The following is a 243793-nucleotide window of genomic DNA, read 5'->3' as shown; positions in this document are numbered from 1 at the left end:
TTTAACTTGACTGTCTTGTCTACCCCTTGCTACGAATTCCCTTGTGGGACAGATATTGGCTCTCATTTATAATGCTGTGATGCGCTTTCTGTGGGGAATGCCTCTGTAAAATTCTATCCAGTTGTTGCTGGTCTTATCCCTCTCAAAGTTGGAAATACCATGGCCCTGGGCCAGTTTTCAAATTCCCGTTTTCTTCAGTTACAGGGCCCAAGAAAGACAACCTTCAGAGCAGATACTTTCTGTTCCAAGACCACTTCCTCACCACCTGGCACATCACAAACCATCATGGCTGATCCGGGATCACAAATAGATGGAATTTTTCCTTTATCTCCTCCTGCTGCCATCCATAACTTCTCAAAGTCATTCTCAAGACCCTCCTCGTGAGCTACCTGTCGTACTATCTCATCCAAAGTCTGTACAATTCTGTGCAGTCTTCAGACCTGCACACTGGAAATCAAATCTGACAGCCTGGTGATACTGAGGCCACCATCCCAGGTGCTGGAATAGAGAATGGCATCGCATGTACTGGCTGGAAGATGTAACCATTCCTTGACGGCCATTCGAATTGCCAGGTCAAGGGTCTCTAGGTACATAGCTTTCACATCAGCCTGGTCTACTAAGTAAATTAATCTAGAGATAGCAAACCCCTTCAGGATGTTCACCTTCTGAAATTGTTTTAAAACAGTCTTACCAATCTGTTGTAACCAATTTTCCACTTTCTCTAGGAGTTCTGGTCATGGTATTCCTCTCCATGGGTCTACTCTCAGATCCAGGTATTTCTCAGAACTTCCTGGTTCAGTCATATTGAGGGGAAGGCCATTAATCATCCAAGCTGGACAATCATTGATAGTATACTAGAGTCTTTCGTCAGCAAGATGTAAAAGCTCTGGCACTTTTCCCCCTGGGTTTTAAGACCAGTGAGGTCACAAAATATCTCTAATATTTCAATATTTTTCCACATGCCTTCCCACAAACCACTTAACAAGACCAGGTCATCTGCAAAAGCCGTAGCTGTTATACTCTTCAAGCATTGTTGCCACCCACTTCCTCCCTCTTCTAACTTACAACGGTAGAGGGTCCACAGATAACTTAAAGAGTATCAGGGACATTGGATCACCTTGCTTTACACCAGCCTTTACCCAATGGGATCCAGCTGGTCATCCTTTGAGCCAAGAATTCTAAAGAGCACAGCTCCCCATCCACCTTCCCCGACCCCTCGCAGACCCACCACATGAGGAAAGGCTGACAGCCCCAAGCACCACATGAGGGAAGGGGCCACCTCATCTGCTCAGGACCAACTCCCTGCCCAGGGGGCTACACAACAGGCATATACGTTGCCTACAGTTACCCAGCGGGGCACTAGATATCAACACCGTCTGGCTTGACAACGCCAAAAATAACGCGCCCTCGCCTCCGGGCCCTTTTATAGCGTAAGAGGCACGACAGGGCGGGATCTAGGCTCCATCTCTGTGATTGTATTGGACAGGTGTATTGTCAATCAGAGGAAACGGGCGAGCCGCCAGCGTGCCTGGCGCCTTGCGCGGGTGAGGCGGGCGCCCCCTGGGGGCAGCGGGTCGGTGGCCGTGTCCCGGCGCGACGGGAGGGGCGGGAGGCAGCGGGAGGGGCGGCTGGCAGCGGCGGGTGACGCCGGCCGGAGGGGCGGCACTGCCCTGCCCTGCCCTACGAGCGCGGCGGGCAGCGGTGGCAGCGCCGACCGGTCCCTGTCCCCGCGGGTTGCGGCGGCCGGCGGATGGGGTGAGGCGCGGCGGCCGCGCGGAGGGCAACGGGTCGGCCATGGCCAGCGCCGGCCCGGAGGAGGGGGAGGCGGCGGTGCAGGAAGAACAAGCTCTGAGGAAGCTGGTCGTCCGGCTCCAGAACGTCCAGGAGAGGAAGCGCCTGGAGACGCTGGTGCAGACCCTGAGCGACCTGCTGGAGCTGGCGGCCCGGCAGAGCGGTAAGGCGCGGGCGGCCCCGGCCCTGCCCAGCCCTGCCCGGCCCGCCGGTAACGCGGCCTCTCTGTCCCCCGCAGCTCCCCGGCTCTTCAGCGGCAAGAACGTCCATGTGCCCCTGCTGCTGGTGGTGGACCTGTACCCGGCGGCGGCGGGCGTGCAGCAGGTAAGGGCGGCGCGGCCGAGCCGGGGGAGGGCGGGGGGCCGGGGCCGCCTTCCCGCCGCCCGCCTTCGCCCCGGGGCTGAGCCGAGCACCGCGGTCCTTCCCCGGAATAGAAGCTCGGCTGGCTCGTTGCTTCTTGACTTGGCTCCTCTGGGCCGCTCGGTGAAGTCCTGCTGGTCTGTGAAAGAGCGCTGTCTGCGCTGGCGCTTAAAGGGACAAGCGCTCCAGCCTTTGGCAGATGCCACTCGCTGCGTTTAGAGATGCAACGGCAGGAGGCGGCCCTGTAGAAAACACAAATTAAGCAACGTCAACACCGCATGGTATAGGCTTCTGAAGGGCAAATAATGTTATATAATATATTTGTGACGCATCGATATTAAATTTTGCCACGACAAACGAACTTTAGACAACTTTAGACAAACTTCTGAAAAGCAGAATTCTATAATAGGGCTACGTAAGTAGCACTATCCCAGAAGGAGAGTTGTACTAGCTCTTTTTTTTAAGTGGGGCAGGAAATCTTATATCTAAGAGGAGGTTCTGCAATTTAGGGTTCTGCTTGGCTACTCCTGTGACTAAGCAGTGGCCCATTTAGATCAGGTGTGGCACTTGCACAATTTGATGGTACAGCTGCTAGACTTGTCATATGAAACAGCTCCTTCCTGGCAGGCATATATTAAATTTCTGACAATATTACGCTTACTTAAAGGATGTTTATAAGCTCCAGATTTCTGTGCAACTCACTTGGTTTATTTTTTTTTAAAGCCCATTTTTATGGTTACAATATTTTTGGCACCTTTTACTTTTTCCAATTCAACTAGAAGGCAAAACGTACATTATATTGCAAATGCCTCTTAAATAACAGTATGCTTTAAGGAGTTTTTTTTTGTTGTTTAGTAGACCTTAGCTAGAGGCCAAAAGCATAAAATTTAAAATAAAATATGGAATGTACTTGTGCAGTGATTAATTTGGCGTGACAGTGATCTCAGGTTTCATTTGAAGACTAAATACTTGTGCATAGTCTGAAGGTTTAACTTATTTTACTATTTGATTTTAAGGCCATTAAGAAATTCAGCAGGATGAGTCAGCAGTTATTTTCAGGATAAAGCTCATTGTGTTTATAACAATTTACGAAACCACTGCCCAGAAATTTAGGCTGAGAAGTAAAAAATATGATATCCAACCACAACCAGAAATAGGTATGAAGTGACAGCACAAGACTCTCAGAAGTGCATAAGGAAGACAGTGATTGTTTAATTTTCATTTTAACTATGTTAAAATACCTCATTCTGATTAATACAGAATTCTAAAATCAGTTTTAATCTTCTCTCTGCCAACATTTGCGGTCATACAGTGTTTCAGTTTAGAAGTTTCGGAGCTCCTTTGCATTATACATTGCATTAAAGTGTGAAATTCATAGCCAGTGCAAAGCTCAAATCCGGTTCCTCATAAAATGTTATGGGCATCTCTTCCTTCCCATTCAGTTATGATATTTGCAAACATCCGTATGTATTAGCAGAGCTCTATCTTCTTGCTTCATTCACTGTGATTCGTTTGCAGCCTGAATACGTAATACTTTATGGCAGTGGTGAAGTAATGTAGTCTTGATTTCAGTGAAGTCTCTTTACGCTACTAATGAATTTTTGTTGAATAAATGGATTAATCAACCTCTTTTGCTTTTGGCATTGTAATAAAATTCACTCACATAAGACAATGAACACAGTAAGAGACATACCTGAAGTGAGAATTTTCTTTCCCTCCCCTCCTTAACTGGCTACAAAGCACCACGTTGTGCTGCTGGCTGGTCAATGTGTTTAACAGATCAATATTGCAAAAAGCAGTGCAAGTCGGACTACAGGCATAAACCTTGCAAGCTTCTTTAGAAGTAGGAAGGTACTGGGCTGGAAAGTCAATAGTGGCTTAAAGTAAATAGACATCTTTAAGTAAATGTCATAGTTTCTTTCTGCAGTTGCCGGCTGGCAATGATTGGAGCAGCTTAGAAACTCTAGAGCAAAGTATGTTACACTTGACTAAAGAGCAGTCAGCAGAGCTTTATTGTCTCATGTAGAAGGTGTGACCTAATGTAATATAAATTCATTGCATGCTAGAAATGAGAAGGGCCTGATTTAAAAATAACAGTTTCGGTGCTGCCACCAACTTTTTCTATGTACAGGGACCAGTTGAAGTGTTTGTAAGAACGTCTTTATTTACTGGGGTTGGTTTTCTTTCCCTGTAACCTTTAGGATTTCTGTTGTTTAAAAGATCCTTGCTTCCTTGTGTAATTATTAAGTGGATAATAAGCTCTCTGTTATCTCAGGTTATGATTTTAATATTGTAAAGTAGACCACAGGTCAGATGTTTCCTTTGATCTTCTCTGGATGCACTGTTCTTGTAAAAGATTGTCAATACTTGGTCACAGCAATCCAAATAAAAATGTTTATTGGAACTATAAATTTCATCAGAAACAGTTTTAATACAAAAAGGAATTTTTGAAAATCATTAAGCTAATTTTCACCAGGTTCTAAATTTTACAAGTTAGGTTGTCATGAAGTGGGACTTTTAAAATGAAATCTTTTCTAAGCAATACACAGTATATGAATGTCTGCCGTAGAATGTCTGCCATGCAGGTTTGAAATTTGTACCTGATTGACTGTCACTGATAGCCTGTTTTGCTTGGAATATGGAAAATTAGGTAACTACATGTGCTCATCTTGGGGAGAACTGATGATTGCTGAGACTATTCTGTGCACTTATGTTAGTGAGGACCCAGTTACAGAGACCAGCCTAATCTTCCTGAATATCCATAGTAATTGGTTTGCAGTCTCATGTAGAGCAAGCCAGCTTGCTATCCAAGCAAGAAAAGAGCATGGAAATTGGCTCATGGTCAAGCTTGATGTTCAGACTCTAAGGATGTAATTGGCTTAGAACATTTAGGTCTGCAAATCTAAACTAAAACAGAAACAAACTACTGCAGATAGTGTGAACATAGCCCATGTAACCAAGTATGTGAAAGGTAAAAGCAGAATTGCAGTTTCCAGAGAGCTACATCACCTTTTTCACGCTCACCAAAGCTGTCATGAAAGCTGTCTAGATTCAAGCCCGTGCTGTTCCTATGGGTGTCTCTACACTACCAGGCTTGCAATTTCATGTCCCTAGTCTTGCAGACTGCAGGGTTAGAGATCATGCACTTCCCATGAACTTTGCAGTTCAACTCTTTGAAGGTAGCCATTTATATTCCTATTGCTGGCTGTCCTGTCTTGACCTCTTTGCTTTACATACTCTTCTGCCAAAACCTGATCCAGTTATTAACGTAGTTGTTGAGCCATATTTAGATTATCTTCTGTCTTCACTGTTCTTAAAGCATACAGGCCTACTTCCACATTTTTTTTCATTTTATTTATATGGCCAAGGAAACTTTATGCCTTGTTTTAATTCCTTTATGTAAAATCTGCTTCATCTTGATGTTTCTTAGTTCACTTCCTCTCTTTCAACACAGCAGGGTTTTCTTGCTCATCAGTTAATTTTTTGTACAGATTTTGCTTACTGCATCCCCACTAAAGCCCATTTATCATATCAGCCTGCAGGCATTCGTAAGAGAGAGGATTTCTCCAATAATGAAGATCAGAGGAACATTTTTCAGTTTTGCATAGGATAGAGCAAGTAGTTATTAATAACAAATATATTGGGTTTAGTTAATCTTTCATTCCTTATGATTTCAAAACTTTCACTGCCTTGAGTTTTGAAAGCACACAGTACTGAGGATTGATGGTGAGAATATGAAATATATAGTATTGTTTAGGTACCTCATCCCCATTTAAAACATTGGACACCCTTAAAAACCTGTCCTTTCTCCTTATAATTTGCAAATTATAAATGGCAAAATCTTACAGAAACAGCTGTTCTTCAATAAAGCTGGAATCCATGTAATAGTGCAGTGGTCTTCCCTGGCTCATGATGACATACTATAGATCACATCATATTTTTCTGTCTGTCAGCATCTCTTAACTGTGTGTCCTTTATCCTCAAGCAGTGCTGAAGCACATTGTGAGGGATGTGTTCCTACAAGCAATGCATTCAGAATCATTAGCATAGCTGCTTTACCTCCATCTTTTAACTTTTTCTGTTGTTTAGCCTGTGTTAGTTAATTTTCCCTTATTGATTTAGCTAGCTAACTTTTCAGAACATCCATTTTCCAAAAGCCAAGAATATTAGCAGACAACATTGAAGTTCCAAACACAATATGTGTTCTAAAATAGCTGTGTTTTTGTTTTACAGATGGGCTGGTCACTTCTTTGTAAGTTAATAGAAATTTGTCCAAGTACTCTACAGAACATAGCTCCTAAGGATGTTGGGAAGGACTGGGAAGTACTGGGTGTTCATCAGTAAGTATTTTGTATGCAAAGAGTCTTCCGGAATGCTTGGTTATCATGGCAGCATATATATGCAATAAAATATATAAAGTTATTACATCAGCTTCTAAATAATTGAATATTTTTGCGGGTTTCATCAGCCTTTTGGAATGGGGGACTCACACAAACAGGGGTCTTATCTGTGTGTATAAATACCTGTTGGAGAAAGTAAAGGAGGCTGAGCAAGGCTCTTCTCAGTCGCACCCAGTGACGGGATGAGGAGCAATGGGCACAAATTAAAATGTAGGAAATTCCACTTAAACATTTAAAAAAAAAAAACAAGCAAACTTTTTTTTTTTTAATTTTTGTTGTGAGGTTGATCAAACACTGGCACAAGTTGTCCAGAGAAGTTGTGAAGTCTCAAGCCTTAGAGGTATTCAGAACCTGACTGGACATGGCCCTGAGCAATCAGCTGTAGCTGACCCTGCTTCGAGCTGGGAAGTTGAAATAGGAGATGTCTAGAGGTCCCTGCCAGTCTCAGCAATGCTGGGATTCTGTGGTTATCAAGGTCTTCCATTTTAATAGGCAGATGTAGTATTACCTGGGGGGTGGGTGGGTGTTCTTTCCAAATGTGAGGAATTATATCCACAGGCCTAAAGCAGTGTAAATTGAGAAGAGGGTTTTTTTCCCACCTAATCTTGTTGTCTAAAAATTAAGTATTTAAACTGGTCATCTACCTTAACTACCAGTGAAGACAGTGGACACAATTACTTTCAGAGAGGATGGTCCATTCCATCTTTTTAGAAAGTTATCTTGGAGCAAATTGTGGTTTGCATTTGCTCATCTCTGTCCATTAACCGTCAAGGGAGCCTAAGCAACTGGTTTCTGGATGGCTATGCTTAGATGGGATGAAAACCCACATAGGTTAGCTCCATAGTTGTTCCATAGCACAAATGCGAGTTGTAGGTATAATACAGATAGGGGAGGAGGGCTTGGTTTGGTATTCTTTCACTTGGACAGATTGCCTCATTCAGGGCTGATAATGACAGCAAGAAGCTACAGCCTTGCAACTCCCCTAGTGAATCTGCTCTGCCTTTATGGTCTTCACCATACCCTTCCTTAAAAAAGTTGCTATACTAAGATTGTTTGCATGAAGATGCAGTTTGGTTTGGGGGCTAGGGATTGCTTGTTTTACAGTGGCTAGAGTATATGGTCAGTAGGGGAATAAACTCCCTTGAAAGAAGCGTTAGCAATTTTTGTTAGAATGCAAAAGTGATTTTAGTTGCTTTTCATGAGCCAGGAATACCTGAGCTGAAGCTGTACAAGCTAGTTACGATTTCTTCAGCGGTTTAAAGGCTTGTTAACTGACGAGAGCTGGAGATACTGCTCTTCATTCTTGGGTCCCAGAAAAATTACTCTTTTGGGTCTGATCTCTCCCATAGCCGCCTCAGAGCTCACACAGTGTGTGCAGTTGAACAAAGCATCCTTTTCAAACTCAAACTTCACTAAAGATCTGATAATAACATTACCATACATGATTCCTTCCCACTACTAATATTTTAGCCAGCTGTGTACCCCTGTCTGACACGTTGACGGTTTTCCTTGCTGTGGAGAAATATATTCTTAGTGGGGAGTGGGCCCAGACATTTCTGTCAGTGCCAAAGGTGGAGCAAGGCAGCTAAATTATATCTCAGGTTCCTTGTAGGTGGATTGGACTAGTACTGCAGTGCATCAGCACCATAATGAATACATGCTGTTTGCAGCAAGGCATGAAACAGTTATGGTAGAGAAGAAAAAGGGTCATTCTTTCTGCAAGAGATTTTCACTTTTGTGTGTGTAACTGTTTTAGGAGAACAGAAATCTTAAGCTAGGAAAAGCGTTTGTCTCTTGTCTCTCAACCATAAGCCAACCTGACCACATTACAATTGTGTTTACAGACGGTAGTTTGGTATTGATTTAGGTGTTCTTGACAGACAGAGTGATAAATAGTTGCTGTCACTGTGAAAAAGGAAGGAAATTCCTTCAATGTATTTGCATCCTTTCTACACAACTAAAGAGACCATGAGATGTTTTGTAATCTCTTACGTTAAACTCACATACGGTAGACAAGGCTTACAAAATTTACATCCTCACTTTTGATTATACTTGAAATGGAGGGTATACGGAGGGAATTATCTCCTCGTCTTAGACATGCTTTAGTGTGTGATTATTTTACCCTGCAGTATGCTGAGACAGCTCATGTCTTTGTATATCAGCACTTGCCTGAAACAGATCGCCCTCTATAAAATGCACTCTTCCCAAAGCAGAGTTCCTTCCCCACAGCAGAAATCATGAGTCATTGCTAGACAGGAAGAGATGTTTAATGGCTTCAGAGCATTCGATAACCCTGAGGTTTTCCATTCATGCAGGGTATAAGGAATACAGATATCTAAGCCACAGCTACCTATGGAGTAAAGAGGTGAAGGAATCTTCACCCCATTTACAGTTTCTACACATGTCTACATGCTCACACACAGCTGTAACCACATAATAAAATCCTTTAGGAATGCTTAAGAGTAGAACACTTCAGTCAGGAGGTTAAAGCAGATTTAAGGGTGGCTGTTTAGCTACTCTACCAGATTGGTTAGGGTGGCTCTTTGTTTTCCTTGATTCATCACCCTACTACGTAGTCCATGCATGTGGGCTGTATGCTGGGACAAGAATTTGCCTCAGGACTGAAAACCCAAATGCCACCATCTAGCCTTGTCTGTAGACTTACAAGTCCAAAATGTGCATACAGAAGTTTCAGTGAGGTATCTATTCTCAGTTTAAGAAAAAAAAAACCCCTTCATTTAATTGGATTTTATTTCCCATTATTAAGATCATTCCACACAGTATTCTGACTAACCTTAGATTTCAGTAATGGTTTTGTGTTCATGAGAGTGTAAGTATGTAAGCAAGGCATGGCTTATTATGAACAGACAATGTATTTTTTATTGGTCTGACACTGTTATGATTTTCTATCTTGCAAAAGATAAAGGATATTATATCTCCCATCAGAATTTGTCTCTTATATGTGTTTTGATCATCATAGCTACAGCGTTAGTGCTACAACAGAGGAGAGAGAAACTAGCAACATCATAGTATGAAGGGAAAAGAAATAAAACAATGATACATTCAGTCTAGCTTATAAAGTTAGACTTTAGCAAGGCAAAACATCATTGCTAGAGCTGGGGAATGAAATTTGGATGAAACTTAAAGAGCTTCTTTTTGTTTCTCAAGGCAGGTCAAGAGTATATAGTAAAGTATTGCAAACTACTGCACAATCCATCTTCATTAGATATTACATATACAAAGACTTATATTCGAAGATTATTAAGATTGCAGAGTAAAACTCTCCAAAATCATGGAAATAAAAAATGAAGGTTTCCTTAGGGTTTGTTGTGTGAGCCTATCCATTTTTATTTAGTTTTTAATTACACAGTCGGGGTTTTCCCCCTTTTGAGATATGCTTCATTCAGTGCAAAATCAACGCTTATTTATTTCTGTCATCAGGATCATTCAGTGTTCAGCACACTGCCTTATTTGCTGTATGTTTAGTGATAACTTCATGTGAAAACTGGCCTATTATTTTTCTTCTCAGCTTTTTTAGTGTTCATCAGTATTGTCTGCTTTACAAATTTTTTTTATCGAGAAGGTGTTACAGATTTGTGGTCACTGATTTACAGGTGGTAGTTTGAGAAAAATATGTTAAAAGAATCAACTGATTTTTGGGTGCCCAGTTAGATACATGCACTGGATTTTCCAGAGTACTTAGTGTTGTTTGGCACTCTCTGTTTAAAAAGACAACTTTGGTTGACTCTGATGCAGCATTTCAGAGGTTAATATCCATGGGTCTCAAGTTGGGTCATCCAGAAAGTAAGGAGTATATAATTGGCAGTCTATGAAATGCTTCTTTTTAGTGGTTTGTCCAGCATCACGTAAGTGCTGAATGGTGGAGACTTAGATAGGGGAGAGTTCTTCAAGATGTTGTTCAAGTTCTTTAGCTGGCAAACTGTTGCCTCTCTTCCAGGAAACCCTTGATTGTGCGCTGTAACTTAACTATTGCAACAAACAGAACAGTGCCGTACTGTCAACAGTCTGCTGCGCTCCGCAACCCTGCTTTCTGTAGAGTAACCCCATCCTGAATGAGACTTATCCTCTGTAGAATTAATAAATATATAACTAATTAAAAATTAAAGTAAAATTGGTAAATTATACATCATTATTGTAATGAAGTATGATAGTAGTTAAAATACCAACATTATTTCGTTGCTAACTTGGAAAAAAACAAACTGAAATAAAAGGTTTTTAAAAAAAATTCATCAGGAGGTTTTTAAGCTCTTGCTAATTTCTGTAACTATTTTTGTTTTTAAAGGAAACTTTTGATAAAATTTTGTGTAATATTTCTTTAATATTCTTTAATATTTATTTAGGCGTAACTTTTTTTTTTTAATTTTTAGGCAGATTCTTAAAATGCTTACAGTCCACAAAGGAAATATAAACCTCTCAGTAATAGGACTGAAAGCATTAAATCTACTCCTCATGTCAGGTATTGTGTGTTTTACTTTCCTACTTTGTCTAAGCCTTTAAAACACAGAACTGTGGTATAAAGTGTGTGAATGTACATGCCAGATCTGATTTTTCCTCTGTTTTACTCTGTAAAGTCACTTTTCATTTGTACTTGTATACAAAATAATAAGAGTACTGTTTCGCACCTTTTTGCCCAGGTAGAAATGATTCTCCAAATCACAAGGCTATGAAGAACGTGACCGATTAGTTTTGCCAAGTTGTTATTAACATAGACGCAAATATTGCTGTTAAGTAAAATAAGTAAAAGCTTCTTACCAAAGTATAAAATTGCTGACATTCTGACTTGCTTCCTTTAGTACTGGTTAATACTTTTTAAAACAGTAAATCATCTCTGGCGCTTCTGTTATTCTGTGCTGCAGGCTGCTAATCTTACCAGGTACTGAACTTTTCTCATAGTGCTGAGATTCTTGATCTTCTGTTGAAATTAAAGAGAGACCCTAAGGGAGAGGTTCTGCTAGGTTTATTCAAGCTAGCATATAGTATTAGCACAAATTGTTAGAACAGGAATGCTTCCATTGACTTTAACAGGCTTTGCAATTAGCCTTATTTACAAAGATTAGACTTGACTTTTGTTAGTTAAAGCTAATCCAGCTGTCCAGGCTTCTGCTGTAGGCAGTGGAGTGAGACAGGCACTTTCAGAGGATGGTTCATGCTATTCATTTGTTTTATAAGATCGGTTACCTCTTGAAGCTGTTTTCCCCTCCCTTTTGATAATAGAGAGAGGTCTGGAGGGCTAGTTTAGACCGGATATCTAACTTCTTATCTGCTGAAGTTGGGTAATACAGGTCTTGTTATAAGGCATTACACTGTGTGATTAATAATAATAATAATAGCAAAATCTGGCTGTTGGTGAGTAACTGTAACCAGCAGCTTCTTTTAATGATAAGGTGTCATAAAGGATCTCAAACTGTTGACTGCATATTCCTTAACAGTTTATTCCTGACTGCTACTCTTCTTCTCAGCAGTTGATTAACCAAACTTAAACTCTCATTTCAACTACCTTACTTCAGAAAAATATTTCAAATTGTACCTTGTCAGAAAAATCTCTTAGTATTCATTATTTCTATAAGTATGTAAACTTGAATTGCATTGTAACTGGAGCTGTTAGGCCAGTGTGAATGCCATATAAAAAGATCTTAAAAAAAAACCACAACAAAACACAAAAACAGGCATTATGAATTCTATTGTTATTGCTGTAAGCTTGAAAAATTGCCATGAATCTTTTTGCCTGCACATTCTATAGAGAGAGTAGGGTTTATTTCAGGTTTTTTTAAATGTTGAAAGAGCAACAGAGAGGTTGGCTTTTCAGTTCAGTTTCAGGCTGATCAGATGGCTGAGAGAGTGAGAATAGGGTTTCATGACAGAGATGAACTGATTTCATGGATCACTGTAGCTGACGGGTACATTTCAAATCCTTTCTTGCTTTCATCAGGCAATGTAGTCCTGCCCTCTGTTTTCTACCAACCTTACTTCTTAGTGAAACTTTTCAGCTTGCTATGACTGCAAAAAGGGTTTTTTTGATGGGTTAATTTTCTACCAGTTTAGTGAGGTGAACTGGCTCATTGAAGGATCAGACAAGTACCAAAGCAGTGCAAGGTGGGAGCAAGAGCGGAGAAGGGAAACTGTCTTTTTGGCAGTAATGTTTCAGAAGATCTCAGCTGTATTGTAAAATGTAGTGTAAAATACCGGTGAACTTTAAGGACAGTGTTAAAGAATTTTGGATTTTAACGCTTAAGTACAGTGCTTCAATAAAAACACTGAGAACTAATCAGTGCAACATGTAATCTGTTCTGCCATTCAGATGTAATTGCTTTCCTGCTCTTGGAGGAAGAGGTGGATGTATTTTCATTGGTATTTAATGCCATGCACACCTTCCCTAAAAATGAAGAGATTCAGCAACATGGATGTAAAGCATTACACAAACTTTTTGAGAAAGGTATTTATATCTTGTAGTTTATTAAGTTAGAAAAACATATAGGTTGGGAGGGGACTGCAGATGTTTATTTAATTGCGATAAATGAATTCTTGCATTCCAAATTCTGTTTTGTGTATTATATCTGTCCTTCGAATGAGTTAGCATGTAACAGGTTTTCCAAGCAATATCACAAATTTGCTTAATCAGTGCAATGAATATGAAATTTTTAAAAAATTTAAATGTCCTTGATTTCTGACCCTAGAGTTAACTGAAAAGATGGAATTCGACATTAGTCAGTAACACTGGAACGAGTAGTGACGTTTGATTTTAATTTTCAAAAAACAGGATTGTTTATTTAAAGACTGGCAAATTTTAATAATGTATATATAATTCTAAAATCAAGGAAAATGTTTGCACTTCAGAAAAGTATGTGATTCTGCTTTTGATCCTGACAATGCTAAAAGATAAGTATGTATCTGTACGACATTCCTGTGTTTCTTCTGCGAAAAGAAGTTACCATGTATTGAATTTCTGCAAAATTTTCAGGAACTGTGTGTGTAATAACCAAAGTCCCATTGTTATAGCAGCCTGGCTTTGCATGGAGTTTCTTGCCTCAAAATAAATATTGTGAAATACTAGCACTCCTACCAAGTCTGCTATACTCCTTTGCTTCAAAGATAGTCTCTAATTCTTCAGATTTATTCTTACTGGCACCATTTTATATTGCCTTTTCTAAGTCTTCCTCCCATACATGTGTGCTGGAAATTATCTTCTGTGTTCCTTCCCCTCTTTCACTCTCCCTAAATACTTCTGTCCTGCTGTATTTTCGCTTCAGTTTTCACAAAGGTCTGAGCAGATGCTCATGCTCTGTGCATGTCTTTTGTAAGGGCCTGATTTTCACAGATCTACAGACTGCTGTAAGTACAGACGTGCATACCACCTTCTTCATGGTAGTGCTAATGTAACAAGTTCTTAGGCTGCCCCTGTCTATTTTTTTCCTGTCTCTGAGCCACGTTGTCAGTTACTATAATGTGAGTGTTTGCCTAGCTTTAGCTTGAACCAGATTCAGAAAATTATTCTGCTTACGAAATTTAAAATGTGTCATTCTTTCTCAACCTGGATCAGTTCCCTTATCTGGTTCATTGCATGGCCACGCAGCTCTGTCAGTACAAATGACAGGGGGCAGGGATGGAAAAACCTTAAGCCATTATTACAATGAAGGTGAGATACTATTAAAGCATGGCTGTCATCTTTATGGGAAGAACTCCATTATCAAAAGAAGTTGAGAAGTGAAATAAAGTAATGGATTATGCAAAATGGCATTCCATCAAACTGTTTTCACTGTATTGCCTAGCCTTTTGCACAGACGATCTTCAGATATTCCCCAGCAAGACAGTACATAACTGAAGGAAAGGCTCAGTTTTTAGTAAAAGGAGTCATAACTGTGGAAGATGCTGTGTATGGAGAGTATGTTTCACCTTCTGTGAAACACAGAAAGTAAATATAAGGAAACTTGGTAACATGAGAACAGACAAATGTTTTTGTACCAGGATACGAATTATTTCCTCAAAACATACTGTATCTCTCTTCCTTTTCAATTTAGTCCCAGAAGAGCAGCTGACTGAATTTGTTGAAAGCAAAGATCATATGGTCATACTGAAAGTATTTAAAGAGTTTCCAGAGAAAGAAGATGTGATTCTTCCTGCACTTTATTCATTACATTCCTTAGCTGGTCCATGTAAGTGCATTACTGGAAGTTATTTTCAATTCCTTACATCCCATAGCATGCATCAGCTCACCTCAGTTTGCAATAATCTTTCAGTGATTGTAAAAAATCAGTGAGAACTGAGTGGGAGTTGCCAGACAAATAGCTTTTCTGTTTTCTTCAGGAAATATTGATTTGTAATTTTTTGTGGGAAGTTTTCATATTCAGCCATTCTGATAAAGCTGAAATCTTTCATAAAGAACAGAAAAACACTTCCTTCTGCTTGGAGTAAGTGATAATGAAGATGCTCATCATGGCTGTAGAGGTCAAAGCTCAAGACACTGCCCTGTCTTTTTTTAATGCTTGAAAAATAAGATATATTTATTGGCTAGATAAATCTTCATTGAGTTTGGGTGGCAGCTAAAGAACACTGTTGGCAGAGGCTGTTCCACAAGGGGAAAATCGCCCACACAAATCCAGTGGCCAGGGCTGAGAAGAGGTATCTGGGCTCAGATACCCTGCTCTGATCATTCAGTGGTGGCTGCAATCAGGAGCACTGGTAGCACTGCACATATTATAGAGTCTTATTGTGTCCTCAGGTGTTGTGCAATAAGACCAGAAGAAAATGTCTTCATTATGTCTTGTCACATGATAACAGCAGTCCCTGTTGTGGGCAAAATTAGATCCTGAGAAATATGCTTCATGATTTGTGTCAGTTTGTTGACAGCAACTTGATCTGTTGACACAGAGGCAGCTCTTGTCAACTTCCTGCTGGTAGTCACAATTTTGGCAAGCATGGAGCAGGGTCCTGCTCTCCATGTTTTCCATGAAGTACATAATGTTGTACTCTTGCAGATATGAATCCTTATAAAGCCTTGCTCATACATCCTGTCTGGCTTTATACCAACCATGCTGGCCCCATGTATGCCACAGAACAAGAACTAGACTGGAGTGTTCCACATTTCATCAGACTCCAAGCTATTCAGTTTCTGTTTATCAAACTTCTTGCTGTTCCAGTTTGTGTTTAAACAGTTAAGTAGTCCTTGAGGCAGAAAGAGTTTTACCCTAGCCCAGAAGTTATTGCCATTTTCTAAGGAAGAGGATGCCAGATTTTAAGTGCTTTTAAAGATAGTAAATACTTCCACAAATTATAACAGGAGAAGGGCATGACAAAGACCTGCTTTAAAGTAGGTATTTATTTTGGGGTTAGCACTCTCATTTCTGATAACAAAGATTGAAAATAGTCAAAGATAGTTTGTACATGAATGTGCAAAGCTAGGCTACTTTTGCCAGCGTTAATACTCTTGGTCTGTGACAACCCACAATACCTGCAAGAAAATGTTTTCCTTTAAGGGTACCATGGACAAAATCATTCACTGTAAGTACATGCTCTGTCTTTTCCAGTAGTAAAATGTTTGTCTTCCCATACCCTGAAGTTCAAGTCTCTATTCCAAATGAGTTATGTCAAGAATTGTACCTCACTATGCCTTCTTTCACTAATACATATGTAGACTTTGTTCCAGCTCATATGTCATGATAAATTGAAGGGTAAGAGTTTATTCCAGGTGGTACAAGAAGTCTTTTAAATCTCGGTAGTTTCAATGGAATGAGAAGATGGTTTGCTGCCCACAGAATCACAGAATGGTAGGGGTTGGAAGGGACCTCTGGAGATCATCTTGTCCAACCCCCTTGCATGGGCAGGCACACCCAGAGCAGGGGGCACAGGAATGCATCCAGGCGGGGTTTGAATGTCTCCAGGGAAGGGACTCCACAGCCTCCCTGGGCAGCCTGTGCCACTGCTCTGCCACCCTCACAGGAAAGAAGCTTTTTCTCATGCTGAGCTGGAACTTCCTGTGTTCCAACCTGTGCCCATTGCCCCTTGTCCTGTCATTGGGCACTATTGAAAAGAGCCTAGTCCCATTGTCCTGACACCCACCCTTTAGATATTTGTAAGCATTGATGAAATCCCCCCCTCAGTCTTCTCTTCTCCAGGCTGAGCAAGCCCAGGTCTCTCAGCCTTTCCTCATAAGGGAGATGCTCCAGTCCCCTGATCATCTTGGTAGCTCTCTGCTGGACTTGCTCAAGCAGTTCCCTGTCCTTCTTGAGCTGGGGGCCCCAAAACCAGACACAGTATTCCAAATGTGGTCTCACTAGGGCAGAGTAGAGGGGGAGGATAACCTCCCTCGACCTGCTGGCCACACTAATGCATCCCAGGATACCATTGGCCTTCTTGGTTCATGGTCAGCTTGTTGTCCACCAGCACTCCCAGGTCCTTCTCAACAGAGAAAGTCCTCCAAAGTCCATGGAGGTGGATGGGTCACAGAATGTTAGCCATCTAAATGGTAATCATAGGCAGCCATCCAGGCTTCTCCTCTGGTTTATGGGGAGGAACAGACACTTCAAGAGGAAATTTACCTAACTCTAAGAGAGGTATCTGTTACAGGTGGGATGAATCACCATACAGAGTGCTCAGATCTCTTCATCAATTCTTGTGAGAAGTTTTGGTGGTTAAGATGAAATTAGATCGATTCTACCTCCTTTTCTCCTGCTTGTTCTGGGAAATGGAGGCTCCCTGCAAATGTACCATTGCTTCGTCCTTACAGGACTTAAACGTGGTTTCTCTAGTAAAATATTTTAGATTCTTTTGAATATTTTAATATGTTTATAATTGTCACCTGTGAAATGATAACTTACTGTGAAGTGATGCAATACTATTTTGTGGAACATACCTTTAAAAAGGTGTTTTTAGTTGAGAATGACGTGAATAAATAGCTGTCACCTTAAAGCATTGTGCAAGGTACCTTCCTTCACTATCAAACAGAATGCTTCAGAAATGCTTCCCACTCAGAGCTTGCTTTTCCAACTTACAGAGTATCGTTATTTAGTATTCAGAGAGGTATTATTTTGAAGATCTCCTGATGCTTTAAAAAGACTAATTATCTTTAATAATACAGTTGTGCATATTCCTTTTACATTGTATACAGGAAAGCCAAGCTGTTGAAAGAACAATTAAGGAAGTTTATAGACCTCAGCAGAGTAATGCTACCTCCCTTGGAGTCAGTGACAGGACTCCCTTTCTTTCACTGGGGCCAGGATTTTGTCCAAGACTTTTTGCATCCATATTCTGTCTCATACACTGGATAGACATATTGAAAGGATCCTTTCATACATTGTGTTTTAACTATGATGATGCTGTTTTGCCTTAAATTATTTTATGTGGGATGGCTCTGCCCTCAGTAGGAAAGGATGCATTGTGTCTTTTTACTGGCTCATGTGAATATCCTGTTGGTTTCTGTGTCTGGCTTGCGTAATAAGCAGTAATTAGAATCATTAGAATGCCCTGAGTTGAAAGAAACCTACAAGGATCATCGAGTCCAGCTCCTGGTGCTGCATAGGGTGAGGGTGACCAAGCACTGGCACAGAGTGCCCAGAGGGGCTGTGGAATCTCCGTCCTTGGAGATACTCAGAAGCCATCTCGCCATGGTCCTGGGCAACCTGCTCTAGATGGCCCTACTTGAGCAGAGGGGTTGGAGAAGATGGCCTCCAGAGGTCCCTTCCAACCTCAGCCCTTCTGTGATTCTGTGAAATACAGAATTTGCAATTAATTTCAAAATATTGCAGGAGCATTAGATGAATATTTCTGTACCCTCAGTACACAATATGCCTGTGGTAGAATCAATTTAAATGGGAAGAATGACCTGCTAACTTGCCCCCCAAAAAAGAAGTAAAACTTAGAAAAATGTTATTAAATCAAGTAAATTACATTTATTAGGAAAAAAACATTTCTGAATTGCTTCTTAATTGTATATTCCTGAGAATATTACTGAAGTACTGTAAAATGTTTACCTGATCACAATCATGTTATAAACACTATCTGTAAGATTGAATTAATATTTATAAAACAACTTGTTCAGCTTTAATAAAAATGTTACATAATAATAGTTTGTGAGGAGGTTTCTGTAACAAAGCCTGATACAGAATGGAACAAATCCATAAATATTAATATGGACTCCAAACTCAATGATTTATTTCCAAGTGTTGGTAGTCATTAATGTCATTAATGTTTCAATACCAAGGAAGAAAATTACAACTTTCTCTCAAGTCGCAAGGGAAAAACTGAAATACAGGCCCAGTTTTCTACATAAATATATTTAAATAAAGTCTGAATTAGAATCTAATGAGGAAAAGGCCTCAGGTTTCACCAGGGGAGGTTTAGACTGGATATTAGGAAAAATTTCTTCACTGCAAAGATTGTCAAGCAGTGGAACAGGCTGCCCAGGGAAGTGGTTGTGTCACCATCCCTGGGGGTATTTAAAAGACATGTAGACGTGGTGCCTAGGGACGTGGTTTAGTGGTGGACTTGGCAGTGTTGGGTTGACAATTGGACTTAAAGGCCTTTTCCAATCTAAACAATTCTATGATTCTATTCTGTAATATGGGGTTTGGTTTTGTTTTTTTTTCTTCAGAAGCAATTTTTGTTTCTGTTTCTTTTTTAGCCAGCAATGTTGAAGTGCTCATGTCTGGAAATGTTCGCTGCTACAATGTTATAGTGGAAATGATGAAAAGTTTCCCCAACAGTGAAACAGTTCAGGAAGTGAGTTGCTGTTTGTTGCATAAGCTTACATTGGGTAAGTTCACTAAGTTGTTTACAGTCATCTTACTCTGGCTGTGTAAGAGTTGGTGTTAACTGACAGCAAGTGTTACAGGCAACAAGAGAGCTACTCTTCCAGTTAATTGTCAGAGTGGTGTATAGCTCCATGTCTCTAATGATGTAAACATAGTGAGGTAACACTGGCCACGGTCAATATGGTATCCTTTTATGTTAAACATTAGAAACAATGACAGAAGCTGCCATTGAACACTAGAGTGAGGAAAAAAATGAGACAATAGAGCAGGAGAAGCACGAGATGAGAATGGGAGATCAGTAGATCCCATTCTGTATAAAGTTACTATAGAAAGGAATAAAATTCCTTCTAGATTTCAGTTTTGAAGTGGCAATGCTGAATGTGTGAGAAAAACTGGTGCCACTGAATTACCTGGGAGGTGTTCTCCAAGACTATGTTTTTCCTTTTTGCAGTGCATTTATCTTCAGAGACCTATGCTTCATTCCTGCCCAGCTGTGGTGCCTGTCTTGGGGCCCCCTATGCTGCAGCAGTGAAAAAACACTGGTTCCTGGAATTCCCTTGACTTGGGCAAAAGTACTTTGTTGTCTGGGCTTACACAGGCTAGTGTCACATCAAGAAATGATGGCAAAGTCAAAAAGAGATTTGTTGCACCTCTTAGCAGCTCTGTACTCTCTCTTGCCGCTATAATAAGCTGATCTGAGCAGTTGCCGAGGACCACATAATAGGAAGTTCAAATGAAAATTAGTATGTTTTCCCCTGCTGCATACAGAAACACTGTGAGTAGCTGCCCGAGCAGCCCCCACTCCATGGCAGGTTCTTCTTCATCAAGGACTCAACCAAGGTCTTTTTCATGAGTTAGACTTCCTGATTCTTGCAGGTGGTGGCCTGAAGCTACTGCAGACGCTGGTACCAGTGCACAACTCCCCTTAATAAAGTCAGTCCAATCCTTTCACCATCTGTTTCTGCTTTTCATGCAGATATTGTAGAAAATACAGATCAAACTTGAGTGCAACCCAGAGAAACTTCCAGTTCCTCTTCAAAAAGGCGAATAAAGATTTCAGGAAAATGTGGTGGCCGCTGAGGTGGTATTTGCAGGTTTTGGCAAGAGGTGGTGTTACCCTTGAATGGTTTTCTCTGCAAGGCTAACTGAAGATGGGCACACAGCAACAGGTTGTGGGGACACAGCAACTCTGTTGACGTGCCTTGATCTTACCCTAAGCGCAACCAGCGTGGTTTCAGTCACACATTTGTCATGTGTGTATGCTGACCAACAAGGAATGGTGGCAGTAAAGCAGCCACAAGATCACTCAGCATAATAGATGTCCTTCATCTTAATAAGGAGCCAATTCAGGAGAGTTATGGGAAGAGGCATTCACAGCACCACACAGTTGGGGAAACAGATGTGAAACTGATAGGTGCTCCTGGAAACAGTCTGGAAGATTTCCATATAGCCAGTGTGGCTTCCCAAATTATTCTGATGGACACTGTCTTCCTAAACACATGTTAGCTGGCAGTGAAACGGTAAAGTCAGCGTCAACTAGCTTCCAAAACCACAGTCATGTATTCTTGCTCACCTGGTAATGACTGTCCTAGATTTGACTGTCATCAGAATTTTAGCTGACTGATACCTGTTTGGCCAGCCACAAGTCACACATAATTTTTCATCACATAGCCTAAGATTATTACTTTCATGAGGTAAGGAATGTATTTACATAAACATACCATTTCCATCAAAATACAGCAAGAACCAGTAATGCTGATATAACATGACCATGCTACTACAGGATGAGAAGAAAAATACTGTTTCCAGTTGCACTTGTAATAGGTGTTAAGTCCAAGGTTTTAAAATGATGTATGTGGAAAGGACTTGCCTTAAAGTCTGTTCTTTCTGCTACTCCAGAATGTACATATTCGGTATTTATAATGCTGATCTTGATATTTAATGAGGAGGGCAAAAACAAAGGGCAAAACAGGGTTAAGCCGCTTGCTTCATAGGATAAATCAAATCATTGCAGGAATTCAAACTAGGACTGGATTTGCTTCCTGGCAGAAAGTCTGCAAGCGATACACTCACTGTATTTTTATTATTTTGGTGACAACGTGCACTTCATTTTGCATTAAACGTCAGTCTTTTGTAAAAAAACCACAAAGAATCTATATCACAATTTTTTTTTATCCTTGACCTCTTCTTTCCACAAATAGAACATTGTTGTGACAAGCTCTGTACTCAGAAATCCAGTGTTTGCTACAGATGAAGTTTGTGCATTGTGTGCTGAGAAATTTATGTTAAATGCATGTAAAGTTCCAGGTATGTGTTTATATTCATTTAATATCTTGTGTATTTTCAGGAAATTTTTTCAATATCCTTGTATTACATAAGGTTCCAGAAGTCATTGTGAAGGCTGTTAAAACGTACCCTGAAAATGCAAAGTTACAAGCAGCAGCTCTCAGTTGTTTAGCTCTTCTAAGTGAGTAAATCTCTTCCTAAATACATAAATAAATTACTTTATTTATCTGCCCACTTGTTAATTTTTTTATACTGGTAATTTCCTGTAATCATTTCAAACTCTATTTTTTAGCATGAAAGCCTCAGGCAGGATAGCTTTGACAGAGCTAGATTTCCTATGTGCTTACAGTTTGTTGTATTACTGTGACATGGCTGTGTTCAGAGACGGTAAGTTATGTTGACAGATCTTCACAAAGCAACTTCTTTGTTAATAGGCAAATATTGGATAATCCCTACTTAACATAAAATCTCTAGCGATAACACCACTAATTTGATGCTGTGTTTGCCCTTTATGATAGTACTCATGTTCTGGTAGTTGATAGCAACACCAAGTCAGTCCTTGTGCTTGAGTTCTGAAATCAATTAAAAGATTTAAACTTTTCCTTGAGTACACTCCGGGTATTTTTTTGAAACAAAGTTATTTATCTAGAGGCAAAAAGCTATGGATCATTTCTTAGTCTTTGAGTAATCGTTCCATACAAAAGTCAGTAGAAATGCTATTTAAGAGTCCCCAAAACAGCAAAGAATAGAAATCAGTATACACTCCAGTAAGACTCAGATATTATGGTCAGTGTTGATACTTCTTTTTTTTTCCTTAAATGCTGAAAAATCACAGGTATAAATTTATTTCTTTTATATTCTGTTGCACTTTCTGGGACCAGATATTTCTTTTTTAGTAACTGAAATTTGCATTTCATTTTTAATGACACTGCTTCAGAGCGTAGATGGCTCTGTGGTAAGTGGTTACATGCAAATAAATCACAGTTATATTTTATGTCCGTGGTATTCTGTATGTAAATATACAACAAAAAACTATGTGCAGGTCTTTTCAGAACCTGAGCATTGACTGATCTGTAACTATGTAATTTTTAAGTACTAAGTTAATAAGTTTAAATCATTTACTACACTGTAATGAAGTTTTTTAATCCCTTTATAACCTTAAAGACATTTTCCAAATCTGACATAGAGTTTATGTCAAAAGACTTCTCCCTTCCAAGAACAGGCTAATCCTTCCACTGGTTTTCACACACAAGCAATGTGAGCACCTCCATGAGTACAGGAAGGTTAAGACTTAAGTGTTATGTTTTCATGATAAGAATTTAATGTAAATATTTTATATTTCAAGCTGAAACAATATTCTTAAACCGAGACTTAGAGGAAAGAAAAGAAGAGGAAGAGGAAGAGAAATTATGCTGGTTGGAAGCATGTTACAGAGCATTAGAACGTCACCAGAAAAACACAGATGTACTGGTGAGAATTTCTGGATGATGGGTGTATGGAAAGGCTGCATTATGTATTAAAACGTTTAGCAGCATCATTTTCTCCAGCATATCTTTTGGCAAACAAGGCCTTAAGCACTGGATTAGATGTAGAATCAATCTTACCTTTCTTGCCTTTCTTATCTTTGTTCACCTCAGCTGGTTTCAGTTGCACCTTTGTATCAAATATAGGTAGTTGAGACTTGTTACCTGAAACTTTGGCCATCCAAAGATTGTTGTTTATGTAGCTCTTCTGTCTACGGCAGCAAGACACAGGCCCATCAACAGAAAAATTTATCTTGACCTAACATAGGTATCAAAATGCAAAACCAATAATGAGAATGTTTGTAACTCAGGCCTATCCCAACTATAAAGAATGTGACAGTTCACACCTTGTATTTCTACGTAAAGCACCATGTACCTTTGTCAAGGGGTTAAAAACAGTCAAACTATTGAATTTTTTTCTTATATTTTTGATATCCTAAAGGCACATTTTCTTTATATTTTTGTCCTCTCTTGGTTTATAGGAGGCTGCATGTTGGGCTCTGAAAAATCTGTTTATGTATCAACGCAACCTGCATGAGAAGATTGGAGATGGAGATAATCAGTCAGTGTTAATATCTTGAACTGGAACTGTTGTTTTTGGAAATGAAAAAAAATGAAAGCCTATTACTAGGCCACCTGGGGTCTCATGTTTCAATTATTTTTATTTTTATTTTTAGTTCTTGATTTCTAATATATGATGAAATGCATGGTGATCAACAACACTTGGGAAGGTTTCTTTCTTGAAAAGTGTGCTAACCTTGACTCAGGCAAAATTGCTAGTGTTTTATTAAAGGGTTGGAACACAGTCTAATAGAGCTAATTTTTACAGGTCACAAGGAATTTCTTCTTCAGTTGCAACAAGGATAGGGAGGATTAAAGGATGTAAGAGTAGGGAAAATAGAGAAGATTAAGATATCTGGTACATGAGGAATATGGAAAAGCAGTGCTCATTTTCCCACAAATCAAATTAAAGGGCGTACGTAGTAGAGCAGGTGCTGCCTCATCAAGGAGAATCTAGGCATGGATAAGACACAGACTTACATTTACTTAAACTGTTTCTCAGAGTTGCATAAAATTTTAATTGTTCAAATTCTAGTAAACCTGCTTTGCACCCCTTTTCTGGACCCCTTTCTGGACCGCAGGTTACATGAAAATCATGGTTCCAAGTGAATTCAGTGAGATTCAGGGTAGGCTAATATGCATAGTTTGCAAAGGACTTTCTATCAGCCGTTGCTCTGGAAAAATATTAGAAGCCAAGTAGAATCATCTGAAAATTTAATTATGTCGCTTAATACCTTTTTAGGAAACTGAACTACAGTTATGAAGTAACTGCTTATTATGGTCAATGTGCAGTGATTTGTTTCTCTCTGTGAAAGGTTCCCAATAGACAGAGCAGTGATGCTCTCCATGCTGATGCACTCCTCATCAAAAGAAGTGTTTGAGGCAGCTGCTAGTACCTTGGCAATATTGTCACAACAAAACAGTAAGAGAACTTAATTGTCTTTAACTTCTAATTCAGCAGAAAGTGATTGCTGTAATATCACAGAATATTTAGTGTCCTGTCTTATGAATACAATATTCCCTCTGATTAGAATATTATGCTGTTGTGTTTAGTAAGTTTATTCCTTTCTTTGAAAAAGCTGTTGTTGGCTAGTATCAAAGAGAGTATGTGGAAGTAAAGAGCTCTTTGCCAGTTTATGTGTTGGAATTGCTATTTTTTGGAGCAGGAGACATGGAGAGAATGTGTTCTCTTTGTACACTTGTTTAAATATTTATCACATGTTTGAATTTTGTCAAGAACAGCATTTGTTGAAACTCACATGAGTAAGGATTACAGCCTGACAAATACCATTTTCTTGCTTAACACAGGGGACTTGAGCGGTCCTGTTGACTTCAGTAAATCAAATCATGTGCAGAAAGTTAGGCATGTGCATTACAGTTTTCAAGATTGCTTTAGTCCTGATTGTGTCCCTAACATGGTTTCCTAATTTTTTTCAATTTGCACACCCCCTCAAAATTTTTCAGTGGAGATGTGGACCCCTGGGTGGAGTATTTAAGCCTACTGATGGTTGGCCTGCTTTTATTAGATACGCTTCCCAGAACCCTTTGAAATGGTTGTGGACCTCAAGTGGTTTGTCGACTGCACATTGAAAACCACTGGCTAGATGGAAAGATAAAGACTAGCAGTTAATTACCTTTCTCTAGGTGAGAAAGCATTTTCACTAGGTTATGAGCATATCACTAGGTGACTGAGCCGTCCACGTACATAAAACTTAACAATGAAAAGGTTTTATAGTTATTTTTGAGATAGATATGTATCTATATCAATAAATAGATCTCATAAATGTATGCATACTGTTATCATATATTACACCAGGTACTCTCATAACATGTTACTGACAAGTGGTCCTCTGATTCCCATTGGAAATCTAAAGCAAAATTTTTTTTTCTTTTTTCCCCCTAAACAAATGTGCCTACACCAGAAATGATAGACATAAAGAACCTTGTAAAACCCTCTGGCACAATGCAATATTGCTTGGATTAGCCATTTGAAATAGATGTACTGACATGGGAATGACAAGAATTGGTGGTAGTCACCATGATAATGTAGAATTTTTATTTTTAGATTTTTAAATATTTAAAATCTTTAAATAATAAAATATTTTAAATATTTAAATATTTTTTAATATTTTAAAGTGTTCAGAGCTGTATTGGTTAAAGTTATAGCTACAACATGTGCTTGGCTATTTGAATTTTTTAAAAAATGAATTAACAAAGTGAATAGAGTGAAGAAATAGAATTTCATTTTTGAAGCCTCATTTTGGAAGTTAGAAGGTTATTTGGAAGTTTTAAATTCTGGCTTTCCTACATGATCACAGAGTGAAATTAGGAGGCAAAATTGTTTAAGAATAAACATTTTTGAAAATAAAAGTACAGCTGTACAATATCCTTCCTTTAAGTTAACTTTCTGTAAGTAAAAATAGTAGATGTATTTAAATGTATTAGGCATTCAGGTATTATAATGCATCTGATTCAGCTATGCAAACAGAAGTCAGCTTCAGCTCAAATTGTATCCTATTCTACTTTATACTTATATAACGTGTATTTGGTGAGGGAAAAAATCAAAAGAAGGGGGAAAAAGTTAGCAGTTCTGTTGTTTTTGAGAACTATACATAAAGAGAAAGATTTACTTACAAGATGCTTGCTATTTTGTGTTGTAGTAGGTATTAGGAAGACACTTTTGGCTAAAGGAATACACATGAATGTTTTGGATATAATGAGGAAACATCCACATTCTCCTGAAGTGGCTGAAAGTGCCTGCAGAATTCTGAATCATGTTTTCGAAGGAAGGTAATATACTTAGAAATACGTGGCAACTTCCAAAGTGAAGGTTTGCGAGATTCAGTGCTGTAATTGATTACATTTAAGTTATTGACTCTTTGACTGATATTAAAATTGACCACAGGCTAATAGTCTTGTTCAAGGCATTGGATTTGTAAGCCAAATGCCCAGGTAGGCAGGTGCATGTTCTTCCCTTCGTGGTTCTTGAGCAGTGAGGTTTGAATTGTCTGTCCATAGGTGGTCTCCCATCCTGTTAGCCACACTGAATTTCATTGAGAGCTAAGAAATTGCCCACAGTATTAACTCTGATTATTAAAATAACATTGTGTTGATATTACCTTTGTGTTGGCTTTTGCAAATGCTCTAGAACATGACTGGAAAACAAACTTGTGACTCATAAATACTGATACACAGGGTGGGAACATGATTCCAAGTGTCTTGCCAAGTTTTTCCAGCGTTCCCTGAAACCTTTATATGTGCAAAGCTGTCTGTGAAAAAATGACAGACTCAAGATATAGTCACAGAATTTCTGATGTATAATTTCATTTTATGAAGAAAAACTCAAAACTTCCGTAAATATGTTCACAGGAATAAAAAGTATTAGAAAATGAAAGAAGAAAATAACCTTAAAACTGAATTAGTGGCCTTTGACTACTGCCATTTCTAGGAATGCTAATGACATGGAGATTATTCTTTCTTCAAGCTTAAAACCTAACATGATAGATATTTTTCTGTTTATTCTACAAGTGTCTGACAATTCATCAGTACTTTATGACAGGTGCAGAGCACTGGATTAAGGAAGATGTATCTTTTCACACATCTGGACTGGAATCAAAGTGCAATATATTAATCCACCGTTCACTCTGAATTAAACACTATAATTTCTGTGTATCACTGTTACAAACTGGATTGAAAATTACCTCTCAGTAGTCTGGAGTGGCATTAATTACACCTACTGAATTCATGGAATGGCATGAAAATAAAATATTAGCTATGATGAAGAAAAGCACCATAGTTTAATTTATATTTTATAGCTCAAACCAGATTTATAGTGTTCTAAAGGGATATCACACAGTGTTAATTAAAGAAGCAAATACATGTAAAATTTAGAAATGCATCCTTTTTATTTATTTTATAAACAATATTTTCAGTTTCCTTCATCTGGATGTAATGACAGTAGCTGCATCAGAAGTTGTAAAAGCCATGAGGAAACATGAAAAATCACTCACTCTACAACTGGAAGCACTTCGAGTCTTTTTACACTTTACGATGCCTGGTAAGTCATCCAAAAATATAATCGATGTGGCATCATACACCACATCAGAGAATAGAATTAGATAGCTGGGTTTTAGTCTGTCTTATCTAATGAGACAGCCTTTAATGGGACTTCAAAAAATTTACTGGAGTTCTATACATAGCTGAGAGTAGCTCTAACTCTTTAAGAACATACAAGGTGGAGGAAAACTTTTGAGGTATCAAAGGTAACAGAACAAAATAATCTCTGCTGATTTCCCCTTGATTTCATCAGTGAAATGTTAGCTCCATTAATTCAGGAATGAGTGTGGAGCTATCGCTGTGATTGTGTATTTTCATTATAGATACCCTTTAAGTGAGAGCAAACAGATCAACATCAACATTGTTGTACCACAAAAATTGTTTTAATAGTATCTCTTGGAAGTAACATAAAAATTGGACCTCTGACACCAAAAAATAAAGACAATGATTTAAAGATATGAAATATACTATTGTATACTGTAGGGGAATAGACAGGGATCGGCGACCGGAAGATCACTGCTGTGACGGAAAGATAGACTCCTCCCATAGGAGTGGCAGGAACAGGAAGCGCAAGAGCTATATAAGCGTGTGATGCAGTTAAATAAACCGACATTCTGTATCCATCATATTGATGTCTGTGCATCACTGTCCCCAGGGTGGGTAGAGCCCTGTGTCCCGGAGATATGTGGCCCAAAATAAGTTCTCCCATAGAAGCGTACAGCAACAGTATACTATTTTCTACAGAAAAGGAGAAGCTAAACTGACTAGCTTGGAAATTCCTTTCTAAAAAGAAACCTCTTTAAAGGCAATCTACAGTGGGAGAAATATGGTTTTTTAGTTCTATACCTTTAATAGAATTTTGGGAAAGTTTTAACTCTTCTTATCAGTTTACTGTTGTATATCCTGTTTTTTCCTCTGATATTAAGTGTGAGAGTACAGATATGTGGTACTGATTCTTTTTCAGAACAACTTTTTGCAAGTATTCCTCAACAATTTAATTGAACATTTACAAAGCCAATAACTCTGAAACTAGTAACTTGGCTAATATGCAGACTGATTTCAGGTTTTCAGGTTTTTTGGTGAAATTGTCATTTCAAACACTGTGTACTCACATGACAGTGTAAATCTGGAGGGACCCCAGTCTCTGTAACTACAGCTTTCTGAAAATGTCATAAGATCTGAAATGTGCCCTCTGAGTCAGTTGTTAAAGCCTGTGTGTTCAATTGGTTTTGTAGTATTGGGTTAATAATATTGGGTTGACACTGGGGAGAATATTAAATCTGTTCTTCTGAGGAAGGCTGTTTCCGTTGTTGCAGATACAAAGAATGAACACCAGAATGGTTCTTCCAGAGATGTGGGAGATGCTGCTTTTGCACTTACAGTAAAAGTCATTAAAAGCCAGTGTCTGTTGGAGGGAACTCATTCGTTGGTGCTTAATGCTTTGAACAGGGTAAAGTTAAAGATTTATTTGAATGAATTTTGTCACTATTTTACACTTGCAATGGTGAGTCATTTGTAAATTTTAGTTCCACGTTGATGTTTGTATTGATTTGATAGAATTAATCTTAACTCCTGAGTTTCATTTATCATTTGGGGTTTCTTCTTACTTTCTGTTCTGGAGTGTATCAGATGATCCTTTATACAGTAACTTTAAAGGATATTTATAAAAACAAGGGTAATTTTTTTCAAGCATACAGTTTATTTGTGAGTTTTTAATGGGCTAGTTTATACATTTAAGGTGTCCTCATACCGTGTGGTTCTTTAATATGGCTTACACGGATACATACTCCTTTGCTTTCGGCAGAACAGTGTTTCTCAGTTGTCTCCATTCTTTTCCTGTTCTATCATATAACTTTTTCCAGCCACTGGAAAACAAAATGATCACAGTGCCTTGAAGGGGAAGCTGAAAAGTGAAAGGCTGAAGCAGACCAAACTGGGCACTTTGCACAGCAAAATAACCTTAAATCCTAGTGATAAGAAAGGTTTAACTCCATGGCCTTCAGAAGAATCCCACCTCCACAAGGTTTACAAGGTTCACATAACCACAATCAGAATGGATGTAGCAATTAGGCTTGCCAAGCACCTTCAGTCAAGGAAATTTGCGTCTCTCACGTTTATTGTAAAAGTCAGAGCAAATAATGTGTCAGCAAAAGAGTGCTAGAGTGTATAAAGGATGTTTATTGGCCTGAATATATAGGATATAGGAGTTAACAAGGGAGGCAAAATAATTTTTGCTTCAGTATGTATTACAGTCTCCAGTGCTTTGTGACCATCCTGACTGCTTTTTCTGACCCAGCTGGTTTGTGTTTTAAGGTGCTACAATATCAGCCAGAAGGGCTAGAAATTAACATACTTTAATGAAAAACTAGAGAAGGAATAAGGAGGAAGATGGGCATGGCCCCACAGAAATTTGACAGGACTTGAAGATTTGCAAGTCACTGTAACAGCCATGCACATTTTCAGATCTAGGCCTCACCTAGGTTTCCTCCATCTAGAAATGGGGGGGAACTGGGAAAAATAATCACAAATAACCTATTGAATTGCTGTATAACTAAACCCAAAGCTTTTAAAACCTTGATGGAGTGTAGTAATAGGTATGTTGCTTCATATCTTTTTCTTTTCATATTTTTTTCAGTTGCCGCCATGTCTGTCACTTGTGCTGGTTCTCAAAGAAACCCCATTTTTGTTCCTTTTTAACCACAAAGGAAATATAATTTCTCACTGTCCTTGTCCAAAAGTGGTGTGAACTTGTGAATGGTTGTACTGAAACTTTGAAGAAAAAGAATCCCACTCTCCATTAGAAAACTAGCTAGGGAATATTTTCAGAATCAAAGGTGAAAATCTGGGGAGGTTATGAGCGGTTGAAACTGATGTTTGAAAAGGAAACCTTTTTGAAATTGTGATTGTAGTTATTTATTGTCACATAAACTGTAATTTCACATACTTTAAGAACAACAATCACTGTTCTTAAAGAACGACTTCAAGAACAAGCAACTCTTCTGTTGCCATTTTAAGCAGAACAATCTTGATCTGATTTTATATTCATTTCTCCATTAGTTTATTGGAAATCCTAACATTCAGAAGTGTGGATTAAAACTACTTGCTTCTGTAGCTGAGTGCACTGGTGCACTAGAAATTTTAACCCAGCAAGGAGCTACTGACACTGTGCTTCACACCCTACAGATGTATCCAGATGAACAAGGTAGGGAAGGTATTTTGTTAGTTGAATGTTAATGATGTAGTAGGAGGGGCTGATAACCATAGAAGCTATGTTATCTACTACACTTTTTAGTACTGGATGTGCTGTAAGTTACATGGCAAGAAAAGTCTGCAGTACTGCATAGTCTTCACGTCTATCCACTTTGTAGTTATGCCTGGCCCTGAAATAGCTTATGCAAATAACTTTCAGGAATATTAGTAATATAACACTACTTAGGTCATGGGTTTATTCCACTCGGAATATCTGAATAATCAACATTATTAATCTTTCTTTTTTTCTTCTAGACATACAGTGTTTGGGTTTGAGTCTTCTACGTTCTTTGATTACAAGAAAGAGTTTGTGTATTGCAACTATGCATGTCCTATCAACAGTTTTGGTTTCCACTCTGCGGCGATTTAAAGAGGTCACTGAAATCCAGATGCATGTATGTGTTATTTCTACATACAAAGATGAAAGTGAAAGGCAAAACCTTAGAAAATTATTTTAATGTAGTTATATTTGAAGTATAATTCCTTATTTTAATTACTTCATTTTGATTTTATTACAATTACTAGATTAGTATAAGCCTTTATAATTAAACCCATATGTTTGCCATAGGGATGGTTTTCTTGGGGGCATACATTCAACCCAGAATGTGTAAGCGTAGGTTTAGGTGTTTATCTAAGACTTCTGATATCTGCAGACTAGAACAAATTTCTCAGTCATGGTCCATCATTCAGGCAACCATTTAATAATATTACCATTTAATCAAGTAACCATTGTTATAGTATTGATTGCCCTTCTTTGAAAATTAATAGAAAGTAACTTACCTCCCAGCCCTGCCACCAGCAATAAGCTCAGTGTAGGAATGCTGCATTTAAGGAAGGTATTACTGGAATACTGTGTCGGACTTTGGATCTACTTCTCAGTATGGACAGAGAGTTCTTATTCTGTCTGCAAACACATGTTCAGTCTTCCCTGTGTGAAAGTTCTGTTTCCTCTGCTTCAGAAGCTTTCCCTGGTTTTTGCCAGTTTCATTTTTGTAGTGGAATGGAGCTTCCCTGTGAGATCAGCTTCCTCAGAGTTTCTGTAGTTCTGTTTCAGATCAGTTTCAGTATGAAAATATCACAAGTACAGCCTCCCTTCTTTACTGCTTTTTTTTCCCCGAACCCTTCCAAGTTTAGCTGAGCAACCAGTGTGGAGAGAAATCAAAATAATGTGGTGGAATAAGGAAGTTACTTAAGTGATTTAGTCTCAATTAGGTTTGGACAAAGAGTCTGTAATTTACCCAGTTCACCCTTCTAGGTGAACTTACTTGTAGAATCGTGAGATAATTTTGTACTTCTTTTTAGTTTTTAGAAATACCTGTTAAGTTTTTCATTTAGCCTATGTATTTTTTTCAAATCCAAAGATTACAGAGCTTCTTCATCCCATATCCTTAGAAGGAGATTGTTTCCTCTGTTCATTTTCAGGAAATCACAAGTACATTTTTCACTGGCAGGCAGGATGTTGTCAGATATTATGGTGCATAATTTGGCTTTTCAAAGTGTCAGCTTATATCTGTTTAAGTGGGTGTCATGGTTTAGCCCCAGTCAGCAACTAAACACCACGCAGCTGGTCGCTCACTCGCCCTGTGGGATGGGGAAGAGAATCAGAAAGGCCAAAGTAAGAAAACTCGTGGGTTGAGATAAGAAAAGTTTAATAATTAAATTAAAATAAAATATTATAATAATAATGATATAATGAAAAGGAAAATAACGAGAGAGAAAGAGAGAGGTTAAACCTCGGGAGGAGGGAAAAAAAACCAAACAAGTGATGCAACTGCTCACCACCGACAACTGACGCTGCCACCCCTGAGCCGCGATTGCTGCTTCCCCCAGCCAACTGCCCCCAGTTAATATACTGGGCATGATGTCTTATGATACGGAATATCCCTTTGGCCAGTTTGGATCAGCTGTCTTGACTGTGCCCCCTCCCCTCCCGGCTTCTTGTGCACCTGGCAGAGCATGAAAGGCTGGAAAAGTCCTTGACTAGTACAAGCATTACCTAGCAACAACTAAAACATCTGTGTGTTATCAATATTATTCTTATACTAAGTCCAAAGCACAGCACTCTGCCAGCTGCAGTGAAGAAAATTAACTCTATCCCAGCTAAAACCATGACAGTGGGTCAGCTAAATAAGCGTGAAACTACAGCTATATAAACACAGAGACACCAGGTATTCTGCCTACTCCCCTGATCTTCTCCAATTTGTGAATTATTGCATGTTTAAAAGCAAGACAAAAAAAAATTAAAGTACATATCTTTTGGTTGAAATTTTATTTTGTTGCACGACCTGTTTTAAAATTATACTTTTTAACACCGCACTTATTTCAATCTTCTCATTGTGTTCATAGGGATTTCATGCAATCTTGTCAATTCTTGGTTTGTCACCTTGTTTTGCAAAGTTGCTGGTACATGAATCATTTGACACAGTCATTTTCTACCAGATGTCTATGTGTTTCACTGACCAGCGAGATCGACAGGTACCTTCTCTGTTTTGACAGCTCCACAGCTGAAAAATTTCCATGCTTTTCTTGTCCTAACTTTGACTGTTTGTCTTCCCATTCAGTTTCAAAGCCTGTGTTGTAAATGTTTTGCTAAAATAGCTGAAAATGATGATTTAAAAAATACAATGCTGGAAAAAGCATGTATTGAGTGCAATAGTATAATGGCTGAATGTTTACTTCTATTGGGAGCTGATATTAATAAGAAGACAAAGACAAACTCTTTGATCTATCAGGTAATATATGGAATTATATATAGTTTTATTGCTTTAAAATTTGTGCTTTTGGGTTCCTCTCTCTTTTCATGTAAATATATATTTGGCAGAACACAGCAGCAATACCCAGTGCAATCTAACTGTGACCTGAGCGGTGTTAACCATTGCTACTTACAGTGACTTCAGGTTCAGTCTGACATTCATTGAAAACACCCTTCACTTTACTGAAGCTCAAAGGGTCACTGTCATCTAGAATGTTCCCACACAAGTTCACTTTAAAGTCCATGCTTTCTGATTGTTTACCCTGTTCACATGCAGACCTGGGTTCAGTCAAGTACTGACTTAGCCTTAGTTGGAGTATTGGAGTATTTTTGAGGAAGAGGACTTAAGCTCAAGATTTGCAGACTCCCAGTCTTTTTTTCTGAACTAATCAGGCACAGATGGCATCAAGCCCATTACAGCCCAGTCCATGAGCTGATATTCCATATTCAGCTCTTTCCAAGCTCTGTGAGGCCAAAGTACAGATGGACCAGAAAGCATGACTGTGCATAGATAGGTTTCAGTGTGCTTAGTCCCACTCTGTTCTAGACCTGCAAAGAAGACTTTGCCCAAAATGTCTGCCCTGGCATGGTGGACTTTTTTTACTTTGTGTTGTACTTAAAGATTAGTATAGTCATCAGGTTTTGTGATGATTTATCTGTTCTGGTTAGAATTCTGACTTTTTATCAACACAGCTAAAGTAATGTAACATCTTGGAATGCCTGCAGTCACACTAGCTGCAAAGAGCTTTATCCAGGCAGTGGTCACATCCAAAGCATCAACTATTTGAAATATGTGGTGTCTTAAATAAGGCTATAGGCAAATATCTCATCTGGATTCAGCCTTTCCAACACAGAGGCCATTCCTACCTGCTTATAAGCGCTCCTTGCTAAATGTGACTGCCTTTAAAAACTTTTTTGAGAAATGATGTGTATGAGAACTTCTTAATTTTGCTTCAGTGTCAAAGTTTTAAATGGTCTGAGATAAGCCCATCAGTACTGCCTGAAATGAATTTCCTAGTGTTCACTTCTGCTGGCAGAGCTGGCTGGGCGATAAAGCACAGCTGAGCTGGAGCAGACCATCCATCCATGGAGTCTGAGGTAGGCAAATCTGTGTTAGCGAACCACAGTGGAAATATTTAAGTAACTGGAAATATTTCTAAATTTGTAGTAATTTGTAATATTCACAGCCAACACTGCTCTGTGTAGCGATGCAAGCTGAGAGATTGGAAAGAGTAAAGCTGACTGAAGCCAGTGGACTTGAGCTCCCTAGTACTAGGCAAGATTTGATGAGTCTCACTATTGTTGCCTGTTCATCTGATATCCAGATGACATGGCAAAATAACCCCTAAGTGTCTTTTTCCACTGAACAGATAAAGAAATGGAGTTGCCATAGACCACATAATGAAGCTCCATAAATTACCATTCATTCTCGCCTGGAGATTATGTGCACTCATGGCAGAAATTACAGTTACAGAACTCAGGCATTTGTTACATTTTGGGCAAAGACTTCAGGAAAATGGGAGTTAGTGCTTAGATGCCTTAGGCAGGCATATGCTTTGAGGGGTAGGGAATTGTGTAATTGAAAAAGATACATGATCCTAAAAAATACATTTAAACTGAATTTGAGACAAGTCTCTTAATGCAGTCTGTGCTCTTGTCTGAGTGCCTTCTGTAAATTTTTTTAATTGCTTTTCCCTGTTAGGTTTGTGAGAAAGGAAATAATCCTAAATTGGTGGAATTGCTATTAGCCAATGGTGCTCGAGAGCAGGATGTTCGGAGCGCTTTAACCATTAGCATAAAGAGAGGAGATAGCCAAATCATCAGCTTGCTCTTAAAGAAGCTTAGCCTTGATGTTGCCAACAGCAGTATATGTCTTGGAGGATTTGGTATTGGGAGACTGGAGCCTTCCTGGCTTATTCCTTTGTTCCCAGATAAACTTACTCCAATAAGAAAACAAAGTGAGTATGTATACAATTTGCTATATGAAATGTGTTAATATCTCTTGATGGTACTATATAAGTGTTTTAAATCAAGACCTTCGGTTGAGGATCTTTTCATAGCATTCAGCTGGTTATAGAAAGACCACCAAACCTTGAAAATAAATCAAGTTATTTCCATTATTTCTTTGCAGCTATTTGGATATTTTGGAGAATATGCTATCTTTTCGGTTTCTCATACATACAGATGCAGGTTCTGCACTGGCAAGAATGGTGCTTAAATTCCAGATGAAGAATATTTCAGAAAATAGATCAAGAGCCACCTCTGATCTAAACTTATCTGAAGATGGAGTGGATAAAAACTATGATTGGAATTTCATTTCTGACCCATTAGTGGACAGTGTTTTTCCTTTGAGTGATGATATTGATAGTGAAGGTAATTGTTTTCTTTTTTTTTTTTTTTTTAATCCCAACCTAGTTTACCAGGGCTACACCATAGCTGTAAATCAGTAGTTTATTTGTATTTGAGATAAAACACTTGCCATGAAAAAAATACTTCTATGTAAAATTTTGTTTGTGGTAACGTTGGAAAATAGTTTATGATGAGTAAGTATGTGATTTATCTACAAAATTAGGACCTTGAAGCATTTTATTCAGTTATCCATTTAAAATTAGTTCTTCATGCATTCAGTTTCTTGTAGAGAGAGACTAAGATTCATCCAGCCAAATTTAGATATTGACTATTTTGATGTCTGTTTCTGAGCTATTCTTGTATGCTGCCTTTATAGTCAATAGCAAAAATCAAGTGCTTCAGGAGTATAATTTGTCTCATCATGAAGTCAGGTATATTGTGATCTAGAGATCCCTGTTCCCTGGGTTGTCTGTAAATGAAGTGTGCACAACTAAGTCTGGTATAGAGGACTATGTTGTTAACAAGTCTATGTTCAGCCCAACATCATTCTTGGTAACGGTGTCAGGAAATCTGAATGCCTTTAATTTACAAAAGGCATTTATAAAAAATGGCATTTCTGTCTATAATATTGGTAACTTAATAATAAGTGGCCTTAATTTACAACATGCCTTTTGTTTGTTCAGATGTTACTGTTGTTTTAGAACCATTGGATACTTAAAATCATCACAGATGAATAATTTGAATTTTGGAATCAGAGAATCCTAAGGCATTTTTGGGTTGTTTTGTTCTTTTCCTTTACATCATTCACCACCATTTTTCATTTCTGTAGGACTGAAGCAGAGATATATAATACCAATAGGTACTATTTGTTGTCCCACATGGAAAAGTTGTTAAGTCATATGTAAATTATTGTGAAAAAATACAGGCTTTGCTAACAGGAGTGATATTAGGAGTTTTAAAAGCAGCTTTGAGAAGAGAACCACTAAATGAGTCCAGATAATGATAAATCACCAAAGCCAGAGTGGCATTTGGTATTCTCAATAAACGTGGGAGTGCAAATTTAACTACTAAAATACAAACTTTTTCTATTTTAAAGTTATTTACACTGCAGTAGCACAAAAATGTGTTACAAAACATGTATAATAATCCCAACCTGCTGGAAATTTTAAATGATGAAGCATCAATGTAACAAGCTGCAGGTCATATTTGGAACATGTCAGGTTAGTATTGCCCATGTACTCTAAAACATGTTGACAACATTCTTGGCCTGTTGCACACAAAATTAACCAGTGAGATCCTGCCAATATTGATGCTTTTGAAAAGCATCTCTCTGTTGTATATCAGAGTCTCTATTACAGATGAATTCTGAGCCTCATCTTTAAATACATTTTCTTACTTCTTTGTCCTCCTGTGTTATCGTATTGTACTAGGAAGTGAAGGCTCACTTTATACAAAAAAGAAGTCCAATTCCATTGCAGCTGCTGACTTATATTGTAGGGAAATGGCATTTCAGAGAGGTTCTCCTACTTTGCCACGACATTCATACTCTGTGGTAAGTCAGATCCTTATCCATTCCAGGCTTTTTATAAATCCATCTGTGTTGCCCCTGCAAAATTGTTAATAATCAAGTGTTAGGAAGGGTCATGTAACCGTATGGGCTCTTGTCTCACTGTTGCCATTTAATATTTCCTTCTATTTCTGTGCAATTACTGTGCTCCAGATCACTGTAAACTGCAAAAGTTTATCATCAAAAAAAAGTACACATTCTTGTGAATTGCTTGGATTTCCGGTCTGATGTTCTTTGTGAATAGGTCCACAGTTTCTGTGGAAATGGACCAGTAAGCTTTATAAAGATGTAACCCATTGTTATTTTTAGTTGAAATGTAGAGTTTCTTTGTGTTCCCCCTGGAAGTTCTGATAAAAAAGAAACCACAATAAAAAGAAATCTTCTGAATTCAGATCACTTCAGATATCTGCCTATGTGCATAACTGGTTTTTGCTCTCTTCTGGGATTTTCCAGGGACCTGGCTCAGATTATGAGCCATTAGTGAAACAAAGAAGAACATTCTTGCCTTCAGATGAGTCCCTCAGTAAGTAAATTATACAGTTTAACATATATAACAGATTTGTCATCCTTAATGCTTTCACAAGCATAGCATGCAAGGATTTCAGTCAGATTATCTATTTGCTTACAAAGTGGAGGATACATTTTGGAAATACTACATTAGAGTACAAATAATGCATATCTAGGGAATTTTTTTTCTGGGCTTCACAAATAATTTTTGTCAAATTAAACAGGCAATGAAATTTCATGAGTGCCCTTATTAGCTTTCAAAAGATAATTCTGTTGTACAGTGCATAAACATCCATCTTTTCCCTACTGTCTTCTAGATTTCTGTCCCTTAATAGAATTCTTCCTGGATTTGGATCTTAATCAATATCCAAACATTCACTGTCTTCTGCATCTCTAGATCCCAAGTTCATTGATCTTAATTTTAATGACATGGTAAATGAAATCATGCTATTTTTCCCATGTTTTTGTTTTAATAGAAAGCATCTCAAAATTTTCACCACATATAAGACCATCAGACAGTCTTTCTTCATTGATCTCAGAGAAAGAATATATTAAATCACTAGATCTTTCATCAAATGAGCTGGAGAACATTGATGCCATCAGCCAGAATAGCTGCTTAACTAGTCATCTGGAACATCTTGAGAAACTGGAGCTGCACCAAAATGCTCTTACAAACATTCCAGAACAACTGTGTGAAGTAATTCTGCATAATTCTATGTGATAAAAGTTGAGATTAGTTACAATAAATTGTTTGTCCTAATAATGTACCCATAACAATACTGCTCATGAATGTGGGTGTTCACTCAATTTTGATTCAGTGGATTTATGTTCAGCTAGAAATAAAAGTATTTTTGTGGAACTGTGCTAAGTCATTTACTGCAGAGAACTGCTTTAGGATGTGTTATATTGAGTAACATAATAACAGAAATGGAACTGAGAACTGCAGGTAATTCATATCTGTTAAATTCTATGAAACTGAGATAATTAATTTTTAACAATGCTTTATGTGTTATTCTGTAGTATAAATATTATGAGTTATATTGCTATGATGTCTATTTTCTACTGGTTTTGCTTGTGAGAGAAATAGAAGTAAATTAATAAATTGTATAAAATGTAGCTCAATTTAAAACCTATAAATCCATATTTTCTTTTAACTTTTTAAAAACAAATTGTCTGTTTCTTTCAGAACTTGAAATGCTTGACTTTCTTGGATTTGCACAGTAACCGATTTACTTCGTTTCCAACATATTTACTGAAAATGAATTGTATTGCAAATCTTGATATCTCTCGAAATGACATTGGACCTTCCTTTGCTCTGGATCCACACCTCAGATGTCCAACTCTAAAGCAACTTAATCTTTCATACAATCAGCTGGTGTGCACTCCTGAATTTCTTACAAGTGTTGCTGAAAATCTGGAACAGCTATTGCTGGAAGGGTGAGTAGCATTGGTAAATGGGCTGTAGCATAAGAAACACACATAACAGAAAGTAATATATTTGTCACCCAGAATGATGACTGTTATAGCATGGAAGGGATTGTTTAGTCAGCAGTGAAACACTGACATTATCTTCCAGATGTGTAAATTGCTGCAGTTTTCAGTGTTGTATTACTAAGTACACAAGAATATCTGTGGGCCTTGATAGAATCTAATAGTATTGCAGTTTTAGTAACATACTAAAAATGTTGTAGTTCAGCGTTTTTCTACTGCCATACTATTCATCCATAGGGCTGTCTTTGTTGACTAACATGTTCAACAGGTTTTATGTATACAAAGTACAGTTTCCACTGTACTTCATATTCACCAAAGGTTTTTTTGGAAGTATGATTTGTGGAACTGCATTTATTGGTATTGATATGTTTTAAATGACAGATGCAGAGAATATATTTAATTTTTTGTTTACCAGCACTTTTGATCATCTTTCTTAGTGAGTGAGATTAAGAATTCCATACAGGAATTAATTAGAATGTTATTATTGATAGCTCTGTAAACTGCAGATAATGTCTCATTCATATCCCATAACTAATTTTAAATAAGGTGGTGATATTTTTATACTGAAATTCACACAGAATAAAGATAGCAACATGTGTAACTAAAGCAAGCAGTAGTAAATATGTGAATCAAATTTACAAAAGCAATATTTTAAAATCAAAATCCTGTTGCATATCTTAATTAGCTTTATTTTGAACTTTATTAGCAATGTTACCCTTGCAAAATAGTGCTGCATGGTTCTTTTCTCTCTGTCTTCAGGATCTTTGTCTCTTTCTGGTGTTGTTCTTCCCAGAATGCATTGTTTGTAAGATTATATACTCATCCTGAACTGTATCCCCTATATGGAATTCCTTTTTTTTTTTCTTTTTGATAGTCATTCTGTGATTATAATCCTGCAAACACATATCTTTAGTAAACAGAACTACTCACAAATGCAACAGTCCTCTCTGTGTGGAATTGAGCTGCAGTATGTAATCAGGAAATGGCACCTTGTAATACATTCTGACATTTGCTCTCCAAATTAATTAGAACAATCTTAATACCAGTCATGTTATTCCATGTTGCCACATCTACCAGTATTTTTGCTGACTGGTCAGTCTTTATACAGATACAAGTCTTTTTTTTCTTTTTTACCAGTGTAAGGATAGCATTTTCAGGTCAATAGTCTTTACTTTCACTTTTTAGCTAATAGTTTCTGAATTAAACATGGATTTTTTTTCTTATTGTCAATGTAGAAACAAAATTTTATCCTTATGTTCACCCATATGCTTGAAAGAACTGAAAATTTTAAACATTAGTAAGAACAATATTTCATCCCTTGCTGAGAATGTCTTCATGGGCTGTACAAAACTGGAGCAGTTCAACGCCAGGATGAATGCTCTTGGTAAGTATCTGTGAAAATAGGATCCACCTTCTAGAAACCATTGCAAGTCACAAAATTCCTCAGCCACCAGCATTTGGAGTCTTGGGAGAACAGAAAAGGAGAATACCACATAGGCTTGTCTTTGTTTATACAGTTCCCTAAGCATCAGCTTTTGATTGCTGTTGGAAGCAGTGTACTTCTAGTGGGACTTGATGGCATTTGATCTGACTCAGTGTATCTCATCTTGTTTTTATATTTGTAGAGGATTGTAGATACTGTTGGGGAAGGTTCGAGGCAGAGGACATCGTTCAAAGTTAGCTTGCAAGTCTAGTACTAATACAGGTTTAATAGTATGCTGAAATACATATCATACATGCATCCTAGCTTGTATCAGAGATAATGTGGCCAGCAAGACTAGGGACATGATGGTCCCCCTGTACTCAGCACTGGTGAGGCCACACCTCAAATACTGTGTTTAGTTTTGGGCCCCTCCTGACAAGAAAGACATTTTGGTGCTGGAGTGTGTCCAGAGAAGGGTAATGAAACTGGTGAAGGGTCTGGAGAACAAGTCTTATGAGGAGCTGCTGAGGGAAGTGGGTTTGTTTAGCCTGGAGAAGAGGAGGCTGAGGGGAGACCTTATCGCTCTCTACAGCTACCTGAAAGGACGTTGTAGCGAGGTGGCGGGCAGTCTCTTTTCCCAAGAAATGAGTGAGAGGATGAGAGGAAATGGCCTCAGATAGCACCAGGGGGTGTTTATATTGGATATTATGAAAAACTTCTTCACCAAAAGCATTGTCAAGCATTGGAACAGGCTGCCCAGGGAATTGGTTGTATCCCTATTTCTGGAGGTATTTAGAAGACCTGTAGGTGGGCATTTAGCAACACGGTCTAGTGGTGGACTTGGTAGTGTTAGTTTTATGGTATGGTTGGACTCAATGATCCTAAAGGTCTTTTCCAACCTAAACAGTTCTATAATTCTGTAATTCTAAGTATTACCACACTATATCGAGCATTATCTTCTGAATAAGATAGAATGTTTGATTCACTTGCCTGAATGCAAGTGTCATCTGAGATGCCCTGAAGTATCCCACTTGGCTTACAGCTTCTGGTCCAGAAAAAGCAGGTCTTCCATAGCTCCTATGTTGTATCTCCAAGTCATGTGCAGATAGCTCAGGTACTGCAGGGTAGCCTGCACTAGAACCTGCACCTGCGCTAGAACCCAGTGTTTAAGCAATTGAATTGAGGCCAGAGTGTGTTTCAGTAGCTTAGCATATTTTATGCAAAGGTGTTAAAATTAAGTTACCTGTGAAAAATACAAATTTCATAAATGAGATTTTAATGATACCACAGGAGTTCATAAGTTACTGTCAGAATTTATTTCTGTCTTCAAGACATAAAATCTTCCATTTTGAAATTGTCACAGTATTTCAGAAGGTAGCTCTTATACCTGCATTAAACACAGCTGAACCATTAGAGTCATTTTTGTATGCATAAGGCCCACCACTCACTGGGTGAATTACGTGAATGTCATGTATACTAGCAATACAGTGAAGTGTAAGTAAGATTATGTCAGTGTTTAATGACAGTATGTGATGAAGTATAATACTATGTAATGTGATAAAAGCCAACACATTAACTCTGTTCTAAACTTCTTTCATTTTGGGAATTTAGTTTTAAATAAGCTTTAGAAAAAAGTTCCAGATTCTGCCTTTGGTAACTTGTACAAAGACCTGCATATAGAAGATGATAGACTGACTTTTTCGTTTGTCTTTGATTTCAGAAAATTCCAGTTAAACAGTTCTGAAAAGTAATAGGATTAATTTCTTTTTCTGCTTTAGAAATAATACCTGACTTGTCATCCAGCATAACAAGCTTAAAATTATCCCAAAATTGTTTTATTAATGTTCCAGAAGCGATTCTTCTTCTACCACAGTAAGTTATTATTTTATTTACTGAAGTTACTGTCAAGTTCTTGGTGAAGAAAATCTGATGGCAAAGACCTTTGTTAAGCAGAAAATTCTGCGTGTTTTACTGATTTTCAGGAAGTCCCTTCTAACAGGTTAAATCCAAGACTTAGTAGCTTTGAACTGAAGACAAATCAGTCATGTTTTTTTCATTATTTTGAGAAATTCTGCTCCTCAGATTCGGATCATTGTTATTGAAAATATATTGCTTGACTGCTGAAGCTGACAATTCTTGCTGAGAAGACCTGGATGAATTTATTGTTTTCCTGAAACCAGCAGTAAAAAGATACTGGCAATTTTTACTTCTCAAGAAGTTCTGCAGACTTTTGCAGAAGGCTACTGAAATAAGTTTTTCACTTCCCAAATATCACAAGATATTTATTCTCAAAGAATGATGCTTCCTGTAGATGTAATTGTGATAAAGATGCATGTGACATTTATTTTGGTATACCTTCGAAGCATTACTCATGTGAAAATCAGACTTCTGCTTTTTTTTATAGAAGTTACCGACCTTAACACGTCACTAGAATCAGATTCTGGAAGGAGTGCCTGGAAGGGAAGATCAGATCAGTTATCTGATAGATGTGGTTAGCTGTGAGTGCTGATGGCACCATGGGGAAGGCAGATCCACACAGATTTGTGAACTTATGTTAATGAAATTTGCATAGATTATGTCATTATTAACATGATATTACACTGTTTCAGCATGCTAACGTTTTTATCCGCAGCAGCAAATAATGGATGTGTTGAAAAAGGTGCAGCTTTCAGGTTATACATCTCCCAGCCCAGACAAATCAATAAGGAGTTGCATGGATTTTTTGCATGCTTAATTTTCCACTGTAACATAAATAGCGTATTTGTCCAACAGATGACTTAGAGAAATAAAATGTTCTTTTTTTATGTGGTTCTTAAATACATGTGCAGTTGAACTATATAATTTATGCATATACATGTATCTACAAACATATATTCATAGAAACGTTCTGATAAAAGCATGAGGTATCCATACCATCTGATGTTAGTCTCCTTAGTTAGAAGCAAGAAAAAGAGCAGTTCATATCACCTCATGAGGTTCCATAGTTTATGAGTGGAATCTTGAGTTCTAGAAAGTTGCTAATTCCAGGAAGTTCCCCATTGCTTTTTTTTTAAAATTTGAAGTTTTTTAAAAAAGGACACGAAAATACATATTATATTAGATTGCGATTAACTTTTTAAATACATTTATTCTAGTATGTTAGGCATTGCACATAACAATGAACTCCATGGTCCTGGAATCCTGAGCTAAACTCTGTTACCTGTCTATAAATATATATTTACTATACTGTTTACAATTGAATTACTGAATATTTGCACTACAGAAGTGTGAACCATATTTATCTGTGTCTTCTGCTGATCTGAAGAGAGCCATGCGTGTCTGCAAATTGTAGAAAAAAGAAGTGGACAGAGAATTATCACAATACGTACACTTATTTAAAGTGACTCTTCAATTTACTCTCTGAAACATATGCACACAGTACAGTATGGATGTTCATTTTCATGACCAGGCAATTTCATTCACAGACAAATACATCAAAAGAACATTATACTGAATCAATCATATGTATTAATAATTTTTTCCGAGGTAATAAACACCTACTTATAATATCATCTTAATTACTTTTGCTCGTAGTAGTAATTCTCTATCTTCTACTGTCTACATTCCTGTTAGAAAACTGTTCTGATATCTAATCCATTTGTTTATTTATTAAAAATTAATACAGTTCCAGTTAATTTCAGTTTTATTTTTTCTCATTTCCTAGCTTTTCTGTTTTTTTATTTTCATGTTTTTAGTTTGCGATCAGTAGATTTAAGCCAAAACAAGATCATAAGCCTGCCTGGACCAATGCACTGGAAATCATTAAACTTAAGGGAGCTGTTATTTAATCATAATCAAATAGACGTCTTGGACTTGAGTGAAAAGGCATGTTCGTGGTCTAGGCTAGAAAAGCTACACCTGTCCCACAACAAGCTAAAGAAGGTAAAGTGTAAGATTCTACCTAAAGAAAATGAGATCACTTTTCAATTGAATGCAGTTTTTTCAATGTTCATTTGATTTTCATGTCACCTCTCTTATCGTTGTAAATTCCCTTGGTAAAATAGTATGTAAGTGCAAATAGTACTTCCTGTGAATGAAAATCACCACATTCTAAGAAGCTTTTCTGCCTGGAATGTGTCATATAATCAGTTTGTATAATGAATTGATTATGAGGTCATTTGTCTATTAGTGTGGTATATTAGGCCTGTTTATTAAAAAAATCTTAAACTACAGTGGTAAAAATAATACCTAGTTTTGTTAAATATGTAATGTATTCATGCTCATACATTTTTTTAAAATGTTTAATTGTCCTTTACGTGTCTTTTTTATTTAGATTCCTCCTCAGATTGGCTTCCTAGAGAACTTGACTTCTCTGGATGTAAGTCATAATCCTGATTTGAGATTCTTTCCAGATGAAATGGGAAGACTGTCCAAAATTTGGGATCTTCCTTTGGAAGGACTCCATCTTAATTTAGACTTCAAACATGTGGGATGCAAAGCCAGAGACATTATCAGGTTTGTTGCCTTAGTGTTCTTTAATATTCTAGTTTTGCTTTCTTGGGATATGCAGTAAGCATTAAGAAAATAACATACCCTTTTGAAGAGAAGTGCTCGTTTGTCATGAAATCCAGAATGCTACTCTATGGAAGGTATCATATCATATCATAACAACACACACACATAAAATAGATTATAGTCATTTGGAATATTATAGTATTACTTCTTCAGTTTGGTGCTTTTATAAACCATGCAGTAAATGGTGCTTACCAATTATTTCTAATATGTTTCCTGCATTCCCAAGTGCATTGCACAGAGCACATCTTTGGGTGATTACAAAACAAAAAAAGACACATTCTGAATTAAACTTTAACTTTCAAATCAGAAATCAGAATAGACTGTTAAAATACCAGTAATATCAAACAGATATTGCAAATTTGAAGAAAATTATATGGTTTTAGATTTTTCCTTGGTCTTGAGTTCTGTTGGGATTTTTCTGTATTACACACTTCTGTGAGTCTGCAAACTTTCTTACGCTAGATTTCTTCAACAACGACTGAAGAAGGCCGTACCTTATAACAGAATGAAGCTCATGATTGTTGGGAACACTGGCAGTGGGAAAACTACTCTGTTGCAACAACTAATGAAATACAGACGAACAGATTTGGGCTTTCCAAAAGCTACAGTAGGCATTGATGTAAAAGACTGGATCATTCAAGGGAAAGGCAAAATGAAGAAAGAGCTTATATTAAATGTGTGGGATTTTGGAGGTATTTCAAGAGCTTATTGTCCTTTACTGTCGTCTTTTCTAACACATTATTGCATTACTTATTCTTAGAGTCAGCCTGTGGAATTTCAAGTTGTGGACAGTAGAATGATGCAAACTTAAACCAAAAGTCAAGTGACCACTTATAAATTAGTGAATTCTGTAAATTGGCAGCTAATCCCTCAAATTTAACATAAAGCCTCAGGAATGCGTCAGATGTGGTCTGATGACTCGTTTCAACTATAGCATTGTAGAACTGTCATTTCAGAATAGTAAGAAACTGCTTGTAGTCACCAGAATAATCATCTTCCACTCAACTCTGTTTCTCCCTTTTATAGTCTGAGTCTCTCTAGGCTCTACAGTATCACTGTTCCATAAGGTCATAGAAAACAAAGTCCTTGGGGAGAGTCTGAACTTCGCACTTTTGGAAAACTTCCTAAGTTTTCGGGACTCCAGAAGCATTTCTAAAATTCAGGGGTGTTCTATGCTATAGAAAATTTATTTTTAAACATTGGTCCATGATCATTTAAATCAGTCTATATCACAATGGATAAGCACAGAGAGCAACATTCAAGCTGAATGTCCAACTTCAGTTGTGATTTTAAGTACTTAATCATGTGAACTTAGGAGTCTTGTTTTGAGGTTGCTGAAAGGATAGGAGAAAGGGAGGGAAGAAGGAAGGAAGGGAAGGAAGCAGTGAGGGAAAAATTCAATATTGGAGTTTTAAAAAAATCATGACCTTCCAAGTTGTCTTTGCAGTAACCATGTTTATCCAATTGTTAAATCTTGTACTTCTTCATTTAAAACTAGCTTACGTATTTTAACTCTACACTTCAGTAAATGAGCTACCGCAGAGCACCTATCTAAAATTCATACTTATTACAGGTTTCTTGTCAATTTAGATTCTTTTCTGTAAGCATTAATTTCATTTGTGGATTAGTGGTCTGAGAATAAGTGTTGTGCTGCCTTTTTGTGATCTGAAGATGTTCATTGAAGGAAGTACTAAACAGGGGAAATTTTTTATCATTAGGACAAGAAGAGTTCTACAGTACCCATCCTCATTTTATGACCCAAAGAGCTTTATATCTTGCTGTTTATGATCTCAGCAAAGGACAGGCGGAGGTGGATGCTATGAAGCCATGGCTTTTTAACATCAAGGTAAGCCATAGATATGCACAGAATTGAGTTCCACTTTCCAGGGAGCTGTTGGTAAACAGCAAATTAACCACAAATATTTTTAGAGAAGGAAAGAGGAAAGAAGCTCTTCAGCAAATAAACCTAGTAAGATGAAACAAGAGCTGAAATACATCATATATTGGATATGAAAATATTTGTAGACATACAAAGACATGATCAGCATCATTTTGTGCTTAAAATGGTACAGAGCAATGTGCAGAAGAATAGTTTGTGTGTTCTGGCAATTTTTTGAATTGACTGATAAAAACAGGAAAGGGGTAATATTAAAGGGATGAAGAGTTAAACCTGCTTTTTCTTTTACGCCATTGTAAGTTCTGGGGAAATCAGAATTTGACTAATTTAAAACTGACTAGATGCAGGTTTGAAATTATGCTCTTAAGTGTATGCCTAGCATCCTGTTGTTAATAGGAATGATTCCAGGACTATGGTAGGGAACTTGGTCTGAGAATCTGCCTATGTATTTTTCTTTTGCTCTTAAGTGTTTTATTTTCATCTGATGGAATCACCCCATGGTGAGTATTACTTGTCTTTTCCTTTTGTATGATGGTTAGCCATGGCTGGGCAATGCAATTACAAAAAGATGTTGTATACTGATCCTGTTTGCTAAACTTGTCTTTTTCACTCTTTCACCTTAAGCAAGTGATACAGGACAGAGGGTTACAGTCAGTTAAGTGTTGACGAAGACCATTTCTGATGTGTTCTCCTTTGCTATGCAGTACTTACTGGTGTTTCATTGCTTCACTGTTCCAATGATGACTAGCAGAGAACCCTTTGCTTTTCCATTTTGTTGGGCACTTTGAAAGAAAAATACAGTTGTCCCTCTTTTACTGGCAATGTTACTAATCTGCAAAGTATGAAATCCAGATCTACGCTGCTTCCTTTGAGAAAAAGCTCATTTTTTTAGTATTTCTATTTTGAAATAGACTGCTCTCTGTATGTTCAAATTATGTTTCATATTTATAGGCTGATGCATTTTTACTGCTTTATACAGTCAAGGCTATTATATGGGATTGCAGTTTAAACTTACTCTGAATAAAGACATGAAGTAGTATTTCAGATTTCAAACGTATTTAAAGAGGGAGAAACAGTTCCTTTTTATTGTATTGCTTGTTTTGACTAAATTGCTCACATTTTATGTGGCTATAAAACCATAACATCAATGTTCACTATAGAGTTAATCGACTTTATGGATCTTACTAACAGGCTCGAGCTTCAACATCCCCCGTCATTCTTGTTGGCACTCATTTAGACATTTCTGATGAAATGCAACGTAAGGCCTGCATGAGTAAAATTACTAGAGAGCTGTTGAATAAGCGAGGCTTCCCAGCAATCCAAGATTATCACTTTGTGAATGCCACAGAAGAATCTGATTCCATTATCAGGCTTCGGAAAATCATAATAAAGGAGAGTCTTAATTTCAAGGTAAGCTACATACTGTTCGTAATGTTGAAAACATCCTAGTTTTAGTTAAGTAAATACATTTTTAAACATTAATTAAACACATAATTAAAGACATTTTTAGTGTAATAGCAAAGTCATCTTGCCTTCTATAAGATGTTACACGCAGCAAAATAATGAAGGAAAATCACCAGTTTTGTTTTCATTTCATTTTCTACCAAAAAATCACCGTGGTAAAAATCTCAGCTAAGTTTTGTTTTCAAACGCTAGGACCATAAATAGAATATTTAATTAAAAATAGGCCATCTTCTTCTTACAAAGAAATCTGATCAAAAACTCTTTTTTGTTGGATGTAATTGCGATAGTAAGTATTGCAAGATTTCAGGGGACCAGGAAATAAGATTTTGTGATTTCTGAAAGCCAACTAATTCTCCATTTAATGATTTCATTTTATGTAGTGTGAAACTGTTCCTAGAATGAGGAAGGTGAATTAAAGCAGGGAAAGACGACCCCTTGGACTGAATGATCCTCCTAAATTGGAGAATCTGCACTCGTTCTGTTGTCTCCAAAGTCACCCCTACCACTCATTCCCTGCTGTTTCCTTACCCACAGTACGAAGCTCTAAGTGAGAATGACAAGTATGAAGAATGTAGCCCAAGCATAGAGCTTATGGAAAGACAGGATCCAATCTGTAGCAAAAATAAGATACACATTTTTATTTCCTTATTTGTACAATATCAATCACATATAGTGTCATTGCATGTTAAAGAGAATAGGTGATGTCCTGTGCTGCTGAAGTCAGTGGCAGTACTTCATAAATCACAGCAGAGCCCAAATTTCTTCTGAATTACTGCTTGAAATATTTTATAGAGCAAATGCTGTATTTATGACCAGGCTCACACTGATGTTGTTACAAGGGGGAGAAGGAGTGCTCACACCTCTTGTTTCTCTCTCAGAAACTACCAGCTTAGCCAGGTCTATAATCTGCCCTAACTACATTCCACAGTTCAAGGAATAGCTAACACATGCTAAGTGGCAATGAGGTGGCCTATTCAGGTAAAATGGATTAATTCCACTTCTCTACATGCAGTAGCTATGAATAGAGCTGGTGTTTGTAAAGGTGTATGTAGCCCTATATCTCACCATATTTCTTCAACACTCTGGAGATGTTCTGCTTTTTGACATTTCATTCTTGTGTACCTAAAAATTGTTCCTGTAACATCCATGTCTCTTGCAACTATGACTTAAACTCATGTTTAAACTTCTACAAAGATGTAAGATAGCCTGAAGGGAAGGAGATAGTTTCCATAAATGATGTGAGACACTTTGTGAAAGGAGTGTTACAAGGTACCTGCTCAGAACTTAGACAAAGTGAGTTAAGTATTCAACATTGGTGTCAAGTGCTCTGAGTCTTTGAAATTACACGAGGTACTATTTACATTTTCACAAGGTACTAATTACATTTTTGACACATAAAAATGCTATGGTGTGTTGGTGTCAAACTTCTTTGAGAGGAAGATTACAAACTAAGAAGCCAACTTGGAAATGTTGGGAAAATTGTTTCCCATTTCCTCAAAAAAACCCATACATTGCTACCAAAGTCCAAAGGATGCCTCCAGGAAGGAACTCAGGCTCAGGAAACAGTGGCAAAGCACACAATTGTTTCCCTTATGTGTCACTAACCTGGGCAAATTTATTTCTTCCTCTCCTCTTGTTCACTGGCTATCAGCAGTGGAGACTTTTAGTTGAGCTACTGTCCCTTTACCCCCAGTTTATCTAAAGACATATCTAGAGATATTACAGATTACAAGAGTTATCTTTTTGTATTCACTTGCCTATTCTCTTGTGTTAACCTGAGATGTATGACGTCATCTGTTCATACAGTGAATATTTTGCTTTTACTTCAAATCAAAACTGCTCTTTGAACTTCTCAGAAAACATAATTTTTTTTATTTTTTATGTGCATGTAATATGGAAATATTTTCTTCTTTGAGTATTCATTTCTAGAAAGACATTCATAATTCTGAAAGAAGAATTAGTTACATCTACCTTTCAGAAGCCATGTTAGTCAATAACTGAGTTCACATGTTCCTTCTTGCTGCATCTGTTGAGTGGACATATCCACCTTACATCTTAGTTTTATTGTCTGCATTTCACATGAATAAATTAATACATTTAAGATTATTATTCCTAATTATACAGATCAGAGATCAACCAGTCGTTGGTCAGCTAATTCCTGACAGCTACCTGGAGCTGGAGAAGAGAATTTTGCTGGAACGTAAAAATGTCCCAATTGAATTTCCTGTGATTGATCAGAAACGCTTACTGGAACTGGTACAAGAAAGCCAGTTACAATTGGATGAAAATGAACTCCCTCACGCAATTCACTTTCTGAATGAATCAGGTGAAATGCTATCTTCAATGTATGTTTGTAAGCACTTTGTTGCAAATCTGCAGCCAGCAGACCTGTACGCATTTTTAAATCTCGCACAAGGTTGCCACAAAGTGTTACCCAAAGCTTGGGTAATATTAGTTTGATAACCCAGATTGTTATGTCATAAAAGAATTCCATGACTTAAATTTATATAATTTATATACAATTTATATACTTTACACCTCCTTGAAAACATCATACGTGCTGGTTAGCACAGTTTCTGAAGAAAGATGCAATTGCAATAATAGCTTGAATAGAAGAGTGGTTGGGTGAATATATGTAACAGCTTATCTCAGTGCCATACAGACTTTGTAAGATTAAATAATAAACCACCCAGAGCATAGCTGCTTGGCAAAAAAAACCCAGATAGATTACATATCTAACAAAACATCTGCAAATAGAAGTAAAGCTGAACAAACCATGATTGCATTCTACTCTCCTGAGCTGTTGACATAAATTCAGTAGCTGTATTTATAATTCAAATTTTTTATATCAAGTCACATAAGAAAAACAACCCAGAGTGGGATGTGTATTTTGCTTAATATGGAGCTTGAGAAATGCATTGCTAATTACAACATTCTTTGTGCAGGTGTACTCCTTCACTTTCAAGACCCAGCCCTACAGCTAAGAGATCTGTACTTTGTAGATCCTAAGTGGCTATGTAAAATCATGGCACAGGTTAGACTCTGATTACTTTTTGTATCGCCATTCATGGAAATTTTTCCCCTGTCTCAAACCACTGTTACGTATCAGGGATTCTTCTTCAACGTTCCTTTACTGTTTCATGGTCTAGAGTTTCCTCAGGGCCCAGATTGGTTTACCTGGCTCTTTCTGTTTCCTTTGGTTTCTAGACAACTGTCTGTCTCAGTGGTTCTATGTTCTTACACTATAATGTCCAATATCATTTAAACTACACTGGACACCAAAATACATGTAGAACAGAAAAACCCCAGAGGTGCAAAGTAATACTGCAATGTGTTGTGATAGGTTGAGGTGAAAGCTGGAACTTTGAATAAAAGTAGTAAGAATGGGGGAAGAAGGGTCATTGTATGCTTGGTACTGATGGCAGAGGAAAGTGAGTGATGTGGATTCACATGTTGGCATGGGAGATTAGCAGCCTGACTGCTTTAGTGAAACCATCATTGATATGTTGATCTAGAAACACTCTCAAATATTTTTGTATATATTCAGATTTCCTAACCTCTGAAACTTTACCTTTCATTCAGTGCAGGAAATAGAATGGCAAAAATATAAGTTTGAGCCTTTAAAGCTGGTGGGGTTAGAAGTGAGAAAAGACCTAGATAATGTTGTCAGTACCAGTATGCTTGTGTGAAGTACTGATATGAAAAATCACTGTACATAGGCTCCTTTCAGAGAATAATTTCACAAATTAACTTGTAGACTAAATTTCCATATAATATAGAACAGTGAAAGCTACTGAAGAAAGGTAGCACGCTAATGGCTTGGACAGGTTAAATTTTTTCACTGCTGTCTTCTTCCTGGCTAGCATTATGGAAATGTTTGGTTTCACTGTGAAATGGAGTCTGTTTTTTCCCCCTACATAATAGGCTACCAAATATTTTAGGGAACAAAGTCAGAAAAATGCAGTCTAATGATGACTGGACACCTGAAATTGTTTTACTTTTTTTTAAAGATTCTGACAGTGAAAGTGGAAGGCTTTTGTAAATATCCGAAGGGAATTGTAAAGCGTTCAGATGTGGAAAAATTCCTTTTAAAGAAGAGCAAGTTTCCTAAGATCTACATGTCACAATACTTTAAGCTTCTAGAAAAATTTCAGATTGCTTTGCCATTAGGAGAGGACCAACTACTAATCCCAAGCAGGTAAGCAAAGTGCTAAACCCACAAATGAGAGCCACAGACATCAATCAAAACAAAAACCTCCCATCGGGCTAACTAGTTTAACTGATCATCAAAGCAATTTGGTACATGAAAGCATGATATATCCTTAGTATACTACATTTTAGTAAAAGCTCTCACAGATATGTTAAGCTGATCTTTTAGCAGATGAAGCTCACATCATATTAATGTGGCAGTGAAGTGAAATCTATAAATGATAAAATGCTTTATGAAGATATTTCTTTTACAGTTACCATGCTTTGAGACTACAGCAGGAAGATTATAGTTTAGTTTAGCCTTACGTTACAGTGTGCCACCATTACAGATATTTATTGCAATATAGAAGAACCATGAATTTCTATAGCCTATTTGCTTGGAGTGAAAACCACAGTCAAGATACTCAAAGGCAGTATCTCTTCCAAACAGTCTAGTTCTTACATGTGGTGACAAAAAGTGTGAAGAATTTGAATGCAGTCTTTTTGCTTTATCTGAATCAAGTAACACAGTTTCTCTGCTTCAGTTACAGATTTCCCTAATGTGTTTAATAATGCTTATTTTGCTTAATGGAGAGTGTGTTGTGTGGATGCATTGATTAGAGTTTCTACGTTCTTCAAAGTCCTGGGATAGGAAGATTTTATCTGCATGTCTTACCTGCCTTATATGTGTCTCAGGTTTTTTTCACATTTACATTTAATAACTAGTGATTGTTAGTGGGGTTCTGTTGGGTTTAAATTACAGCAGACCTTCACTTTAGCATAAGCAAACAGAGTAAGCAAATACACTATCTGTCTGCTCCCTGATCAATTGAATCATTCATTCATTAGTTAATAATACATTTTACATAATAAATAATGTGTGTCAGCAGTCGGTTTGGCTGAAGTGCATTATTAAATACTAATATTTTTGTTCTTTCAGTTTGTGTGATCACAGACCTGTTATAGAGCTTCCCCACTGTGAAAATTCAGAAATTATTGTCAGGCTTTATGAGATGCCATACTTTCCTATGGGATTTTGGTCCAGGCTGATCAACAGGTTGCTTGAAGTATCACCTTACATGCTGTCAGGAAGAGGTACAGATCTTTATCTTCAAAAGCAATAGTGAACATGTTTGCCAACACTTGCATGTTAAAGCTCTGATCCCCAAAATTGTTTTGCTTTAGCTAATTTCTGGCCACTTCACAGATGTAAGAAAAAGAACAGTGGTCATTTTTGTAACTTAGAAGTATCAAAATAAAGATAATGCCTGGTCTTTACAGTGGCGTGCAAAAGAAAGTGAAGGTTGTAAGCAGCCTATTTTTCTCCTTCACATGCTAGAGATGGAGGAAATCCTTAAGTTTATGCAATATTGCCATTTGCTTCTACGAAGAATACAGGAAAGTATGAGTCTTCCACACAGAAAAGCAAACTGATTCCTCTCAGGTTCATTGATTCTCCGTGTATGAAAGTCTGAGAACTTTGCTTATATCAGAAGGGCAGGGGGGTCTTTAATTTTTTTTCCAATAACTCCATGCTTTGACATGAGATCTATGTGCTGAACTTTGCAATTTCATTCATCTTTGTTTTTTTAGTATGTGATTTATGAATACCAGTGACAAGTAAAGTATGAAATATATGCATTGCTAATGCTTTACAAATATGATTTATAAATGCCTACTCTCCTGGCATTCGATTTCCTCCTTAGCATAGAACACCAGTCACATCCAGCTATTTCATGTGTGTGACAGAGGGAAAATGCAGATCACTGACTTTTTTTCATATGTTGCCTAAGATATTCTGTGTTTGAACCTGAATATACCTAAGCATTTCTGTAATCCCTATATGCATCACCTGCTACATGACTTACCATCTGATTAAATTGTTTGTGGATATACCTTGCAGAACTGAACAAGAGTTGACATATATTCAGCTTTTGTGGGTCTTATTCTGTCTGCAAAGTTGAAGCCTTTTTTTTGTTGTTGTTATTTAGGTAGGCATAAACCTACAATCATAATTAAATATTTAAAGTACCATGAATTATTCTGAGTATTTAAAAATACTTCATTGATATTGGAGATCATATTTTTAATCTAATTTTGTATTTTCTAGAGCGAGCTCTTCGTCCTAATAGAATGTATTGGAGACAAGGCATCTACTTGAACTGGTCTCCTGAAGCTTATTGTCTAGTGGAATCAGCACTATTTGACAACAACCCAGACAGTTTTTTGAAAATTACGGCACCTTCTTGCAGAAAAGGTTAATTATTCCTGAGCCTGATATTTGCTCCAGTTTGATGGGAGCTTGGTATTTTGGTTTGTTGTGCTTTTGCCTTTGGAATGTAGAGTTTAGCTTTGTAATTACAAGTATGGCAGAATGAGGCTGTAATTTCCCTCTTTTGGTTTCTTAAAGGGTGCATCCTTTTGGGGCAAGTTGTGGATCACATAGATTCTCTTATGGAAGAATGGTTTCCAGGTTTGCTGGATATAGATGTATGTGGTGAAGGGGAAACACTGTTGAAAAAATGGGCTCTGTACAGCTTTCAGGATGGTGAAGAACACCAAAAAATACTGCTTGATGACTTACTTAAAAAGGCTGAAGAAGGTATATATTTATGCCATTTGAGGTATATAGAGTTATACCTGTATGTAGATAAATATTATACATCACCTCCTTTATAACATTTCGGTACTTCATGTTATTTATAAACCTTTCATTTCTGTAAGAAATAGTTACGGTGTAAGTCAAAAGCAACTTGTTCTTTTTTTGATGTAAATGCTGTCTGTATAAGCATAGAATATGTGACAGATTGCAGCTACTCTGTATATTCATGTATAAATGGCAATAATGAAGAGAATAATTTTGTCATGATACCAAAAATGCAACTTCATTCATGGAATTAGTTTTCTCTTCCATCTCATCCATCTCTATATGTATGTTTATGCATGTGTGCGCATATATATACACGCACACATATGAATTTTAACTTAGGTACGTTGAACATATGCCCTCACAGAGATCCACGTACCTTTCAGTGCCTTTTGAATGATGACTACCTTTTTTTTTTTTTTTTAAATTGCCTCATTTATTTTTCTTAGGTGACCTTTTGGTAAATCCAGATCAACCAAGACATACCATTCCAATAGCTCAGATTGCTCCCGACCTGATATTGGCTGATTTGCCTAGAAATATTATGTTGAACAACGATGACCTGGAATTTGATGAAGCTCCTGAATTTCTCTTGGGTAAGCATTATTTTGTAGGGTTTTTTTACAGAGTTTACATAAACTAATGTACTAATCTGAAATCAATTCTGCAACATACGGAAAACATTTTAGAGATTCTTTTCTGTGGAAAGGTATTTTTTAAGGTATTCTGAATTTCAGGTTATTGAGTTTTCAATTTTCCATTAACTTGTATGCTAGGACACTGTTTTTTATGTGTTTATACTACTGACCATTAAGCTTAACACAGTAGATGATCCACATGTTTTAAAATTCATCCCTTTCAGGTTTGTTTTTTTTTTGAGAAATTGTTGATATTCCTTTGTTTTTAAGATTCTTCTCTATTTTGTCTTTGAAAAGGTGATGGTGGGTTTGGATCTGTGTACCGTGCATCCTATGGTGGAGAAGAAGTTGCTGTAAAGATTTTCAATAAACATACCTCCCTCAGGCTCCTAAGACAAGTAAGAAATATTGCCTTTTTTTCTGTAGTGCTGCTCTTGGAATACCAACCCAAGTGAAAAGCGGAAAAAGCTTAAGCAAAGTGCAGACTTCACTCCCAAACTTTTCTGAGTTTACTTCAGAGCTACAGAGGTTATGCTATTTGCAGTATTTCAGCTGATTTTACAATTTACAGGAGCTTGCAGTGCTTTGTCACCTCCACCATCCCAGTTTAGTGTCTCTGCTGGCTGCTGCAATCCGCCCCCGGATGCTGGTGATGGAATTAGCCCTTAAAGGATCTCTCGATCGTTTGCTTCAACAAGACAATGCAAGTTTAACTAGAACACTTCAGCACAGGATAGCTCTACATGTAGCTGATGGCTTAAGGTAAATGTGACTTCTACATTGCTGTAAAAACAGGATACAGCTGCAAGTAGGATATACTGAAAACGAAAAGCTTATATTTTCTTATATCTCAGGCAGAATATTCCCTGGGTCAGACAGACGCTTGTATTTTTATAATTGATTAGCTGATGTATAACACAAACTTTCATTACCTGTTTTTTTCTGCTAACAAGTGGCGCTCATTATAAGTAGAGAAATAGCGAGAGCACTGGGTGGAATTTCCATATGGCTGTTGGTTTCTTAATAAAATTTTGAAGAAATTAATTCAGTGCATTTTTTAAGTTCTGAAAGTCCATTAATGTCCTCAGGAGCTATTGAAGAGTGACTGTAAAATGACAAAACATGCAAAGGAGCTCAGGGACCAATGGAGCTTAAACTTCTAAGATTCAGTTTTCAAACTGCCAGTAAAGCTTCAGATCAGACTTGGTACTAAAATACTGCAAAATTTATGTGCCAGTAAGTAGTATTTCAGGACAATTCTAAAGTCAATATCCAGTAAAGCGGTGTCATGTTGGAGACGTTTTACATTCTTTAACACAATATTTAACATTTGAAAGCATGATATACTGTTGTGGGAATAATGCATTCAGTGTGTGTGTGTAGATGCATCCCTGAATTGGGAGTGTTTTCAATAAATACTTTTTTAATTAACAGGTACCTGCATTCAGCAATGATTATCTACCGTGATTTGAAGCCTCACAATGTGTTGCTTTTTACCCTATATCCCAATTCAGCTGTTATTGCAAAAATAGCTGACTATGGCATTGCCCAGTATTGTTGCCGAATGGGAATAAAAACCTCTGAAGGCACACCAGGTAAGGAAAAATGCACTGTAAAACAGAGCATTATGTTAAAAAAAAAGCTAATAAGTTTTTTATTTAGTCTGTAAGAAGAAACTCAAACCTATACTCTAGTCAAAATCACAAAATGTAGTCCTAATCATATTGCAAATTGTGATGCCAGATTTATAGCTCTTGGCCTTTCTTCCTATACATGTTTTAACTCCCTTTAGAAGAATCAAGGAGTATACTAAAGCTTTAAAAAGAGAAGAATTCAATTACGTGCATTTGTTATGACTTTTTTTCTAACTTGTTTTAGTATGATTATAGGGATATTGAAGTTATACTGCTAAAATTATTTGTTGTTTTAATTTTCAGTAATGCATAGGCAGATCTTAATTTTTTTTAAAGGCAATAAATACCTGTCCTGTCCCCTGACTTTAGAGAGAACATATTAGCATCCATTTTAAAGCACTGAACAATTTGACAACTTTGAAAAGTGCCTTTAGGTCTTGGAAATTGTACTTGAAGGTGTGGCTTCAAGTGTTAAATGTCAGGCCTTCAGTAAAGACTGCAGACTTGCCCTTCATTTTCAGTAGTCATTGCTAAATGAATTATTTTATGTGTAATGGTGCAGGAGCTCTGTAACTGATGTACTGTCCCCTTCCTTTATACTGATTGCTGATATTTTTGGAGGTCTGCCACTTGCAGACTATTGCCAGCCCAGAAATAGTGTGCCGTTTTTGGTTTACTTCCTGTGACATTTTCATGAGTAAGTGTTTGCTCTTTAAAGGATAAAGATGGCTTCAGCTTGCTTTGAATCATAACTATTAATGAATGATTTATTTGCAGGATTTCGAGCACCGGAGGTTGCCAGAGGAAATGTTATTTACAATCAGCAAGCTGATGTTTATTCATTTGGCTTGCTGCTTTATGACATTTTAACAGGAGGAGGTAGAATAATGGAAGGCTTGAAGTTTCCCAATGAATTTGATGAATTAGCAATACAAGGAAAGTTACCAGGTATGCCTTGTTAAAGTTTTAAAATGAAAGCAGACCATTTGTCCTGCCTTCTCCAAAAATAACACCTCTCATATTTGATGTTGTATCTGACAGTGATCAGAGGAAGAGACTAAATAACAGCAATTTTTAGAAGCTTCTCCTAATTTCACATGGTCTTGAAATAGTGAGAAGTAGGCGTCTATTCAAGATCACGTTGGTTATAATTTCATTGCAATTTCAAGGGATCTAGCTGGTTCACTTTTTAAAGAAATAGACGTTTTGTATACTTGGGACTTGATCCAGACCTAGCTAAAATGGATGTTGCTGAAGGTACTTTCTAGTAGCATGACTGAACTTGACCCTTACATATTACTGTGATAACACATATCATGCACTATGATAAACACAATTCTACTTATACATAATGTTTAAAAAAAACCCATTGAGAACCTGCCTATCTTAAAAGCTTTAAAAAAATCCCTTGAAATCTTAAGTTTAAAAAAGTGCCACTATCTTATAAAAGCAGTCACCTCTAATGGTTTTTAAATAGGAATTCCCTTGTAACTTGTCAAGAGTGTGAAGTCCCTGCCCAGCTATGTAACGGTCTTCATATTCCATCTGTGTTCTAATATGTAGTTCCTGGCTCCTGGAAGGGAGGTTAATCAGGCTATCAGGCTGAACGTGATGTACTCAGCTGGACAGTGAAACTCAGTATTTGGCAACTTCAGCGTAAGGAGTTGTTGAAGTTTACAGTGCTACAAGCTTAATGCAGGGCATTCTTGGTTTTTGCCCTGCAATAGCGGATATACTCATGAAACGTTCTTTAAGACTTAAAAGTCTCTCCATCTAGGAAAGGGCAGCAGCTGTACCAGTTAATCTGGCATGGCTTCTCCATTAGGAGAGACAGAGAGGTCATACATTTTCCACTCCTTAAGGAGAATAGTCCAATTCATAGCTCAGGCAGTTTAAACCCCCTCCCTAAAGAGGCCATCCCAAGAATTGATGACTAAGTATCTCTTGAGTGCAGCTGTCCATTTGGCCATTTTCTGTATTATGAGCCTGATGAAATAATCAGAAGTATTTAGTTTCTGGAGATAGCACAGTTCCATCTGTGCACATGCTCATCATTTATATGTTTCCACCAAAAAAGGGGGCTGGCTGAGCTCTCAAGTAAACAATGCCTATCATTTGCTGAACAGAATATGTTAATTTGCAGGTATTTATAATTAATATTACCTCTGTCTAATGCAGGACTGGAATATCTGCGGTGGATTATGATGAACTAAAAGGAAAAGCAATACAGGCACCATTATTCACGAGTGATTTGTTCTTAGAGCTAATAGGTCAGCACCTATAGTCATAAGATACATATTCAAAGCACTGAGTGGGAATTTAAACTTCCATGTCTCATAAATACTATATGGAGTTGTTTATTTAAATTGCTATATTTATTGGAAGTTCATCTGTATTCCATATACTCTGCCCAAACACAGAAGAATAAATGTGGAGGAAAATGTTCACAGGAATTGAAAAGATTACAGACTGAAATGACATTCCCTTGGACGGCCAGCATTCATCAGAACACAGCTCACACACATCTGTGATTCAGTCCCAGGTATAGGGACATTAAGAAAAGGTTAAAGCAAACACCATTTGCTTTAACTGCTTTTAATGAAAAGGACTCTTTCTCTAGCATTTCATGCTCTGGCATTTAATGGCAGATGAGCAATTCCAAGCTGTTCACGCTGACATTTTACCGAAAAGTATGATATTTCTTAGAGCAGCTCTGTAAGAAGTTAGATGAATTCTTAAAATAAGAAAGTTATTCAGAACTCTCATTTCTGGACGATGATAAAGGCTTGTTAAGAAGTTATCTAATTTTACATTTTAGATCCTGTTAAAGAATATGGATGTGCCCCCTGGCCTAAAGTTGAAAATTTAATTAAAAAGTGTTTGAAGGAAAACCCTCAGGAACGACCGACATCTTCCCAGGTATTACTTAGTGTATTTATTTGTATTTTTGTGATAGATGATATGGTGAAGTTGTTGTGCTTTCTAAAATGGAATGGGACATTTAAGTTAGTAAAAGGCACGGGGTTTTTTTTCCATTCTTCTTTTCTGGAACTGAAACAGCCATGGACTATTGCCTGCTCTTGCCATCCAGGATAAACTGTTCCATTGAAATCTACTAACCATTTATTGTAGCCTGCTGTTTCTCCCTGTGTTGCGGTATAGTGATCGTAGCAAAACAGGATTCCGGGACTAGAGCTATGCAAAAAGGGCTTTGTTATACAGTATCAGTGCAGTTAGCCTACACTGCTCCATGCATGGGAGAGGAGGAACAGCAGCGTGGTTCTGAAACCTACTGTCTGTTATCACACAGTGCATTGCTCTTTGAAATGGGTGAAATTTTCAAAGATGCCTTAACCCCATTGACTTCCTGAAATTTTAAGAGAAAAATAAGAGTCGTCGTGAGGGTGTTCAGTGTACAAAGACTGCTCATTAATAGTGGTAGTACAAATGAGCAAACCTGCTGAGATACTATGTCCATATTCCATAAAATATTGTTATCCATTGCTTGTTATTTATTTATCACTGTACCAGCCATTGTTATTACCATGTGCATGCTGTGGCTTTCTTTGTAGGTTTATGAGATCCTGAATTCTGCAGAGCTTATCTGTTTGATGAGGTATGTTTCAATACCCAGCACGTCCACAGCAGAGTGCATGGTAGCTGCCAATCAAAGCTGCAAGAAGGCAGGAGTCTGGATAGGCAATGGGAACACAGAAAAAGCACAACTTTCCTTTGTTAACCTAAATACAGATGGACATACTTGTGAGGTATGTGGGAAGTTGCCATTTATTCTAATTTTTGGCACACAGATGTATTTCAGAAGAATTAATTGCATTTTAGCAGTAGAATATTACTTCTGGAAAGGTAAACTTTGAGAGAACAAAGATTGCTCGTAAGTGAGTCATCACTCTATCCATGAAATGAAGCAGATATGCAGTCGAGGTTTTTCCTCTCTTCCTGCCATCCAGCCTGAACTTTCTCATAATAATGTCTTTCCACTGCTGGATTCCTTTGTTCCCTTCATATGGAAGCTATTTTTAGCATGGAGGCTAGAACAAGGAGAACTAGTTATACAACCCTTTGTATCTCTACCTTCCTTAACAATCCAGCTAGTCTCTTAACAGTTCCTCTCTTCCCATGGATGCCACCTCCTTGTGCCACTTTGGGTGATACCCTCCAGCTCTTTTAATTTGCTTCTTGTACATCTCAGTCCTACGCCATCAGAAAAGGGAAAAGGTTTTACCCAGGCTTGATGTGCTGTGATGAGCATGTGTGCCAGAACTAAATGTGACTCATCATCGAAGTTGTTTAAGTTATATTTCCATCTGCTATCTGTTGACCATGATACATTTAAATTGGTAGCTTTGGTATAAATTATATGCTTATTTTTCTAAAACTGAAATGAGAAAAGGAAGTATTAGACCAGTACTTTTATTGTTAGCAATTAAACTGACCATACATTGCAGTGTAGTTCCATTTGCTTAATTCTCTGATGGCTTTCATTAGAACAGATAGAGAATATTTTTTTCAGCATTCAGCTTAGAGATTTTCCTGTGTACTGTTTGAGGGGCCCTTCCCAGCACTTTGAAGATAGATGGTACAGTTGAAGATGTATTCTGCTAATAGAGAATTAGATTTCTTAATGGGGAGATTAGGCCTTGGGTCTGTCCAGGGTCTGACAGGATTGTACTTTATTTTTATTACCAGCAATTTACTAGCATTTACTGTTACTGAAATCGTAACCAGGTTGTTTTTCTTTTTTTTTTTTTTTTTTCCTGACTCAGGATATCACAGATAGTAAAATCTTAAGTTTGGCCTTAGTGACCCTTCCTACTGAGAAAGAAAACTGGATTGTAGCAGGAACCCAGTCTGGTTCTCTGTGGGCACTTAACACAGAAGATGAAACAAGAAGGCATCGTCTGCAGAAAATGTCAGATTCCATCACTTGTTTGTACTGTAATTCTCTTTCAAAGCAAAGGTATAAATGAATTTTAAATATTTTGGGTTACATTTTGAAAATATGACTAAACAGAAAATGACATCTGTACACTCGTGCAGTTTTGTTCAGGTAACTGCTTATTTCACCTGTACTTTCACTTAATTTTGCACCCAGTGAAGCTGGAGACTACATTCCTGACCACAGGTGGTTGTATTTGCTTTTAGTGTTCAAGGAAAGTCTTGAAATAGCAGAGCTACTCATTTAGATTTTTCATACCTGATGAAGGCATTTCTAGAATTCATTATTTTATTTTATTTCAGCAAACAGAAGAATTTCTTCTTGGTAGGCACAGCTGATGGCAAACTGGCAGTTTTTGAAGACAGAGCAGTAAAGGTAGACTTGTTCTTTGCTGTCTGTTCTGCAAAATACTATCAGTACTACATAAAGCAACTACCAATAGTAGCTTTATTTCATGCAGCTTATTTTTTAATTGCTTCTCTAAAACTAAAAGTAGTTTTCTAGTGCAGTCTTAGAGGAACTGCACCTGTTTTGCCATATCTGTTCTAACCAATAGAGTTAAGAGGGGGAAATTATTTCTCATTACAGGACTTTGAAAGGCCTGGCAAACTGGCTAAAGAGTGACATTAATGGTTGTTATTAAGAATATTCTAACAGTTTTAATCTCCTTTATTTATTTCTGTTATAGGCCCTTTTTCTTTTCATTCACACTAACTTACACAATATACAATTTAAACAATATTGTTTAAATTTTCTGTAGGTTAGAGTTCTGCTCACAGAACAGATAAATGCTGGGAGCTGTTTATATCAGCTTGTTTCTGAGGGTTAGCTCCTACCTTATGCAATTTAGAGCAGTTATGGAATTGCAGTGCATTGCAGAACTAGCATATGGTCCAGTGTGGGATGTCTCCAAGATACGGATATGACTTTCCATCCAGTTCTTGAACTGTGCCAGGGGTTGCAGAATGTGTCAGTCAGAGCTCTGTCCCATTTCCGCTCACACAGGCTGTTCTCTCATGAGACCAAAGCGCTTTTCAGTCTCTAGCATTCTGCTAAGGTACCATAATGGTTCAGAAAATCTGACTGTGTAAATTTAATTCAGCAGGCTATATGGCTTTGTTTTAACAGTTTCTGAGCGTCTGTATGCTCTTTTCTAACGGAGAGCATCTTTTTTCTTGCAGTGTAAGGGTGCTACACCTTTGAAGATACTAACTATCGGAAATGTTAGCACACCACTGATGTGCTTAAACGAATCCTCATACTTCTCTGAAAAAAATATAGTCTGGGGAGGCTGTGGAACAAAGATCATTGCCCTAACTAGTGATTTCTCTGTTCAAAAGCTCATTGAAACAAAGACAAGTCAACTGTAAGGTTTTTTTATTAATTATGTTACTTGGCACTTTTATTGTTTCATTGAAGATTTCTGGCAGTACTTTGATGTAACGTCTTGTTCTAGAGCTCATTCTTTGAGTTCTCTTGTTTCCGTTCTTTTCCTTCCATAACGTAGATGGAATACAATGTGCATTGTATTAGTAAGTACTATGTAAGCGAACAATAAGATCAGTGAGTAGTGTTTGAGGTATTCATTGCTGCTTTTAAACAAGGGACATGCATTTTTACTATATAAAGGGTTTATGAAGTCAGTATCTATTCAGAAAATGTATAAATGCAACTGGTCAGTTTTTCTCCCCCTGTTGCATTTGTCCAGGCTCTGTTTGTTTAGCATCATACACATACTTAGTATAGTATTTGTCCTTACATGTTTGTCAGTATGATATGTGTGCATATCTTTGCCCTATATAGTTAAATCATGTACGATTGCTGACTTCTCATTATTTAGAAATCAGAAACTGAAATTTTTGGAGCGTTTGATAGAATTCTTACATGGGAAAATCCTGCTCTGAAGTTAAGGGGAATTTTTCCTGAGCAGGAAAAACAGTGTTCGATTTTATGCTAGTAGAGATCTTTATTCTGGGAAATTAATTTGCTTTGGAAAATAATGTGTTAATATAAAGCAAGAAACTAAAACTTCAGTAAAATGCATTTCAGTGGCGAGATGCAAAATATGTCACAGGAATAATTTGAGTTTCGTGGAGCCAAAACTGTATATGGTTTTGAAAATAAAGTTGTCAAAAACAAAACATTAGGGAAAGTAGCAGTGTTACTTAGCGTCTGCTGTCAGGGACCTGTGATTTTGAGCTGTTCTTCAAGATTAATTGAACGGTCAGTGAAATAAGCTAATGCTGTTAAATTGCAGGGCCAGTACTATTTTGATACATGCAAGCATGAGAGATCTGGCATGAGAGACAAATTCATATGTGGAGGAAAATAGTGAAAAAAGGCTGTCAGTTGAAGTGAAACGAGCAGAGCAAGGGTGAACTAAATCTCACTGATGCATTTTAGGCTCAGTCATCTTTGTGTTGAGTGACCCTTTATGGTCTTGTGGGCCCTGTGAGAACTATCGAGTGTCTCCAAACTTTGAAAGACTGGCAGGAGAAAGGTGGAGTTTGCCCTGCCATGATGTGAGCATATGTGATTTGAGCAGATAGATGGGAAAAGTTTATTAATACATTTTGGGCATTAATGTGCCTCCAGGGATATCATCAGCATAGCTCTATTACTGTGAGAATTTATGTCAAACTGTAGGAAGACTATAGCAAACCCTTCCAGCTGTAGCCTAGCTCGGTTCGGTTTCAAGGCTGAATGATTCTGTAAGAGTTAGAGGGAAGTTAACCCCACTCATAATAGTCAAGTTTTCCTACTAGATATTTTCTGTGTATCTAACTGGAGTTCTCTCTTCTAGGTTCTGTCATAATGCTTACAGTGATGCAAACATTATTTCAATAGCAATAGACAAATCCATCTATTTGGCAAAGAAAAACAGTCATTTTGTGGAAATCTGGGACAAGAAGACAGAAAAACTTTCTGAACTAATTGACTGTGCACATTTTCTTAAGTAAGTGTTTTATTTCAGATTGATGGCCCCATGCATAGAAAGCTGAGTATCAGATTGCCTTCTCTAGCATAGTACCTTAACCTGCTGGAGGTAAGGGATTTGCCCAGTTCTTTGGGCAAACGTGGAATTCCTTTCCACTCTTTTGACCTGGAACTTCCCATACAGAATCTCAATTTTTAAGACCCTTATTATATTTCATGATTTGTCTATGATTTCACAAAAATTCCATTAACTCTGCTCAAGAAAGAAGAAAGTCTTTTGCTGTCCTTCAGGAACTAATGCTTTTACATCCAGTTACTTCCTGCATCCCTTGAATAAGAATGTCTTCTTTCTCCATTGCACAGATTCAGTAGGAGATCAGAGTTTTATTAACAGTGACAGTGATTTTCATTTGCATTTAAGTTGTTCCTCTTCCCTAATGTGCCACGTCCATTTCATTTTCATGGTGAGGTTAGGAGCAGCTCTAGGTTTGCTCCTCCCACTTGACAGTGACATTATTCTCCTGCATTGGGAAGGAACAGAGAAGTATACCTGCCTCCTTTTTAAGGGTCTTTTGAAGCAGACCAGCTGGGTCTCAAAAGTCCAGTAGTTTTCATCCCAGTTTGTTTCAAGGCAATCGGCTGATCAGCATAAGATTTTTGCAGCTTGTCTTGATGAATGGTTCTTTAAAAGGCTGGTATTGAGAGAGCTGGTTTGGAAGTTGTGGAATAGTGTGCCACAAGATTTTAATACAGATTCTCTCCATACTCATAGGGACAAAGTGGAAAAACTAAATAAGGAATCAAAACATAAACTGGCTTATTCTGGAAGAGTGAAGACAATTTGCCTGCAGAAAAATACTGCACTATGGATAGGGACAGGAGGAGGACATATCTTCCTGCTTGATTTATCGACACGTCGTCCTGTACGAGTTATAGACAACTTTTGTGATTCTGTTAGAGTCATGATAACAGCTCAGTTAGGTAAGTAAAACCACCAGGTGAGGAGTACTTTGAAATTAGTGCCAAGTTTAGGATTGCTGTCTCCTGTTTGGCATGGTGTTCTAGAAACAGATTAGCATTTTCCGTGTTTTGTTCATTCATTCTATTCCACTGCTGTCATCTTCAGTCAATGTCAGACACTCTGGTGTCATAGTTGTGCCCACATAAAACAACACCTCTTCCCTGGCTTGTCACTGATCTGCACATGGAGACACCCCACCTTCACTGTGTCCTTGTGCCGTGCTTTAGCACAGCTCTCACTTGTCTTCTCTCCCTAGTCTTCATCTTGATCTGTGTCTGCTTGTGTTCTTTCTCCATCTTAAGTTTTATGCTTCTGACTTCTCTCTCGATGGAGCTTGTTAGGTTTTAATAATTTTTCTTTAGTTGCTTGTTGCCTGGTTTTGTTCTCCCATCCTTATTCAGGAATGGTTCTTTTAGGTTTGGGTCACAGGCAGATCACAGCAAAGCTGGGAAAGCGCTACACACTTGGACTCAGGGTGCAGACTTGTACCTATGTGCTGTTCCTGTCACCAGGGCTGTAGGCAGACACTAGTTGTGGGTTTTCAGTCATAATTACAAACAGCCAGAGGAGAGTAGTTGAATATATGGGCCACTTCTTGGCTGTTGTAATTTCCTTCACGTGTATACTTTCCTGCATCTCTCCCAAAAGTAATAAAGGCCGTACAAACTCAAGAATTCATTGTACTGCAGTGATGGGAATGCTTAAAATACACATTACTTCAAAAAGTACTCTGTGGCATAACGTGTGGATTCCCATCGCCTTCCACTGTGTTTTGAAAAAAACTCTGGAGTTGCCTTGTCAGTGTGATTTAAAGTGTGTTTGCTCTCAAAAAAGGACTCTGAAGCTGCTGTTGTGGACCGAGAAACCCACTGTACTCCTGCTAGCAAAATTCATAGTTGCAGGCTGTGGATATTTTCTCATTACTGTCACAAACTTAATTTGGGGGCTCTTTTTTCCTTCCTGGCACCAGAAGTATCTACAGACTACAGTTAGCTCAGAGTGCTGACAGTGTTGTATGAGTCAAAAAAACTCCATCTTCCTCTGACTTGCCTTTGCCTGAAACAGCAAGTTTGTAGAGTCTGTTCAGTCTCAGCTAAGAGTGCCAGCTATAGAGTCCAGTTTCACTAGCACAGCATTTTCAGTCCTAGTCCTGATAGCTACAATATTAGTACTATAAAGGCATGTTTTATTTTTAGCATTTTGTAAAGAATACTTACTATGAAAACAAAATTTTTGCCTCACTTATTACTGTCATTGATAGGGAAAGTATATTATATAGAATAACACAGTGTGACTTAAAAAGGCTTGGGCCTCATCTTTTTTTGTTTCTGGTCACCTCAACATTTTAAATCAAAATTTTCTGTATAGAAAAACTAATACCTCAAGTGAAAGAGTTGAGCTGCATTTGCACAAATCTCAAGAATGGCAGGTAGGATTGATACATGCAGTTTGATGTGTACTTTTTTCTTTTGATCATTTTTCCCAGCAATTATTTATAAGGGTTGGGTTTTTCCTAAATTCAAAGACTTTGTTTTCACTGGGATTTTCACAGAATCAGTGAAAATAGTACTGAGGCTGCTGAGCAATTCTTCAATAGTAACACATTGCTTGTGTGAAATGAGAGAAGATAAAGGGAAATATTTTTGTATTAAATAGTTTCATTTAAGATTGAAATATATATTATCAATCAGATGCCAATATTTCAGGAAAAAGAGATTGCCAGACTTTGAGACATCAATTTTCATCTGTAGTTCATCTATGCATATGGAAATAATGTCTTTTTCTAATTCTCTAACCTAACACATTGACATATAGTAGACGTGAAACTTACCAAAGAGAATGATTTAGATGTAAATCTGTAGTTTATTTTGCAAGTGAAAATTTAGACTTCTGTATAGTAAGGAAGGACCCTAGTCTGAATAAGAGACATACTTAAGTCCCAGTCACTTATTTTATGGAGAATGGATAGGACTGGTTGCAGAAAAAATGGAAGTGATGAAAAATCTGAGCACGGAAGATGGGTATGACCAATTAGAAAGGTTTGATGATTCAGAAGGAACATATCATGGGAGGACACCACAGCGTGGTCACACAAAACTTTCAGGACTGTAGCTTTCACAGTAAGCCATATTCCAGTCTATTTATACCCAGAAACTGACCCCTTCCTCATCTTTACTCTGGGGGAGTGTGTAAGACTTTGTGTACAAAGAGGTGTGGGGAGGTGTGGGGTGCAGTGCTGCAGATGGGGTGACTGCGCATGGAGGACAGTTCCTTCCCTGGCCTGATCCGTGACCCAGGTACGTAGGCTGGGTCCTGTGTTCCTCCACTAGCGTACAGCCAAGGGCTCACTGCCCTTGTTGTGCTGCCAATGGGACAGGGAGCTGCTGTGGCAGAACACCTAGCAGCATCCGTCTTGCAAGACATTTATAAACATGTCTTGTTGGGAATAATTGGGAAGCTGGTACTGAAACACTGGCACATTCAATTTACCCCTCTGTGATCCAACCACTCCTGTCTTCCTAGTCTTTTTTTGCATTATTCAGTAGGCACCTTCCTATGACCCAATCCTAGTTCTGCTTCCCTGCCAACTCTCCTTTCCTACCTACGTGCCATCGTTAGTTCAGAACACTTTCAATTGTTTGTATCATATTTGGTTGTTTCATTTCTTTCACAAGCAAACTGATTACTGGCACTTTCTGTTCCTGCTGTGCACTGGGACTTCATTTGCAGCCTATCCCTTCGCTGTGACATCTGTGTCCTGTGACTCTACTACCTCTGCTTGTGGCATATAATATAATAGGGTGCTTTGTTCCTGGGCTTGTTCAACAGGCTGGCCAGCTGATCCAGTGCTTACGCCTGTGAACCTTCTTAAACCCCTACATTAAAGGGAGACATGAACCATATTGTTTTCATGTCTGGATTTTTCATGGTTAATGATTTTGAATAAAGGGTCCAGTTGGCTGAACTCTGCTTTCTGTCCTCTTAGTGGCATGATGTCATCTACTCTTTCTGTCCTTAAATTACAAAGTTCCCATTAAAATTAACATTTGACAATGTATTTCTTTGGAAAAGGGAGTCTCAAGAATGCGGTCCTGGTTTTGGGATATTCCTACAAAAGTGACACCGAAGACAACAAATACCACAAAGGTACCTGAACTGTGTTATATTAATTTGTATTATTAGTGGAGTAGACACTATTACACTTGCCTACCCACTGAGAGTGGAGAGTCGATGATTATCATCTGATATAATTTTGTTGAAACATCATTACTAGTTTTTGTTATCTTTTGCATTTCTGGGCTCCATACAAACCAACAGTAACTTCCAAGAACAGATCAGAGGAGGCCACTATTTGAAGTATATAATATAATTTGCTCAAAAACTGTATTTGGAGAGTAAATGTCATTGTTTAATTGGAGAATGTATCAAATGGATTTCCAGAGGGGTCTATGCTAAGCCAGGAATCCTCGGTGTTTTCATGAATGATGTGGATGAAGGAGTAGTGAGTGTGCTTTTCAGATTTGCAGACAATTTTCAGCTAAGACAAAGCCATAAGCACAGTGGAGGGCAGGATTAGAATTCAAAGTGACCTTGACAAATAGAACAAATGGTCTGAAAGGAAATAGGATGCAATTCAGTAAGGGCAAATGGAAGACCTTTTACTTAATTAGGAATGATCTGTTGTACCAACACAAGGAAATGATCAGCTGAAGCAGCAGTGCTGCACAAAAAAGGGTTATAATTGATTGCAGGCTGAACACGAGTCAACTGTGTCACGTTGCTGCAGAAGAGGCAAACGCCATTCTCACACCAATTGAAAAGTGGTGTCTGTAAGACATGAGCTAATTCTTGCACTCTGCTGAGTGCTGATATGGCCTCTGCTGGAGGAGCATATCCAGTTGGGACATTCTGAATTATTTGCGCTATTAGGAATAGTCCAGAGGAGAGAAATGCAACCTGTGAGGAAATACTGCAGGAAGTTAAGCTGGTTAATATAAACAAAGCTGAGAGAGGACATGCTAACAGGCTTCAAATATGTAAATAAAGAGGAAGGGAATAAAGACTACTACATACTCCCTGTGGGTAGGATAAGGACTAACCAGTTTCTGTTACAGCAAGGGAGATTTAGGTCAGACATGAGGAAAAGCTTCCTGACAATTAGGATAGCGAAGTGCTGGAATGCAAAGATGGAAAATCTCCATTTTGGGGGTTTTCTAAGAACAGTTACAGTTGATGCTCTGATCGATGCCCCCTTTACCTTAATCTCATCCCAGTTTCAGTGACTCCTAAAAATGCGGCAGTGACAGTATAAAGTTAAGGGTGGCACGTGTAGATGAGCTGACTGCTTGGAGTAAAACAAGAATCAAACTTACAGCTGTAGTTTTTATATTCTGATATTCCCTGATTATTACCATAAGAACACCTACTGCCTTTTTAGCCTTTTTATTTTATTTAAGAGTGCCCTTAATTATACAGAGAGGAATCAGAGACTCCCAGAAACCTTGGGGCCTTAGTTCATGAGCCCCTACTCATGCAAGTGTTCTGAATTATTGCTTATTCCACTAAAAGCAATGTGAAATTTTTCATTAATAAAGAGTTGTTTGCATGAAGGGTGATTGAAGAGGTAACCTTTTCCAGTATGCTGACTACCTTACGAAATCAGTTTTCAGGTTTAGTTTACAGTGAATGGGTTTTGAGTCCTGTGAGCATTTAGGGTGTATCTGCTCAGGAAAAGAGAGATGAAATTCTGTGCAGGCGCCTCAGTACTAGTGTTAGCTGTAGCTTATGGCCCACAGGCACCAGAAATAATGCGTTTTTCAAGTGCTTTTAAATGGTACACTCTATAAGTTTAGGAACTGGAATCCAAATCATTGTGCAAGTACAAACAGCTTGTAACCCATAACTGCATTACCTCACACATAAAGTGTCATATAACTTGTTTTCTAGGTCCTAAGCGTTACTTCATTCAGGCAATTTACGAGTAATTAAAAAATAAGCAGATGAGCAAAACTGCTTCTAATTATGCAATAATTCTTCGCTGATGCAGTTGTGTGGGGTTTTTTAAATTTTTTTTTTCCAGAATTACAATCCTGTGTGTCAGTGTGGGACATTAACCTGCCCCATGAAGTGCAAAACCTGAAGAAACATATAGAAATGAGACAGGAATTAGCAGAAAAAATGAAGAGCTTTTCTCTGGACTGAGAAGTCACCCTGCAAGTGCCATTCTCTCTTCTAGTCTTCCATCCTAACTTACTGTACAGTATTTACAACTTCTTGTTGCTGGGGTTTTTAACTGAAAACCAGGAAGAAAACTGCCATGAGAGAGGCAGTGGGTATTCATAGGATACCAAGAAAAAAGGAGAAGTAATTTGTAATATTTGAAAGGACAGAAAACTACTGAGAATTTCTGATTCTGTTATCATGCTTCTGCTGTTTTCTTGTGAAGTTCTGCTCTCAGCAGCTATGGCTCAACTTCAGTCTAACATTGGTCATCTGGTGTTTGACCCCAGTTAAACTGGGCATAAGGCAGGAGACTGTAAATGGCTCTTATTTACTTCATCATCTCTACAGAGTTGACGCTGTAATAAGAAGCAAAATTTAAGCCTCTGTGTGTTTATTGCAGTTTGCATGTATGAGTTTGCTCTGATGATTCATGTGTTAGTAATAAGTCAGAGCTCATGACCCTGAGTATATGAAAGGAAACATTATATTTTATATAATAGCAGTGTTTAAAGGAATGTATAGTGACTGCATTACTCCTTGAAAACAACAGGCAGAATAGCCTTTATTTCTTCCATGAATAATTTACATTTTTTCATTAGATCAGAAAAAAACCCAAGTTGTACTGCAATCATAAAACAGCTCAGAATTCAGAATTTAAATACACCAACAGGCTTCTGCAAGTTAGTGTCCTCTTGCAGTGCTGCAGAGGCTGCCTTGTTCCAGGAGGTGTAGGCACCTCGTTATGAACATTACCATTCATGTACGGCTGTTGTACAGCTCGCTCAAAACACAAGAGAAAACACAGGGTGACAGCTCTGATCTAAATGCTGCTACAACTTACACCACCAAGAAAGCAGCATGCTGCTGTAGCCAGACTGGTAGTTCTTAGTCCAACTTGCTGTTGGCTTATCTGACTATTAAAAAAAAAAAAAAAAAAAGGAACTTCCACTTTGATATTTCTAATGTGCGAAGTTTCCCCTTATTCTTGTTTTAGTTTATATTTTTATTTTGGGGGGATTCAGGGGAACCTTGAGGAGTGTAAGAACTGGCTACCTCTTGCGTGTACCTACCAGCATTTGTTGCCACACTTCAGTCAAGAGATGCCTTTTGCTGCTCTCTGGCTCTAAGTCCAAGCTGCTTCTTACAGCCTGCCACTGACCTGCTCTAAGTGCGTGCCTTATTTCTGGCCATCAGAAGACAGATGCCTTTTTCTTTTTTTGATACCAAAAGAATCTATAGGGCGCTCCTGAAGTCTCAAGCAATGGCGTATCCAGAGCCATTCCTGAGTCTATGGAGCTGAACAAGGTTGAGCAACCAAAAAAGTTCTCATTTCCATTTTTATAGTTTTGGAGACATTACATACTAGGACAACAGCATTTATTGTGTCCAGCTGTTCTATTTTCTGCCATTTGTTGAGTGCACACTCCGGATTTCTTTCAGATATGCACCCCAGTTTTTATGTATTCATGTAATCTGCATACTGAGAATAATTTGCTATTTATATGGGATTTTATAACTCAGAAAATATATATTATCTTATAACAAATACTTTTTTAAAAAATAGAATATATGTATTCTGATTATTTATAAGTCATTTTGAGATGTAAGCCTTAAATCTTTTTATTAAAACTGTGCTTTGTTAATAACGTAGTCTACTTTCTGATCACTGAATTTCCAAGGATGAGCTTCTGTGTGCAGTTTCTGTGGAGCTTAATCCCTTACATCAGGACGTTGCAAGATCCCGGTTCTGCGGGTTGTGTTGCCACAGCTGCAATCCCAAGTGCTCTCTGTCTCCCAGTGCACGTCCTCAGCCCTTTTCCATTCCCCAGGTTGCCATCTACTTACTGTTCCTTGCAGCCTCTCCCAGAGAGGGGAGGTGACCTGTAAGCAGCACTGTCCCTGCAGTCGTCAGTCACCTCTTCCGAGATTCTCTGGGAAAGAATGATCTGTAGAATGAATCGAGCCTACAGGGATAGCAAAGAACAAAAGAGACAACAACAACCAAGCAAAAGCCAGGAGGTCCATACAAACATGATGAATTTGGCCACTCTTGAATTATCAGTGGTGAGAGTGTAAAATAGCGTAACAGCGGTAACCCCCTGTGAGCATTTAGCAATCGAGCACTCACACGGAGCACAGCAATCCAGCTGCAGCCTCCCCAAACACTTTTTAGTACTATAAGAAATGATTTGGAGAAGATCCTGCGTTGGTGCTGCTTGTGATTCTTTGCCGTTTGGTACAGTCTAGCAGTGCATCTCTGGCCACCCTGAGCCCTGTTCGGCTCATGCCGCGCAGCTGCCTGGCTGCTGAGCGTGGCATTTCTTGGACAGGATAGTAACAGGGCGCTGCCTGTCAAATAAAGCGGACAGCCCTCAGCAGCCGTCTCTTTCCTGAGCTTGGGAAAGCAGGGCAAGGCGGTGGCTGCAGACATGTTTGGCCAGAGGCTGGAAGGCAGCAAGTGTGCAGGTCCAGTTCAGAAGCGCTCAGGGCCTGGCCTCCCCTTCCCAGCTGGGACGTGCCACCCCAGGGAAGAACAGCACTTCTGTGCAACAGCCATTTAAACCGGCGCTGTAAGGAAGCCTTTTCCCAGAAATGGCTCTAGTGACAAACTGTAATGGGGGGGGGGGGGGGGGGGGTGGTAATCTGTGACTTTGTGTTCCCTCTGGTTTTAGTGGAGCTGTTTGGAAACTGGTGGGATGTGATGACTTAGAACTATAAGCTCTACCTGATGTAATGGTTCCTGTATACTTAGGATAACAGCCAACACCTGAAAACAGAAAGCTAACCCTTACCTCTCAAAAGAGCCTGTTTGCTCATGGGAAACAAGCACTCTGGTTTGGCTGTGAATTAACACCTGAGCTGGAACTGGTAATTAACCCCATGTTTCCCAGAACTGTGCAGCTATAGTATACTGGGGTTTAGACCTAAAGACAAAGAGACAAACTGTACAGAGTGAGCTGAATGCTTGACTAGATATTGAGGGTTTTTTTTTTATCTTTCCCCTCCTGTGCGATTGACTTTAATTAGGGTCATTCTTTTCATTGGTTGCTTGCTCTGATGTAGAGCTGGTTCAGCTGTACATTGATTTTAACCTTATTTCTTTTACAAGCAGCTCCTGATTAATCCCACTGTAAAGCCTGATTTCATGTGCTTTCTGGCATTCCTCTCACGCTGAAATCTCATGCTTCCTCTTGTGTCCCTTATTATTATCCTATTACTTCTTTATGTACGACTTTGAGGCACAACTAAGACGTGTAATGGAGGAGAGAGAAGGAGACCTCCTGGGCGTGAGCGGCTCCCCAGACACAGACGCTTGTCATTACTGCCACCCATCCCCCTGGCGCCTATATCCATTTTACAATGAACTCTTCAGATACCAGAGAGATGAGAAAGTAGTAAGGGAAAAGAATGAGGCTCAGCGAATGAGGAAGAGACAATGACATTAATATTCTTCTATCAGTCTTTCAAGTAGAAAAGCATAAAAACAATTCTTCTCACTTATTTTCTGGCCTTTAAGTCCTTCATTAAGAAATCGGAAAAGAGCTCCCATTATCTGTCTTAAGAGAACCAAATTTTATGATCAGCACTAGCAGTTGTTCTGGTTTTTCTGTCTAAATTAGTTCTTCACCCATATTATGAACTCATCCCAGGACTGCACTGACCTGCACACTCTGATATAAAACCTTCAAGGCCTTTGAACAAGTGTAAAACAAAAAAAAGTTACATTTATTGGCTGGCCAGCGCACTGTTTTGTTAACTTTTTCCAAATTTTTTTTTCATTTTTGGTTAGGTAGGCATGTGTCCTTACAACAATTTTATCAGTTTATAAATACAGAGTGGCATAATCACATGAGAGCAGAGAATCATACTTATTGCATATCTGTATTTTAAAATTCATGATTTTAAGAGGGGAAAAAATAACTCGCCAGATGTATTACTGTTTTATTAGCAAAGGGAAACCTAAAGAGAAAATTAGTTTAGCAAACATTTAGAAGTAACGGAAGTGAAATTTCCAGCATTCACCTTCAAGAACGATCTTTGCTGTATTTGTGAGCTGTGCAGGAACTGCACGAAGACTGCAGTGCCCGTGGCTGTGGGCGCCTCAGTAAGACTCCGCACCACTTACACTAGGTCCTGTTCAATCAAGTAACAAAATTGCAGGGATGATCAAATTGTGAAACAACTCCCCCACCCAACCCCCCCGCAGTGATCTTATGCTGGCTGGTACCTACCATTTACATGGTTTGTTTAGACTGAGCAGTAAACTGGAATTATTTTTAAAAAGTTATTTAAAATTATGATACACCCATAGGCTGATGGGGAAAAAAAAAAAAAGAAACCACAGTGCTTTTTTTTTAAAAACTAGCTTAGTATGATTCTGCTAAAGCCAAAATGAAAGTAGACATAAGGCTTCTTTTTCCCTTTTCTTCTGTGCTGCTTTCATTTACTTGCAGCCTGAGAAGGCGGCAGGTGAATACTGTGAGGTTTGTTAAGCCCTGCTGTCAGGCCCTACAAAGTGACTACGTAGCCCGAAGACAGTTCAACAACAAAAAAAAAAAAATCCATGCTATGTCTCGGGTGTATGTAATCATTTACTTCACTTCCACCACAGCCCAATGACCTGAAAATTTAAAGTGGAGAGAAAAGGGGAAAGAAATTAAACTCTTTTTCTGTGGCAATTCCAGTGTTTTTCCTTTACTGCACCATTTCCCCCGCCTTTTGCTGCGCTTCTCCCCGTGCACCTCTTGGCGCTGCCTCCCGCTGCCTGGCTGTGCCTGGGCGAGGGGCAGGCCTGGTCGCTGCGGTGGGCTTTCACCCCACTCCCATCCAGCCCAGAAACCCAGAAACCATTTGGGGGCGGGAGGGGGGAGAAAAGCTGATGGTGTGATAGTGCCAACAGCAGAGCCCGCTACCAGCCCAGCCCAGCCCCCTCAGCTGGGCCAGGTACCCCGCTTTGGCGCTGCCATTGGGCCCCCCAAGTCCGACCCCTGCAGGGCCGGCCCCAGCAGGGAGGGCAGGGCAGAAAACAGAACCATGCAGTGCCCAGGCAAACCCACGGCTCTTCCTTCCTTCCAGAAGACACCAAGGAGGGGAGGCGAGCAGGCTGGTGGCAGCACAGGGCTGCCCAGCAAACATCCTTTCGCGGGCTCTGCCCTGCCCTCATGGCACCACCACGGCCACGGTGCGCTTCGGGGCTGCACCCGCTGAGGCGGCTCTCGTATTTCCAGCGTCATTGGCACCCGTCCCGTGGGCACCCCAGCCGAGAGCCCCTGCCTGAGGGCTGGGGTGTGGGCTGGCTCCTGCCCAGCCTTCCTCAGCAGGAAAGAAATGGGAAAAGCCAACCTCACGCCCCTCCCGCTCAGCACGCTGCTGCAAGGCAGCCACGGCCCCTTCCCCACCAGAGCCCTAGTCGCCCCTCCCAGAACTCAACAACTGGGGCTCCCCTGCAGACCCCGGGTCAGCCTGACACTGACAGGAGCACAGTGACTCAGCTCACAGTCAGATCACTCCAGCATCGCTGCCTCTTCCCCTGCTCCAAGTTTCACCAGTTCCCGCTGAGCACAGCCCATGCACGACCATCGGCCAAGAGGGCACAGCGCGGCAGGACAAGCCTTTAAGTTGTCGAGAAATAATCACACAGCAGCAATGGAAGCACCCAGTTCTTTGTGCTGCAAATACATTAACTTTAGTTCATTGATGCTCAGTTCTGCTTTTTCTTGCCTTGATGTCTCAGTGGTTACCTTGAAAACACCCACGCCCTGCGAGGCAGCAAGAACCACCCACCCCCGCCAGCACTCACCGGGCTCCTGGGCTCTGCAATCTGGAATTTAAGCCAACCAAGTTTAGGCTTACAAACATCACCTCTAAACCATTACAGAGGTCACAATAATTAAATTTAAGAAAAAAAAAAAAAAGCTGCAGAGCCGCTTGCCCTTGGAAGAGCAGCAGCAGCATTTGCAGCTTGCAAAGCAGAGGCTGGGTTGGTCTGTGGTGACAAAGCTGCCAGCAGACACGATGGCAGCTCCCCCCGTGCAGCTCCCCTCCCTCGCTGTTGCTCGCTGACCAAGCGTGGCAGCCTGAAGAGGGGAAAAACCTGTTCAGTTTTCCTCAATAAAGGCCTTGCAGGGCCGAGGGACACCAAGCCCAGCCACCCACCCTGGTGCAGTAGTGTTTCTGGGGGCTGGCATGACCCAAACCAGCTGCTTCTGGCAGCATCCACACCCCTCCCCCAGCGCCTTCCTCCCAAGGAGGTGCATCATGCTCTGAAACAAGCCCATCCTGCCGATGGCTGCCGGGTCCTGCCCCTGCGCCTCTTGTTCGAGGCCGGGAAGCAACAGATCTGCACACGGTGGCCAGGAAGATGCCACTGAACCCTACTGGGTTTGGGTGAGACCTTACACAAATGTTTGTGAAAGCCAGTTTTATGCACTGGGGATTTTCTTAAGTTATCAAAAGCATTTCCTGATGAACACCCACATAAAATTCACAGGAGTTTTGCCATTTTGAAGCCCACTGCTCTGGAACTTCAGAGTCTGCTGAGCTACATCCGCAGGTGGGCAAAGCAAGAATCATAGAATCATTTAGGTTGGAAAAGACCTCTAGGATCATCAAGTCCAACTGTCAACCCAACACTACCATGCTTCTTAAACCATGCCCTGAAGTGCCACATCTAAACATCTTTCAAATACCTCCAGGAATGGCAACTCTACCATCCCTCTGGGCAGCCTGTTCCAACGCCTGACCACTCTGTCAGTAAAGAAATTTTCCTAATACCCAATCTAAACCTCCCCCAATGCAGCTTGAGCCAGAGGAGTTGGGATGATGCCCTGGGGCTCGACAAAGTGGGTGCTGACCCCAAGGTGCTCCATTTGCACCTGTGGTTCATTTTCCAGAACTAAGGGAGGCCGCCTCGGCTGTTGGGACACGCCCCCCAGTCCTCCCCTCTGTGGGGAACCATCCACGCAATGGGGCTGGCACTTCTCCACCCCAGCCAGGCCTCTCCAAGTGGTGCTGGGAGAAGACCAAAAGCCCCTCTGCCGCCCCTGCAGCAATACTGGCCAGTTAAAGGAAGGTATCTCCCCTCTCCGCATGCCTCCACAGACTGCTACGGCGATAGCTCTTCTGCATTAGTCTAACACTGTCAGGTTTAGGCAAAACTCAAAGAACACTGTTAAATCACATGTGCACAAATAAAGGTTTAATGAGTTCCCTATTACTGCAAAAAAGTTCAAGATTTGCAGAGTGAATTTCTAAACTTTTCTTTAAAGCCCCCCGCTAGAGCCCACAGGCCCAGCTGAAGCGGAGCAAGAGCAGCCCCTAATGGGCGGGCAGCAGCAGGCCAGGGCTGCCCAGCAGCCACGCTCAGTTTAAATGCCACAGCTGTTCATACTCAATTTTAATAACTACCTACCAGCCAGGTAATTAAGCTTCAGTAAACAGTAGTTTTCAAATATCCATGTGTCAAAACTCAACCCCTCCCCGCCTTTTTTTTTTTTAACTCCTCCAAAGTGTGTACTGAGCACTCTGCAACTGGAAAAATCTCATGGCAAAATGTGCTCCCACCTTGTAATTAAGGGAAGATTTGCAAGGAAAACAAAACCCCAAAACATTCAATTCACTGTTTTTACAGCTGTTACAGCTAAACCCAGGAAGGGACACAAACACCTGGGCTCTGCAGGGGCTCAGAGTAGCTGGCGCACAGCAATCAGTCCTGCTGGAAGAGTCTGCCATCCCCAATGCTGGAGCTGGGGGAGAGGGGGCATCAAATCAATATTTAGCACCTGCAGTTCCAATAAAACCAGCGCCAGACACACAAGGGACCACGCGGCCCTGCTCCTGCAAGCTCCCGCGCACGGACGCAACTCGCACCGCGAGGAGCACGTGGCAGAGGCACGCGCAGATGGGTGCAGGGGCTGATGCCGGGACGATGCCGGTGGCCTTGGCCCCGGGGAGGAGCAGGGACGGCCCTTCCTGGGAGAGGTCAGAAAGTCACCATCTTGCCTAAATCCAGGCCTGGAGATGAAGGCCCACAGATAGGGAACTATTTTTAGTTCCCTCACCTAGTTTAGTTCGGTTTGCTGCACCTCACCTAGCCGTTTTTCTTGAAAGGCTTTATCCTGGACAAACTTTGCTTTTTAGTTTACAAAAGCCCTTTGGGCTTTGACCAGCACCGCTCTCCTTCCACGCAGGCACCTCCAAGACATCAGGAGAGCAAAGCGCAAAATTGCTGTTCCTACTCAACTGCCCCATTGCCACTGAAAGATGGCAATACCAGTGTCCTGGTTTCACCCAAGGACCTGTGATTCTCCACCCTGGAGAGTCCACAGGGCAAAGGCTGGGAGCTGCACAGCTCCAGCAGACCCACGTGCCGTGGGACAGCATGTTCCCACAGCCCCACAACACACAGCCACCCCCCAGCTGGCTTTGCCCACCCACGGGATTCCCTGGCGAACAGCTTTTGGGCTTGGTAGAGCAGGGGAGCACAGGGCCCTCGCTCAGAGGAGCCCTCCGTGACACCCCCAGTCTGTGATGGCACAGGCAGAGGCGCTGGCACGGCAGCCTGAGGAGCTCTGCTCCCCGTGAGCCTGCGCAGCATCTGTTTCCAATCACCACAGCAGAGTCCTCCTGAACTCAACCCAGCCGGGCTTTCTGTTTATCACACCTCAAGCTACTGGTCCTGGGACTCTGAACATTTCTGTTTAGATACACAAAACAAAAAAAAAGAACACAAACAAGCCACAATGAGATTTTGCTTGAATTCTGGTAGGTCAAAGCCAGGGAGAGGTTCCTGTTGCAGAGCATGCCTTCAGCTCTCTCCCACAGAAAGCACGCTGCACCACCCAGATTTAAAGGGTTCTGCTTTAGTGAATTTATGGACCAGCTCTCAGAAAACTCTTCTGGAAGACAGGAAAAGGTGACACCGCCTTGCTCCTGGGCCAGCAGCAACCAGAAGTGCTTTGGAACGGACACTAAGCCATGGCAGAAGGAAAAGATGAAGCATTTCATATAATTTTAACTAAGCCAGCTGAAATGTATGTCAGTGCTCTAAGCGAGGCATGCCAGGGGAGAAGGTGGACAGACCTACAACGCCAAACCTTCGCCAGGGCACTGAAGGCAGCAGGCAGAGCCCTTAAGGCTTCTTAAAATTTTAAGTACTATATGTTAACTATATAATATACATGGGCAAGGGTATTTCCTCTGAACAACGGACCACCACCAAGGCCAAACACTAGACACAATTTGCATTAACTGAGTGCTGGTAGGAAAATAAGTGTTTTTACGAGAAGTAACTTCACAACTAAGCACCAATCTGGGTAAGTGATGTGTGTGGTAGATGTATCCTCACACACCCCTGCCTTCTGGGGTGCCTTTTAAAAACAGATGGAGATCTTTGCAAGTATCCCCTAACAAGCTGTTCTCATTTCCCATCTTTCCAGAAAAACGCTGCGGTGCTTGGTTACCTCTGAAGAGAGCGCGAGCAGGGAGTTTTATCAATGCCACCAGAGGCGCGACCGAGGTGATCTCGTCCCTCCCGCTTCAATGTTACTGCATCACTAACAAGTTACACAAGACATCCTTAGTGCTGGATCTTCTCGTGGAGATCCAGACATCAAAACAACGAGGGAACAGCTGCCCCCCGACCTTGGTTTTGTCTGTACAGTTAATCACAGCTGCATTTATACCAAATAGGTATCTGCCTCTGACCGTTCCTAAGCAACGGCGCCAACTGCTTCAGGCTCAGTTTATCAGACTGGTCCCTGAAAAGCTTAAGAGGACCTCGGGCAAGGCAAGGCAGAGGAGGGAGAGCCCTTGCCCAGCTCTGTGCAGGACCCACCCCACTGACACGAACAGCCACACAGGGCAGACCTGGCAGCTGCAAAGGGAGGCCACAGTGCACCCACAGTGCAGGTCCCCACCAGGGTGCTTTTGAGATGGAAAGAGCTGAATTTTCTTTCAAATTACTCACCTATTTCTCAGATAAGAATTTCAGGGGGTTGAAGAGCAGCTTGTGTTTGCTTTTTTAAAGAAAGTGTGCTACGTTGGTTAACCCAACCCCTCTCCTGCTACAGACACACAGGCATTTTCCTCCTCACCTCCCTGCCAGTGACAGCCCCAAAACATCTGCTAGGAAAGTCAGAAGGGAGAATTAGAAGAGCCTGAAGTAGGGAAACTTCCATTCATACACCCACTTCATTCTCTTCTCGTAGTCTGTCGTGCAATACACACACCAGAGAAGGCGGTAAGAAAGACAGAGCAACAGGCGGCATCAAGACAGTAGCCACAACATCCAGTAGGATCCATCACAGCCTGACTTCCAGAGTCTCCCCCGTCACGCTGTTCACCTACACCCACCACAGCACATCTCACGTGACTCAAGAGCACAGCACATCAGCTGCCTAGAAGACAGCAGTATTATAAATTACTTAAATTGACTCCTTAGCTCATGATCAATTTTTACCCCTCCAAGAATTCTGTCTCTCTCACAACTCTGGGTTTTCACCCTGCTAGCTTGCTTTTGCTGCCTCCTCCCCAGAACTGGTACCTGCCCTGCATGCCCCCACCGCCCACTGAAGTATCTCATCCCGTCTTCTGCTATACCATAAAACAAGCAAGCACCCGTACTGAACTCCTGCAGGTCCCAGGGCTGGCTACGTCCTTGCCTTTTCCCTTTTTCTAATTAGAAGTCTTTTGCAAAATACATCCAGAAACACAGTAGTGAAGTGTGTTGTCTTAACTTGGACATTTTGCAGCGACTTCTTGTCAACGCTGTGTGATTCTGGCTCGCAGGCGACAGGGCTGAAGGTGGTCTGTCCTGTTAAAAACCCAGCTCGGTGTTTCCTCTTGAGCCCTAAAAACAAGTTACCTGAGAAATAACTGCTCCCATCCCCTCCCCACCTCCTGGGGCAGGCACCAGCCTCCCGCGGGGTGCAGCTCAAGGGACCTGAGGGACCCCCGCATCCAGGCATGGCACTCCAGACCTCGGAGGCGGTCCTGCTAAACGCAACCTACAGCCCATGACAGCAAAGCCCAAACCAAGACAGCTGGAAACGGGGGAGACCTTTTGTGTGGAAAGACAGCAGAGGGGGACAGGGGAGCCAGAGCAGTCTGCAAATGGCATGCTATGAAGGCATCTTATGAAGGTTAACAATTTCTTCCCGTGTTCCTTCTTCAACACTGTGTAGGAGCCAAAGATAATAATAGATACTTTTGTCCATCTTTCCTGACCCAGAAAATGGTATTTCTCATCTACTATCGTCCTTTCAGAAAATAAACATCACATGAACATCAGGGTTTCCGTTCCCCTTGGGACACCCATTCCTTTCTCTTTCATACTACACTCGCTTTTACACAAACGTAACCCAAAAAAGCCACTGCAATAAACCACTGCTTTCTCTGGAACACCCTTGCATACGCTGGTTAAGCTAATGACAACGTGTGGTACAAGATGAGTGGTACTAGCTGTAACAACCAAAGCTGCTGTGGGGAGAAAGCAAACAGCACAGCAACACAGCTTCAGCTGATCCTGTATTCAATCTGTGACGCAGCATCTCACATTGGGAAGTCGATCCCCAATTTTCTTCCATTAGCAACCAGCCGTCACACAAGCTTTGTTAGCTTTGTTCTCGATAAAACACCACAAATACACCACATGAGGACTTAAGACACACCAAGCTGCTTGGCTCTTTTATGTGAGAATAGAAAATAACATTTAAGTTCTGGTACAGAAAGTCAACTGAGATCAGTATCTCCCACCAGTCTGTTCCAGGCAGGTAAGAAACAAGTGTTAGGACAAAGGCCAAAGCAGAACCAGTCTGAGCAGAAGTAAGGAAGAAACCTCAGACGGAAATGCCAAAGAGAAATGGGAACCAAAACTTTACAGCTCTTGATTTTCTTGCTCACCGAGGACAAGTTTCTCAAGTTGCTGGAGTTTTAATCAGTGTTAAAAAACCCACGAAAGAGAAAACCCCAAACATGGCTGTCAACCCAAGGACCTGGCTTCCTTCAACTTCTGTCTTTCTCAACCATTGAATTGAACAAAGGTCTTTCCTCATTTCCCACATTTTATTTACTATTTCATATAAATTCTCAGCTTGGGAAACCCTTTGCTTTGCATAGCAAATCAGCTACATTATTTACACTGTGCTCATCACCAAGATTCGAGTGTCCTGTAAAGTACATTAACGGAAGTCAGCAAAATCTGACAACACCACTGAGATTTTTATTTTTCCATAATTAGTCTTCTCAATTATAATATTCATTCCACGGTGACTACAGCCAGGGACAGCATCATCTCCTAATATATTATTAAACAAGTTTTGCTGAGAAGGAATCATTAATTTTTCACCCTGGTGGAGTAACTGTTTAACCACAGGTATATGCCAGTAGTTCAGCAGTAAGAGAATGTTTAGTTTCTCAAAGCACCATCTCCATTAATAACATTCATTCTCAGTAGCATATTTATAATATAAAACTGATATTGCTCTCACTTTATTTTACAAAAACCTTCATGAATAATAAGGGTCGATTCTGTAGATCCCTCTTCATCATCTGTCTGCAGCAAAATTATTTGTATTCCCTGAAGTCACCTACTACCACTCCCTGCCTGGGCTGGCAGCCCTCCCGGCTGCCCTGAACTCCGCATTTCTGCAGTATTCAGCTGAACCAAAGCAAGGCAGCTTCTTGCTTTTTCCTCCCCATCTCCAGGATTTACATACCATGCTCGTATACTAGCAGCAGGGGTACAACAAAGGTTCCATCAAAGCCATTTCTTTACCAAGAAAGAGGCCTCCAAAGATTTCCTCATCTTTTGCTAGGGAGTCTTGCCTTTTATCAAAACTATAGTCAAATGCCTTATTTAAAAGGCTTCTTATTCCAAGTCAAAAAACTGTGTACGCTGGAGCCCACTCTCTAGAGTCCTTGGGCACTTCCACATGAACACCAGAAGCGATATGGTCACTGTTGGCGAAGCGGTGGTGTGAAAACAGAGAGGAACTCCTCTGCTCCACATTACATTTCTTCCACTACGGAATGGTGGGACTACAGAAAGGCAGCAGCTATGACCAACATTATGGCTTGGGCTCCACCTTACTCCCTGAGTTCTCTCTTGCCTCCTCTCTTCTTCAGGATTTTCTAGGATTGCTCCCCACCTGTAAGAATAACATCTTAGCCCCACCATTACAAAAGAACAAGAAAACCCAAACCCCAGTTCATACACCTAAGAGAGACCCCAGCTCTGTTACTGTCCCTCTTTGCCTGCTGCCCGGCCCCTCCACACACCCCCCTTGTACTCTTTTCCCCTCGCAGTCTGCTAGCCTTCCCAGGCACAGAACCAAGATCGCCAAGGTGCTTCAGTGGTCAATGGCAGTCATCTCAAAGACGTTCAGCTCGACCATGTATACTGTATTGGTAGCAACGCTCTTTTAATCTCCAGAAGATGGTCCACCTCACTGGTCTCACAACCTCCTATGACTCCATGTGCACTCAGAAAGACAAAAATTACACAAATTGGGGGGTTTTTTGTTCAGGTTGGGTTTTTTTTTTCTGTAAAGGCTTCATTTTTTGCTGCCCATCAGCACTGTCTCAGCATATTGCACAATGTTTTCTTTATTATAAAAAAGTGTCTTCTGTATCAGGCAGGAAGAAAGAAAGTTTTCTCAGGAGGCTAATGCGTACTATTGTCTGTAATTAGAGGTAAGTGGTTGCTTGTGTGGCCATCAGGAAGTGGGACCTAGTCAAACAAAACCAAAGGGTTATTAATGGCTTGTCCAGAAACAGAATCTCCCCTCCCTCTCCCAAAACACACACTTCTTTATTCTTGGGCATTACTTGCATGCCGTTTTTGCCTGGTCTCCCAAACAAAAATTAGACAAATCTGCTTGCCTTCCCTCCTCTCCCCCCACTCACATTACCTTGCCAGCTAGCAAATGTCAACAAAATTTAAGAGAAAGGTAGAAGTCTTAACCTACAGGCTTAAATGGGAAAAATGAAAGTAAAAGAAAACGAAGTAGTTGCTAGAGGAGCAACCCTACTAATGCCCAATGAGGGGAAAGGTAAAGACTGCTCAGTTCTTTCACGCTGCTTGGCAGTAGCCTGCAGGCTAACCAGCAGCAACACTGAACCCCTGCAGCACACGGTGCCTCTTCTTTGGTCAGGAGGCCAAGCAGAAGAAGAATATGCAGTGGAGACTGACGAGGCCTGGGAAAACATGTAATTTTTGTAGCAATTTGAAAATAAAAAGAATATAGTAAGGACAATGGAGGGAATGTAGCAGAGAAATCTCCAAGAGACTCAGTTTCATTAATTCAGCTTCTTAGAAAACACCTGCTTTCCTTACGTGTTTGGTTTTCCAACTATTTTTAAAAGCTGTTGAATCTCTGCTCATATGTACGTCAAGGGGAGGGTTTATTGCAAGCATCTTAAATTCTGCTGGGACTGAGTCCCAATGTTGTCCTTAGCCTCAGGTAGCTGTACCACTTAGAGAAAGTTTTTTCTTACCGATGCAGTTCTGTAAGAGCCCAGTCTGAAACGGCAGAAAATAATTTCTGCTACAAATCTTCCAAAGCCATGTAAAATTCCTGTGATGTCAAACAAGATTTAAGTTGTCACAAGTAGTAAAACCGTAGTATTTATAGAAGTATTACAACAGGATACAGTGCAGTAAACCAGCACGTAAAACATTAAGAAAGGAAACATCAAGAGTGGGAGGAATTCTAACATCCTGAAATGCATCAATAAAAGCAAAACCAAAGCTATCCAAGCAAGAAAGTTATCAAGCCCTGGATCAGGCTGCCCAGGGAAGCTGTTGAGTCACCATCCCTGGAGGCATTTAGAAGGTGAGCAGACCTGGCTCTTAGGGACATAATTTAGTAGCAGACTTGGCAGTGTTATGTTTACAGTTGGACTTGATGATCTTAAAGGTCTTTTTCAACCTAAATGATCCTGAGAAAAGTAATACCCTCCACCCAGCTTTCACAGGTGAAAATATATTCTGTGGGACAGAAGTATCTACTTTGAAAGAGAGCTCTTAGTTCAAGGTCTCTTTATAATGCTCTCTTCAAGTGAAAGCCGAGAGAAGAAATAACTTGTAATCAAGATACCCTATTATGTCTTGACTAATAAGTGAATTGTGTCTTTTCATCTTCATTTATTTTCTTTGAAAGAGCAAATCTTGAAGTACATTGACAAGTTACACAAGGAAAATCCTCCCCGTTACTTCAGATGGAAATTTTATCCTAACTTTGGCACTCATTTAGCACTGGATCCCAACTACAGGAAATACACAGAACATCAGTAGCCTGTGTGTATGTGTGTGCATGTGTATACATCTTTATCTATATATATACATCTCCTTGCTCTTCAAGAAGTAAATAAATTACGTTATAGTTACCCAAAAGGAAACACCAAGCCCTCAGAACAGCAGAAACAGCATACTGGGACACCAAAAAACGAGCAGCTTTCATTGCATGTTTCAGTGCACACAAACAGGCACTCCATGTTAAACCTGCTTGAGGTTCAGGACTCCGCTGTAATTTACCCATAGCATAATCACCATGACCAAAAAATAAATTCTGGTAGAACTTACGCAGGAAAGCACTGATAGTTACCTGTAGTTGAAAAAATTCCGCCAATAATGCCACAGAGCCTCACTAAGAACTGCCAGAAAGGCATGTGTTCTTCTGTCACTGTCACCATAAGTGAACTGATATCATATTTCATGAATATTCCTGACACCCCGTGGCTGCCAGCTGCATGATTAATTACTCTTTCCTGAAAGAAGAGAGAAACACAAGTTAGTCACTTCTTATTAGTCACAAGGAAAACAATCTTAATCAATGTGATGACAAAGACCTATATAATCAGAGTTAGCAGTCGACAGAAGACCAGGGAACACGAAGATAACTTTGGCCAGTACCATCTAAAAGTGAAACATCATTAAGTAACAATTCACTTTCCTGGTCACTGGTCTTCTGTGCTGCGTATCAATGTTCACTATCAGGCCCTGGTACTATCCTCACAAGATTTGCTCGCATGGTGTTTTAAACAAGGATGTTTATAACTAGGTTGCTTTTGGTACCTATGAGGATAAGTGCCACAGTCTTGGTCTAGCCTGTGAATTCAAGTGAGTGGTATATACAGGTATAACACAGTGCCCCAACTCTTCCTACTTTATGTGCCAATATTAATCAGTTAAATCAGGATGAGACCTGCAGAACAGCCCTAGCTATGGCAGTTTTCCCAGACGGTGTACATAAACCTCCACATTGCATATAAGACTCGTTAGGCTTCATCCTCCTTCTTCCTTGGAGCATATCTCTAGATTCACGTGCCACAGAGGATTTATTTGCTGGCTTTTAAAAAGCATCAGGGAAGACCTTAGAGTATACCATAATGGAAATTAAGAAGCTTAAGTTAAATTAGACTAACGCCACTTTTCTTTCTCAGTGCACATTTACACATATGCCATAAACCATTGCTTTGATTAAAAAAAAAAAGGAAGAAAAAAAAATATTAAAATTTCAAAATTCCTGGGGTCTGAAAACTGAATATCAGTATCAAGCCTCTTTTCAAAATATTTATGTCAGTCAGGTAATTTCAGACAACAGTCACACAGCAAGAAATACACCTCAATAAAAATAATAAACTCACCAGGACTACTCTAAACAGAGCAGATGCCTCAAGTCCTAATTCAAGAACTTGTACAGTTTCTTCTCGTCTGCCCAAATTCTTAAACTAAAAGACCCCAAAGAGGAGAGTTGGCTGCTGGAAATCTCTGTTTTTTAAAAAAAAGATTTCAGGAGAAAGAAAAACTCCTCAATCTTAAGTTCCTTTCAAAAGTTCACTATTATTTTGTTGTTAGTAAAAGGGGTTGATAAATGCACTGCCAGGAAGGTCTGGCTGAAAATATACAAGGGCAGCAGAAAAGAACGTAACTGAGTGAAGGCAAACTCAGCCATGTCTAGGCTAATAAGAGCAGAGAGGACAGACAAGCAAGACTGAACTGAAGAGAAAAGCAATATATCACAGCTCCATTTCACCTGTAGATTTAAGTCTGTGCTCAAAAAAACATGCAGAATACAGTACAAAATAAAAAGCAGAATACCACTTTGGAAAATACAGACTAGGCAACTTCTCCAGTCACCTAGCATAAACCATATTGCTGCTTTTGCTACCAAACCAAAGTAAAAAGGACGCCAAAATAATGTATCAGTGACAACAGGTCACAGAAACTTTGCAATGGTTTAAAAAAAAAAAACAAAAACAAATCCCTAACCAGTACAGAATACTTTCTGTATTTCAAGAGCGTAACATTCAGCATAACATTCAGGTATACATAGAAGGAAGAGAAGACTAAAGGTAGGTAAGCAGAATCTTGCCATTGGCAAGGGACAAAGAAACACATTTTTTTCTTTGTTTTCCCTCTATTATTTCCCTCAGCCTTATTGGTCTTTTGAGGTCAAATGGTGAAAAAGAATACGAAGTTAAACAGAACACCCAAAACTCCACCCTCAAAATATACATAATTCTTTCTCCGCAAACCGTTTTGGTCTGCTTCTAGCTTCTACTGCTGCAGAAAATTTAACTGTCAGTTGCTAAAACCTAGTGCAAATAACTAGTCCTGCATGAGATATCTCAGATAGCAGTGAAGCCTTCCTAGAACCAAATGTTTTTAACACAGATAACACTGTATCTCAAACAACAACAGTGGAGATTATTCTGCCCACACCTTCCAAACGCTGCTTCCCAGTCTGCTCACCACTGGCAATTAAACCTCACTGTATTCAAGTTTTAGCCACAGCTAGCTGACCACCTTCTTCCAGGTCTGCATATATGCCTTCTCTTATAAAATAAATGCACTAAGTTGTTCAGTGTTAACTGTTCTTGATAGCCTTTCCCAGCTCATCTGCTAGGGGTATATGGTTTCCAAAGATAAACTTTACAAGCAACGGGGCTACCTATTAAGACAGCAAGAGCAAGCAAGTATGTAATGCCACTTCACCTCCACTGTTCACAAGCTTTTCTCCTACGCAAACTGAGACTGCATTGCAACTTTCATAAAAAAATACATCCCCACAAAAAAATTAAAGAGCTAACTAAGGCTGCAGAGTTAATTGAAAGAAACCATCTTTACAGCAGAAGGAGAGAAAAATTTAATACAAGATGAAAAAAATCTAATACGGAGTAAGATGAGCAGTTGACTGATGTCCAGAAGTTTAAGGACTGACTTAGTTGTTGCAGAGATTGTGCAGAGAAAACATGAAGCAGATTGCTAGACCAGCAGGAGATGGGAGTATATTGCATTACAAAATTCCTCTTCATTCTTCTCTTTAATCCAGCTTTCATGAGTTTTAGAGCAAGCCTTTCCCTTCAGCAGTCTGTATGTCCCAAGTTGAACCCCAAGACATCACCTCTATCCTACTTCCCCTAGCTATGTATTTTTCAGAAGCACAGCACGGAATTATGAGGAAATTAAGATTTTTCTTCTCCCTCGGAGAACAGCACAAACTGTATTACAGTAAATAGCCACCCTAATCTCTGAATTCCCTGTCAACCCAACACTTCCTTCTTACCTCTCGCTTTATCTGTCACTTTTAATTAAACTTCTCGCAAAGATTTTTTTCTTCGGCTTTTGAATAAAAGATCAAAAGAGTTCAGTGTCTGGAAATGAGACATGTAACTGGTACACATAAGGCCACCTTCTTATTTACAGCATTCTTTAAAATTAGTGCTTTATGATTTGTGCGTGTACTATGGTGCAATAACTACTTTTTTTATGGATTCAGAATTAAAAGCCTCTCCAAGCCCAGAAGCAGAAGCTTTCCAGTCTGGAGCATAATTAAAGTTGGTGTTCAACAAAGGTTAAACAAGACAGTTGAGAGACAGATACTTTCTGTGTGATTAGTTTTTCATACCAACTACCTTTGTTTCCATTTCTAACACTCACAACAAAGTTCATGACATTCAAGTGAGCTGTGGTTTTTGGTTTGCTTCCCACACGGATAAAAAGCTAAAGGTGGATTAAATATTTGTAAAGCTACACACAAGATTACAGAACTAGAATTTACATGATTTCACCACCACCTCCATAAGCATTCAGTGAAGTGGAAATGACTGGATATCTATCATTAATTCTAATATCAGACTCCAGATCTACAGATACAACACACTAATGCAAGAACTTAGCACGTGTCACCAAGCACATATATTTTACCATCAGTATTACGTTATTTACTGTAAATCTAGTGCACTGGAACATTCTACAAAGAGTCTCTTCACGCTAGAGGAGTTCTCAAAACCACGGTACATCTAAGTCTCCGGTTTCATATTCAAGCTTTTGTTAAAGAACAATCATTGTTATATTTGTCTCTGCATGGTTTTCTCTTCTACTTACTCTTTCTGTCACTGAAAATTGATGAGTTTCTGCTGAAATTTTGTACGTATGGAGTTTGGTTGGCACAACTGTGATAAAATATTGGAACATCTGGTTGTCTAGAAGAAAACAAATCTCACTGTTGAATTAAGTACAGAGTCAAAGACATCTGAGGCACTCACAAATATATCAAACAAATAATATTGAAAATAATCAGCTAAGCCATTTACACTAGGGACATTCTCCAAGGAGTCCCAGCATGGCCAAGACTACTTCAGCACCACCTGCATGAACAAAGTTAGTTTCCATCGGCAAGGCCTATGTCACATTTGTACTCAGAGAAATTCATATTTTACCCATGTAATGAAAAGATTCACTAAGGTCAGGCCACTCAACAGCGGTTTGAAGAGATTTTAGCCACTGTCTATACAATGCTGGAAGCCCTTCTAAACTGGTTACAGTTTTTCTCTTGATTAGACAGACTTCTAGAAAATTAGTCTAGAGCAATCAGCATGTTTGTTTATTTATAACTGCTCTGTCTTTGTGCAATTCCCTAAGAGAACAAACATCAATAGACTGAAGCAATTTGTTTCAACTACCCTGAACCATTCTGGCTGGATTAGCCAAAGGAGCAGCTGACTTTGAGACAACAGCAGCTTTAGAAGGGAACTGAAGTCAGGATGAGGCATAGGTAGCTCTGTAAAGCAGGTTACTATACTCCTTTACTTATACATGAGGAAACAAAGCGGTACACAAACCCTTCCTGTAGTAGCCTCACAAAATACACCACGGAAGCAACAAACGAAACACAGGAATAGAGTCCAAGACTCCTGATGACTTATTTTTTTTTAACCAAATCAGACTTATTTTTGCCTGTTACAACAGTCAGATCTATAATTCTGCACGGTAGCATACTGCTGCAAAATGCTTTACAATATATTCAGATATACTGTAACTTCAATGTAACACAACTCTGGAAGAAACTGCAAATCAACTTTAGCGAAACAGCAAAGTACAGCAATACTGATATTAAACAGAAATTGTCCATTTAAGATGCCATGTAGATAACTGAACAGTGCACTGCTGGCTACCAATTTTAACAGGACATGGTGTTTGTAAATCACAACATTCATAAAACATGATAATATTTTAAATGGTTATTGGAAAAATATAGAAAACACTGCTTTTTTAAACACACAACACTTACGATCTGATGCTATTTTTTCTGTCCCATCCAAAGGATTAATAATTCCTGGAATAAGCTCTCCAAACGACAAATGATCTATTCTATGAGAGAAGTTATAGGCTGAAAGACAATACAGAGGAATAACATTTTTAAACTATGAGATTCTGTACTCTTCTCAGAAAAAAAGATGCACCCATTTCTCACATTGGAAAATGAATTAGTTAAAATTTCACAACAGGAAATTTCTAGTTGGCCAAATACTGAAGTTATTCTACAGTTTGGGTTCTTGTATGTAAAGGTGTTAAAAAGACAAAAATTTTGTGAAGGAAGTGTACAGAGGAAGCATAAGGCAACTACCAAGTTACTACATTGTCTGATTTTGCAAAGGTATCTAAGTTCTGTAATATTATACACTTGTGTTGACATAAATTCACAGGCAGACATTTAGAGGTTTAACCAACACCAAGTTCATTTTCCACAGTAAGTCACCCTTGCCTCACACTAAGTATGGCAGCAACATGCATGTAGTTTCTATATTTGTAACCTAAAAATGAATTTTCTAAGGACAAAAGTCAGAAATTTTTAACCTTATAAAAACAGATTTTGGAGGAAATAGGCAGTTTGGACTGAAATACAGGAATTTCATGTGGTGTCTGTGTTACAACAAAATACATCCACGATTCCCATGTTCTCATTACTGTAGAGGTGGCCTAAAGGTAATATTAAGAGTGTTAAACATACAAAAGCAAGTCACTGCTGAGTGGTAACATTGCAAAGAATATTCTTCACTTTCCTCTACAATGCAACTGCCCAGCTAGAACATCTTTACAACAGCAACATATGTTAACATATGAATAGGAGACAGCAGTCTGAACAAAATGATACTTGTTCACATGGAGATGAAAGAACTTACACTCATGGCTTACAAGGGCTGCCAAATGTGCGTGGCCTCGGGGGTGTGGTATTGCCCTAAAGAAAGCAAGATACGTTTTATGAAAAATTTGTTTAATGAAACCACACAAAAGACAGTTTTCCTAAACAGCACTATGTAGAAATATTACCTCTCCCCCTCTATTTTATTGAAATACTTTACATAGATAAAAAAATATGTGCATGTATATATATGTACAAACTTTTCTATATATATATAAAAATTGTGTGTATCTCTATTAAAAAAAGACATTTTTACTACTGCCAAGTACAGACAGGCTGAATGACAAGGTACAGGAACATTAGACTCATGAAAAACCTCTCCTACAAAATTAGTGCCTTGCATTTTCAGAAATGCCAAGAACACATCAAGTTACTAACCTACTAGAAGAGCCACCGAGGCATACCACATGAACGGCAGAACTGCTTAAGAGCCTAATGAAAACTTTACCATACTTGTTCTATGACGAAGCAAGGTATCTGTGTTCTGTATTTGCTCCCTGACTAAGCAAGTTAACTTAATGTCTGGACACCTGTTTGGAGAAAGTACAATGCAGAGGCTGGTAACAGTGTGAAGAGGGGGTAAAAAAAAGTGCAACTCTGTCTGGAAAGTAGAACAGTGTCCCAGCCACACTTCATTCCTACCAGTCCAGCCAATAACACAGAAAACTTTCCCTACTTAGCTGAAGTAAAATTGTCACCAAATCCATGTAAGTTTTGGACAAACAGAAGGTGGAGTAAGACAATGAGATCAGTCAAGATAGGACTACAGTAAATAACCAGGCGATAAGGTGTGAAGGTGGCCAAGTGAGAAAAGCCATTTAAAAAACAAAACAAAACACTATAAAAAGAGAAAGAGCAACTTAGCAGAAGTACAAATATAACAATGAGCAAATGGAAGCAAAGGAAAGCAAAAGCTTATTCAGCGTTGCAGATCTAGAGACAGGAAGAGAGAAGTGATGGCAGTAGATGAGAGGCTGAAACGGTCAGCTCGGGAAAGGGCTTAAGAAGTTGGACATCTAGGGACAAATCAGAGAGGGGTACAAGACCAGACAGAAGTAACATTTGGAGAAATAGCCACACAAAGACAGCAGCTGGAATTACATGTGGATAAATTAGAGAGCACAGATTTCATGCCAAGATCTCTGGTGTCAGCAGTGGCAGCAAGATAAGTGAGGACAGCAGAGCTGGAGAGCACAGAGAAAGGTTAACACAAGTTTCTATGCAGTTAATACCATTGCCAAAGCACATCAGAAACTCTGTCCTCAAATCAAGATGAACTGGCATTTGGCTTCCTAACTATGGTTCTATAACTGTTATCTCTGCACTGACATGGCACATATCTACACTTCATCCACGTTAGTGAACTGCATACTAACAGAAAGGAGAAGTTTGGAGGTGAGTACAAGCAGTCCACTCCATGTCATACACTTAATAGAGGACCTATTTTCAAGAGTTTTTATCCTGTAAGACACAGGAATTCATAACCACTACGTTGCATGCAACAATGCACTGCATTGTTTTAGTAACTTATGAAGAAATTTGGTTATAACTGTGCAAGAAAAGATACCACATGGAAAATAATACTAAGTAGGTATATAGGAAGGTTAATAAAGCCCAGTCATTAACTCGAAAGTGTAAAAGCACACACACATGCATGCACTATGTGTAATGTAGAAGTCAATTCTTTCGTTTTATTTTCAGGAATTGAACAGAACATACTTGCCCACAGTTATGTGAAAGTTCCCTGCCACTTTATTGACATAGAGATGACCATGAATTCTGCACGCATCTGGAGACTGTAATGAATTATCTTCCCTGTTTAAACAGAAACAACATAAAGAATACTTGAGAATATTCACTAACAGAAATAACAGGAGTACAGTTAGATTTCTTTTTCCTAGCATAAAGATATAGCATTATCATCTACCTCTTCTTGTTGTTGTCTTCTGGAATTATACTTTATATAGTGTGTGTGTGCATGTATATATATATATATATATATATAAAGTATATGTGAAGTATACTTCACATATGTTTCATATATATATATGAAACACATCATCTGGAGATGGTTTAAGGGAAGGAATCTAAAAAAGGTCAGTCTGATGAAACCAGTAAGTTTTCGTTCATACTTGTATTCAGAGATCTGGCCTACGAAGCTAACCTATCATACCTGAAGATGTGAAAAGAAAACATAAGACCCTGAGCATATCTTGCTGCTCCAGGGCTTTTTTTTCCCCCCCAATTAGTTCTACCAAAAAAGGCTTGTTGGGAAAGTTTTAATGCTACCATGAACATAACAAAATATATTAGTCATGTTAACAACGCTGTAGCAGGAACAGCTTTCAACATTTCTTTTTTATGAAACCTTCCTCTTCCCACACTTGTTAGGATGTCCACAGCTCAGAACATATTTCCAAATCTGCTCCTTAGAGGGAAATGGAAAAAAAATGTTTTAAACGCATCCCAAGCATAAAAGCCATCTCAAATAGTTCACTGACAAGTATCAGAGAAACAGAAGGACTTAATATGAAGACATCAACTAAATGAGAGAAAAAGATTTTTTGAGCCCTCTTTAGCCTTGCCTTAGGAGGAAAGCATGTATTTAGTCCTCCAATAGGGAGACTATAACATCAGAAGCACACATCTTTTTGGTGGTTGTTTTGTTTTATTTATGCCTTGCCTTTGTGGGTTTTTTTGTTTCTTTGTTTTTAAGGGGAAAGTAATTTCAGCTTTCATGTAGAAAGCGTTTTCCCCTGGAAAGAAGAAAAAAAAAATGATGTGGCATCTAGATTCAGGCAGACCGAGCCTTCTGTGCTTTAGTCTCTCAGTATTTTGAGGGTAGCTAGAATAAGATGTAAACAGCAAGGTTTCTCCACACAATTTTAACAGTGCTATGTTAGACCAGGGCATTTACTAACAAAACACATTTTTATTTAAAGGTTAATTCTTTTAAAATCATAAAGTACTAAGTCACAGCTAATAGCAGGACTTTTTTTTAAGTCACTGGACAGAAAGATGTTCTTTCATTTAAAAAAAAAAAAGCCTTCTGTTTAGTATTGCTTTGGCATTACTAATTCACATTAAAAAGGAACCACCAGATAAAATGCACTAAAAAAGCTGTGTGTACACATTTCTTTGTGTGTCTCTTTTATGTAAATATATATATGTATGAAAACACACACAAAACCTGGAAACCTTCTCCAGGTTGGAAACCCCAGAGGTTTTCATAAAACAACAGCTCTCCAAAGCAAGTATCAAGTACACTATTTTAAAATGCAATAAAGAGCAGTAAGGTCTTCTTTTCTTATCTTCTGGGGGGGCGGGAGTGGGGGTGGTGTATGGAAATCATAACCACAATGAAATGTGAAGTCTAATTAGATATTAGTTATAATTGTATTATATTGATAATTATATTATTAATTAGGTGGGGGAGAAGGGAATGACAACACAACATCACAGTTTTTCTTACCGTGGCGGCAGTGCTGTAGAAGCACTTTTAAAAGCACTTTTGAATATCACATCTTGAAGAGAGTGTTCTTCCTGCAGTCTACTCTGAATTAGCTGCAGCATCCTAAAGGTTACACAAACAAGTGTGAAAGCATGCAACAGTAACATAGAAAATACCTTCACAATTAATTATCACCTTCAGGTTATAAATCAAGACGTTAGGAAGGTTCATGTCAGTATTAAAACGTTACAATAATCTTTGAGAATTATATTCTATGCAGCACTTAAAGCTCTGGTGTTCACAGCAGTATGTTGCCAAAATACCAAAACCAGCCAGACTCCCAAATAAGCTTCAGGTTCTATTACAAGACTATCAATATAGCAATCACACACATAACCAAGCTACTCCAGTTGAAGTGATAAACAGTGTTTCAATTCAGTTCTATGAAAGACTCAAAATCATTTGCTTTCACAAGAACATGCCAATTTGTTACTATGGTTCAGCTTTGACATTTAGATATCAAGCTATCTGCATTACGCATCTGAACCCGTAATTAAAAGTCATGCTACCAAGCGTTCATTTAGAAACATAAGTTGAATGAGTCCATACATCTTGGCTTGCAACTGCATGACCCAGTTCCACAAGTAAGTACCAAACCAATTTTTTCCATAACAGAGATCTCAAATCATGAGACAAGCAAAGTAAATTAATATCTTTTCACAGGTTTGCACCTTAAATTACAAGCAGGAGCTGTTAGACCCAAAACATAGTTCTGTCATGTGACCCTAGTGTACCTCAAAGTCACTTCCAGTACAAATAATACAAACCATAGACATGCATCTCAGTGCTTTACCTTTGCCATTCTTTTTGTTGTGGGCTGAGATCAAATACCACCTGAAACAAAAATAATACATCTAATAAAACGTGCAGGAGGCGCTCAAGTCCCAACCATGAAACTCCGAAGAGAATTGAGGCGTGGGAAGGGGTGGGGACTTAAAATCAACTTCACACTTGCTACAACATACTGGAGTTTGAAAGGACTTTGCACTTTGAATAATACATTTAGTGTTCAAGTACGGAAATTTCTGTCCCTTCCCGTGCCAGAATTATTCACATGTTTGCATTTATAACTTCACCATCTTTTCCTGAAGTTCTTGTAATTTGAGTCAGCTGTCTTTGCACTTCTAGCCTTTGACTAACATGGACTAGAAGAAGCAGTGAGTGGCAATTTCATTCTAAGTGATATAACTGACATGCATGGTTTTGATGCAAACAGCAATGAAGCAAGCAGAGGAGCAATCTTTAAAAGACAAGGGTCCAGGTGCAGACTGTTTATTTCTAGGCTCATCTCACACTGAGCACTTCTTTAAGACAAGCTACAAGACCTGCTATACTTCAATCAGCACAAGAGTATCACCAGTAACACCTGTGCACTGAATTCAAACCTATATGTGGTTAATGCCGATGTGCTCCAGACAGTAAATCCAATTGCAATTAATGCTCAAACCTACCCAGAGCTATGGCCAAAAGAGATCAAGTACGGGAAGTTTTCTCTTTCTAAGATCATAATAATCACTGGGGCAACTGCTAGCATGCAGCAGCCAGAGCAGCGCAGAGATGACTGTCCAGGCAAAAAGAGGAAATGTTCCAAGGAGCACAAACAAACAAAAACAAGCTCCTTCCCCTTCCTCAGCACGTCCTTCCATTCAGCCATCTCCTCCTGCTCACATGCACAAGTAGGAATTTGGGCAAAACTGTTATAATTTGGAGTATGGTTCAGTTATTGGAGAGTGTAATAATTACAGCAGGAAGTTACATTCTCTAATAGGTTTTCTGTAAATGATAAATTACTTTCACATAGCATAATTACTTCAAAGTTCATTGCATTATGCAAGCAAAGCCACTTTAAGAGCATAGGCTTACACAGTCCCAGGGCCTTCAGTTCACAACACAGCAATTAAAAGGATACTAACCCAATTTACAAACTTTAATGCCATCCTGTATTATAAGGATATCGTGGTGACTTTCTACCCCGTTTTAGAATCATAGTATTCTTCTGGTTAAAGAGCAGTTACATCAATTCTCTTTTTATGACAGCTCTGAGTTTTCCTTCCATATCAAATACTGTTGGCATTTATCCCTAGAATTTGCACATGTAAAAATAACTAGCTGGAGAAATCACTAGTTTGTTAAGAAGCACTGATCTGTGAGCCTGCTGTGTTTAAATCTGCTGTATTTGCAGAGAGTGAACACACAGAAATCCCAATGCTAGCCTTTTTCCCTAGTAGGTTCCTGGGGTAAGCGCCGCAGACCTCACTCAAGGATCAGACAATACTTGGGGAGGTTCTGCGCAACCCATTTGTGGGGAAAAAAATACAAGTGAGCAAGCCAGCCCAGCAGTGCTCCTCATCAAGTGAAGAGCAATTTACTTTTTAAATAAAAAGGTAAGAATCAACTTACTGGTTCATAGATTAGCCCATCTGCAGAGGCGACCATTGTTTCTGCTAAATCCAGAACATCAGCCCCCACATCTATTTTACAGGGAGAAAAATACTGAGTTATACAGATGATCATAAACAAACAAGTTCAAGTTGAAATGAAGTTTCACAATACAGTGGTAAACTTTCAGAATTAATTACTGTTCCTTGTTAACGAAGTCCAAACCAAAAGAAAAACAAATCTGTCAAGAAGCAGATTACTGGGAGATAGGGGAAACCAGAGAATCCTACTTTCCAACCTCTCACATCAGAGCATCATCAACTGATGCACAGTGACAGAGAGACAAGCTTTTCAGATTTGCAATATTTTCTCACTGATGTAACATCTTCAGAGATGTTGTAGGAACCACATACACAAGCTTTCTAGGATCTGCTATGCAGAGATGTTTTTTCACATTTCATAAGCACTGAATCCAAAGCAAGACTAGTTAAAAAAGAGGATAAAGTTTAGGTTTTTTCTCAAATTTAAAGAAAATAAAATTTAAATCAGAATTTTCAAAATTTGTTATGGTTACTGGAAAATAACTGAAGAAGATTTTAAAAACACAAATTTTAAGAGTAAAGAAGGGATGACTTGTGAATTAATACTTGCGAGACAAACACAAAGTGCATGGTACTGATGTGCCATACAACTAATGCAAGGTTTAACCTTGCCAAAAAAGGGAGTCTTGAAGATTTTCTTGCATTCCTGGTAATAGTAGCGTTCTCCCTCTTTCTCAGTCCAGGACAACCAACACCAGTCCGTAAAAACAATAGTTCATTTCCTAAATGATGTCAAAAGAATAGTAAGCATTGCCTTTAAATGGGAAGGCAACCATATGTTCATCAGAAGGATGAAATTACCTGATGGTTCCAGTATTGTTAAACAACAGACCAGGTTAACATTTGCCAATTTCATAAATAAATACAAGTTGTGACATATTTCTGCTGAGTTGTGTCTCACAATGAGCTTTTACAATATTCCAGCTAGAGAGAGACTGGAACAACAGATCCTTTTTTAGCTGAAAGACAAAGCAAAGTTCTGCAAGATACGGACGAGATAGCATAAATACTTTTCTTCACACGTCCTATCAGTTCTATCAATGAGTCATATGCCATCAAGATCTCTACAAACTATCAAGATCAGAAGAAACCTCACTGTTAGAATATTCTGAACAATATACGACTATATTACAAGTAAATGCATACTCTGAAGAGCCTTTCAAGTGTTTCAAAACTTCACCAATGGAATACTTACATTGACACCTCATGGCAACTGTAATATCAATATTGATTCTTAACTTACTGGAAAGAAAAAAAGGCAAAAAGCTAATAAGTAACACTGAGTACAAGTATTAAGAGATACATTACTAAAATTCTCAGATTACTTGCTGAAACAGAGTCAACTAACAAAGCTTACATCAATAAATATAAACTGAAGCTGTTTAAAATTTGGGTGAACTAAGATGGACTTTTAATTATTAAAGCACTGATGACTACTCATAACTTAAGAGATAAAAGCGTTGGATATCCCTGTTGAATTTTACTATGAAACTCCTGACAGATTTTTTTGGAAATATTACTGGCCCAAGAGTTTGTTCAACTCTTATTAAGTTTTTAATTTTTCACACTTTTTTTTCCACACAACAACAGTGCAATAAGTTTCACAGAATGCAGTGGATCAGGACAACATAGGAGTTACAAATTTCAAACTGAGGAAATATTTGAGCACCTTCCTCCTCCAATTAATAGTCATAATGTTGGCTTGTTACCACAGCAACTAGTCAAACAGCTTTTGAAGTTATTTCAGTTCCAGATGTATGATATTTAAAGGTGTTCAGTGCACAAGATCTCCACTAACTTCACATGGACTCATGGGTGCCTCACCACCTCAGGAAGAAAGGCAAAGGCAGCCCAGGCAAGCACAAGAAACAAAAAGCAAACATCTTCAGCTAATCTTGGAGGCTGTAACTGCAGACAAGGTAAGTAGCAACCTCTAGACAGTGCAGTCAAAGTTCTGAGTGCTTAGGGTTCACTTCCACCAGCACAAAGTATAATGGCAATATACCGGCTGTATGAAGTAGAATAAGCATGATGCAAATCTGGTGGGTTTGCGTAGCTGATGTTGAGTTACATATTTGAGTGTCCTCTGAATTGTTAGCAAACAATTACTCAGGGGACTCCACTAAACAACCTATATTATTTTGACTACTTCATTGCAGAAACCTCAATTTCTCCTCTTTGTAAGTTCCAGAAAAGAAAAAACTCAAATCAACTGAACAGAAGAAAAATCAAGTCCCTTTAGTATTTCATTTTTAATTTCAATCCTAGATTGCTTGCAAGTCACATGAACATTTTAGATCTATTCTGTCCTGAAGTGCAGAAAACTTAAATTTTAAAAGGAATTATAATGAATAAAAATTACCTGGTAAAATCCTTGTCTACTTCATATTCATATTTCATCCATGTGTCCCGATATACTGTGAACTCCATTATAGTCAGGAAAGCTATCGTTGTGAATGCTATCAGAGAAACTGAGTGGTCAAAAGAAAAACAAAAGTTTAGATTGTGGGAAATATTATTCAGAAACATAAGCAGAACAAAATTCTAACATTACAAAATCTGAGCATTACCAGTACAATACTGGTATCTTTGATTCATAAATCCATCAGCTGTTCTTAGAAAAATGTTTTCAGATCTATAGTATTTGCTTTTACGTAGCAGGGGAAAAGGACAAGTCCTACCTTTGCAGCAAGAAAGAACTTTTTACATTAAGTACAGTCAAATACTAGAGTGATGAGGAGGTTGTGAAATCCCTGTATGGAAGATTTAGCAACAGGCTAGATCCTCCTCCGCATATAAAACAAAATGTCCCTAAATCACTGTGAGGGATGGTCCAGGCAAACTCAATCCTAAATTCAAGCACAAAAGAAGGAGAAGGTGCACCTTGAAGTCCCTTCAAGCCTCCACTAGTCCACAACCTAAGTTCTTATAAATTTTTTTTTGTATCTAGTTTTAGAGCCAAGAAGCTAGCAGAGAAGAGAAGTAATATATAGTATATGCACTGTCCCGTTAGAAAAAGGCACCCTGGTTATATTACCGTGCTCCAGGCTTTGGAAACCTACAGGCTTTACAATGAATTTCCGTAAGCATTCCCAACATTCATAAGTCAGGACTCCCACCCCAACATTTCAAACGATTCTCCCTCTGGCGATAAGCAACACGTAGCTATCCATTCTACCAACAGCTAAATAAGTGAAGAATTGATTTGAAATTATTTTTAGGAAGAAAACTAATTGGTATATTTTAATGGTATATGTGCCTCACTTATCTCTAAAGCGGCCTATTCATCACACTTGCAAAGCTGTACAACGCAAAGGGGAGATCATCCTGCTGCACATAGTCAGAAACATATTAACAGACGCACAGAAGCACCTGCTACACCCCTTTTATTAAATCATCCTTAAGTTGAAAAAAACTTCAGTTATGGAGCACAGCAGTGATTTGTTCAGCTTATTGACAGCGTATGTTTTCCATCTGCATTCTGTGGAGTACTTCTATGGAGGCTGTGAAAGGTCTGTGGAGCCTTGGTATGTTTTGCATCAGAAAATAAGCCTGGCGCTTTAATCCTGAATGAAATGGGAATACTATGTCAAAATTTTATAATGGCATATAATAAGACAATCAACCCTATATTGCCATTTATAAGGTTACTGGGATAAACCAAAGAATGCTAAAGTAATTTCTGGTGTTGAAAAATCCTTAAAGAACCCTTTACCAAAGTCAAGTTCTCATGAAGGATGGTGCTACACTACAAAAAAGGATTTTTTAAGCATTTATTGTTTTTCTAAGAATTGCAACAGAAGAATAACTCGCTTCCTTTCTCAGGAACTGGGACTAACATTACAAAGTTATTTAATCAGCTCTTAGAGATTATTTTTTAGACAATAATCCTTTAATTATTAACATTGCAATTCAGGAAACACAACAGAGTAATACAGATCCTTGTGACACTTCTGCGCAAGTGGCATAATGACTTCAAAGGCTTATCTGTAGATTGCAATTGCTTCTTGTACTTTTTAGTCAACTGAGTTTCAGAGGTAATCACACAAGAGAGATTTTTGTCCTCCATTTCAAACTAACCACTAGCAGTTTCCTATCTAACTGCAAATAATTCCAACAGTCCAATAGATGAAGTCACTATTTCCAGATCAGGCTACCTCTCCCCCAACCCAACTTACAGACACAATTTTCTGTCAAGATACATATAGTAAAGGTACTTCTTGCAGCTACAGCTTTTTGAGAGAAGCTGAAATGACCAATAAGGACAGTACAAGCATGTGCCCTGGAGTAAAGTGTTTAGTTCTTCAAAGGGCTTTCCTTACTCTTAAAATCAACTACACCTTCAAGACAAAAAGCTTTAGAAACCTGCTCTTCATCCCAATGTTTAACTTAGCCAGTTCTTAAGACACCACTAGAGAACGTTTTTCCTCTTTTATGAAAGCATAGAGCTGAATCCAACCTGCATTTCAGTTCATGCTGATACAGCCTCACCCAGAAACCCCACACAGAGAAAAGTGCTTCGCAAGAAACCAAAAGAGAAAGTTTTATTGCAGCTTTGCCTCAGTGCACCTCCAGTTATAACTGGTTGGAAGTTTTTACAGTGAACCTTTACATTGGTTGGAGTCTTACCAGTTTTACACAAATATCTCCCACGTGATGAGTGACGAATGCATCTATTTGGATAAGATACTACGTCTTTACTTGAAGGAGATGTGCTCTGTCAGTCCACAAAAGCAATTAAGAAACCAATTTTGGCCAGTTTCAAACGAACACAGATGCCTGCCTCCCTCCTATTGAAGTTTCTATTCGCAGAGCATTCTAGACTAAGCTAACAGCCAACATGAATCATGGCAGCATCTCAATAAGGCCTACCTGTGCCTCCGCTCGCTGTAGTCTCCACATAGCTTTCAGGAACCTTTGGAAAGGCATCCAATTCTTTCATCAAATTCAAGGTCTTCTTCCGATTCAGTCGCCTCATCTTCAGCACACTCCTCCACTTCCTCCTTCATATATTCCCTCTAATTTGAGAATAAATTTTTGTGATTAAAAGACACAAGCAATATTACTCAAACCAACTAGCTATAATTATAAAACAATGATCAGACAATTAAAATCTAAGAAATATGTTTTCAAGAAACATGTGCTGGGCAACTGGATGGTCACACTTACTTCAAGAAAACTGTTAAAATTGGCCTGGACACTGCTGCTTATATTCCTGCCACATCCAGCATGTTCACCATTTAATTAATATGACTAATTTCTTTCTCAGTTAAATTCTTATTGGTATTGGATATATTTAATTTTAAATTAAAAAAACAAGCTCAGTCCTGAAGCAAGCTTGCTAAACAGACCTGGCAATGCATGGAAGTCACTGACTTAGCAGAGAATATCTAATAGGCTGCATAAACTCAGGAGGATGTCAAACTGCTCTGGGCTGCTATATTCAGCCAATGTGGGCACATACTATATGGTAAAGGAAATTAAAAAGTGTATTTCACATTTTCACAGCTATAGAATTTTATGGTCATAATAAAATTAGCATTTTTTTCCTCTACAAAAATGCTCCCCAAAGCAAATTAAGCATCACATCCTAGCTCCAACCTTCAGAATCCCTTTTGTCCATGGCATGATCTCTGCTCCACTTGAAGCTGTTGATACATTAAGCAGCAGGATGCTGAGAAGGAGCCTGCCCAGGAAATACTCTTAAACTGTTTCCAAATCATGCAAATAAGCTCACAACCCGGTCCCGCCAATACGCTGCGTGTTTTAACAAGTTGGCACTGCTGTTCTCCTTCTGAGGAAATGCTGCACTTTGCCCAGAATTTCTGAAGCTACGAAAACCATCATGCAGTTACTGTATTCTGAGAATACGTCATATTATCGTCCCCCATTTAAAGACATGAAGACAGGCACGCTAACCTATGCTGCCAACATGCGAGATGGCCCTCACCATCATCTTGTAGAAAAATCTGTTAACTCATCTCCCCTGTTTCAAAAGCACATCAAGTCTCCAGTGAGTCCTGGTGAAATTGCCCAAGAGCTATTCCCTGCTCTGCCCCTCCCTGGTGCTGAGCAGGCTTCGTACTGTGCAATAACAAAGGAATAGGCTTTATTGGAAATGGAAGTTCACACGTGAAGAATCATGATCTATGCCTGCAATTTCCTCACTGCACAAATTTGCTTCAGACCTTAGTGAAAGGATCAGACCCTGCGCTTGGCAGAAGCATCAGTCAAGTCAGCCTGCAGAGACCAACAAAATGATACTCTGTGTGTGGCAGAGGATTCAAAGTCCCCCACAGTTAAAGTGGGCTGAGAAGATGGGTGCTGGAGCAGAATTTCGATTACACAGCGTAAAAAACGAACAAAAAAAATCAGGGAAGCAAGGTCCTGTCTTTCCTACACTACATAACCGTATTTTACAGAATTAACTCCACACAGCATAAGGAAAATTCGGAAAACTTGGGAGCACAGATATGGCACAGCAGCTGCCTGGACACAACGCCCGGAGCCATACCATTCCTCAGCACAGAGGAAACACCCGCGGGGGTTGCGTGCTATCCTACCCAGACAGCACGGTTAGCACCGTGTCTCCTCTGCTATCACGTGTAGGAGCACACCGTATGGAGATACAAGATAAACCTCGAGAATTTGAGCGCGCCTTCCTAAGAAACTTTCTAAATCATCCTGCATCAGCGAGTACGCGGATTTTTGTAATTTAGAAGAACCCAAATTCTTCATGTGTTTCTTTAGCCCCACATACACAGATTCACTTTCTGTTACGAACTGAGAAGGACATCCGATACCTTCCCCGGTGCCCATCTCAATACACGTTACCTCTGAAACACCAAGTATAAAATTTGGAACCCATTACTACGAAAGTAACATATTCTGAATCCAAAAGCAAACTCAATTTAAAAATTAGTACAAGCTAAGAAGAGGAAAAAGCACACGCCTGGAGCCTGGAGCGCCCGCTCGAAGCGGCCGGCGGCCCACAGCCACCGGAGGGGCTCGGGCAGTTCTCGCTCACTCGGACAACGTGGAAGCGACGCCGTTACCGCCGCCGCTGCGCGCCTGAGCACCCACCCCCACCCCCGTGGGCGCACCCGGCCCAAGCCCCCCTCGGGGCCTCGCACCCAGCGCCGGCCCGGCTGCCCCCGCCGAGGGCGGCCCCGGGAGGCGGCCGTCAGCTCCCAGCCCACGCGCCCGTGCGAGCCGCGGGCGCTCCCGGCCGCCGCCGCGCTCAGGCGGGCGCGGGCCCCGCAGCCAGGCGCCGGCGTGACGGGACGGGGCAGGCCGCGCCGCCCGCCTCGCCCCCGCCCGCCGTGCCCTACCTCTCGCTTCTCTCGCCGTTACCCAGCGCCGCGGGCGAGGCCGGCTGGGGGGGAGGAGCCGCAACGCCCTGAACGGCGCCCGCCTCGCTGACCATGGCAGCGCGCGCGGCCCGCGGCGGGCTCGCTCCGCCACCGGCGCCTGGCGGCGGCGGGAGGCACAGGCCGGCGGGAGCGGCGGGCGCAGCGGGAGCGGGAGCGGCGCCGGCGTCTCGCCCGCCCCGCCGCGCATGCTCGCCGCCCCCCCCGGGCATGCGCCGCCCGCAGCCGCCGCCGCAGGGGGACGGGGTCGGCCGGGTGGCGAGGGGCTGGCAGGTCCGGGGCCCGCCGCGCCGGCAGCGACGTCGTGCTCCGGCGGAACGGCGGGATCGAGTATCCCCAAAAGCAAACGGGAAAAGCACCATCCCCCGGCGTGCCGGTGGTCGCGCTGCTTCAGGCGCTATGGGTGTAAAGCGGGCAGCGCTCGAAAAGAGGCGACGTCTGCCCTCAGATGAAGCAAGCGGGAAAGGGCTTTGAGGCAGCGGGCTGCGATAGAGCGGCCAAACAGGTTGTCAGCTCGCAAGCCAGCCCTGAAGTGAAAAAAGTAAGAGGGATGATTTATGCCCAAGCCTCTGTTCTTTTCCCTGTGTTGGTGGAGCTAATAAAAAGCCACTGGCCTCTCACCACAGACCTGACCCCTTAGCAGCAGCACTGCTCATTTATCTCAGATTTTTCCTTATAACTGCAGCAATTCATTCTCCTCTGGCCGGTGTCCCCTGAAGTCCACAACTGCGCTGCCACCAAACGGGGCTTACAGAGCGGGTGATAGTGGGGGTACGTTACCCTCCTGCCATCGGCCGCAAGCTCACAAGCAGCTGGCCCAACACGGACATCTTCCTACAGCCAAAAGGGGAGCTCTCCAGTATCTTTTGGGAGGTACCACCCTCTTGGGTGACATCAAAATTATTCAAGGAAAAGTGCTCTGTATAAGATTTTTTTTAAAATTTTTTAAAACCCATGATACCAAACATTTATATTCACAGATCAGAAAGGAGACTGAGGACTCCAGTATTTTTTTATAACGAGGCAAGCAAATAAGACTCACACCCCAGAAACAGAAAGGTATGAGTTTCACAGCATTAATACAGATTTTTTAATAGTTTAGAGGAAGAAGTAGATCCATGACAGTCTCAAGTGGCATGCCAAAGTAGATACAATTTGAATAAAACAACTGTTTTTTCTAGGTATCTACATTTGAGAAGAAAAGGAACCTGAAAATGAGAAATTAGTATGAGCAGATTCAAAGAGCATTTTTTGCTTTTTAGGGATAGGCAGACAGTGGGTTTCAAGGGAAGAAAGAAGATACAGCAACACGCCAATGTTCTCACTGAATTCTGATCAGTCTGTTTTAATCATTTTGGCAGCCATAATAACAACTGGATCACAGAGTCAGAAGAGTTAAATAACCAGGCCAAAAATATGTGTATCTGTACATTTGTTTCCTCATCTCAGAAACAGCAGACAGCTTTATCTATAGCACTTAAAGCTCTTATATTGACATGCCAGTGGTCGCAGGGTATAACTCAGCAGCCAAGGATTTTGCTGGCTAAGCCCTATTTTCCCTTGAAATGCTCTCAGCGCTGAGGCCTGGAAAGAACAACCGATAGATCTGCTTATTAGCCGTGCGTCAGAGATGCTCAACAGATGTTCTCACAGGCTGTGAATTAAAACAATCCAATCTTCTCACAGAGAAAAATGGCTTGACATCAGTGCTCAATGCCACACTGAGATGTCCCTTATAGAGGAGAAGTGGCATGGGACAAAACTGCTCGCAGCTTTGCACCGTTATAGTAATATTTTTAACTACGGATGTCTCCATAGGATTTTATGAGAGGAAACACAGCTAACATTTTTCAGAATTTAAGAAAAATAGAGACAATTATATACTTGTAACACTGTGCATTACACCGACACTATATTTGACTGTACCATGCTAAAGCAACACAACAGTGACCACACTGTATCGGCCAAGTACCAGACTACTCTCATTCAAACTGTGCTCCTTTCCTTATGCCCCTGCGTGTTAGCTTTCTGCTCTCCTGATCACACCTCAGTAGTGGCAGCCTATAAGCACCTGCCAAATGACCTTTGGGAGCTGAAGGCAGCAGGGAAGGAGGAAAAAATCCAGCTGTCAACTGCAAGCCACGCAGGCAAGCCAAGGGGCAGCGCCTCAGCTGCTGCTTTATACCGTTTCGCTATGGTATATAACAAGATCCTGAAGTGCCTTGAACCTTGAGCGCAGTCATCTATGTAAAAATACAACTGCTGTGCCAAAAAACCCAGCACTTCTTAACAGTGTCTGTTTATGAAGTCCCTTGATGTGTGCAAAGAGGGGAAACCACAACAGATGTCTCATATCCGTACAGTTTAGCAAAATGCAAATGAAGCAGGACCAAAACCCAAAAAAATTTCCAGGAATATTAGGCTATGAAGCACATTGATATCAAAGACAGTGACAGAGAGGACGGTAGACCAAACAAGAGGAGCAAATGTAAACGTGCACAGTTTCCCCACCTGCACTTCAACCCACTTCAGTGTTAAATTGCTGGAAACCGTATGCAAGATACACAAAATTAAAAACCTGGCTAAAGCATTTCGAGACTAAACCCAGGCCCCCATCATTTGCTGCTGCTACAGTCGCCTGCACAGGTGGTTCACCACGGCTGAAAAGGCGCCTGGAAACTGTTAGCGAGAAAGCGCAAGAAAAACGGGCCGGGGTGACCGGGGATCGAGCGGGAGGGGACGGAGGCAGCGCGAAGAGTGGGAGAGAGCAGCCACTTTACCGGAACGTGGAAGCATCGAGGTGGCATTTAAGAAAAAGGAGGAAATACAGGTGCAGAAGAGCAAATATGGAGATGGAGGGGTGGGAGTGGCTGGAAAGGGGGTGGAGGGGAGGAAAACCGGTCTGGGGGGCCGGCGGGGCGGGGCTAGATGGGCGAGGGGCGGCCGTGAGGGCAGGAGGCCGTCCCGGCCAATCAGGAGGAACCACGCTCGCCGGAACCAGCGAGACGCGGCAGGCGGACGGGGCCGCTGCTGAGCCTCTCTATCAGGCGGCGAGTGCTGGGGGGGAGCGGGGCAATGCCGTCCGCTGCCGCGCCGCCGCGCTGTCGCTCGCCTGGGTCCGTCCGTCCGTCCGTGCTGAGCCGCGGTCTTGCTCCGAACAGCGCAGGGTGAGCCCCAGGCCCGCTCAGAGCGGGGCCCTGCGCGCTGCCGCCCGCCGCTCCCGCCGTTATACCTCGGGGGCGGCTGGGCCTGACGCCCGTCCCTCGGGCGGCGGAGCTGGCTGGCCGCGGGAGGACGGCGGCGGTTGTGCGCCCCCCGCGATAGCTGATGCTTAAAACCGGTGTGGGTAGTCAGAGGCCGCCAGGCGTCTGTGCCTGGGGCCGGTGACAACTTCGTAGGGTCTCAAAAAGCAGAACGATCCATTTCACTGAAAGGAAAAACATGTTAAAGCTACTTAGGCAATTTGAAGCGATCCTATTTACCGTTAATTCATCGTGTAAATAGGACAGCTTTGTTCTACAGAATTGCCACTGTCTTAATAGGTAATCCAAAATTATTTACCATTACAAATCTTTTTAAAGATAAATTAATCAAAATTCTTTTGAATATTTATGTGATTTATCTAACATTTAAAACGCAATTTATGCAGCTCCTTTGTGAGGCTCATACTTCACTCACCGGGAGCTGGGATAATTACCATGCTCAAGTGAAGGACTGCTAGAGCTGCCATCAAAAATATTACAGTGTAATCTTGTTGGTTATTTCCTTTTCCCAAGAATTTAAATTGTTTGGTGTAGATGGATAACTGATTCCAAGTTGTGTCTTTCATTCAGCAGAGATTTGCTGTGTGTTGTTGATAGATTGTATGGTGTGTGTGGGGAGGAAGGGAACATCAGTCACTGAGCTGAATTCCTGTTGAGATTACAAATGTCAGGTTAGTAATAAATCCTGATCTATCACCACTTGGCTATTTTTAGTAATTAGATTATAATTACAAACTAGAAATATTTTGATAATTGATCAAGTTACACAAAACACTAATCCTTTTGCAGAATGGCTTCTTGAATTGTCTAAACACTCAGCACAAGGCCAGCAGCTATCAGGAGACAAAGACACACCACTGTACATTGTGATCTTCAGTATTTCTTTGATTGTAACATTCTGCTTTCCATTCTTTGAAACACAGTTTTCCTGGAAAAAACCACGTGACCATTAATAGGTTTCTTGGAAGTTGTATTCACAAATAATCATTTTTTACTCCTTTGCTACAAGTGTGCTGTGTCCCAGCATAAAGTTTATTCTTGAAAAGCATCACTAGTCGTAAAAACCAGGATGGTAGGAAGGATTTGGACTCCCGCAGGGTTACCTTGTCAGGAACAGTGTAAGCTGGCATAGTGGGAGGGATATAAATTTGCCTTTGATAGGCATTGGTATTCATTAATTGCATAAAAGACACTAAAGGCTTTTTCAGGATTCGGGGCGGGGTCTGGATAAGCTATACGTGAGCTGATGTTGTTACTAGGGTATCCATAAATAATAACAAGTTTGACATAGCCTTACTAATATTTATCAATATTTTTCAAGTTGTTGTGACCCCGGTGGTATTAGAAATATACCAGTAGCATGCATGCAAGTTGATGCTTAATCAGCAGAACAACATTCCCCAAAGTTTTTGTGAAATCTGTTGGTAAATGTGCACATTTGACTGTTTGGGCTCAATAAGAAATAAATCTGTAGAGTTTTCTTGAAAATTATTCCCTGGATGTTCTACCAGGCCAAATAGGTTGTAAGAAATTTTTTGCAAATTGCTAGAAAAGTTTTGCATTATAAGAATATTGTTTTTATTTTAATAATAAAGAACATTAATTCCATGTTTTGGTGTTGGATTTTTTTATTTTACCAGGCCTGTTGCTTTCCGTAACAATTTAAATATGATTGCTGAGAACTGAACCTAGCGAAAATAACAACTCTTACTTAAGCTTTGTCTAGTTTAAGTATAATCTGGCAATCACCAGAGTTTCAGTTCATTTTCAGGACACTTCTGCAAGGCAATCTGAAGGGGTCAGGATACTCTGACATGAGCACCTTGACATGCCCAGTAGGTCCAGTGCATCCCAACACTTCCCAAGACATTGCATTTCTGCACAGACCTGCCTACGCAGTGAGTGGGGACCCGGTAGCCATGCCTGTGGTTAGCCCTGGCTTTCTTTGGCCTCTGTTCCTGCATGACAACACTTTTTTTCCAAACTCCTAGCACATACCACTTCTTTTATGTCCTAAGTCACAACTTCCAACTTGGTCACAACTAAGTTCCAACTAAGTCATGACTTCCAGCTAAAACTTCCAACATCTTCTCTGTAACCCTCTGCCCAGCTCTCTCCACATCTCCCTTGCCCAGCCTGCGTCCCTATGAGTACCTGTAGACCTTCTGAAAATGCTAAATCTGTTCCCTGCCAGGGCACCTGAATCAGCTGCTTCTCCTCTCTCTCTCCCACCCTCACAGTCCTCAGCTTCAAATTGGCCCTGGCTTCCCCAAAGCTCTGGTCCTTTTCTACGCTGTTTTCAGTTGTAGGCTGCTTACCCTTCAAGACACAGCAGAGAGTCTGACGCGCTGACTGGCTCATTGTTCACAGCCACCTACTCCCTTAACTCCACTGCAGGGAGCTCAGGTCACAAACTATCTGGTGAGAAAGGACAGGCAATGTGCAAGCAAACCAACTGCTTGGGGAGCAAGGGAAGGGTTGCTTCCTGCCCCCTTCTGCCGAGAAGCAACTGCTTCAATAATAGCATTTGAAAGCAAGAGGTTTTTCCTTCTCTCCAGGTTTGTTGCTGGCATTTTCTGTGCTTGGCTGGGTTTCCATCGTACCCAGCTGCTTCTGCCTGGCGATAACAACACCTCCCTTCCATATGACAAGGGGAGATCAGGAAAGTGGAGGGAAACATTAATTTTTTTGCTTTCTCCCATCTGGTACAATTCAGTACTTGAAAGAAAGATAAAGCAGAGGTTATATATTCTTGATCTTGGACAAATTATATAAATCTATATATAGATTTATAGATAGCATGCGATTTTATTGCTGTGCTACTGTTACATCGGTTATATAGTTAGAGTCCATAATTATTCTCCTCACTTATTTCATGCATGACTTATGTGTGATGCTTCCTGTGTTTGTACAGATTTCAGATGTTACACAATAGGCACAGGTAAAATTAAACAGCTGATAGTCAGCCAGGCATCATTCTGGCATACTTTTAGGTAATTAACATGTATATGTTGATAGATTTAAAAACTCCCCAGAAGCCTTTGTATTAAATTTCATTTGGGCCTGAAAATGGAGAATCTCCAAAATGTCAGTTAGCTGTTTATATTGCCAGGTTAGGCAGAAGAAGGTACGTGTAGCTGTTGAGGCTTTTGACTGAGCTCTGGTTTGTCTAATGCCTGTCTGCTCTGCGCAGGAACCTCATGGGTAACCACAGGAGAGGGGATGTGTGAGAGTGCTGTTGTGGTGCACAGCGAGACACCACGCATATCACAGGTATTGGTGACTACAGATGGGAAACGTCGGATTTCACAGTTATTTCACCATGCAAACCTTTATTTCTGCAGGTTCCGGAAGCTTTATTTGTTCAGTCTAAACGTACTTTTTCAGATTTCTAGTGATTTTGTTTTCCAGTTATATGAGGAAGAAAACATTTCTTCCAGCCAACAAAGTAATGAGAAAGAAAAGTGATTTTCAGTCCATCTCACTTTTACTAACCAAAATTAACTAAGTGACCCAAAATTATTCCAGGTCAATCTAAAACATAATATTTAAATTTTCAGTTCTTGTAAAAAATAAGGAGAAACTATGAAGGCAGACTTCTTTCATTTCAGAGACCAGTAGTTCAGATGCCCCCCAGGGCGGTGGAGGAGCGGGCTTCACTTTGTGCTTCCGACCAGAGGACCCAAGCCAGCAGCTCCTACAGGAGCTCTCGACTACCCAGCTTTGGTGGCGCTGCAGTGGATGCTCTTGTTGCTGCTGCTGCAGTTGTCCTCCAGTAGACACATTTTTCTCTCCACTGTTTTCTCTCCTCAAACTGAAGCTGTCATCCTGTCTGTCAGGTTCTTCTCCTGATGGTCTCAATTCCCTAGGTTTTTTGGGAGCTTGTGGAATCACTGTTTCCCTTTGTTCTGTAAATTGTGGTCTCCTGAGTTCCGATTTTTGCTTACTGCCCTCCCAGAAAAGTCCCCAACATACACCTTAGTTCCCAGACAGACTACAGCATGAAAGTTTCTGCACTGGTGACAAAACATTTCTAAGCCAGGAGGCCACAAAGGTTCCTCAGGGGCCAGAGAGATTTTCTGAGCTCAGGATAATTTTTAAACATCAATTTAACCTTTGCAGAAGAATTTACTTTAACCCAGAGAAAAATACTTAGGATAATTTAGGCTGACAGGTATGGAAAATCTAATAATAGGGATTTAAAACAGAACACTGCCACAAATTTGGGTGAATAAAAATAGGCCAATCTTTTTCTCAGTGCTTTCAATAGCACAGAGCCCATTAGTAGAATAAGAGCACTGTTATGCCCTATTAACAGATACTGTGGTGGAAAAAGCTTTGCACTGACAAGCTTCATTATTTTATGTTGCAGAGCGGTGGCTGTCGTGTGAAAAACTGTTGCCGTCATCCTAGCTCTGTGTATATTGTCCTCGTACAAATTGTACTTTAAAGTTATAATACAATTTTAATCCCTGGTTTACTAAGGGGTTTCTCTGGTCTTTTATTTGTTTGCCGAAATATAGCTTGGTATTTTAAAACAAAATGTTAATAACTTTTTAAAAGCATATAGGTAAATCTAATTCAACAACTGCTTTTTGTGATGCTCAAGTCTGTGTTCTGAGTCAATTTGTTGGCAGAGTTGGAAGGACCATACCATTTGGCTCCTGTGTTTTGTGTACTTTGCAGTTTTTGTTTTCTTGAAGAAAGTAATTGAACAAATGTCTTTCCAGAAAATCTTTGGTCAAATTGTCTTTAAAAATAGAAAATTTTTGTGACTAATATGAAGCACCTTGCCTTGAATGGCTTGAGATGAGCACCAGTTGTCTGAGACACAAATCTTTCCATGTAGTTAAAATAGTGAGACATACAAAGAAATATTAGCTTTTAAGATTCTTTTCCAGTTGTCTTATTTGCAGAGACTTTAGATTATTCCTGCTAAAGTCATCAATGTAAATATAGCTTCCCTTAACTCCTGGAAGCCTGATACAACTCTCCGTTTTTAGTGGAGACGCTGTTTTAGAAGAGAAAACATGCATGGTTAATTCCTGCAGTTGTGGGGTTTATATATATAGCCCACAGCGCTTCTGTTAAAGCCTCAAAATGCAGTTTTCTCCTCATAATCATGGAGGAAACTTGTATGTGGGCATAATGAGGCCAGCTGAAGCCAGGAAGCCAGAGAGGGCGCTTGGGAGGGTAAATCTGCTTTCCTTGGTGACTTTCCCATTGTTATTCTGTGGAAGTTCTCAGGAGAATGCCCCAAGCAGCTGTGAGTTGACAACAACCCGTAGGAGCAAATACTCCAGGGTGAAGCACTTCTCCAGGCCAGGTCTTTGTTGGTGTCTCAAAATCCATAGCACAGCCAAAAGAGGTTCTCCACAGCTGTGGAAACACTGCTTTGTGCAAGAAAAGAGGAGGGAGATGGGGGGGGCACACAACAGGAGAGATATTTGCAGCTCCCTGGGCTGGATCTTATGGTTTGTTATTCAGGTATAATAAATCATCACTAGAGAAGTATATCTAAAAGGTCACTGTAGCTATCCTAACAGTGTACTAAACAAAAAGCGAGGTCATATCTCAAGCCCTGAGGAACTGTGGTTACTGCCACAAGGCAGGAAAGACTATTCACAAGGTCTGTGGTAAGGGAGCAGGCCCCTTTGGGAGGGCATCCAGAGCACCTAGGAGTTCAGCTTCCCCGTATGGCTGTGCTGATCCAACAGTTCTCCACTGCTGGTGCTCTAGCTGCAGCCTTTGTCCGTGGCATCTGGATATGGTGGCCAGAGTTGGGAACTGGTTACGGGGTTTGTTGATACCCCCAGGCACAATAAAGGGTGAAGCAGGCTTGGGGTTCATTCGGGAGGTCCAGTTGGGAGAGAAGAGGGAGTCCAGAGGCAGCCCTGCAGGACCAGGCTGCAACACATTTTGAAGGTTGGAAAAGCTCTTTTGCTTCCTTTACCTCATATGTGACTTCAGTTGTTTCTTCCGGAGCATGTTCCCCCTTTTTTTTTTTGCTAATAGTCACCTCAGCTGTATTTTCATGCACAGTAATCCATTTTTCTTTTTAATTCACGGAGAATAATTATTTCTGAGTAACTGAGCAATAAACAATGAAAAGTGAAAGATGTCAAGAACTTTTGTTTGTTAATGTGAGAAGGTTCCTAGAAACAGCCTTGTCCAGTTGTACTGCCTGAACTCACTGATTATGAATAAACTAACATGAGAGTGCAGCAAAGTATGTGCCAGACTTCTCATCCTGCCTGTTGTGTTACCAGCTTGGAAGTGTCAGGACCTTAGGAAATAACATGAAACGTTGTATCTTGAATATATATGTCTTGAATAGCACTTTGAAAATCACAGTGATACTTTAAAACAATACAGTTCATCATCCTCTCTGTCTTTTTTCTCTTTAGTGTTGATTACAACAATCAGCAATCCTATGCCTGCCAGGGAGATGATATTCAAGTTGGAACTGGATTTCTTGTTTGTGGTGAAAAAAACCAAGGACTTCAAATATCTGACTTGAGACAAAAATAAACTTGGACATTGGCAAAAGGTGAAGGGCACCATGGGGTGCTGTGGCTGTTAGAAAATAAAGAAGCTTCTCATATCCTTCTGAAATGTGGAAAAGGTTGTTTAAACAATTATTAAATACAATTTTAAAAGTAGCTGTTTGCTCCTGGATGCAAGATACGGAGGAGCAGCCATATGGGTCTGGTGAGACGCAGAGGCAAAGAGGCTGGAGGAGAGGATGGCCTCCCTCTCCCTCTGCCCCTCAGCTCTGCAGCATATTCTTCTGCTGTCCTTAGCTCTCTCCTGATCAGATCTGTCAAATAAATACTTACTGCAAGCTTATGCTTCATTCTGGTTTTATAATTCAGTGCTACATTCTCCCCATGTGTAGAAAAAACCGCAGTCTTTGCCTCTGAGAAACTACACTTTAAGCATAAGATACACTTGAAGAAATGAGAGCAGAAACAAAAGAGGAGAGAGGCAAATAAAGCAAGATGGTTTTACTTTTTGGGCCATTAGATTTTATTTACGATTTTGGCCAGTTCTTTATGGATGGAATTCATCTCAGTACACTTTAGTTGCTTAAAGTACAGGCATCTGTCCTCTGGTAGGGAACTGGGCTGTCCATGACCAAGGGATAGCAGGGGTTATCCCTTTAAGGTAAGTATCCAAAGAAGGTGGTAAGTTGGACCCTGTAGGGATCCCTGTCTTTGTTTAGATCAAATATTTACTTTTCACATGGCAAGAATAATCCCAGGCTCAAATAATTTTATTTCTTATTGAAACTTTAAAGAAAACCAGAAATTTTTTTCTGATGTTTTTCATATTTTCATTACAGGGGAAAAAAATCCATATACCCAAAAAGACATTTTTATTCAGAGTGTCCATCAGAAGAAAATGCGTATCTGTACGGGCTGGTGCGGACTGCCCATCAGGCGGCATCCCGGGGCCAGGCTCTGAAGCGTGGCTGGTGCCTCTGCTCCTGCCCTCTCCCTCGCTGCTGGTTGGTGTCTGTGAAGGGAATACATGCCGAAGTGCTAGCAATTCCTGTCCGTTGTGTGTATTACGGGTATGCCTTGGGCTTAAGAAATGACAACTGTAGGACTTGTGATGACTTGAAAAATCACACACCAATGCTATCCACCCTCCAGCCAGCATGGGACGAGTGATTCATTAGAAATCCAGATCCTTTACCAGTGGAGAGATTAAAGAAGCAAGAAAGAAGTTTCTTAATCCCTGCCTCAAGCAGTTTAAAACCTCCTTCTTGCTTGGGGTCCTACATAAATCAAAATGCAGGACCGGCTATATTCTGCAAATAAATCTTCCTTGATATTTACTTTTCACATAACTTTTCTGTAACAAAATCTGAACTCCCTACCAAAAATGCTAATGAAACGTCAACCATTCTATAATTTAGTAGAATCGTAATAATACTTTCTTCAGTTATATGTCACTCTTTCAGAGAGCACTTGACATACTGCTTACACCTAAAAAGTAGAATTAATATCTTAATAAATCATTTAGTCTATTATTTCTTAATATTGAAACACACTACATATAAACCATCTGTGCAATAATTAATCATGCATTAATACAAACCAAATGCAGATTAAATTAGCCTGGAAAAAGTCTCCCACAAGTAATTTCCACATGCACGTGAGGAAAATAATTTCAAAAAATGTAAGTATATGAGTTATTTCAACTGGAGTGAACAATCATATTAATGGCAGAGGACACTTAGTACTGAGCATTGCAATAGGACTAAAGAACCCATAACTTTTTTTTTCTGAAAGAATAGAAACTACTAAAAGACGAGCAATGATTAGTTTATAAAACATATTTTGCACATACAGAAAACCTTCTGTTTGAGGATGTGACAACACTTTACAGATAATCATTAACTAAGCCTTACAAGCAGTCAGAAGAGAACTGATAACGTATATCACAACTAAAAATGTGTACCCAAGACAAGCCGCCATTCTGAAAACTGGAATCAAAGTGCCACAAGTTTTGACAAAGACACAAAAAACCAGTGGCCAGTTCTGCGCGTGAGCTGGTGAGTGCCACATCGGAGCTGCTCCATCTCAGCGGTTCCTGTGACCACGCTGTATGCCACACACCACCCTGCCCCGTGCTTGCTGCTGTGGGCAGTTACAGGCAAAGCTTGTGCTGAAATGCAAAGCTGTGACTTAAGTTGCCATGTTGTCTTTAGCTTTAAATTGGAAAAAAACTCGTGCTCATGGCAGTGATCCAGAGCTTGAGCTAATTTGAAGCTGGCTTGCTATGTCCACATGGGTACAACCTTAGCTTTCAGGTAGGTGTGTTTACAGTCACCTCAAAACCCAAAATCAGCCCTTCCAGGCCATTTGCTCCCCTATGATGAGGGGTCATCCTTTCTAGCCCATGTTCAGATAAACCAGTGCCACTAGACTTCTGATGTTAAGTAGCTGTAAAGACTTGGACATTTGGTTGCAAACCAGACCAACTGAACAGTTGTTTAATTAAATGGTTGCCAGAACTTTAAGAATCCCAGCCTTCTCTTCTCAGTTGCATGAACTCTTTCTGCCATGAACTTAACCTGTCACAATTTTCTTTCACTGCAAATATTTGCTGATGCCGGCAGAAAGAGTTCACAAATCAAGCCTTTGGCAGGTTGCAGGCTAGGTCTCATTCTCACCTAACACCTCGGTGCCTCAGGGGACATGCTGTCTTCTCCAGCTGAAGTGCACAAGTACGCCTTTGCTTGCTTCCCTCAGTCGGCTGTGCTCATTTCCAGCTGAAACTCCTGGCTGACTGAAACCCAGGTAAGACCTCTTCAGTCTTTAATTTTCCTGCTAAGCATGGATCTAAAGTACATTGGGGTTTTGCTGGTCCTTATTTCTCTGTTAAAGTGAGTCATGTTTGAAGAGTATCACTGTTATTGGATATCATGGTGTTAAGCAGGGTAGGGACTGGGATGTATAACTTCCAAGATTATTCTTACTGTGGATACCTGTATTTTACTGCAGTGGTGTCACAGTTTAAGTCATCTCTGAATCTGTCCATCATTCTGACAGAGTATAAAATTTGAAGTCCAACTCAGCAGGAAAATATTCGCTTGGTTTTGCCTCAGATACTGGCGCTGCTGCCAGCTCTCTCTGTGGCTGGGGGGCCAGGTGCAGCTGTGCAGATGCTCTCCAGGATCGTCTCAGTGTCACATGCCAGGTTCTCTGCTGTCACGGCAGGTGAGAGGAGCTGAAGCAGCACAAAGTGCTCGTGGCCCTTGATAGCTTTCCCCACCTGTGGTTGCTGAAATAGCCACGTAGGTATGGCTGTTTTGTCATGTGGTGTATAAAGCTGGTGAACCAAGCCTACGTGGAGCCTGTAACATCTGAAATACTTTTAATACCTTTGCTTTGTTCCCCCTACTCTGGGGGAGGTTATTTCATCTTAGCTCATTCAGCACAGAACATCTATGTGAAGGTGAGAAACAAGAACGGAGCTGGGAAGCAGCACTTTGGGCACGCTCACGTGGGGATGCCCCAGCAGCTGGAGCTGCATCAGGGCCCACTGGCCCCGCTGGTCCCTACAGGTGGAGAAAGAGGTGGAAGGCACGAAGATGGGGAGCAGGCTGCAGTCTGGGAGCTCTACTTGGTGGCAGGATTCTGGGTTGTCTTTTATAGCCATGGCTGCATTCTGGTTTTCCAGCAGAGGTTTTGTGTTGGCAAGTCTTATTTTCCTCCAGGTGTGTAGGAACAGGAAGAGCGTGAAGTAAATGCCACAATGAACCTCGCTTGGATTCACACTGAGGATCCCCTGTACAAGTCTTTTGCAGTGATACTGACATTACCTGTTTTTCCTCACTGCACTTAACGGTGCATTTATAATCTTGTCTCTGCCAGAATTTGTAGCACCTGACTTCAGGCATTTCTCAGTGGCATCTTCATCAGGACCTTGGTCTTTGTTTTGAGTCAATGCAAGAAACATGAACCCCCAGAGAAAGGAGAAACAGCCCTGCTGAGTTTAGTTAGGATTAAATAGCTTATATTAAAATACTACAATATTTTTCCTGATAGCATTTTGGTTTTATTTTAAACTAAGTTGTGAATATATTTTTATGGTCTTCTCTGAAAGCACTTGCGAGGTGTCCCTCTGCTTTCATCCTGATTTCAGTGCTGAAAATCATCAGGAGATACTATTGCTAAAACAAAATCAAAGCCAGGGTTTAACCTTTATATTTTTATTATGGCTCTGTTACTTTACTAAAGGCTAGCTCTGAGTAAGCCTATGCACAGGGGGTGCCTTGGCGAGGCAGAGCACCAGGTGACCCACCAGTTCTTCTCTTGCAGCAGCACCAGTTTGAGTTGCACGGGGAGGCATGAGGCTGGGGCTGGCCATCCTGTTACAGCTCAGTAAGTATAGGTCCTGCAGTTATTCAGACCAATTTTGAAATACTACCATGTGATTTACATATCTCTCCAAGATTTTGTCAGAGTGCGTCTTTTATGTACGCTATTAAGACACATGACAGTGAGTCCTTATTCCCCACTCTCCTGCCTAGGAGCTATGAGTGATATGAAACCTTTAAATACAAGAAAAGCTAATTGAGTAACTGATGTAATTGAGTCTGAATCAGGTCCTGAAAGGGGCAGTCATTATCTACTGACAGCTAATACCATGGATCTGGATAAATAAAGAAGGACCGGCTAACAGACATATGCATGGCTTTATACCCAAAGAGTCAAGCTTCACTCATCATCTGAAGTCTAGTCTGAGCCATAGATTGAAACCTAGCTGTAAATACTGTATATTTACTGCTGTAATTGCATTACTGCTTCTGGTGTTCTGTGGGATCTTCATGTATTGATTTTATTTCTTTTAACTCCACTTTTTATAATAAGTTGAGCCAAATAAATCTGAACAGATAAAGCCTCCAAGGTACCCATTCCTGTTCAGGGTTTCAGGACAGAACTTGTTTAAAAGGACAAGCCCTCTAAGGGAAGTCTTAACATAATGGGGAAAATATTTAAAGTCGTTTCAGGCAAAATAAACCAAAAGATCCTGCAATTATTTACAGAATTCAGAATTATTCTGTTAATTATTAATGACCATTCCATGGGGTCTGAATGGAGGATTCTGGGACCGGACCAGGAGGTTCATTGCAAATCACCAGAAAACCTGAGGGACCCCTGATGTCAATCCTGGTCTCAGTTCCACCATTATCACTTGAAAATCAGCAGAAATCAGCAGAACTAATCCAAATCTGGCTCTCCTCACAGGGTCAATTGAAATGCCTGCGATTCTGCTGCAGGAGTGGCAGCTATGTGTATGCCAGGGTAGGAAGCATAATAAATTATTGCTCATAGCAGATTGGCATGTTTACTGTGCAGTAATGTGCTGGGAATTTAAGTTTTAGCATAGATTTGCAATATGCTAGCTATATTTTTTTATAATGATTTTGCAGCAGGTGTGTCAATTACCAAAGCTCTCCAGTATTCTACCAAATTATATTATTAAGGACAAAAGGAATACAGGCAATGGATAATTTAGTTTTCTGCTGATGTTAGGACGTAACTGATTTTCTCTGGAGAATACTGCTGGATATACAAAACAAATTCATCTCGTTTTGATCTTCTTTTGCGCTCAGCGCTGATAGGAGTCCAGCATGCACAGGATGACTGCGATGCTGGGTCCTGCCACCCAGCTGTTGGCGACCTCCTCCTGGGTCGCAGCAAGCAATTAACGGCCTCATCAACCTGTGGAATGAACGGCCCTCAGAAGTACTGCATTATAGGCTACCTAGAGGTTGGTTTGCTCTTTCTTTTTTAGTAAACTGAATTCTGCTTACTAACAATATTCTCCTCTGTAAAAGGAAATCTCCCCGACTAGGAAGTTTCTACTGAAGTTGTCTGAAAAAAACATCAGACAGCATGACATAAGCCTGGAGGAAAGCTATGCCTTATTGCAGCGCATATGGAGCGTTTGGCAGCAAACAGCCTCCGCAGTGATGTATAGCTTCTCAAGAGGGAGAAACATCCATGAGATGCAAATGGACACAGGGATTTCTGAAGGAGCTTTGCTCTGCAGGTCCTTTTCCGACTCAGGCCTCAGAGGCGAAGACCACAGTTTGCAAGCGCGTGAGTGCTTACCAGGAGGAGTATGGTCCTGCAGGCTGTAGGCACTGCCTCGAAGGGCCTTCACTGGACGACATGTCCCATACAGTGTTGAGACCTGAGGCAGCCTGTTAAGCGATTCACACCATGTCCTCTCATGTCTTTTTGATCTGAAATTACACCAACACTGACAAAAGCAGAAAGCCATCTCCAGCAGAGGAAAGACCTACTGGTGTAGTACAATCTTTAGCCGTGTGGGTGGGTGGGCAAATCCAAAACGTGGGTGATCAGAGGGATCCCTCTCACTCCCTGGCCACAGCCATAGGGGCTGTGGGGGACCAGTGGGTGTGCAGGAGACACGAGTAGGCAGAAACGGGAATTCCCCTGTTGCATGTCCTGGAGGACTTGGCCCCAGTGAGCTAATAAATTGTCACAAATAGAAGTCTTTTCACTAAATACCAGCTGTAGGCTGAAGAGGAACTTAACAAAACACAGCTTAATTTATAAGCATTTGAAAATAATTACAGTTTTTGACCTTCTGGCAAACCACTGTGACACATTTACAGTGCAAAGGTCTGCCATACTGAGATGGCACTAAGCACTGCTCCAAATTACTCATTGTAACTATGGTTTTCACAAAATGTAAGTACCTCTTTCCTCTTCCAAAACAGCCTATGAGCCACTTTTCACTCTTTGCTGGTTTTCCCCAAGTTGTTTGAACAAGTGGATCCTGGGCACAAAGAGGCATCTCAGAGACATTGTCTTTCTGGCCCTTAACTGGATGACTGCCTTTTTTTTTTTTGTCTTTTTAAGAGGAGATCAAAGAGCAATAAAAATTGAATATTTTCACTTGCCTGTACTTATCCTTTGAATTATGTGAATACTCATATGTAAAGACTCATGAAAAGGAACATCTGTTCTGCAATAATCCCTGTGATTTAATGCTGTTTCAACATATCTTGACCCCTGGTGACTGCCTCCTAAAGAGGATGAGAGCTACGAATTCTGCTGCTTTGCAGAGCCTGAGAGACAGAGGCTTACGCTCTGGCAATGTGATCTGCTGTACCAGCTCCCCTTAAAAGAGTGTGTCACCTAAGTTATATCAGAGAGTCCCACTCAACTCGATTCTCTTTCTCACCAGCACATTCTTGAATGCATTGCTGGAGGCAGGCGAGGAAGCTTTGCGTCTTGCAAAGCCAAGTGCTTCCTCCCCCAGTTCCTCTTGTGATGACCTGTGTCAGGCATCATGACAAGAGCAAACCTTACTTGTGAAAGTTTATGTTAGTCAATGTGGCAAGCTGCCAAGAGCCAGGACTCAGCTTGGATGCCTTATTGAAAATTCAGATTGAAAGAAAATTAGAGTTCAATTGCTTTGTGTTTGAAAAAAAGCACTGCAAATCATTTTCAGTCTTTAATATGTCTTATTTTTTCTAAATGTAGCTTAAGTGGGTTTTAGCCCTATGATTTGATTTACTAATTACACACGTTTTGAAAGGAAAAGAAAGAGGACTCAGTATTGAGGAGAGTATAAAGCTGCACACTTCAGAGGCAAACGGGATCTGCCAGACTTGCCGTACATAGACATGCACGTGCTTGTCCTTTGGGGCACAGAAAGATTTTTATGGAGCAACATTAAGCATAAGTTGACTGAGTGTCATACTCTATGTGTCTGTATAAACCAAAGAGTGGTTGCGCGTAGACCTGCCAAATGCTTTGGTAACCTGAGCTCTCCTTACCAGAGCTTTATGAAATGAAATGACAGAGTATTTTTTGTATTTCTGTCTTAGCTTCTAAATTGTATGTTCATACACTTGTCCATTGTGGTACAGAATGACCGAATATAATACGTATTTATGATAATGTTTAAATCCTATTAATTATATCATACCTGTAAATCTATATCTCTTCCTTTATCTAAATGTGAATAATTCCCATGTGATTTCATAATGCAACGATGTCCAAACCATTCCTAATACTTCTCCATAGATCCTGAGCATGCGGGATGGGGTGCCTCTCCACCCCTCCCCTTCTGGGTCATTTTCAGCCCAGCTCCTGCCACTGACTTCACCGTTTTCTCTTCAGCAGCGTCACTGCCAGCCTCCCAGCAAAGGACACCAAATCTGTGGCTCCTCCTTCAGCTCCCTCTGGGGTGCTGTGTCATCACCTCTTCTCCCTGGCAGCATCCCTGCCAGCCGGGCATGCAGCTTGGGCATTACCTTCCGCTTTGGCTTATCCCTGCATCCTCACACTCAGGCTCTGCCCAAATCTCGTCGAGTCTGTCTGCATAGCAGAGCTGCTCCTGCCCACCCTGGGCACCCCCTGGCTCAGCCACTGGCTCAGCCCCATGGCACTGCCGGCTGCGACCGCATGCTGCTCGGGCTTGTCTGCATGGCTCAGCACCAGTCATCTCCCAGCCTGACATGTTAACCTTGTCACCTCTCCTTAGGCCTCCCACTCAGTCACCCTCTTATCACCTTAACAGGAGCTCCTTGCCCTTGCTTTCAAAGCCCTTCTGCAGACAAAAGCCTCTCATTCAGCACGGAGATACTGGCTAATCATTGCCACCTTCATCTTCTGCTTGTTATATTTTCAAACAAGACCCTTTCATCCTATTGACATCCTGATATTCCTCCTTTGCACTGTTTTTAAACTTTTCCAGTTTCCCTATGCCTACAAAAGGCACTGACAGTGTATGGGGTGGTGGAATCAGTCCAGACCACCTACTTACATTGTACCTGGATACAGCCTTGCCTTCCATTTGTACAACAGCACCTGTCTGCTGCTCCTGGCTGGGTCTCTGAGCTGCTAGAAAATGTGCAAAAGAGAGGAAAAAAAAAATGTATAAATGATTTAGTGAATGTTCTTCTTCAAAGGTTCTTCAGATCTTGAAAGATCCAGTCCTCGCTTGTATCCCCTCTGCCTCCTCACTGCTATCTCTGGCTGAAAGTCTCTACAGCCTTTATGAGACGTGAATAAAAGTTCAACTTTTAAAAAATAAATTTCTCCTGAGAAACTCTTGCAAAACAAACCTTCTGGCAGCTAAACCCAGAATCAACACCTTGACAAACTTATTTCTTTGCTTTTACTGAGATCCTGTTTCCACAACTGAAAAAGTGTATTGTTTATAGAGTACCTGGGGTGAACTGAGGCCGACATTTACTATATGCATGTTTGTGCATATGATGATTTTCTTGGGCTTGTCCCTTGTATATGAAAGCCCAAGTGATTTCTAATCTCAGGCACCCAAAGCAACATGACAGGCTTCAATCTTGCAATGGCACAAATATGTGTACATCCACCAGATCTTTAGAGAAGAGACCAAATTAATCTTTTATCCTACTTGTTTTTTGTTTTCTAGGCTGAACAGAAGTGCTTTCTCTGTGATTCCAGATACCTGTATAATCCCTATACACAGCACAATAGTCACATGGTTGAAAATATTATCACAACTTTTGAGCCTGATAGGAAAAAGAAGTGGTGGCAGTCCGAAAATGGTACGTTTCTTTAAGAAGATATTAGTGCAAAACGTTACTGTGAGATTTATTTATGTAACTGGGATTCATCACGTTACCTTCATGAAGAGATGACACAAAACTGCATCCATTCTTTGATTCAGTAAAGTGAGTGATTTTACGTGCTTGTGTGTAACAATATAGGATTTCAGAAATTCTGTTTTCCTACAGACAGATTTTAAGCACAGTATCTCCAAGAGCTGGCCAGAGGACCTGCAGCACTGCTCTGTTGTACATAGTGGCCATGTCTTTTTCACAGAGTGCCTGCTTTTCAGGAGATGTGATTTTTGGCAAAAGGGACATTTACCTACAGATGGGTAATGGCAGAGTGTGTAAAACAAAAATATCCATTTTTAAAAAATAGTGTTTGCAATGTAAAGCACAAATACTTTAGGAAATAATTAAATAAAGCTTATCAACACTCTTATTGCCATATATCAATTTTGTTGCAAGCTTTCTGTAGTAGTTCTTCACTGATATCAATTTATATATCCTCACAGTTTCTCTGTGAAGGCATGATAGGAAGAATAGTATCTACTCTATTTGATGTATAGTCAATATGTAAAAAATATGTGACTGGTTGGAAATTAAGGCATAGAAAAATTATGATAATGGTACCCCTGTTTTGGATATCCAACTAAAATTCATAGGCCTTGGTTTTTTTAAGTAGTTTGGCAAGGAACTGCCCCTAGTTTTGGACATCAATGTCAATAAAGCTGTGGGCTAGCGGTGAGAGGATCTTTTCTTGCTCTCGCCATCTTTCTTCTGGGCTGAGGTCTCAAGCTCAGCCTGGTCAGCAGGAGCCCTGGGATACTGCATGCAGATGTGAACAATGGGGATATCAGTGGAGCTCCTGCAACTCTCTACAGAGAATGGGTGAATTGTGGGGGTTTTTTCCATACTTGTTGCAATTTTGGAAGATGCCTGGTTCAATAGCTCTGCTCATGACATATTTCAGGTCTGTCAGTATAGATGGGTTTAACAGATCTGTTTAGCATGAAGAACCCCCCATATTTTTACTGGGTTTCACTTTTTTCTTAGAAATAAGCAAACTGTTCGGATGGATTCTGAAAAAATCTTACTAGGTACAGGAAGACGTAAATGCAGAACCTTACCATCATTGTCATTTACAGTCTGAATGGTCTAAACAGGACCTTTAACCATCTCCTGCAGCCTCAGTGACATGCAGCATTCCTGGTGCCAGTGCCGGAAAGGCAGCACATTGCATTGCGATCCATCTGCATGCCAGGTTTGTGCACAGGGCATGCCCTAAAGGGCCTGGCTGCTGTACTGGAAAGGCATCTTTAAATTCCCCACAGGAAATCTCTCTCAGCAACCCCTCCAACGTGACATTGTGCTCTTCGCTCCATTTTCATTCTCTTTTCAGGTGTTGATCATGTCAGCATTAGATTGGACCTAGAAACTTTATTCCAGTTCAGCCATCTCATCCTGACTTTTAAGGTACATCTTTTACCAGAGCTTTTATGTAATGTTGTACACTAATTCCTTAACCACAGGAATAAATTGCTTAGAAAGGCAGTGAAAGCTGCATATTTAGAGGTTTGTAAGAACAGGTTAGATAAATGCCCGTCAAGTATGGTTAAGTTATAGTTGATCCTGCCTTAGGGTAGAAAGATAGACTGAACAGCTTCCAATTTACGTGCCTTCTGGTCCTATTTTCTATAAATCTGAGAATTAACGCTGAAAAAAATGAAATTGCAAAATTAAGCCCTAAAAATTTAGGACATTTCTGAACTGAGGTTGCTCTTACAAGTTTAGTTCAGTCTTCTCATGCACATCCATTATGATCCAGATGGTTACAAATTTTTTTCCACAAAATTCTTACATCCGTTATGATAAACTTCCTTTCTTAGAAAGTAATCTTATATCTCTGTGGAAGGTTGCACTTCCCTTTTGCTGAGAGGGTTCAGATGAGGAATCCAGCTTTTTCAGAGAATCATGTAGCCAGCACAGTAACCCTGTCGGGAGCCTGCAAGCTCGCAAACACAGAATTTTGATTGGCAGCTGTTGGCATCCCTCCAAACAGGAATGTCAATAGAACAACCCCTGAGATGTCTTGTCAACACCTGGTTGGTTAAGGAATTCTTGAAATAATGTTTCTTGCAGACATTTCGGCCTGCAGCAATGCTGGTTGAGCGCTCCACTGACTTCGGGCAGACCTGGAAAGCATTTAGATATTTTGCACAGGACTGTGCAGCTTCTTTCCCCAACATCTCTTCTGGTCCAGCAAAAAGTGTGGGAGACGTCATTTGTGATTCAAGATATTCAGACATCGAGCCCTCCACTGGAGGCGAGGTATTGCCAAATGTCTGTGTTTGTATGAGTTCAGATCATATGTGGCTATTTTTCTGGAGCTGAGGGTCTCTTGTCTGTAACCATCAGATCCACTTATACAGGTTCTGAGACATGAGTGCTATTGACTGCACTGAAGTAAAAGGGGAAGACAAACACTGCACTTTACCCTCAGTTTCACATCCAAATGACTTGTACAAAACCTTTTACTGCTCTTTCCTGCTTTCCAAATTCACACAGAAACCCCCCTCATAAGAGATCTTGACTGTCCATCAGTCTCTACCGCTAAAGGCAGGGGCCTGTCCTTTATCCCTTTGGTAGGTGCTGGTCCCATCTCTAGATCACTCTAGGGCACTGCTTTTCCTTCCTCCTGACACATCAATCCATCTAAAGGTCTTTTTGCCTTGCTCAGCCAAGGCCAGGTTGAAAGGGTGAGAGCACTTGCTGAATCAAGGACACAGCCGTGTGTTTTTCCTTTTATGGGATCAGTAAAGTGGCATTAGTAACTAATGGGTCTGAGGTAACTGGCTTTATATCCAAAAAGAATAGCTTCAGTGATCTACAGAGGTATATTAATTTGTTTTGCAGGTTGTTTTAAAAGCTTTGGATCCCAGCTTTGAAATAGAAAATCCGTATGTGCCATATATCCAAGGTATGGACAGTACAGGTTTTCTCCAGAAATACTTTGCTGGTGTTTGCTTGTTTTGTACACTGAAAGGGTGAAAAGCTGAGCTGGTGTAAGTCAATGACCTTGAAAATTAGGTATGAAAAGACTGTAGAGAGACATCTGTATTAATAAATAAAATGGGCTGACCTTGTTCTCTAGCCCTGAGGGCAAACGCCACAGCTCTGCAGAGCTCATGCATGCAGCTGAACTATCTTCCTTTTTAGGATCAGGTGGCCAATGCCTTTTGGGAGCAGTCCCAGAGCTGTACCTGAACCCACAAAGACATTGACTGTGAAAATACAGGTTGGCCCCAGCCAGAGCCGTACCAAGGAGCATGATAACGCTTATGTAGCTGTGTGCCAGGAGAGGGTCCATGCCCTGGCACTGTATGGGTTACTGGTCTCGGCCAATATCAGATCATTTTCACTATTTCTTCAGTATAAGGGAATATTCTTAGATGATTGATCCAAGCTGAAGATTTTATACTGTTCATCTTAAAGACATCTTGGGATCTTGATTTCTCTTCTTTCCTTCCAGAGCTCATTACATTGACAAACCTAAGGATCAATTTTACTAAACTCCACACCCTTGGGGATGCTCTGCTTGGAAGAAGGCACAATGATCCCCTCGAGAAGTACTACTACGCTCTCTATGAGATGGTTGTACGGGGCAGCTGCTTTTGCAATGGCCATGCCAGCCAGTGTGATCCTATCCAGAACCTGCGGGGAGATGTCTTCCATCTGTCTGGGATGGTGTGTCGTTATCTCTGTCTCCAACAACAGCAGTCCCTACCTAGTATTTCGGGAGAAGGAATAGAGGGAGGGAGGGAGAGGAAGGAATGATGGCCATTGGACGGCCATTTGCAACTCCAAGTTGTAAAATGTTTCAATACAGCTTCTTCCTTTAAATCCCTGAGCTGGATTACTCAGAATCTGTCTCTTTGTTGGCACTAGTATGGTGCTTCAAAAGCAACTGGGACAAGACATGTTGAAAACAGCAGCAAAATTCCAGAGCTGTAATGGTGCAAATGTAATGCAGTAAGTAGCCTGTGGTGTGTGCAGACTTGAACGGCCACTTGTTGGGTGCATTCCACACTCCAGCTGGGCTCCAGGGCTCTACAGCAGGAGAGGAGGCATTGGCATGAAGAATAGCTGATAACCCCATGCTAATCCATGCAAAATGGATTATTAAAAAATTCAGGAACATGGTTGTGAATTTGTTCCTTCTGGGAACAAGAGGATTTTTCTCTAATAAAATATGTACCTCAATATAGAGACATGTAGGGAGAGAGATAGAAGTTAAGAAGTTGAAGTCTCCTTTGATATTTCTATAAGTATTTTCTTTTCTAAATATTGCTCTGTGGCTTTAAAACTATTTAGTTCAAGTTTGCAGGTACTCTCCAGACCTTTTACTCAAATAACTGAGAATTATGTCAGCTGAGGGAGCCAGAGAGCTTTGAATTTTCCAGATCTTACTGGCATACCTCGAGCTGATACCTCCTGTCCTGTCCTCTCCCATTGCCTCACCTCCTCTCTGTTCTCACCACGTTGCAGGTGCACGGGAGATGTATTTGCCACCACAACACTGAAGGTTTGTCCTGTGAAAGGTGTAAAGATTTCTACAATGATGCTCCCTGGAGGCCAGCTGAAGGGGCACAAGATAATGCTTGCAAACGTAATAAACCTGTTACTTTCCTTTTCAATAACTGGGGGGTGGGTGTAGCACAATCCCGGTGCAATGCATAATGGGGTGGCCAGGTTTTTGGGAGGGAGACTTTTCCATGCTTCATCTAGAAAAATAGATGGATTCCTGTAGCCATCGGTACCGTGTTGCCATACAAGAAGAAAAGCTGTTTCATGTTCTTATTTTTCATAAAGAGAAAAGAAAAACAGAGGGAGGAAAAAGCAACATTCATTGGTTTGCATAAGGTCTTTCTTGTGAATGAAAGAAGCATTTAGACAAGGCTAAATTACAAGTAATATAGGATATACAAGAATAATATATTAGGATCTGTAACAAATATTCAGCTAGATCTTTCTTCGGCGGTGCAGTGTTCCCCACTGCCCATCAGGCACACTCACCTGCATGGCTACTTTTCCAAGTATAGGGCCCAGTTCTGTCCTAAGCCTCCAGTGTTTCCCCCCAGCTGTAAAGCACAAGACCTGGGAAGCTATAATCTTGCTGGGGCAACCTTATGTTAACGGTAGACAGCAATGGTGGCAAGACCACAATAATAGGAATCATGGTGCAAAATATTCCTCTGTTTTGGTTTCAGGGTGTAACTGCAACGGCCACTCTGGCAGATGCCACTTTGACATGGCCATGTACCAGGCCAGCGGTGGGGTCAGCGGTGGTGTTTGTGAGGACTGTCAGGACAACACCATGGGGCAACACTGTGACCAGTGTAAACGTTTCTTTTACCAGGATCCACTCAAAGTCATCTCAGACCCTCATGTGTGCCTCCGTAAGCTTTGCTGCTTTAGCTTCTATAAGAATGACTCAGAACGGGGTGGTTCTGGTTCTCTTTGCTCTGAGCCCTATGGCATCCCCATGCTTAAATGTTCATAGGGTTGTAAAAATGTTGCCAAACATGTAACACCCAAACTACCTTTTAATGTAGCTGCATGACAACATCCTTGAACGAGCGTTGTGAGAAGGGTTGCATATTCCAACTCATTGCTAAACCAAGCTTTGAAATCCATCAAGGCTATCATCTTTCTTGAACAACGACAATATAAATATGAATAGTAATAGTTCTGTTGCTTCTGTGGTAGTCAGGGATTACAGGAGAGATGCAAAATGATGGGAGGAGTAGTACGTTTTGCTAGATACCTGCCATATATAAGAAAAATAAGCTTTCAGGTGTGAAAGCCGTTCTGAAAGATGAGCTAAATTCAGTATTGACATAGGATGTGAAAAATGCTCTGAGTATAATTTAATTGTAGTAATTGGTTGGCATGACAAGTCCTTAAGGAGCTGAGGGGAGATTACCCATGGAAATGGTGTGGTAGATGTTAGCCTTGCTGTGAGAAATGGGTAGTGCCTTAGGAAAAAATGGGAGGCATCATGAAGTTAGTGTCCCCTGCTGAATCCATTGCTTCCAGTAAATAATTCAGCTATGGCCAACTCAGACCAGCTCTGGGGAGGTGGCTCACACTTGGTACCTTTCTGCAACCCTACAGCTTTCATGCAGCATCCCCAAAAGTTATACTTTATAGTTATAGGGCCCTCTCCTCCCCAGGTACTCTGGAGAGGGTAGGGAGTGGATGAGTAATGCCAGTTTCTACCCAAAGCAAAGGGTATATTTCTACTAAAGTAAAGACTGTAACTCTCCTCCAGAGAAAAAGTAGACCTTGGAAACACTCATATTTCTTAACAGCAACTGTGCATTAACTGTAAAGCATCCAACTCAGCAAGCATGGATGAACACCTCTGATTTTTATAAGAACCCTGAATTTGTGCCTTCTTGCAGTTCTGTAATTGCATTTTCATGCTTATATCTAAATGTGCTTTTTTCACATGTCTCCTTGACCATGCCTGTAGCTTGCAACTGTGACCCAGAAGGTACGTTGCACAATGGCGTGTGCGAGAGCCGCACAGATCCTGCTCTGGGAACGGTCGCGGGCCGGTGTCCTTGCAAGGAGAACGTGGAGGGTGTCCGCTGTGACAAGTGCAGGGCACACTACTATGGGCTGAGCGGCAGTGACCCTCTGGGCTGCCAGCGTATGTAAACCACCTCTTTTGTTCTTCTTTCCAAAGCACTTTTAAGAGATGGAGGTAGTTGAATGCACAGATGCACACGCTAATGCTCAGATACTACCTGCTTCACAAAACACCTAGTTGCCTACTATAACTTAGTGTCAGTGTAATTTAAAGTACCTGGCAAAGATGTAAAATCACTTGCAGAATACATAGTATATTATAATGGACCAGGCTGTTCTTAATAGAAGCATTGTTAAATGTGCAATTTAATTGAAAAAGGAGTTTAAAACACATTAAAATAATTTTAGAATCAAAACCAGCACAAGGGTGAATGAAAAGCCATAAAGGGGATCCCACGAGTTGCTGTTAGGATGCTTGGACTCTGCACTGCATGGTGCAGCATCGAGATGGAAGGAGCTGCTGCCTTGCCATGATAGCATCCAGCCAGCCGTTCCTCCAAGCGAAGCTTGCTGAAAAACACATTCCGCCACTACCCAGGCACCCTGTGAGTTTGCGAGCACATTATGCGCACCACATTGTACTCAGCAACAGTCAAGGACTGTGCAGTGTGGATCAGCACACAGCACATGGCAAACCACCACACCGGACTTCTGCCGGTGCCCCTGCTCCCTCCGGAGAGGGTCCCCACTGGGGAGGCAGTCTATTCCCCAAGCGCAGGCCGAGGTCTGCCGGGTGCCAGGCTAAGTCTGGTGCAGACCGTCTGTCCGGAGGACAGAGGCTGCCTGTCACACTGATGCCAGTCCTGCTGCCATCACTGGGGCCCACAGCGGTAACCGCGCATTTCTCTCCCTGCAGCCTGCAACTGCGATCCCTCTGGCAGTTTGCCTTTCTCCACCTGTGATCCTGCCACAGGAGAGTGCCTCTGCCAGCAGTTTGCCACGGGGCAACGCTGTGAAAAATGCCTTGTATGTATTCTGTTTTTGTTATTACTTTTGCATGTGGTTTTAGAATTCTCCTCTCCCATCTCCCACCTTTCCATTGCCAGCAAAGTAAACAATTAGTCAAAATTCAAAATAATTTTACAGCTGTATGCTCCCATTTTGTATTGACACATCTGGTTCTTTTTTACTGCTTGCAAACCTTTTTGCAATCAAATTACACTAGGAGGAGCACTCACAGGAAACAAAGGCAATGCAAAATCATGTTCTCAGACCATCTTTGCTATTTCCAGAGCAACTTCCTTGCACAAACGAGTAAATACCTGGCTATTCCTGCAGTGGCTGATCTCCCATGCAATCTGGTGAGAGAAGCAATCTCACATGGCCAAGCACAGCTAGGCAAGTGCTCCAAGGAGTGCTCCAGAGCATCGTTCATCCAGGGGAGTAAGTTCTGTTGTGCTTTACATACTTAAGTATTTGCCGTAAAAAATCTTTCACTTTCTTTTTATGCCAGGTAGGGTACTGGGGTCTTGGCAACAGCTTGTATGGCTGTTCTCCGTGTGACTGTGACATTGGTGGATCCCAGAATGACTTGTAAGTTGATGTTCTTCAAGGTTCTTTTTTGTTTTAATTTTTATAAACTCTTAGGCTACACTTTCTAAGTAGGTTCATACAGTCTCAGTACAAATGGGAAAACAGACTTGATGTAATTTCATCACAAAAACAGTGTAAAGTCATGTTGGGATCTTGGAAATTTATTTGTGATTTTAAAGGGGATTTATCTTTTTCCTTTGAAGCCACCCCTGAATCAGCTTGATTCACGATTTGTTAATATAAAATATAAACTGCATGGTTTGAGAGAACCAGAGGCCCTAATATTAATAGAAATTACAAGTAAGTTAGAGATTACTTTTTTAACTTAGCTTTGTGCATCTACTTCAAAAGCTAGACATATCTTAATTTTTTCATTTTTTCTGTCGTACTGGCTCCTATTCAAAATATGTAATTTCAGAAGCAAGCTTAGTTTCAGCTGGGTTCCTTCAGAAGTTTGTTGGGCAGAGGTCTTCAATACTGCTGTTAGACTTCAGACATAGGAGCACATAGTCCGATGCCCTAGATCAGCTCCTTGTGAGCAGGTAAATCAAAGCTGGTAATCATCTGATGTGTTAAATAAGCGTGTAAGTATATGAAAATTACCATATCACATCAAATCAAAGGTCCTTCTGATCTTATGCCATGCCTCTAAAATTATGGGTGAAGATACTTAAGAATCGTGATAGATACAGTAATATATATAGGAACAGGGATAAGAAATGGATACAGGAATACATAGTAACAGATGCTCAGGAAACAAAAGGATTTGTGCTTCAGGTACAGAATGGAGGGAGAATGACAAAGCATGTCATGCCTCCTAGCACTGAATAAATCCAGGACCAGAAGGAGGAAACAGAGGGGGTGGGTAATAGGAAGAAGTTTAAGGGGAGGCAATCCAACAATGGAAGAAACGAAGCAAAGCTAAAACAAGGGTGGAGCTGAGCTGCTCTCACTCTGTGAGGACCCAGCCATGCTGTGCTCTGACATCCTCCCTTTACCAACTCTTACCCTAGGTGCTCACCGAAGGATGGTCAGTGCAAGTGTCTTCCCAACATTGTGAGTCGCCAGTGTAACGAGCCAGCCCCAGGCTACTTCTTTTTACCCCTGGATTATTATATTTATGAAGCTGAGCATGCAAAGCCCCTTTCTGGCTCTGCGCCCTTGGTACGTAGTTGGCTTTTTAGGTGTCGTACTGAGAGGGGATGCATGCAGTGGTGGCACAGGAGCTGAGGCTGAAGAGAGGAGCCCTCTCCCAGGGAGCAGCCAGAGCGACTCTTCAGCAGGAAGATACAAAGCAAGTTCCCTTGGCCAGCCTCAGTTCATCCTTGTTCTTCGTGGACATAACTGCCATGTAATTGTGGCTGTTACCAAGGAACAGTCACTACAGCGTGGTGTTACCTGCAAAGCTGTCCTTGCTGCTCCTCGAGTGCAGGCTGGTCTATCATGAATTAGATAAATTAATTTAATTATTTAAATCAGAGGAAAGTGTTTCAATTGCCAACAGCTATCATGAACTGTGATATTTTTGGGAATCTTCGACAGGGGAAGAATCAAATTCCTGTCTGCTCCATTGTACTCATTCCTGTTGCCTTATATAATGGCACTGACTGTAACCCAATTTCCTCAAGAATGTGGCATCCATCTGCAATGTTTTTAGAAAAAATAATTTTTCTTTTTTTCCTCAATATGGGGGTGGTTGTTCCCCATGCAGGATACAAGTCTGGAATGCATTCCTTCTGCTGCCTATGTTTTCACTAACTTTTCTTCTCAGATGTGTTGTCCAGAAGCTATAGAGAAGAAGTAATAGAAAAAATGTTTATTTGCAGGTCACATCCACAAACATTTAGCTACAATCACAACCAGTAATCATCCTACAGTCCAAAAATTAAATGGAAAACAGATGTCTGGGACATAGCTTAAGAGGAAGTGCAAGTTAATTGTAAAGGAGTGAGGGAAAAGGGTTTCCAGCAGCTGCTGGGCCATAGTTTAGAGTTTCACCCAGCAGAGAATAGAGCTTGTTTTGAAAGTGTGGATTTTCTTTTAGTTTCTTACCTACATTTCAATGTTGAGACAGTGCTGTCCCCTCTCTCATTACTTTTACTTCATAGGTTAAACCAAGCACTCTTCCAAGGTGTGACATCTACTTTCAGAAGCAAGGCTATGAGTTCATGATAAAAAATGGAAAGATTGTGTTAAACAGAAGCAAGAAACGAAGTGTAAGAAAATCTGGACTGGAACAGGTAAATTGGTACTTTAATAGTTACTTAAGGCTATACCAAATACTAAAATTTTATTTTGCGAAAGAGGGCAAGGAATGTCTGAGCATGTGGGATTCACAGTCCTAGATGTTACAATCCTGACACAAATGAAATCAATTTTTTTGGTACACAGTGGGGCTGGACATTTTATAATTCACATCGGCAGGTTTGCTCTGATATGTCCAGTGCCATTGTAGGCTCAGGTTCAATGAATTGTTTAGAAGGAAAGAGCCCCCATAAAAAGTAAAATTGGGTTTTTTTGTTTTGCTTGCAAGACATTTCCAATGTTTAAGTGTACCTAGATGTTAACGTGGTACCTACTGCACTTAATTGCTGTCAGCTTTGTCATTGTAAGTATTGATATTTATTTACACAGCTTATTATGAAAAGTCCAGACATGTATGAAATGAAGCTTAATCTATTTAAGGTTTGCAATGTGAATGCCTGGAAATGCCAAATATACAGAGATGGATAGATTATTCTAGTCCTTCTTGTTGCTGTTGTTGCAAAGCTAGAGGAAGCTTTTCTGTATATGTGACCCTAAACATCCTACATTTGGGAAAGTGCTTAGATTGTCAATCACAAGCTTGTTCAGAAAATGAGGCTGGCTGGTGGCTGAAATAAGTAAATAACATGGCAAAAATACTTCCTTTGGGTTTTGTTTTTTTTTTTTTGTAGCTTGGCTCTGTGTGTTGTTGAAAATATCAATACGTCTTTGCAGGGTACAGTGCAGTTTGGACAGGACTCGGCTGTGTCGGTGGTTTTCAGGCAGCCCAGCGCCAGCCGGTCTGTCACATGGACGGGGCCTGGTTTCGCCCGTGTTCCCAGCGGAGCTGGGCTGAGATTTGCCATCAACAATGTTCCCTTTGCTATGGACTTTGATATCGCTATTCGTTATGAGCCTGAGGTACTTGTGATGCCTTTTGTGTCTTGTGATGTTGTGATAGATGCAGAGCCTATTTAGTCAATAATAGAGCACAGCAACTTGTCCCACTCTTTAAATTTAAAATTGTTTGCCTTTTCATCCTTATCAGCAGAGTGACATGCCCTCCACTGATCCCCTTAACTCTTACCACTCATATCTGAAGAATCAGTATCACAACAATTTCCTAAGCTTTGGCCAAGATTTCATCTTCTGCAGTTCCTCTTTTGGTACCTTTACTTGGACTGGACTTTTGTTCACAAATCAGACACAAGGAAAACGCAGCTGCTTGTAGATGGGCATCCTGTATTTCTAGCTGGGATTTTCTGGGCAGGAAAGTGTGCACAGGCAGGAGTGATCTGAGTACATATTTATCCAGGGCTTTTGCAGACATCCAGTTTCCCAGTTGTGCCAGCTGGGCTCTGAGATGTGTGAAAGTTGTAGGAAAATAGCCAAAATCTTATTTTTTGCCTGAACAAAATTTCTCTATGATGAAGATATGTCTAGGGAAATCTATTAACCCAAATCTGGTTAAAACCCAGTCTGCACCCATGTCAAAAAACACAGGCAAGTGTTTTATCAGTACCAGTATTTGTACATGCCTTGCTCTTTCACTTTGCAGCTCCTTGGGACAATCCCACCACTCGAGATCCTCATTCCTTCTATTGTATTCTGTTGTCTTACTGTCATTCTGAGGCAAACAAAACTTCCAGTGTCTTAAAATGTGAGAACAATTTTGCAGTGGGCTGGTTTGATGTAGCTTTTTCCTTCTAAGGATTAGATTAAGCAGTTGAATTTTAAAGACTTTTGTTACAAAGTCTTTTATATTTGTTATTCCTTATTAGATGTGAGAGGAGGCAGATAATGAAGGACAACACTGTGCTAAGAAAGGAAACAACTCCAATGACTTTAGCAGAGCTGTTTCCATTTGCACCAGCTGAGGTTCCATTTCCATCTCTGCTCTTCAATTAGGCATTCCAAATACAATGCATTTTTCACAAATAACATTAATTTTTTAGTCCTGTAAAGAACAAAGAGAAAATCTGTTTTGTAACTGCAGTGTGCAATCATTCAGATGGCTTTTGTTAACCCTGGCAAAGAGAAAGTGGGTTTTTCCGATATGAAGAATGCCCATAAATTTTGTCTTTTATTTATAGTCCTTGGAAGACTGGCTAGCAAGTGTTGCCATCCAGCCCACTGGTATTTTGTCAAGTCAACGCTGCAAAAAAAAGGGCCTTTCACAGGAGCCGTATGTGTTGCCTCTCCCAGCTACAAAGAGGTCTGACTATTCCTCTCCTTTCGCCTGTAGATTTTCTGTGTACAAATCTTTTACTGAAGCACTGCAGAGCAATAAACATGTGGGAAAGTGGGAATATTAGAAACACATGTGTGGCCTTTCCTGTTGCTGTCACACCACAATACCACGTAGGGTATAAGGAAGAGTCTTATGCTCTAGTCCTCAGCCTGGCAAAAGTTTGCCCAAGCCAGGAGAGCAGCCTGAGATACTGCTGTGGTTAGTCATTGCTTTGGCAAAGATCCAGCTCCAGCTATTTCAGTATAGAAAGCAAATATTGACTTAAAGTCACTGTCCTAGTCTATTTTCAAAACCAGCTTTTCATCTTGGACCTATATAAAGAATAGAGAGGAGCCAAGGGGACGTGACTGAAGTCTTGATCAAACAGGGACAGGAAAGGACAAATATGACCAGTGAGTTGCAAACTCCTTTACTTGAAGTAGTAAAACCTGCCATCTTCAGTCTAATCTCACCAGGTTAAATCACACTTGGTGAATCACCCAGGCAGAAGTCATACAGCTTTGCCAAGGCCTGCAAGCAGCGGGGCTGGTTGTGCTCCCCACAGCAGCAGGGCTTGCTCGGGGCTGTAGGCGTTAGGATGCAGGCACAGAGGGGAGGGAGTGCTCACAGCATCACGTAAACTTGCCTTGTCCCAACTCCTGGCTGTAGCTGTGCTTTATTTCTGCTGAACAGGATAGCACTTCTGCAAACTCCAGCCTGCCTGGAGCCAGGAACAGAATATTCTGTGGATGTGTATTTTTCTCAGCCTTCTGCCTCTGACCCAAAGGTGAAATCGTTCATCTTGATTGACTCAGTGAGTAGTTCTGTCAAAATTCCCTTGAGGCTGTATTTATACCAGTGTGATTCTTTTTTACACAGACTTAACTCAAAAGATTTTAAAATAATTTATAGTGTGTTTTAATAGAAACTCAGGGAAGTGTGCTTCTGCTCACCTCCACTGGCACTGTGTTTGCATGTTTTTGTATGGGAAGAGAGAATTGCATCTGTTTTAATTTTCATTGAGCAATATCATGATAGCTCATCAAGTCATACTTGTTGCATATGTTGATAGTCAGAGTATGTACCTCTATCGGCCGCTCATTTATTATGAGCACACTCCACATACGCTGACAAGATGCTGTGGTTAGGGATATAAATTCATGCAGATCTTCATCACTTAGGTTTTTATAAAATCTCTATAATTTGTCTGAATCTAATTTAAAAAATCATGAATAAAATCAAAGATTATATCGGAAAAGTAAAATTAGTTCTGTACTTTCCCAGGAATCAGGTCCAGACATTTCCCAGGTTTCCACCAAGTCAAGAACTGGGCGTTAGCTTTGGGTCTTCAGGAAAATATTTTTAAGTTCATTCCTCTAATTAGTTATGTAGAACTGGACCTGACAAGTGCTGGCCATACATGGACATAGAACCTTCAGCTGATTTTTCCCTATCTCAGTAATACAAGTAAAAATTTTGGCCAGATACTGGTTTTGGAGTCATCAGCGTGGCATCTTAGAAGCAAAAACAGTTCTGAGCGCATATCTGAGGTCTTATTTTATCTGACATTTTTATACACAGTCTTTTTTATTTGAAGAACTCGGGGAATCTAGACCTTCAGAATAAATGTGAATTTAGGTGACTGGGCAGCACTACAGCAGATTTGGAAACACGGTGCTCCAGGCCTCTGTCCTTGCAGTGCGGAGCACAGTAAGAGAATGTGGGAAATTCTGGTTTTCAGTATATCTAAGCAAAAATATTTTCTTTTCCCTCTTAACACCAAAGCTTGGACTTATTCCCAGAATTGGCTCTGTGGAGAACTTGTGCAGTGAAAAGGATTTAGATGAGTACCAGAAGTATCACTGTATCGAAATCGCATCAGAAGTTGGACCTCATGTCCTGCCCGAAGCGTGCGCACGGCTGATAGTGAGCATGTCAGCTCGCATTCACAACGGCGCCGTCGGTAAGGAGCAACCTGTGCAGGCAGCTCTTTTCACTTGAGTTTGTAGGATATGTTGACTGGGGAGCTCTCAGCCCATGGTGGTGTAACGAAGTGAAGCTGATCAGCATGTGGTATGTTTGGACATACAGGGTATGTCCTGCTGAACCCTGAGTGCGCTGCAAACACCTTTTGGTGGTTTGGCTCTCAGAGTCCATCATACCTGGTGAGCTTCATGGAGCAGCATGACAGGGACCGTGGCAGCACTTGTGTGTTTTCTGAAGAGCATTTCAATCATATTCATATGCAGCTTTACCAGATGGCCAAAGCAGAAACTTTCCTACTTTTCTGGCTGCTGTAAAATGAGAGAAGAGGTTTTAATCCCCCTCCCTGGATGCTGCAGGCCATCTGGATGGCCTGGTAGTACTCCAGGCATGATGGCACACAAGTTGATGTGCTGGAAGAGATTCACCAAGAAAACCTCAGTGGTGCCCCAGGCAAGGGGGCAGTGGCAGTTGAGGTTTGACGCCCCAGGCAGTCTCCTGGACTGCACAAAGGGCAGCTGGGCTCGGTGGCTCAGGAGACTTCCCTTGTGTTGGGCCCAGAGAAATGGAGCTTCTCTGCGCTTCCAGTAACAGGAGGGGCCTTTCTGGACAATGTTGGTGGCCAACTCTTTTCATAGACCCTTGTCTCCAATAGACCTGATAGCATCTGCTTAGTTTAGGCTATTTTTAGAAGGACTGATGCCTCACACATCATGTGATGTGGTCATGGCTATGCAGCCATAGACCCACCTTGTTTAAGTTTGCGCTGTGGTGACTCCACATTAGCCCAATTCCCATAGTGATGGGATTCTCCCAAAGAAACATGGCACTTGGCTTTCTAATGCTGGCATCTGAGCATCCTGGACAAACATTCTCTGAGTCAGCAAACCAGCTTCACTCAACAAGTTAGTCCAAGGTGTTCAGAAAGCAGCAAACTATACACAGGTGCGGGCTGTCAAAGTACTGCTTGCAGGTTTTGTCCAGTGCTGCAACTAGACACAGATTTATATCAAACCCTTCTAGACTTCAGGATATCTCCATTTTGGATTTATATATTGCTATGCCCTCTTCTGTCCTATCCCAAATATGTGCTGAAGGCAGTGCCCTGAATGTGGCAGCTCCAACACTGAGACTTTTGCTGGTGCCTGATACACCATCACCATCCATGCTACAGCATCAATTAATCCAAGTCATGGCCATCAATGGCTAGTGAACCCCTGAGGAGAATAATCAAGCTCTTTTCTTCCTATTTTTAAGTGTAAAACCTGCAAGTTTACAAGAGCAGTCACACTCATTTATAGCCAAACCTGTTTTGATTTTCTTTCCCCTTGGCAGCATGTAAGTGCAATCCCCAAGGGTCACTGAACTCCACCTGCAGTAAACTGGGGGGCCAGTGTCAGTGCAAAGCCAACGTTGTGGGACGCTGCTGCGACACCTGCTCTGCGGGCAGCTACGGCTTTGGCTTCCATGGCTGCTACGGTGAGTAATTGGCAGCCAGCACCAGTACCAGTATCTGGCTCTTCATGCATACCCCAACATTTTAGGGCTATAAATCCATGATTGTGTGTGAAGCAATATAAAAAATGTTTCCACAAATAACAAATTTTTCCATCCCTGATGATTGCACTGCCTTTGAGCAGTGTCAGCAATGAACAGGGTTGGTGGGAATACATTCAGGACACACATTTGCTTTTGGTGTTTTCCAGCATGCAAGTGCCACCCGCAAGGCTCACTGAGCACGCTGTGTGACCAGGTGACGGGGCAGTGCTCCTGCCGGCGGGACGTGGATGGTCAGCGCTGTAGTCAATGTCTGGCTGGGTATTTTGGATTTCCCCACTGCCGTCCTTGCCTGTGTAATGGCTATGCGGAGCTTTGCGACCCAGTGACCGGAGTGTGCCTGAACTGCCGGGGGTTTACAGGTGGAAGCCACTGTGAAAGGTAAGCTGATGGGCAGCGCTGCAAAGCTCACCCAAACACTGGTGCTCTCTGAAACACATGTGTAGCTGGGGGCCCACCTACATCCCCATGAAGGCATCAATGACATTAACTGGAAACACATACCTAAACCCAGGATTTAACTGGGCCTAACTGCTGAATGGCAGGTACCAATTTGTTCAGCAAATGCATGTAATGCCTGTGGGAGGACTGCAGGCACAGCATGCATGCAGCATTGCAGCAGGCTCCCTGCAAGAAGGCATTTGAGACATGGGTGCCACAGCACCACGCACTTGAAGACATGGGCAAGGCACTGCATATGAGATACACTGACTCCTGCCAGGTTTTAAATTGCCAGGAGACTAACTTTGTGCTGAATACTCATTTTAATACATGCAATTATCTCTGAGGAGCTTAAATAAACATGCCCTCTTTGCTGGTTTGTATTATTTCCATACGACCAGCAAATGACTTTCCCACATGTTCCAGCTCTGTTCAAAACAGTACTTCTCTTTTTTATTCTATACACTGGCAGCAGTCTCAGGGTTCAAAATGGATGTCAGAATTAAATTCGTTAGCTGTTTAGTTTAGTTTCGCTGGATTGTACCTTATCATTCACTTTTAAGAGGATTTCCCCATGAAACCTATTGAGCTTTTCTTGCAGTGCTTTTGGACAATACAGCCTTTGGCTATTGTGCTTGTAGGTGGCAAATAGATTAAAAATGGGAGACTGAAATACTTGTTGCCCTGTGCCTCTGCAGGAGCTCCAGACCCCAGGGCGAGGATAATCGAATAGCCAAGACTTTTAGCCTGGCTTGTATACATATAGAGAATTGTGTTACCGTTTGCCATAGTAAGGCAGATCAAAGACTGAGGATGCTGTGTTGCTGCAGCTGCGGGGCCACGGGGGGCCGGGTCGCAGAGGCAGTGGCAGCAGGTGGCCGTGGAGGGGACTGAGCCCCCAAGTAGCCCTCAAAGCCCCCCACCTGTCTGGCTAACAGCACAGCCACGACCTCCTTGAAACAGCCGTCACCCTGGGTTTGCAGAACAGGTCACACAGAGCATGGCTGATTTCAATACATGTACTGCATCTAAAATATGCAACATTCTCCAAGTACTCTGAATGAATCATTGCTTTTTTTGCCCATGCCAGGACTTTCTAACGTCATGCCAACCACTCTTTCTGTGTGTGTATGGAAATAGATGAATATATATGGTGATAGGTGAATATTCAGAATTTTTACACGGCCGCTTTTAGCTGCCTATGCACAGCAAGTGTGACACATCATATGTGTATATTATAATTTAGATTAAAATTGTTCTAGAGTAGGTGAAAGTTGTCAGAATTATTCCCTGAAAAAAAAACCACATGTGTTTTTCTTTTTGCTCCAGATTTTGGGAATGCAGCTCTGATTTTCCATTTTAGAACACCTTTGAAGCTGGGTATATCTGTACCAATTAATGGCAATAGCAACACAATGTCCTGGAATATTAAAATAATTATACAAACATATAAATTGATTCACCTGCAGGGACTGAAGGGAGCACTTGACAATTCCCGCTGCTTTGTGTTGACTGCTTTGACAGGTGCGTGGATGGCTATTATGGAAACCCTCTGAATGGAGAACCCTGCCGCCCGTGCATGTGCCCAGGGGCACCTACAAGCAATAGGTATTTTGCACATTCCTGTTACCAGGACTCCCAGTCTGCACAACTAGTCTGCAGTTGTCTCGAGGGATATTCAGGTACAAAGCAAAATAAGGGCTGGTTTTTTATACTATTAACATAAGACAGAAAAATTACCATCTTCTGCCCATCCTCTGTTCAGAAATGACAAGTGAGGTAATGGTAACAAAATAGATAAGAAAAGTTGACTCAGATTTACTGAAATTACATGGACTAGTCCTGACTGAGACAAGTGGGAATTGTGTAATTAGTGACTGAAAAAGGGATTCACCTATGTGGGTACAGTGAGGACATTAATTAATCTGATGGCATTCTCTGGAAACGTCCTCCTTTCCAGGGGCACTATATTAACCCGGTGAGAAGGGGGAGGAGAATTGCAGTTGCTCATTATGTCTGAAAAACAAGTGTTGCAAGCCCAGATCAGAAAGAACAAGGCATCAAAAAAAGCTGATAAGATTTCCTATCCAAAGGAACTCTTTCTTCATATAGTGGAACCTTGCTTTGACATTATGCTTAAAAGTGACTGTTCCACCATTCAAATGGTGACTTCAGAAACTAGGTTTCCATTCTCAGCCGTCTCAAATGCAGGCATGTTTGCAGCAAACTGATGCCTTACTTCCTAAGATCCCATTGACTTTAGCTTGAATTCCTGCAGGGAAAACTGAAGATATTTCCCTCCCCCTGGGCATTAGAAAGATCTCCAGGGGTTTAAGCAAACCCCAATGGGAAACATGGCCAAAAACTAAATCAATGCTGTCATCTCTACTTAGGCCAGGTTCCTTTATAAGTCAAGAGCTGTTTTGCTTGAATAATTGCTGTAGGGCCAAAATGATACTTGTTGGTATTTACCCAGGGGACCTCTGTCCTCACAAACTACTGCAGTCCTCAGTTCTGGCCTTTCTTCCTCCTGCTGCTTCCTGGCCAGGCTCTTTGTCACCTTTGTTGCACTGGGCTCACTTCCTCAGAGGATGGCTCTGATCCTGAACACCACAGTGAAGAAGCAGAGTCCTTGGTTGAGGATAAGCCAGTGGATGAGGTCCCAGCAATACCAGACTGCCCAGGAAGTTTTCTGAGATGCAGAGAGGTAGCACCCCAATGAGGGCAGGCGCTGGGATGGCATGCAAAAGTAATTGCAATGCCAGCAAGCAAGGACAGAATGTCCCAGAGCTCCTCTGACCTACTGGGGATCCTCCACTGGGTTACAGAAAGGAGGGCTGCAAGGCTCTGGGTTGCTCTGGGAAAGGGCACCCCCCACCTTCCCATGCTGCTGTTAAGGCAAAGGCCCCAGAGAAAACCCTGCAAATATGGCCAATCCTGACTACTGCCATTGCAAGGACTTTGCTGGAAAAAGATGATTGGAGGTGTTGTGTGAGGGGGTAGTACCTACTGAAAGGACTTTCTTGGTAGAAATGATTTGGGATGAGGAGAGAGAATTTCCATCAGATTTCAGTGTGGGAGATGTAATTTAAACTGATCATAGGATTAAAGGGCAACAGTCTCAGGTGGATATTTTCAATTGGAAACGTGCATTTGAACAGACAGTCTTAATCTTTTAACAGTATTACTGGAAATTACATGTTTCGCTTGAATTCCCATCAGCCAGCAAATATTTTTACCTTCCTCTCCCACAGGCAATCGGTGTGACGAGTGTCCCAGTGGGTTTTACAAAAACCCAGGCAGCCCTGGGCTTGACTGTGCACCATGTCCCTGCAATAACAACATTGATGTGACAGATCCAGAGTCCTGTAACAGGGTCACGGGGGAATGCACCAAGTGTTTATACAACACCCATGGAGCAAACTGCCAGTTCTGCAAACCAGGGTATTTTGGCTCAGCCCTCGATCAAAGCTGTCAAAGTAAGTAAGCAACAACACTGAAACTGCATATTACTACTAAGAAAAGTTTTAAAGAATTTAGGCTATAGGGAGAGATTAGCCTTTGGAGGGACAGTAAAACTAAAGCAGATCAATGGAGCAAAAGATGAGAATACCAAATATATTTCTATCCAGTGATACAAATAACTGTTAATATGGCATCTAGTAAATTCGTCGTCATCCAAGTCTCACCAAATCTCATACTGAATATCATCCCTAGGAAACACTCATTTGTGAAATGAAATCAGTACTCCATGTTAGAGAAATAAATGTGCATTCTGCCCACTCAGGAAGGAATCAAAAGTAAAGGAATCAAAGATAATTGTTTACCCATGTTGCTGGCTGATGCCAACTAAGCAGTGCTCCATTAACCAGATGATCCCTTGCTGAGCTCCCTGCCTTACCAGTTGTTTTCATTAAGTGGCTAGAATTAGACTGTTCAGGCGATTTAATAGACTCCATGAGGACACTGTCAATAGCTCAGCACTTTTAACAGAAAGGCAGAAATGTAAGAAAAAGCAAGACATAAGTTTCTTTCCCAACATTTCTCGAAGACTATTTTCACAAATGTGCCTGACTGAGGGTGCAATTTCTACAGGCCAGACAATTATAAGTATTTTCAAGAAACTTTTTCTGGGAATCTCTAAAATACAGTTCAAGCCCATTCCTCGTTCATTCTTGGAAGATGTCTGTTAAGCAAGAACTTTTGGCCCCTCAGAAGGAAGGCTTCTTGGCTTACTGGGGTTTCCCATGCTGGACAGTGCCTGCTGTAAATCAGCTTCTCCTTCCCAGCATATTTAACATTTCATTCACTATGCCTTCATTTTTTATGCCTGTATTAAAAGTACTGAATGTTCTCAGTAAGTTTGCTCAAACAAATATACGTTATTATAGAAAGATAGGTAAACCATATGAGATTAAAAATGTGTAAACCTACAGCATGGGCTTTGTATACAGCTTCGATTGTTCATACAGCTCTGTTTATATACAGCTCTGATTGTACCTACCGCCTACAGTATTGTCTGCTGTAGTAATTGTTCTTTTTCCAGGGTGCACGTGCAATCTGGTGGGTGTTCGCCCTGCCATGTGCCCAGGGCGGGACGCAGCCTGTCTATGTGACCCAGCCACAGGAGCTTGCCCTTGTCTGCCCAACGTGGTGGGCACGACATGCGACCAGTGTGCCTCTGGCTACTGGGACCTGGCTAGTGGGAAAGGATGTCAGCTCTGTGACTGTGATCCAAAAAACTCCCAAAGCAACCAGTGCAACCAGGCAAGAAAAATACTCTGCTTTCCAGGGACCAGGGTGGTGGTGTTTTGGCATAGCATGGTGGGGACCCTGTTATAAGCGAGGATAGATTTTTGTCGTGCTCCCTGAAAACAAGAAGTCTTTGGAAGTTTGCAAGTTGGTGCAATCACACTTTGAGTCATTATATCAGACATGCTGTTCTGATAATGTGGCTCTGCTTGTAAGCAATTTCTCTTTGCCTGTGTGTTTCTTTGTGAAGTGGATCTTAGAAATACTTTGTAAGAAAATGTCACATAGGAAAAAACTGCCTCGTGAATATACGTGTAGGGAAGAAGGAAGTCCAGGCTTGGACCCCAGAGTTTTATGAGGATTTTAAAAAAATGTTTATTTTTATAAAGTAGCAGCTGTGGCCATTACATCAATCATGCCTGATCTATCAGACTGCTAGAGTACCTTTTCTCATCTTTAATTCCTGTGCACTTTTTAGGGCTAGAATGTAGAAAAAATAAAATAGCATTTCAGAATAGAGAGGTAAAACCATGGTCCCTTGGAGTCAACACCAGTTTTGCTATTAACTTGAGAACACCAGGAGCTTACCCTAAGCTCTTTCTGATGTGCTTTCACATTTTCCTTTCAATATATTTTCTGTTTGTTCCAGTTTATTTAATGGTTTTATTACTTTTCCCAGCAAATACAGCTCTTAACCTCAAAAAACTTCTACTGCTTTTCTGAGCTGTACCAGTTATCAGAGATGTAATTCCCTGCAGTTTAATTTAATAGCTGAATTCCAAAATAAATTTCCTAGGGCAATGTGCATAATGGACCCTCAAGGTTTTCCGTTACAGTTAATATATCATGTAGTTAAAAGTTGAGATGCTAAGATGAGTACTGTGCTCCAGCAAAAATAAGAAATTAATCTGTTTTGCAAAGCAAAAGAATCCTCTCTCGGGTCATAACAGAGGATGAGTTCTCAAAGAGCATCTGTAGACTGGAACATTAAAAATGTTTCATATTAGTAAAGTAAAGCCACCTCTCAAAGTCAATTTTTTCTCCCCACAACTTTCAGGAGGAAGATGGGAAAGGTGGGTCAATATTGTAGAGACCATGTGCAACAGTGTCACTGCAGTCCCAAAATAGCTATATGACATAAGTCACAGGGAGAAAAAGAGACCCAGTAAATAGTTTATATCCAGCCATATGACTCTGCAGGAAGTTATTTAATCCTAACTGTCTTTACAGCTTACAGGCCAGTGTCCATGTAAGCTAGGTTACAGCGGAAGATGTTGTGATGAATGTAAGGAAAATTACTTTGGCAACCCCCAGACGCATTGCATTTGTAAGTATTACTAAGTGGGGACAACTGGATTAGAAACTGCCTCAAAGGAAACATTTATATTCACAAGGGAGACAGGACATATATCTAGAGAATCAAGCTTCCATATGTTTCTGTGTATGAGATAGATAAAAGCGTTTGTATTATTTATCTATATTGTTCCTTCTACAGGTATGATGGGACCGTGGAAGTTAGGGAAGAAAAGCCATTAGCCAGGCAGTACACTTTGCTCTAACTCAAACACTGATTTGCTTTTATTGTCTCGAAATGCATGATTGTACCTTTTGCATGCATTAATACCACAGAAAAGGAAAACCTGGATGTAACTTGCTGTCCCTTTCTTGCAGTGTGCGAGTGTAACCCGGAGGGAACCATCCAGCCCAAGTGTGACAGAACCACCGGCACGTGTAACTGCCGTGCTGGTGTCACCGGCCGGTTCTGCGACCAGTGTGGCCGCGGCTTTGAGAAAGACTTTCCCTCTTGCCGCCAGTGTCATCTTTGTTTTGATCAGTGGGACACTGAAATTACTGCCCTCACTCAGACTGTTCAGGGGTTAATGAGGTTTGCTGCAAATCGCAAAGATAAAGGAGGACGAATGCCCAGCTGTGACACGCGCTTCAAAGCCTTTGAAGATGCCATTTCTGAAATTGAAAGGATTTTGAGACACCCTGTTCTTTCACTGGAGGCCCTCTCAGGAATCAAGGATTTTCAGGGCTATGTACAGTAAGGGCTTGGCTGCTCCTGAAAAAAACCCTTGGCTGAGAAAGCAGTCTTCCCTCCACCAGCTATCCGCACACATCAAGTCCCACTTCTGATCAGCACAAGATGCTGGACTACTAAATCACTGTTTTCAATAGATCTGTGAACAAAATAATCCTTATACATATTATCTGTCCCCCACAGGCATATACTTAAATGCTGGAATTTTCCATTTCATCCTAAGGGTTTTCTAAAAAAGCCATTAAAAGTAAATGTTTCTGCTCATTTAGAAATTTATCTCTTGTCCCCTAAAATATTGTGTATCTCAGTTCTAGTTTAAGAGCAATCTGGTCTGACTGCTGCATAACTGCCATTTTCCTTTCAGACAAAAAGTTGCACAAATGGATCCCCTTCACAGTACGCTGTATGAGTTTCCTGACCTTGACATGAATATAAAAGACATTAGGGAAGAAGCTGACCTAGTGTATGAACTTCTACAACAGAAAATGCATCTGCATCAAAGATTTCATTACTTGAACCTCAAAGGTAAGGCAGCCAGCAATTAATTGAAATAGATTAACATTTTCCATGAAATTTCAGAATGTTTTTCTCACAATCAAACAATACAATGTTTCAAGGATCCCTAAGTTTTAGCTTCCTATGGTAGCACAACAACATAAATACTAACAACATTTTATACTGACTTTCCGAACTCCCTTTTGTCTTTAAATTCCATGATTTCTATCATCTGAAATCCTAAATTTCAGATGCCTGTGCCAGGGTCGCATCAGTCAAAAGTCTCATGAATCCCGATCAGGATTTAAAAGCCACCAGTTTCACAGTATAGACTCACAGATCATAAGGTAGAATAGCAAAGGATTTTTTCCCCATTTCTGGCTCCTCTTGCTCTTAAAAATACTTTTAAAATGTTGTACAGCAATGGTTTGTTTAATTAAAGCAGAGAGTCAGAGTGCAACTTCTTAGTATTCCCATGGGAAAATAGATGACTTTATGTGGTAAGGAACTAGTTCTCCATCATCAAAAAATGTGAAGTCAGAATGGAGTTCCTTGGCATTTTTTAAAGCATTACACTGACTGCACTTGAGCTAAGTGTAGCGTCCATCAGCTGCTAATGGCAGTAATGCCAATGTCAGAGACTGGTTTCTGGAGAAGGACAGGGATGTATTGGTTGGGGATCTTGAACATATGCTAGATCATCCACAGCGGCAGCAGATTGTCAGCAGTATACTGAGACAGCTGTCAAGATATGAACCCCCAGAAGGTAAGGTGCACACCACAGAAGACACAAGATACAGGCAGTGCACTCCCATTTACAGTTCCTCTGTGTTTCATTTGGGTGAGAAAAAGATTGGCCTAGACGAGATGGAAAAAAAAGAAGGAAAAGTCAACAGAATTCAAAGCTGAGGGAAAGAAAAGGGGAAAAGACGGATTAATTATGATTTAGGGGTCCCCTGCCCTGTTCTACTTGGCAGTAGCTCAGGAGCCAGCTCTTCCATTCAGGTCCCTCGTGAGCAGTCAGCACAGCTCTTCCAGGCTCTGCTTCCCAACTCAGCTGAGTCTTGTGCAGGCTGAGAAAGGCAGGAAGGCAAAGAAACAATAAATTGCAGGGAGGTCAGTGGATGCACAGTTGAAGCATCCGTGGTGCTGTTTGGTCGTGTTCCAAACCCGCTTCGTCTTTCAGCCTCAGGAGATGGATAAACAACCCTATAAAAAGCACACGGGGGTGTGGGGAGGGGAAGACCTTGAATTTAAGCTGAATGTCTGGTCAGGGCCACAAATATTCATTGGTCTTGCTACAAAGCATCTAACAGCACAGAAATAATGTTTCTCTCAAGATAACCAGCTTCTCTGATATCCGGGAGAAAACCTGGCTCCCTCACCCCATCTTCATTTCAGGACCAGCAGCACATGCTAGGTAGGGCTGTGTCTGCTTTTTCCTCTCTCTTTTTTTGCTGGCCCAAACAAGTAGGGTAGAACAGGATATGGTCGTGTACCCCACTTCAGGTACATTTGGCATTTGTGCTCTAGACACGTGGGGAACAGGCTCCTACCTCCCTCTCCTTGCAGAGGATCAAGTGAACAAGAATTCATGACTCAGAGACTTCCTTACAGGCATACATTCAGCTGGCTGACCTGGAAATATCAATATTCAATGATGAATTAAAATCACCAGAAAAAAACAAGACACAAGTGTCCTTAAAAGAATGTTTGAAGTTTATGAGCTCTCATTAAATTATGGCTTTCTAGCCTTGGCCCCTGGCTTTGCAGCCACTGTGGTATGGTAATGCAGTGAGTGCAGCTTCCTAGGCTGTAAATCAAGCCTGTGCTAAGACGCTGTGTTTAATGTAAAGGAACTTGGAAGCTCTACAGGTCCATCACAAACCAAGCGTGAAAAATGCATTTGGGCCACTTAATGGAGAGCTGAACCCCTGTAAAATATTCCTGCAATGGAATTGTTGCACAGAAAACAGTCTCTGGCTTAGATATGGAGTTACAGCAGCCTCTTGCCAGCTATTTTGTATAAGGAGCTAACTTTCAACTGTGCATTGTTTCCAAGAGTTACAGATAAATTAAACAGCCCTGGATCCACACCATAACTAAACATTGTTCAGCTTCAATCAAAGCAAGGCCAAGGGCTTTAGAGCCTGATTCAAAGCACGCAGGAATTGACGAGTGCCTTGCCATTGACTTCAACTAGTAACTGAGTTGGTTACCAGCACAAAGAAGGATGTTAATCAATGACCTCTAATGCTTTTTCACTGCCGACACATCAGTTCTGGCTCATTGCACGTACTTCTGCCTGGGATCTGGGGACAACTTTGGGTTCTCTGGAGATCTGGAAAGCCTCAGCAGCAGCAGCTTTAAATTATGTGTTTTGCAAAAGGCCTGAGTCCTTTCCTTAGGATATTAATCTGCAAAAAAATGTAATATTCTCCAACCCTTTTGAGTCTGCTTAAGAGAAAACTTCCATTAAGCAAACAAAAAACACTCTTGCTGGAAAGTATTTTTTGCTTGGCCTACAAGCTTATCATGGAAATGCTTTTTTTTTTTTTAAAATGCATCAACCCTGAAATTGGATTTTCCAGAGCCAAAGAAAACTTATACATTCCCATTTGTAATCTAAATTTTGGCCTCAGCATTTAACTTCTGGGTGCTATGCTGAACAGACAGGGCAAATGCTTTCCTGACTCACAATCAGAGAGCTGATCATTTAGTAAGTTTTACAACTGGCAGAAACAGTTCTCCTGCCTAAACTTCAAACCAGCATAAACGACAGGAGCTTTATCAAATCAACAATGACAGCAATGCATGAGCATGAGATGAGTGCAGATTAGTAGCAGTTTGTGTCATTAATGGGATCCCCTTCATACTTTTATATCTTCCACTGTCTTCTCATCCACCTTGGACTCTGAAGAATGACATGGGACCCACTGTATTTGTATCAATTTTAGCAGGTTTTATGAGTATCAATAACTATTCCTGTTTGGCAACTGGCTGAGTAAAGGATTAAAAAGCTTGACTGAAGAAATGACAGCTCCTGTCCCTCCTTGCTGTCCCAAATCAAACACCAGTGACAGCAAACCTGTCACTCACCTTTTATCCTGAATTCAAGCAAATACATTAATTAAATGCAACCAAAATACAGTCAGTACTAAACCCTATTTCTGTTGTTACAGAGGCCATCAGCAACATTAGGAAACACTTTGAAGTATCATTGCTGGAAGAACAGAAGACCAGTGGGACAATCCCTATTTTAAGATACTCAGAGTACACCAGGAGCCACATGCTCACTATGTTGGGCCACCAGGCCTTGAAAGCAAGCAATGAGCTGGATCAGCTCAAGATGATAAAGAGCCCCAACATCCAAAACTTGAATGAAAAGGTAGGCGCTGTGAATTTTGAATCTTTTTGATGCTGTTAGTAGTTTTTATTTTAAAAGAGTACTTACAAGCATTTTTAAATCTGGAAAAATTACACTTTCCTGGCACAGACGTGCAGCAGTCATGTCAGGAACAGCTGCGCTTCTCAGCTGTAGTTACTACCACCCTTCTGGAAGCCATTGCTCCCAGGGCAGACTCAGCTCAAGGAACTGTTTAAGCACTCTCTAGTCACAAGAGGACATCAGTGTAGATTCAGAAAGATTAACCCCCAACCTCCTCCCTCAGTAACGTAAAGGAAGCAGAGCAACTTTGCCCTGGAGTGGATGGAGAGTGCTGACAAATCCTTTGCATCACCCATGGGAGACAAAGGGATTTCTGCCCTTCTGTGGGGCATCAGTGAATACCTAATAGTACCTTCATCCAGCCCTGCCAGATCCGGAAGAGATCATCCATCTAGGCCTTTAGCCTCACATATGTGTCAAAATGTATGGAGGGCCAGGCATGGTACCATGTTGTGTGAGAGGTGATCTGGATCCTTTAGAACAAGCCATTGACCCATGGGCTGGATATGGTCAGGGGACAGTTTCAGCCCTTTTGTCAAAGAGGAGTGAAGCAAGGGTGTTAATGCAACACATGGAGCCCAACAAATGGCTCCTGCAAGGACACTTGGAGCCATGGGCTGCTGTTGCATCCTTCAGGTTAGGGGAGGAGGACCTGTACTGGCAGCAACAGCCATCTTTGAAGAGACCAGACCACTGTCTCTTCAGGAAAATCCCATCCTATGCTTAACGTCCATATGATCTTCCTTCCCCCAGGAGCATATCTCAGGCCCCCAGAGGAGTCCTGGCATAAGCGTCTTCTTTATTGCAGATCTGTGGTGTGCCAGCAGACCAGCCCTGTGTCACAGCAGCCTGCGGGGGAGCTTTGTGCCGGGACAGTCAGGGACGCAGGCAGTGTGGGGGCCCAAACTGCAGCGGAGCTCTTCCTCGCTCCACTGATGCCTTCAGGAGAGCTGAGAAGACTGCCGTGTTGCTAAATAACTTGACTATTCAGCTACAGAATCTTGAGAATCAGGTGCTGTATATCAAACTTAGATTTGTTCAGTGAAATGGATGGAAGATGAGATTTAGGAGGTCACAAATCTACAAAAACTCATCTGCTCCTTGAACAAAGAGCAGTGACATAGTGATAGACCCTGTCCCAACACCATAGACCTACCATGGTTCAGAACTGGGAGTATTAAGTGCCAGTCCCACCAAGAGATTGTGGCTCTAGCTGTGCCTTCCTCTTCCTCACAGCTGCCAAGGTCTCACAGGTCATGGTGCCCTGTGCCTATTGCAGTTGGTGACATCAGGCTAGTATTGTCTGTCTTTTTATTGGAAAGGATTCAAATGGCACCATTTGTCAGTAGCTTGAGCATGGCCCATGCTTACTGCAACGGGATTACTGCTGTGTAGAGCACTAAGCTCTATTTATACAACTTCATATTACTCTTATGTTTGCCATTAAATAATTTTTGCAAATAATTTCTGCAAATAATTTCGAAACAAAGCTTTTCTGCCCGCAGTGATGTTTAGAAGGGCATCAATAGTCAGCTGTACTGCACAGTAGCAGTGAAAAATAACTCAAGCAAAGTGTGGCCAAAGCAACATCTGCCAAGGAAACAAAATGGACAAATCCCAAAACACCAGTAAAGACAGCTTGTTCTTAACAATCAGAGATGATGCCTGTTACAGTTATAGGCAAAACACATTTTCCAACAGAAATGCCATTCGGCTGTGGCTTTGTCCTGCCCCTGCAGGGTGCCTGAGCATCCATTTCCTCTTTTTAAAATGCACCAGACACTCTGCATCACAGCTAACCGGTTTAGAAATGAGCAATCAGGGCACATGCCTGGCGCCCCAGGACACAGAGGGGCAGCAGCAAAAGGCAACTGCCGAGGTGGTGAGCGCCAGGCTGCCGGGACATTGCCTTTGGTGCTCACAAGCCTCAGGCAGCTCTGTGATAATATGAGTGAAGCATTTTGAGATGTTTCAGAAGTAAAAACAGCACCATTTCTCTTGTTGCATGGGGAGACAGTGAATCTCTTCCCTATGCAGACCGCAGAGAGCTGGTACCTCTGTATTTCCCCAGCAAAGCAAAATACTGTTGGAATTCTATGATTAATTTAAAGCTCTCATTTAAATTATCAAGTATACTAATTTAATGGCAAAATGTAACTTTAAAGACAAGCCTTAACCTCTACCTTCTGCGTTTGTGTCCTCTTAAGTGTATTTTTAACAGTAAGTCCAATGTGAAAAGGCAAATGAAATTATGCGCCTTTTCTGTACTGAATCTGATCACTGACATCCTGCAGTACTGCAATAGAAAATAACAGTCAGCACCTTCTTTCAGAAACAAAAGGGGCTGTAGTTTAGAAGTGGTTGCAGAAAGAAATTGATTTGGGCTTTTTCTGAGGCCAGAGGAAGGCCATGATGTAGCAGCTTCTGGAGTTCCCAAAGGGATCTCCTACTACTTTTCAAAGCCACATCAGGTGATTCCAGCTGAGGCTTGGATCAAAATTGTTTTTGAGTCAGAGCTCAACAATGATAGATAACCTCCAGGAAATGGCACTGCTATTTCTAATAATATTTCCAGGTTGAAAGCATTAGAAAAATGGCAGAAGACAGCAAGTTGAAAGGCTTACAATTTAATGGGCAACTGGAGACAGCTAAGAATCAAATTGAGGTTGACCGAGAGATCACTAAGGAGTCCATCCGAAAAGTGAGAGACTTCTTATTAGGTAAATATGCAAAGTTCTTTTTGACTTATTTTTAATATATATTACAATATAATAGAGCATAATAGATGCCCAGAATATGGTCTAGCTGCATACACATCAGATTTCTTGTCTACCTCCTGATCTTCCTAATCTTTTTCAATCCCTTTTTTCTAGTGCTTCTTTTTCCCATGTGACAGTACTTTGTATTACTTTTCCAATAGATCTGTTATGTTCTGATTGTCATCTTTTATTAATTTGCTTAATTTGAAGCATGCAAATAATTCCCTCAGTTCCTGGTTTATCTGAGTAAAGGACTACTAACATAATTTCATACAATATATAATGTTCAGGCATTTTCAATGCATCCTCAAATTGCTATTCCACCCCCTTCTTCCAGGCCCATAAATAGAGGCTCTCTGTAGGGAGCGTGGGAATTAGGACACATACTGCTCTGTTGCCTCCGTAAAGCTGTAACTCGAGGAATCAAAGGATTCTGGTAGAACTTCACAGTTCTCATAAAAAATAACAAAACAATCATATATACCCTAAAAACTTTTTCCACCCTCACAATTGCAGAAAAATGCTGTAAGAAATGGAACCTAAGTTTTTTTACCAGCTGCACATCAAAGGAGTTCAAAAGTGGTAGGATCTTTTTAATCTCTTGAATGTAGCTAATATTAAAAGTTTCTAAGGATTCCATGTTGGCAGTCCTTTGGCATCCAAATGGGAGTGAGGGTAGAGGACAGAGGACTTCCTTTGTTTAGCAACATTTAAGTTATTTTATTGAATTGGAAGAAAAAATCCATTTAAGTCCTTAAGATTCTTAGATTTTTATTTGATAGCAATTGAAAATTCCACCTTTGGCTCTTCTTTTATGTTTCTTAGTAGATATATTTCTACAGAAAATAGCTCTCAGGAATGCACTACTGTTCGCACAGTAAATGCCTTCTATTTAATTCTTAGTGAATTCCTTTGGAGCATTAGCAAAACGTTTAATATGTTTCAACTGGTTTATCACCCAAGGCCTTGTCTATATAGGGAAGTGAGCAGAAAACATAAGTAATGGTGAGACTTCACAAGGCATTGACTAACCGTGTGTGCCTGTGCCTCTCAGCAAGGAACAAGGATGAGATCGTTTCTAAGGGGAGTTGTCAAAATACATTTTTTCTACTGTAAATTCTCATCCTGTCTGAGTCTGACCCACATTCTCTCTGTAGCTTAGCCTTTCTCATTAACCAGTGAAGGAACCACTTTCTCAATGTTGTGGTGACTCCAGGGAAGGGACTACACCCTTTCCAAGCTCCATTCACACCCCAGTCTCTCCAGCACCTCTTTGATCTGGGGACCGATGGAGAAATGGGCTCTGACACATCTAGCTGTGCTGGGCACCGATTTAAAACCCTCTGCGGGCTCAGTTCTACATCAGAATTTTAATAACCCAGTTCAAAGTGGGTTCAAATACTCATTTTAGCCAGCTCTGACAACACTAACAGCAGTACCTGGAAGCATAATATTAAATTACAAAATGTTGGAGATAATTCTCTTACCCCCTTGCTGTGCCTGTCAGCTTTATTCTGCCACATAACTCAAAGGGTAGGCAGCCGTAGTGATCATTTACATTTCACTGGGAGGAAGGAGCCCCTTCAGGATACCCTTAGCTCTGTTTCTGTTGCAGATGAGAGCGCGCCTCCAGAAGACATCGAGAAGGTGGCAAATTATGTTCTGCAAATAAACCTCCCCTTGACTCCACGAGAGCTCACAGGCATGCTTGGCAAGATCAGGAGCATTATGAACCCCTGTGAGAAGTACAAACTGAATGTGAGTAAGAGAAACAGAAAAAGGGAGGAAGCTCGGACACTGATGGTGGAGGCACAAGAAGCCGAGTGAGTAGGGCATTGTCGTACCAATGTGCTAACTCCAGCTGGGGCGGCACTGCGCGCAGTAGGACTGCTCCATACCCCAGGCAGTATCCTAGTAACACTGGAGGGAAAGCTCAGATGACAGCAGATTTCAGCTTGCACTTTCCACAGGGCCTCTCCAGCAGGATGGAGGCACGACTGCTCGGGCTGCGGGAGCTGACATGCTGCAAGGAGGCAGCTCCCACCAGCTCTTGGCTCCTCTGCCGGCTGAGTCACAGAGGCCAAGGCAGCTACGTGCTTCCATGGTGGACCTAGTGGATCATTACATCTGGTTCACTGGGAGGTTTAAGATGGGGAAAGAGAAAATACGTTCACCCGTAAGTGAGCTTTCCTTACTAGAAGTGCAGCACCAGGCAGCCGGCAGCACCCAGTCTCACCTTTGATAGAGGAGCTCACACAAGGTCCCTTACTGAGGTTTTGCTTTGCCAGCTTACAAACCACAATTTTAATGGTTGTTGTTGGACTTGAGGGAACATTCCTGCATGTGAGCATGCGTGCATTTGAAATGTGTTCTTGCTTTGCTCTCCACACCGCAAAACTACACATGCTTCTGTTTTTCCATTTTAGCAAAGCAGCTAAAGCTCTTCTGCCTGTGGGTGAAATTAATAATAAACTAAAACATGTTGTGAAGTCCCAAGGACACTCCAAAAACAGCTTCATAAAGTTAAATGAAGAGATACGAGGCCTCAAAACACAAATCTCACAGGTATCTCACTATAAATCTTTTAATTGATTTACTAAATATATTTTAGTAAAAGATACTTTATCTTGAAGTTTCCTTTATGTAAACTTAAATAAAAAAACCAGAATGTGGCACAGATACGACACCAATTCCATGATGTTTAAGTGTCTCCTCTTGTTAATGACTTGACATTAATCTCCCTCATTACCGTGCTCTGCAAGATGGATGGAGATTGCATAAGAAACCACAGTCTTCAGTTGCTCTCTTTTAGGCTGAGAACCAAGTGAACAAGACAAACGACGAACTAAATGACTTGTCAGCAAAACAGTCTGAGATGGAAGATGAAATTGCCACATTACAGGCTAAAATGCTGATGAACAAGAATCAAGCTACAAAGGCAAGAGCAGGGGCAGAAGCAGCACACAAGCAAGCCCAGAATATTGACAATGTAAGCCTTCCTGCCACATATTAAGGGAAAAAAAGATTCCTTCCATGTTTGATAGTATTTTTTGTTCAGAAGTATAATTGTGTTGCCCTGTGCTCCTCAACACTGTGTTAATGTTTTCCTTATGCCATGCAGTGTAAATGCCACAGGTTAAGAATAATTTCTTTTTTATTTTAAGGCCTCTGGCAAAAAACACTTCTGTTTGCTTTAATGAAAGAAAACATACACATTTCTCTGGCTACTCCATGACATTTTTCCTTCCACTGTGTATAAGACTCGTAGTCGCCATGGGCACCAGTAAACACAACAGAACAAATCACAAAACCAGATATTAAAATATGTGAGTGCTGAAAGCAGCATGGCCATTCATCCCATGGTCTGGGATGTCCTCCTTCATTCTCCTTTGGAGAAAATTGCTGTGGGAGTTACTTGGAGTTTTTCGTTGGCCAGGTGCTTTTCAGTAGCTCCAATTTTTGAGAAGGTATTGAGGCAGCCAGAAATTTGCTAAAATTGCAAGGAGAACCAGGCACTCACAGCACAAGTTTGGAGCACGACCAAGCTTCCAGGTTGTATGAAACCTAGTAGAAATCTAAACTGCAGCCTCAACAGCAATCTAAATCAGCGTGGATTGGAGTTAGCTAGTAAATACTACTACAGCCAAAAATGTAAAAAAATAAAATAATAAAAAATATGCTAGAGGTAATTAATTAAATATTAATTAAAACTTATAGAAAAAATGGACTTTACAGAAAAGCCCTATCAAAAGAAGTAAAACCAGCATAAGATTTAAAAATCTTAAACCATATTTCCTCTACATCCTCACCCTCCCTTGACCCCTTACGTTGCTTCACTGGCAGTTTAATTGATTTTATCAGGTTTTGCAAAGCATTGTTCAATGTACACTCATCGATTTTTTATTTAAAGATTTAAGAGAATGAGAAGTTTAAAGTTTCATTCAAAGAGGATATTCAAAAAAGGTATAAAAATCTCCTTTGGTACACCAGATTAATTATGAGATGCTCTTAAACTAAGTAACTTAAACTAAGTTACTTAAACTAAGTAACAGCTTTTTGTTACAGGAATTTGCTGACATTAAAAGAAAGTACACCATTCTTCAAGAAAAGCTAAAAGCCCGAGGACTTCCAAAAGTAACACTAGAAAAAGTGAAGCAGCTGAAAAAAGAAGCAGAAAAACTGGCTGAAGAGACTGAAAAAAAATTTAAAAGAATAACAGGTGGTTTTCTCACTTTCACAGCAAGTGGTGAAAATTGTGACAATCATGAATTAAACTGAAGTCCTTGCCCACAAACGCTAACTGACTAGGTTCACCTGAAATCAGGCTTAAAACGATGTAACTGGTGAAAATCCCTGCTTGAAGCTACCTGAACAGTTTAAAAGCAGAAAAATTGATTTGGCTTATGTGCTTCTGACATAAGCTGGTTGCTATAAGCAGAATTTAAGAAATGTCCATACAGGGACTTGCAGTGATTTGATTCAGACAGTATAAAGCAGGACAAGTGCAAAATCTGCATAAAACTCAGCTGTAGATTTATCAGGGAGCTGATTTATACGCTTGCTTTGGGCATTTGGACCTTAAATCTTTCCTCTGCGTTCTGTCTTTTCTTACATGACCCGCGCGGTGGCTCGTGTTATCGAGAGCTGCAGGGTAGCTGGTTTTCATCAGTCCATACTTGTTCCCCTTCAGACATTATCTCTGAGCAATGGCAGAACAAACCAGGTACAAATAGTGGCTTGTTCAAGCACACAGAGAAATGCCCGTGTCCCACAGCAAGCAGCAGGGCTGAAGTACATGCCTGGGTCACATCGGTCCACACTGGTGTCATCGCCCACGCGCACTGCCATGGAGATTGAAGCCAATGTGCCCTGGATATGCGGCCAGGACACAGAGGGGTCATGGGTAGCAGAGACTGTGGCTGCTGTGGCACTGCTCCTCACACAGCCTCTCCCGTGGGTTTAGAGAGTCACCAAAACAGCAGAGTACATCTTATGTAATTGTACACAGGGGTCCTAATTCTGCTTGTAGTAAAGGTCTGGGCGTTTCCACTGGGAATCATTGGGTCTAGGATCCTGCCAGGCTCAATGTCTGAAAATACCATGTTACATCAGCAAAACAGAAGCAGAAACTCCATCCCAGGAGCAAATTCTTCAGGACAGGACCCAAATAAATACTTTGAGCAGACACATTGAGGAGAAGCATTAGGAGCATCCTAGTCACTCCAAATGCCCAGATGATAAGCGCATTGGAAACGGGCAGTGAATAACATGGTTTTGAATCATTACCAGTGTGTACCGCTGGTGTAGCTCCACAGGGACCAACAGAAACATTCATGTAAATGAGGGAGACCTAAGCTCATTACGCCCGAATTGTCTAGGCTTTACACACATCGGTGGACACACTGTTCCTCTGAGTGTTTCTATTTAAGGAAACTGCTTTAAGAGCTCAATGTCCTGCCCCATCCTAGCTGATGGACAAAAGCACATGCTGAGAAATTGATTTCTTTAAGGCTGTCTCTCGCAATCCAGGAGCCAGACTTTTCCCTTCAGTTGCATATATAACATTCTCCATTTGAAATGGGCTTATTGCTTCTAAAACTTCTGGGAAAAGAAACACTGTTAATCCCTGGATTCTACTTGCACAACAAATATGAGCATCATTGCATGTCTCTACTCTTCCAGATTTGGAGAAGAAGCTTCAGGACCTGAATCAAATCAAACAAGACAAGGCAGAACAACTGAGACAACTAGAGGAACAAGTGATAGCCATTAAAAATGAAATCATGGAGCAGGAAAGCAAGTATGCAACATGCAAAAGTTAGGGTCTGAACAGACCATCAGGTAAAGTGCAACTGAAGTCTTCATGCTTACCACCTCCCAGCACGGAGGGCTGCCTCTGTAAATTCATCTGAAGGTGCATATAGTACTTTGGTACATTGAATGATGTAACTTTCTCTTGGGGTTTTTGTCCAGTTGAGTTTATATGGAAATAGGAATTACCTTTTAATAAACCAGCTGATAAAGTAATTGGGATTCAGTCTTTGAGGGAGCTCTAAAATACACTTCTGCCCACAGCACAGGGCTTCTCCTTATAGGGGGTTGGAAATGCAAGAGGAAGATTGCTCAGAGAACTACAGGCAACTGCCTCAGAGGCTCCCAACACCCTGTGTCTCCTGCTGAGCGCCCCAATAACGTCTGGCTCTGCCACAACCCCACATGGGGCTGCACAGACCAGGATGAGAACTGCGGGGTTCTGTAGCTATCCCTGCTGACAACTGGCATCATCCCCAGGGTACCGTCACTCCTCCAGCCCCGTCTCTTCGCTGGGACAGGGTAGGGAGCCCCCCTAAGGTAACTGAAAATGCGCAGGGACGCGGTACCTCCGCATGGGTGAGCGGGAGGTGGGTGACAGGGAGCCAATTCCCCGGTGCCCACTGGATGGCAGTGCACAGATGCTTAATGCCGAAAACAACTTCAAAATCATTAAGTTGTTGTTAAGGGTGGTTTGTCGATGCCCCTCCTGCAATACCTTTTTTTTCTTACACTTATAAGGGGTTTCCCATGTTTTTCGTTAATGCAACCAACAACGGGAGAATAACTCCAGCTCTTAGGTTTAAGCAGTGAGTCTACAGGGCCACAAATGTTGAAAAATTATTTCTCCAGTTTCTCTCCCACATGCAGCGCTTCACAGAAGTCAGGGTTCACAGAGCAGTTTCTTGTAGCCATAAGAAGCACAGGAATTGAGCTAAATATTAGTTTATAATTCTTTTTGTTTTAATATAAAGAAGGAGACTGGGGCTAAGCAAATGCTACAGAAGGGCTAGGGTTTTAAAAGGACTGAAGGGAGCTACGCCTCAGTTTCAAAATCCCACCCATGTTCCTGCAGGACTAATGAGGGCTTTTCTTCAGTTAAAACCAGTCATGCCATTCCCATCTGGACCGTCCCACAGCAAGCATCCATCATCAACTTTATTCAGCTGGTGCGAGGAGCCCAGCACTGCTGCAGAGCGCTCCCGATGCCGCCCACATCTGTAAAACAAGGAATGCTCTGCAGGAATATGGGGCTCTTAGCATCTACAATCCTTATCTAAAAGCAAGCATTGTTTTGATCCAACTGAGATAAACCCTCCATCGTTATCACTCTGTGTTTACAGGAGCTAAAGTAGCATTTGTATGCAGTGGGGGGCTTGCGTGGGAACTGCTGGCACGGATGAGATTTCAGAAATATTCCTCTAACTCAAACCAGCTGTGCTTCAGGACAATGTGCAACGTGCATTACCCATATAATAGCTTCTATTGTGAAAATGGGGGAATCAAATTATAACTTTGATAAAATCTAACAGAGACACCTGAATGCAGGTATGCACATAATTTGCGGTTTAGCTTCTTCTGAATTTTAGCACTTTAAAAAATCATCTATGAGGTGTGAGGCTTCTTTAGAAGTTACTAGGCTGTAATCAGACGAGTATATTTAGATTGACTTTGCCATAATGAATTCGAGCACCTCTGGTTTACTTCGAGCACACAGCTCACCAAGCTGCTCACACGCAGGTCTCCAGGTAATGAAAAATTTCCTGCAGGTTTCAGTGCAGCCCTGCTGCACTGCGCCTGAAACAGCAAACTGAAGCTCTTAGAAAGAAACTCCCAACTGCCAAAAATCAAAATTATTTCATTAATGGCTTTAAAAATCTGAATTCACAAGCAGAAAGTTGAAAGAGACCTTCCTCCTAAAATCCACCGTTGGCCATGAGAGTTGCCATATGGCTTTTGACAAGCCGCAAGGATATAAAAGTCTGTAAACATAAGGCAGTTGTGGCCTGGAGGGGAGATGTATCCATGGGGGGAAACAGAAATTGCTGGAAGAAAAGAGGAAACAGGAAGGAGAAAGTCAGTGTGGAGTCTGTCCTCCCCTGCCTTCCTCCAAGCATGCTCAGACACACAAAGCAAGCAGACCTGACAGGACCAGCAGCTACAGGACACGAAACCCATTCTGTGACAGCTTGTGAGGTTTACAACTGTGCAGCATTCCCCATTAGAAGTGGTGCAAAAAGTTTTTAAGTGTTTTTGCAAAGTTAATTTGGTGGAAAATGCTGTATCTGGATCAAAAATACCTATTTGACCCCATCTCTCTCTTTTGCTCAGAAGAGCATTTATTGAAAAAAATTACCGAAATCACTATCTTGCTGTAAAGCATTTTGACTTCAGTGACATTAATCAAAATGCAAACAACTTTTAACCAAAACCACACATGATCAAAGATATATTTAATAAAAAATAATCTCATCATCTTTATTTGCTAGGCATTCAATCACTGCAGCGTTTTAAGAAAACAGGTGATCAAATGGATCCCACTGAGGTTGAATTCTGAACTTTGGTTCTTCAAGACATCCAACCCAGCACAAACACAGTCACCCCAAGACTTTAAAGCCACTTCACCAAGCACAGTGATAGGACATGACAGAAAACTGAATTTTTATCATTTGAAGAATCAATCAAATTAAAATACTCCCACTAGCTATTGCTCACGAGCACTGCAGAAAGGGATGGACGTGAATGATTTCATTGCACCTAATTACCTGCATGGTGAATGCTGGTGGTCTCACCCAGGTTTCAGCCACCTCTGAAGGGCAACCATGGTTACAGGTGACAGTGGCCATGCCAGTCCGTGGCTGTGCTCCCCGCACTGGGTGAGTGGTCACCAGTGAGACCCCAGCTCAATCCCTGATGCCATGCAGCAGGTTCACCCCCATGCTGGGACACAGTGCGTTGTCACGCCATTGGCAAGGCACAAAGGAGCCTAACCACAGCAGCAAGGAGCACCCGAGGGTAAATTTAGCCCATTTTCGGTTTAGGGGAGGATAGGACTTCTGCAAGGCTATGAGACAGGGGAAAAAAAAAAGGAGAAAACTTTAATAAAAATTGAAAAAATATATGTGATAGGAAAAAATCCAGTGGCAATGAAACACACTGTCCTTGCACACCTGCACACGGAGCGATGCTACAGAATGCCCCTGCCCATCTGCTTGGACCGGGGCAGTTTCTAACTGCAGCAAAGTAAAATGTTTTCTGTTAGTGGGACAAAAATATTCATTGTATTGAAGCTTAAAAACAAAGCCAGGCTGTGATTTACATGACAGGATTGTGAAACTGAATTAGTTTTGTGAACTTTGAAGACATCACAGAAGAGGTTTAGAACTATAATACCTGCCCAGTCAGCTTAAAATGGTTTAATTTCCTAGATATCTTTAATGAAACAGCCCCACGAGTTCTTCAGTCAGGAGTCCTGGGTTATGTTTCAGACCTGGTGTTTAACCTTTAGGGCAAGTAACTTGGTATCTCTCTGTCTCTGCTTATCCATCTGTAAAATGAGAACGAACATATTTACCTACCTCGGCAGGGTTTGCTGGGACAGACAGACCGCAGCGTGTTTCCACTTTGGCACTGCAAATAGTGAGGGCAAAGTGTTCTTCAGGGACACTGGTACCTGGTAAAGATTTTCATGAGTTTGTGTGTTACACGTGCGTAAGCAAAACTCAGGTATATAAACCCAGGCATCTCTCCCAGCCTGTGCCCAGCCGGGGCTGTGTTCTTCGAACATGTCCCTCTTTTGTACCTGCTCCCCAGCGTTTATTTACCAGTAACCCTTTCCCCTGGGGGCCGAGGGGACTCTGCCGCCAGCTGGCAAAGCCCCCATATTCCCCTGCAGAGCTCAGGGAACTGAAGCAGGAGGCCAAGAGCGTGGGGGCAGCTCCAGCACGGCCGTGCACCCCTTGCAGCCACCCCAGCACCCCTGGGAAGGCAGCAGCACCGCATGCTTCCAGGTAACAAGAAACAGCCTGACAGCGGCCAGCCCAGCCTCGATGGGCCTCTCTGCCTGTGCCAAGGCCAGGCCCAGCCATGTCTGGCAGCATGGGCACCATCCCTGGGAATGGCACTCCTAGGCCACGTGTGTTGGCACCACAGCAGAGGCTATTCGGGGCCATTGAGCATCACGCGTGGCAGCTGCCAAGCCGCTGGCCCTTCGCTGGGTTTTGGGCCTTGCCACGTGGGCAAGCTCCATCCACAGCCCATCCATCCCTCCCAGGCGCCTGGTGCCACCAGCACCCCCGGCAGGAGGCAGGAATGGGTCAAAACCCCCATTCCTGCACGGCATCCCCACAGGCAGGGGCGGGGGTCGCCCCATCGGTGGTCCCCCCCACCCCCGGTTGCTGCAGCCCCGCCCAGAGCCTGCTCCCAAAACTGGGGATCAACAGGGAGGGCTCAACCCCTGCTGGTGAGAGGCTGGAGCCCCCCCGCTCCTCCTTCGAGGCTCCCCGGTTGCTGCGGGGCGGGCGACCCCCTCCCCGTCCCGCTCTCCCCCAGCCTCCCACCCTGCCTCGGCTCCCGTTCCTCGACGGCCGCCGCTCCTGCGCTACCTCTGCCGGTCCCGGCGCTGCGGCGGAGCCGGGCCGCCCCGGGGGCGGGGGGCTGGGGCGGGAGGGGCCGCCTCGGGCGGCCCGGCCCCGCGGGGGCGGTGGGGCGGAGGAGGGGGAGGAGGGCTTTGGGGCACCCGGCGGCGCGGAGCCGCTCCCCGGGAACCGCGGGGAGCTGCGGCGCCTGCGTGGAGCAGCCGGAGCAACAGCTTTCGGCGGCGGCGTGGAGGGGGAGCGCCGTCCCGTCCCTCCGTCCCGTCCCGTCCCGTCCCGTCCCGCCGGTGCCCGCCGCCCGCCATGGGCCGCTTCCCGCTGCACCTCTGCTGCTGCCTCGGTAACTGCCGCCCCGCTCCCGCCGCCGTCGGGGCACGGCGGGTTGGGGGAGCCCCTGCGGCCCCGCCGGGGCGGCTCGGGGCGCCCGGCCCGACCGCGCCGCCGCTTCTCTCTCTCATCCCTCTCCCCCCGCTTCTCTCCTCCGTCCCTCTCCGCGGCCGCGCAGCGCTGTGGTCCGCGGCGGCGCAGGAGCCCGAGTACAGCTACGGCTGCGCCGAGGGGAGCTGCTACCCCGCCACCGGCGACCTGCTCATCGGCCGCGCCGCCCGCCTCTCCGCCTCCTCCACCTGCGGCCTCCGCCAGCCCGAGCCCTACTGCATCGTCAGCCACCTCCAGGTGAGCGCCTCGACGGGGCAGGGAGCACCCCCCGCGGGCCCGGGGCCCGGCGGCGGGGCCCGGAGGTCCCCGGGCGTCGCTCCCGGGGCGAGGCGGCACCGCCGGGGCTGGGGCGGCGGGACGAGCCGCTGCCTGCGGGAGCGGGGGCAGGCGGTGGTCTCCGGGGCGGGGGCGGGGGCAGCAGCATCGTGCGGGACCCCACGCCCCGTCAAAGCGAGCCGGGTCCGGGGAACCCCTCGCCGCTTTCGGCTCCCGACCCCCCTTTCCTCAGCGAGGTTAATAAGGAGGGACGTGCCGCAGTAAGTTCAATTAATACTTCATTTTCAGACTTAGCCGGAGCCGTCTAGACAGCTTCCTGACTGAGAGTGGTGTGTAGGACCCGGGCAGCGTTTTGGCCACTGTTCCCGTAATGTAATTACATTTGTATGGTCTCCAAGTGAAAGGGTGCGAATAAGGTTGTCCCCCACATCTGGTGGAAAACACAAAGATCGCTGCTATTTACACCAGAAGCAGCTCACCAGCCTTAAAATCTCTGAGACAGAAGGGATTGTGGAATAGAATAAAATGCCAGCTATAAGTGGGACTCTGTTGAACTGAAAGTAAGGGGATAATCTCTGGCCGAATTTACTGCACAAACAATGGGGCTGGATCCTGGCACTTGGAAGGAAAAGCACGGGAAGCAGGAGGAGCCCCACCTGAGGGGCTGCGGCACTTGGCCCACTTGTGCCCTGAGGTTACCAAATCTCACCCCCACCTTTAGCTGTACTGTACTGGTCTATTTACTAGAGCTAATACTTGGTTTAACGTGGGGTTTAGCTCTGCTGGAACATTTTTGGCGTGTATCAGGATTGTCTGTAACAGGACTTCTTCAACGACATTAACATCCCTGCTAGAACAAAACAACAAAGGCACTTTGTTTTCTTATCACAAAAAGTGCTGAAGTGCCATAGTAAAAAGCATTGCTTCAGGAGTTCACGTGTGCCCTTATTCCCGATCTCACAGCCCTGGTTCAGCGTTTGGGATGTCGCTGTTTAATTCTGAAACATACGGCAGTATTGAAGAAATTGCGTCAGGCTGCGGATGCAGGAAAGTGCCAAATGTTCTCCTAATAACATAGGGCTTGGCCACGCTGAGCACTTTGCAGGACTGAACCTACCAGGGTTTGAGTTTGGTGGGAGAAGGAGCAGGTTGTGGCACGAGGCGGGGGCTGTGGTGCTGGGGGAGAGGAGCCTGGAGCGGGCAGGGGGATGTCTTCCTCGGGACCCCCGCTCTTGCTGTGCTTTCTCCCAGAGGAGTCTCCGAGGGCTCGTGGGGGCAAAGCGCTGGGCTTGGGAGGAGCTGCTGAAGCCGAAATCAGTGAAATGGAAAGCCTGCGTGGTGCAGACCTGCCAGCGCTTGCATTCTTGGCTGATAAAGCACCGCATTTGTCTCCATAAACCTGCTGGAGGAATGATGCCTGTGTAGCTTTTGACAGTGATGAGTTGCTGGTGTGCCGGGGCTCCCTCGCTGCGGTGCGATGAGCTCCTCTCCCACCTCTGCCCACTCCAGTCTGCCAACCTCTGAGTTGGTTTGGGCAGGAACCTTCCGTTTGGGTTCGGTTCACATCCTACCTTGCAAAATTGGAATGTAGTGGTTTTAGGCACCAAGACAATGCAAAAATAGCATTGTTCACAGTAATAGTCATGATGGACTTTTGTCCTTCTGGTGAAGAAGCATCCGACTTTCCCAAGCAGCGCATGCCAGGCTTGCGCTCAGCTGGGTTTTTATGGGCACACCTTGTAGTGTGTGCAAACTGAGTTTATGTGCATAGCTTGGGATTGCAATCGAAGGTGAAGATGCAAGGTTTAGGTAGAAGCTTGACAAGCTGGATTCAGAGTAAAGTTAACCCTGTGCTGAAAGGACCTGGTCACTAAATCACTGATGGACCCTTGAGGTGCATTGAGCCTCACTGGACGTATCCCTAATGCCAAGAGCTCACACCTCCAAGCTAGCTCCCAAAATCCAACGTTATTTCACACAAGTTTCTGAAGACACAGTTTTGCATGTGTACATTTGTACAGAAGCAATTCAGCGATTTTCTGTAGATGCTGCCTTTAGTTCTGACTTACACTGGAGAAAAAGCGTGCTGGAAGAGATTTCCTGGAACTGCAATTTCGATAAAAACCATATTTCTCCTAAAAATAAAGTTTATGGAATTCCTGGCATATTTTCCATTTGGCAATTTGCATTAATTCATAAAGGTAAATACACTTATCATTTTAACAAAAAGAACCCCTTTGATGACTCCTGCAGGCAAAATGAGTGGAATGCGATATGGGTGGAAAATACTCTTATCTGCAGGAAACCATTATTGCCCTGCGGACAAAATCAGTAATGCTGATTATTTTGTTGTTTCAGGAGGACAAGAAATGTTTCATATGCGACTCCGAGGATCCCTTCCATGATACTCTCAATCCTGACAGTCATCGCATTGAAAACGTGGTCACCACGTTCGCTCCAAATCGCCTGAAGCTCTGGTGGCAGTCAGAAAATGGTATGGGGTTTGTCCCGGAGCCATTTCCAGGCCTGGGAGCTGCTTTCCCTTCTTTTGTTTAAGGGTACGCACGGGTTTGCTGTTATCTCTGGCCTGGTGATTACTGCCCTGTGAAGGATCATGCTGCTCTGAGGAGGGCTGAGTAAGACTGGCTGCTTTTGTGTGCCCTGGAGCAGTCCTTAATCCATAACTGTCAGCTCTCCAGGAGTGTTGGAAAGAGCCGTCCCACCACTTTGCAAGAATCCTTTCCTAAAGAGAGAAGTTTCCCACACTGGCTCCAGATCTCCCTCATGTTTGGGCAGCGGGAGCGGAGCAGCCTTCCAGGAGTAAATATCCTGGGGCGACGCTGCCAAGGAAGCACCGCAGGGCTTCCCCGCGCCGCTGGGCTGGAGGGAGGGTGTGGAAGGAGGAGGTTTGGGCGTGGAGCCCGGGGCTGCCGTCCCACCCGCAGACCTGCTGCTTCCCTGCCTCCTGCCCCAGGAGAGCAAGGCTGGGGGACATACCCTACCCTGAAAACTGCCGTCCCCCTCCTGGGCTCCCTGAATTCCTGCATCCATACGCCAAACAGCAAAATGAACACCAGAAACAAGCCAGTTAAAAAAAAATTCCATGTTAGTCTGGTGGCTTTTTTTCTTTCTTTTTTTTTTTTTTTTTACTCTTCCTCTGCTCTTTTTACTTTTATGGTTATGCTTTTGGCATGCCTTCATACACAAAACAAGGCACTGAGGTTTCTCAAACAGCAGCCCTACCCTGAAGCCTTAAAGCCAGCTGGACAGGATGGGACTTCTGCAAACACATTGGCAGTAGCTGTCTTACTGTATATTAAAATAAAATGGTAATATTAGTATCACTTCTGCCCAGTAAAGAAAGGTTTTCACTAAAACCTTTTTAACCGTTTAGATCGGACTAGCAAGCTGCTTGTCTCCAGCAGCTCTCTTCTAGCATTCCAAATAATTCATGTTTATTGCAACAGGCTTGGCAGCATTCACACAGAAAAGTTCTTAGCTCATAAGGTCATGAAAATGTCCTTCAACAATAAAACCCAAATTATTCTTTCTGTCCAATTCATGTTTTCTTCTATTCAGGCACACAGCAGAAGGGACTGTTGCTGCACGCTCCACATAAAGTTACAGCTGGTCGAAAATTTAAGCACTTTATTGGTTTATTATTTTCATTCCTTACCCTTTCTCCTCTCTGTAAATCTTGATTATATTTTTAAATTTCTACTTGCAGTATAATTAGTATCCAGGTGTTTCGATACGTCTTTTCATATGAGAAAGTAATATTTGTAACTGGTTTCCTTCCTTTCTGTGTAGAGTCGTTGGCTGTAGGTAGTTGTACAACAGGGTGTGGAAAACCTTTTGCTTGCCACTGGCTTCTTAGCCCTAATGGCTGCAATGCATGGCTGTGATAGTTGCTTTAGGAGTATTTCAAAACCAGGTTGTAAAGGAACTGTTCCTGCATCAGGGTGGACAGAAGAGTCCAGAGTGAGCAAAGAAAGGTGGGAAGCGGCCCCCACCAGCCATCAGTGAGATCTGGGGTGCCAGGGCTGCAGGAGCTCAACGCTCTGTTGCTGCCAGATGGGCTGCAGTGTGTGAGGGCAGCCTGGGGTTACCACGCAGATCTGGACTCAGCATCCTCAGTTGTACCAGCCACTGGGCGCTTAGGTGCCCAGCCTATAGCAGTCCCCATCCTTATCCTACAATTAGTGATTTTAACCAAGTTACACAGTCTAAAATAACGGCAGTGCAGGCTCACGCTTTGGCCGTAACATGTTTAGTGCAGATGATGTACAGGAATCCCACATGCGATATGCTCTTCAGCAGGTCCCTGGTGTCTCCTCTGCGCCTCATTAATGCACTAACCCTCACGTCCCTTTTTGACAACAGAGCCAAGTGGCAAAGAAAAGAGTCCCTGTGTCACCAGAGTGAAGAGCTTTGGCAAAATTTAAATGTAGAGGCTGGCGGGTGTTCTTGTGTGCTGCTCAGCTTCTTTTCTCTGCCCCTGCAGGTTTGGAAAACGTGACTATCCAGCTAAACCTGGAGGCTGAGTTTCACTTCACTCATCTCATTATGACCTTCAAGGTAAGAAAGCCATAGCCTTACCCTGAACCCCGAATACAAGAGGAAATAAGAGATCTCATAGTCCTTCACATCTATTTGATGTTTGGGATTTGGGCTTTGTCTGAGCTGTTTTGCGTGATTTTCTAGAGCTGTTGACCATTATTAACTCCTGCTGAAGTCGCGCAGGAAGGCTGAGTTGTGACTTGTGGCTTGAGCTGTGTTTGAACTACAATGAGGCTGCAGAAGGAGTCATACTGAAGATAGGGTTTGTGTTGGTGTCTCTCTCTGGTAGTTGTGTTCTAGAAGATCATTAGCTAAATCATATAGTAGGAAGGATTTTTCTTCTTTAAAAAAAAATTGGCCATGGTATTGGTTTTCATTTGGCAAATGGAAAGGTCTTCAGGAAGAAGGAACATCTGTACACAAAGTGTCTTTGTTTCTTTATAAACAGATGTCTTGGAATGGCAGATTATGTCCTGTACATCCTAAATCACAGGCAAGCGCTAGCAGCAACCTTCAGCTGAGGTTTCAGGGGCTGCAGTTCCTGCAGGGCTAAATCACTGCTCTTCGGATGTAGACAAATTAATCTAATTTTTACCCGTCCGCTTTCTAGGAGACCTGGTTCCTCTTTCCTGTGGTGTCAGCTTGGGTTTCTCACCCTGCTCCACAGTGCTGGCTGAGGTAGGGGGTAGTCCTTTCTGCTGGGTCCCAGCAGCGAGGGATCCCTGAGAGATCCCTGACCCGATGAGGGTGCAGTGGCCATCATGACCCAGTACCCCCAGGCTTGGTCTGCCGTAAGGAAGAAGGAAGACTGCAGGGGAAAGATAGTTTTAGTGATGACGTGTTGACTGTGTGGTAGACACTTGAGCTGCCTTACTTCTGGGTTGCTACATTTTCTGTTGGGTGAGATACCAGTTTGTAAGTTGGGTGATATTTTTAGCCAGGAAGCAGAAAGAAAATTTCTTTCCGGCTGTGACTGAATGCTTTTGTGCTTGGCTCTTGGAGAGCCTCCTCTGAGTACATAAAATGTAACAAAGAGACTGCGTTCCTTGGTAGGTGCAAGCCAGGTGTTAAATTAATATCTGCTTTTTGAAATGCAGCTCATAAATTGAAACATAAGATTTTTAGGTCAGAGGGATTAAAAATCTTTCAAAATCTCATTAGCTAGTTGTTCTGGAGTTGAATACATGTGGGTGGGAAGCATGGTGGTTTGCATGAAGCGAACACAGCCTGCTGGAGTCTAGGCAAGGCCAGCTGGAGTGGGGTCACTGGGACTGGGGGAGTCAAATGCAGCAAGAGTGGAGGAAGCTGAACCTTTCAGTCTCCTTAAAGAAGAATATTTTCTCAATGCAGCACAGAGGACAGCTGGCACTGCGTGGCAGAGACACTGCGAAAGGTAGTGTGGTCAGACAAAGAGAGTGGGCAGTCCCAGGGCTTTTCTGAGTATCAGAGATAACTGGTCAGCAAGAAATTCTGGACGTCAGAGCTGGAGGGGAAGCACTGAAAGTGACCTCTAGATCCCCAGGGCAGGAGAGGAGGCCCGTTAGGTCTTTTGCAGAAGATTAGGCAAGGAGGTACAGCAAGGAGGAAGGTGGTGCTGCTTTCTACAAGCAGTGGAAAAAAAGCCTTCTGTCTTCCTAAAGCCCTGCTTTAATCCCCAGTTTTAAGAAAGGATTTGGAATCCAAAAAACTTACAAATTTGCTTATTTATTGTAAATGTGTTTAAGTGCTTGGCCACTGAGTGCCCTTTCTGTAAAGATGGGTAGTCTGTGGTTTGATGTGTGTTAATTCAAAGATTTGCCTGTGAGCAGAAAGTGGGATATCAGCAGAAAAATATTTCAAATATTTTCAAATATTGGAAATAGTGCAGGGAGAGAGATTAAAATCCAGACACGTGGATTGCTCACACTTAAAAGCACTCAATGTAAATGCAAGTAATAATTAACTGAATAAAATCTCTTTTGGTTTTCTTACTATTAGACATTCCGTCCTGCTGCAATGTTGATAGAAAGATCATCTGATTTTGGAGAAACATGGCAAGTATATAGGTATTTTGCATATGACTGTGAGAGCTCATTTCCTGGGATTTCAACCGGACCCATGAAGAAAGTGGATGATATAATTTGTGATTCCCGATACTCTGATATTGAACCTTCAACAGAGGGAGAGGTCAGAGGGTTTTTTTTCAATATGTTTATTGTATAGACTTTTTCCATAAAAGTTTAGATTCTCTTTTTTTTAATGCTCAACCTTTCATTGTACCATTTTCCCCCCAGGTAATATATCGTGTTTTAGATCCGGCTTTTCGAATCGAAGATCCCTACAGTCCAAGGATTCAAAGTATGTATGCAGCTGCCTTCTAGGCCCATTTGAAAGCATTTCTGTACTTATTTGCTTACAAAAAAGAGTAAGCCACAAATAAAGCCATGCATTAGCCCCAATACCAGTTTTGAAGTCATATGAATACATTTGTGGTATGGCTTCTTTTCCTGACTCACAGTGACGTGCTGGGAAATAATGATCAGTGTTGCCAACTCGATTGTTCTTAGACACGTCATTGTAGTTGGTCTTTTTCATGATTGATCAGGGATTTATTTTCATTAAAGACCCCCGCTCCCCAAAATACATGCAGTTGCCAGCAGAAACCTTGGAACATGATCCCGTAATTGTGCAGTATTAAGGAAGCAAAGAAACAGAAGCGCAAAGGTACTTATATCATTTTGCATTTCCAGCTAAAGTTAAGGGGGTCGTGTTTTATTTTTTAGAACATCTGAGTCATGACTTTAGAACAGTTGGCCTTGGTAGCACTGCGTGGCTGGACCACACAGATGCAGTCATAAGACACAAATGACTTGTGTATGGTCATGACAATCCAGGGATGCAAAGATAGAGAGATCTGTTGCTGAGCATGGCTCAGAGAGAAACCTCGTGGCATGTTTGGCCTGAGTAGGGAACTGCAGTGCTTGGCCTTAAACCTGACCTCCAATTTAATATGCATTCTCAGTTTCGGTTCATGTCCTTCAGTGTAAAGCTAACTGGAGCAGAAGAAAATATCTGAAATAGAAGAGTGTCTGCTAGTTGCTATATCAGTTGAATGGTTTTTTTAAACAATGTTTTAAAGGAGAAACAGCTTTCATAGGCCTGAGGTGCTTTTTCAGGCCTAGTTTGAAGGTTATAAGAAACCGCACAGGATTAATAACATCAAAGTGAACATGTAGACTGAATTAATTACTGCAATATTGTCTTCCTGTGGATTATCCCATGAGACCACCTCCTTTGTATTTGATCAGTGATGGGGTGTTGCTTCTCTCATTTGCTAAGAAAGTTGGTGTATAAGAAAGAAGAGTATATTTGTGTCTTATTTCCAGCTAAGAATTTTTCCAAGAAGCCCATGACTCTTAAAGCTCCTGGTGCAGTTGTCAGTGGTTCCTCAATATCAGTTCCCTCCTTACGTTTTAAAACCCTAGAGAACCAGTGTCTCCTTGGTGGTACTGTTGCACATGCCTTTAATATTTGTGTTTGTTCCTGTGCATGCTTACAACAAAATAGACTGGTATTTTTAATTACACTTAAACTAACTTATACAGTGATAATCCAGTAGTAAAATAATGTAATTTTATAAACTTGGGAGTATGAAGTGATGTGATGCACAGTACATAAGTGCTGAAATTAAATCTGATCTGATCTAATCTGCCCATAGGAAGTGTGCTTGGGAAGTCACTCCTGGCTTCCTCCCATTCAATACAATATCTGGTAAATAATTCCAAAACGGGGTGGGTTTTTTTGTGTACCCTGCAGACCTATTAAAGATCACAAATCTGAGAGTCAAGTTCATCAAGCTGCACACACTAGGAGATAATCTCTTGGACTCGAGGATGGAGATCAGAGAGAAGTACTACTATGCCATCTACGACATGGTGGTTCGCGGGAACTGTTTCTGCTATGGACATGCTAGCGAGTGTGCGCCAGTGGATGGCTTTAACAAAGAAGTGGAAGGAATGGTAAATATTCAGACTTTTCTGCATAAAGCTGTTCCTGACTCTGCCTCTTTTAAGCGATTTAAACACAATTTAAAGATGACACTCTGCCACTCCCCACTCCCCACCCTTAATTTTCAAACAAGAAAACCGTTAAAACTATTCCTCCTCAGCAAGCATATCTGTCAGTATTGGTGTTGCACAGAGAATTCAGATTAGGTCAAAATTGTTTTAGCATTCCTTTTTTAGTTATGTTAAAGAGCTGATGAAATTAAAAGGCAGGAATGCAGAAAGGGAGTGTAACCCTATGGGGTCAGAGAGGGGTGTGTGGGTCGACTTGGTTGTCCTAAAATTGAAGTGGATAGAGACATCAAAGGATGAAACATCTTTGTGAGTCAAACATGACCTGTATTTGTATCAGGAATTATCAGCTGAGAAATGGAGGATGTAGCCCTGATTAACAGCAGGCTCTGAAGGAAAACCCTGGTGCCTGTGTTGCACACTGCTGTGTGAGTGCCACATCCCTTCTGGGTTCTGTTTTTTCCCATGATTTTTGCCTGAGAGGCAGTAATAGCACTCCTGTTAATGAGTGAGCTATTAACTGGATGAAAATGTGGAGGCATATGGGAGGTTGTGTGGGTTGCCCCAGGGGCTGCGGGATGCCGGCGAGTGCCGCTCCGCTGCCCTGTGCTTTCCTTGAGTGCCTGCACCCAAGCAGCAAGACTGTCTTTGGCTTTAAAATCCTGGCTCCAGTGCACAGTCCCCGTGTCTAAGGCAGCAGCTGGCACACAATCACTATTGGTCTGCTTAGTGCTTGCTCTGTGCATATTGAAGGCAAAGTCTGGGGCTGATGGATAAAACCCATCCAAACCATCTGTTATCTTTGCTTTGAGAACGAAGGTAGGGCTGGAAAGAAGGCAGTGGGCTAGTGACATGCTGATATAACTAGATGCATGTTAATAGCTAATTAACAGCTAATAAATAGCTAACGTTTAGGACCAAGAGGCTTTTGCAATTATTCAGGTGGAACTGTGCTCTCTTTGTTCATTATCTGAAAGTGTTTATTCAGGCATTAGTTCCTGTAAGGAAAGGATGAATTTATATGAGGACATTCTTACCTTGCTAGGTAAAGGATGTTCCTGTGGCCCTTTATGTCCTCTTATATGCAGTTAGATGCATTAAAGTCTCCAAAAGTATATCCATTATGTACTATCTATATTAATTGGAGCATGGTGGGGGCGGTTTCCCTTCCTCTTTTATAACCAACTATGTTCCTCTTTTTTTTTTTTTTTTTAATGACAGGTCCATGGGCACTGCATGTGCAGGCATAATACCAAAGGATTAAACTGTGAGCAGTGTTTGGATTTCTACCATGACTTACCCTGGCGACCTGCTGAAGGCCGCAACAGTAACGCATGCAAAAGTGAGTTTGAATAAAATGCAGATCTGGAGTTTGGTGTGAGCATTACACACTTTTACGTGGGGGCTTATGGTAGTATATAAGTCCTGCACGTTCTTTGTTTGGTTTTGGTGTGTCTTTTCCACAAACTTGCATCTCCGCTGTGACCAAACTCTTTCTTTGCCTTCTGTCTTTGTCACAGAGTGCAACTGCAATGGCCACTCCAGCCAGTGCCACTTTGACATGGCTGTGTACATGACGACGGGGAACACCAGCGGGGGAGTGTGCGACGACTGCCAGCACAACACCATAGGACGCAACTGTGAGCAGTGCAAGCCGTTCTACTTCCAGCACCCAGAGAGAGATCTGCGGGACCCTGACGTCTGTGAGCGTAAGTGCAGCCCCGCTGCTTGGAGTGGGAATGGTCGTGGCATCCCAGCCGTGGCCCCCCAGGGCTTTCCTTGTAGAGTTTAGGATTTAGCATCCTTCTTGTGGTCAGCGCCGTGCTCGTGAACAAAGATTCTTGAGGGAAGGTGGTTGTCTTCGAGGCCTTGAGCGAGCCTGGCTGGGTTTTGTTTTCTCTTCAAGAATCTGGAAATTTTTCTGGTCATTAGGTGTTCAACCCATGTCATGTTTAATACTTGCAAGAATGATATGCTCTCTCTACGCAGCAGCCAAGTTTAAGTAATTCAGTCTGAGGCTTGGCCTTTTCTTTTGTAGCAGTTAATAAAACATGCGCGATGCTTCCTTCTTAGCTTGCAACTGCGACCCAGCTGGCTCCCAGAATGGTGGCATCTGTGATCGCTACACTGATTTCTCCACTGGCCTTATTGCTGGACAATGCCGTTGTAAATTATTTGTCGAAGGGGAGCGTTGTGACCTCTGCAAAGAAGGTTTCTATGGCCTGAGTGCTGATGACCCAGCGGGTTGTCAGGGTGAGTAAAAACATATGTTCCTTTATGTGTGATCAAAAGCTCTTTGAGGAACTGCTGGAGCTGTGAGAATTTGGTTTATGGGGTGGTTTTCTTCCCCTTTGTTTCATGTTTTTGCTAAAGGAAAAACATGCTTGCAGGTCTGCTGTAGCTTGGAGTCCACCCACCCTCAAAACTCAGTTCCCCAGCTGATCCTCCCTATGCATTCAGTGGAAATAGCAGAATCCTCCTTATTTGTTTTCAATTATAAGTCTCTAAGCCAGGGAAGTTTTACTGGGATGGGTGGTGGGCAAAGCGTGCAATTCATCTCTGTCCTGGGGAATTTAGGGGAAGCTTTAATGTAAATATTTAAGTTGGATACTGTCTAAAATGTAACTCCAATCCTGTGTTTTGACCTGCCTATTTATTTCCCAATCTAGCTTGTGCGTGTAATCCTCTGGGTACCCATCCTGGCGGGAATCCCTGTGATTCGGAGACAGGAAACTGCTATTGTAAGCGCTTGGTGACAGGAAAGCAGTGCAACCTCTGCCTGGTAAGTAGCTTACTGTAAAATAAATGAGAAGATGCTGGTGTGAGGAAGGCTGGCGTGCAGAAAGCACAGAGTAAGGTGCTGGCTGCTGTCTCTGCCTGCCTGCAAGCAGGCGCCCAGCATTCAGGCTGGAGCAGGCACCTGGGGATGATAGGAGCAGTGAAGCGCACTGTGTTACAGGGAGCTGGAAGGGACGTCAAGGGAGATGAGCATCTGGAAATTAATTCCTGGGACCATAAAGAGTGAGATATTAGGATACCTGTTGCAGTTGCTCTGTGAAAATGAGCGATTTGGGGCAGTTCTGCTGGAGCCCTGGCTGGGTGAAAGAAAAATGGTCGGAGAAGCAGTGTTACCAAAAAAAAAAATTGCTTTCTATACAGGTCATTATTTTAGGCAGGGATTATTTTGTACACATACATTTCTGTACAGAGTTATGTGTGCTGGAGTGTTACAGAAACGCGCTGTCAGAAAACTGGATGTGTTTGCATAAACACTGACAAGCTCTCTTATCTGACAGTGGACTATGTGGAAAAGCTGAACAAATCTGTCTGTCTGCCAAGCAACTTGTGGAGTAGCAGCCCTGCAAGGGCAGCGCCCCGCACAAAGCCCTGCCGCCCCACGTGCTGCTCTCCGCTGCGGTATGATGTACTGGGCTGTGATTTTCCAAGCCCTTTGTGAGTCAGGAGCCCAAACTGGCGCAAATGGTGCAGTAGGAGTGAGGCCTCTAAGCTGAGGTCCTCCTGAATCTTGCTTTTAAAACTAGGCAGGGAGATGTGATTTTTTTCTTAAGCTTCTGAGATGGTCAACAAGGTGCAAGGGAGCAGGTGAGGAGTTTGTGGTGTTGGTTGTGGGTCTACCCCCACAAGCAGGGGAGCAGGATTCATGGTTTGGGGGTGCAGTCTGGGGTGGCTTATGCTGAGCATTTAAAAATGTGCCTTTGGGGCGGATTGGGTTAAATTGGCACTGGCTTACAGCGCGGGTGGTGTTTCCTCCTGCAGCCCGAGCACTGGGGCCTGAGCAACGACATGGATGGATGTCGGCCATGCGACTGTGACCTGGGAGGAGCATTGAACAACAAGTGAGTCTCAGCCCAGTTACTCTCTTGTAATCATTTACCCCAGCGAGTTTTGCTTCATCCAGGATCAGTGTGCTCTGGAGGGGGATGTTTGGGACCATGTTTCTGCTCCAGTGGGCAAAAAGTGGCAGATCTGGATTGCTGCAAGGGGTGACAGAGGCATCCATGTCTTTTCCATGCTGAGCAGCTTCTGTTTGTGCCACTGGTGCAGATGAACGCATAAAACTGGTTTTAGCATAGCGCTCTCTGCTTTTTTTCAGCTGGGGTAGGAACCAGTCATGGGTTGAGCTCTGCCTTGGCCATAACCGAGCATGTGGTCCATGTCAAAGCTTCGCTGTCACAGGATCAAAGCAGGAATCAGGTGGTGACCTGAGAAGTCAGGCTGGCTCTTGCTTTCCTCCTGAACTAGCCCTTTGGGCAGTCTGGCTGGCTGGCTGTTCACCAGTGCTGGGGGAAGCACGCTAGCTGCATGGTACTGCTGCATTGCCCAGGCAGTGCTGTGTGGGGTGGGATGTGGGCCTGGAAGTGCCCATTGGGGAGATGGAGATTTTTCAGAGGAAAGCATAGCTTTTAAAGATGCATCCATCAGTAAGAGCATGGAAAATCCTGGCATTTAGCCTAGTCAGAGAGATGCTCCTGACCAGAGCAGTTTTCTGTGCATTAGGTGCATGTCCAGCTCCAGGCTTTTCAGCAGCAGCACATTCCTTCACTCTTTTTTTGCCTTCCCTCCGCAAACCCTCTGAAATGTCCTGCTTTTTTCTGAAGCCACAGAGTCTCCCAGGGGGGTGGAGGAACTGTTTCGCGCTGAAGCCCGCAGGACCAGACTGGGGGGAAGTTTGGGACTGGTCCTGGTGTGACTCCTGTAGGTTGTTGCAGCCTGTGGACACCCCATCTGCAGCAGGAATCACCGTGGGAATGCCCCACAGGCTGTCTCTTCTCTATTCCCGAGTGAATTATTACTTCTTGGCAGACAGCAACATGGTCATTCATGATTATTTACTCCTTCGTGCTCCTTCCCTGCGTGTGGATCGGTTACACCGCGCAGCTCATAATGGCTCCCCTGGTGCAGCTGCTTCCAGGGGTTTGGGGTATGGCTTGGCCGCAGCTGAGCAAGGCTTTATGGCTCATTTCCCATGCACTGAGCCCAGGGGTTGCAAAACCACATGGAGAGGGGACGTGCGGCGTCCTGGCGTGGGCAGGGAGCAGCTGCGCTTTCCTCTGGCTGCAGGAGAGCTGTGAAGCCCGGCTCCAGCTCCCAGCTTTGCTTTCTAATGTCAGTGGGAAGAGGGTGCTCCACCCTCCCTGGGGCTCCTCTCCTCAGCTGCTGAATTGCCACCTCCTGGCTCCCATTCAGGGTGTGGGATGCAGTGCCTGGGGCAGCCACACCTCGCCTGAAATTCATCCCCATGCTGTAACCCAGGCATTGGAGTCTTCCCATCCCTGGAGGGGAAACTTCCTAACTCCCCTTCTGGGGCAGCTAGGGCACTTCTGGCATCTCGGAGTGAGTGTTTAAGTGAATCTCTGCAATTTCAAAAATTGTTTCAGTTAAAAATTACTCTAGAATCTGAGTCTGAAAAGGCTGAAGATTTTCCACGAAAACCAGAGGGGTTTGACTTCAGAAAATATTTCTAATTTCAACTCAAATTTAAAGAAAGGGCAGGCTTTTTGTGGACCAAAAAAACCTTCCTATGAAAAAGTGTGACTGGAGGCATGCAAAAATACATCCTGCCCAAGGGTTCTTCATAATGCGGGCAGACTCTCTGGGGACAATGAAACGACCAAAAGGCAGTTTGGAGATAGAGCTGTATTGAGAAAAGAAAATGGCTGCTGTATGTCACCTTGGACAGACCTTTTGCATTCCCCAGCGATGGCTCTGTCCCACATCTTTGGCTGTGTCAGTCCTACTTTAAAGCAGCCGGGAAGGATTTTCCCCTGTGCATAGCTGCTGGTGGACGACCTCTTGGGTTGTGCTTTGCAGCATATGAATGCAGCTTGACGTCCTGGGGCATGCAGGGTCATGCATGTTCTTGCTTTGCCTGGGCCCATACAAACAGGTACGCTGCTTGCATGGCATGCAAGCCTGGAGCTGAAGGCTGCCCTCAGTGTGCAGGACAGACATGCCTCTGGGCTATGTCTGTGGTAGCAAGTGAAGCTCTCCCAGGACTGCTGTCTGGCCTGGGGAACCGCCTGCATCCATAGCATGAAATCCTCTAGCCATCCAAACAGAGGAAACGGCATGCAAAGTGCCTACTGGAAATGGTCCCTGACCCACGCTTGGTTCCAGCCTGAGCCTAGGAGTTGTTTTGGAGAATGATAGTTGGTTTGAGCCAAGACAACACCCGGGACCGTGCTGCCCTTTTAGCAGCACAGGTGGTCCAGCTGCAGAGCCCAAGAACATCTCGTGTCTAGACGTAGTTGTGTCCAGAAGCGCTTCTCCTCCTGTGTCACTTAAAATGTCAAAGCAGGAGATTGCTCTGGCCCTGTCTCAGCATATCCAAGATATGTTGTAAATTCATTGCTCTTCCTTTTTAGCTGTTCGAGTGAATCTGGCCAATGTGAATGCCGGCCCCACATGTTTGGACGTCAGTGCAACCAGGTGGAGCCTGGCTATTACTTCATTTCACTTGATCATTACATCTATGAGGCGGAGGAAGCCAGCTTGGGTCCTGTAAGTAGCAGTTTTAGTGGGCCAATGTGTCTGGACAGCTGTGGGAAAGTTGTTTCACCATCTGGGTGTTGGAAGCGTCTGTTTTATACCCTGAGTGTTTTGCAATTAAAATGTGGAAAACGCAAAACTGAATTGTATCAGAAAACTGTCAACCTGTAGCTCTTCAATCTTAGTATCAATAAATAATGTAGTAATTTTGGGGGAAAACTGCCATTTTTCATTTTAAACCTGATGATGACTGCACAGCTTGTTTCCTGTCAGCATCCCTCTCTGTATCGCCACAGTGTTATGTGCCCACCACACCCATTGCTCCTTCCCCTCTTATCTCAAGACTAGTGGGACACCGACACTGGCTCTTCTCTTGGGTGCCACTGAAACCAGGAGGGAACGAAGCACATTGCTACAGCTTTTAGAGCTTCTGTACATCAGTAGCGTTTATGTTATTAATGACTGAAACCATAGTTGATTGTGCAAAAAACTGCTTTTGTAAGTGAGGTTGCCTCTAGTCGTTTTGCCCGCTGGCGTGATACATCAGGGTCTCTGGCTTTTTCTGTTCACCACCGCACAGCCTTGCTTTTAATTCATTAACAGCAGCTAGGTGATTACGTCAATTACTTTTGCCTCCAGCAAGAAGCCTGGGAGATCAGATAATGGTTTCTCTAAAGCAGCAGATCTTTGCCTGCAGTTGGGGCACTTAGTCCTTATTTCAGGCAAAATGCAGGCACTTTGCAGTTTCAGCCAAGGCAGAGGATTTTTGCTCTTAGATAACTGCAGAGAGGGAAGACAGTGCAGAGCAGAAGTTGGACCACAGCAGAGGGCATGTGAGCTGACACAGGGGTTTTGGTGCACTTGTGTCTGCCCAACTGGAGAGGTGGTACCCAAGGCCTCAACAAGGCTCAGGGGTGGAGAAGCCTGGCATGAAAGCCCACCTTGCCAAGCAGAGCAAGGGGATGTGCTGCTCGTTTGCCTTTTGAAACTTCAGAACAAACCATTTTAAAAAACAGCAATATTGAAAAGCTTTCTCACAAATCTGGTGGCAGAATAAAACTCTGAATTCCCAGGTAGGGGCCCAGCACAAGACAAGGTGAAGTGACACAGAGTTGCAGGGATTTTCAGGCAGTGCCGAGCCCCCGTGCTCCCCATAGCTTCACACCCTCCCTCACGTCCCACCTGCCATCCTTTCTGGGGAGCTCTTACCCTTTGTGCAACGCCAAAGGGTAATAACTTATCACCAGGCAAGGGACATCCTGAAGTGATATGTATATATAAAGACATTTCCTTACATTTTATCCCTTTCTACTGAAGCAGCTTCCTTAGGAATGCACAGGATGTTGTTCTATGGGGAGAACTATTCGTGGATGCAGATATATTTGAAACGGGAAGTTTGAACACCACATGTTTCTATTTTCTGTTGTCTTTTTCCTCTTCTTTGCTTTATATAAAGAGTAGCAGATAAAAACCTTGCACCTCAGACTGAAAGGAGTGACCACATATTGATTTGGCTGTTAAATATCTCACAAAGATTAGGACCTATGTTATTTAGTGATGCCCTACTCATGATGGCCGTGATCTGCTTTTCAGATGTTGTCCTGAGAGGTGCTTTGGAGCAGCCGGCTATAGCCAGGAAGTAATTAGCACTCAGCTTGGGCAGTTAATAGAGCAGTTATGTGACACTGCAGTAAATCTTACTGCTACAAGTATGATGTGAAAGTCCTTACAGTGAATGAGATGTCATAGCTGGTGGATTAGTTACTTACAGCAAGTTTTAAAATTTAATTCCCCACTCCAGCAGAGAAACGGATGAAGAGTTGCGCAGTGTTGTTTTATTTTATCTTTCTTGCTGTTTGTATATTGTTAAGTGGAAGGGCAACAGTGTGCATGCACATGGATTTAAAAGAGAATTCGTGTTCTCTGGGATGCAAATGATGGATGCTGCTATCCGGAAGTGATCCATCAGCAGAACTTATCACTTCACACACTCCCATGGGCTCACAAATGTGATGTATTGGTATTAAAATCTCTGTTCCCTGTTTTTGTAGGGAGTAAACATAATAGAGCGCCAGTACACGCCAGACCGCACGCCGTCGTGGACAGGCATAGGATTTGTAAGGGTCCCTGAGGGGGCGTACCTGGAATTCTACATTGACAACATCCCCTACTCCATGGAGTATGATATTCTGGTCCGCTACGAGCCGCAGGTAGGTCTGTGAGTATGGGCATTGCTGCCTCCTGGCAAGCATTGGCTGTCCTGGTGCACAACTGACAGGAGCCCCGTGCTTCCAGGAGTTATTAGGACTCAAAGACAAGGATGGACACAGTTAAACATCTGAGATGTGTGAAAATCCAAGATGATGTTGACTATTACTTCTATTATTTGCTTTACAGTTTTGTTCATTATTGTGTTGTTTCAGCACCTGTTTAATGACCAAATTAAAAAGTGGCAAGTCCCATCAGTACAGATTAGAATATAAATTTGGCATTAGCTAGATGGCCTTCTAATAGGTGGAAATGCTGTTATGCGCCTTAGGAGACAAATTGCCCATCTTGGATGGTAAACGCCTGCAGCCAAGAGTTTTGCAAGCAGTTGGTTTTGACTGTGGATAATTCACAGGGAGAAAGGAAAGAGAAAAATCCCCCCAGCTCCTTATAGAGCTTGGCAGCAATTGGCTGCAGGTGCAGTACCCAGAGGTGGGGGGAGAGGATGTCATCAAACCCCTGCACTGGTGCTGTGCCGCAGATAGCACTGCTGACCACCTACACCTAGTCATGTTTTTTTGGGGAGGAAGGGAGAGAGGCTGCTGTGCTGGATGATGTCCAGGGACACTTGCCTTGTCTTGCCTCAGCCCAAACCTGCAGCTGGTAGATGCTCCATTGGTGCTGGAGCTGCAGCCCCATCCTCCCTGAAGCACAATGACCGCTCCATGCTCTGTGTGCACGCTCTTTCTGGCCTGAGCTCTGGATGCTGCCGGGAGCTTACAGCTGTTGCTCGATGCTGATCAGCCTTTTTTTCCCCCAGTTGCCGGATCAGTGGGAAAAAGCTGTGATCAGCGTCTCGCGCCCAGGCAAGATTCCCACGGGTAGCCGGTGCGGGAATACAGTTCCTGATGATGATAATCAGGTCATCTCACTGTCACCCGGCTCCAGGTTGGTATGACTGGATGGGCCAAAAGGAGAAAAAAACATTTAAAAAATTGAAACAGGGTAATGTCTCATTTTCAGTTTGCTGTGGCCTCTGTGAAAATGCATGAAATTTAATTTCCAGTGGGTTATAAAAACATATTTAGTCTTGTGTCTGTAGACTCAAAGCTTTCAAGTTTATCCTTGTTGTCTGATCTATTTTGTTCACTGAGTAAAGAGGGGGGGAAGTGTTTGCACAGCCTGTGAGTGAACATTGGTATGACTCTCTACCTTGCCGATAAGCTTTTCCGGTTCTGACTTGCACAAGCCTCCACACTGCCCCTTTCACATCGTAGCTTTTGTTCTGCCTGGTCTTGGCTGCTTTCTGTTATCTCTATTGCTTTATAGGGCCACCTGAAACACATTATGGTGCTGGACGTTTGAAGTAAGGATTGTTTCCTGTTCCTAATCCAGATACGTCGTTTTCCCACGGCCCGTCTGCTTTGAGAAGGGGCTGAATTATACCATCCGCCTGGAGCTGCCCCAGTACTCCTCGGTGGATACGGAGACGGAAAGCCCATACACACTCATTGACTCTGTGAGCAGAAATTATTTTGGGGATGCTGTGGCGGAAAACTATATTTAAAGTCTGAAAGTTTGCATGTCGTCTAGGATGCGTCTGTGTAGATCCAAAGTAATATCTGACAATGTTGTTGCTTACAGCTGAAACTAGATTTTAACTGAACAATGTAAAGCACTGTAGGTTTCTTCAGTCTCAAAGTGTGTGTGTTGTTTTTTTTGTATTTTACAAGGCTGCAGATAGTTTCACAGACCTGTAGTTTCTTTGGGGAGGCTAATGAGTGCCATATATGTAATGAATGTCAACTTTTTTCTTTTGAATGGATAGAATTTGGTAGATACCAGAAAAAGCCCACCAAAACCAAGAGAACTACTGTCATCTTCCTTCCCAGTTCTGTCTGGCTGTTTCCTTTTTGGCCAAAAAAGGATAGGGATAATAGTGAATTTTCACAATTTTCTTGGAGGCTATTTATAAATAGTGATACTACATCATTGTAAAATTGTTTTGTAGCTTGTTCTCATGCCATACTGCAAATCGCTGGACATATTCACAGTGGGAGGCTCAGGCGAAGACGTGGTCACGAACAGCGCTTGGGAGACTTTCCAAAGATACCGGTGTCTGGAAAACAGCAGGAGCGTTGTGAAAACCCCCATGACGGACGTCTGCAAGAACATCATATTCAGCATTTCTGCTCTATTACATGAGACCGCATTATGTACGTAACCACCTATTTGTAGGGCAAACCGTGCCTGGAAGCTGGATGATGCTTGCGGGCAGACCCGTTTGCACAGGGAAGGCGTGTGCGTGGGATGAGGCAGGTAATTCACATCTTGTGCTGTGATACTCATTCCCCCTGATGCTCTTCTCTGCTCAGCATGCCAGTGCGACCCCCAGGGCTCCCTGAGTTCGGTGTGTGACCCCAGCGGAGGACAGTGCCAGTGTCGTCCCAATGTTGTCGGAAGACAGTGTGACAGATGCGCCCCTGGCACCTTTGGGTTCGGGCCCAGTGGATGCCGATGTACGTTCAACCCTTGGCTCTGTGCTGTGCTGTGGTCGGGGCCCTGCATTTAGGGCTTGCCATGGAAACACAGCCCCTCTCTCTCTGTCCTTGCAGCATGCGAGTGCCATGTCCGAGGCTCTTACAATGCCTTCTGCGACGCAGAGACGGGCCAGTGCCACTGCTTCCCCGGGGTGTATGGGCGGCAGTGCGACCGCTGCCTGCCCGGCTTCTGGGGCTTCCCCAACTGCCAGCCCTGCCACTGTAATGGCCACGCTGACGACTGCAGCCCCTACACCGGGGAGTGCCTGAGCTGCCGGGACCACACAACAGGGCACAACTGTGAGAGGTATGGCACGGGCACCCCCTCCCTGGCCCCTCTCCTTCCCCCCAGCAGGATGGGCGCAGCAGCCATTCCTTTCCAGCACTGGTGCTTGGGCGCATGTGAATCCATGGGGGAAGTTCCTGCACACCCAGAGCGGGAGCAGCTCTGGTGGTCCTGGAGGAGGATGGGAGCAGGGTACCCCATCTTCCCTGCCCATGGCCTCACGCCTCCTAGACATGCCTGCCCAGATCCCAGAGGGCACGTTATGGGACCCCGGGGCTTCAGAGAGGCTTTCTCTATTGAAAGCCTCTTGAGAGGCATCAGCTTTGGGTCTCCTGCTCTTATGCTGGTGTGAGCCAGACTAATTTGCCTCTGTGGCTGCTCAGAACATGAATGGCACAGGAGAGCTGTGAGTATGTTTCTGCCCTTTGGTTCTTCACAGTGGTTGAAAACCTGAGTGTAGTTACAGCAAGGCTGCAGTCGGTTTTCCTGCAGTCCCCTGCATGGTATGTACCCCATTGCGCAGGTGCCAGGCTGGCTACTACGGAGACCCCATCCTGGGATCAGGCGACCACTGCCGCCCCTGCCCTTGCCCTGATGGCCCCGAGAGTGGACGCCAATTTGCCAGCGGCTGTTACCAGGATCCAGTCACACTGCAAGTCGTGTGTGTCTGTAGTGTGGGATACGTAGGTACTTTGTGGGTGCATGGAGCGGGCCTGGTTGGATTGAGCCTCCCGGTGGGAAGGGGTATGTTCATAGGGGTTGTTGGATATGACCACAGCACCAGTGTCAATGTGATGCTGCTGGAGTTTGGCAGTGCTTGAAGGTGCCAGGGCAGAGCAGCTTGTGCAGGCGATGCTAGCACCACCATGAACCTCATCCCCAGCAGCCTGGCGGGGGATGACTGGTGGTCAGCAGAGGTGGACAGGATGGCAATGGAGCCAAGGGGATGAGTGTACTGGTGGCTGGGCTGCAATACCATGCCTTGGTGCCCTAAGTGGTACCTGTCCATGCTGCACCAAGCTGCTGCAGTCTCACCAAGCGCTACCTCTGTTGCTTTGAGCATGATCCAATTAACACCCCCTCAATTAAGGGCCTTTATTGTCCTGCCTCAGTACTGCCGTTTAGGGGGCCGTGTGCTAGCGACCTGTGATAGTAATTCCCACTGTGCCTGTTTGTTCAAACAGGCAGCCGATGTGATGAATGTGCGTCTGGCTTCTTTGGGAGTCCTGATGAGGTTGGCGGCGCCTGCCAGCCATGCCAGTGCAACAACAACATCGACACCACTGACCCGGAGGCCTGCAACAAGAAGACGGGAACATGCATGAAGTGCCTGTATCACACAGAGGGGGAAAACTGCCACCTCTGCAAACAGGGCTACTACGGGAGCGCCCTGCAGCAGGACTGCAGAAGTGAGTGGGGAGATGCAGCCATGTCACTTCAGCTGGCCATGTCACGAGGCAGCAGCGGCTGCCTGAGCTCTTTTTAATTTACCTGGGAGCATTTGGGGTGGAGGGGAAACCTGATTACCTCCAGCTGGAGTGTCTTGCAGCTGCCCTGCAGCTCAGCTGAGCTCCTGGTCAGGAGGGGAATCCTTTACATTTGACATAGAGAGCAGGGACTGCATTTACATGTGCTGAAAGGACAAGGATTTTTCGGGAGGGGGTTTTCTTGCCCTCTTATTAGCTGTCTTTGTTTGTTTCTTCTCCGGAGATGGGCTGTGGCACGGTGCGGGTTTGGCTTTTGTTTACACCAGAGTCCCTGCAGGTGTGGCTGGACAGTGGGAGGGAGTCCTGCCTGGGGAGCAAGGCCCACGGCAGAGAACTGAACTGGGCGGTGGGGAGGCAGACCCTCCTCTCCCTCAGCGCTGGATGCAGCCTGGCAGGGTGGGTGGGTCGCTGCATGGATGAGTGAAGCCCTTCGGCAAGCAGATTTGCCACCACAGCTGGCTGACAGGAGCTGGACAGCCTTGGCCTTTGGTTGTGTACAGAGGGAGGAGAGGAGAAGAGGAGGAGGGCTGGGCTGCTTGCAAGGGGGCTCCTGTTGCCTCCTGTGTGCTGGGACAGAAGCTGTAGAGGTGGCCAGCCTGGGACATGAGCAGGGCTTTTGAGTGATGCTGGGTGGCGTTCAGTGTTGGGTCAGCCAGGCCTGGCCACAGGCATGGGACGTGCCGGCATCTGCCCACACCTCTAGGGGATCGGAGAATAAATTAAACACAAGCTCCAGGCAGTTTGGTAACAAAAGGGAGGGCTCACATTGAGGCACTGTGCTCCTTCCCTCACAGAATGCGTCTGCAACTACCTGGGCACCATTCGGGAGGACTGCGAGGGCTCGGAGAGCTGCCGGTGCGAGGCGGCCACGGGGCAGTGCCGGTGCCTCCCCAACGTGGTGGGGCAGACCTGCGACCGCTGTGCCCCCAACACATGGAGGCTCGCCAGTGGTGCCGGCTGCGAGCAGTGCGGCTGCGACCCGGCACGTTCCCTCGGGCCCGCCTGCAACGAGGTGAGGGGAGCGTGGGGCACGCTGTGAGGGCTCGGCCTTCGCTCCAGCGTGGGGGCGAGCCGGTGAGGTGGTCATGTCTCTTGTTATTTTTTGGCAGTTCACAGGGCAGTGCCAGTGCATGCGGGGCTTCGGAGGACGGACCTGCAGGGAGTGCCAGGAGCACTTCTGGGGCGACCCGGGCGTGGAGTGCCAAGGTGAGTCCCACCCCGGCCCCTGCTTGTGTGTGCCCTGCCTGCTTCTTTTGGAAGTGACCTGGTATCCGGGCACACTGTCACCCCCCGGTGCGCTGGGACACCCCTGCCAGGAGCAGCCCCTCCAGAGTCTCCCACCAGTGCCCGCATGAGCCTTTGAAGTGAGGAGAAGGCATGGCGGGTCTGTCCCTGGGTTTTGGTGCCTCTGGGGATGGAAGGCGCAGCAGGAGCCTGGCCCAACACTTGCCTTGTTTGTTTTATTTCTTGTTGGACACTTATTTAGAAACAATCACCTATATGTAGAAACCAACTCTTCTCTAACCATTAGGTTGCAATGTTGCCAGGTAAGCCGGTGTGGTAGAAAAGATGTTGCAAGTGTTTGGGTTTGAGAATTAGTCTGGAAATTAGTTTCCTTTGCCCTCTGTTTGTATGTAGTGGAAGACCCCTGTCTCCTCTTCTGTCTTGCTAGGGAGGCTGGAGCTGAAGAAATGAGGGTTTTGATTTAGTAGGAGACTCTTCTTATATTTCAGATGAAAATAAAGGAGCCAGCAGAGACCATGCAGTGGGATAGCCATAGCTACATGCTTCAAAACAGAGCGCCACAAAGTCGCTTGTTTAGAAAACTGGATGCTCTCTGTCCTCTCATTATAAACAAGTCTGTTCATTAGCTGGAAAAGACACTTCAAACACTGTCCAGACCAGAACAAACTTGTATCTCTGATCTGTTCAAATAGGAGCCTTTGCCAGGAGGGTTTGCAGTAGATTAAGGTATTTTTTCCTGCAGGGAGGAATGTGCTTGCTGTGGTCTTTAATAAATCCTTTACAATAGAGATACCTTAGAGCCCATTATCCAACCAGATAGGCAGGTCACAGCTACTTGGTTAATGCAGCAGATGAAAGGACTGGGGAATTGTCCTGGTTCCTGAGTACATATTGGGTTTCTCGGGGAGGCTGTGTGTGTTCTGGCATGGTGAAGGGTGCTGACCCTGCTGGCTCCAGGGCAGGGATTGTCTCTTGGTATCAGCTGTCTCCATCAGGATTTATTAGTGCAGTCCATCAGCATACCTTATCAGCAGGATTTTGCCATGTACCAGCATTTCTGGCTTCTCATGGAGTTTCTGCTTTTTAGCATTTCTGAAGTAAAGAGAGGGTATATTCTTCATAGCCTGTTTTAACCGTACAAGCTCTATGCTCTCCTTCCAACCCGCCGCCCCTTCTGTCCCCAAGTGACACAGGAGACTCACTCTGGTGGAAATGCAAGGAGCTCTCTGTGGCAGGCAGGGAGAGTTGGTGCCTGGGGCTGAGCCACAGCAGCCTGTGGCGCGGTGCCTTGGATGGGTTCCAAGTGTGCGCTCGCTCGTGGAACGCATCCAGCCCCGCAGTGCTGCTGAGTGTCCCCAGCGTGGGCGTCAGTGCCTCCTGTCCTGTCTCCCATTCTTCCTCAGCAGAAAGAGAAGTGACTTCTCAGCTTTCATTTAGTCCCAGCGAGCAGAGGGGTGATGTTCAGGTTCAGGCTGCCAGATGTGCAGCCATCGCGTGGGCAGGTAGCTGCTCTCAGTCATAAACGGTTTGCAGGCAACCTGGAAAACTGTGACGGTTAAGGAGTAAGGAGTTACAGAGCAGTGCCCCTGGAAAATAACTTAAATATGGCCTGCAGCCAAGGTGAAGCTGGAATGGAGGCAGGGATTCATCAAAAAGACGTCAGCTCCAGTTGCAGGGGGACACATGGACTCCCGGCCATGGTGTTTGCCATCTGCCCGCGGTGGCATGCTCATGCTGGCCCAAGCAGCCAAAAAGGCCACACTTTGTACTGCGTTCAGGAAGAAAATACAAACCAATCTGGATGGGGAATGGTGAGAGAGCTGTGAACCGTGTGAGGGTGGATGGACAGTCTTTGCTGAGGGCACCAAGCTGATGTGGAGGTGTGGACGTCAGTCCCAATGAATCTGGGGTGGGATCCTCCACCAGCTGGGGCAGGCGGCATCTGCTCAAGGTTGGAAATTGCAGGGTGCATCACTCAAGGGACAGTAATGTGTGATGTCTTCATCAGAGGTATTCAGGCTGTTGGCAGCAATAGACATGAGCCCCTGCTGAGAAATGAGGACTGTACTGCTCACAAAAAAAACCCCCAGAAAAACCCCAAACCAAAAAAAACACAACAAAGGTCATGGTAACACAAGTGCCTGGGCACAGCTATGTGGAGATATACAAAATGGCCCATTTAGGACAGGTTCCCAAGGGCTCGCAGAAGCACAGAGCTGTGGATGTGACCCCGGTGTCCCAGCATGCTCCTCTGGAAAACAGACTCCAGTGCATGCTTCCCCATTGTCCCCACTTATGGCAGTGACCATTGCCGCTGCTGCCTGTGACTTGTTTTCTAGAAATCTTGGCAAGACCAGAGATGGCAAAGCAGAAGCTGGGGAAGCAGTTTTTTGCACCCGGTCTGGGTGCTCTGATTTGCAGCCTGTGGTCTCTGTGGTGGAGAGAAGGTGCCATTGGCTGTCTCTTCTCTGCATGTCCCCGGAGACCACACTGGGACCAGACTGCTGGGGCAAGCCAACGTGGGTGCCTACGTTGGGGCAGCATCTTGACACCTCAGCACTGGGTACACTCCCACAACCCACAGATGTCCATCGGGGATTGCACACTGCAGAGAGTCTGTAGGACTGGGACTTTGGAGACTGCTTACCCCATGCTTTAAAAAAGTGCAACAGTTACTCGTTTAATTTAACACAATGCCTAAAACAAGCACAGGAGAGGCATAGAGGATGGGGAAAAGCCCAGCGTGTTTCTCAGCCCCGTGCAGGTCCCTGTGAGGAATACAGTGAGCAGGAGCTGTGCAGTGAGCATCATCTGCTTGGGGGGCAGTGCCAGCCCCTTTGCAGGACTCTTCTGGCCGTTGCTTCAGCTACAAGCTATATGCAGCTCTGCACAAGCCTGCACGTGAACGTGTGTGTGCGCATAAAAATCCTTGTTAAGGTAGTAAACGATAGGATTACAAATTTGATCAAACTCGTGTCTCCCAGGCATTCTGCTGGAGTTTTTCCAAAGCCTGGCAACCAAAGTGCAGGACTTGGCATGTTGAGCTCTGCGCCGACTTCAGCCCGCAAAGCGCATTTCTGGCAGGAGACTCCAGGCTCCCAGGAAGCCTCTGAGATACAATGTGGCTGCAGATGCAGCTCAAACCATGCCCTTGCACAGTAGATATTTGAAGTTTGTGTGTTTCATGTAAGATAAAGGAGATTACAGTTTTACTACCATTACTGTTTTAATTAATTCAACAAGCAGAACAGCATGCAGTTAGTAAAAGGTACTGTATGAGACTGAAAGTTAGGTTGTATTGTTATATCCCCTTTTACAAGAAGCATACCTGTGTAAATATTTTCCTGTGTTGGACTTGAGTATCAAGTCCTATTGTAAAGAACAGAATTAATTGAACTAAGATGGAAAAAAAGTAATGTTTTTATCAAATACTCATTGCAGGCATTGGTAGAAAGTTGGTTTTCCTCAGTTTTTAGTCTCTGTTATATATACCTGGTGCCAAAACATCTGTTCACTGGAAATTACCCCATTGCCATTTAAGAATAGGCTTCGCAGTCTTAATTTAACACCTGGGCCTTAAACTAGTCACGTAGGTTCCTTTTATAGGAGGTGTTTATGGTGCGGAGAGGGAGATTAGCAGATGTTTCTTTTCGTTCTGTGATAAGTGTCTAAAGGAAGTTGGACAAATTATACACTAAAGAAAATGTAATTTTCACTATGGGTTTCATAATTTCAATTTACCTGTGGTCTTAAAATATTGTGATGTTTATTGATTGTTTCCAGAAAGTTGCCCTTTTGGCAAGGTCTGCTAGCATGTTAAAATGCAGCACAACTCTAGTAATTCTAGGCTTATACTGAAAATCATAATGCTGAGGAGTTAGCAGTATGCTACAGGCTAATTTGAATCAGTAGCTGATTGTTCAGAAGAAATTTGCTAGCTCTGCAAGACTTTAAACCTTACAAATTGCTGAATGGTTTTATCATCATAGTGTCTTACTACCACTGGGAAATGATGCCAGGAAATCATGTTTGGACAAACCCTTTGGTTTTTTTCTCTCTGGATGAGTTAAACATTTTATGCTCTCTGTCCCCGATCTCAAGCAGTAAAGAAAATATTTCTGCAAAAATTATTTCTGTTCTGTGTAGCATGATGTATGACTCTTGCTTGTTCCTAGCATCCTGCAATAAGGCATGAAACCCTGATCCTGATCCTCATACAGTCCTTTCAGTATCTATTATACCATCTCGGCTGTAGTATCAACTGCTCTGACACACCTTAGTTTAAATTAAGTTATATGCAAATATGCCATATATTAAATTATGGTAGTTTAAATGGAAGTGAGTTCTAAATATTTTAAATCAGTGCAAAAGGTAGCAGAGCTGTCAGTAACTGAAAGATCCTTGTGAGCTTGAAGCAAACCACTCGAGTTAGTCATTAACTTCTCTGGGATTTCTCTCTGTAGGTTTCTACAAGCCTACGTTCGATAAAACATGTATGAGTGTTACTTTTATCTTTAAGATCAGTAAAAAAAATTGCGGAAAGAGAAATGCATTGATCAAGGTGGTAAAAAAAATTACCCATGGATACTCTGTGTGCACGCACTTATGTGCATATGCATTTGTGAACAGATGCAGCTACAATCTTTTATACTCATAAGCTGTTAATCAGCAGATCCTGACTGAATAATGTGGCTAGAAAGTTCTTCTGTCAAAAATGTGATTTCACTTAAGTCGGAGTATGCCACAGAAGAATGTCTGATGGTGTTCAACGCTCAATTAAAGAAAACAATACACCCAGTTACAAATGACATTTCAAAACAGAAACCTATTATCTTAGTAAATGCTACTTTGAAAACCCTCAGATCTTTAACCAATGATTTAAAAAACCTTCTTTTCCTCCACTATATTTTCCATCGGAGGTACTGCAGTGTCCTGCTCTGCTTACCCAGGGACAGATTTGATCCCTGTCTTAACTGATCTTCAAAGCAAGCAGCCCATGCTGTGTTAACTTGCAGCACTTCACCCCGGCCTTGGTCCACCCTCTATATGGAGGGAGAATAATCAACCATTTGTCTTGAAGGCCATTTCCAACCCAAACTGGTTAAGGCATCTAAATGTCTCTCAGTAAGCTCAGCATTTGCATGGTTTTACAGCACAAAATGAACCACTTTTCCCAATATCTAGTCATGTAAGCATAGGTAAAGCATTTAGAAAGAGCTTACAGGTCTTAATGTCTTTCCCTATTCCACAGATACTATGTTAGGTGGCATATAAAGCCATCGCTAGCTACTGGATAATATCTGAAACACTTCTGCAGCCCTAGATGTGCCTTTGTATTTCTTGTTCTTGGGGAAAATCAGATTAACCAAGGCATATGCTAGAATTAGATGTGGTATAGCTGCTCAAGTGGTACATCAGACTTAGGAGTGTGCTGTTTAGAGCCGAAATCTCGAGAGCCAAGCTATACTTTGAAGACTGTTTGCATTAGCCTATTTGAGAATATCAGAAGCAAAACTGTGGTAGCAGAGAACATTGTTAGCACAGGACTGCATAGGAGTTGGCTCACATGGTGGCCGTAGGAATAAACAAAGGAAGTGGTAGAGGAGCAAGAACTCCACTGGGGCTAAATATGATTCTAGGATACTTTGGCCAAAAACAATGCTGGGCATGACGTGCTGGATCATTCTGGCATGGGGTTCACTCTGTTTCTAGCAGGTAATGGGAATCAAAGCATCTCCTGTTTTCACATTCCAGTTCATTGGCGGTGATAATCAATGTCATGTGAATCCTTTTGGTGGATGTGCACCCACCCTCGTGAATGATGGATGTAACTTTGCACGCAGTTATTCTACCATGAGCTATTTGCCAATCCTGTGCTAGCCTTTTCCAGTCCGTGCCAGCTAGGAGGTCCTCCTTTCCTTTCACATGGATCCTGGCACTGCCACTGTGCTTTTGTCCCTTTAGGAAAAAGTTTCCTTTTGTCACTTTAGGTTAAAGTTGTGCCCTGAAATCCCACGGAGGCTGAAGCCAGCGGGTGCTTTGTGATCAGGTGTTGCATGAGGCAAAGAAGTGAAACCTGTGCACTGAGCTATTTGTCTGGTGGCCCACGGTGTCAAGGCCTTCCTCACTACCTAGAAGGCTTTATATGGTCTTGTCCTGGAGTTGCTTACTGCATTTTGAGACACCACCACAGCTGATGTCAGCTGAGGGTTTGATCCCCACCATGCTGTAAAGGGACAATGCTCTCTGCAGGGGCCTTGGAGGTGCTCCATGCCAGGGTGTGAAATAGCCAGTTGGTGGTGGCCAGGGCATGGGATACAGGACCCCTCCACTAAAGGCACTGGAGGCGGCAGAGGTCCTGTTCCACATGGCCTTGGAGGGCATAAGAGCAGTTTCTGTGGGTTTCTGGCTGGCCAAATTTAGTTATTGATGAGGTGTCTGGAAACTGGGACCCAGCATCTCATAGAAGCACTCAGAGACTGACTCCAGTGAGGAACAGAGATGATTTCAACTGTGGCTGAAGCACTTGGCTAAGGTCATCTAGGCACTAAAAGAGAAGGTCGCGTGTAACCAAACACTGTCATGCACGTGTCATTTGTGAGATGAAAGGTTTGCTCACAGGATGTAAGCTGTAAGAGGAGCAGTGATGCTTTTGTAAGAATTTTAAAAATGTTTCAGTCAGTACCACAGTAAGGCGTTGTCCGAGGGCTGGAGCTAGAGAGACTGTACCACCAACCTGTAGAAATGCCTCCCAAATTTTCAAAACTGAAAGAAAATAAAATTTACTGGAATCTTATTATTCCAGTTCTGAGGCAGGCTTTTTCTTGTTTTCCTTTAGACTATGGAATTTTTCTTTAAAATAGCGATAAAATTGTCTTCAGTTTTGCCTTTTGGTTTGAAAGCTGGTGTGGTCCTGTGCACAGTTAATAACTTTGAAAGATCATGAAGAAAAAGAAAGAGCAAGTGTGAAAACAGCTCTTTTGAAAGCCATTTTAGATACCATGGATTCACACTACTGAAGTAATGCAGAGCCAGCATTGCCTGCTTCCAGGCTTGATAGAGAATCCTAAATGCCATGAAAAAATCCACAGTAATGTTTCTAGCTGCCTTCTACAATTTTCTCATGGGTTCCACAAAGCTCAGTTTGGAAGTTTTGTAGAATTCTAGAAATATGATTATTATTCCAACTGTTGTGCTGTATTTAGAATAAATTACTTCTTTGTTCTTTATCATCTCCCAGTAGACAGCCGCGAAGTTTGGGTTTTCATTGTGCAAACAAGATAGTACTTAAATTCTCCTCCCCCATTTCCCCAGCATTTTCTGGCTCCAGAGATTTTGGAATCCACATTATCATGTAAATGCCACTAAAGCCATCCCATCTGCCTTTCCTGAACATGCAGGTATTCGGGGCTAGAATTAGCAACGTGGGTTTTTCTTCTTTTTCACTTCAAGCTTTTTAAATCCGCAAGTAAATATAGTGATCTGATTTGCCAGCAGCAAGTATTCATGTAACTTGATCAGATCTCAGGATCTTTGAGAAAAACCACATGCCATTTAGCCTCTTTCTCTGCAGAGGAATTTGGACAATTCATCATTATACCAAGGGCCTTATTAGTTGACAGAAGGGTTAACTGACCTCCTTCAAACAGGAACTCGGTTTGCCTGCAGGGAACATATTCCATGGCGAGTTGACTACTTAAGCACTTTCGATGTAAAGTAAAAACAATCTCTTGTGTCAGGGTATAATTCAAAGAACAAAGGACCATTTTGCTCAATTGTGCAGGCAGCAGAAGTTATTTTTGTCTCTTGCCTATCATATTCACATTGTACAAGAAAGTCGTTTTGTTGAGGAGCGATTTGTTCTGCTGAGGCTCTTTGTGTAATTTTTGAACTGAACAGACCACCGATGTTTTGGCATTGAAGCAAACAGAGTACAATCTTGAAAACGGCTTTGTGTTTTGCCCTTTTTTCAAGGGGGCATGTGCTTGGGGCGTGTGAATTGATTTATGGACCTTTTTGAGCCATTAACCTCCTTAAACGATGCCTGGTAAATGGTTGTGTAAGTGAAGGCTTTTATCAGGTATGGCAGTCCTTCCCCTGTTCAGGGAAGCCTGACCTGCTTTGGGTGTACTCTGCCACAATGGTAGGTAGATGACCTGCCTATTTTCAAGGCGTTTCTTTTTGTTCTTTACTACCATCCCTTTATTAAAAGCTTTGCAGGTTGGTGGTTTCCTCTGCTGCTGCCTGCGTAATTGAGGAGGAGGAGAGATCAAGTGGCAGCCCAGCTGCGTGGAAACGCTTCTCCCAATAAGTGTTATTGTGTACAGAGTGTGTCTGTGCTTTTACGAATGACCATGCATCAGCAAGTTAATTGAGTAACTTCTCTTCATGGTGAGTTAGTGCCAAAGAAGTGCATCTTAGAATAAAGAGCTTGTTAAAAAAAGGGTGTTGCCCAAATTTTATCACTCCAATTTGGCAACCACCTGGAGCCCCTGGGTCTTACCTGACCAGCATATAAAGATAGGTAGGTGTTCATAGTTACAAAAATAAGATAAAAATGGAAGTCCATTTCAGGAAGGTGTGATACTAATTCCTGAGTTGGTGCTCAAAGTGTGAAATAATAATAATAATTAAAAAAAAAATCTGTTAATCGTCCTCATCCCCACTTGAGGGTGACAAGTGGCGTGTAGGCTCTTGGTTGTTAGCACCCATGTGGGAGGAGACTTCACTCTTCTCCCACACACAGGGCTGCCTGTGACTGCATTCTTCCGTTCTATTCTACTTTGCACTGCCTGATTTTTTTTCCCCATTTTCTTTATACCCAAAAATGTCAGCCCAGTGCCAGGCTCCTCGATGCATGTTGTGGCTGTTTTCCCACCGTCTGTGGCAGGAGCACATCCTGACCCAGGCCCTGTACCTCTGCATAGAAGATCTCTCAAGGGTTGTTACTCCATAAAGTTGTCATGTACTCCTTAGAAGCCACCTCAACTCTTAGCATCCAGTGTCTTGTGGTAGGGAGCTCTGCCGCTTAGTGAAGTGCTGTATAAGCAACTATCTCCTTTGATTGTGCTGTTTGTGGGAGGTGCAGGGGAAGGTTTTTTTTTATTTGAGATTTTTTGTTCTGCTGGATTCCTTAGTTGGCCCCTCCTCTTACTCCTGTGTAGGAAGAGACACTAAATGGTTGTTCCTTGTTCACTTCTTCTGTTTAACTCATGGTTTGCTCTTAAACCCCTTTGCTATGTGCCTGCCTGTTGTTTCTTTTTCTGCCTGGAAAGCCTTACTCACTCTTCATTGTAGGAGTGAGACGACTCTCTGTCTTCAACTGCTGTCCAGCTAACATCCACGCATTGCAAGAAGTATCCATCCTTGCTCCATTATCATGCCTGTTTCTGAGATGTGCAAATCCTGGTCTCCCCTAGGGTTATTTCCTTGTCTCTCTCTCCCCTTTCACACTCAGCCCTGGTTCCCCCATAGTCAAGCAGACACATCCATAATTAGCTGATTATACTCCAGACGCAGACCACTTTGATATGCATTGCCTTAATTCATTACAACTGGTTGAAGGTTTTTATTTTTTCTTCCCTGCCAATGTTAATGTCATTTCCCTCACCATAGCCTTCATGTATGCCGCCTTCTCCTTCCAGCTTGTGACTGCAACCCTCGTGGCATCCAGACCCCGCAATGTGACCGCGCCACTGGGCAGTGCATCTGCAATGAAGGCGTGGAAGGGCTGCGCTGCGACAAGTGTTCCCGAGGCTACTCAGGCTTCTTCCCGGACTGTGTGCCATGCCACCAGTGCTTCGCTCTCTGGGATGTGATCATCAGCGAGCTGGCTAATAGGACCCAGCAGTTCCTGGATAGGGCTAATGCCCTCAAAATCACTGGAGTCACTGGCCCATACCAGCAGACGCTGAACACTCTGGAGGAGAAACTCAGTGAAATTAAAACCATCATCGCTCAAAATCCAGCTGCCGAGCCCCTAAAGAACATTGGGAATCTCTTTGAGGAAGCTGAGTGAGTACAGTCGCAGTTACATGGATAAGTCTAGTGTGGGAAGGAGTGGGAGTGCCAGTGAGCTGGGATTTATTTGCCTGACTGACGCCCCCATGCTGAGCTGAGGACACCCCAGCTCCACTCCTCCAGCTGGGCGATGTACGCTGCAGGCCCTAGTGCTGGTGGAGCACCTCGTCATGCTCAGCACTGGCAATAAGCATCCATCCCACGAGCGGAAAGCTGGCCGGGGAAGGTAGGAGCAGTACAGCTACTGTGCTCTGGGCAGGGGTTGTCCTGCTCTCACTCCGCACCAGGCAGCTAATTACTCCAGAGTCACTCACGCTTGCCTTGCGCTCCCCTGGGGCAAAGGACAAACACTGCTATTATGTGAGAGAATGAAGAGGGGAGAGATTAAATTCCTGGATTTCCCCTGTGTAGCTGATGAGTTGGAAACTGGGGCTCCTTTCTGCACTCTAACCATGTGGGGCAGGGGGGGAAGCAGCAGCTTTATAACAAGGATTGGTTCAATTTTTCTCAGGGTAGGACCCTTATATTTTGTTTTCGGGCTCAGCATACAAAAAGATGGTCATTTGTGCTTTTGGAGATGGGGCAGTTTAACATCAAGTAGGATTACAGATGCTTTCTAGCCCTGTGTGCAACTGCTCAAGCTTGTTGGTGCATTGTGAGGGGGACTACACAAAGCAAAGGGGCAAGGATTAAAGCACAGATGTCTCAATTAGGGATATGCTTGTGCCCTGCAGCTCCCCCCCTCCAGCTGGAGAGCTGGGGGTTGCCGCTGTGTGTACTGAAGGAGGTCAGAGCAGCTGGGGAGCTGCTTTTCCCTAACATATGTACATATGTATCTGTTCTTGCTCCTCTCTGGCTGTGTAGAAGTACTGGGCGTTGAAGGACTCCTGGAAAACAGCAGGCTGTTGGGCTATTGAGAGAGCTGTAAATTGATCACAGAGCTTAAATAGTGCCTGATTCTTTCAGCATGAGGAAACAGAGATTGGTGTGGTCACCATGGATGGGAACAACTTCCTGTGCCCGCTTCAGTTCCGCAGCAGCATTGATGTGTAATGTACACTTGCCTTTCCTTTTAGGGTTATCCCACTAGCTAAAGCCTGCTCTGTGGTGCACTGAGGCCATGCCGAATGCTGAGGGCAGGAAGTTTTCCTTCATAGCCCTAGAGAAATGGCTGGTGAGGAGGATCTTTACAGACGAGTTAAAAGAATCCATTGTGTTAAAACTAAGGCTTCCCCCGCCTCATCCTGAAGTTCAAATCTGTCCCATGAGCTCGTAATCAAAACTGCATTTGTAGCTGTGTGGGATGGGAAGCAAATTATGTATGGATCATAGTAGTCAACTCTGACCTATGCAGTTGCCATGATACCAGAGCATTACACCAGTCCTCTGGAATCTGCCTCCAGTTAATCTTACACAAAGCAGCTGTTTTCTGAGCAATTTGGTGCTTTGAGTTTATAAACGTGCTGTAGATTAAAAAGCAGTTTTGTATGATAAAGGAAACAAAACAGTATTCTAGGTAGGCATGTTGTTACAAATCACTTCAAGCTCCGCCAAGGGAGGACAGGTCCTGCCATGGGAGAAGCTTGGCACAGCTCTAGCCCCCACTCTTCAGTGAAGTGAAGCACCGAGGCTTACACTCTTTCCTCCTCCCCTCGTTGAGTCCTGTGCCTCTATTTTACAGAAAGCTGACAGCAGATGTTACAGTTAAGATAGCCGACATCGAAGACAACCTGTCAGCCTTAGCAGTGAAGAGCAATAGCACAGACAGTGACCTGAGCACACTGGAGGCAGATGCCAAAAGCCTAGACCGTGTCGTGAAAGAACTTGCAGAACAGCTAGAGTTCATCAAGATCTCTGATGTTCGGGGTAAGTGTCACAGGGAGGGGAGAAAGCAGTGAGGTGGCCAAAGATTTAATTAGTGCATGGTTTTAAATACCAGGTTAATCTTCTAACCTGTAATAAAGCACAGTTCCTATGAGGGCAGCTTCTTTCTGTGCATTAGCAGAGTTGCTGATGCAGCAGGAATTTTGTTTTGCCCCCCTCACCCTGTCTCTCTCCCTCTACACATTACAAAGCTGGCTCAAATTCTTGGGGCACAGAGTTGCCTTAAAGGCTCTTGATTAATATATTTTAGAAGAGCCACAACAGCTGAAAGTGTGGCATATTCCAAGATACACCTGGACATCTCCCGTGTTCTCCCCAGTCTGTTAAATTACTGTTTCAGGTTGGAAAAACTACCTGGGTCTTGGTGATGAAGAGCACACTGTAAGGGCTCAGTTCTTCTGAGCCACCCAAGCCTCGCGTGCCCATTGGCACACCGAAATGGGCCAAGAATCAGAATTTGCTGGAGAAAGAGGAATGTCACCAAACTCTTTGGAAATTTTGAACACTGACTTCGTTCCAACTTGAAACAAAGGAATGGGTTTTTTTTCCTGCTTTGCAGGAAGTCTGAGATAGTTTCCAGTGAGCATGGGATTTCACAGAGTGAGGCAACTAGGGTGTAGAACGGGGGAGTCTCCGACTTGCGGCATTTTGCAGAGGAAAGTTATCCTGAGGTGCAGAGTGTGGCTGCCCCCACAGGGGCCCTCACACCGGCTCAGGGCCTCTCCAGGAGTTGTCCAAAACTAACGGTTCCATAAATCAGCATCTTCCATCAAGCAGTCATTTCTTAGGAAAGTTCTGACTAGTTTCCAAGCAGTGACTCTGTAAGCCAGACATCCCAGGGAAAGCAACAAGAACTAGTGGGATAAGTGAATTCTTAGAAAACAGACTGTTGCCCTATAAACCTAAAAGGCTGGATCCCCTTTTGCCCTCATGGTAAGCAGAATTCAGTCACTAGGGTCAGAGAAAGGCTTAACTTCAAAATCCAGCAAACTTGACACACTGTCAACCAAGCAAAAAGAAATGAACTTTTTTCCCCCCCACAAAACAGGCCCAATTCTGTCACCCTTGCAATGGCACTGACTATAGCTGCAAAGGCTAGCATTTCATTTAACTTGATATTCATCTCACTAACCCTGATGTGTCATCTGCCAACCTCCCTAATATAAATTACTTGGGGTTACTTCGATTTCTGAGCAGCTCCATCTGATTTCTGCAGGAGCCTTGGATAGTATCACCAAGTATTTCCAGATGTCCCTGGAAGCAGAGGAGAGGGTCAATGCCTCCACTGTTTACCCCGATAGTGCTGTGGAGCTGTCGGCACAAACGCGGCAGGAAGTAGAAGGCTTAATCAATGAGAAGGAGGACCAGTTCAAGGCTAAACAAGAGGAGCAGTCACGCCTTCTGGATGAACTCGCAGGCAAGCTGCAGAGCCTGGATCTCTCTGAAGCAGCTGAGAAGGTATGTGGCTGAGAATCACTGGTATAAAACCTGTAGCAAAAATAAAGCCAGGTTTGTGAAGAAGCGATGGGTGGGAAGGAACTTTTAGAGGTTGACAGTGTGAGATACAGTTTGTTCATGAAAAGTGCATGCTTCTTGTACAGCAGAGTATTTTGTGGGCCAAAACAGGGCTGTTTAATCAGTGGGCTCTGAGACCTACTGGCTTGCAAGCACCAGCCATTTGTGTTGGTCTCCCTCCTACCTTTCCCAGTCTTGGCAAAGCACCTATCTTTTCATCCCCCTAGCTATAACCCAAAACCCTTTGCTGTGGACAGAGCTCCCACGTGCAGGAAACTGTAGCAGGTCTGCTGGACTGAGAGCCATCCTCTTAAGCCTGCCCACAGTTCACGTGCTTGCTTTTTCTAGGCTCCTGTCTTCCTTTTTGCAGCCTGGTAGGGTACATGCTATGCCTGTGCAGTGCCCCACCAGGCAGCGCTTCTACTCACACCAATGGGCTGCCCTCCTCAGCATCACCACATTCCCATCCTCATGCTTGAGACAAAGCAGAACTTACAGGGAGCGGGAGTCAAAAGGGCATTTTCTCTGTTGAAGCTGCCTGCTCATCTGTAAATATGATCAACGGTGGCTTTTTCTTGGGAGAGGCTGGGTGTTCCCTCGGTTTCACTTTGAAGTCAGCCAGCTGCATTCAGAGAACAATCCTGCACGCAGGCAGCCGGCAGGGGACTGCTCATTAACTCCCCATGGCAAGCCAAGCCTGTGTTAGAGGACGAGTTCTTCACACACTGAAGCTGAATTGTCTCATCCTTTAGTCCTTTACAACTACAGCCATCCCTCCAGACTCCCCCAGCCCTCCTTTTCTCTTAGCTTCCATTCCCCTGCATTCCTGCCTAACTGTTCTTGAGGACTGAAAATCTTGGGTAGATGTTTATCAAGGCCATAAACACTGAGTTGCTTGGAGGTGTAATCACGGGACACCAAAAAAGAAAAAACCTTTTTGCTTTCTAGCTACACTGGTGGGTTGCATGCCAAGCAGGTAAGAGGGACTCATTTACACTTCACAGGAGACAGCTGCAGCTAACTTGGCACTGCTCCTGGGTTTTCCCTGGAGGGTTTTCGGCTGCAAAGTATGTCAGTTAGTGACTATCATTTGGCAAAAGGGGTGGGGTGGAAAGGGAGAACCACCTCACAAGAATGAGGATTTTTCCAATTTTTCCTCTGGCTAAAACAACTCCTGAGTGTTTTCCTTGTCCAAACAATTGACCAAGTAGTGGATAATTCTCAGTACAATGTTGCTGATTGAAATAGTTTTGCTTCTTTTTAAAAAAACAAAAACAAAAAAACCCCACCACAAACTAGTCTACCTGACTTTTTCTGTGGGAACCCATCCTTGACAAAATTCACAAATTGGAAAGTGTTCTGGAAAGATGAAATCAGAGCAAACATTTGGTGGAAAGGAATGGGACAGCTTTTTAAAGGAGATGAAAAAAGTTTCCTGTTCAACTTGGCACGTTTCAGCTTCTGTTTCTAGGACATTAGCGCAAAGGAAAAGATACTACTATGCACCAAACACTTTCTTCTGTATAAAATAGCCTCTTGGGATGGCCAGTTTTTCCTCCAACAGTAGTGAAGACTGATTGCAAACAAAAGGCATACAGACAGTAGTAGCTTCCAGCTTGAAACCAAAGCTTTAAAGGCAGCTTTCCAGTGAAAGATGATGTACAGGAAAAGCAGATGATGATAGCGAGGCAAGGCTTCCCTCATAACCTCCAGCTACCTCAGCATCAGGGAGCTGCGTATGTGTAGCCAAGTTAAGGGCAGGAAGGTGCAGGGGGCACAGAAGAGAGATTAAAGTCATGCTGGTGTGGACCTGCTGCAGGAACCAGCTCCAGCTGGCAGCTCGACTTCGGCTTCCTTCCCTGCAGTGTGTGGGACGCTACAGCAAGGGGCAGAAACAACATAGTGTTTCTGTCATGGTGGAGCAGTGTCCTACTCCGTCCCCCTTGCAGCTCAGCAATGGAAGCAAAGCTGTGACCGTTTCCCTTGTCTAATGTGTCTCTGCAGACGTGCGGCACTCCCGCAGGAGCCTCTTGTGCAGAGTCCGAGTGCGGAGGTTTGAACTGTCGAACTGATGACGGAAAGAAGAAGTGTGGAGGACCTGGCTGCAATGGGCTGGTGACTGTAGCTCACAATGCCTGGCAGAAAGCCATGGATTTTGACAGAGACATCCTGAGTGCATTAGCAGAAGTTGAGCAACTCTCCAAAATGGTAATATGCCAAATCAATTGTTAGATATTAAAAAAAGAAAAAAGATCTTTTAGTTGTAACACATGTTTAGACACTAATTGACAAAGTATGTGCCTGGCTTACTTCAAAATACTTCTTTTCAGTTGTGTAACTTAATCATGCTTGTAAAGATCCTCAGAAGAGGAGCTTGCTAAAGTGAAACTTCATGGATAACTCTAAACATTAGCCTGAGTTGTTTAAACTAGCATTGGTGGTATGGATCATGGCCAGCTTTTAAGTGTGTTCTGTGAGTTTTATGAGAAAAAGCATTTCTCATTACTATTACCTCTGATTCCAACTGAATTATTGTTTTAAACCAGGCCTTAAAGCATAAACAAATAGGCAATCAAGCCTTCTATTTTCCTCTTTAGGTTTCTGAGGCAAAACAGAGAGCTGATGAAGCAAAACAAAACGCACAAGAAGTTTTGCTCAAAACCAATGCTACAAAAGAACAAGTGGACAGAAGCAATGAAGATCTGAGAAAACTTATTAAACAGATTAGAGACTTCCTAATGCGTAAAAACCTTACATTTAAATTATATTATAACCCTGGGTTTGTGAAAACTATCTGTAGCTCCAAATCATCTTCTAAGGGGTAACGCAATGGTTGTGTGTCATAGTCCCCTTTCAGCCAGGCTTAGGATGTACAATGAAATTTGGAGCCAAGAGAAAACCAAGACAACAGGAAAGCAAGAGCAAACTGTAGCACGCTGTTGTGTTCATTTCAGCTGAGGCTGTTGTACTGCAGTAGCTTGCCAAGTGTGTTCATAAGTTCTGGCTAGAAAGACAAAGTACTATTAAAGGGAAGTCAGAAACTGAGTTTCTCTGTAAGAAAGCAGGTAGAGGTTAAATGTTCACTAGCAAGCAGCAGTATGGCAAACCCATTCCTTCCCTGTTTGCACAAGGCTGAGTATACTGTTAGCAGAAATACATTTATGTGCAGCTGTTGGCTTCGTTTCCTGTGGGCTCACATCTCCCCCACACAGCCCCAGCGTGGTGTAGCCAATCACCGAGATCTTCAAATGGCTTCCAAGAGAGCTAAGCCAGCAGGGCCTACGCGCCTGCTGGGCCTCTCCCGAGGGAAGTTTCACCCTAGGGAAGCAGTTTTAACACCTTGATTTTCTCTAAGTCCGAGGGAGGATGTTTTCACATGATTTTTCCTTCTTAAGAGGGCATTTGGACAAGAATTTGAGTATGGAGACTTGACAGGGGGAAGCTTTTACTTACATCTTTGTCATTTGTGTGCACGTACTAGAAGACAGCGCTGACCTGGATAGTATCGAGGCGGTGGCAAACGAAGTGCTGAACATGGAGATGCCAAGCACTCCCCAGCAGCTGCAAGCCCTGACAGAAGATATTCGTGAGCGTATAGAAAGCCTTTCTGACGTTGAGGTCATTCTGCAGCAGAGTGCTGGAGACATCGCCAGAGCAGAAATGCTGCTGGAAGAAGCTAAAAAAGCCAGGTATGCAACCCTGTTCTGTATTAGCTGTTTTCTGCAACCGAGAGCTTGAACGAGACTGCATTTTCCAATACAATGAAATGGAAGAGTTTAAACTTATCCCAGTGCAGATTCTAACCTGCAAGGGCAAAAATGGCCCTTTGCAGTGTATGACTAGTTCTTTTTCCAGCTCCACGTAAAAGGATTTTTAGTGTTAACATAGTTTTGCTCCACAGCAAAGGTGCAACAGATGTTAAAGTCACTGCAGACGTGGTGAAAGCAGCACTGGAAGAAGCTGAAAAAGCTCAGAATGCAGCTGAAAAAGCCATCAAACAAGCTGATGAAGATATTAAAGGAACTCAGGACCTGCTGACCTCGGTGAGTTCTTTACAACATACAGAAACAGCACCAAGACTGATATTTAGAAACTGATATAAGCCTGTCTGATTTGAAGTACCCGAGAGCCTTCCCCTAAAGACTGCACTTAAAATTAATCTAAACCATTCTTGTCCTCACTTAAAACTTTTGAGTTAGTATGACAGATGCTAGGGGACCATTTGCCCTTAAAAAAAAACCCCAACCAAACAAAAGCCTCTTCTCACCCAATATCCTGCACCACTGAAGTTAAGTGAGCAGGCTGGTAGCCCTCCAGCACAGCACGTGTACCAAGATCCCTGGAAAGCTGTTACTTGTCAGCCACATTGGTAGTGTATTGGTGTAGCCATGCTGCCAGCACCATCCACCGCTGCAGCACGAGACTAAAATAAGCAAATGCTGGATTAAAGTGGTAATTGCTGTAGTCTTGTCAGATGAAGTCTGAAAATACATTATCTCATAGCCCTCATGAGACCATAGTGCTATCTATACCCATGAGGATTAGCCAGTTTAGAAGATACAGCTTCACAAGTCTGTTATTACATGATGGAATGAAGTGTCAAACTTCAGTTTTGCCTGTGGATTAGGAGAGTCTCACATGTGTAATACAATCAGGTATTTTTTAACCATGCCCCTTAATGCTTTTGCAGCTCCGTACGTACTCTGTCTTCAAGCAGTGGACTTCTTCATCCTGACTGCAATTGGCCATTTATAACAAAACTAAAACACTGGTTTTATATCAGATCTATGGACATGAACTAAGTAGTTGATCAGGGCTTATCCAGAAAGCTTACTATTATATTCAGTGTCTTGAAAATATAACTGTTGGCCCTTTTTCTTAGATTGAATCTGAAAACACAGCATCTGAAGAAACACTGAACAATGCTACCTTACGGCTCTTTGAGCTAGAGAAGAGCGTTGAAGACCTTAAGCAAAAGGCTGCTACAAATTCAGAGAATGTGGACAACATAGAAGAAAAAACTGCTACTGCAAAACAAAATGCTGAAGAAGTTAAAAAGGTGAGCAGCTCAGGACAGATGCTAAGGGAAATAAAGTGTCACCCCAGGTTCGGCTAAAGGAACGTTAGTGAATGCATGTGATCCGTTTCACTTATTGGTCAAGTACCAGGGACAAAAAAACCCAGCACTTCATGCCTTACCAAAAATAGCTGCTTTTACTTACTTTGGTACCAGATACAGAGAGAAAGTAGTATTGGAAAGTTTTCAGGTTCTAGAATAGCTGCCGGAAGCCTCTCATGCTGTCACACTGTCAGCCCTTCATAGATTTGTTTCTGTCCCTCGGCTTTACTATCTGCCACAGAAGAACCAGTAATTTTTCCCCCGTCCATCAAGGATTTATGGTTCTATGACAATGACAGGTTCAGGCCAAACAACCCAGAATTTGGCACATACAGAATCAAGCAACAAGAAAAATAGTTAGCTCAATATAAAACCAGAGTAATTTCTAAAGATCAGAGATGCGAAGTTTGCTCTGTGACCATATGGCGTTGCTCCCAATGTCTGCCGCACATCTTCGTAATAGCAAAAGAATGCTCATTAACGAAACAATCAACAAATCTGCCAGAGGAAGTTTCGTTGCTCCAATCTGTTGTCTATAGTTCGCCCATCAGTCGCCAGAGAGACATTTTCTGCCAGGAGATATGTATTATCCATCAAATCTATTATTTCCAAACACTAAGTAGTATTTCAGGTGGCTGTCAAGTAAACACAAGAGACTTCCAGTGCTGCTACAGCTTGTTGACTTGCTTATTGGTTGAATTTAGTTGGGTCATAGGAATGCTTAGTCTTAACCTCGCAGAGAAAAGCTCAGCTAAGAAACCAACCTCATGACTTCCCCAGCACCTTTACCTACGCAAACCAGACAGCTGTTCTCATTACTGAGAGTAACAAGGGTATTCCTCCCCAAATGCAAGCGTTCAGCCAGAAGCAGTGCCAGTTCCTTACCATATGCAGCTTTCCAGCTGTACTAGGGGCCGTGGTCTCCATTAGTTACAGAATTGTGTAACTGCATCCCGTAAATCCTTGCCAAGTGTCAGTATTAAAGGCATAAAACGGCCACAGATCTGCAAAAGGGTAGCTGATGAGTCTTCGCCCAACTCTTAGAGTCCTAAATATCAAGTAGGAAATACCCCAACACTCTTTCTGCTTTTGTTAACTGAGCAGACAGTGTAGTCTCTCCTTACACCCAGATTAGCAAAGAGGGAGGAAATGCAAGCTTCCACTGCATTGTCTTTTGAATGAGCTCCACCTTGTGCTTGAATCTGTAACAACAGGTCCTCAATACCGAGCTGAATGACAAGTATAAAACAGTAGAAGATCTCATTGCCAAGAAGACAGAAGAGTCGGCTGACGCTAGGAGGAAAGCTGGCATGCTGCAAGATGAAGCTAAAGCCTTGCTGGCTCAAGCAAACAGCAAACTCCAGCTGCTCAAAGGTAAGGCTGTTCTAAGGAGGTAAGTCGTTATCTTAGAACATGAAGCAATGTCACAATGTTAAACTGACTATTCATTGGCAATAGGGGAAAAAACAGAAGCTAATTCTTTGTTACTGAGGTTTGATCTGCTTTCCTTATTCATGAACCAAAAGACTTCTACAAAAAAGCTGAAACTTACAGTGAGACACAAACTTCTGGTACAGCACCCATCACTGCTCCAAGAACCAGTACAGGGAAGGAACATAGCTACTGTGCTTAGCACAAGGATTAACCCATTCAAGCAAGACCCCCATCTTCAAAAAAGAGCACCCCCACCCTGAAAAGCTATTAAAAGAACAGGTGATCAGGATACAGAGTTCCAGTTTACAGATTAACATTTCCCATTGCCAATTAAAGTTGACTGAAACAGGAGGTGGCAATCTGCCTGTAACTACCAGGGAGGGAGCTACGTTTTCCTTCTGGTTTTGCCAGGCCAGGAACTCATTCCTCCCCTTCACTGCTCCTGCACAGTTACAAAGACTTACTGAACAGCCTTAACCATAACAAGCCAAAACACTTCACTGTTCTGTAAAAGCCACCATGAATCTAAGCATATTTTTGGATTTCCACTTATGGAAAATTACTTCCTTGTTGCTTTATGTGCCAGCATTAAGGAAACAAAAAGGTGCCATTTCAGCCCTCCCACCCCCCCATCAGATTCTCTTCCACAATAAAAATAAATTTTAGTAGTTTATCTGTAACAATAATGATTTACATTTTACTGCATTAAAAGACTCTTAATTAAGCTGTTTTCCCCCTTTCTTTGCTGACAGACTTGGAAAATACATACGAAAACAATCAAAAAGTTCTGGAAGATAAAGCGAAGCAGTTGGTGGAGCTGGAAGAGACAGTTCGCTCCCTCTTGCAGACAATCAGCCAAAAGGTTGCTGTTTATAGCACTTGCTTATAAATGGGAGCAGGAAATGCTTGTGTTCAGGATGGATTTTACAAGTATTACACTAGTTCTTTTTTACATTACACTGAGACCTGATAAAGGTAACAGATTTTATATTGACTTTCAAGTCAGAACCAAAGACAAGTAACTTTCTGATGTTGAAAATAAACTTTTGTATCACTGTATGTACCCAGTATGACTCATTAAGTTCCTTCCTATTTTCAGTAGCTGAAATAGTAAATTAATTAAACCTTTAGCAAGTCTTGTTCTTAAATTGGTTAGAGATCTAAATAAAATCTTGGCTCCACTACATAATTCTAAATAAGGGCTCCCATTACTATGAAATGTAGGATGGTCACTTGGAACAAAATTATAAGTGAAGACATACCATCCTTAAGTGGTTAGCTAGCATTTACAGCACAGTACACAAAAAGGATTATTTACCCTCTGCGTGATACCTGTTTAGGCTTAACACTAGTTTCATGTCACCGATTATGAAACAGTTGATATGTGAAGTGGAAACAGGTCAGAACTGAAGGGGTGAGCATGGTTTACATTTCAAGCACCAAATTTACGTGATAAACCAAGCGTGGAGGATCAAGCCTCTCTAGAAAAGGAACTACAGAAGTTCACAGGGCACTTAATGCCAATCAGTTAAGGAGCTGTACACAGACATGCTCTTTAAGAATAGCTTGCACTTAAAACGCAAATAAGACTTATTTCAAAGTGCAAGAGTCACGCCCAGTTCACCACAATTTAGCTCGAAGTTATGTAGAACAGTACACCTTCAGACAACTGTACAGTACTGCACACATCGATTTACAATATTCATCAGCTACACAAGTTAGCATCTGAACCTGCAACATGCATTTACCCATCCCGATGGCTAACTCTGACCTGAGGAATACATCTGCATATACACTTAGATCAGCGCCTTACCCAACCTTGACTAACGTCAGTGAAAGGACAACGCCGGCAGAACGTATCACCACCTAAGCAAACTGAAGAGCAGTATGTTTAAATAAATAATTACCCAAAAGCTCCATAGGTTACAAATGCTAGAGCGAAAAAATCCATCACAGGAATTGATTACCATACGAGCATCATACACCATTTCACTGCCAGTACACTTAGCAGCTGTTAAAAATAGTCTGCAAGCTTTTCAACATTCAGACCTAACTGCCATCAGACCACTGACACATAGCTCAGTTGCTTATCTTACTTCTACCTTTACAAACTTTGTACACTTAACTAGAACAGGAATGACAGTGAGAGAAATAATGCAGTAACAACCTTAAGGCCTTGAATTTTATTTTCAGGTGTCTGGGACACTATAGTCTCCAGTATCATTTTAGTAGTATTCTTCATTAAGGTTTCCCTGATCTTCCAAACTTAATTTAACATGAACAAAATGAGATACAAGAATTTGTACTAAATGTGGCAGTCTTACTGCAGTTCAGCCTTGAGGTTCACGTAGTAAGGGAGGTGAGGGGTGCGGATGCAAAGCTGCCTCTGAAAGAGCACGGTTTCTAGGAATAACTTGCAAAGCACCAGACTAACACTTAATAGCGTTTACCTGCAACAGGTACAGGTGATTCCAGAATGCCTAGATCTATCGGAATAATCAAGTTTTTCTTCCCTATTGCCTCACCTTTGCTTTCCCTTCAGCAACTTCCTACCAACACCTGAAAGCAGATCCACATTCATTCACTTATTCCAATTCACAGATATGTGAGATGACCCAGCATAGCCTGGCGATAATTTTCATGAGCTGTTGTGGTTTAATCCTATCTACACTTAAAACAGAAGTTATGAAACCCAAACAAATCAAAATGAAGAACAGCATCACTGGTGTTTTTTATTAAGATATCAGTTAATCAATGGTAACATTGGCATGTATTTATAGAACCATAGAATCATTAAGGTTGGAAAAGACCTCTAAGATCAAGTCCAACTGTCAACCCAACACCACCATGCCTCCATGTGTATGTCCCAAACCATGTCCCAAAGTGCCACGTCTACATATTTTTTGAACGCCTCCAGGGATGGTGACACAACCACTTCCCTGGGCAGCCTGTTCCAGTGCTTGACAACCCTTTCAGTGAAGACATTTTTCCTCACACCCAATTCTAAACCTCCCCTGGTGCAACCTAAGGCCATTTCCTCTCATCCTATTGCTTGTTACTAGGGAGAAGAGACCAACACCCACCTCACTACAACCTCCTTTCAGGTAGTTTTAGAGAGCGATAAGGTCTCCCCTCAGCCTCCTCTTCTCCAGGCTAAACCACCCCAGTTCCCTCAACATCTCAAGACTTGTGCTCTAGACCCATCACCAGCTTTGCTGCGCTTCTCTGGACATGCTCCAGCGAATCGATGTCCTTCTTGTACTGACAGCCCAAAACTGAACACAGTATTTCCTCACTCGGTATGGATACTGGAGCAATACTTAATGAAAACCTCTAAAGAAAGGTGGGAGGATACAACCATCTTGTCTATACACAAAACCAAGCAGCTTTTGCACCATTTTCTGAAAGCACATTTCTCATCTATTATGCCATTGGCATAATGAAAAAGGACACATGCCACACCAGCAGATATTAAAGTTTTCTTCAAGGCAGAAAAGCCTAGCAAAAAAATGAAACGGCACCCTGCAAAACAAAACTTAAAATGAGCTACTGGAATTGGGCACATTCCCTCTACACATTAGGGACATTCCAAAGATGCCATTTGTTTGTGAGTTTCTTCACCTATTTGACAATCTAGACACTAAAAGGAATAACAGGGCCAATCAGCAAACAAAACCCAAGACAACCCTCAAGCCATGTTAAATATTTATTAAGCTCTCTTGCTACAGAAGAGACAGGAAGAGAGCACAAAATAGGAAACAGAAGAAGAAAGTATGTCTTAATTGTGTGGAGAGCTGACACTGCAGCCCTTGTGTCTGGAAGGTGCAGAATAACCCTCGTGTTACACCACTCAACAGCAAGCGCTGCTTCACTACCCAGTTCTAGCATTTCAAGTTTAAGAGAGTTGCACATTGGAAGCTTTAAAAACAAAAAGACTAAGTAGTGGTAAGATTAATTTTTCTTCAGTCTTTCACTTCTCCATTAGCACTCGATTTTTCCCCGATAAGTTTTCAATATGAAAACATGATGTGTGGAGAATCTCACACACACACAGTAATTTTCTCTTTAAGAAGTTAATACAGTTTTAATTGATCTACAGAAGCCCCTTTTCTCCCAACTTCCTAACGCTACTAGGTCAAAACAAGTTTTGGTACTTGTAAGTAGTTCAAATACTACAGTTAATCCTTTCAGAAGGAAACACATTTTTGTGCGGAAGTGACAGTGGCATTTTAAGTGCCAGCATTCAACTGGTTTAGTCTATCACTACTCCAAATAAGAAAACACCTAATATGCTAGACACTTGTTGAGAGTTTTGACCAGCATACCCGATAATCCCATGCAGCAGCAAAATGTTTGGTTTTGAAAAAGAGAAGAGTTCCATCAGGCTGTTTTTCTGCAACATTCATCATGTTAATAAACGTGTAATTTTAAGTATTTAATTTACAGAAGCTGGATAATTCCATTTGTTCCAAACTCTACTTCTTTAAATATTTGATGTTTAAAATGAAGACATTCACTTAAATCAGTCCTAAATTCCTCAGACTCAGCCTTCCATAAGGGCCCACGGTCCATTTTCAGAGATGTACTATACGTGTACAAATATCTGCTGTTTCATTTTAGAAGTTGATAGCTTTGCCAAAAGATGCAGCTAGGTTTGCTTCCCTGAAGGCTTCTGACACTGTCTGTAGAAAGCAAACACAAAAAGGTACAAGTCATTAGTAGTTACACGTAATGATGGCACATCTGTGTAACCCTGGTGTTCAACAGTCCGTTTAGAAAAAACTTACTGGATGGGCATGGCAAACTCTGGCTACATCTTCACATGATGCTCCGTATTCCATAGCAAGAGCAGCTTCATTAACCATTTCACCAGCACCCTGTAATTTAATGGTATATGTAATAAGCACAAACCTTTATGCAGTTGTCCAGGTTCTCCTGAATCACTAACAGCTTGTAAATAAGCACCTTTTGCTAAAAAAGAAGTGTTGTATTGTAACTAGCACTTGAGCTGTGTTCTAATACAAGTTGTAAGTACTTAATCTATTCAGTGACTATACTCAAGCCTAGCATAAATCTAAACATAATTCTTAATGAGAGTATTTGTTTTCTTGTTACTGAGAGTTGTGCAAAATCTAAGCATTTTTCCGCTACAAGATACTGATCATGTAACGCCCACATTCTCAAAGGTACAGACGGAGTACATTATCACTACTGAAACCTCCCCAAAACTTCAATGCCTTCCCAGAAAGTTAAATAGATAAACAAAAGTGCGTTGGTACATCTGCACCATCATTTTTATTTGTTGTATTTTTGTGTATTTACTCGGAGAACAATTCCTTGAGGAATCAAAACCAGTGAAATCTCCTGTTATGTTTTTAGCATTCAGATACACAATCATAAGGTTTTCGTTTATGATATATGGATTTCCTGATTTATGGAAAAATAAGGTTTTCCCCCAGCTCGTTCCCAATGAAGAAAATTAGTCTGTCTCACACCAATAAACCTAACTTTAGGTTCACGCCTTCCAGGCATTTTGATTTTTAAATGAGTGGCATTAAGAGAAAATAACTAGCATAGCGACTTGTTATGTATTCCTATCAGAAATTATAAGAATTGGATTCAGAAACAAAAAGCCTATCCACCAGTGATGACAGTATAGCCATTCATAGGAATAAAATTTCCTTTCAGGGAAAGTGGAGAGCTGTTTTAGTGTTTCTCTTAATGACAGCTGTATACAAAGATGCATGGTAGTGTTTCTGCATCCATCTTTATAAAGAAAAGATTCTTTAAAGCTAAGAAACAAAACAGAGAGGGATCAGGGTCTAACTTTGGAACGTGGGAGACAGCAGAAAAAGATACTTTTCCCAAACAGAATTTACTGATTTTTCATCTTTACAAAATATATTTAATCAAAGTTCCATAAGTTACTGACCCTAGATTTGGTGACTACAGCATAAGATTACCAGCTTTGCTGAAGTCCAAAGTTCAGAGAGGGGAAAAAAGAAAACACCAGTGAAAAAGCCAGTGTCTGTCAGCTCCCTCAACTTCCAGAACTTGACTCAATAATTTCTGCTGTTCTCTTGAGTATTTGGCAGTATTCATTAAAAAAAACAAAACACCACAACCCACACAAAACAAAACCAACCAAACAAAAAAGAAAACAAAAAAACCCCACCACACAGGTCAGAGAAAAAAACCCGCTGGGTCTAACACCAAAGCAACAGAGAAGTGGGAAGGAAGGCAGGGCTGCAGAAGAGAACAGTAAATAAAAATTACTATGGTAGACTCAAATCTTCCTTCTTTTTACAAGCACCACTTCTCCTAACTTGATGACTACTTTGCAACCGTGCAACACTAAATGAAAGACCCTTACAAGGCCAAGACAGCAGCAAAATTTACAGTACTTACTGCGCCTAAAATGTGAGCACCCAACATCCTGTCTGTTGATTTTTGACTAAGTATCTTCACCATGCCATCTGTGTCAGCATTTGTCTTCGCTCTGCTGTTCGCAGCAAATGGAAATTTCCCAATTTTGTATTCTATACCCTACAAAACAGGTATGTGGTACTGAGTTAATGACCAGCAAGAACAATGTAACCGTACAGGCAATTTAGTAAGTACAAGAACAGAAGCAATTAAAAAAAGAGACACATAAGACACACAGAGCAATGTATAAGAGCAACCAGTATAAGGGGGTATTAAAAAAAGATCAATTAGCAAGTGAGCAATATTAACTTCACAGAACAGAAGTCATTAAAGAGAACTGTGATCCTTGGGAGAGTGGCGTGCAGGAGGGAATCATTCAATCATACACCCTAAGCAACAAATTCAGATGCAGAAATTCTTTTGGAAAAAGTAGTTAAACTACTAGACAATGAAACCATGCCCAAGAATACAAAACTGTTTTTCAGGTTTTCAGAGCAGAAAACAAACAGTACCTCTTCTTTCAGCTGTTCTTCTGATTTGCCAACCCAGGCCACTTCAGGGTGAGTGTATATCACAGAGGGTACGCAGTTATAGTCAATGTGAACTGCTCCCCCAGCCATCCCTTCTACACAAAGAATGCCTTCATCCTCAGCTTTGTGGGCCAGCATAGGTCCAGCAACTACATCACCAATAGCATAGATGCTATCAGACCAATGAAACAGAATAAGACACTGTTTAAAAACATCCTAGCATACCTAGGCTACCTTATAAAATAGTCAGTTTGAAACACGCTACTGAAAACTCTAAACAGATTAAAATACTAAATTTCAAAAGAAATACAAAATATAAAAGAGCAGTTTCCCCAGAATGACCACACTTCAATAATTACTAGTGACATGAAATACACAGTGACTTTTAATTTACAGAACTTCAAAGGTTGACTAAAAATCTTTAGTTCCTGAAACAAAGCAGAACTCTCTTGAGTCTTCCTTTCAGAAAAGAAAGCTATATTCTGCAATTTTAAAAGTGCTTTAGTAAGTTAAAACAAGAGTTCTGCTTAAAAACAAGTAGTGAAAAATATTTAGTCTTACTTACTTTGGAATTTTGGTTTGGAATCTGTTATTGACTGGGATTCTCCCCCTCTTATCAAGTTCAATTCCAACATCCTCAAGACCTAGGTTTTTTGTAAAAGGACGTCTACCGATGCAAACTAGCAGCACGTCACAAGTTATTACTTCTGCCTTGCCGCCAGCAGCAGCTTCAACACTAGAGGAAAATAAGTAGCAAAAATGCTAAGCTGTAAACTTTCAGCATTGTATTTCTCTGACTAGTAACTAATATGATCCAGATGCTGACCTACTGGCTGGATCTGCCATGCAAAACCCCTGCATTCAGCCTGCCCCGTGCTTCTTCCTTGCAGGAGTTGAGAAGAGGGAGGAAGGGATAGTAACTCTTACTACATTTGTTAACAACTGAGATACAGAAATATATACAGAATTTATTCATATACAGAAATATATATGAGGGTATATATCCACTAGCAAGTAGCATGACCTGACAGAATCAAATCTGTACAGCAAAATAATTGGTGCTGAGAACTTGGCATTCAAACTATATATATTTGGGGGTGGGGTAGTGCCATGTATTCTGAGCAAGTTTTCTTCTGGCCCAATAACCAAACGCCTGTTAGCAGCTGCCCTGCATCAGATGCATCCCTCAAGTACCAAAGCATGGTAAGTGAGGAAGTAGGAAATGTGTTTCAAAAGCATATTCCTGAACCAAAATGAAACTCTGAATGTAGAGGCAGACTACCTGAGAGATCCAACCAGCATCAGCATGGTATGCAAAGTAGCCCAAATCTAGGACCTTTACAATGGTGGAGGATGGACTATCCTGAGATATGGTGATACAGCAAAAACAAGTCACCATATTAAGATTCCAGTGAAAAAACATTTAAGCTTTTAAGTACATTAAGAATTTTCATAAAACTCAAACTACAGTTTCTGCATAGACAATACATTAAGAAGAAAAAGAACAAAAGTAGTGTAGATGTATGGACTTTTACAAAGCAGATTTGCTTTATATGTGTCTCTATTAGCTGTTCATCTATAAGTCTTCAAAGGGCTTGAGTGTGGCCATTAGAAGACACTCTGGTGTAATTTTACTTATTTCTGCTCAAAAGCAATAAAGTCTCAAAATAAGCATGGCAGAGATAAGAGAAGTATGGACAAAATAACCCTTCCAGTAAGCAGCCAAGAATTAACGGCTTGAAAATGACTGTATGAACAATCATGATATTCATGTTGATTATACCAGAAGCAAAGATCGTCCACAAAAAGAATAATTTAGAGTTCTGTTTTTATCACTGATCTCACTATAACGACACTGGTTTTAGACTAGCATGTCTTCAACCCAAGTCAGCGGAACCTCTCCTGTATAAGCAATCTAGGACTCAATAAACCCAAAACTACGACCTCAGTAAGTTACAATACAGGACAAAAATTACTTTTCACTGAAGAATTCAGTGAACTCCTAAATCCATTTTCCTGTTTGAAAAATAGTATCAGACTGTATTTTTAAATAGGTTTGATGGATTTGGAGGAATAATATATACGGCATTCCTTTAGTTTTATGTTAAACACTTACGCTACATCAATTTTTCCATCTGGTTTCTTGGTAGCACCAGTAACTTTGGTGTTCAGTTTAAACTTAAGTCCCTGTTTCTGAAGAATACGTTGAAAGTTTTTAGAGATCTCCATGTCAATTCCCATTCCACCAACATGGCCCATGAACTCAACAGCTGTCACATCTGCACCAAGGCGCTGCCAAACTGAACCCTGCAGTCACAACAACATCAGTAAAGAGTTTTTGAAAAGCAAACTTCAGATTTCTTCAATATTTTCTGAACCACGTAAGTATGAGGCAAAAGGACTCAGACCAAGATGAACTACAAAGTCTCTGCTCCTTTGGTTGTTAGAATGTGTACAGTTGTATCACATAAAAATTTCTTGGTATTAACTGCTGCACACAAGAATTTATCCTTGCTTAAAATGAACTTCCCTTAAAGAAGGAAGGTCTCTCAGCTATACATAGAGCAGGTACAAACCTCAGCAAAAGTCACCCCCCAGACCACGCCCTGCCAAAAGCCCAACCCTATATGTGAGGCCCTGTACGTCCCCCTCTCATCCCTCTGCTTAGCTAACCAGCTGCAGGAGCACTGATCCTATACTTATCCCAGCTTTTCTGGTAGAAAAGGAAGGTAGTGGGCTATGAAGTCTGATGAGTTTCATCACAACTCACTCAATCAAACATCTGTTAAATCACAGCAACAAAAAAAATATAACACCCCGGTCCTTTATAAATTAAAGGCCAAGTGGTTTAAATATCCTCTCACCAGTTCCACACCAATGACTCCTGCACCAATGACAACCATCTTTTCAGGAACTTTTTTCAGTGACAGCGCACCAGTGGATGACACAATATTATCTTCATCAATCTAATGACAAAGAAATCCACAAAGGGAGATTTACAATCTCTTTCATGCATTACATATAAAGCACACAAGCTGAAGTGCAACCAGATACAAAAATGATTATGCATTAAATTATGTGGATATGACACACTGAGAAACCGTACCATTAAGATTTCAAATACGCACGGTAATTCCAGGGAAGGGAGCAACTTCTGAGCCTGTGGCTATAAGTATGTTCTTTGTATTGATAACTTGCGTGCTGCCATCTTCTTTGGTTGCAGTGACTTGGTTTTTGCCAGTTATTTTTCCAAACCCGGATACATGTACAACCTTTAGTAACCAGAATACAGTAAAAATTCAGATTCAAATTGCTTACGTAAATTATGCTATATTTAATCTGAGTCTCACTAATGCTTTAGAGAAGCTGCTAACATGTATCGCTGCATCACCATCTGGTACCAATTACAAAGTAATTGTATACTATTCTTTTAAGTAGATGAAGAAGGAAGGAACTGTTCATTTAAAAACTTCCTAGAAGAGAAGCATTTGATCTGCCCTTGCTGAGTCAGTCATTTGTATTAATGTATGTGGCAAGAATATGAAGATGTAAAAAGCAAGAAATTCAGATCAGAAAAAAAAAATCACAGATATGCCTCAGTATATAATCCAAACTAACCTTGTTTTGTTTAAATAAATGAGCAATTCCACCTGTTAAGGCCTTCACTGCACCACTCTTCTGTTCCATCATCTTCTCTAGATTCAAACGGATTCCTGTAACTAAGGTTAAAAAACCTTATATCAAGCACTGCAGTGTTTTTATTTGAAGGAGCTAACCTAAACACAATTAACAGCTCTGACACAGTAGGGTGTGTTGAATGACCGTACTAAACTCTAAAGGTCACATTCAACAACTGCTATATTGAAGAGCAGTATTACACTTTTCAAATACAACTTACCTATCCAGGATTCAGGGTTCAGGGAGCAGACAGGTGTCCCCAACCCTCCAACTGACAGATAAAGGACATTATTTGTAAGTCTAAAAAGTCTTCTGACCAGAAAACTATAGTAGTCAAAATCTGAATGATTAAGACTGCTTATTGATGGAAACCATTTATGTTAACAGGCACTGACAAGTTGCTCTTCACACTCACTTTCAATTCCTCTATTAGCGAAATCTTTTCCATGGGCCAAGTGATACAGATGTGAGTTGTTCAGCAAGGCCTAAAATACAGAGATGTGAATTGGGACACACATTCGCAACTGATTTAATTATTATTTTTTCCTGATAATATAATCGGATGTTATTTGCAAAACATTCTCACTATTAAGAAAAAGTCTGATCTACACATATTTAAAAAGGTATATTTCAAACACAGAAATTGTACACAGTAGCTCTTACTGAAGTGCTTTATAAAGTTATACACTTCACATAAAAATAGGTAATAGTTAAATTCACACCCACCCTTTTTGCTCATTTCACCAGAGAAACTGGGAATGACTCCATGAAGATTAAAAAACAAATAAGGAACAGACTAAGTAGAGGAAAGAAAGGTTCTGACTGAGTCACAGGAGAATTTCAGACATATTATCTCAGACAAGAGATTACTTGTCAACAAAAAAAGGATACAGAAAGATTGGATGAGGAAAATCTATACTGAAATCCTTCTTAAAATTTTAGCCCATGTAGATGTATGAGAGTTAGATTTTGTAGTTGAGGAGCTGTGCCAAAGTTACCACAACTGCATAGCTAGTTGAGCTGAAGCTTGATGACTCAGAGCTAGCTCAGGTCACTGGACATTCAGAATTCAAAATCAAAATTCGAATATATTTTATAACGATGGTTATAAATCAGCAGCTTGAAATGCAGAACATCTAGAACCGTATTTCTATTAGAAATAGCAATATAGTTGGGAAGAAAAATGATGTCTTTCACAATAACCATCCCAAACATGAAGTTACCAGTATCTTTTCAAGGACAACAGCACAAGTCTGCACAGATTGAAAGCAACCACAGTAAAACATTCACAGCATATTTTGAGACACCTGCCTTATATACACATGCCTGAGAGAAACTAAAACTGTCAGAATAAGATAATGCCATTTTTATGAATAAAGTCTTATCAAGTCTCACTCTGAAATTCATTTGCCTATTTCACGTAACAGTCACAACCCTGAATCTGTAACATCCAACATTATTGAAGATACAGCCACCGCTTAAGACTTCAGCAATTAAAAAAGAAAAAAAATCATGCCCAATGTATTATTTGGGGTGGCTTTCTGGAAAGGGATTTTCTCAAATGGTTTTTATTGCCTCAGTGTGCACAGCCTACTTATCCACTTCTTAAGAAATTTATTGCCACTTAAAAATATTCTGGATAGCACCTGGTTTTAGCCATGGATTCAGAAGTATTTTCTTAAGAACTTCAAAGGATAAAACCACCTCAAGTTAGTTAAATCCTAGCAGAGTTCCGAACTTTCAAAGTAACACTGTGTTGATCTACACCTCATTTTTGAGTTTTTCCTCAGTATATTAAGATATTCTGAACTTCATTAGAACTGTTAGTAAAATATTTAGGAAAATTAATACATCATTTAAAAAACTTTGTACTTACACTGTATTTTATCCTACCACACTAATGAAACCTCTCTGAGCAAACAGATTAGTAATAGCAATATAGTTAGGAGGGATCTTGGTAAGACAATTATGTCTGTTATTACAGCCATTACAAACCTGGCATTACCCGCGCCTTCCTTCACCTGCTGTCTAATCACCGACTAGACAGACAAGATCAGACTAATAAGGCTATCTAGCAATAACACTGTTCTTACAAGGCCCTAGTTCTGAAATTACGTAAAACTGGACTGACAATGTCAAGTACTAGGTTCTTCTGAATTTCTTCTTACTTCTGTCTTTCAGAGTGCATGCCTTGTACTCTCCCTTTTCACTCCCCACCTGCACTACTCCACACAAGCACTACCAGCCCCATTCCCCAGGCCATCTTTTGGGGCTGATGAGAATACTATTTTAGCTTAGACTAATATTTCAAGAGCTAATCAACTAAGCTTTTTCTACAGTCAACGGAGAGAGACAGCTATCTTCAGACATCATGCATCCAACCAAAACCAGAGTTCGTGATTTTTCAGGGGTGCCCCTCTCCTAGTTTAGATTTATTTTCTCTACCCCTAGTGACACAGTTCAGCATTTCTTTAACATAGGAATATAATCTTGGACAAAACTACAGGTTTATTTTGAACAAACTGATAGGAGGCCATCAAGAACTTCATGTGGTAGACTACAAGAGGTACAACCACCTGAAACAGTTAACACTGTAGTCAGTTACTGGTTACAACACAGGCTCAACAGCTCAGAGTGACAGATACATCTGTACACAACTCTGGTTTTCACTCTCTTCCTCTCTTTCTTTTGGGAAAGCCCACAAAACAGTTTGCAAACAAAACATTTCTGTTGAACAAATAAAATTTTAACCCTTTGTGTTATTTATTTGGATCCTCAGTTTATTTGGCTTGCAATTTCAATTTTTAATTAAAACACATCAATCTTGGAAAAAGATTAAGCATGAGTTTCTCAAGTGATATATACACTATCTGTTTTTAATGAAATTATGACAAACTATGTATGCTTACCTTGGATGGAATACATCCAACATTCAAACAGGTTCCACCTAAGGTTTCATTTTTTTCCACACAGACAGTCTGAGGAAGAAGGAGGGGGGGGGAAAAAAGAACTTTTCAGCAATACACTGACAATTTCTTCACAGGGTATCTGACAAATTAGAATTGATGACAAAGACCAGGCATTTACCCAACAATGCTTTTTCCACAAACGTCTCACTAATTTTATTCCTAGATTTATTTGGTGGCTCAGATTTCCCCTCCTTCATTTTTTTCCTAACTTAAAAACCACAAAACGACTGTTTGCGACAAAATTATTTACCAGAAGAGAGCCACATTCCCCACTGCACCACTTACACTTTCATACAAGTTAAGTGCTGTTGTTCTGCTTCAAAAATCCACAAAGGTACCTCAATTAAATAAAACACTCAGTTCTGTGAAAGATGTTCCCCTTATAGTTAAAAAACCCCACAAACCTGAGAAAAGTAAAAAATGTTTTTAGGAATCTTTTGCAATTACTTGTAAATCATGCAAACAAACAGGCAGATGAGCCAATACATGTTAAAATTGCATGAAGTAATGTTTTCTTTACAGAAAACAAAACAAGACCCCCAAACCACAAACAACATTTCCCTCTCTAAACACACCATCCTGCAAGACCCATTGCTATAAAGTTGTGCCAATATCTATAAAGAAAGAATAAAAATCAACTGAAGCAAAGGCAAGCAAAAATAAGGTCAACACCAACAGGGATGGAACATATTTCACCTTCTCATTGACTTGCCAACACCAAAGTGCACAAAGGAAAAAAAAAAAAACAACTGACAAAACTTCCAAGAAAAAACAGATCACTTGGGGGGGAAGAGAGTATCATGAACCTTTTTTATAGAAGCAAAAAGAATTGGCATCTCCTTTGCAAGGTGCACACGTGTTCAAAATGGTTTATACGCTAGAGCTCCAACGTTCCTTGGTTTATACTTGAAGAGCTCCATCTGCTGACAGAAGTGACTAAAGCAGAAGTGATGGTAACATGAAGAGCAGGGTTCACCATATCAAGTCACAGAAACATACTGAGTCATGCTGATCCCTTATCTACCCTTCCTCCTGTTTTAAGCACATGAATGAATGAAAAATGATCCAAGGGCTTTAAAAGCTGCACTATGGACCAAACAGCACCAGGCTGCTCCTGCCTTTACCTGATAAGGAGGTTCTGCCTCATCCACTTTGTATCACCTTCACCGACAAGGCCAAGCAAAGCTTTTGAAAAGCCAATGCCCAAAGAACACTGTTGGCAATGACATGGGATGCTGTGGTGGTGATAAAGGGACTTAACACTTGTGCCAGCACACGCAGCACTAAAATAGAAGGTTAGAGTTCAGTAGACCACACACAGGTTCTTCCATGAATGGTATCACTATAGAATCTATGTTTTTGCCCATCTCACAAAAACATAGCCTTATGTTCCTAAAGTACAACATACACATTCTTCATGTTTATTCAGTGCTACAGGTGACATGTGCAAGCATGTCCAAATATTTTGTCCACTCCGATTAGCTGTAAAGCAGTAAAACAAAATTATTTTTTGCCACGATGAAAAACAGTATCCAGGGCACTTTTTAACCTCCTTATATGTGATACCCTATTGTAAATCACAGATATGAAGGACCCGAGGATAGCACTGCTCCAAAAAAAGCAGGCATATAGCCACAAAAAACTGCTTTAGAAAAAAATAAATATGAACTTCCATGGCAGAAGGCCTTAATCTCAATTAAAACCTTCAGCACTGAGCACCTTTCTTCTCAGGTACTAATTGCTCAGTAACAACATACATCTCAAAGCAAGAATATTTATTAAGAAAAAAAAGAACACAAATATGGATAAAGGCACCTCAATTATCTCCACTAGGTCACAGGCAGATGTAAAACTTAATGGAATCTCAAACATTTCTATTTTAGTACAGTTACACATTGGAAGGCTGAAAGATACCCACAGAGGCATCACTGAAACTCAGTTGTGGGAGTAATGAACAATGAGGAACAACACTCAGAATTACAGGAGAGCTCAGGTTGAAGAGACCTCCTCTGGGGGCCATCTAGCCAAACCTCCTGCTCCAAACACAGTCACCATCAAAGATGTATCAAGTGGCTCAGGGCCTTGTACAGCCAACTTCTGAAATTATCCACAGCTGAAGACTACAGGCTATCTGGGCCTCCGTTCCAGAGTTTCACTGGAACTCCATTCATCATCAGGAGTTCCTGTCCTTACCAGGTGGTCTAATCAACTTGTTTTTGTCATGAAGTCCAGATGACATAATTCAGAAGCACTGGGACATACCAGCCAGCAGGAACATGCTCAAGACTGCTAGCACTGCCTTCTCAGATTTCAAAATAATTAAGAGAATAATGCAGTGCTAAGAGAGTAAGTTGGTCTCATATTAAGGAGTGAAAATAAAAAAATATGCTGCTGAAGTCACACTCTATTTTCAGAATTTTAGAAAATAGGAAATGTACATAACTCTCCCAATACTCAATTAAATGACACATCATTAGTACACATCAGATAAAAGTTGCCTCTTCAAAAAGGCATTAGAAGACAACAGACAGAACAGAGATGAACATAAATAAATGTAAGTTAGATACTACAGTATTTCTACAGGCATGTTTTCACCTCTAAAATTCTCACGTGGCAATAGAATTCCTCTATTCACATTCAAAAAACACGTCAGTTGAATATTGTTTTTTCCCCTTTTGAGATCCCTCAGCCTGTTCTTCTGGACAGTTTTTCAGTGGCAGTTTTGTCAATGTCACAACTTTTTTCCCCCCTTTTTCTTTGTTGGAAGAAATATTCTTTCCTAGCATTCTTTTCCCACCTTCTCTTCCACATGAGTATAAGCCCACCTCAGTTATCACTTCCAATCAAAAGCAAGCTGTCCTAGGCAGCTTTGTCAGGAGCCTAGCAGAGCTACAGAGAGTAATAACTTCACATCTCCATTTCAACTTCTGTATAAATCTGGGTAAACACGGTAAAGAAAGATTATCAACATGTCAACAGCATCCGGTGGCCCAAGATGTGACGGAAGAATTTCAGTTTTTCAGTAGCACACAAAAATATCCCAAGTTCATCTGCATGAACATTCTGTTATCTGAGTGAGGTCTCATCTTACCTTAAATCCAAGCTGAGCTGCTTTGATAGCAGCAACATACCCTCCAGGGCCAGAGCCAATAACTGTGACATCAGCATCAACTGAAACAGAGAATATTTGAATTATTTTTGTTTCAGCAATGAACATTTTAGTGCAGGAACACCAGTTTATTGTTTCTGAAAGAATTAATGTTTGAAAATATATTTTTTAAAAAAGAAAAACCGCTATTAAAGATGATACAACTTATCTAAACCTAGTTTATTAAGTAAATTACACCTCACATCTGAGCAACTTTCTGGACGAAAGGAAAGGTTGCATGGACGTAAGCACTCTGCAATAAAAAAACCAACCAGTTTGAAACTTTACAGGGAAAACAATCTAAAATGAAGTGAGGCAACTGAATTGTCTAACCTATCCATCCTGCTACAAAGTCTTTAAAATGTCCGGATAGTTTACTGTAACATTTTTCCTACATAGCTTCTATCGATGTTTAGTGCAAAAGATAAATGCTTACTGAATGCCATAAAAGCAGTAGTTTATAAAAGAGAAAATACAGCTCAAAGAGGTATCTATGCAACCTCTATTGATTACGAACACGGCAGAAGCAATGAACTCTGTACCTAATTCATATCTTCTAACCACAGACTCCTTTGGAATATTAATTACTGTCACTGTTGTTATACAAAAAGCTCAACTGTATTTATAGCTTTAGCTTGATATCAAGTAGGGCAAATAAGCCACTATTTTTCATCTAGATCTCCATGCTGGCATGGATTCCCCCATCACCCAGAAGACTGATTCCTGAGTTTGAAACACTGCTTTGGTTTCTGAGGTTTTTTGGGGGTTTTGGTTGAGTTTTTTGTCCAAAGAAATTCTTCACAATCAACTACCTTGATCAGCATAGGTCCTCCTTTGTGACACCACACAAATTCCCTGGAGACCATGATGAATTCGATCAAAATTACTTCTCTAGAAAGGGGAAAAAAAAACAACCAACCTTCATTTTAAAAGTTGAAGCCTGCCCTTGAAGAAAAATAAGCATTCAACCACACGCAGACAAACACGCAGCTGCAGTCACCAGTCACCCAGAACAGGAACATGACTGAAGCCGGCACGGAGGGCACCGGCCGGAGCAGGAGGCAGAAGCCGCTGTGCCGTTTACCTGCTCCGCAGCCTCAGCCCATCCTTACACCCGCCCTCACGCCGGCCTCGCCTACGGCTGCCGCTAACTAGGCAAACTCTCAACCCTTCACACGGGGCTCTCAAACCACTTAATGACACCAGTCAGACACCCGCAGGAGTTTATGAAGGGCCTGGTTGTTCCATAACCATCTCCCTCGGCCACTTCCTGCGAACAGGCCCCATCCCAGAGGTGGTTCTAGAGGGCAAGACTTTTTAAATTGCAACGGGGCAGCACAGCACAGCCGCTACAAGCGCCCCGCGGGCCGATCACGCTGTAGCTGCCATACAGGGTGCTCCTGAAAGCACTTCTGAGGGCCCAACACTGCCCAAGAGGCGGGAAGCGGCCCTCCCCCTGACAGCCGGCGGCCCCCGCAGCCACGAAGGTGTCCGTCCTCGCCCCGACTCCGCCCGGCCGCTCCCTCCGGGCCGGGGCACCCCTCCCCCGCTCTCGCAGACAGACCGACGCGGCAGCAGTGACAAGACCCCGAGCCCACCCGTCCCGGGGCCGGCCGCCAGGGAGGGCTCAACGCCGCCTCAACCCAGCCGCAACCGCGCCGGGCGCTGCGCGACTCCCCTGCACTGCCCTGCCAGGCAGGCCAAAGCAGAAATGGGAGTGGAGAGCGGCCAAGACCCGCGGCCGCCAGCCGCCGCGCCCGCCGCAGGGCGCCTGCTCCGGCTCCGCCCGCCCTCCCGCCCGCTCCCGGCGACGGGTGGGGGGGCGTGAGGAAAGCCCAGGCCCCAGGCCCCAGGCCCCAGCTTCCAAGTTCGCAAGCTCGGCTCGGCGCGGCTCCCCGCGGCAGTGCCGTCCCTGCTGGCGCCGTACCCGAGCGAGCGCGCCGGAAAGGCGCCCCCAGCGCTGCATGGCCGCCGCCCCTGCCTGCGCCCCGCCGCCGCCGCCGCTCCAAGGACTCGGCGGACGCGCGCAGGCGCGAAGGGCGGGGCCGGGCCGGGACTGGCGGCGGGAGCGGGCGCCGCCGCGCGCTGAGGCCCCCTGGCGGCGGCGGCCGGCCGGTACAGCGCCGAGAGCGGCGCTCGGGGGCGGGGTCTGAGGGGCCGGGGCGGGGACATGCAGATGAGCCTCTTAAAGGAGCAGGGCTCTGCTGGGGAGAGTCTGCACAGCCCGTAGCAACCTGAGCTGCTACGGTCAGCTACGGTGAGTGTTCAGGTCAAGCAAAGGAGCTCGCGAAGAAGCTCGCAAACCCACGTCTAATGAGTCAAAATAAAGTTTGGGAACAGAAGAGGAAAGTAAAAATATTTTGTTTTTCAGAACAAAGCATCTTCCATCTAAATGACAGCGAAATGTATATAAATTCCACTTTTAAATATTCAAAAATATAAAATCTAAGGTATTTCATTTTGGAAAGAATTTCAGGTGCCTTGAATAATTGCTTTAAGCAGGAACAAAATGAACTGGGATATTAAGACACTTTTATAATAGACACATTTTAATTTAATGCTATTTATATTATTCCAGACTACTAGAAAAAAGGGTGCACACCCCGCAGTCCTCTTTTATTTGCCCTTCAGCACATCAGTGCTTGAAAACCTAAATCCTTCATTGCCTGGAGGGAACAGCAACAGGCCAAGACCGTTTTCCCTCTATACCAAATTCTGCCTGGTTTAGAACACATGCAATATTCTCTTCAGTTTATGTTAAAAACATCTAACTGTGGCTTCATGTAAGTAATATGCAACATAGTTCATAATACTGATTGCCCGTCTTGTCCAAAAGTGAAAATATTTTATGTGAAAAAGAGTTCTCAAGTTTTCTAGACACTTTCTAATTTCTTGCATAAAATCAAGACTTCCTTCAGGTGGCAGTGTTCTGTTATCTCCCATACCGAGAAGCACGTCACTGAGCACAAATCTTGTAGATCCCTTAGCAAAGAGACATAATAGTCATAAATGCTAGGATTTCTGATTAGAGCAGACTTAAATTATTTAGAAGAACCACCTGAGAGAAGAGCAATTCACCCACTAATAAAATATAGTCAGGTCTGTTGAAAGTGCTTTAGCTAATGAAGGCATCAGCACCTAATAACACTGTATGACAGCACCTGGGTTGAATATGAAAGGCCATATTCAGTGGACAGAATTCCTCTTCTGTCTTTCTACATCCCAGAGGCCCTGATGCTTGCAGTGAAAGTATCATGGCTCCATCATTTCCTCCCATCCTCAGTAATGAGCAGACCAGAGAGAAGAAAAAATAAAAATCCTCCAGCTGTACCTAACTGAAAGTACTCAGCCAGCAAGTTTTAATTCACCATGGCCTTTCCCCCGGCCTCCCAGCCCTGGTACGCAGAAGGGTATCAGAGCCCCCCGCCCTCTGCACAGGCAGTGCTTGGCAGTGCCTGAGTATTTCTGGGGAAATTAAATGTTTTTCAAACATAGATCTAAATGCCATGAGCACGTTGTCATTGCTAGCAGTGAACAAGACCATCTGCTGCTAAAGCAAATTAGTCGAGGCTCTGAAGGACATGCTTTGGGCACGTCATGACTTGCTAAGAGGGCAACGTCTGGGTTGCAAGTACAAGAACAGGATGGGCAGAGCAGATGGCTGCCCATCCCCCTCCCCCTCTGAGGGAGAAGTCAAATCCCCAGCAGAGCTGCTGGAAAGCCCCATGAGGATATCTCCACAGAGATGCAGCATCTCTTTGCACTCCCTATGTCCCTGCTGGAGGGCTCAGCCATGAGTTCATGCTGCTGCATGAAGTTTTCTCAGAGGAGATGCTGATGATTACCCTGGCCACTGAAGGGAATGGGGCTTATATGGCAATTCCTTCAGGACTCAGGACTAGTGAGAGTGTGCAGGGGACCTGGAGAAATGCAGAAAGCATCAAAGCAAGTCTTGGTGAATGGGGGAAGTGGGGAGGCAAAGGGGCACAGGGGAGTGCAAGGCTGGATCCCTCCGTCCCGTTCACCACAGGCCTGGCAGTCACCTTTGAACAGCCTTGCCCATTAACTGCATGTCACTTGAGGTCATGGTGTCTGGGACTGCCTTTCTGAACCTTCCTAGAGACTTCGCTGGAATTTGGAGGTTGTTAAAGTATTTTCTTGAGGTTTTACATGTCTGAGTAATAAATAATAAAGACCATAATCCTTAGTGGATTGCCTTTAGGACATGGTAGTTGTAAACCAGAATCACCCAAGTGCTTTTTTGTTCTGGCATGACTCTACCTCACCTTTCTTTGGTTGTGGCACTACTTTCATGAACACTGAGGTTATGGTACCTGTGTACGCTCCTGCTTTTTATTGCATCCAATATGCAAGTTTTATGCATGAAGTATCCCCTTGTGGCAAAGCAGTTCCCAAGGATCCCAGGCTGTATTCGGCAAAGTGTTGCCAGCAGATGCTCTGCGCTGGGGAGGCCACAGCTGGAGTGCTGGGTCCAGTTCTGGGCTCCCCAGTACAGGAGAGACATGGACGTACTGGTGAGAGTCCAACAAAGGGCCACAAAGAAGATGGAGGGACTAAAGCATCTCTCCTATGAGGGAAGGCTGAGGGAGCGGTGACTGTTCAGCCTGGAGAAGAGAAGGCTCAGGGGGATCTTATCAGTGTACACAAATACCTGAAGGGAGTGTGCAAAGGGGAAGGAGCTGGGCTCTTCTCAGTGGTGCCCAGTGACAGGACCAGAGGCAATGGGCACAAACTGAAACGCAGGAGGGTCCCTCTGAACATCAGGAAACACTTTTGCACTGTGAGGGTGACAGAGCACTGGGCACAGACTGCCCAGGGAGGTTGTGGAGTTCTTTGCGGTACTTAAAAGCCATCCAGACATGGTCCTGGGCAACCAACTCTAGGTGATCCTGCTTCAGCAGGGGTTTGGACAAGATGATCTCCAGAGTTCTCTCTGAACAAGAGTCAGCTCTGACTTGGAGCCAGAGGAAAGCTGCAGACACATATTGAAGTCAACAGAGGGCAACATGACTGCGTAGACTAACAGAGTTCTGCAAGGTTATTTTTGAAAGAAGTATACATAAAATCCTAGAGCATTATATTTCTTTGAAATACTGAATATTTTCTTGCATTACAAATGGCGTTTTTACATTTCTATGCACACATTTATTTGTACACGTCAAGATTATCAAATTATCAATATAGGCAGACTATTACATTGGCTCTGACTTGGGAAAACAGATCTGAAAGACCTACCACAATGCATCCAGGGGTTGGATGGTGGCCATCAGTGTCTTGTGCCTTGCAAACCCATATTTCATAAAACACATTTTCAGATTATTCCTCCTATCTTTGGTAAATCCTTATGCTAAACTCCTCTCTTTGGTGAGAGTGAGCACCATGGCAGAGTAAGGTATATCCAGAAAGAGACGGGGTGGAATTTTGTTCTGCACCCTTGTCCAAAGCAGGGTACTGTACTGCTTTCCAAACTGCTCAGCTTACTTCTCTCCTTATCAAAGCTTCCCATCTTTCGGCATTAAAGCAAGATGAATAGAGAAGTGGAGAGAAAGCTACAGCAAGTCCAAGACCTCTGAGGTTCCACACCAATATGTGAGCACTATGGGATAAATAGGAAGGAGGAAAGCAGGTGGGACAGGGCCACATGCAAAACAGTAACATACCTCAGCTTCATCAAAGAGGCAGGACAAGTGTCTTGAAAGCATATCAGGAGCCCTGGTATGTACTCTGTTCTGCAGGTATTTTACAAAGATCTGTGGCTCCCAAATGCTTGCAGGAGAGGTAAGTGGTAGGGACATTCCTCTGCTAGCTGGAGCTCTGAAGGAGCTCACGTAGGCAAGCAGGGGGTCGGGTGGCTGAAGTGCTGCATTTTTGAACCACAAGGGAGTTAGTCAGGAGTCCCAGACCCTACAAAGGGCACCAGATCTGGAGCTGGTGGCAGGACCCATTTGCATTCTCTCACACCACATGGTGACCACAGAAAAGGGCATTGGTCCAAGATGCAACTATGACATACCTAAGGCCTCATCACATACCATGGTTAAACACCCGGCACCCTGCCCCTGGCAGTTGGCTTGTGCGTGAGGTACAATGCAGCTGCCTCACCTGAGGGAGTGACTCTTCTTTGTATTTAAATGTTAGGTACCCAGTGAAGCCATGCTCCTAAAGCAAGTACCTAAATTCCCTCGGTGGTCAGCAGATGCCTTTGAAAATAAGCACCCAGGATGTCCTCTCTGCCTATCTTATATGCATGCGCCAAGGCCAACACAATCTTCCTTGGGACCTTTAGGGATTCCTGCCTCTGCTTTTATTGTACAGGAAAAATGAACAATCAAGGCAAGACTCGTCTCACCTTACTGCAGCTGTCAAAGTCAGATACCTGGTTCATCAGTTCTAATAGAAAGCTAGTCCTCTAGGCTCCTATGGGAGACACAGAAAGACTGGCAAATTGAGAGGGTTATCCATCCTGTCCCAAGGTAGGTGTCAGGGATTGCCGTCCAATGGCTGACTGTAGAGCTGCCATCCTCTCAGCAGAGAGAGGACCCAGGTCACCTACGTTAAACATCTAACTTTGAGATAGTCAAAGCTGGTAGGAAAAAACCTCACCCCATTTACGAAGGAGGGTTTCCACAGGCATGGAGAACTTGGGTGCTAACTGGGCATCTCAGGAAATTCAGCTGGCTCCTCCCTGGGCATCCCAGGGACCCAGCTGCACTGCTGCCCCTCAAAGGAGAAGGGGATGAATCTACATTTGGTCATCAGTTTGCTTAATTTTATCAAGCCTGTGCTGCAGAAAGCAAGCGGGAGCTCTGTGTCTGATGTCCTTCCCTCCAATTTCCTTCCATCTGACTTCCTCCTGGGTATTATTTCACAATAGCAGTGAATGCCTTTGCATATCAGTAACACAGTGTACCTTGTAAAATTCTGTTCCCTGCACATTACTCAGTTCTGAAAATTTGTGACCTTCTAGTTAGAAAAGAGATTACAGATGAAGCTGATGCGGCATATGAAAGCCTGGTTTGAACATGGGAAAAAGTATACATTATTTATAGTAGGTTATGCAAAAGGAAAGAATGATTCACTGCAGGATAAAATTGTGCAGTGCCCATAGTTCAAAGTCTTTGCAATGAGAATTAGGATCATGTATTACTGATGTTTTCCTTTTCCTGCGCTCAATTTGTCATTGGCCATTTAAACTTCTTAATAGACATTTATACCAGAGCTGATCATAAAGTGCCATTTAATTTTCACACTAAAAAAAAAAGCACTTTCATTTGTTTTAAGCATCCAGTTAAATTTTCAGGTTTTTGATAAAAATCAAAACCAAAATTACAAATATTTTGTATTTCTTTAACACCCGTAAAATTAATTGGTTCTATTGTTGTTGGAAAACATGTAAATCTAAACTGAGGTGGAAAGTTTCCATGAAAATTTTCATGTTAACTAAAATCTCACTTTTGTCCCCAAACAAGGCCATTAAATATGCAGTGACTATGCAGTATTTAATTTTCTTTGATTCCAAAAGCTCTGGCAAACAAGGTAATTAAGATAAAAATAAAACCTAAATAACAAGGCGATTAACATGCAGATACCCTTCAAGAGAGATGTATTATGTCAAGGAAATGGCACACTTCTATTCACAGGATGAGTTTTCTCAGGATCTGGCCTTTAAATCCCCTGGGCAAGGGGGGTTTGTGGCTCACAGGAAATTTTGCACCAGGAGTCAGAGACATTTTCTGTGTTCAGACAGAAAATCTTTGAAGTAATAAATTCCCATTTATCATCTTGGCATTATGAAAGTCAAAGTTCTCCCTGAAGCACAATGTTATTGTGCAGCTTGGAGCTTTCTCAGAGATAACAGAGTGATAAACAGAGTGTATTTCCTGCATCTAAGATCGCTGCAATGTTAACATTGAAAGCATTGTATGGTGCCTGGACAGGAGAATGCTCTGATCTAGCATGGCAAATAAACCGACACCATAAAAATCAAGGTGCATGCACTGTGCTAATCTGCAGTTTGCCCTTCAAGAACCAAAACTGATATAGATTAGTTATATCAACATTACTGTTTGCTTGTGATATTGCGTGCTAGTCTGTTAATATAGTACATTATAACAAAGTCATGCACCTGGGAGTTACTAACCCCATGCTATAGTGTAGGCTGAGTTCCAGCTGGCGAGAAAGCAGCTCTGGAGAAAAGGGCCTGGCAGTCCTGGTGGACACCAAGTTGACCACGAGCCAGCAATGTGTCCTGGCAGCAAAGGCGGCCAACAGCCTCCTAGGCAGCGTGAGTAAAGGCATAGCCAACAGGTTGAAAGGGGATTATGTCCCTCTGTCACCCCTCTATTCAGTGCTTGTGGGACTACAAGTAAAGGTCTGCATTCAATTTTGGCTCCCCAATGCAAGAAAATATGGTGATAGAGGCAATGGCACAAGTTGGAGCATGGTTGCGTGCCCTTGTTCTCAGCACCTGCCCAGCCATCCCTGGGGCTATCTAATCTGCTCCTTAGGAGCTCCAAGGAGATTTTACAACACTGTTAGCTACCTATTCCTCAGCTCTAGTATCATTACTGTTAGAAAGTTTCACATCTACTTTATGTCTGCCCTGGGTTAGTTACTCTATGAAAGAGAATTTCTTATCAGTTTAATACAGTTTTTTCTTTAAAAATGCCTGTTCATTTTTGCTTATCTTTTTATTATCTTCAAGGTGCTAAAATTTATATAAAAGTGTTGAAGCAGTCTCCTATTCCCTTGGTTCTTATTTCTCCTTCAGTTAAAATTATAAAGTAAATATTTTCACACTCAGCAAGACTCCAACATCCCGTTCTTCTCCAGGTCTTTGTAGACAGTCAGAGGCTGCTTCTCTAACGCCTTAAGTAATCTAGGATGAATTTCATCAAGTCCTAACAACCTGGGGGTCTTTACCTGCAGTCTATAAGCAAAAGCCTGTAGGCAAACCGTTTTATATATATATATATATAGTGTTTATTGTTAGGATACATAGGATAACATTCAGACAATCTAGAATGGTATATGACCAGATTTACACTAAGGGCTGGTGTTTCAGCAATGAAGAAATGTATTTTGCAGGTAGTAAATGTCAAGCCAAACATTGCCTGCAACTACTTGTGCATAAGTATAAAAGGAAGGAGAGAAAAAGAACTATACAGAAAATACAAGCGTTAAACCAAATAAAACCAGCATGACTTGCATTACAAAGTGAACAAGCACAGAGGCAAGAGCTACCTCTACTTTCACATGTAGTATTTTATACTGGTTTGGGCTGGAATAGAGTTAGATTTCTTCATAGTAGCTTGTATGTTGCTATGTTTTGGATTTGTGCTGGAAATGGTGTTGATAACACAGGGATGTTTTAGTTATTGCTGAGCAGTGCTCACACAGCACCAAGGCTTTTTCTTCTCCTCACACTGCCCCACTAGTGAGTAGGCTGGGGGGGCACAAGGAGTTGGGAGAGGGCACAGCTGGGACAGCTGACCCCAACTGACCAAAGGGATACTCTGTACCATACAATGTTGTGTTCAGCAATAAAAGCTGGGGGAAGGAGAAAAGGGGAACATTTGGAGTGATGGCATTTGTCTTTCCAAGTCACGGTTATGTGTGATGCAGCCCTACTTTCCTGGAGATGGCTGAACACCTGCCTGCCGATGGGAAGGAGTGAATGAATTCCTTGTTTTGCTTTGCTTTTGTGCACAGCTTTTGATTTACCCATTAAACTGTCTATCTCAACCCACAAGTTTTCACACTCTTACCCTTCCAGTTCTCTCCCCCATCCCACTGGGTGGAGGAGTCAGCAAGCAGCTGAGTGGGGCTTAGCTGCTGGCTGGGTTTAAACCACAACATATATGCAAATAGGAGTAGATTTGTATGGCAAAGCAGTTGGTGCTGAGGACCTGAAATCCATGTTTCAGTGTTTTTCTTTATTTTAGATGGGCTGTAGCCTGGCTCTGTTGAACTCCCCTTTGCAGCTGCTCCTGGATGCACCCCTGGAGCACACCTTCCCATTCATTCCCATTCCCAGGAATCTGATTCATGCAGTCTGAGGCTGCTCCACCATGCAACTGAAAGCAGATGAACGGGAGATGAAGAGATTTGCTACAAAAGTGGACTTGTGTTCTGAATTGACACACTGATATAGATGCTCCCAGGAGACTGCAGGAGGAGGCTGCAGGTGCTCAAATAAAATAAATATATGGCAGAAAGTTTGGAAAAGGCACTGAAAGAGAAGAGGTAATTTAGAGAGAGACTCAAAATCATGTACTAGCTTATAACCTCCAGTTTTAAAAAGTGTACACATGGCAGGGAGAATGATCCTGATATAATACCCAGACTGATGCCACAAAAGGAAAGAACAACAGTAACCATGTAATTCTTCTAAACTGGCCACAGGGCTATCCTTAGAGGTTTACTAGGTAACTAATGTTAATTACTATTCCTCCCCAGCCAGCCTTAACAAACACTGAACCTAAAAATGTGAACTTCACCTTCTCTTCTGTTCTACACCTTAACACAAGGTCTCATTGTCATTAACACATTAACATGGAGGCGGGGTATGAGCTGCCTGGAAAGTTTTTTTCTTTCTGTTTAGGGTCTCTGGCTTTCAACGCCTGAGAGCAGCCAGTGTTGGGATGGCAGGAGTGAGGAGGAGGCACGTCCCAGCCCTGCAGCAGGGGAAGGCCCTGGGAATGCAGTTTGGGGTAGCACACATGCCTGCCTGCAGAAGGGCTGCACTCCCTTCTGACAGCTTGGATTTCCCCTCTCCAGCCCAACATGTCGTACATTGTGTCTTTCACCCTAAACTGTGTCCTAGAAAGCACTCAAGTGCTTGAGTTCAGTCACTTTTCCTAATCCTGAACTGGAGACCAGCACAAATGCTGCTGACACTCCTGGACCCAGATATGCAGGAGCCTGGACAGACCTTCTGCGCTACCCCCATGACTTCTTCAGTGGGGAAGTCTCCTTGCATCCAGGTTCATGGAGTTGCAGGCAACTTTTCAGCACTGGAGGAAGGCTGAAGCATAGTCAGAAGTGAGCCAGGGAGCTGGTAAGATAATAAAAAAAATATTGAATACAAGAATGCAGCAGCTGCAGAGCAGAAAAGGGGATGTGGAGCAGTCTATATGCAACTAGGTGTAAGTCAGACTGGAGTGTTTTCTGTTATCAGCATCTAAATTAACCAGTTTTAGACAGTTCAGGTATGTCTATGTAAGTGGGAGTGAAGCACAGCTGTACTCCTAAACATAGCTTCAGGGTGATAGGATTGCCTGGATAAGCTCAGCAAGGCTCAGGCTCTTTGGAAAAGAGGATGTCTGTGGATCTTCAGGTTGGTTTTGAGTAGAATAAAAAAGAAGCACGCAGAAAGGTAATGCTCCTGTGCCAACTGCTGGGCAGATTTGTGCCCACTGCCCTGGTGGGTCATCAGGTGCTCCAGCATCCCAAAGCCACCAAGCAGTAGCCTAAAGTACATTGTTAGCACCTGTGAGGACTCCAGATCTGCTACTTCTGCAGGATTAAGGAATCTTTATTTTAGAGATTTTCACTCCCTCTAATGCCCTTATTAACTTGGGCATAGTTAGACATTGATTCAGCAACACCCTAAAACATGGGTTAAAATCAATTTCTTTTTCCCTATCAGTTTGTTCTAGAGGGATATTTTTATGGTTCACCAGAGATATTACTACATCCATTTCTCTTGCAGCAGCAGCAATCTGAGGTGACTTACCTCTTTGTATATTTAGAACTAAATTTAGAGTAACTATGCTGTAGCTCAACTCCAGATTCCCCATGCCCATGGTTCAAGTATATTTATTCTGCATCACTCCAAAATAACTCCTCTGCCTCCAGAGGAAGCTGAGGGAACTTGAAAACTCCAAAAGGCACTGGGGCTGGGGAAGGATCGGGACTATGGACTGTGAGTTGTGTTGCCACTGCAAAGCCCATTTACAGTGCTGTTGGGGAAAGAGATTAATTTCAAAATTTTTGCTTTGCTGTTGCTCCTCCAACCTGATTTATGCCATAAAATTGTGATCTGACTATGCCAAGGAGAGATCTAGTAGGTTTACTTGGAAAATTGCAGAGCAGACTCACAGTGTCTGCCTTCGCTGGTAGTTGCCAAGTTTCTGCTCATCTTTCCCCTCTTCTCCTTACTGATCCTTTTCTATCTGTTCCTCAGTCAAGCTACACATTAGCACCTTTGCTGTGGGGCAAAGGACACACCATCAATGCACAGCAGAGGTGTTGGAGAGGGGAGCAGGACCTCCCCCTTAGCACCCACAGTCCCTTAGATCAGCCCAGCTCACCTGACTGAGCTGATCTAGGAGGCCACTGTCAGCTCAGCAAACACACACAGGAGTTGCCTTATCACACCAGGTCAGATTCTACACTGCTCTGTCATCACCCAAAGTAGACAGATGTTGGAAATTCATCTCCTGTTCCTGAAGCCCTCTAACTTTTTCAAACCTCCCTTTAGTGACACCTGCTATAACATACCAAGGATGGAGTGAAATCACTGGACTTTAGACATCGGCAAAGTCAACACCTGCATCTGGAGACTCCTGTGGAGTGCCTCTGCAGTCAGTAGGAGTGACAGATACTCTCACAAGGCACAATTCAGATGACCTCCTGTAGACAGCCACCATGGGAAGATGGGCTGATCACACCCTGGTAGTGCCCATCTTTTCATAAAGCGAGTGTGACAAGCTCAGCTATGGGCATCCACATCAGCCTTCTTCCATGAGCCACCCAATCCATCTCCAGTGGAGACTTCTTTTGATCTGAAAGAGGCAAGGGTCCTGTGGGACACAGCCATGAGATCCTGCAGTTAACGTCTATATCCAATATATATGTACATAAGCAACCTGAATTCTGTCACATCCTAATCTGTGGTGCTTTATTTTGCAATTTAAGAGTTTTCTTTAACTCATGTTTGTTTCTGGGCTCTTTTATAAAGTGACAACAAGAAATCAAGAGACCCAATACCTGGATTTGTTTTGGTCCCCTCTCAGCAGATCTGCAGCCTTGAGGCCCACTGCATGGAGCAAGTAGGGGAAGCTGGAGCGTCAGTGATCAGAGGTGGACATTTCACACATAAAAGCTGGCAGAAAAGGAATGCACTCTTCCTAAGTCATATTCTTAGAAATGCCTGAACCATTTGGACTGAAACTATCCCAAAATTCATCCTGAAGCAGGTTCTATCCACGGGAGTTTATTGCAAAGACCTGCAGCTCAGCATGGAGCACTGTAGCTGCGAAGCATGGTAGTCAATATTCACTTGCTCAATCCCTGTTGGACTACTGGCCTCAATGACACTGTAAGGCAGGATTTCACCTTGAGTCGGGCACTTAGAGAAAAAGGATTTCCTTTATGGGTTTTAAATTTGGTTCTCTCTAGTTTAATTTACACTTGTTTTTTTCTAATATTGAGAGCTAGGGAAATCGGGAGCTCCCACTCAGAGCGTGTTTGCACAGAGGTACATGTGCTTTTTGTATAGTTGCTCACATTCTTAACATATTTGCAGAGTACAATCATATTAATGTCTAACATTAATATCAAATACTAATTTCTAACTAATATCAAATACCTGCAATGCCCCTCGCAGACCTCTCAAACAATTTCAACATAGTTATTGCAATTCTAGGATTCTTGCTGGTGGCCTAATTGATAACTAAAATGGATTAAAAAGACGTTGTTGGGAAACAGTTAAAGAAGACATCTGACGAGACATCCTTGTGGATGGCAGTACATGAACAGTAGGACCTGAACACCCAGGTCACGTAGCTGAGGCACAACAACCCACACAAGGACATGGCTGCCTGCCTTGTACAAGCTAGTTGGTCATGGAGCAAATCACTGCAGACTCCTGAGGGACACGGTGGTGATTTTGAGCTGGCTGGTAGCAAGGGAGACGGAAAACCATGTCAGTAATCCAGCCCCACTCTAATCACGACACAAGAGCAATAGCTCTGCCAGGAAAATGGCCATTCTGCAATGCCCATTCTGCTTTTCACAGCCTGCTTCCCTGCCTGAAGAAGGAAGCAGATTTCTAGGGCTGGGTTTTTCGATCCAGGGATCTTAAGACCTAGAATAGTCTCAAGGACCTGCCACTGACTTAAAGCACAAGTAAGAGAGAACATAAGGATGGTATTTTTTCCCCTTGAAAAATTCAAAGCTTGGTCAGGGTCTCAGAAAGCTCCCCCAGTCAAGGCTATTTCAGTTCCATAACAATGAAGAATATCAATAGCTATGAGCTAATATCTACCTCTAACAAGAGCTGCACTGGGCTGTCTGGGCCATCATAGGAGAAGATGTCCTTGCAAAGGATGTTTCCAAAATATCTATCAATAAAACATCTGTATATGGCACTGAGTGATTTTTACATGCCTCAGTTTCTTTTAAGTAACGCAAATATCATATGTTTATCTACTATGGAAGGCTGTTATAAAGGCACACTAACAGTCATAAAGCAATTCACGAATCTTGAGTGGAAAGTCCTAAAAAACGCAAAGTGCTCTTGTATAATTAATACATTAATGGTGAGATACCTCGGGTAATGTTTAACTGTAGAATGAGTAGTAATAAAAATGACACTTAAACAAGCATTAATTTTTCTTCTAATCAAGATACTGTTCCTCTAATTGAACCATTATCTTAAAAAAAATTGGAGTGATTAAATAAGAGGCACATTTACAAACACTTTATCTTCAGACAGAGCGTAAAGGTTATCAACATAGGTTTATGTTAATAAATTATGCTTGAGTAAGAATTATATTTTGGATCGGTTTTCAAATGCTAACCAGAAATACCAGAGTTCAATGGCATTTCATATGCTGTATTTTTAGACTGTCAAGGAAAAATATTATATATTTTTATACTTATTAATAGCAATATAACAAAATATCAATATATACTAAAATAGTGGGGTTTAGTGGTCAAAAGAGCCCAAACTAATTTTTTTGTATGATCAGGTGAGTCTAATGGTTGTGTTTGCATATTTTGTGTTTACATATTGATTCTTAATAAAAATGGGTTTTCACAGCTGCATCAATCAGGTGCAAGGTACCTGGGATATTCATCCTCAGTCTTTTCTGCCAGAGATTTAGACACTAATTTGTCAGTGCCTTAAGGAGACAGTCACTACTCTGCACATGTCATTTATTCTTTCTACACATTTTGCTGGCACCTCATTCCTCTGCCACAGACATAATACTCTTTCATCCTCTCCATTCTGCCTTCAGAATATTAAAAATATCCAAGTTTTTCTTGCCTTCTGTGGGCACAAGGCAGGTGAGGTCATAGGATGGCATGGATGGTCTTCCACATCATTGATAATCTTAGTGCTCCATCAAAGTTGCTCTCCTCTGCACCCCCAGCTGCGTCTCTGGCCCCCCATGCTACTCCCACTGCTCCCTAATCACGGTGACAAGGGTAAATAGATTACACCCATGGTGTGGCATGTGCTGTGTTCCTGTTTGCACACCAGGACTCCTTCCTGGCATGACTCTCCTCACTCTCCTCACTCTCCCAGGATGCTGTGTGGGTCAGCTTTCATGTGTGAGAGTTTCACCAGAAGTACTGCTTGTGGCTGTCTGGGACAAGCCCATTTCATCTACTCTGACTTCCATCCCATGCACCTTACAAGCCCCAGGTCTGTAGAAGAGCGTGTGAGCTCTGCTGTTCAGCAGCTCAGACCCACCAGGGCTGTCTTGCTTACACAACCCTGCTTAAATCACAAACTCTTGCCATGGCTTCTGGGATAAGAGTCAAAACACTGAGTTTAAATATTAATGAAATGCTCTGCGGTGCACAAGGCAGTCAAGGCTGAGCACGTTCTGCAGTCGGGTTGCACCAGTTTGGAAAAATCTTAGGTTTCAATGGCCTCGTATATACCCAACACAGTTTCATTTTCCAAGATGCAGGCAGTTGGCAAGAGAAGACATGATCTGTTGTCCTTAAGAAATTCTTTTTTCACCTCATGTGGCTAAATCAAGCGCAGAATTGTCTCTTTTCAGCCCAGAATGAGTGCTCAGCTGTTTCTGCTCCCTTGTGGGTTGACAGGAGGAGGGGAAGGGCTGGAAGCAGGGTGGTTGGGACATCTCCCTGCTCCTCCTCGGTGGGGCTTATTTCTGAGCCTTCTGAAGGAACCACAGAGGAAGGTCACCCTTCCACAAGAGCACGCCAGCAGCCCTCTGTGCAAGGGTAAGACCTCAGTCGGGGATGGAAGGGAAGCGGTCAGACCATCCTCCCTGTCCCTGGCCCCCCATGCCCTTCTTGCACATGGAGGTGTCACAGGACCCTGCAGGGGCTGATGCTATGTTGGGGTTCTGTACCCACCTCCCACATACATGCCAGGCTGCGGGCACAGAAAACCCCTCAGGAGCACACAGCCCAAGTCCCTCCATAGGTTAATTTGTATTTCCTTGCCTCATATCAACCTC

The 243793-nt window shown here is 42.2% G+C and overlaps 6 protein-coding genes and 1 long non-coding RNA gene across 14 annotated transcripts; 4 read left to right on the top strand and 3 right to left on the bottom strand.

Moving 5' to 3' along the window:
- Positions 1-1474: 1474 nt before the first annotated feature.
- On the top strand, positions 1475-73885 carry LRRK2 (leucine rich repeat kinase 2). 4 transcript variants are annotated; one of them, XM_064445226.1, is made up of 51 exons: positions 1600-1954; positions 2030-2115; positions 6385-6491; positions 10940-11028; positions 12871-13005; positions 14588-14722; positions 19186-19317; positions 21663-21782; positions 22947-23071; positions 23607-23686; positions 24501-24607; positions 26346-26475; positions 27618-27742; positions 29058-29191; positions 30799-30943; positions 31246-31385; positions 33337-33465; positions 33552-33722; positions 35445-35700; positions 35927-36115; positions 37522-37643; positions 38112-38181; positions 38642-38862; positions 39352-39602; positions 40892-41040; positions 42858-42951; positions 44814-45000; positions 45392-45573; positions 46096-46325; positions 47352-47479; positions 48722-48940; positions 51119-51320; positions 51940-52028; positions 53005-53192; positions 54123-54277; positions 55293-55439; positions 55593-55784; positions 56279-56425; positions 56765-56865; positions 57039-57229; positions 57902-58062; positions 58879-59049; positions 60920-61020; positions 61674-61868; positions 62886-63079; positions 63361-63433; positions 64240-64424; positions 65862-66014; positions 66768-66976; positions 70089-70163; positions 72097-73885. In XM_064445226.1, exons 1-51 carry the CDS (start codon positions 1795-1797, stop codon positions 72216-72218), a joined length of 7599 nt encoding a protein of 2532 aa, XP_064301296.1. In that variant the 5' UTR covers positions 1600-1794; the 3' UTR covers positions 72219-73885. The 4 variants fall into 4 exon arrangements, 3 of the variants coding, with proteins under 3 accessions (XP_064301315.1, XP_064301296.1, XP_064301306.1); XM_064445236.1 differs by lacking the exon at positions 12871-13005; XM_064445245.1 differs by lacking the exons at positions 63361-63433; positions 65862-66014; positions 66768-66976; positions 70089-70163; positions 72097-73885 and having other exon boundaries at positions 1478-1954; positions 64240-64406.
- POLR2I (RNA polymerase II subunit I) lies at positions 15334-15600 on the bottom strand. The gene is given in 3 exon segments (XM_009513317.1): positions 15334-15418; positions 15420-15534; positions 15537-15600. Coding segments are annotated over 3 exon segments (264 nt in total).
- A 10005-nt stretch (positions 73886-83890) lies between the features above and the next one.
- Positions 83891-109969, bottom strand: ERGIC2 (ERGIC and golgi 2). Of its 4 annotated transcripts, none has more exons than XM_064445184.1 (14): positions 109869-109969; positions 104591-104736; positions 102081-102189; positions 100914-100960; positions 99639-99709; positions 98032-98072; positions 97200-97301; positions 95447-95542; positions 93708-93763; positions 92816-92914; positions 91630-91727; positions 87845-88007; positions 86736-86815; positions 83891-85968 (listed from the first exon to the last, which is right to left on the bottom strand). In XM_064445184.1, the coding sequence occupies exons 2-14, from the start codon at positions 104694-104696 to the stop codon at positions 85903-85905; spliced, it is 1134 nt and encodes a 377-aa protein (XP_064301254.1). In that variant the 5' UTR covers positions 104697-104736; positions 109869-109969; the 3' UTR covers positions 83891-85902. The 4 variants fall into 4 exon arrangements, with proteins under 4 accessions (XP_064301254.1, XP_064301246.1, XP_064301264.1 ...); XM_064445176.1 differs by lacking the exon at positions 109869-109969 and adding an exon at positions 107050-107277; XM_064445194.1 differs by lacking the exon at positions 109869-109969 and adding an exon at positions 105638-105659.
- A 234-nt stretch (positions 109970-110203) lies between these two features.
- Positions 110204-117195, top strand: LOC135312149 (uncharacterized). 2 transcript variants are annotated; one of them, XR_010371827.1, is made up of 2 exons: positions 110204-110255; positions 116759-117195. It is a non-coding gene; the product is annotated as an uncharacterized LOC135312149 (long non-coding RNA). The 2 variants fall into 2 exon arrangements; XR_010371828.1 differs by lacking the exon at positions 110204-110255 and adding an exon at positions 112783-113624.
- A 1586-nt stretch (positions 117196-118781) lies between these two features.
- Positions 118782-162825, top strand: LAMB4 (laminin subunit beta 4). Its single transcript, XM_064445142.1, has 36 exons — positions 118782-118914; positions 119556-119662; positions 121187-121249; positions 122485-122642; positions 126309-126444; positions 127850-127923; positions 128590-128778; positions 129364-129427; positions 129980-130194; positions 130996-131116; positions 131718-131906; positions 132986-133165; positions 133961-134070; positions 134558-134637; positions 135651-135801; positions 136746-136877; positions 137617-137802; positions 138975-139096; positions 139805-139925; positions 140897-141074; positions 142430-142573; positions 142801-143032; positions 144617-144774; positions 146347-146571; positions 147639-147859; positions 149075-149171; positions 149516-149891; positions 150253-150413; positions 153566-153771; positions 154640-154843; positions 156407-156551; positions 158206-158413; positions 159017-159155; positions 159403-159579; positions 160656-160809; positions 162273-162825. Exons 3-36 carry the CDS (start codon positions 121216-121218, stop codon positions 162410-162412), a joined length of 5427 nt encoding a protein of 1808 aa, XP_064301212.1. The 5' UTR covers positions 118782-118914; positions 119556-119662; positions 121187-121215; the 3' UTR covers positions 162413-162825.
- Positions 162826-167112: 4287 nt separating this feature from the next.
- On the top strand, positions 167113-211632 carry LAMB1 (laminin subunit beta 1). Its single transcript, XM_064445156.1, has 33 exons — positions 167113-167336; positions 167502-167671; positions 170069-170204; positions 172215-172288; positions 174248-174436; positions 174544-174607; positions 176066-176268; positions 177547-177667; positions 177846-178034; positions 178399-178578; positions 178995-179107; positions 180103-180182; positions 182712-182847; positions 184887-185045; positions 185864-185991; positions 186439-186562; positions 187055-187259; positions 187419-187562; positions 187659-187890; positions 188393-188556; positions 189054-189278; positions 190151-190368; positions 190466-190562; positions 200246-200615; positions 202303-202487; positions 203722-203963; positions 206025-206228; positions 206618-206762; positions 207502-207709; positions 207922-208063; positions 208903-209079; positions 210354-210513; positions 211326-211632. The coding sequence occupies exons 1-33, from the start codon at positions 167300-167302 to the stop codon at positions 211460-211462; spliced, it is 5358 nt and encodes a 1785-aa protein (XP_064301226.1). The 5' UTR covers positions 167113-167299; the 3' UTR covers positions 211463-211632.
- A 2634-nt stretch (positions 211633-214266) lies between these two features.
- Positions 214267-229385, bottom strand: DLD (dihydrolipoamide dehydrogenase). The gene is made up of 14 exons (XM_064445164.1): positions 229252-229385; positions 228137-228215; positions 227268-227347; positions 224117-224185; positions 221623-221692; positions 221148-221248; positions 220658-220801; positions 220394-220495; positions 219646-219836; positions 218095-218265; positions 217512-217701; positions 216982-217119; positions 215361-215450; positions 214267-215255 (listed from the first exon to the last, which is right to left on the bottom strand). Exons 1-14 carry the CDS (start codon positions 229288-229290, stop codon positions 215190-215192), a joined length of 1530 nt encoding a protein of 509 aa, XP_064301234.1. The 5' UTR covers positions 229291-229385; the 3' UTR covers positions 214267-215189.
- Positions 229386-243793: the final 14408 nt, after the last annotated feature.

Source organism: Phalacrocorax carbo, chromosome 1 (assembly GCF_963921805.1).
Source record: "Phalacrocorax carbo chromosome 1, bPhaCar2.1, whole genome shotgun sequence".
Lineage (NCBI taxonomy): Eukaryota > Metazoa > Chordata > Aves > Suliformes > Phalacrocoracidae > Phalacrocorax > Phalacrocorax carbo.
The sequence above is the reverse complement of the archived record's forward strand: the minus strand, read 5'-3'. Positions and strand labels throughout refer to the sequence as shown.

What these genes read in the sequence shown, in the direction of transcription:
- LAMB1 (XM_064445156.1), top strand. Translation starts at nt 167,300, where the DNA reads ATGGGCCGCTTCCCGCTGCACCTCTGCTGCTGCCTCG. An exon ending in TCGGGCCCGCCTGCAACGAG is followed by an intron (nt 190,369 to 190,465) that starts GTGAGGGGAGCG and finishes ATTTTTTGGCAG; the next exon opens with TTCACAGGGCAGTGCCAGTG. An exon ending in GATTAGAGACTTCCTAATGC is followed by an intron (nt 206,763 to 207,501) that starts GTAAAAACCTTA and finishes TGCACGTACTAG; the next exon opens with AAGACAGCGCTGACCTGGAT.
- LAMB4 (XM_064445142.1), top strand. Translation starts at nt 121,216, where the DNA reads ATGAGGCTGGGGCTGGCCATCCTGTTACAGCTCA. An exon ending in ACAAGATAATGCTTGCAAAC is followed by an intron (nt 131,117 to 131,717) that starts GTAATAAACCTG and finishes TTTTGGTTTCAG; the next exon opens with GGTGTAACTGCAACGGCCAC. An exon ending in TGGCTTCCATGGCTGCTACG is followed by an intron (nt 142,574 to 142,800) that starts GTGAGTAATTGG and finishes GGTGTTTTCCAG; the next exon opens with CATGCAAGTGCCACCCGCAA.
- LRRK2 (XM_064445226.1), top strand. Translation starts at nt 1,795, where the DNA reads ATGGCCAGCGCCGGCCCGGAGGAGGGGGAGGCGGCGGTGCAGGAAGAA. An exon ending in TGATGATATTGATAGTGAAG is followed by an intron (nt 36,116 to 37,521) that starts GTAATTGTTTTC and finishes GTATTGTACTAG; the next exon opens with GAAGTGAAGGCTCACTTTAT. An exon ending in TTCCAGAACAACTGTGTGAA is followed by an intron (nt 38,863 to 39,351) that starts GTAATTCTGCAT and finishes TGTTTCTTTCAG; the next exon opens with AACTTGAAATGCTTGACTTT.
- DLD (XM_064445164.1), bottom strand. Translation starts at nt 229,290, where the DNA reads ATGCAGCGCTGGGGGCGCCTTTCCGGCGCGCTCGCTCGG. An exon ending in GAGGACCTATGCTGATCAAG is followed by an intron (nt 227,348 to 228,136) that starts GTAGTTGATTGT and finishes TCTCTGTTTCAG; the next exon opens with TTGATGCTGATGTCACAGTT. An exon ending in GAGTTTGCCATGCCCATCCA is followed by an intron (nt 215,256 to 215,360) that starts GTAAGTTTTTTC and finishes TGCTTTCTACAG; the next exon opens with ACAGTGTCAGAAGCCTTCAG.
- ERGIC2 (XM_064445184.1), bottom strand. Translation starts at nt 104,696, where the DNA reads ATGAGGCGACTGAATCGGAAGAAGACCTTGAATTTGATGAAAGAATTG. An exon ending in ATGGGCTAATCTATGAACCA is followed by an intron (nt 98,073 to 99,638) that starts GTAAGTTGATTC and finishes TTTTTGTTTCAG; the next exon opens with GTGGTATTTGATCTCAGCCC. An exon ending in TTTCACATAACTGTGGGCAA is followed by an intron (nt 93,764 to 95,446) that starts GTATGTTCTGTT and finishes TGCTTTCTTTAG; the next exon opens with GGCAATACCACACCCCCGAG.